Raw genomic sequence first — 256,954 nt, forward strand, 5'->3', positions numbered from 1 at the left:
TCTTCAAAAGTGTGCAAGTAAACTTGTATTAGAATTGCTTGCACCCTTGGTTATTTGTGACCCTGCACCTCAAAACAAACAAAAAGTCGCCAGACATGAATTTTTAGTTAAGACCATATTCTGAAAGAGCAGACTTTAAGCTTTAAGATGATGTATAACTCAAATCAAGTGGACTCTCCTAACCTATCTGAATATTGGAAAGAAAGCACAAACTCAGGAAAAGTGTGAACTGAGAAAAGAGGCTCTGAAGTACAGTGTCTATTCAAGCGCTTAATCTTTACCAAACCGTGCTGGCTGTGCGATGAATGGGACAAAAAACAGGCAGTTAACAACCAGAATAACAACAATGAAGGGATTATCAGATCAAATTGAAATTGAGCATGCCTCATTAAAACATTCTGTCCATAATTAATGCCAACTTTCAAAGCAGTAGCATTATCCTTTCAAAAGTTATTAGAGTTGAAAGTGAAGAGTGTGGACAAGGTTTTTCAGAAATGAAAAGGAATATATCCTATTCACACTATTCTACCAAAAATGTTCGAGATAAACTGCTAAAAAAACACACTTTCCCGCCCGTTTTATGATACCAAATTTTAGCATAATGTAAAAGAAGACCCGCTCTTTCAGAAAATATGAAAAAGTCAAGTTCGGCTAGGTTGACCCATTTCACTTATTTTCAGTCCTCACGCCAAATCAGTGTGTGCGACTTTATGTTCGTTTTGAGGTGCACGGTCACATTTATGATCATCACTTTAGAAGTTGCTGTAGTGGGTAGGACATGGAAAAAACATGAATTGGTTGCTAAGCTTTCATCACTTTTTTTTTCTGCAAGATGGATGAAAGGTTGGACATTTGCAAAGGTTAGGCTTTTGTTAGTCTTGTCCATTACCCTCATCCGCATCTGTAGACTCACTGTAAAACCAGAAATTTTTGCACACATGTTAATTTCACAAATTTTGGCTAGAGCCAAGATTTGCAAAATTAAAATGCAAGCAAAAGTTCTTGTTTATAATAGATGCATTGAATGCCAGTGGCAAGTCGTTGAAATTTCATACAGCGAATATTTCTTGTTTCACAGTATATAGTCTTATATTCAGCTTTCCTTGAGTAACTTTTATTTGCAATCCCGTTTGGAGCTAAAACTGCAACTCAGCATTGACTTTTTTCCCCCTTTTTTTATCTGCAACAAAGTTGTTTTGGGTTGAGTTTATTGAAAATGCAATACCAAAGGTAAATGGAGGTTGTTTTTATTGTCTCTGAACCAGACAACCTAATGAGAAATCTCATACATGCCAAAAACAACGATTATGAGGCAGCGGTCAATACAGTGTACATACAGTTTTAATTCATTTTGAGAAAAACAAAAATCCTTTAAAAAATCTTTTAATGTTTGTGTCACACTTGTGTTGTTTTAGGATATTTTTTTTTCTTCCATTACCAAGGGGGAAGTCATGAGTACGCTTTTGTGGTTCTTCAAGGTGGCAAAGGATATTCGTTTCATATTTTCTGTGTATTGTTTCAGAATTATTTAGCCACTAGATTTTACTTTAAAAAAGTATCTTCAGAAGGAATCAACATGACGTGAACTCTGTTAGTGTTTCTCTTAGAGTTTGTGTTCTACTATAATGGTTTCTTTTGTGTAGATATCTGCATTTGCAATGATAACAAAAGAGCCACTGACTGGGAATGTTATTAAATTCTCGACTGTACATTACAGTTGAGAGAACTGCAACACATGTGTGTTTGTGTGATTTTTTTTCTTCACTGTATAAAAAAATAGTGCCACAACGTGAGTGTGATGTGTACTTAGGATGCATTTTTCATCATGCTTTGTTTGTTTGTTTGTTTTTTTATTCTCCTGTTTGATTAAATATGATAATATAAGTGTGAGGTGTTTCATCATTCTCTTGGCAAAGTAAAGAGAGAGAAAGAAAGAGAGAGAGGAATAATGTGTCATGAAGGAGACATTCATTTACAACCCAGTAAAAGAGGAATTTTTGCACATTTCGCTCAACCAGAAGCTAGCGTGAAAATAAAAGTGCACAAATATTTTTGCGTGCCATATGTTCTAGTAGTTAATGTCCTGATTCCACAGAATTAAAAACACACAAGAATTCTCGAAATTCATCTTACCCGGGTAAGCATGAAAAATTACTCATGGGGAAAATCTCCATTTTTACATAATATGTAGCTGGAAACTACTGAGATCTCCTTTTAAAGGGGCATTCCAGATGATTTTCATAATTTCACATCATGTAGTACATAAATCACCAGCTCCATATAAAGATTTGTGGACTTTATTGTGGTCCTTGAGCAGAGAAACCTATACTATGAAAAATCTCAAACAAATTACACTGAACAGTGTTGATGACAAAGGAGCCTCGCATGTTTCAGAAATGTAGCAGTGTAAATCCATTACAATACCGCTTGTTAACAAGTTCACCTGTGTGAAATCTATGCATGCCTTCTTCTTTTATTCTGCTTCCTTGAACCCCAACTCATGCATTCTTATGGTGAGGCTGTCATGTTATCATCTTTGTTCATTGCAATTTGTTATACAATGTACACTTTGGAAACATTCTCATTCCTCACCTCAATCACTCTAAATTCTGAAAACCATGTGGAGGTCTCCTTTAATAGAAAAGGAGTGGTTGAATTCAAGGATCCATAGGGAAAAGAGGCTGGTATATTACAAAACCTCATAGCAGTCCGATAGGACAATGATTCAAGAAAGATTACACCTTCATCTTTGCTGTTTAATAGTTTTTGTTTATTTTGGTGTTTCTTTTTTTGAGTGAGTCACAAACAAAAGATGCCTGGTGCCTTGTTTAAGTGTGAAAAAGAAAAGTGCTGTTTATAACTTACAGTCCATATCTGATTGTGTGTGTGTGTGTGTGTGTGTGTGTGTGTGTGTATGTGTGCGTGTGTGTGTGTGTGTGTGTGTGTGTGTGTGTGTGTGTGTGTGTGTGTGTGTGTGTGTCTGCTTCCACACTATGTAGCATTGTTACATCATACACAAAAGGATGTTATTGCGCACTAGTCTAATTGTGTGATAGCTGTACAAAGCCTGCTTAGATCTCACAATCCAGTAAGGAATGGATTAAAGGAACAAACATACCATACTGACTGATTTGAAGTGGAACTTGAATTTCAAGAGGAAACAAAAAATGACACAGGACACTTGACAATGGATGCTTATCCTGTCAGCCATGTTAAGATTTAAGATGGCTGCCTATATCTCAGGATGCTTCATATATTTCATAGATTTGAATTTACACATACTCCGAGTACATGATTTGACTCAAGTAAGTTTCAATGAGATTGACTGGGAAGAGGGATTGAAGATATGTCCCATCGAAAACAATTATCAAGAACTCTAGGGAGAAACAGTTGGTGGCTTCAAGTTGTGATAATGATCCTTTTCATGCTGCTGATATGAACCATTATTTCATAGACCTAGTACCGGTATATATTTGCTTATTATCATCAAATATTTGATAGAAAAGACTTCATGTCTCATTTCAACCAAACATAGGAATATTAAAACATCACTACCTTAACAGACAAAATACATGGAAATTCAATTGTTCCCTATGTCCATGATGAGTAGTTGTAGCAATCGCTCCTCAAATGATCGAGCTAAATCACATTACATATTGGAGTACCAGTTATCATTCTATTTGTCCGAGTTGGAAGAATGAATTTAGAAAGCTTAGATTCAAGACAAAAAAATAAAATCAGGTTTTAGAATCATAATTTCAACAAAAAAAAAACATGACAAAGCAATTAAAAAATCATAATATCTTACAATATCTAGGTTTGATAATGGTTTTTGGTTTTTGTCTTTTTTCTACTTACTTTTTACAGTGAAAGCTAGAGTTCATACTGAAGTTGTGGGAATAATTATTATTCAGCAGCATCCAGTTCGAGCATTTTACTACAGAAGAAAACGAAAAGTATCTCTTTTGCCCCCACCCCCCCCCCCCCCCCCCCCACACACACACACACACACAGACACACACACACTTTACGCAGTGAGTCGGAAGGAATTCGTCTGGCAGCTTATTGTCCGTGAGAAAAAGGTTTTTGGGTTTTCTGTCAGCAGCTGTGGATTTGTGACGTAATGATAACACAGTAAAAAGATTGGTGTCCTTTCTTACGGTTATGTTTATCGCAGACATTCAGCACCCCGTATCGAAAATCGTAGCAGCATCACAGGGTCATCTTACACTTGTACTTACTACAATAAACAACTGCTTATGTGTCTCTCTGCCCATACCCCTTGTTGATAATACGTCAAAATGAGGAGAACTTCTTGGGGAAAAGCAAGGCGAAACAGCAAAATGCTGTTGCCACCTCTCAGCACTGGTTCCTCAACGAGTCTACGGTCAGTGGCAAATGCTTGTACGAGCTGCAAATTATCCAGCTGGGCCCTCGTTCTGTCGCTCCTGCTACAACTCGTATCGGGAGAACGCGAAGCTGTCATACGGGTGCAGCCCGGTGGAGCAGCTATCCAGGGGTCGTATGCGGGCAGTGGGCCGGATAGACTGAATGTCACTGGTGTCTTGAGAACGGTGAGATTAACTTGCGATTCTTGCACATACGATGTTGCTTAAAAACATGGAAACAGTGCTTTGAAAGTGATGAATTCCATAGCCTTCAGAGTGACAATTAAGTAGTATTTGGATGCACAAAGCTTGTCATGTCAGTATGCAATTCGTGATTAATTGCTTATTTTCATTTACTGACAATCAAGATATGGAGTCTAGTGCCCAAGCCACTTTGGATTGAGTCTGCTTAGAAATGTGGGCAATCATGCACTTTATTTGATGGTCATAATGTGTTTGTTTCCCCTTTTTTCCAGATCACAAACAGTTGTGATCAAGAAGGTGATGTGGTATCATATCACAGCGATGATGGTGACAATCAGGAGGAGAAGAGTGAAGAGGAAGAGGACTGGATCGGTATCTTCCATCTCCCTCCCCTGGAGGAACCAGCCGGAGCCCAAGGAGGAACAGGATGCTCACTGCTGGAGCAGGTTGCTTATTTTGTTGTTGTTGTAGTTGTTAAGAGCCTGGACATCATTCAAATTTGAATTATCCCAAAATATCCTATTTTATCCTAATTAAATCAAATAATTTACTTAGAATGATAGCTCGAACAAAACTAAATAAAAGTACTTTGTAAGCCAGATCATCATTCTTAGTCTCCATTAGAGGCATGACAAATCTGTTCATCATTACTTCCCCAGCCCAGTCATTTTAGACAGTCTGAGATTGCTCCAAATTGTCCAACCATTATAGCACAGGCAGCAAAGTATTTTTCAGGGTGGGGGATCAAGGTCATACTCATAGTAACCCCCGCTTAGGGAAGAATCTCGGGATGGAATCTTCGCCAAAGTATGGGTGTTGAGATTTTATTCCGATTTATTTTGTTTTCTTCTTTCTTTCTTTTTTCGTCTGCTTCTTTTTTGACAAGTCAAAAAAGTGGGGGCTGTAGCCCATATCCGCAAGCTTTAACCAAGATATATTTTTTTGGTTGTTTTTGTTTTGCATTAAAGCATGTTTTTAACCATTTCAGGACCACCAACCTAATATCCAGTTGACTTTATCAAGCATTTGTATAGCGAACATCTCGCCAACAGGATGGAAAGAGTATGTGCATCAGTAATGTGTGTTTGTTTTGTTATGTCTTGACCATTCTTATTGTGTAGACAGAGTTTTGTCAATGCTCAGTATGTCAAATTTCTGTGATTTATTACAGGTAAAACAGGCCATGTTATTTGGGGCTTCAGCTCTTCTCGTCCTGGCATTGAACCCTGGACTTTTCAAGGAGGTCAGTAGCTACAAAAAGGAATGGAATGCATTCATGTTTGCTGGTGTGTGTTGTTGTTTTCCTAAGAATTTGGCTGTGTGATAGGCATGGCCGATGAGAGGAAAATACACTGAAGAAAAAAAAATCTTGCCACATAAGTTTTGACCTATTGTTGCTTACATACTGAGGTTCTTTCATAGAAACATAGCCATTCATTTGTCTCTCCAGGTGAAAGGAGAGGGAGGTCCTCCTCATTCCCCCATGAAAAAAAAAGAAAAAAAGAAGTTAATGAAATAAAGGCAGAGTAGATTATTCAAGTCAGTTCCCTATAAAGGTGTGCAATCATGTCACAGCTCACTAAAACAAGACATTGGTACGAAGATTAAATTCCACATTGATTTGCACTCATGCTTTGAGATTCCTGTGTTGAAATCTTCATTGTGCAGGGAAACCTTGTTATAATGAACTTGGTCTACTCACATTTAAATTAGGTAGCTTGTTTTATCAGGGATAGAAATAAAAGAATATAAAAGAAATGGGACCTGCAAAATGCCTTGTTTGATATCAGGTATCCCACTAAATCTGACCTCATTTTAATGAGGTTCAACTGTACTTCACATACTTTATGATATATTCATGGAACAGTTATGCTTTTTGATTATTTGTCGGCAGTTTATTGGAAATACGTGACCAAGTTTTGCATGTAATCTTCTCTTTTCCCAGATTGAATTGAATCTGACAACAGACACACCAATAATTCTCATCTCTGACCCAAGAGAAGTCAAAAAATTTCAAAGAAGTGTTGATTTACGGTAAGTTTGTTTTGTCAGTATTTTCATACAAGATAGCTCAGTGTGTTACTCGATGATATTTTTAAGTGCTTTTTGGTTAGCTTTCAGTTGACACTGTTGCATGGTCCTTTTGTCGTTGGTGTGAAAAAAAAAAATTTAGGAGAACCTTTGTTATATCAGTGACTAGATAGATTGCATGAATTATAGTAGAACACTGAATGCTGACTTTGTTATTGTATGTTTAAAAACATGGAATGCAAGGGTATTAAAGAATATGATATACTGTACCTAATGTGATTTATTTCATTTTGCAGAAAAGGAAGACAGAAAGTCAGAATCACATCCAAACCAGAATCAACGGCCAAAACAAAAACAATAGTGAGTATTACCATGCTCTTCATATTGCTTGTGCTGTCCTACTTTAGACACATAGCAATGAAATCAGTAGGTTGGGACATGTTACAATTCAAACTCGTGAAAGTTACATATTTATAAAATAACAAGAGCATATTGCTCTTGGGGCAACAAACCTTGTATCTAAAAATAATTTTGAACATTCAGGAGAGAGAAAAAATAGCAACCAAAGCACTTTAACAAAATGGATTGCTTTTCCTTTATATTTGGGGTGAGACAGCCTGGATTCAGTCAGGACAGTAATTGATTATCTTATGATTGATTTTTTTTTTAAAGTCATTTTTGCCAAAATTTGAGAAACAAAGTCCTGTCACCCCATTGAGAGAATGTGTTACATTTAGTACTTACAGTTTCGAGTGTAAAGAGCGCAATAGTCATCATATTGAATTATCCTGAATATTTGTATTTTGGGTTTTAGAAATCATGATTTCACTATCTCATGTGGCAATGCTTATCTATTCATTATGTAGGCCCTCTTATTCAAGATCTGTTTCTTGTTCTATCTGTCCTGTTTATATATTTTGTCTGTTTGTTTGTTCTATGAAATGTAGTCTGCTCCAAAGCTGACCTTGTGGTCGACCTGTGGTCGTTCAAGTGGAGGCAGTAAATTCAAGGAGTGGGAAGGCACAGTCTGCCTGGACCCACTGCATGCTTCGGCTGAGGTACGAGAGCTGTGTAGTTTACTCTTGAATAGAGAGTGTGCTGGGTGTTGTACAGTCAAAATCAGTCTGTGAGCAATATTATTATTACATGTGGGACCCATTTCATAAAGCAGTTTGTAAGTATACTACAGTGCACTCCCGTTATAACGAAATGCTCGGGACCGGCAGTTTTCTTTCGTTATAAAGAAATTTCGTTATAACCGAACAAATACAATATATAACGAAAACAAGGAATCACGTATATATATCATATTATGTTTGGTGAATACTCATCATATACTGGAAAGCTATGTGAAATGTGATGGGATAACTGTATTACAATAATAAATGCAAGTTCCCCTCAGAAACTGTGCGTGACACAAGGAGCGAACACACAGTGGTGTGAAGCGTTCACCCATGCAGAGACGCTATAAATGCTTGTTCCGCTATGTATTTTCGAAAGCAATTCGCATTTCGTTATAACAGAGCACATTTCTTTTGTTTTTCTTTGTCTGTGGCGCTCGGAAAAGACTTCATTATAATGGAAATTTCGCTATAACCGTGTTCATAATAAGCGAATTTTGTACCATAGACTTTAATGGTGATAATTTTGGGACCAGAAGATTTACTTCGTTATAACGAAATTTCGTAATAACCGTGTTCGTTGTAACGGGAGTGCACTGTACAAGTATCACAGTCATAATTGTCAGAGTTACTGTGACATATGGCTAGGAACTAACCAATCAGTTTTGAGTATTGACGTTGCCATGGGCAACTGCCATCATTGAAAATTTTTATAAAGTAAAAACATCTATGAAGTGCACCTTTGATGTTGACTGAGTCCTTTTTGCTTTTGTTTTATTTTTTTAAAGTGAAAATGTATAGTAAAATCTATCACTTTTTGTTATCACGTAGAGGAAGACACTTTGCAGTGTGTGTGGAAGAGAGATGCAGCCAAAAAAAAAAGTCACTGCAAGATCAGACTTCTGACAAATACACTATACATGTATATGTGGTTCTTTTTTAAAGTGTTCATATTTTTTTCATAGTTTTGTGATTTGTAAGTTTGTGTATGGTACTCCAGTGAGTAACATACATGGAAGTTTGTTCATTCATTGTTACTTGGAATATAACTGAGTGAGGGCTTTTTTTTGTGTGTGTATTCATTTTTCACTTAACAATGTTAAGGGATTTAGAGATTCCAAGAATTAGCAAAATGCTTTTTCTTTTGCTTTGTTTTTATTGCTTAAAAATGTAAGTTCTGTATTCAGTTTGTTCAAAAGAAATTAATTCTCTGGTCATAAAGGATTTATAGACACAGAATGTCCTTGAGATGTATTGTGACAAAGAGTTATGAAGGGCATGTGGCGTATGTGATATTTTGTGGAAAGAAGGCACAAGGTGTTCTTCAGATTTTAACAATTTTACTTTGTCTAATTTTTTTTTTCATGTACCCTTTAATGGCATGATGTTTAATCTTCAGGTCAAATGGTAAAAATTATTATGGTATTGTATAGTGATTTAAATTACCTTTTATTGGCTCTGATAAGGCAACCTATAAATTCAAATATGAATTATTTGCTTTTCCTTTTTTTTTTCTTTTTTTCTTTTTTTTTGGAAGGGGGGGATGGTGGTGGGGCTGAGAGAATATAAAAGTTGATATGTTTATGTTCCAGCAGTGCTTAGACCTATAATTACCAGAAGACGAGACTGACAGTGTGGAGATGATTTTCAGGCAAACTCTTGAAATAACTCCCTATGGTCTCCTTTTGTCTTCATTTCAGCATGGATTTGGTTGGATATGGCGTAGTCTGGTATCCCTTGCTGTTGGTTTCTATATCGTCAATGTGTTTCTAGGAAGAATACAGGTCCAGCACCTTGGGCAAAACAATCATGAAGATTTAGAGGCGAGTACTCATATTTCAATTAATCAAACTTTACAGAGACTTACATTCTACAGAAAAAAGAGTAAACTTTCATGAAAATGTGACATGCTGACCAAACAAGGACCACTGAGGTTAACATGTTGGCATTCAAATGAGTATATGTACTTAAACCCCAGCAGCAGCTAGTTTACAAACTTTAGATTGTGTTTCCTAATAAATGATACATGTATACTACATGTCTATGGAGTTATTATGTTTATGCAATTGTCTTCCATGATGCTATTAGTGGTTTGACATGTCATGGAAAGTATAGCAACAAGATGGGTCAGGTTCAAATATTTGCAGTGTTTTACACATGTACTTTCATGTTAAAATTGAAGATCTGGTAATTCACTCCCTGTTTGTATCCCAACATTATAGTAACTATGATGGTAATAGTTCTAATCATCATTGTATATGAAAGAGACAACAATACTACTAAGTATAAAAGTGTCATAATCTATATGTTTTGATTGACAGCTTCAGCATGTAAAATGCTCTGGTAAAGACAACCTGTCAAAATATGTTCTGTTCTCGCATGATATGTGCAGGGGTCACTACGGAGGTTAGCCGAACAGGCGATGTCCCGTATGCCGGTCTGGAAGTACAAGAGGAAGCGTTACCAGCAGTCCTCAGAGTCACCTGACAGTTGTGCGGTGTGCCTGGACGAATTCCACAAGGGGCAAGTGAGTGTGATGCATTCATGTCATGTGATATACTGTATATGCCATATATTTAGCGAGTCTGATTTTTCGTGAATCCGGACTTCCCGACAATTTCGCGAGTGGTTAAATTGGCGAATGTGGAGTACAGTACTGAGCGGAGAAATGTATGCATGCATGTCACATTCATGCCGGGATCAGAGTTGATATTTTCGCATGCCTTTGAATTTGCGAATAGCACCCGACTCATGAAATTCGCGAAAATAAAAATCTCTTGAAATATTTGGAGTATACAGTACTCAAATCGTGTGATATATCAGAATCATAGAGCCCCTAGCCTTATGTAAAGGTACTGTGGTTGAGTGGATGAGAATCCAGATCTGTTAACTTCTGGAAGGTCCTGGGTCCACATCCTGTCCAGAGCATACACCTTTAAAAGAGATCTGATACTCATTCCATCTCCATTGACACATAGTTAATATACCTGGCATTGCTGAGGTAATGATAAAGCCAGAATACCAGGTGGAAGAAGAGTGCTGACATTGTCTATACGTAGTAGTAGTGGTAAAACAAAAAGAGTATAATTAGCATTGTAGTAGTAGAAGTAGGAGTAATAATAATAGAATGATAGTAATAATGATATCAATTAAGATGATAATACAGTACACTCCCGTTGTAATGAACATGATTATAACGAAATTCTGGTTCCAATGAAGTAAAAATTCAGACCGCAATACATTGTATTATCCATTTTATGTCTTTTGTTGTTCATTTGTTAGGTTATAACCAAATTTCGATACAACAAAAGAAAATTGCCTGTCCCAAGAACGTCATTGTAACAGGAATCCCCTGTAATAATGAGTTAGAGTTGTTATTATAATAATGACACTAATATCAATCATAATAGTAGTTATCATCATCATTATCATCATCAACAACTACATCAGTGTTACACATGCCTTTTCCCCACTCTTTGGGGTTATGTGTTTGATTTCCTCCATGGCCATGGCGTGATCTCCACCTTGATGACCTTGATGAAGTGAGACCAGGATATGCCACACTTAGTGTGTATTACCCAAATTTCCACGGAAAATAGGAACTTTTTCACCCCAATTCCCTTTGTGATATCAATTTACTGGAGCCTCATTATAATGAGGTCGGACATTGCAAGATACCTGATTGTGATGATAAACGGTAATTTTGCAACTTCCACTCCTTTTTTTTCCCTTTGCTTTTATCCCTGATATAACAAGGTATATGAAAAAACAAGGGAATTTCCATGATCCCAAGCAGCTCATTCTAATGAAGTTCCCCTGTATTTTGTTTTGGCAGACCATTCGGATGCTCCCCTGCCACCACCAGTTCCACAACAAGTGTGTCGAATCCTGGCTGCGGAATAAGAGGACCTGTCCCTTGTGCAAACTTGACATCGTTGGTAAGAGTTAAATGATTTTCTTACGATGTTGCCTCTGTGCTTGATAGTAAACTGCAAAGCATGTGTCAGATATCAGTGGTGGATCCAGAGGGCAGTGCACCGGGCGCGCAACCCCTCTTTATTACTGGTTAAAACAAAAGACCTAAATAGAAAAAAATTCCCAGTAGAGTATATTATTATAGTAGCTGCACAATATAAATGTCCTTTATTATTATTATTATTATTATTATTATTATTATTATTATTATTATTATTATTATTATTATTATTATCATTATTATTATTATTATTATTACAAAAGTTTCTTTGCCAAATTTTTTTGTTGTCCCACTCTTGTACCAAGAATTGCCAACATACCTGAGATTACAAAAGTTTCTTTGCCAGATTTTTTGTCAACCTTTTTGTTGTGGTATTGTGTGACATCAAAAAGTTGACATGTATTCATGGTGAATGTTCACATGAGAGTACACAAAATTAACTCTCATGTCTTAATTAAAGGTTTGTAAAATTCCCAGTGACAGTCATTTTTGATGATGTCGTGAAACATAGATTAAAATACTAGATTGTTTTTTAAAGGAATTCCTTTTACAAACTATGTGACATGTAGTAGCGACACTCACTGTAGTATCAAGTTTGTGTAGTTGGTAACCTAGTCTTTTGCAGGCTGCCACAATTTAACTTGTAGATGACATTATTCTTGAAAGGTTGTTCTGCTCCTCTGTTAGTATAGCCTTCTTTTCATTATCACTTATATTTTACAAATGATCTAATTGATTAAACACGTTGACTAGAAGGTAGTACAGGGGAAACTCGGTATAACGAACACTGCTATAACAAGATATCGGTTATTACGAGGAAATTTTCCCGGTCCCAAATTTCCTTCCACACAAGTCTATGTAAAATGCTACTCTTATAGCGAGATCGGCTATAACGAAATAACTGCTATAACGAGATAAATTTTGTGACTTCCAAACAAAGAAAAACATAGCCAATCAAACCTGTTATAGCAAGGTAAAGCAAAATGTCTTCGGGTAAAACTTTACTTCGCCTGTACAATGTATCACCTTCCGAGATTGTAAAGCTCGATGCGCCAAAAACTGTCTTGTACACACACATTTTCTTCAGTTCACTCCAGCTAGCACCGCATGTTGTACGTGTATGTGTGTGTGTGTGTGTGCGCGCACACTAATACATGCAAAAAATGTGGTGGGACGGCCATATGTATACATGTACATGACATGATCATGACGTTTAGCAGGTGTGAGGCAATCTGATGCTGTGATTGGCTTTCTACGTAGGGAATTCCCCATCTTCACACACACGCAGTCATATTGTACATACAGAATGTCTCGCATACACACACAGCATTGTGCAGACCATATTCCACACACAACACACACCCATACAATAACCACACATACCAATCCACATACGATCTTGACACAATCGCAAGCTATATGAAATTACAAATTCAAACATCAACAATTAATAAGAAACACATTCTTGATATTGGATTTCATTGGTGAAAAACATCTTCTTACCCATAAAGGTGAGTAATTCCCTCAAACACATTATCAAGTTATCAGTATTGATTGATAGATGATGGGTAGTCCCACATGTGCAAATTAATGTCTTTATGTCATGCTTTTTTATGCCTACTGATATAACGAGATATCGGCTATAACGAGGAAAATGACTCGGTCCCGACCATCTCGTTATATCGAGTTTCCACTGTACATCTTATACATGTACCGGTGTGCAGAAAGTTAAATCATGATTAATCTGTGGTGAATATGTCTTTCTTCATGTGTGTGTTCTTCAGTTTGTCTCCTTTTATGAATTAGATTTAAAAGAGAGAGACAAATTGAAGAAACACACATCTGAACCTTCACCCCTCTGAATGAATATCTTTCTTTCATTTATGTCTTTCTTCTTTCATACAGATCAAAGATTTGGCTGGGGAAAGAAATGTTGATGCAGTGGTGTGAAGCATATCAACAAGCCTGCCGCAATCTTCAAGAACCTTATTTATTGACATTTTAAAACTTAAGTATTGTAACATAGCTTCTATATATATATATATGATGTGGTACTGAGTGTATGTGGTAGCTAGTTTTTCACTTGCCAGGATGTCAATGTGAGAGAGTTATGAAGGAGTGGAAATGTAGCAAAGAGCTGATAATATTATTAACCTTGGGACCAGGATGGTATTGTGTATGGATGATAGTCACATACATGTATTTATTTTGTTTGGGAAGAGGGAATCAATGGGGAAAAAAAAGGATCCAGCTGTCTTCTACTGATAGGTGTGATTACTTATATGATATTGGATGGCCTTGAGATTAATACAAGGAAATATTGGACGAGCTATGCACAAATATTGGACGAGTCGAAGACGAGTCCAATATTTTGCTTAGCGAGTCCAATATTTCCTTGTATTAATCGAAAATAGGACATTCAATATCATCATTATTATCCTACAGAGGATTTTAGCAAAGAATGTTTTCACTTAGGCCTACCCTTTCTGTCTCCGACTCCGAGTGCTGTTCCTACTATGTAGTGATCCTGACATGGGGTATGGTACATGTACACTCTTCAGTGCAAGTTAGTCCACTTCAGTCTCTGATAAAACAGTGATCTATTATCCAAGGTAGCCGTCATGTTACTGTTAGACAGATATCTAGCTAATTTAGACCAGAATTAGATGTATTTGTATCCGAGATCTGAGAAACAATTCACGTCACATCTACCGTAGATCGTGAAAGATCGAATTAGGCTACTACTACCACAACTAATCCTACTGTGCTGTATATAACGTACTTGTACACACACGTACGTAAATATACAGTAACTGTAATATGCATATCGCGCATGCAAATGCAAGCGCAGCGGCGGCGGCCGGCTACATTATATCGCGCGCGGGCTATCTAGCAGTAGCGCTGAGCATGCAGAGCTGCAGATCAATCGTCGCCTTGCGCCTGCATGCACAAAAAATGCAACTTGTTTTCATCAAACCTAAATCTAACTTCCTGTTATGAAAGTGATATTTTGAAAAATTGTGTGAAAAACAATTTCAACTAATTGATATATGAAATTTGTTTGTATAAACACAGAATTTTAGAAGAAACGATATTCTAGTTAATTCATGATTGACCAATCACAGACGTTTTTACTTCATATTTCAGGTCATCGCGTATATATCTCAACCAATCACGGTGCAGTTTATAAAAAACTTTGGGGAATCCCCTCTTGCCCTCCAATATTTTAAATATTGGTCGCCTCGGCCAAAATTATTGGTCGAGTACAAAAAAACCTTCTAAGTGGGTCGGAGGTTATGAGGTGCGTCGACAAAATAACACTTGTATTTGGGCTCTAAAAATCCTCTGTATGGATAATAATACAGTATATCTGTCTCATAATGCAAGGATTTTTATGTTCAATGTCATAATGTTCACTGCAACTGTCAAGGACTGATTAAGTGTATCTTTGGCCAAAGAATTATTTTTGATATGTGAAAGAGACACATTTCTGTAATCCATTGCACCATCTTTCAGAGAAAATGGGTCATTAATTAGTGAAATAATGCATCTAAAAGTTTCCAAACACACTGTGTCTGGGAGATTCAGGAACCGCTGTGGTTCCGTAACCCACTGCAAACAATAGGGTTTGCTGTAGTCTTGCCTCCCAGACCCATTGTGTTTAGAAACTTTCAGATGCATTATTTCACTAATTAATGACCCCTTTTCTCTGAAAGTTGGTGCAATGGACTTCTGAAATGTGTCTCTTTCACTTATCAAAAATAATTTTTTGGACAAAGATACACTTTAACTTCTTTTGAATGATATAAATGATATCAACTCGAAGTAACCAGTTTCTAATGATGACCTTCAGCATTAAAATGAAAAATTGAAAAGTTCATACAATGTACTAATTTTACTAGCACTCTGTTAAATGGATGATTTTCTGTGTCCGTAGCCTTTTGAATGTGTGCGTGAACACCATAGTCATACCATATGTAATCATAGGGTGTCTCACACATGTAAATTGAGTTATGAAGACTTTATTGTACTTACTGATGTAAAGTGGAATAAAAGAAACATTAAAGGACAAGTTCACCTTCATAAACATAAGGATTGAGAGAATGTAGCAATATTAGTAGAACACATCAGTGAAAGTTTGAGGGAAATCGGACAATCCGTTCAAAAGTTATGAATTTTTGAAGTTTTTGTGCAGTACCCGCTGGATGAGAAGACTACTGCAGTGTATGAATAACTTAGATGTCACATGCGTACAACAATATAAGGAAAATATAAAGAGAATTTCACAAAATTCCATCTTTTGAAAAAAGTACACATTCCCCTGACTCGTACCCGATAAATGTTATGGGTAATATTATTCCCCCTGCCTTTAGAAAGAGGCAAGTCAATTGCTCTTTTATTATGCGAAAAAAGTGAAAATATGTTGAATTTTCTTTTATATTTTCTTTATACTGTTGTACGCATATGACTCACAAGCTGTAGTAGTCTCCTCATCCAGCGGTTCCAACACAAAAATTTAAAAAAATCATAACTTTTGCATCGATTGTGCAATTTTCCTCAAACTTTCACTGATGTGTTCTACTAATATTGTTGCATTTTCTCAATCCTTATGTTTATGAAGGTGAACTTGTCCTTTAAGTACCTGCTACTTAGTGAGACATTAGTAAATGCTGTTCAGCATTGAATTGTTTTCATTTGTTTTTGCTATATTTTATTGTAACCACAAAAAATAGACATCATAGTACATAATGTATAAGCAGGGTGTCCATCTGGAATTTATTTGCATAATATGTTATTTAAACAGTAATGAAATATTTCTGTTGTGTATAAGATTGTGTGGATAAACTTTGAGTAGATGCGAGTCCTGTAAACAAGAACTTGGACATTATGTATTCTGTCAACACATAAGTATTGATAGCAGGGGAATGATAAAGCTTTCTGTGATTCTCTAGCCCCATTTAAAGGAGACCTCCAGTTGATTTTCTGACTTTTGTATTTGAACAACTATAGATTAGCTATCCTGAGTACAGAGTTTCAGAATTTGAATTGACTGGGATGAGGAATAAGAATGTTTTCAAAATGTATAACAAATTGCAATGAACAAGGATGATGACATAGCAGCCTCACCATAAGAATGCATGAGTCGGGGCTCAAGGAAGCAGAACAAAAGAAGAAGGCATGCATAGATTCTGCTCAGATGAACTTATTAAGTGAGCCCGTATTGTAAGGTAATTACACTTCTATATTTGTATGTGAGCCTCCTATGTCATTATCATTGTTAATGTAGTTTGTTTCAGGTTCTTTAATGTATTGGTTTCTCCACTCAAGGACTACAATAAATTCTACAAATCTATACATGGAGCTGTAAGTTTATGTACTATATGATGTAAAATTATGAAATTCGTCTGGAATGGCCCTTTAAGATTAAGGTCCCTAATGCAAGGTTCTCATGTGTAGTATGTATTGGCTGAAGTTGTTCACTGTAACAGTAAACTCATTTCAAACTTCATTTATACACTAAGCTAATGTCAGGCAAGAATGGTAGTAAAGCGCCACTCATTTTGACATTTTCTTGCAGTGTAGATTATGCTGTATAAACTGTAGATGGTAAGGTACCCTGTCTTTGACATGCATCATGAAGTAAAATTGAAGGGGTTGGTGCAATATAGTGCTAACCCACACTTTTGTCAGAATTGAGTTACATGCATTTTCATAATCCTCACCCTTCACTCTAACCTCCGTGAAAATATCATATTTACATAGTAGCTGCGCTATACAAATTTGTCTAATTATTATTATTATTATTATTTCAATTCAACCACTAAGATAGTAAAAAATGCATGTATTCATGTGTTATTAATGTACAATGTATGGACTTTCCAAACATTCAACAGCGATTACCTCAAAATGGCTATCGTGTGGGTTAGCACTATATTGCACCGACCCCTTCAATTGTTCAAAAGAAAGCCAAATGAGCAAGTGCAGTTCTCTCTTATACTTGACCTAGATAAATGTTGATGTATGAATTATTTCGTGTCAAATGTTTGTATCTGGAAAGATAATGATAATCCAAGGTAACGAGAGATTTTCGAAATCTATCAGTAAAGGTGATTAAAAAGGCTGCCATATCTAAACTCTGAATGCAATGCTGTATTGATTAAATTTGTCTGATGTGAACAATAAGAGATGAAGAGAATGGGAAGAAGAGAAAGTAATAATATATACAAAAAAAGAGAGAGATGTAATTTTGTTATTTCCGTGTGCATCCCGATTTTATGTAAATGTCAGTACATTGTTAAAAAAAAATGTTTACACTGCACAGCGCACAAAATGTATGTACAACAAGGTGATTTTGTTTGTTATCTTGCTGTCGCTGGAGCATAATGCTCTTGAAATTGATGACAGTAAGAGATGAATCTATTGATTCAATGTAGCTATTGCATACAACATTCAAGTTGTCTGTCTTTCTCTTTTTTTCTGTCTCTGAGAAAAAAAAAAGAGATGAAGAGAATTCATATCTGAGACGTGGAAAATGATGGTTAAAGGGTGGTATATAGTATTGGTGTAGATGAGAATTGGGCTTCTAAATTTTTTGCGAGATACCAAGAAAACACTTATGAAATAGTACAGAGCATACCATTTTATGAGGAATTCAAAGTCTATTTGATGAAAATTGGTTTTGGAATGACTGAGATATCCAAAAACAAAGTAAAACGCAAAGCAATCCTTATGTACATGTATTATTGTACGTGTAAAAGCTTAATCGACCTTTTATTAGGATCACTCTGTTTTGGATATCTCAGCCATTACAAAATCGATTTTTATCAAATAAACGTTGCCGGGGGGGGGGGGGGGGGGGGGGGGCATGCAGCCAGTGCCGTATATATATATATATACACGGCACTGGGGCAAGCGTGCCCCCTTTCAATTGTTTTTCTGTCTATTTCTTTTATTAGAAAAAAAATAAAGGGGGCGTGCCCGATGCACCCCCCATCCCTGAATCACCTCTGATGTATTCATTCATTAATTCATTTATTTATCTAGATATCTGTTTCATTCCTAGCGACTTTCACATTGCCAGATGACTTTCCAGTCCAGCTTTCTATTTGTCATGATTCTAACTACAGGTGTATACGTTTCTATCTACCCATTAGTTTTCTTTTTTTTCTTTCTTTATATGTAAAAACGCGAACACACACACACACACACACACACATAACAGTCTTCGGTCTAGATTGAATTGGCGGGACTTAAAGGGATGGTATAATAAAAATTGGTGGAGATGAGGATTGGGCTTTTAACTTTTTGTGAGATAGCAAGAAACCATTTGTGAAATAGTACAGAGTGTACCATTTTGAGAGGAATTCAGAGTTTATGTGATGGAAATCGATTTTGGAATGGCTGAGACATCAAAAAAAAAAAGTAAAGTAAAACAAAATGGTCGTAATAAAAGGTTGGTCCCACCATTTATTAGGATTGCTCTGTTTCGGTTATCTCAGCCATTTTAAAACCAAGTTTCATCAAATTCCTCTTGGAATCAAACACTCTTTCATATTTCATTCGAGGTTTATCATTATCTAATCCAAAAATGTTAGAAACCTGAAGTTAGATATCAACCAAAACTATACAATCCACTTAACGTTGAACTGACACTCGATAAAAGTTGTGGACGTAAAAGGATTGTTTGCCATGTTAACACGAAACTTTATCCATGTTCGATTGACATGAATAATCTTATATAGAATGATATCAGACGTGCATAATAATGCAATTTTCGTTCAAAACGGACTTAAAATAAGAAGGCTATGAAGTTTTTGAATTTCACATTTTCATGAGATACAGAGAATGATGTAAATGCTAATCTCATGATTAAGCTTTATAGTACGCTTCATTTGATGTCTTCGTCTGACTGGCTTGCGCATGTTTTGAAAGAAAAAATGTATCAATGAATCCAAAAATTCGAAAGATCAATTAATCAAGTTCAAGTTCAAGTTCAAATTTAATTCCATTCGACATAAAATCATCAAACAATTCATACAAAGAAAACACATAGATACAAATATATGAATATCAAAAGAAATACACACACAAACGCAAAACAACAACAAGAACAAGAGCCGATACGTAAATTCATGTGAATGGGGGGTCAACAGAGAAGAGCAATAAGCCTTGTAAATCGCTGACCCCTAGAAAACATAAATACTGTGTAAAATATATCGGGAGTATAGAAAAGAAACTAAGGAGGAAAAGAAAAGGACAGGACTGAAAAACAAATCAAAAGACATATATAAGTGCAATTAGAATAATCATTCTGAATGAGAATATGAATTCAGGAGTAAAAATTTATAATTCCTTTTAAAACTATTCAGAGACGGTTTCATTTTTGAATGGTATTTCGGTCCATATTAATGGACCTTTATAAAAAACTATATTCTTAAAAATATTTGTTTTCACATGACATAAATGATAATCATTAGCACGACGGGTGTTATAAGCATAAACATTACTATTCAATAAAAATTTAGAAGAAATATTGGAGGGCAATAAACCTTTTGAACACATATACATAAAAATTGCAAGATTATATTTATATAATATTGGATGGCCTTGAGATTAATACAAGGAAATATTGGACGAGCTATGCACAAATATTGGACGAGTCGAAGACGAGTCCAATATTTTGCTTAGCGAGTCCAATATTTCCTTGTATTAATCGAAAATAGGACATTCAATATCATCATTATTATCCTACAGAGGATTTTAGTAAAGAATGTTTTCACTTAGGCCTACCCTTTCTGTCTCCGACTCCGAGTGCTGTGTGGTCTCCTACTGTGTAGTGATCCTGACATGGGGTATGGTATGTTGATGTAGGCCTACACTCTTCAGTGCAAGTTAATCCACTTCAGTCTCTGATAAAACAGTGATCTATGTATCAAAGGTAGCCGTCGTGTTACTGTTAGACCGAGATCTAGCTAATTTAGACCAAGATTAGATGTATTTGTATCCGAGATCTGAGAAACAATTCACGTCACATCTACCGTAGATCGTGAAAGATCGAATTAGGCTACTACCACAACTAGTAGTCCTACTGTAGTGTGTACGTACGTACACGTCGCGGGCATTCAGTATCGATTATGCATTATCGCGCATGCAACAAGCGGCGGCCGGCTACATGTATTTGTATATCGCGCGCGGGCTATCTAGCAGTATAGCGCTGAGCATGCAGAGCTGCAGATCAATCGTCGCCTTGCGCCTGCATGCAAACACGAAAAAATATGCAACTTATTTTCATCAAACCTAAATTTAACTTCCTGTTATGAAAGTGATATTTTGAAAAATTGTATGAAAAACAATTTCAACTGATTGATATATGAAATTTGTTTGCATGAACGCAGAATTTTAGAAGAAACGATATTCTAGTTAATTCGTGATTGACCAATCACAGACGTTTTTACTTCATATTTCAGGTTATCTCGTATATATCTCAACCAATCACGGTGCAGTTTATAAAAGCTTTGGGGAATCCCCCTCTTGCCGTCCAATATTTTAAATATTGGTCGCCTCGGCAAAAAATATTGGTCGAGTTCAACAAACTTTTTAAGTGGGTTGAAGGTTATGAGGTGCGTCGACAAAATAACACTTGTATTTGGGCTCTAAAAATCCTCTGTATGGATAATAATTATCAATATCATATACATTTAAAAGCTTCAAATGAAAAAAATAAAGGTGAAGTGTGAGCATTAAAAGATACATTGGAAATTATTCGAATAGCTTTTTTCTGTAATACAAACAATTTTTTCATACAAAAATCACTTCCATTGGACCAGGCCACATTGCAATAATTGATATGGGAAATGAATAAAGTATGGTATAACATAATCAGATTATATCTATGGAAATGCCTCAGACGATAAAAAATACCAATACCTTTGGCAATACGATTGCACACGACACCAATATGTTCATGCCATGAGAGCTTGTCATCTATATACACTCCTAAAAACTTTACACAAGACAAACGAAAAATTGTTTGACCATTAGAATACAAAACAGCATTCATATCAAATTTTCTGTTTCCAAATACCATAAACTGAGTTTTACTTACATTTACTTACATTTATCACCATCGCTTCAAATACATGTAATACTTATTCGAAATTTGCAATGAACCAACGCTCATGGCTACTGAAAGTGAAGTTGTTATAGTTGCTAAATGATTGTGGGTGAAATTTGGCATTTTCCTGCTCAGAGACCAATTTGGAATTGGATAATTTACGCGGTTCATTATGCCACATAACATGATAATTCATAACATGAGAAGGTCAGGTGGGCACTCACAACTCTGCCTTTACTCCTCCTTCAATTATTGTATAATGAAACTTTCACTGCTCTATTTGAGTACAACTTTATTTGTCTATCAAAGTCAACTGGAACACTTGATAGTGCAGTTTCCCTTTAAAGCTTCAAATATGACCTTTGCACTTGAAGGGTGTGTGCCGAGGTAGACTTGTAATCCTGCACGTTTAGAATTCTGTGCATGCGTTAAACGAGCCGCTCGAAATATGGGAATCCTACTGCGTAGGCCTATATTAATCCTCATAATTTATAGAGAAAACGATATCGACGGTCATGATACTGCTTTGGATATATATTCGTATTTCGTATCCAAAGTTTCTGAAGCGCACCGTACCCCTCCCCCTTCTTGCCAGCCACAAAGCCCCACCACTAAACCTAACCATGAGCTGTGTATACCCCTTTCCCCTTGTGGCCTCAAATTCAGTAATTTATCAGGGGCAAACAGATCAGTATTTAAAGTACTGTAATACAAATCTGTTTTACTGGACTGTCGTCTTCATAATTCTTGTCTTATGTGGAACATAACAACGGAGATCAAATTAGATATAACTATTTATATCACGCGTAATGTATATTGTGGGAATATACATTACTCTGAGCTGTCATGTTTTAGCGTACAGTATTCTGGTCGTGGACTGTCATCCCAGGTATATGTCTGACAAAACTATAGTAACGATGACAACAAAACTCAACAGCAAACAAACATACAAGTATTTATTATAGGTCTAAGCAAAACAAGCAGCTGGGAAAAGAATCAACATTGATTGAATCTGAGTAGGGTTATTCCCGGGGTTATCAAGCCTGGGGATCATCCCTTTGTTGTGGACTGTTCTTGCTGTCTGCAAATTTCTTTTGGTTTGTTCTAATTTTGGTAAGTCAATAATGAAATTATTAAAGATAGGATAATAATAATTCTGAAACTTTTCGACTTATGATATCACAGTTATGAACAGTCATCAATGATAACGATAACACATCTATACTTTCATTTATTTTGGTAAATCATTCAAATTTAATGCAAAATGAATCGTGCAAGAAGTCTCCAGTAATTCCAGTTCTTTCTAAATCCAGCTGTAGTTTCTACTCAGTATATACATGCCTTTGTAGGATGATATCACATCAGATATTATTTCATCTCCAACTGCGGCATCTTTCGAGCCGAGTTTATACCATATGGAGCTACAATGTGCAACTTTATTTCTTGTGTATACATATTGTATATAACTAGTTTGTCAAACACAACCAAATCAAGACTGTTACGCCTTTCAAACGATATCTTTTCAATAAAAAGTGATTCGTAGAGATAATGGTAGTGCAAGATGTCCACTCTGACTACATTAATTGCAAAATCATTGTATTTGTACGGGTCTGTAAAAGTGCATATCTAAAAGGAAACGATTGATGTCAAGTATTTTGCACTATATAAGCCTATACACACCGATTATATTTATCATGAGTGGTTGGTCCCTGCAACATAATGCCGCTGAAGTAGGTCTCGAAGAACTTTCAGTAGTCCCTCGGGGACCTTGGCCCAACGAGTGTCATGTCGGGGCCTGGTCTGAGGTCATGTAAGCCCTGTTTTGAAGGTATTCCTGCTATAGATCTATTGCGGTCTGGGCGCAGATCAGAAAAAGTGCACGCACGAACACAGACCACGAAGTTCTCGAAGGAGAAAATGGAGAGGAACATAACGGTAAGTCACCATATGGCTTCAAGCCTCGTTTCGTCACTTAAAAACCATTTACAAATATTCACAGAATTGTGGATGTTTTTCCCTTTGAAATGGGCATAACATGTTATGCTCGCAACATTTTTGTATTAAATCGTCCTTTCTTTCTGTCTTGTATCTGCTCTTTTTAATGGTTTAACTTGGTAGATCACTAAGTCTTCCTCTGATATTGCTTCTCTCTTTGGAAGAACACCATCCAATGAGGAGAAACATATTTTTGCTCAATCGCAGACTGTCCTGCGTTTCTAACCTTTCTGCATGAACTACTCTGTACATAAAATCATATAAAAATATCCTTATCATTTCATGCATGCAGTTCGCCTTTAGTCATGAGAGGGTTTATAATAAGCACGATATATCATAGAGCCTATATCCATGCAGTTAATGAAGAGATTACAGTCACGCATATCATATCTTTCTCTCTCTCCCATTTCATAGGCCTACCACAGAGCTCTCTCTATATCATGTTTATCTCAGCCTTTGCTCCAACGTGATAGTATTCATATCCGTTTTAATCACCACAATGATATTTTCTTTTTCATGTTTACCTGTGTTTTGATTTGGTTTAGTTTATTTCTGCATTTCTGCTTTGTTTGTTGTTGTTTTGTGCGTACAAGTACCTAATACAAATAGGCCTATATGTTTATCGTGTATTCCCTAGGTATTTTTCTATCATAATAGGAGAGCAGTGGTGTATCTAGGGAAAACGACGCCCGGGGCAATCGCGAAAATTGTGCCCCTAATTTCTGAAAAAGTGTTCAACCCCAATCCCATGCCGGTGGGACTTTAAAAAAAAAAGTCCACATGATATGCTTTTTCAAGCACTTCAAATGGGTCTTTTGAGGGTGGTTTAGATGAAATAAATCTAAATAAATTTTGGCGAGCTGATACAAAACAAGGATTTCGTGTCCCCTTGCCCCCCCCCCCCCCTTTCCTACATACGCCGCAGTGGCGTATCTAGGGGAGGGGGCAAGGGGGCACGTGCCCAGGGCGCCACTCCTTGGGGCGCCAAAAACGAAAAAACGGGGGAAAAAACGAAAAAGAGGAAGAAGAAGAAGGAAAAAAAAAACCTTGCCCGGACCAGTGAAGGGGGGGGGGGGGGGGGGGCAAAAAAAAACCCAAGTCAAACAAGATGAGAAAAAACATGATGATGACGCGGACAAAATGACAATGTTTATTGTGTTCACACAAGAATTCCATGATTGTAAGCTGAAATGCAAAAATTTTCGGCTCGCTCGCCAAAATGTATTAAAATATTTCTAATAAAAGACCAAGAAGATAAGAACAAAACGTGATGATGACGTGGACAAAATGACAATGTCTTCTCTGTTTACACATGCCATTTTATAAAATTTGTATTTAGCAGGCAAAATGTTATACGGAGCAGCGGCTGCAATTTCTTTTGTTCGGGGGCGCAAAAAAACACAAAATCAAAATCAAAAGATAAGAACAAAACGTATGACGACGCGGAAATATACAAATTTCGGCTCACTCGCGTGTACAAATTTAGAGTATTTTTTCAAGTCCTCGGTTTGTTGGTATAAATCGCCACTGCGGCGTATGGGGGGGGGGGAAGGGGGCATGGGGGCACGAATTCCATGTTTTGTGAGCTCGCCAAAATTTATCAAAATTTATTACATTTAAACCACTCTCAAAAGACCCCTTCTAAGTGCTTGAAAATCATATCATGTGGACTTTTTTTAAAGTCCCTACCGGGATGAGGCTGGGGTTGAACACTTTTTCAGAAATTCTGAGGGGCGTTCGCGCTTGCCCCGGGCGCCGTTTTCCCTAGATACGCCACTGACCAGGTGGAAGAAAGAATTGCATCATAGTGGTATATAGGAGAGAGTCTATTCATGCACCGGCTTTAACGTTTCTGCAGGAAACAAGAGCACGATAAAGATTCAAACAAATTTTTCCGACGACTTATCAAACTTCAGAGAGAACTGTAATGGGTAATAATATTCGACGTAATCACATAGAGATTATAACCATGTCAACTCCAATGGAACCTGTCGGGTCGTGGACAAAATCCTGACTGATCATTAGCTTTTTCGCAATGGCGGTTACGGTCCCCGAATCAAAACAAAGTAAAACTACCAATTGAAAGTTTTTATTCATTATCAGAATTATTAATTCTGCTTCTCAAGTCAAAACAAAATAGAATTGTGTAGTGGTAAATAATTGAACGAAACATAACTTAATTACAAAGAAACAGCAGAAAAGTATGCATCGTATATATGCAAGCATGATTCTTATGAAACTTTCATGGTTGTAAATGTCATTTGCATGTGTTTATGCCTTCGCGCAAACTAAGATTATCCAAGGTATTTCAAACGAGGTGAAGCAATAGAATATGGAAAGAAGTTTGGGGCAGCCGAGGACGTGGGTTTGATCACAAGACGGGTAAACAGACTATATATATTAGCATCGCAATGAATAGTTTCTGATCCATCCAGGGATATATTCTTAATACACACATAATCCATACGAATTTCTAATGAGAAATTACTGCTCTGCATCACTCATACTGCACCGACAAAGGGCTAGCGCTAATTCATCGATGCTGAAACAACGCATAATTATCTAGTGATGATTTTTGTAATGCTACAAGAGATTTCTATGCCGAAAGAGGACAATAATGAAAAGATTTATATTGATATACAGAGATTACGCCTCTAGAATGTCATAAAAGATGTCTGAAGCTTTTAGTTTCGAATTTTGTACGCCAGTGAAAGTTAAAGATATATCACACAACGGTCATCCACAATTTAATGTAATGAAGACAAAACCGACATTGCATATGACATATAGAAGCAAATCTTTAAAGAAACTATGTATCATGTTTTAAAAATATATATTTAAATGAAAGCCACATAACTCGTCACAGAAGTATCGACTAGATATAACCTTCATAAGCTTTAGGTTGAATAACAACCGGAACTGAAGTAACTTAAGGGTAACATGACAATTGTGACTTATACCTGAGATGTTATTCTACAAACATCATTTGATCATGTAACATTTAAAGGGATGATATAGTTTTGGTTAAGCTAGGACTTCTCTCCCCCCCCCCCATTTTTTGTGGGATAATGAGAAACAGCTTGTTTTATTAATTATGTACGAGCATACAATTATGAGAGGAATTCATAGTAACATTGAAATTGATTGGTGAAAAATGATTTTGAAGTGGCTGAGATATCCAAAAATGAAGAGATCCTGATTAAGGGTGGGACCCACCTTTTGTTGGCACCACTTTGTTTTATTTTGGTTTTGGATATATCAGCTATTTCAAACCGATTTTTATCAAATAAGACTTGAATTTCTCTTAGAATTATGTGCTCTTTAATATATTTCATGATTTGTTTCCAATTATCCCAAAAAGCTAAAATCTGAACCTCTCATTTCAACGAATTGGAACTTCGTGACTAATTGTTTTTGGAGACAAATGACGAATCGCCTTTCTGGATATACCGAGCAATTAGTTCAAGATCAAGCTCAAGTTCGAAGCTATACTAGGCAATGCTGCAGTGAATTTCCATAATGTCATATCACTCATTCAAAATATATCATATCACTCATTCAAAATATATCACTCATTCAAAATATATCACTCATTCAGAATATATCACTCATTCAAAATATATCACTCATTCAAAATATATCACTCATTCAAAATATATCACTCATTCAAAATATATCACTCATTCAAAATATGGGTCAAGGTTTGTGTATAGACGTGATGGAACTCGAGCATGAACTCCTGCGATGTAGCACGAAATTATGATACATGGATGAGTTTGAATACATGGCAAACATGCCAAACATGGACGACAGTTAAAGTCATCTTGTCACATAATTATTGATAAATACGAAGGTATAGACAAACTGACGACAAAATTTGAGAGACAGATTTTCTCTAATATTCGCTGATTTGTTTTAGACACTTTTATACTGGGTAAAAACTTGTGGAAATAAGAGGCACTGTCAGCAGTAGACTGCTTGGAATATCCACTTTTAGCCCAAGAATAATCAAACCATGGCATAGTCACGAAATGCTGACCAATAACACTAATTTGTTTCCATAATATCCATGAAGCTACAATCCATTGTGCAATCATGGAAACATCGCAAGTTGTATATACGTAAAAACCAGCAAACTTATAGTTTACGGTTTGATTATTTCGAGAACTATGCCAGTATCACACCAAAACTGAAATCAGAATTGGCAAAAGTAAGACAATTTTATTGAAAGCGACATCCTATGCAAGGTCAGACTCAGTAGAACTAAAGAGAGAGAGAGAGAGAGGAGTTCTTGAATAAGCAATCGTGTCAAAAAAAAAGAAGAATACTACAACTTATTTTGTGTGTGTGTGTGTGTGTGTGTGTGTGTGTGTGATAAATAGGAAGTTTATTGGTTGAAGTTTTCAATGAAGCTTTTGAGAAAGGTTGTTTAGCAACGTCTCAAAAACAAGGTGTAATAACATTGATTGAAAAAGAGGGCAAAGATCCATTATTTATAAAGAAGTATAGACCGATTACTTTGTTGAACACGGATTATAAGATGCTTTCTAAGATAATGGCAAAGCGAATAAAAGGAGTTTTATATGAGATTGTTCATCTGGATCAAGTTGGTTATATAGAAAACAGGTATATTGGTGAGGCTTTGCGTTTGATAGACGATATGATTTTCTATTGTAATAATTACTGTGAAGAAGAGGCATATTAAATTTTGATAGCAGTTGATTTTGAAAAAGCGTTTGATTCAGTTTCGCACAAATTCTTATTACCCACGCCGATGAAAATCGGCAGGGGGTTATGTGAAGGGTTCTGTATGTTTGTTTGTTTGTTTGTTTGTTTGTTTGTTTGTTTGTTTGTTTGTTTGTTTGTTTTTTGTTTGTTTGTTTGTTTGTTTGTTTGTTTGTTTGTTTGTGTACAAGATAACAAGACAACGGGTAAACGGATTTGCACGAAATGTTCAGGGGATGTTTGGATAATGCCAGGAAAGAATCGATTAGATTTTGGTGATAATCGGTTGACCCTTGCAAATTCTGTGTGACCTTGAAGTTTTGACCCTATGGTATAGTGACCACTCCGAAAATTTCCCGTTTCTCACTTTGCGATTTTCCGCTACCATACGAAAACATAAACTCTCAAACGATCCGACTTCGCTGCTCAAATGTTCGTAAGAATTCCGAAATTTACGTTTAGGCCTGTTTGAGAGACTATGTCCTTTTAGATTTATGAAAGTTCGTTCTCCGTCGTCACAAACTGGCCCGTATTTTGATGATTTTTCAAATTAACATTGATTGTTTTTTTCGTTGGAGGAGCATTTGCTCGGTCGCAGTCACACTGCACGATATGCGCGCTCAATGTCAATGCGTGTGCAAGGCCGCTGAAAATGCATCGCGCTCTACACTGTTGGTGCAAAATTGCATCGGGGACGTTGCGGCGCTCGTTGGTGACCGAATACTGGTGCAGTAGACATTTGCATTCAACCCTTGCATTGAATAATTTCCGTAGACACTAATCATAGGGGTAATTGCCTAGCTAGGGGGTACGTAAATTTTGTTTTCCTTTTGCGCTTTTGTGGATACCATCAAAGATCGTACACTCATACGACCTTTGATATCATCACACTCTCGGCTTGCTATAATCAAAATATCCCGAAAGAAAACGGCGTATTTCTCGATTTTTAGCGTTTTTCGGCGACCCGTCGCGTAGACAATACTCTTAAAACTGGACTTAATTCGCGCCCGCTTGGAAAAGTTCCGATTCTGCACTTGACGATGGAATTTGGGATTTTCGATGGATTTTGGGAGGAGACTAAAGGACTTTCCTGTTGTGAATGAGTGTTACCGTATGTGAAATGATGTGATTTGCGTGTGATGTGACTGTAGAACCAAAGATCGCGTACACTGAAGTGTACGATCTTTGGTAGAACTCACTGGCTGGTGATAAAGCACACTAGCAATTACGTGACCGAATTCTGGTAGATGACCGAATGCACATTATGTTTACCCCGACTTTGTACTTAAGGCGTGGGTCTGCCGCCTTTGACGGCCCCTCTCTAGTTTAAGGTGTTAGAATTATTTGGGTTTGGTGAGTCGTTTTGTTCTTGGGTGAAAATCATGTATAATGGAATAAGTAGTTGTGTTATGAACGGAGGTGTTTCGACAGGTTATTTTGATATAAAGCGAGGGGTGAGGCAAGGCGACCCATTATCATCATATTTGTTTTTATTGGTAATGGAAATTCTGGCGCAGGCGGTGAGAAGGGATAATGGGATTAGAGGTATTCAGTTTGAGAATTTTGAGGTTCGACAAGTTTTATATGCTGATGATATGACTTTATTTATTAGACATAGGTCATCAATTATCAGAATACAGGAAATATTTAAGGATTTTTATGAATTATGTGGTTTGAAGGTTAATATTGATAAAACAAAGGTAATGAGTATAGGGAAGAAAAAGGGAGAATATGAAAGATTACCCATGGGTAATGTAACTGAAATAAAGATTTTAGGAGTGTATTTTGCATTGGATATTAAGGTCAGAGAAGAAATGAATTATATAAAGAGATACTGAGTAAGATTAAAAGACTTTTGGGATGGTGGAGACAAAGAGATTTGACTGTAATGGGAAAAATATTTTTGCTCAAAACATTTGCTCTGTCTAAATTATATTATGTATCTTCATCAATAGAGGTTCCAAAGTGGGTAGTGGCAGATATCAATAAAATTTGTTTTGAATTTATATGGAATGGTAAAGATCGAATTAAAAGGGTTATTTGTTATCAGGATTATGTGAGGGCGGTCTTAGAATGACAAATTTTGAATTGTTTGTTAAGAGTCAACGAATTATGTGGTTGAAGCGATTGTTATATGGTGAGAAGCTCATGGGATGGAAACTTTTCTTTGATTATATTTTTAGGACTGCGGGAGGAAGATTCATATTTTTGTGCAATTATGATATACGATTTCTAAAGTTTAATGTACCATTGTTTTCTTTAGAAATTTTGAGGGCATGGAGAGAGATGGAGAATAACCGGAATTATCAAGAAGGCAAGATTAATCCAATTTTTTTTTAATAATTAGGATTATTTGTGTAAAGGGAAAAAGATTTTTTGTGAAAATTTATATAGGAAGAATATTTATTTAGTGAAGCAAATTTTGGAAAAAGATCGTATGAGATCAGCAGTATATTTTCACAGGTTAGGATTAGATAGTGAAAATATAGTTAAAGTTTGGGAAATAGGGGAGGTTGTTGTAAGAAGCCAGAAATTTGAGGGAAATATATATGATTTTTATTCTGTTGATAAAGAGGAATATAATATTTCTTTGAAAATTTTTGAGAATGTAATTTTATTGAAAGATGTTTCATTTAGAAAGGTGTATGAACTCTTTGTTACAAATTTACAGCAATTGTATGTTTTACGAATGAAAGATGGCCAAAATGATTATTTTTTTTTCGAAAAAGGAAATTACACATATATTTTTAAGACCAAGAATGACAACACTTCTAACAAAACTTAGGGAATTTCAGTATAAATTATTACATGGAGTTGTTTATACAAAGGAAAATCTTTTTGAGTTTGGTTTCGTTGCAAATAACCGGTGTTCTTTTTGTGAGCAATCGGTAGAAACATATAAACATTTATTTTGGGATTGTGTGTATGTTAAGAATTTGTGGCAGGAAGTGATAGATAGGTTTGAGATGGCAGATCTTCGAAATATAGAGTGGAGAGACGTTCATTTTGGTGTTACGGGAAGGGATCCAAAAGTAAAATTTTATAATACAATAATTTTTATTTTGAAATATATCATTTTTAGATCTAGGTCGGAGGGAAAAATTCCTACTTTGGAGGAAATTTGTAAAAGAATAATAAGTTTTCGGGATGAAGAAAAAGAAATTGCTATAAAAAGAAATAAGTTGGGATTACATTTGCTGAAATGAGAAAATGTTCCTGAAACGAGAGCTTAAGTATTGTTTTGTTTTCTTTTTCTTTTTATTAGTACAGTGTAGTTAGCAGTGGTGAAGGCAATATAATGTGTCATTGGCCGCGCGCGGGGAGGGATACGTTTTTGGTGGTGTAAAAGTTATAGGATTTTGTCCGCAGCTAGGAGTTTGATGAGTTTTGTTTGGTGAATTTGAATGGGTATTTGGAGCGGTATTTGGGTGCGGGCGGACGATGCTTTTCTGCATACGGCCATTACACGCTTGTATGTTGTATGTATCAATCAACATTTGGAAGTCGTTTTCATTAGGAAGGAAGGTGGTATCGCTTCGGGTGTGTTTTGTGTGTGGGGTGTATGTGTGTATGTGCGTTTTTGGTGTTGGTGTGTATGTGTGTTGGTGTTTGGGGTGTATGTGTGTGGTGGTTGTGGATGTATGTGTTTGGGGTTGTGGTGGGGGTGTGGGATAGGTTTGAGTGCATCGGGGTTGGTGGGGATGGGGATTTGATTTCAATGAAATGATTTCATTCTAGTTTTGTATAACGTATTTTTGTTGCTTTTTTATGTATATACCCTTGTATATATATACCCTTACATACTCGATTTATAATCGAGTTGTTATGTTGAAGAGAGATGATTGGCAGTATAAGTATACCATAGTCAAAGATACATATATATATACATTTTTTTTTGTACATGTCAATACTTTCTCGTGAAGAAATGGTCAGTAGGTTGATTTATAATCGAGTTGTTATGTTTGAAGGGAGATGATGGGCAGTATAAGTTGGTAATGGATTTGTCTTTTGAATGGCATTTGTACCGTTTTATGTTCATGTTACACCCAGAATGGGTTGATTTATGATTGATTTGAATGAAATCAATAAAATATCATTGAAAAAAAAAGTGATAACCTGAGTCAAATTTTCGGAGCAAACTTGGTAACACCAACCACGACGAAAATGTCCATATTAAACTCAAATCAGGCCATTCATATTGTCAACGTTTTCTCTACATGTTCATTGTCTAATCAAACACATTTATCTGTCTTATGGGGAGATAGAAAAAAGTCTTTCGATTTTTCATGTTTTTCTTGTTGCATCTATAGAATGTTGTACTTCCGTGTATGACTTTCGTTGACTCGGTCGTATGATTAGTACTGATCAGACAAACTTGGCATCCACGATTCAGGGTTTTTGCTGGCATAATACGCCAAGATACGCCATGACAGAAGAAGTAAATTTTTATAATATTCAAAGCCACTTTATCACTTTCTATAGTATCCTTTCATTAAAATGTCACTTTTTTCGTAGAGTAGGCAGTGAGGCTGTCCAAGCAAACTGGGGCAACCTGGGTAACATGAGTGCATATACCCTTCAACCCATAGGTGTACACGTTTATGTAATATAATTATTATGGCAAACAGGAAGAGCCAAGTGTCATGATCTTAGTGTAAAAAGGCCATAAATTGTTGATAGACAACTTACTTGCTCTTTGAAATATACATAATGGCAACAGCACTGCAATTAACGATGCAAAGAAATACGATGTCAATTAAATCTCACGATTACCACTAACAGCGCACGTTTGGATCTGCTCGATAATCTTCTTTCTACCGAAGACGCCATAAAACATGTATCAATTATGATTATTATAAACTATCAATTTCCCTTATGTGCTCCAAACTAAAATTAAAAAAAAATACTTGAGAACGGAACAGCTGAGGGGAAAATAATCTGCAACACTAGCAGCAGTGCTGTGAGAGATCGTTCAAAGGTATCACCTCCGATAGAAGGCGATGCGGAGGAGCTCATCGACAAAACATCTGAATTCAGAGGAAAGACTTCTCGTGCCGGTGGTCCTGCCAGGCATACATTAGATATTGGCACATGCTTCACATCAATGCCTTTATACGCCAGTGGAGTGGAGCAGACGATAGAATCAGATAAGCCTTTCAACTGACGGAGGAGCCAGTCTCGAAAGGGCACAATCTCACAGTCACACCGCCATGGGTTCCGGGCCAAACGCAATGCGAGGAAAGTGCTCAAACCTCCCGGAGAAGTCGTCATCAATTCATTGCCGTCTAGTCGTACGGTTGCGAGAATGGTCCCGTAGAACGCCGAATGCTCGATATATCTGATGTCGTTGTCGGCGATGTCGATTTCGTCGAGAGAGGGGCAACAATTGGCAAAAGACCGTGCTGGAATGCTGGTCAGATGGTTCTTATTGAGATGTAGAGAGGCAAGACCGAACACTCTGCTTGACATGAGTGGACTTATAGACACAATCTCATTGTAAGACAAAACCAGTGTCATTAAATAGGGGGCATATAAAAATGGCATACGGATGAGACCCGATTGAGTTAAAGCTAAAAATCTGCACTCTGGTAGCGACAGATTTAAATCGATTGTTTTGAACCTATTATTGGTTTCGTGTGTCATATTAGTCATATTGACATTCTGAACATGACTATGGTTAAAGACGCGTAAAGACTCGTCTAAACAGAGGTTAGACAGTTTAATTGCAATTAAATCTTGCACAAGAACCTGGAATCCGGATACTTGTGTAAGAGGGTTATTCTGAATGGACAGACGATTGAATGATGAACACCATTTAAAAGCTGGGCTGGAAATGTAAGTTAGTCTGTTCCAATCTATGACAAGCTCTTTCAAGATACACGTGCCTCCGCCTGCAAAATGAGTATCGTCAAGATGCGTAAGGAGGTTATAGGAAACGTCCGCGCTTCTAAGTTTATGGAAGAAGGAATACGGTAAAGCAAAGATAAGATTTCTTTGACCTAGAAATGAATTCGCAGAGATAACAACACCTGGTTCAGAAATGAGGTTATCACCAACATCGAAAACAAAAAACACTCTACTATTGAACACTGAGTTGTTCCCAACTGAATCGATGCGATTTCCGTACAGGTAAAGTCTTTTAAGATCTGGTACCTCCCTTAAAGAAACATCCGCCATCGTTTGTATTTCGTTGTTACCTAAGTCTAATTCGACTAATGAAGGGCACTCTCTGATTGCGAATCTGCGCAATCTGTTACCAGACAAATTTAGAATTTCCAATACTTCTAGCTTTTTCAGCTCTTCCACTGATTGAATGAGATTGTTTTCCATATGCAGAGTTTTCAGAGAAGTCGGCATAGCTATGACACGTGTCAACCTATTCCCTGCAAGATATAGTCTCAAAAGCGAGGGAAATCCTCTCCAAAAATCATCTTTGATATACGATATGAGATTATTATCAAAGTCAGCAAACACTAGATAACTTAATTCTAAGTCGTGTTCTAAGACGGTTAATTTGTTCCCTGCTAGAACAAGGATTTTCATTAAATGGCCGTCGCCCTGGAAATGGTTCAAGTTCTCAATGACATTGTTTTGAGCCATGAAATACTCTACGTTCTTCAAATGAGATAAAAATGCAACTTCAGTTAGTTTGTTGGTGCCGACATTTAATATAGAAAGGCGAACGTCATCGGTTAAAAATGCGTAAGCTTCAAATCGCGTGATATCGTTTCCTTGTAGATTCAAAGTTCTAAGGTTTGGAGTCACTGATACATTGAATAAGAAAACTCCGCTTAACCTACATTCCGTTAAAGTTAGAGAGGTTAAGAACAAGTGTGTCCGTACGAAATTATTTCCCGTGATATTTGTATGCAGAGCCAGGCTTTGCAAATGACTAACATTTGCAGTGCTTTGGGTAAGATTCAACATATTTCCTCCTAAATCGATAGCTATCAAATTTGGAGAGTGAGAGATGTCAGGTATAGCGGTGAGCAGATTTTCTCTTATGAAGAAATCTGAAAGAGAAGGTGGCAGGTTCGAATCAACAGTGTGAATAAGATTTCGGTCGATGATCAGGTGTTCGAGAGACACCATGTTTGCTAAGTTCGGGAGGTGTCTGATGAAATTGTTGCTCAAGTCAGCAAACCGTATGTAAACTGCGCACCTGGACAAGTGGAGATCGAACAATTGAAGTCCGGTAAAATCTGCATGTAACATTTCGACGGCGGATGAAATGTTTGCCAGACCTCGTAGATTGTTATAGGGCAAATGCAGCTGGAGCTTCCTTGCCAGAGATACCCTCTGAAAGTCGCTGTCACTGACGACATTGATGTAGTTTGAGAACAAATTTAGTGTTTTCAGCAGGGGCATGTTGTGGATTGAAAATACGTCGGTGATGCGATTTTTGTCGAGCGACAGGTATTCCAGAATGAACAATCTTGCGAAAGCGTTACGGCCGATTCGACTTATACCGTTTTTCCCGAGATCAAGATGTTTGAGTCGTGTCACGTTTACGAAGGAGTAATCTTTAATCTCGTCGATTCTGTTACTCTGTGAGTACAGAGTGTGAGTGGTCTCAGAATTTATGGATGGGATAACTTCAAGGGACCTCCGCTCGCAGTTGATAATTTGCCCGTTACCAGGGCAGCTGCATGCCGACGGGCATTGAAAATCGCCTGCACATGGTGGAATGTGAGGTGACAATAGCGTCAGCAAAACTACAATTACAACAAAATTCTTGAGCTCCTGAACGCGAGGCTGACTGTATTCCATTTTTGAAGCGATCATCTCAAGATGAAGCGTTGTAAAAACGACGAATGCTTCAGTTCATGTTGTTGTTCCTGTTATGTTCGGATAAGCAACTTCGGAAACAAGTCATGGATTGTCTAGTTGAGAGTCTTGAGCGTCTTTGAAAGACTAGAGAATCCGCTGTGGAGGACGAACGGTCACCGCTCACTGCGTACACCAATTAAAGTGCTGTCATAATGAAATGTGCGCTTCATTTCTGCTTAGCCAAAATCTGCGTTCGTCGGAGTCCACACGCCGAATATTACAGGTATCCTGCATACCCCTGCGCGCGTTGCCGCATTGAATACCTTGAAGAATTAACTCTATCTCATTTTATAAACGTGACTGCTTTTGTCGATTTCGCTGTCTTCCAAAACGGGATACATTATGTCATAATGCAAACTGCAGAAGTTATGCAGTGATGCAACCTGCTGAAATATGACAATTCTTTCAAAGCTTATAATCATAGGTCATGGAAATGAAGTATTTCATTGATTTGTCTGCTTCATTTTCCAACTGAGGAGATCAATGGATGAATTGCTCGTATTCAGCCGCACTAGGTGGTCTTCTGTGGGGTCCGGTTGGATGTGAGGCGAACCCGCCTTACTTCACTTAGTTGTGCACCCTATACTCTTTTCGCGATGAATGAATGAAGCGGGATCTTTTTCGTGCATGAGTTGTGACTCTCTCATACATGGGACCTCTATTTAATGTTCTACCCGATGCGATGTAAATGAAAATAAAATCAGTGATGAACAATGATACGAGCGGCTGAAGTGTGCAGGGGAGGATCGGGGGTAAGCGGCTTAACCCCCCCCCCCCCCGCCCCATTTACTTTCTTTGTTTTGTTTGGGGTTCAGGGGGTTTAATCCTCCCCGCCCCTCAATTTGGGATGTCTTTTTTTTTTTTTTAAGGGGGGGGGGGAGGACTGGCAGCAAATATGTGAAGACTTTTCAATGTCATTTTTTTTTTCTTGTCGTGACCTATCGTCATTGGGTCAAATCCCCCCCCCCCGCCCCTTTAGCAACTAAAAAGCTGGATCCGCCCCTGGTGTGTCTCCTAAATATTCGAAAATGGATCGGGAAGTAGTTTCTGCACCAGGTGGAAGAAAGAATTACATCAGAGAGGTAGGAGAGAGTTTCTTCATAGACCGATTTTATTGTTTCTGCAAGAAACAAGGACACAATAAAGATTCAAACGCATGTATTTGTGTGCGTGTACGGGTTTGGGTGGGTGCCGGTGTACTGGTGTGGAGGTGAAAGTGTTTGTGTGTGTGTATGTGTGTGCGTGTTGGTGTGTGTGTAAGTGAGGTCTTTTCTCATTATCATAATTTTCTATCTCTCCCGGATTTGATTGTTTCTTTTTTTTTGTTCCATTTTTGTTTCATTGGCTTGTGTACTATCCTTTTTTCATGTACGCTTCTTATGAACTTATATCTTGTGTTTTATGTTTCCTCTTTGTTACCGTGTTTGTAACTTTGTGTTTTTTACTCAAATTGTATTTTGTCCGTGATACAGGGCCCCTTGGCAGAGCAGTTCCGAGTGAGCTGAAAGGGCTACCCTGCTAAAAGAAACTGAATAAAGCTTAAAAAAAGAAAACTGAATAAAACAAACTTTACCGACGAGCTGTCAAACCTTTAGAGAGAACAAATGACACTGTTAAGGGTAATAATAATCGACGGAATCACATATAGATTATAATTACGTCAACTCCCATGGAACCTGTCGGGTCGTGGACAAAATCCTGATTGACATTTTAGCTTTCTCGCAATAGCGGTTACGGTCCTCAAACAAAAAAAAAAAAGTAAAATTACCAATTGAGAGTTTATTATCTATTATTGTCATTACTAATTCCGCTTTTCAAGTCAAAAGAAAATAGAATTGTGTATATAGTGGCAAAGAATTAAACAAAAAATAACTTAATTACAAAGAAACAAAAGAAAAGGATACATCGTATGCAAGCGTGAATGTTATGAAACATTCATGGTCGTGTATAGTCATTTGCATGTGTTTATGCCTTCGCGCAAACTATATACATGTAGATCATCCTAGATATTTCGAACGAGGTGAAGCAAAATAGAAAGAAGTTTGGGGCAGCCGAGGACGTGGGTTTGACCACAAGGCGGGTAAACAGACTATTATTATAGCCTCGCAATAAATATCTCACAGTTTCTGATACATCCAGGGATATATTCTTAATACGCACATAATCCATACGAATTTCTATGAGGAATTACTGCTCTGCATCACTCATGCTGCACCGACAAAGGACTAGCGCTAATTCATCGATGCTGAAAAAAAAATCCGAATAATTATCTAGTGATTTTTTTAATGCTACAAGAGCTTTCTTTGCCGAAAGAGGACAGTGACAAATATATTGATATTGATTTACTGAGATTACGCCTCGAGAATGTCATAAAAGATGTCTGAAGCTTTTAGTTTCGAATTTTACACGATGAAAGTTAAAGATATATCACACAACGGTCATCCACAAATGTAATGAAGACAGAACCGACATTGCATGAGATAGAAGCAAATCTTTAAAGAAACTTTATATCATATTTCAAAAATTTCTATTTAACTGAAAGCCACATAACTCGTCACAGAAGTATCAACTATATAACCTTCGTAAAGCTTTAGATAGGTTGAATAACAACCAGAACTGAATAACTTTATACCTGACGGGATCTGTAACTGTTACCAAAAAAAATGTGCAGTGAAAAGTGGATTTGCCTGCACATATTGGAAAATCTGCATAATTATTTTCGTAACTGAACTAAATATCCACGGATGTGCTTGATAATTGATACACGGTCAATGAGTTAAGGTGATATGATCCTGCAGTAAATAAAGGCTAGACACTTTTTTTTTAGCTCACATTGCGATCGTTTTTCGTTAGGGGCCCCATGGGTCGCAAAATGGGAGTGAAAGTTTGAGAGGTGGGGCCGAGGGGGAAACACATTTTTATCTTCTTCTTCTTCTTCAGAACCAGTGGTCGAATTTCAATCAAACTTGGTGGGGATCATCCTTAGGGGTAATAAGGTTGTTCCTGTTGGGCATATGGACCCTACGGGGAGCCCCACCCCCCCCCCCCAAAAAAAAAAAAAAAATAGGTAGAAATTTGTGCTCCATCCCAAAAAGCATTACGCGCAAGATATGTTGTACGTGGATATCTTTACAGCTGAAGAATATATATATATATATATATATATATATATATACTTTTTTTTTTTTTTTTTTTTTTTTTTTAAGGGAATACCTAGGGTATCCCACTTGGAGACCGGGGGGGGGGGGGGGGCAAGGGGGAAACACATTCTCATCTTCTTCAGAACCATGCAGTGGGCGGATTTCAGACAGTAAAAATTGGTGAGGATTATTCTTTAGGGGGTAGGGTCCCAAAGTTGTAAGTGTGGGTCAAGTGCATTGATAGGAGATTTAGCATTCCATACAGGAGCAATAGTAAGGTGATAAACCCATTATTGTTCCAGCAGGCAGGACTAGTGTTCAGTGCTAGAAATTTTGTGAAGGGGCGGGGGCATTTGTTTGGTAATTTGGTATAGATATGTCAATGTATATATGGAGTCCCTGTGCTGCTATGTCAATTTATCATGCACTGGGTCATGGGTGGCGATACAGTTTTAATTTGTCTTTGTGATGATTATGATGGAGGAGCAGAAAGTTACCAAAATGTGCCTGCACATTTTGGTAAATTACCAAAATGTGCAGTTACCAAGATGTGCCGTAACATGCAAAATGTGCAATTTACCACAATGTACCGTAACACTTAAAACGTAACAAATGTAAAGATACGTAAAAATACTTTGAAAACAACTTCAGTTCTTATGAATACGTGCCACTGGCAATGTACAATGTAGGTGTTACAAAAACATTTCCCACTTTTGATGCTAAATAGTTCAAAAACTGGAGATATATCAGGTGGAGTTGAATAGTGTACAATTTAGTTGGAGGTGATTTGAATATGAAAACGTGTATCAGTTTCATGAAAGCCATGATAATTTCAAAGTTAGGTTCCAGATTTTGGTCAAATTTTAACCCTCTGTAGAAAACCTGAGCTTTACGCATCAACCAATGGTGCGTATGTCAGTACTAACAATGACCCTGAACAATGGACATTGATACCACATGTTCAGAGCTCTGCTCCAAGGCACATGAATGCTTTATCAATAGTATTCATGATGGATTGCCCTGGGCACTGCTAGTCTGAATTCATGGCAAAGGGTGTGAAATGCACGCACATGAAAAAAGAAAAGAAAAAAGTAAGCACATGTTTCCAATGCTTCCACACATCACATTTAAGAATTAATAAAGACTAGCTGTGAAAGTGGAGTTCCTCATGAATAGATATTGGAGCATTAAAATCCTGGTCATTGTCCAGGATTATTGTCTGGGTATCAACCACACACTCCCATACACACCAATTGACTTCTGTGCAAAGTTTAAGTTTTGTACAGAAGGTTGAAAACAGAGCAAATCTGAAAACTATCTGCAAAATCATTGTGTAATTTGATGAAACTGAAGCATGCTTTCACTTTAAAATTGCCTCCAACAGAATTGTACACTATTCAGCTATTGCTAATATCAATTTCAATGTTATCTGATGTACATTTTATGAACTATTAAGGATCAAAAGTGGGAAATGTTATTTGTAACACCTATAGTATGTATACATAATAAGAATTATGTACAGTGTATAATGTAAATGTACATGATGATTCTACAGAACCAATAAATCAAATTAAAAAAACATATATCTCGGATTACTGTACATTTAGTGTCTAAACGCACCCCCTTGGGAAAAAAAAAGCTGGTGACATGCCTGTTGAAAGACAGATTACCTAAAAATTTGATGAAGCAATCGATGTACATCAACTTGACCGTGATGATATAGGATGAAAAGATTATTCGCTGTCCTCTGATGGGTGGTGATGGATCGTCCCCGTATGGATTGCCCAGCGCTTACTCGCCTCCGCTCGAACCGTCTTCCCGTCTTCTTAGCCGTATTAACCTCTTTTTACTTCCTATGCCATGAATCATTCTATCTAAAAAGATCGAGTGAAAATATTCACTCTTGAAGGAGTGAATACAAAAAAGAGAGTGAATTTAGAGTGAAATTGGATTGAATTTTGAGTGAAAATGTCCATTTTCACTCGTTTAAGAGTCATGATATGACCTCAGGGATCACTCCAAAATCTTCGAGTGATCCCTGAGGTCACTCCAAAATGAGTGAAAATGAAAATTTTCACTCAAAATTCATTCAGCTTTCGCTCTAAATTCACTCTTTTTTTTTTGTATTTACTCCTTCAGGAGTGAATATTTTCAGAGAGAGAGAAAACGCAAATAATTTCATACCGTAGCACATTCCGTTCCTCCATTTTTCCTGAGTTCGTTCCTCATTGATGTGTTTAGAAAAGCCTAAATCTCTATTGTTTCTTCTGCGTTTCATCTTACTCTACATTCCCCCCCCCCCCCCCCCCCCCCCGTGCCCCCGGAAATTATGCGTCCGTATAGCTGTCTCTTCGTCAAAAATCAATGTGATAATAAGCTTTAGAATGAAACGACTTGCAAGTAGGCTATAGTGACTGTACCCGACAACAACAAAAAACCACCGCTACTCATGTTGGCGAACCTGCTGTGACTTCAAAAACTTTGGAATCCACCATGAAACCCAGGACAAATCACAATGTCGGAGGAAGAAGGTGACGACGAGAGACACCCATTGCTTTCCAAGTTACACTTTGCGGATGCTAAACACTCTGGGGAGAATGGAAAACGGTTGGTTCCCAACAACATATCAACGTCAGGACTCGATGTACATGATGAGCCGACAGGGGAACGGAGCACCGCCAAATGCCCACCCGGAACTTCCCGGGAGGTTAGCCACGGGCGACCGTTGGATCACACAGTAGGCGGCTGTTTCAATATTTCGTGTTATACCTGTATATTGGGCTCTTGAAATATGCACCAAAATCGCAGGATGGACCTAATATAAAAGTAGCTGATTTCCAATCTCTCACGTGAATTTGACACCAAATCGGTTGTAGGAAAGCCACAATGAGTTATAAATCTTTTATCTCTTAAGCAATTAAGATCAAAGCTTCCACAGGTTTTTGATCGATTTTTCTTGTCTTGTTTGTAGTAATGAACTGCACCAGCCGCTGCTGCTGGGCTGCCTATAGACGTGCATTCCCTCATATGCATACAGTTGCAGGACTTTAAGATCTCATTTCAGAAAAACAAGATTTAAAAGTATCGATATTGATTGCAGATTTAATTTCTGCTGGCAGTGCTCAGTGTGTTCCAGATTGGGATTGTCCTTACTGGGTAAAATGAGTGATGATTATTGATTGCACATCTGTTTTGTCTCTATTTTGAACTTCCATCCAAAATTATTTGTGTATCTGCCTTTCCTTTTGTGGAGAACTTTTTTTTTAGTCAGTTCATAGATCTGCATAAATCAGTTTTGTTGAAAAGATTACTCTCACTGTTGTTTATATCATCTGTGTGCTCATTTTCTGCTTGCCAGTTGAAACTTGTCTGTAATATGAGCCTTTTCTGGATAGTGTGCCTAGAAAATGGGCAATACAATGCAATTAAGAAACAGAGCAGATTGGAGGGTTTAGCCAGTCCTTAGAGGGACCATGCATCATGAAAGTATGATGGTCTTGGAATGGAAAGGAAAAGCAAAGAAGATTGTAAGTTCCACAAGCAAACCTTTACCGGTACTCGAAATAAAGACTCAGACTGTGCTCATCAACATATTGTAATTTATGAATAGAAAACTCCTGATTTCCTTAAAATGTTGACCTTAAAGTGATATGCTAACTCCATATCTAAGTTGATTGCATTTAGATGAAATATAATTTGTCATTATTCATGTCCAACCTGAAATTCAACTTTTTAAACAATTTTTGTGTGAAATGATCTCTTTTTCATTTAAGTTCAATTCAATGGAATAGATTTTCATGTAAAGTGCATAAGATGCCCATTCAAATTGACCTTGATTGTGCAAACCCAGAATTTAAAGGGAACCCAAACCCAAAAAAGCAATGTGGATTGAGTGAAAGCAGCAACATTAGTAGAACACATCAATGAAAGTTTGAGGAAAATCGGACAATTGGTGCAAAATTTATGAATTTTTAAAGTTTTCATGTTGGAACCGCTGGATGAGGAGACTACTAGAGGTTATGACAACAATATAAAGAAAATATAAGGAAAATTTCACAAAAATTTACTTTTCCAGCATAATGAAAGAGCACTTGACCAACTGCTTTCAGAAAGCAGGGGGAATAATTGCTACCCTTAACATACATGTATGTCAGTATCAAGTTGATGGAATGTGTAATTTTCATGAAAAATGAAGTTTTGTGGAATTCTCTTTACATTTTCTTTATATTGTTGTCTACTCATGTCATAACCTTTTGTAGTCTCCTCATCAAGCCATTCCAACACCAAAATTTTAATAATTCATAACTTTTGCATCGATTGTCCGATTTTCATCAAACTTTCACTGATGTGTTCTACTAATGTTGCTGCTTTCACTCAATCCACATTTCCCTTCAGGCTTGGGTTCCCTTTAATGTCTTACACTCAGTCTTTCATCCCTCTGTTTTCCTGTCCACTGGAAAGTATGATGCATCAGGCTGAAATCATAATGTAAGTGATTGCGGCATAATTCATACTGTCATTGAACGAACTGAATACCCTTCCATAATTGCTGAGATCATTCTAAATGTAAACAAACAAACAAGCAACATTGTACTGTCTTTGCATGACTTTATGCATTACCTGATGAAGTGCTGTGAGTTCACATTTTCACATGATTGTATTGTGCTGATCAAAGTTCACATATTCATTATGCATAGTAAATATGTGTCATGCATGTGAGATTCTTCAAATAGGAACTCACTGTGAAACCAACTTTGTTTGATGACATTTTATTTCAAAGCCCTTTGTTTTTATGGTATCGTCACAAATTTTAGCATGACCATTGCAAAGTTTGATGAGTTGTGTTTTTAAAAACTCATAACTTCACAAGTACAACTGCATGTCATCGTTTTGCAAGAAGTGAATTATGTTGCATATATATCTGTGTATTGTTGTCTAGTATGTACTCCAATCCTGTCGAGTTTCATTGTTGTGTGTACTTCCCCTTTACTAATATTGATATACAGTCCATGATGGCGCACATTAATTAAAATCAATGTGGTTAACACTCGTGTTCATCAATACTATCTGGCAACACAGAGGGCGCACTCTCTATATTTTAAGACCCGGTAGGGTGGGGATTCATGAAATTGAGAGGCTGGCCTGGCTCAATGTAGTAGAGAATTCACATTTATATCAAGCAATTGTTACAGCTTTATCACTGATCTCTACAATGTAAGAACACACACAGCCAAAGACTCTCAACTGGAGTCGACCCTTACTGATGAGCGTACGCTTCGATTTGTATTTGCTGATGGATGCTATTTGAAGAGTTTGTTCGCAAAAACTTAAAGTCCATTTTTGAAGATTTTGAAGTTCGGTCTCTGTCATAAAGTACAAAATAATACCTTTTAAATGATATATTGGTCACTACATATAAAGGTACATCATTGAAGTTATGGTCAGAAGAAGCAAAAATTTTCTTATTATTCTCTTTATTTTTCTTGACATTTAATCGCAAATATCTCCATTTGGCAAATATGGACTTATCGGTTTTTGCAAACAAACTCTTCATTTGTTGGTTTCGAATGTACCCCGATGGGCAGTGAATGAAAATCGATTCCATCAGGACACATTTCCCCACACTTCTGGGTTCCTTTAAAACAAAGACGATCAGTGCTGAATGTGGCATGGTTTGTCATCTTCATAGACGCATGGGCTGTATTTCAGTTTAGAAAAATAAGTTTCCTAAAGAGCAGGACTGAAAGTGGTCTGTAAGTGGTGGCTGATCATTTGTTGAATATTGATGACTTACAAGCGAAGAAAAGTGAAAAACCTTTTTTTATTTTTATGCTGACATTGGAAAGGTTTGCATGTTTACATATATTCATGTACAACATTGTATTATTGTAAAGACTATTCAAGAAATCATTTCATATCTCACTGATATGTACTCCCTCAGGGTACCTAGCTGAGATCTCACGAATGACAGAGCTCATGGAATTTCGTTTTATGCAACAATTGATAGAAATGAGACGTGCTCAACAAAGAGAAGAATAAGCAGAAATATATCACAGCATACATGTTTAGTGCCTTCTTTTAGTGCATGTTCATTGTTTTGTTTTGAAAGCATTTTTTATTTATTTATTTATTTATATAGTATTCATTTTTTGCAGTCTTTTCACATAATGTAACCTTAAGTACCGTAAGTACTTTTTTTAGTTTGTTTGTTTTGGTGGTGATGGTGTTTGGTGTTGGTTTTTTTTTTTCCAGAACCATGCAAGGATATAGTTTGTCATGAGACTATGTGTGGAAATTGATTTATTGCAGCATTGAATGATTCAATGTTTGTTTGTTATTTTGTTGTTTATCAACTGAGTATGTGTCCGTTATCACTAAACTCATGAATAACTTCAACCATTGAGATCCTTTTTGCAGAATTCCACTTTTTTTCCCAGTTATCAAAATGTAAGAATGTGAAATGTATGTGGGCTATTCCTGCTGCAGTGTAACTATAGAGGAATCTGTGCCCAATGTTCAGCTTCCCGAATGCAGAGACTTCAACCTATGGGGGCGCTCTATCCACTTGTGCCACACAGCGTGCACTTTTCAATTTGTAACATTTTGTTTTCAATGTTAGTTTTCTGCAGGACTTTGACCAAGGGTCAGCATTTGTTCTCCTTTTTTATTCTTTCTGTTAGTGCATTTGTGTCTCAAGTCTTCTTGTGAAGATTTATTTGTGATTGTTGACTTTCTTTTAACTTAAAACAACTTCTAATTTAGAACATCTTCATAGGAGGCATTCCCCCCCCCCCCCCCCCCAAAAAAAGAAGATATTCATTAGTCCTTCTGTCATTTATTTTCATTCCCAGTCATTTTGTCTCTACTGTTGTGCTGGAAGAATGTTTTCACATTAAGAATATATGATGATTTTACTCTTTAGTTTGGTTTGTTTCCTGTTTATCAGGGTAGAAGTAGGGCTTATGTTCTCTCCTCGGTGGAAAAGGGTTGTCAATTGCTGTATTAATGAGTTTGTCCAAAACAACTATACACATACATTATACTTCACCTGTGATTATGAAACCAAACTGTTCAACTCTCTAAGATAAACATGTGTAATCCTACTTACTGTTTTTAAAATACATACATGAAAATGTTGTCCTTTTAAAGCTCATTTTCTTCCTCCTGTTCTTCTTCACTTTCTTTCCTTCTTCTTTTCTTTTTTTCTTTTTCTTCTTGTTCTTCCACCTTTTTTCTTTTCTTCTCCTCCTTACTCTTTTTTTTTCTCAAAATCTTGTTTGTTTTCTTTCTTTTTCTTTCTTTCTTTCTTCTTTATCTTCCTCCTCACTTCTATCCTTATCTGTAGTCCATAATGCACACCCTTATATACGCACACACCCACCCACCCACCCGCACACACACACACACACACACACACACACACACACACACACACACATACACACACACAGACTTAAAGAAAGAAGTCTACAGATATTGACAGAGTCGGACAGGTTTGATCTTTGTGGTATATACAAGGGGGAGGACAAGGAAGGATACAAAACTCTTATCTTCAATGTGTGCCAAGTCAAATCCCTGACGTATCATGGAGGAATCAAACTTTGCACCCAATCAAAGCACAAACTGAAATTGTCTAGTTTGTTGAATAAGATCTAGTCTTCTATCTTTAAACACCTTTTATGTTTCGATCATTCTGGCATCAAAAGAATCTGTCACTTTTGAATTTTAATGAAGCTTAATACTTGCTTTAAAAAACACAATTTTCTCTGCCTCCTGAACAAAATCATGTTTGATCTCATTATTCAGTAATTGAAGGCACAACTTCACTTGTCAGCATGGCATGGCATGGAGTGATATGGAATACAGGCTGGAACTGAGACTAAGCGATTGTTTATAATGCCGACGTTGGAAGGCGTTCCTAAAAGGGGGTCATATCAAATTGGTCTTTAGAGGTGATTTGCAGGCCATTTTAAGTCCATTTTTATGTTTCTTCCCGTCAAATGTGGAGTGGTATACGGTGATGTCATAATCCATTGGAGAGCACAGATTTTTTGTGATTCCAAACGGAAGGAAAAAATATTCTCTGTCATTTCAACCTATCATTGTCCTTCTTTTTTCCTTTTTTTTTTCTGTTTAACTAGGATTCAAACTCTGAAATGGCAGCTGAAGAAAAGGATGTGGAGTTTAATAGTCAAAGGTAAGATATTGTGTGAAGGAAAACAGATCTTGATCTGATCTGCTGTTTTCTGAACCCTGTACACTCCTGATACTGACCATTTATTTTGTTGATGATTCAATTTTATGCATATATATTTTTTTTTTCCTTGGGGAGATATTATGTTTCTGCTTGACTTGTTTGCATGTATACCTATCTGTAAGAGTTAATAGCTTTATGTGTTTTCTCACAATTATTTGCCAATAATATGTGATGAACTTCACAAATCAAGAAGTTGTTGGGCAATAGTCTTCAGGGTTGCACTATGATCACTACATAAGAAGAATTTGAACATATATACAAGCAGAAACAAATTTTAGTGCAAATATATAAATATATGAATATATATTTTGTATATATATCTGTATGCATTTATATGGTTGAGAGAAGTATGAGATGTATAACATGTTTATAATATAGACATCATGTTGTATGGTTTGCATTAATTTTGTGATGAATGAAAGGTGATACACTGTATATACACTATGAAAACTGATAAATACATGTATATGATATGATGATATACACAGACATTTGCCATTTGTTTTCAAGAAATGTTTTTCACGGGGAAGATTCCAAAATGTTCTGCCCATGGAAAAATGTGAAAATTTTCCTGTCACATAATTATGTTTATTTGATATCCGAGTAGTATTTGACTAACCCATGTAATGTTGTATATCATTTAATGTACGATGTATAATATATTTCGTATATATGTTGTTGAACGTGTAATATATATGACGTTTTGTACTATTTCCATCTTTATAGCAAGTGGTCTTTTGCGGCCGCTATTTTGTGGGCCTACAGGAAAACTATCATCCTCTTTGCTACACCCCTGCTGTCCCTACCACTGCTGATTGTGATTGGGGATAATGTAAGTTAACTGCAGCCTAAAACTCTCTTCTTTCTTCATAGGAGTGATTAACCCCAGGAAATTGTAAACACAATTATATACAGGTATATGTTATCTTTCAAATGGCTTTTATGATAAGGTGTAGCCAGGTCTTAGGGAGATTAGACATTTAACCCGTTGAGAATGGGCTGATTTTGGTACAGCACTCATTTCCATAGACACTCTCCCGAGTATACTCGAGACTCATCCGCAATGGGTAAAGACCATACATCATTTCAAAATATTCATAGACTTTGAAATTGGGAGAGGAGAAAGGTAGTATAACAAAATGGAGATCATTTTTTTAAACAGATTATAAAACTTCTTATCACTTCTAACAGCCTATCACCCTCTTTTATAGGTTTTTCATGTGAAATGTGTGTAACTTGATCAGGGCATTTTGAAAATGGCTCATAGTAGATGTTTGTTTACGGTAAGAGTGGATATTTTCGGGTAAGTAACTTTTTGTGCTTGGTCGAGTAAAATAAATTTCATGTGTTTTTATTCTGCAGAATCATGACGTGAATATTACGAGAACATTTTGCATGCAAAAATATTTGCATGCTTTTATATTTGCGCTGGCTTCTGGTTGTGCGAAATACGCGAAAATGTCCACACTGGAAAAATTTTTACACAACGAAAATTTCCACTTTTACACCACGAAAATTTCGACTTTAGAGTACATGTTTGTCGGGGCAAACAAGGGCAAACTGCAAGCCAGTGGAAAATTCTGAATGTTGCCAGATTTCTGACAAGATAGACGATCTGATATTTAAGAGTCACTTGTGCAGGTCTTGCCAGAAGTTTAGCTATGAATCACAGATTACTCAAATCTTCAATTACAGGTCTCATTTGCTTGACTACTTTTCTTCATTTTCTTTCGGGGTATCATAGGTTTTCATTTGCTTACTGCCTTATTACAAGTACATGTATATAGTCACGAAGGATGTATTACTATTGCATCTCTATTCACCTCACATAGATGATATTTCATATTTTACACTTAGGTGATATTTTGCTTTGCCTGCAAAATATGGAGGAAGAAGAAAGTTTGCATAATGCTGTGCTATCATGATTATTGGTGAGGACCAAGAGAGTTTAAATTTTGTGGGTTTTTTAATCACTGTTGTGGGATCCAGGAGAGTGGGAGTAAATACAACAAAACTACCAATACTTCACACATCTTCTACATTTACAAAGGGGCTTGTTGATTTCAAGATGTTTGTGTTTTAGAGCAGTACTTTTGCCCGGGCTTTTTCTTTTTCGTAAGAAAAAAACGTACACTTGTACTTCTGAGTTGAAATATGCAAAAAGATAATGCCAGACTAGAATTACTCAGGAAGGCTACTCAGAAGATGATAAAATGGACAAATCCTCAAATGGAAATTGTCAAGTCACTCTTTCCAACAAATTATATCGTTTGGCAGAAATATGAAGAATATTTTGCTTTGTCAATTTCAAGATTTTCTTTGGCTGGGAACGGAACGCTTTTCACTAGCATTTTTTTCTTATCTTTTTGTAAACAGAAAATGTGCCCATCCATGCAAAATCTACATAAACAAAGTAGCTTTCAAACATCACAAACTTTCAAACAAGTCATAAAGTCCCCCTCACATAGATAGAATAGAGCTTCCTACTCCCCACTTTGACAGGATTATGAATGATTGATCGATTTTGGTGGTGCTATAATTTTTGTTCAAGTATTGTGATTGCCCAGTAATTTGAAGGCAGAGTCTCTTCTTGGATGCTGTTTACGGCATACGGAATAGTGTCTGCTCTTTGGAAGGACAGTTTTCTTCATCGTAACCTACCTCATTGAATTGGGTTTATGATATCTTTTATCTCTTTACAATCATATAACTTTGTCATTCAAGTAGTTGCAAAGTTAGGGTGCGTTTACACTAAGTACGGTTCGGGCAACGGTCCAGGTTTTTGCTATGGTGCGCCAAAAGGAACCTTGTCTGGTTATGTTAAAAAAAGAATCAGTAATTCAGTACAAAATCACCCAAAATGTTATTCTTATGTCAAAATGAAGATCAACAAAATCAACAATAGAAGATTAATTTTGTAACAATTTTTTTTTGTCCACACTGAAGAATTTAATGTGTTCAAGTGCTGTAGTGCTGTTTACATGCTCCGCCACCTTCTAAAGTTCAATTTATCATCACTCACAAACACGTAGAGTAATCTAGATAGAAAGGAAGATCTGTAATTACTTGCAAACTGCAGCTTAGATCATCATCAAAGTCTACATATAGGGCTCTCATGATGGAGGGAAGTTTGTAACTCTTCTACCCGCAGCTGGACTCTTGATTTGATCAATTACCCCAGACCCTTTCCCTGACCCTAACCCTAATTCCAATCCTGAACTTAATCCTAACCCTAACCCAAACTCTGACCTTAAACCTAACCCCAACCCTAATCTGTACTCTAAACCTTACCACTAACCATTATTTGGCCAGGGTGTAATTGCCCTGATACAATTGCATAGTTGTATCAGGGCATTCGCAAATGAAATCATGCTCATTCCACTGTAGCTCCACTCTATTTTGAGCAACAGAGCAACTGCTTCCAATTTTCTTCCAATAATTGACTGTGCAACGTGCTGGCCAGCAACAAGTTTAATATGAAACTGAAGGAGTAACATTTGTCACATAAATCACACTTTTGTTTCATTTGAATTACCGAATGAACTATGAACATCCATGCCTGACCACACATAGAATCAAGAAAGTGAATACTGTAAAACCCAAAATTTCTGTGTGCATGAAATTTTGTGAATTTCATGAGGAGCCAAGATTCACAAATTGAAATGAACACAAAAGTTCTTGCCATATGCATTGAATGCCAGTGGCAATTCGTGAAAATTTCATGCCGCAAAAGATGGCTTTCAGCTCCAATTCGCAAAATTCCATGCCTTGAATATTTTTCGTCTTATAGTACGGTCACTTAAATTGCATCTCATCAGCTAGCAATGCTTGTAGAAATTCACCAAAACATTTCAGTCATTATATGCCTTCTTGACATTCAGTATATGCTTTAAAGTAAACCATTAACTAGTTGTTGTTTTTCTTTGTGGGAGGGGGGGGGGGGATTACAAAAAAAAAAAATGTAGAAAAGTTTTCATGTTTGTGATGCCAGCAGAAATGTCACCTTCTTATGTAAAGTCACATTTACTCAAGTCTCATGTATTCTATTTCCGGTAACAGGAAACGTGATCAGGTCAAACATGGTTGAAGGTAAAATGGTCTATTCAAATTCATGCATTAGAAATGTATAGGCAGACCCTCTCCTGTCAAAGCACAGGAAATGTGTCAGGTTCAACAAAAAAAAAGAAAAGAAAAATATGAATACGAACCCTGTGAAAGCTTTAGATGGCTTTGCCATGTTGCACAGAATTCTATCTACAGATCAAAGATTATTTTTCCCCAAAATAGCCTTTTACAGATAGGAAATATCTCATTAAGTATGAAAGGGTCTTATTCATAATGGGAATTTCGTTGTACTCTTACAAATAGGTAATATATACATAATGCACCATTTGCAGATAAAACAAAAACCCAGCATTAGTGCTTTAAATTTCACATGGGAATTCCACAAAAATTCACTTTTCTAGCATAGTGAAAGAGCACTTGACGAACCGCTTTCAGAAAGCAGGGGGAATAATTGCTACCCTTAACATATGTCAGTGTCAAGTTGATGAAATGTGTAATTTTCATGAAATATGAATTTTAGTGGAATTCCCTTTATATTTTCTTTATATTGTTGTCCACACGTGACGCCATAACATCGAATAGTCTCCTCATCCAGTGGTTCCAACACCAAAACTTTAAAAATTCATAGATTTTGCATCGATTGTCCGATTTTCCTCAAACTTTCACTGATGTGTTTTACTAATGTTGCTGCTTTCACCCAATCCACATTTTTTTTGGGGGGTTTGGGTTTCCTTTTAGTATTTTTAAATATATACAAAATTTGAGCAATAGCTATAACAAAAATGTTTCCAGACTTAACAGTCTGCGGTTACGGTTTATTGAAAAAAAATACTGATATCTCCTTGTATTTAGGCTTTATTGCAAAAAAAAAAAAAATGCATGGTATGATGTTTTATGGTACAACAGACCTACACATGTGCATGAAATGGGATATCTTGAACATCTTTTTAGTAATTAAAGTACTCCCAAAGGTAAAGAGGACCTTTAAGTTGTAAATGTAACCATCAATCTAGCTGCTAAAGCATATAGGCAGTATGTCTTATAGCTCCTTCTTAAGCTGATTATTGTCCCAACTGTGCTGTGAAAATGACAAATAGATGATTTGTAGTGCAGAACTTTGTTGCAGTCTAAAGCCACACTCACATTGGCAAATCTCCTCAAAGTTTAACCTTGCGAGCTCTTTGTGAACCTTGCTCATGCTTTAATTCACGCTGGCACTCAAACTTCTCAAAGTTTTTGTCACTGGTGTACATGTGCAACATAGAATAAAGCACGCACTGCATGTCTGACAGCTGATGATTGTGATGTAACAATGCCCACATATACATCTCAGTAAGCATGCACTTTGGTGGCAGTGTAATGCACTGGTCATTCTTGACAAATTTCACAACGTTTCAGTTGTTTGTGTGAAGACTGCACAGACTTCAAGAAAATTTGCAGGGGTTTGGGAAATTTCCCTATATAGTTTTAGTAGGAGGTTTCACGAGAAGTTCTCAGGAAGTTTGCAATCACACTGGAAAAACTTCTAAATGAGAATATTAATTTCATGAAGTTTTGCTAAGTGTGACTGCAACTTGTGTGTGGTTTCTGCTAAAGCTGTTCTTAATTATCCGCTGAGTGCTATATCATTTGATGAGATGAGAAGATTGGTGTAAGTAGGCAGACTTTGCTCATTAATGTAGCGCCCTTAATGTTTGCCTACCAATAGCTACGTCTCTTGTTCCCTGGGGGAGTTTTCATCAAAACAACATTTAATGCACCAGCTGAAGACAAAGACCAATGTTCTATTTAAAAGTGTACTCAGTAGGTAAAAGGCAGCAAATATATAGAATGGATATTTTGCATCACAATCCAAAAACTGATCATTAAAGGGGAAATCCAGTCCAAATATAAGTTAGTCTGATAAGAAAGAGTAAAATATTACAAGTTCAATGGTATAAATTTGGTCGAATTCAGATGAAAAATAAGGAAGTTATGACATTTTGAAGTGTTGCTATTTTAGGGGGAAACAGTTTTTGAACAGTCAATATCAATATGCACCTGGCAAAGTGAGCATGTCATTCACTCACAACTTACCGTATAGTTTGGACATAAAATTTTGAAATTTCCAGTTTTTCATTCAATTACAATTATGCCTGAGCCTCAAATCCTTGTATATCTACCTGATCACTGTTCTGAAGTTATTCAACCAGGAATAACGTCATGTTTCAGACTTCAATGACAGAAACATTGAATTTTCGTCATTTTTTGTACACAATCAATGGAAAATTGTGAGGGTATGACATGATTAGCTCACTCATTTGCATATTCATATCCACTGTACAAGAACTGTTTTTCCAGAAATTAGCAAAACTTCAAAATGTCATAACTTCCTTATTTTTCATCCAATATCAGCCAAATTTTTACCATTGAACTCGTAAGACTTTACTCTTGTTTTTTTTTTAGAAAAACTTAGACTAAATATTTGGACTGGATTTCCTCTTTAAGTGCCTGTGAACAGGCCAAATATGATCTAGGTCGGGTGACACCAGAGGAGGTTCTAATGGCCACCTGTCATAGTTCACCACAGAAGAAAACATTTGATGGGGGGGGGGGGGGGGGGTGGGAAGGAATGATGACAGTCCAGATTTTGGGGGGCATTGTCAGTGTTAACAAGAGTGTTTATATTTCAAGAAAAAGAGCTTTAGGTATATAAAGGGTAAACATGCCCCTCCCCTTAAATTCACGACAAAAATAATAAAGTGCCCCTGAACTTGTATTTCATGTGAATACCTACATTTATTTTCTGGGGTCTTTTCCTCTCTCTCTCTCATACATTGACAGATAGAAAGTTAGATAGATAGATAGATAGATCGATCGATCGATCGATCGATCGATCGATCGATCGATAGATAGATAGATAGATAGATAGATAGATAGATAGATAGATACTAGATAGGCAGTTTGAAATAATCACTTTCTCTTTTCCTTTCTGGTAATCGGGATTTTACTTGAGTTTTGGTCCTGCAATACCTGATTTTCAACAAATTTTGAAGGATTTGAGGTGCTCTCAACAAACGTAGGGAAAACATTGCAAGTGTTAAAAACAGAAAAGGGACAGAAAACAGTTTTTAAAGCACTCTGACATAGACCTCGATTTTATGTACATTCTTCGTTTGTCTAGGTTTGTGGTCAGGATGTGCATATTCGAGGCCAGTTTTGCAAATCTTGCCGAGACGATGTGAACAATGGCGGGAAATCTGCCCAAAAGACAAACTAGGAGGTGAACTTTGGCAAGGATTTTTGAAAGAATAAATCAGTCGAACTCACATTATCAGTGATGGGGATGAGCAGGATGTGACTCTCAATATTATAACTGTGTCAGGTTGAGTCATTCACTTATCAAGCAACAGAGATGCATAGTGGCAATGAAGGGGAAAAAGACAGCAGTGTGAACTTACTTTCATATCTCACACACTATTATGTGGAAAAACACACATTTATGATATCAATTTTTATATAATTAAGATTCAGGCATGCATGAATACATGATAGCAGTATGGCTCTTACAAGACTATTACTTGGAACAATTTTTTTCTCTGTCGAGAGACTTAATTTATGATATCATACCCACACACACACATACACACACACACACGCACACACACACACACGTATATATATATATATATATATATATATATATATATATATATATATGTATATGATATAATAGAAAGAGATAGACACATAGATAGATAGATAGATAGATGGATAGATAGATAGATAGATAGATGGATAGATAGATAGATAGATAGATAAATAGATAGATAGATAGATAGATGGATAGATAGATAGATGGATAGATAGATAGATAGATAGATAAATAGATAGATAGATAGATAGATAGATGGATAGATAGATAGATAGATAGATAAATAGATGGATAGATAGATAGATAGATAGATAAATAGATAGATAGATAGATAGATAAATAGATGGATAGATAGATATACAATTGAAAATTGCACCACTTGTGAAATTAGGACTCCTGATTCGCAAAATATTAAACTCACTAATATGACGTAACAGTAGAGTAGATGATTGATTCAAGTGACAAATTCTTTATGGATGCAATTTTTAAATGTTTTTTGTTCACCTCCTTGTATGATATTAATGCAAATGCCTTGTGAAAGGGATGGTATAGTTTTGGTTGAGATGGAGCTTCAGGTTTCCAACATATTTTTGTGGTGTTTTTTTTTGAGATTTCAAGAAATCTGTTATGAAATATGAAAGAGCTTATAATTCTGAGAAGAATCCAAAGTTTATCTGCCAAAAATTGGTTTTGAAATGGCTGAGATATCCAAAACAAAGCGATCCTAATAAATGGTGGAACCCAACTTTTATTGTGATTGCTTTGTTTGACTTTGTTTTTGGACATCTCGCCATTTCAAAACAAATTTTCATCAAATAAACTTTGAATTCCTCATAGAATTTTGTGCCCTTCAACATTTGATATGGTGGTTTCTAAGTATCTCACAAAAAATTAAAAAGCTGAATCCTCATCTCAACCAACACTATACCATCCCTTTAATGTTGGTTTCCATGTCAACCGCAGCCATCCAAGGGTGCCTATGTCATCATCATCATGGCCGTGTACTGGATCATGGAAGTCTTGCCCCTGGCCGTCACAGCCATGCTGCCGGTCATCATGTACCCCCTCCTGGGCGTCATGGACTCCGACGATGTCTGCCGCAACTACCTCAAGGACACCAACTTCCTCTTCGTAGGCGGGCTCATCGTCGCTGTGGCCGTCGAGCACTGGAACGTCCACCGGCGGGTGGCGCTCGCCGTTCTGCTCCTGATGGGGTCAAAGCCCAGATGGTAAAGACTTTAGAGATCCATTGGGTCTCTAGTTTCCCCTGTTCTTTACATCTAGATGCTGAAAAAAAAAATGTGATGATCGTGATTTCAAATGAGAGTACATCTCCTACAGAATAAGTTGTTTGTTTGTTTGTTTGTTAGTTTGTTTCTTTACTTTTTGTTTGTTTGTTACCCTTGCTTGTTGCAATAACACCACATATTTTTAAGACATGAATTAGAAATGATTATGCAGTGACTGACACAGCAATTTATGGATGCACTTGAAACTATCAGAGTAAGGACTACGGATAATGCTGTGTTTGGACTTTTATTTCAAGGTTCGGTTGTGTTTGAAATTTGGCATATATTTAGTTTTCTCTATCATGTTCATAATGCAAAGCATCCCAAAGTCTTCTAGTTTTCAAGTTTTAGCAGCACTTGGCTCAGATCATAACATACATCATTCTTTTAGATAGAAATTCCTCTCTGTTTGATGATTACACACTACATAGTCCCCATGATTTTCATAGAAAATTTGTAGAAATGAATCATCCATTTGTTTACTCATACAGGAATGAAAGCCATTGCCTATTTACATTTGCAGGCATAGGATATATGACATGTCATTATTGCACTGTGTTTACTATTTGAAAGCTAGCCATAAAAAAGACAACAAACAAAACCGAAATAAAGCAAAAGATGGAAAAAGTGCATAGGATATATGACATATCATTAGAGAACCATGTTTACTATTTGAAAGTCACCAGAAAACAAAACAAAGCAAAACTAAACTAAATGAAACTGAAACAGAACAAAGCAAAGAGAAAGTGCTCCCAAAATTCACAACTTCCTGATCAGCAAAAAGTAGACTTCTGGTATGTTTACTCAGTTACAACTTGGACCAGAGATCTGTGCAAAATGCAAATTTAGACCTGCAAGTATCAATCACAAAACATCATCAATTAAAAACTTGAAAGTTATGATAACATTGTTATGATGTTATTTCACATAACCTAGTATTAAGTAAGTATGAGCACAAGACTTTATTATGAAACAGTTAAAACAAGGCTTGGAAAGTTTTCCTAAGTTCATTGATTTTCTATTCATTCAATTTTTGTCAAAATGTATCAATTTATTTATCAATTTATTCATTTATTTATTTATTTTCTTGTTTGTTTATTTTTTTGTTTGTTCATTCATTTATTTATTCATTCATTTATTCATTTATTCATTTATACATTTATCTATATATTCTATATTCATTATTCTTTCACACAATCATTCATACAATCATTCATTCATTCATGGATTGAAGTCATTCATCTATTAATGCAGTCATCCATCTCTGAGATCTCCTAGAGATTCCAGAAAGTCATGATTGACCAATAATTTCATCTCTTCTGGTAGGCTGATGATGGGTCTGATGATAACCACAGGGTTCCTCTCCATGTGGATCAGTAACACTGCCACCACAGCCATGATGGTTCCCATCGCCCACTCCATTGCTGAGCAGGTCTTGGAGAACAACCGTATGGTAAAAAATCCCACCTGGGCCCTGTTTTATGAAGAGATATAATATTGGTTATATAATTGATTTCAATGATAAGTCTATAGTAGCCTGTGTGTTAAGGAAATTTAAAATCGAATATGATAAAATGGGGTCCTGGTTCTAAATGGATCCATCAATTTCTGGTGTCATTGTGGGCTGATCCCCAGCAAATCTCATTGTACAGTCAAACCTGTCTTAATGACCACCTGTCTTTAGAGGCCACCTGCTGGAGGCCTCCATACCACCACCAAAAACAATTCCCTCAGAGAGTAAAAGCATGTTTAAGAACCTGTCAATAATGGCCACTTTTTTGTCTTCCTGTAAGGTGGCCGCTATAGACAGGTTTGACTCTTTTATGAGATAAAGAAAATTGATTTTTTTTTAATGCCTTTGCCACGAAGTGTCACTTGAAGCATTTTGTTTTCAGCTTGTCTGTCCGCCCATTCTTCTGTCCATAATCTATGTTGTGGATGATGTAACTTTAACAAAACAATTTGAGATGTCCAACTGAAACTTGGCATATGCACATGTATGAATGAACAATGTGGGCAAGGTCAAAGGTCACAAGTTAAGATCAAATTCTAAAATGTCACTATTTCCTCTATATCTCTGCAATGCCTGAAGGTATTTTCAGGAAACTTAGTGCATACATGTATTACCAGATAACGAATACTATAGAGACAGGTTGGGGCCATGATGTCAAAGGTCAAGTGAAAATGCCTAAAATGTCACTTTTTTTCTCCATATTTCTGATATGGCTCAAGGTAACTTCATGAAACTTTGTATGTACAATTGTACACATGCATTGCCTGACAGTAATTCTCTTGCGAAATTTTTCATCATGGGATCAAATGTCAAGAGTCAAAGGTCAGGTCAAAGAAATACACTATCTAATGCTGAAATTACACTCTTTTCTCCATGCCTTTGAAATAATTCAATGAATACACTTGATTAAACTTGGTACACACATGCATTACTGCACAATAGGAAAGACTGTGGGGTCAAGGGTCAAGTGCTAGAATTTTATCCTTTTTTTCATATTTTGAAAATCTTTCAAAGTATTGTCATGAAAATTGGTGTATGTTTAGATTGTGATTATTTGGAGAAAATTGTAGGCCATGTATTCAAAGATCAAAGGAAACTACACATGTAGGTTCAAGTAATGTATTACATTATAACATACTTATTTATAACCACTAGACACATTTTGGGGTTGTGCCATCAAATGTTCAAACATATCATTTTGATATCTTGCCAATCATGTGAAACTCATCCAAACATATTGGCATGCTAGATTAAAAATGCATCCTTCAGAACAAGCAAGTCGTGGATAAAGTATATTTCATAATCTTTTCTGAGAGTTATTGGAGATAAGCTCATCAAATCCTTGTTTTACAATTTCGTACTTTTTCCTCTCTGTCTCTCTCTCCTTCACGCGTCTCTTCCATGTTTGTGTAGCAACGACGATTACGAGAGGGAAAGAGCGAAAACGGGACAGTCGTAAACATGGATGGACAGGGTGGTGAAGAAAAGTTCACGCCGATCAGCGAAACGTCCTTCAACGGACATGCCAATCAGGCGTTTGACCAGTCTGTCACGGACTTGCATGAAGAGCAGGAGGTGGGAGAAGAAAAGTAAGTCTAAGGTAGCTGCGTTTACACTCGTGATTACAAAAATCTTTGTGAGTGTAAGGGTGCTCCATCACTTCTGTCATCTATTCCCCAGTGGGTATAAACATCCCCCACCTTTTTTTTTTTTTATAAAGAAGAAACTTTATTCATCCTTCTATTCCTTACCAAGTTCTCTCTGCTCATAGTGAAGTATGGAAGATTGGTAAATGTTTTTATATTTTGGGCCCTTTCTTATCCCCCTTTTTAGTTTTTATCAAGCTTCAGGGTGGGTAGGTATGCTCCAGTGATGTGCTGTGTCTCCATGTCTGCATCTCAATCAATTGGCTTTTACGTCGTTCTGCCGCTGTCTTAATTGCAGGGTGCAGTCAGGGAGAATTTCGCCCAAACATATGCTGTAGATGTAAAGCATGAAGTTTAGGCAAATTGGATCTGACAGCTTTTTCGCGGCATGAATTTCTGTGAATTGCCACTGGCATTCAGTGCATATAGTAGAGGCAAAAATTTTCATGCGGAGTTTAATTTCGTGAATCTTGGGTCTCGCAAAATTCTTGAAATAGAAATGTTTACCAAAATTTCCAGTTTTACAGCAGTAGGATTCAGTGAATGCATCGGTGAAGTTTGAGAATATGTGGACGATTTTTCCCAAAGTTATGCATTTTTATGGTTTTGGTTGAATCGAGGTGCCTCATTGCAAAATTAAAAGGCTACAACACTATGTGATATGTTGCAAAAGTGGTAACAACAAAGAGAGTATATCACAAAAGTTCACTTTCTAAGGCAAATGCACATTTCATCAAAGTCAAAGACTCTTTATCATAAAAAACAACAACACCACAGCAATGACTGTGCATGGATGTAAGCAAAGCTTTAACGATTCATAACTTTTGAATTTGAGCGAATTGTCAGATTTTCCCTAAACATCACCGACATTTTTTATCAATTGTTTTGCTTTCATTTTATCCCCATAAGCTTAGGGTGAACTGCCCAATAAGCACTTTTTTTGTGTGTGTGACCAGTATCAGTTTAATGGCTTCTGCAATTGAACTCTGCCCAGTAGTACAGTAGGCCTACTCTTATCTTCATGAGGCTTTAAGATGGCACCCCTGCTGATCTGGATTGTTTTCAAACCAGAAATCTTTGTGTGAATGAAACTTTCACAAATTTTGCAAGGAGCCAAGATTTGCAAAAGTAAAGATTCACACAAAAGTATTTTGTTGTTGTTGTTGCTGCTGCTGTTGTTGTTGTTCTTCTTCTTCACACAGTGCATTAATGTATGCTGGCGGCAACTCTTCAAAACTTCATGCCATGAAAAAACTGTCAACTCCAATTCATGAAAGATTCATGCTGTGAATGTTTATGGTTTTACAGTACAGTCAAACCTGCCTTAGCGGCCACCTGTCTATAGCGGCCACTGAAAAATCCCCCTGAGAGAAAAGCCCTGTGAAAGACTCTGTGTATAGTGGCCACCTGTCTAACGCGGCCAGCGGCCACAAATTTTGTTTCCCGGGGTAGATTTTAACCCATCTATAGCGGCCACAGACCCGACGGAGCCGTAGCCGAGCCAGTAATTCAGCATGTTTTTCTGCTTTGTAGTTTTGCCAGTCATTGCTGAGCAACGTGCAGTGATCACCACTGCTGTATTCATCACTCATTCAGTCATAATACTGCACTAGTGTTAAAGGAGACCTCCGGATGACTTTCAGATTTTTACATTTGAACAACTATAAATTAGTAATACTGAGGACAGAGTTTCAGAATTTGTGATAACTGGGATGAAGAATAAGAATATTTTCAAAATTTAGAACAAATTGCAATGAACAAGGATGATGACATGGCAGAGTCACCATAAGAATGCGTGAGTTGGGGCTCGTGGAAGCAGAACAAAAGAAGAAAGCATGCATAGATTATACACAGGTGAACTCGCAAAGCAAGCGGTATTGTAATGAAATTACACTGCAACATTTCTGCAATATGTGAACCTCCTATGTCATCATCCTTGTTCAGTGTAATTTGTTTAAGGTTTTTCAAAATATTGTTTCTCTGCTCAAGAACCACAATAAATTCCACTAATGTATACATAGAGTTGTCGATTTATGTACTACATGATGTGAAATTATGAAAATCGTCTGGAATGTCCCTTTAAGCTTTCTTCACGACCGTACACATGCTACTGTGCAACAATTTCAAAAACACCGGCATTGTTCAATGCATGAAACGCACGTGTGCAAATGTAGACACATACATGTACATGTAAGTACTTATAGATGTATACAACGATGATACATGTACATGTAGGCAATGCACACAATGTTGGATAACCTGTCTATAGCGGCCACCTGTCTATACAGCCATTTTTTTCGTCTCCCTTGGGTGGCCGCTATAGACAGGTTTGATTGTATTTCTTACTAAAATGCTCTATTGTGCAATTAACTCTATTACCCAATTTACCAAATTTCAAATGGTACAAAACCACCATATTGTCAGTCGAATGTTACTCATGTTTCACTGGACTGTACATTCAATTTCATGACCTTTGTATAACTTCCTAAGTTGGATTTATTTCGATAAACTACCATATCATACCATATTTGCATCTTCAGTTTAGGATAAAAGTTAAGTGGACAATGTGTTTTAGTGTAATAAATGGGCTGTAATGACCGAATGTCCAAAGTAGATTCTGCTTCAGTTTGTAAACATACTGCATGTACCATTTTTTTTGTTGTTCTTGTTCTTTTAGCCTAAATGATTACATGCCCCCACCCCCAACAAAATAAAGCAAAACAAAACAAGTGAAGCAAGTCATCCACCTTAAGTATGTTAAGAGATTTCGACCTGAATGTGTTGCATGGAAATACACCAATGTTGCTGCTTTATGGATTATTATGTGGCACATCAGTGCCTACACCATTGTTGATTCAGCAGTTGTTAATGATATTTACTCCCGCCCTTGTTTGGTGAGATTCATTATCGTATGATGAGTGTCAGTGAAAACATTAATGGTGTCAGCTTTATTCATTAAGAAGCTATTTTGGTAAGATCCATTATCGTTTGAGTGAGCCAGTAAAAAATGAACAGTGTCGGATTTTTATGAACCTTATCAGCAATATAATGGGCCACTTTATTGGTGATATAAGGAGGGCAAAGGCTTCAGAACGTAAAGGAGTTAATTGTTTTTATGGCCTTTATGTCTCTGAAATCGTAAATAAAGTGGTGATTTCATGGGCTTGCAATTTTTTGTGCTATTTTTTTTTTATTAATAATGATCTTATCATAAGCTTCCTCTCAAAGTTGAATAGCTAGTCACTTATCATTTAAAGGTTTGCTGCAACTGTTCATCCTTTGGTCCAAATGATACGCCTCTGACCTTCTAACGAATCTAATTAGGATTGGACCCTGGAACAAATTTCCATGAAGATTGATTACATTGTTTATCATATGAAATTGGCAGTCTAGATTTAGGTGTGTGTATGTGCATTTTTGTTTGTTTGTTTGTTTGTATGTTTTTTAAAATTAAGAAGTCAATTTGTCTGCATCTTGGGGGCGTTTCATAAAGCTGTTCGTAAAGTTACGAATGACTTACGAGTGACTGGTGATCAATAATTGATCACCAGTCACTATTATTCATGTGCTGAATTATGGAAATTCTGAATAGTATAGCACATCAGAACTGATCACCAGTCACTTGTAAGTTGTTCGTAACTTTACGAACAGCTTTATGAAACACCCCCCGTGGTTGCTTTACAACCTCTGTGATATTACTGCTCACATTAGGTGTGCTAGATGTGTTTGTAAAATAACTACCAGGTACTGTAAAAGTGAAAATTCTCATGGTGTAGAAATTTTCGCGCATTTGGCGCAACCAGAAACTAGCGTAAAAATAAAAGCACGCAAATATTTATGCTTGCCACGTATAATGCTCCAGTAGTTGATGTCTTGATTGCGCAGAAATGAAAACATGCGAAACTCATCTTACCCATCCGAGTACGGAAAATTAGTCGCATGTAAATGTCCACTTTTACAGTATTTTGTAAGATCCGTATAGTACAGTATGTATGTTTATGCATGTTTGTGTGTGCATACGTTCATACATACATACCTGCATGCGAAGAATAATTGATACTATAGATAAAGAAACGCTACATCTATAGTAAACAACAAACATTCAAGAATGCTCTTTGTACAACATGAGTAGTTCAGTGGATAAACTCCTATGACCTTGAATGAAATAGAAGGATGTTTCATGCAATGCTTACCTCTACTCATGAAAAAGAGCTCTACATTATTTTGACCTTTCACACTAATTTACATTGTGTACCGTATTTGTGTGGATTAGATTGTAGAGTAGGTGACCCAGGGTTGATATTAAAACATGTAAAGACATGTCTGCATTTTTACACATTGCAACCCAACGTATACACACACATACGCACACACATTACACGTTTCTCACAACTCACCCCACAATTGAATACACACAGACACAAACTTTCATACACTGCACCCAGGACACTCACAGACACATTTTCATACACAGCACCCTAACATACACATACACTGACACGCATGACATTCATATTTTCACATGCTACGAGCTAACATATACACAAAGACATTTTTAAACACTGTACTCCAACACACACACAGGCGCACATTTTCATGGGTACACATACACTGACACGCATGACACATATATTTTCATTTGCATTGTGTACTACCCAGAAAGAGACTCTAAATCTCCGGCTTTGAGACCATTTTCTTAAATCGTCTGCTCTATTGCCCGAGTTTGAACTTTTCCCTTTCTAGCTTGGGTGCATTTGAGTGCTCAAAAAAGAACCAAAGCAAACTGTACTGTATTGTGCCAGATTTGGAGAAAGCGTACCTCATGAGTTATTTTTAGAGGGGGTCACACGGTTTTGTAGCAACAGGGTGATTCACCTGGCACACTAAAAACTACTTACTGTTGTCCCGAACAAAGCGAATGAACTCGTTGCATTATGATCCCGATGTATGTTCGGGTTACCCGCATTCTTCACCTGACAACTTCTGGTATGGTCTTGGTAAGCTTTTGGAGCTCACCAGTAAGTGGTCCGCTTTTGGCTCAGTATAATAGTTCGGTACGGTACACTTCAGGAGGGTTCAAGCGCTCCTCTGGCATGGGTAGGGTACAGTTTGATATGTCTTAAGAGAGCACTTGAACGCACCCTACGTGTCTCCTATTTCAGATGTATTTTTCTCCCGCTTAGAATTTAACTTTCTCTCTTCCAATTCTACTTTTGTCATAAATGTTTGAAAATAAGGCTAAGATAACACCAGAGAGCATTTATAACACTAGAACGAGAGCTGGACCCTGGCTGCAAAGGGACGTCAGTGCTTCCAGCCCATGATGTTTGCTTAATCGCACATAGTACTTTGTGCATGTTCGTGAGATCAGAGTCTCTCTTTTGCTTAGGGGTCTAGGCACGAGAGAATCTCCCATTTATCCCATTGAGGACAGACTGATTTTGCTACAACGTGCATTTGCCATAGACATCTGCCTGAGTATACTTGGGACTTGTCCTCAACGGGTTAAGAGATACATGGGGTTGGAGTCTTTGCCCAGAAGGTTAAACACACCCCTGATCTCTTTGTAGTGACTTTATATCAAATAGTCAGTCAGCTAGAAGTGTTCTTAGCCCCTTGAGGGCATTTATCTGGGACACTTGCGATTGTACTGATACTTGTAAATTATTCATCTTTGTAAATATTGACTGGGCAAATAGGTGGAAAATGGTGGTGGTGGTGTGTGGTACATGCAATGTTTGTCTCCCCTGTATCTACTTCTACCTTGTCCAATTCTCCACTTCACAGAAAAGCGTTGGTATAAAAGATGTCAGCTGTTTGCATTGTATACTTCTTTGTTCTGGACGGTGTATAAGGAATAGAATAGGTGGGCTAGGTAGCTTTTTTTGTAATTGTTGTTCATGGGTGTGGAGTAAGGAGAATAGCGTTGTAGCCTTCCCACCCCTCCCCTCTTTATGTGTGAAGTGATTTCTCAGATAAGTGAGAACTATCAAGTGAGAACTTCAAGATGTAGCCTTTACCTTGTTATATTCCCCTTTTCATTGGTTCCTCAATATCCAGGGTGTATTCCAGAATCCAATCTCTTAGGGTAAATATTTGAAATCGAGGAATGTTCGTGTGCATTTTAATTTTGAGAATTTTGCGCGAGCCAAGATTTGCAAAATTAAAATGAACACGAAAAGTCTTGTCTACACTATGCGCATTGAATTGTCAGAGGCAACTCACGAAAACTTCATGCCACGAAAAAGACCGTCGGCTCCAATGTGCAAAAATTTTGTGCTGCGAAAATAACGTGTTTTACAGTATACCTTCCAGGGGGATATCAAGTGTTTATTCTACACCTCTAAAAAGTCAATATCTGCATAATACTTGCTTCCTTACCTCTCCAATTTATTTTTCTTCATCATGCTTTTTTTTTCTTCAGGAAAGAACATCCTGACGAGGAACCTGTTGTGGAGGAATCCACGGAGAAATCGCAAAAGATTGACTACGAGTCACTGACTCCCGAGGAACAGAAGCTGTGCAAGGGTCTCCTCTTGTGCTGTGCCTATGCCGCCAACATTGGCGGCACAGCCACGCTGACGGGGACGGGCCCCAATGTCGTCTTTGCTGGGGTGATTGACGAGTAAGCACATTAGAAGCTGTCGACTGGTAGAGGTGGAAATTCACAGAACGATCCAGCTGAAATGTTTGAAACACTGTTGATGAATGTCACACTGTATAACCTATCTATCTCTCTATGTATCTATGTATGTATCTATCTGTCTGTCTGTCTGTCTATCTATTATCTATCTGTCTGTCTATCTATTTATCTATAATCTATCTTTCTGTCTACATACATGTATCTATCTATCTGTCTATTCATCTATCTATCTATCTGTCTGTCTATCTATCTTATCTATTATATATCATTCTATCTATCTCTCTTTCTTTCTATCTTCCTGTCTATCTGTCTATTTATTTATTTATTTATCTATCTATCTATCCATTATTTGTCTTTCTGTCTATCTCTTTATATTTATCTATCTATTTATCTATCTATTTATCTATCTATCTATCTATATGTCTATCAATATATCTATAATGTCTCTATCTCTCTCTCTCCACCCAGATTGTACCCAGATTCCGGTATAACGTTTGCCAGCTGGCTCCTCTTCTCGCTGCCAGGAACCATTGTCAACCTCATCCTGTGCTGGATTTGGCTCCAACTCCTCTTCTTTGGTGTCCCATGGTAAGATGTTTTGGCTTTCACCTCCTTCTCCTCCTCCTCCTCCTCCTCCTCCTCCTCCTCCTCCTCCTCCTCCTCTTCCATGTGTGCCACATCATCATCATCATCACCATCATCACCATCATCACCATCATCACCATCATCACCATCATCATCATCACCCTCATCATCATCATCATTATCATCATCATCATCGTCATCATCACCATCATCACCATCATCACCATCATCACCATCATCATCATCACCCTCATCATCATCATCATTATCATCATCATCATCATCATCGTCATCATCAGTGTCATCATCATCATCATCATCCTAATTTTCTCTCTCCTCCTTCTTCTTTTTCTTTTTCTTCCTATTCTCACTCTCATTCAGTTTCTTCTCACTCATCATATTCTTACCCTCTGAGCCCCATGTCATAAAAAGTTGCAATGATGTCAACTCTAGCTGGAATGGAAATCGTCATGGTAATGAAAAAAATTCAGCTTCCTGACTGGCTGTTGCTATGAGAAGTTGCCAGTCCAGCAAGAATTGATATCCTACCATCTTTTATGAATTGGGGTCCTTTCTTCTACTTCTTTTGCATTATTCATTTTTTTTTCATCATCCCCATCCATTCTGTTACATTTTGCTCCATCTCATTCTGATTCTTGTTTTCTTACATTTTTACTAAATTTTAGTGATATGTTATTTTCCAACCATTATTTTCTCTCTTTTTATTCCCTCCCATCTTTCTCCATTTCTTTTATGTGGCCAGAAATACTCAAATACTCTTTTTCGGCCTTATTTCTCAGTTTCAGAAAGCAGTCTGCGGAAGGCATGGCTGTGGCCTTGGCAGAGGAGAAGTCAGGAAGGGAGGTCATCAAACGAGAGTACGCGAAGCTTGGTCCCTGGACGTACGTATGATCAGATGTTACCGTATATGCTGAATATTAAGCGAGGTTTTTGTTTTTGCGAATTTCACAAGTTGGGTGCTATTCGCAAATTTAAAAACATGCAAAAATATTGACTCTGATCCCGACATGAATGTGAAGTGCACGCATACATTTCTCCATTTGATACTGTGCTCCACAATCGCAAATTTAACCACCCACAAAATTTTCGGGAAGTCCCGGATTTGTGAAAAGTTAGAATCGCTAAATATATGGCTTATACAGTAATGTACTTTGTTCGGATTCCTCCTAATCTTACATCTCGTCCTTGGAACACTGCCAGGAAATAGTGATTTATGTTGTTGATGTGTTTTTTTTTTATTGTAATTGAGTTTTTGTGATACTGCTGTGACGCTTTGCATTGTTTTCTTGGTGTTTGCACTGATGCTGATATGGACATATTAGGCATGTTATCAGTCTGTAACTTTTTATTATCTGTAGACAAAAATTGAGTCGTCTGATCAACAAGCTTGTTAAGACATGGTTTATGGACTTTGTTGTTGTCGTTTGTATTTGCCCACTGATATAACATGAAAATTTTTACTTTAAGCAGCAGTAGTAATAGATGTGGTAGTAATAGTGGTTGTAGTAGTAGTAGTAGTAATAGTAGTAGTAGTAGTAGTAGTAGTAGTAGTAGTAGTAGTAGTAGTAGCAATAGTAAAAGTAGTGGTAGTAGTAGTAGTAATATCACCATCATCATCATCACATGAAATCAAAGTGTTGAAGGTAATGAGTTTATCAATGCCAAACACACTCTTCATTGACTTCAGTTTTAGCGTGCACAAGACTTAAAAAATTAGAGTCATGGGTACCTGAACAAAAGGAAAAGTAAATACAAGTAATAATTACTAATAAGTAGTGAGTAAATACAGTTATTTCTAGTGGTAACTATTGATTTTTATCAGTAAAAAACACTTTTCCCATCTCACTGCTACCGCTGATCACTACTCTGTTTTGACAGGTGGGGTCAAGTAGCAGTCCTGTGCCACTTTGTGATACTGGCTCTGCTCTGGCTGTTTCGCAACCCAAACTTTGTCCCAGGATTTACAGGCTGGGCCGGTCTCTTCCCCGTTCCAGAGTAAGTGCAGTAGACCCTGTTATATAAACTTGTGTGTAATTGTGTGTTTGTGTGTATTTATGTTCATTTCTAATGTGTTTATTTCTTACGCATATTCATAACTTATTGGTTTTATGCCATATTAGTTTACATCAGGGTATGTGTGTGAACTTTATTGCAAAGTAGTGACACTTTGTTATTCGTAGTGCTCGTATGCAGTGCTAAAGGGTCTTTTTATCTAAAGAAATAATTTTGTTATTGTTTATTTTTGCTTATTTTTTAACTTGTGATTCACTTCTTTTTTTTTGCTTTGGCAAATAAGATTTCAGATGGGTGTGAATTTTACTGACGTAGACACATTACAAACTGAAGTATAAATTCTTCTTGGCAAAACGCTCTAAACAAAATTTTCACACTCGGAAATATTCTGCATTTATGGTATCTCATGCAACTTGTCTTTTATGTGTCCAGCAGTGAATTTCCGAACTTGATTCTTTACATATGTGTGGCCATGTTTTTGTCTCTGCAGCTACATCAGCGATGCGACGGCAGCCATCTTGATTTCCATCCTGCTCTTCATCTTTCCAGCATTCCCACCATGGTTCATGAAATGTGGTCCCTTTAAGATGGAAAATGGTAAAGCAGCGTTTCAGATATTCCTTTTTTTTTTAATGCATGGATATTGTGAAACCCAGCTATGCCTTGTTTTGAATTATTCCTTTAATATGAAATTGTTTCCCAGAAGAAAGCACATAATGTATTTGAGCTGGTAACATTTCAAAAAACATAACAACAACAACAACAACAAAGAAGAAGTGCAGGATGAATACCTAGTAGTTTAGACAGCAGATTGTTGGCCACATGTTGTTTTTGTTATTTTGCTGTAATTGCAAATTTTCCAAACTTTTTCCATAATACATCAACCCCCCCCCCAAAAAAAAAAAAAAAAAAATTGCTCAGTCAATCAGAATTGAAGTAAGATTGCAGAAATGAAGGAAAGGCGTTCACTATACCAATGTCATTAGCTCATCTTCCACGGTATCACAACTTAAAGTGGCTTTAAGTCTACTGGATGCTTCATATCTTTGTAATGTACTTATGTGTATATTTTTTCTCTCTGTGTATATTCATATATTTATTCTCCAAAGTTTTATACGTATTCATTTCAATTCACTTTATTGATTATCATAAGAACAGAAATATGTAAAATGTAAAATGTAACGGGGAGTTCAAAGATTTTGGCTATCAGCAAATGTGATCCCATTTGAACAATTAGATACATAAGATTATATACAAATACAGATTTAGAGTTGAATTCACAATATTTAATGAAAGTAACAGATTACATACACAAATATATATCAGATATGAATGAATAGATGATTAAGTGAAATAAGTGTTCAAAGATAACTCTTTGGGATTATGTCATGTCTCTAATGACAGATGAGAAACCTCAATCCAGAGATGCACTCCTCGACTGGAAGACAACTCAGAGGATGTTACCATGGAACATCATCCTCCTCCTTGGAGGAGGTTTCGCTCTGGCTGCAGGAACTGAGGTGGGTTGGACATCCAGCAGGGATTTCATTTCAAAATAGCTTTGAGGGTTCAAAATGTATTCCAGGTCTTGTTTCTTCTCTCTATACCCGAGTCTACAATATAAGTTGTAGCATGTGAACTAATAGAACAGCTAGTAGAGCAGAGGCCTAAAGTGAGAAAAAGAGAATGTGATTATGACATTTTGAGCTGCCGTAGTTGCTTTCATATATATTCCCAACAATAACACAAACTTGATTTTAATGGGATTAGGAAATTTATAAAAAAGAGAAGACTTGCCATTATAAAGTGAGATAAAAATGCTGATTTGAAGTAATAAGCAAATAATCAATGTTGGTGAAGGTGATGGGACAAGCTATCACTTCCGAGGCAATCTGGATGTAGCTATCTTTCCAAAGCGCAGCTGAGGAAAGATAGCGTACACATTCAGATCGCCGAGGAAGTGATAGTTTGTCTCATTGCCTGAAACTAAAAGTTGATTTATTTGCTTTATATTCCACATCTAGGGTCCTAGATATTTCCATTTTATTCCACATCTGAAACCGTTTTAGCTGTCTTTATGTATCCATAGGGCTTAGGCTACGTAGTTTACTTTAGACGTACAGTATGCGCATAGATAGATAGGTAGATATATATAGATAGATAGATAGATAGATAGATAGATAGCTAGATAGATAGATAGCTAGATAGATAGATAGATAGATAGATAGATAGATAGACAGGTAGATAGGTAGATATATATATATAGATAGATAGATAGATAGATAGATAGATAGATAAATTGATAGATAGATAGACAGGTAGATAAGTAGATATATATATAGATAGATAGATAGATAGATAGATAGATAGATAGATAGATAGATAGATAGATAGATAGATTGATAGATAGATAGACAGGTAGATAAGTAGATATATATATAGATAGATAGATAGATAGATAGATAGATAGATAGATAGATAGATAGATAGATATCAGCTGTGACCTCTTAAACATGGTTGTTTCAAAAATCTTACAAATCTGATTCATTGTGTCCCTGGGATTTGCTTATTTTTAAAGTGTGTTCACTAAAGTTTTCTTTTTCCACCTAGGCTTCCGGTCTGTCCCAGTGGCTCGCAGACCAGTTCGCAGTGCTGGACTTCTTACCTCCCTGGGTCCTGGTCCTCATCATCACCGTCATCATCTGCTTCTTCACCGAGTTCACCAGCAATGTCGCCACGGCAACCATATTCCTCCCCATCCTTGCATCCCTGGTCAGCAAATGCTTTCAATATTCTGTAGAGGACACAATTTACTCACCTTTTCTCTGCTTAAATATGAAATGATAATAATCATCATCATCATCATCATCATCACAATTCACATATTTAGGATGATGGAAAAGGAAGATAGAAATTTAGAAGTTGTGATTGTTTTCAGATTTCTGATACTCATCATGATGTGCAAGATGAAGGCAGTTTGTTGCCAATTTGCATAATATGATTTGTGTCAAAGAATTGAAGTTTAATGCAAGTGTCATCAAAATTTAGCCATTTATGGAGCTGTTGGTGGTCACACCCTTGCATGTTCCATTTTTATGCACGATGTAATGATTTATTTCACAAGTTATTTCTCAATTTGTCTATTTTTTCTTGAATTTATAATGTAGAATTATAGTGATGGTAAACTCTGTTCTGAAAAAATTAAGTGCAGTATTCAAATCAAAGTTTACTGAAGTTTCAGATATTCGGTTAGATGTTGGATTTTTTTAAACATATCGATGTCAAAGTTGTATTAATGATGCATATCCTGTGATGTGTAATTATATTTTTGTTTCATGTTTTATGTGTCTATGCGCAAGACTTGAAGTGAGATGAGTGTCCAAATGTGCAATGTTGATTGAAACTGAACTGAATTGAATTGAATTGAATTTTGATATTTCAAATGTATATCTGTGAGATTTTTTTTTGTTCAATCTACCTTCTCTCTGTGATTTGATTACTGAAAAAAGGTCAATTGAATTATTTATTTCTTAATATCATGAAGGACATCTGAAAATTGAACTTCATTATTGATAAAATGAAAAAGTAATTCAAGAAAAAAAAATTGAATTTCAGAGTGATATGGGTGAGGATTATGGTAAAAAATCATTTATTCAACAACAGTCATACAATTTGCTCTTTCCAGGCGGAGAGCATCTGCATCAATCCCCTGTACGTCATAATGCCAGCCACCATCTCCTGTTCTTATGCCTTCATGCTACCGGTGGCCACGCCTCCCAATGCCATCGCTTTTGCGTACGGCTCCATCACAGTCCCGAACATGGTAATGTCTCCTTGGAAATATCTCGTTAAAAACTGCCACCTCTGCAAATCCTATAAAAGGAAAATTGAGCTTACTGATGTGGAGGTTTGGGGTGTTATTGTCTTCAGGTGAAAACCTTACAGTCAGGTGTGACCCTGCATCACAAAACCAACAAAAAGTCAACATTTGATATAAAAACATACATAGTAAATACCACTAACATTTTTAGCCCACCTGAGCCGAAGGCTCAAGTGAGCTTTTGCGATCGCTCTTCGTCCGGCGTCCGGCGTGCCTAGTGTGCCGTGCGTCGTCCGTTGTCCGTCGTGCGTAAACTTTTTACATTTTCATTTTCTTCTTGAGAACCTCACGACCGATTTTCACCAAACTTGTCAGGTAGCATCCCTAGGGGGATAGGATCTCAGTTTGTTCAAATGGGCACCATGCCCCACCTGGGGGCCCCCAGAGGGGCCCAAACCCCCCAAAATTAAGACATCTTAAAAAATCTTCTTCTCTAGAACCAGAAGTGATAGAGCTAAGTTAGTACTATGAGTTATTACATTGATGACTGTAGTTTCAAGTTTGTTCATGGCAGAATTAGGGGTGCCCCCCTTGGGACCCAGGGGAGGGGGATAGGGAGGGATCCTAGTGGGGCCCAAATTGTACATTTTCATCTTTTTCTTGTTTGCTTAAGAAAAGATTTTGAAAGAGTGGACTCTAAGCTTTAAAATGACCTGTAGCTCAATACAAATGGACTTTCCTTACTTATCTAAATAACAGAAAAAAGCATATGCTGTAAAAAAAAAAAACTTTTAAAAAAAAAATGTTACTAAGAAAGGAGGCTTTGAAGTTTAAGGTCCATTCAAGTGCTTAATCTCACCTAGCAGAGCTCCATGCAGTAAATGGGATGAAAAACAGGATATAAAACTCTCTAGCAACAGAACTGAATTTCTACTCGTGAGTAAGTGTACATACTGCTACTGAATTTTTGCGCTTGTGGAAAGCACAGCTACGGGATGATGTTGTATGTGGGGGGGGGGGGGGTGGGGGGTGGGCAATATATTGTAGGTCTCGTCTCACACTTAGCGTGCGTGGTCGAGAATGGAAGTATAAAGCTACTTTAGTCCAAGCTAAGCTTATCTTGCTTGAGAAGCGAAGCATACTAAAGTCATGCACAGTATAAAAGGGTATTTGATGTCATTCTTTTTTTTACTTTGATTATTTTTAAATTTCCCCTTCCTCAGGTGAGGGCTGGCATCGTGATGAACATTATCGGTATCATCGTCGTCAATCTCCTCATTAGCTCCATGGGCGTGGTCATGTTTGACGTCTTCACCTACCCATCGTGGGGGAATAACAATGTCACGTGCCTTCTGGGTCCGCAAAACGTGACCACCATGGTAGCGTCCACTCTTACTCCCCCTCCAACGATGTAAAAAAAAAATAAAAGAGAAAAAGGATGGACAAGGGAAGAGGATCTGCATTTGAATTTCAGTGTTATTGATGTGGTTTCCGTTGTATTTGTCTTGTTCTGTTTCATATGGTTGTACATTATTTTGGGTGCTCATTTCACCCATGCACGGGTTTTTCGAAAATGTGCCCAATGCAAAGAAAGGAAAAAAACAAACAAACAAACAAACACAGACCCAGAGATTTGCTGATGCAAAATCCACATAATTACTGGTATGCAATATCTGCATTCAATGCATTCTTTATGGCCTCTTCAGGTTTTGTTTTCATGTAATGTTGAAGCAGTGCAAGCTTTCATGAAAAAAAATTGCCAACTGGAAAGAAAGGAGGAAGAGATAAAAGGGAAAATCAAAAGAATCATGGAGGGAATTCATGTGTGACTAAACATATATATGCGCTCTCAAGTGTTTTTAAAATGTTGGTGTCATTGTTAATACTTGCATTTGCGTATGCAGGTGGAACTTGTTATGAAGAATACAGAAACAACACGGTTTTGTTAGTGCGCGTTGGGCTCAGTGGTTAAATTGTCATTATTTTCTGCATTTACTTCTGTATAATGAGAAAAGGCCACAACTACAATGTATATTGTCTTAACAGGATTCAACTGCAGTCGATTGGCCTATGGGTTAATCTTGCAAAGCTGCCATAGAGTAACAAAAATATGAGTGGACAATCCAAGAATTGATATACAGTTTGTTTACAAGTCCGGTTACTGCCAATATTTTAATGCATTCCAGCCAGCCCTGTTTCAGATGCCTTGTGGGATGGCTTGGTAGCAAAGTTGGATCAGATCTGGACTTGTCAGATCAGCACATGAACAGTGTTCGTATATGCATATGGGACCAAGATGAGTTGGGGAAGAAGCACCGTGCACCATGCAGAGCAACCGACCCGGGTCATGTCTTTCATCCAGGGGGAAGGGGGGGGGGGGGTGTTTCACGAAGAATTTAAGTCGAACTTAGAATTTTAGATTGACTGAAAATTATGGTATGCTGCGTGTGTCTTTAATGTTGCTCAACTTTCTAATGAAAATGAAAATTTTGGAGACTTTTTTTCATGTAGCCATTGATAATACAAGGCAAAAATGAATAACAAAGGAATTATTCTGTAAACAATAATGATAATTTGACGTGGGTGCTGATTAAGCTAATGAAATTGAACAGGAAAACCCGTGGCATACCATAATATTTTAGTCAATCTTGGATTTTAAGTTCAACTTAAATTCTTTGTGAAACACCCCCCAAGGGTATTTTGGAAGATTTCTTTGCTTGTCACTGTTTGACCAGCACATTGCTGTGTTCCGGAGATAAATTGTGAATTTAATGGCCACAAATTGATCATTGAAATCGAAAACCTGTAAACTCTTTTTATGCCAAATTCAAACCAAAGAAAAGAGTAGTGATGAACAAAATGCATGCATTGATTTCATCACATCGCATGTTGATGAAGACGCAAGCTAGGCAACCGGCACCTAACAATGCTACCAAGCTATCCCACATTGCATCCGTGACAGGGCTTTACAACAGTGCTTTACCCATTGCCAGTACCCCAAAATATGTTTGATGTTCAAATTGATGATGCCAAATACTCCACATATGCAATTGAAAATGCTATGCCAGGGAAGTTCAGCTCTGGACTAAGGATATGCACCATAGCAATTCTCCCTACATTATGCACAGTTTTTCTCATAACAAGGTGATTTTGTATGGCCCAACTCTTTATATATATATATATTTTTTTTTTTTTTTTTTTTTACCCTGATATAGTGAGAAACCTGATATCATGAGGTAATTATCATGGTTTTTTGGTCCCTCTCATCATAACAAGATTTCCTCATAGGACCTACCTGTCATGTAAACATGTAAGCCATGTGACATGCGCTGTCAACTATTTGTCTGTTTTGGAGCAGCACATCTGACTTGAGATAAAGTATTTTTGGTGTACAGTAATGCTGCCATCATAGTGTGGGAGTTTTCCATGGATTCCTCACTGTTATATACTGCGGGGAATGTTGGAGAATATCAGATTGGGGGGGGGGGGGGGTGAATTCATTATGTGTTTTGTATCTCACGATGATATTTCACACAGTTATTTACTTGTATGTTATATCATGACAAGCTTATACAATTCCAATGTAATTTTGGGGTTATTAAATTCATAGGCTGTGGAAAAATTTGATGAATGTAAGAGAAAAGAAAAAGATTGAAATTCTAAAGGATGAATGTGGGGTACTTAGATAAATGGGTCATGGAAAGATTTGATGTATTTGAAGGCAGAATGCAGAATAAGTATACTGTAAGAGTGGATATTTTCGCGCGACTAATTTTTCAAGCTCGGCCCAGTAAGAAGAGTTTTGCGTGTTTTTGATTCCGCAGAATCGAGACAGTAAGTGTGGGAACATTATGGCAAGCAAAAATATTCACATGCTTTTATTTTCGCGTGAGTTTCTGGTTGCGCGAAATGCATGAAAATTTCCACTTTTACAGTAAATGAGAGCATCAAAGTGGGCTTGAGGAGATGCTGTGTATTGCACAATTATTCGTAGGAGGCTAAAGGGTGGAGATGTGAGTAGAGTGTGTGTTACTCCAGTAGGGGAAAATGTGTTATGGCAGGGAGGTCCCACCTCCCTGATTATGGGGATCAAGAGCCAGTGTATAATTTTGTGTTGTGTCTCATGGATAAGGTGTTATTGGGACGAAGACACAGCTGGTGTATACAGTGTAGCTGTGTGTTATGGATAAAATGTATTGTGGGGACCAAGACATGGTGTATATATACCGGTAGATGTGTTGTGCCTCATGGATAAGGTGTGTTATGGGGACCAAGACATGTGTGCCTTGTGGGTAAGGAGTGTTATGGGGACCAAGACATGGTGTACAGTTTTGTGTTGTGCCTTGTGTTATACCTCATTCTACACTCTCATATCAGTCAAGTTAAATGTACTTGGAGGTGTTGTTCTTATGTTCGTTTATAGAGTGCATATTGTTTATAGAAGGAGTATTTTTCTAGAAGGGATGTGGATAGCCGTGTTGCAATGCTTTGTGTTCCAGTAGTTAGGTCGAGTATCCAATGCTTTGCATTGAGTAGTGATCGATGTAGGCCTAATGGTGAGGGAGCTATTTGATGTCACACAATTTTTGGGGGAGATTAATTTTGACAAGGAGACGAATAATGTCTGTATTGCTCTTTCATGTCATGCATTTGATTCCTCAGGTTATGTGGTATTTATCAAGGCAAAGCACTTGTGGGGTTAGCAGTGTATTTTTGTTGTTGTTATAGAGTTGCAATCATTGAAAGATTGTGTTAGACAAGGATGAATTCTTGCATGGGGAAACACTTATCAATACATTTTACTTCCCATGACATATTTGACATGCTTTGTTATGCATTTATTCTAGAGGATGTACGCTTCAAATCATTACATGTATTAGCTTGCATGCAATTTTATACAGTAATTCGCCTTGGCCTTTGACCTCCGTGAATAAACTTGCAGGTAGACTAATTATAAATTGATTTTGTCATGCATGCATAGGAATTGTAGTAGGCCTACATGTATTGGACATGAAAGAATATGCACATTTGTGTAACATAGTCTTGATCTGACATACGCGCAGTATGAAGTGGCGTCTGTGCAAAAGAAAACAAGTATTTTAAAAAGAAAATAACTCAAGGGCAGGATTTTATGAATTTGAATAATTAAGCAGTACCAGAGACTCCAACCCTCCTGTTTTCGACAGGAGATCTCCCGCCGAAAGCCCATTTTCACAAAATCTCCCGTTCTCCCGTTTGAGATTGGATTTCTCCCGCCCTGGCTCTGTGTCTCCCGGTGGAAAGGATTTCTTACTTACTGCTATCGTATGCAAATAAGCCTTAGATAGCACCAGAGAACATCTAAAACCCTAGAAACTTCGCACTTTGCACACATCAACTTGGAGTCTCCCGTTTGCTAGGGGTTTCGGGCGGGAGAATCTCCAGATCAGAAGGTGCTTGGGGTTGGAGTCTCTGCAGTACCCGCTGCATGCTATAAGAATTGAAAACGGCACTGGCTGTCGAGTAGATGCTTGGTGGTGTATTGGATAAGATGCCTGTCCAGAAATCAGGTCGTAGGTTCAAAACCTGCCTAGTATGTATGTCCATGATTCCTTTTTGTCATGGCTACTACGAAAACACTGATCAATTCAGTGCTTATTTACATCGATGTAGGGCAATTTGTCATCAGCTCAGGGGAAGAATTACATGAATTTGGAAAGATAAAAAAATGTTGCTTGTTCAGGTCATGGGGGTAATAATAAACCAGCAAGACAATCATCGAACTACATGTATATACTAATTGCACATATACTAGAAAAAGAGATAGTAACAATCAGAAGGTATATGCACAAAAGTTATTTGAAATAAAATTTATCATGTTAAGCGCAATATTCTAATATATACATACATATATATTTTTCTCAGATTGTCAGTATGCTTGTACAGGATTTGCCAACAAAGCTTGAAGCGAATATATAGCAGCTACCCGGGTTACTACATGTACTCCCACCGATGATGAATAATTGCATGTTTGTTTTCATATACAGTATTTTTATGGGTGAGCAATAAATTGTATATTTGCAATGAACTGGTCTGTGTATCAAATGACTTTTTTCGAGTAATGTTTTTTTTTTTGCAATGAGACAATGTGGTGTGAGGTAAAATTTCACCATCAGGCTCTGTGGAATAGTGCTGCACAAATCATTTTGTCCTTGTTACATTGGCAACCCTCCGGAGTTGTAGCGTGTATCCTATATTGGAGAAAGATTAGATGATACTGGTAACATTCATAATACATTGTATCTGCACAATATCTGAAAAATAGACAAATTTGCTGATCGCAATTTCTTGTAAATGTACTGCCTACCCAACAAGTTGGTGTCTGTACCCCACATGTAGACCTGAAGGGAATAAAGTCGTCCATTGTGTTGTACTCTTTGCTGTATCCAACAAGGGAATGTATGTATGTGATAAAACACACACGCACACACACACACACACACACACACACGCACGCACACACACACACACACACACACACACACACATGCACGCACGCACGCACGCACACACTTTTTTGTTTTTCAATGATATTTTATTGATTTCATTCAAATCAATCATGAATCAACCCATTCTGGGTGTAACATGAACATAAAAACGGTACAAATGCCATTCAAAAAACAAATCCATTACCAACTTATACTGCCCATCATCTCCCTTCAAACATAACAACTCGATTATAAATCAATCCTACTGACCATTTCTTCACGAGAAAGTATTGACATGTACAAAAAAAAAAAATGTGTAAATCTTTGACTATGGTATACTTATACTGCCAATCATCTCTCTTCAACATAACAACTCGATTATAAATCAAGTATGTAAGGGTATATATATACAAGGGTATATACATAAAAAAGCAACAAAAATACGTTATACAAAACTAGAATGAAATCATTTCATTGAAAATCAAATCCCCATCCCCACCAACCCCGATGCACTCAAACCTATCCCACACCCCCACCACAACCCCAAACACATACATCCACAACCACCACACACATACACCCCAAACACCAACACCAAAAACGCACATACACACATACACCCCACACACAAAACACACCCGAAGCGATACCACCTTCCTTCCTAATGAAAACGACTTTCAAATGTTGATTGATACATACAACCTACAAGCGTGTAATGGCCGTATGCAGAAAGCATCGTCCGCCCGCACCCAAATACCGCTCCAAATACCCATTCAAATTCACCAAAACAAAACTCATCAAACTCCTAGCTGCGGACAAAATCCTATAACTTTTACACCACCAAAAACTTATCCCTCCCCGCGCGCGGCCAATGACACATTATATTGCCTTCACCACTGATAACTACACTGTACTAATAAAAAGAAAAAGAAAACAAAACAATACTTAAGCTCTCGTTTCAGAAACATTTTCCCATTTCAGCAAATGTAATCCCACCTTATTTCTTTTTATAGCACACACACACACACACACACACACACTTTCTCTCTCTCTCTCTCTCACACATACACATCTATAGGCATAATTTCCAATTCACAACAATGACCAGGGCAGACAAGGTTCTGCAAGAAAATGAGAAGAGAAGACAGGGTGAAAATTGACAAATCTTGGGTTATACTCAATAGGTTTTACTTGTGAATTTCATCACATGGTGAAATAAAGTATTTGAAAAAAAGAGATATCTATATATTATTGAATCATTGTAAAGTTGCAATTTACTTTCAAGACTTCTGGTTTCTTATTCCTTCAAAGTACAACATGGTTCCACTTACTCCACTGGATACATCTATGATCCAGTTTGGATTTTCACAGAATCGGATAAATCAGATTTTTAGAATTTGTAAAGATAATTTACACTTGTTTATATTCAGTTACATTCATCCTTCTGATTAATGAAAGAATATAGAATCTTAAAGTAACATAAATGCTCTGCAAGTGCAAACAAAGAGCAAGAGACGGACAAAGCAAGTGGCGAGGGTTTCTGGACCCATACGAAAGCAGAGGCACCAAACGGAAGCTATCAACTGAGCAATTTGTACAACATAACCCAACACAAAGCACTGCTTTAATAAAAACACAAACAAACCACAATGACACAAAACAAAGTGTAAAGTGGCGTATAAAGCATATGGTAAGTTTCCGTTCATATGCAAAGAAATCAATGTACAGAATAGGAAAGCTCATGTCAGAAACATAACCATTGTAATTTCACGTTCAAAAGAAGGCGTATAGTACAGTTGAAACATAATCTCCCCATAATGGCCCTACCTCTTGGCTAACAGAGTCAAGGGGACATTTGCCGTGGGACAAAATAAACAGGACTCCAATTAATTTGTCCTACCCACACTGTCGCGTATGTTCACTTACTGAATGAACAAAAAAAAAAATTTTCCACAACGCTCCACAGAAAGACAGTTTCCTGTAACTTCAGAAAATATGCAGTCTCCATACAACCCCTGATTTTCATTCTGCTTCCGACAAAAGATTTTTAAAACTGCTCTTAAGTGCTAAATATTTTGACATACATGTACATCTATAGCTGTCTATCCCTTACTGCTACAGTTTCATCATTTCTTATGCTGACAGGATAGATGTGCATTTCTCAAAAGGTACAAGTCAAGAAAGGGGCACAAAACTGCAGGAATTCAGACAAAAAATTTTCCCACACACAAAGAACTGACAGTGACTAATGGCATAATGTACTACGGTGCAGGTTCAGGAACAGTATGTAAAGGAAAAGGCACTGTGCTAAAATCAGCTCTTGAGGTTTCATTCTATCTGTACAACACGACTGAATAGTTTGATTTATCACTTGCTCACCTGGGCTGCACTGCATGAAAAGATTCACAATGAAAGAAATTTGGAGGAATGGACGAAATACCACTGGCATCTACATATCAAACTTAGGGAATTCCAGGTGTTGCAATTCCTGCAAGTTTCTTTCGTTTCTCATCATTATCATGTGATGAAGCCCTGGCAATATTTTGCAGATTCTACAAACATGCAATTACTGTCGTACTAGAAACATTCAAACTTCGAATGGGAATTAAAACAGGTGCATTTTCCGGGATTTCACTACACTAAACTATCTCTTTACCAAGCATGGACAATCGGCTACAGAGTTGTGCCTTTCACTGAAGGCCTTACAAATGGAGTCAGCTACATTACAGGGTTAAATGTTTCACACGTAGACACACTGCATTACAACCAACAAACAAGTAGTTTAATGTCAATATAGTGAAAATACCATTAATAGAATATATTTCTCTTCTCAAAATACAACTTAAATTGCAGATCATAATATACTGTATATGCAATTTATTTTACCTTCAACACATTAAACAAGGATATGACACATTTGCCTCTGTGCTGTGTTAAAATATATCAAAAAATCTGCAGCTAGAACGAAATGGAAGCAATGGAGGTCAAGCCATGAATATGAAAACTATGTGTATCAGTAATGATGTGCACACCACGTATGGTTAGTAATGATTTCATGGCTTTCCTTTGTGCATTTCACGACCACGTAAAAATGTGGCGTAACAGATGGCCGCAAATGACGAGAAGTCCCATACACCATCACTCGCTCTAGATGCACCATCTTGTAACACAGAAAGCGACTTGTGACTACGAGGCGTACCTTGTAGGACAAGAATTAGAATGACATGTATTCACTTTTAACTTCTTTGCAGATGCTGTATTCCCTTAAAAAAAACTTGCCTTACACCCTACAACCAATAGATTCCATGTCAAATGACTAGATAGAGGAGAGGCTCTACTGTGCGCAATTCTTGATAAATCGATACTGACTCCCTCTTTCTCTTTCTTTGCCGTTGAGTAACCTTGGGTATTTCTCCCGGCTGCGGTTTAACATCAATCTTCTAACTTGGCACACTGGCTTTATTTCTACTTCTATAAATGGCAATGACAAACAGACTGGGTACATAATGAAAACCAACCATGGACGGTAGTAGACATCAATACCAGTTTTAAAAAAAATAATAATAAAAAAAATCTGCTGACAATGTATTGCCTCGTATGACAACCACATGGGTGGTATAAGGAGAAAATGTGCACAATTCTCTTACAAAAGTCTTCCTGTACTTCACACACTGCCGTCAATCCATGAAACAATTTTCTTCTTTTTGAATGCATTATCTACAAATCCCTAGTCTGGACTAGCATCGCAGAGGGTACCGGTGATCAGGGGAGCCTACGTCTGTCCACTAATCGGCTACTTGAAGCGAGGCCCAGCTGTGGAGAAGAGCAGCTGCTTCTTGCGACCCTTCTTGTTCTTCCGTCCACCGCCACCCTTGCCCGACTCGCCGTCAGGCTCAGAGTCTTTAGGAAACAAATAAAACATTCACAAAGTCATAGCTCTGTCTCATAACAAAGCAAAAAATATTCTGAAGTGGTCATTTTAGAAGTCCACAGACATAGTGCCTGAGGGCTTGGCAAGTTTCAGAGATTATGTGAAACATAGTTTATATTGCGGCTTTATCTGATCATCTCTAAACATTTCAGCACGTCTTGCATGGCGCCCCCCCCCCCCCCCCCCCCCCCCCCATGCTTGCCAACAGGAAAAGTGAGAATGGGTGTTCTGGTAGGGCGTTAAAATGCATGTGGCAGTGTTACCAAATAAGAGACAGTTAAAGAGAATACAAAGTAATCCTAAATACTGTTACAATCTGTGACTTCATACACTATAAGGGATTTGTACAAATTGTTATTTCTAAAAGAAAACATGAGTCATTTGGCCTGGCACAGTGAAGGCCATCTCTTATCTTTTCTTAAGTCCTTACTCAAGTTCTTCTTCTGCCCCTTCCAATACCTCGGCCTTCTATTTTGTCACACATAGCCACTTTTGCATCTGACACATCAATCACATGACGTAAGAGGAGACAGGAGGCAATTTTCCAACAGCCTCTGTCAAGGCCAGAAATTTGGCTAAAAACTATGCATATCCTACTTTTCCATGACTACACCTTGTGCATACAAGACATCTGTTATTACCATAGACCAATATAAGATCAATAGCACCTGCAAGTGTACCTTTCTTCAGTGCATTCTGTGCAGCCCGGTCGAGGGCGTCCTGTATGGCGTTGCTGAATGCGTCCTTGTACTGTGGCACAGGCACGTAGTCTTCGTTGTCACTCTCGTTGCTGCTGGTAGTCTCCCTGCCAGGAGTTTTGTTGGTGCTGCCGCCAACCACTCGCAGCCCGGAGGTAGAGGAATGGGTGGCCGGCTTCATCGGGGACACTGGCTTGGCAGCTCCATCGCGTAGCATCTGTTGTTGGCAGTGGAAAAAGAGACACTTAATTGCAGTACAAAGTATGATAACCATTTCTTTTGATTTCTTTCTTTCTCTCTTCTCTTTTCTTTTTCTTTTCCTCCTCACTGTTGAAAGATGTATCTCACAAAGCGTGTGACAAGATGTGACAGCTACTGATATTTATTTATACAATACACAAGAAGGTAGAAAGTCTTTGCTCCATGAATTATTGACCTCCCATCATTTCTCATCAGTTCATTTGGTTGAGGATGCAGTACATATTGGGCATACACATACAGATTTGGAAGGCACAAATGTGCCAGACATAAGGAGATACAAATGTATGCTACTTAAGCACTGCCTCCAAGTTACGACAATCTTTATTTTTGTATTAAAAGTCATTTACAGAAGTTCCATCTATTTACAAACTTTGCACAGATACTTATTACATGAGTAGCCATTTAAAGAACAAATGAACTTAATTCAATCTTATGGCTTTTAATTTACTATTACTAATCATTAGACTCCACATGGCTACTGTAGAGCACGAGAAACTTGCTGGGTGAAAGTAAACTGACCTGGGCAAAGGAACGCTGTCCTCCCTGACTCTCCTGGCTGCCGACTGAAGGCCAACCGCCAACAGCGCCACCACTTGGTGACCCCCAGATACCGGCTTCGGCAAGAGGGCTACTAGCAGCAATGTCCACTACAATTGAAGAGACAAAGACATATCTTGATTTGCTCGTAATAATGTAACCACTGGGTAACTGTTTCCTACTCACTCGGGGAAATATCTTACTGTAAAATGAGACGTTTTCACGACATGAAATTTTCACGAATTCGAGCTGATGGCCTTTTTCGCGGCATTAAATTTTTGCAAATTGTCACTGGCATTCGCGTACATTTTAATTTTGTGAATCCTGGCTCTAGTCAAATTCATGAAAATCAAATTGCACGCCAACACTTCTGGTTTTACAGTATGTTGTCTACCATGTGTTCATGATAGTTCTTATATTAACAGTGTGAAAAGTAGCAAGACAAGAGGTAATACAGTGCACTCTCGTAGTAATGAACGACATTATAATGAAACTCTTCTTATAACAAGTAAAAATTTTGTAAGTCCAAAAATTATTATCTACATATTCTATACAGTTCAGTGTTTGGCTGTAACAAAAGAAAATTGCTGATCCTTGCACTCTGTTATAATGGGAGTCACCTGTAAAACAGAAAATTATCAAAATGAGTAGGAGTACAAGATATTACAGGGATGGTACCAGGGAAATAATTCTCATCTCTTTATTCTTGTACCCCAAAGGAAGTATCACTGGTATCTAAGACAGGGTTTATTCAGGGACACCAGAACTGACCATGTTGAGGCTCCTCGTCATGGGAGTCCGAGAGTGGAGTGCTGAAGTTGGACGCTGCTGAGTCCACAGAAGCCGCCGGTGAGATGGGTCTGAGGGGCGGGGCACTCGGGTGGCTCTGGTAGTCAGCCGTCGCGGCACTGCCTGGAGGGCTGTTGCCGCAGGATGGGAATTGGCGAGCACTCTGCAAGGAATACCGGGCCCTTGGGACTAGATTGGAGTCAAGAGAGAAGAGAGAAATGCTAAAAAGATGCCATCTCACAGCATAACAACAAAATGTGTGTGTGTGTGTGTGTGTGGGGGGGGGGTTATTCCTAAGTGACAGAAATGCTGTTACATAAAACAGATCGGTTTGTTGGTACATTTATCTGTACTATACTATATAAAACTCTCCTACCTTTCATTTAGTAAGAGAGGTTGTTCTTATAGAACGCCTTTAATTGTATGTACTGTACATGTGTCATGCATATTTTGCACAAGGGCTCAAGTGTCCCTTCTGTAGCATGCAGCACAGCACAGTACCTGCTCAAGCACACACAAGATCACAGTGTTGGATGTGACTGTTTCATTTGCCTTTCACTCCTTTATGGAAGGGAGGAATCTATGGAAAGCTTATCAATGGATGCGGGAGACTCGAAAGAAAAAAGTCATGAAACGTCGCGGCGATAGCTTCGCGCAATAGCGATACATAGCGCGAAACGTCGAGGGGGGGGGCCTTGGAGATGTAAACTCACATTTGCCATTCTTGCGGTCTTCCTCCAGCTTAATCTTGCGCTCCCTCCGCTTCTCATCGCGGGCCTTCTTGTTGCGCCTCTGCTGCTTCTTCTGAATGTCCGAGGCGAAGGCGGCCAGGGTAGCGGGGGAGAGGGTGGGCGGGGCAAGGTCTAGTTCGCAGACACCAATGTCACAGGTCAGGGGCAGGTGCTGCAGGTGACGAAGCCTGGTGCGAGTGTCCTGCAGGTTGAGTGAAAGAATAGGACACCAATCAGTACACCTAACTGTCATAACTTGAGCAGAACATGTGTGCTGAATAAGTGCAATCAGTGCAGTCAGTGTATGAGCTGATGGGGAGCAAATGTCAATTCAGTTAATACCACGCAGCCATAAATGCTTGCGAATAAGGACCACACCCCAGTTATAGTTACCTCCGCCAAAGAGGTTATGTTTATGCCAGCCACGGCTTGTCTGTCACTTTGTTTGCAAATAACTCAGGGAGTTATAAATGGATTTGGATGAAATTTACAGGAAAAATCAATGACGACAGAAGAGATGATAACCATCTGAATCCAGGATTTGTCAAAATTCTTTTTTGAATGATTCTTTATCATTGGGAAATATGGTCGTTTAATGAATAGCTATTAAACTAAATATTTATGCATATCAATATCTAAACATCTAAATATCAATGTGATTCCAAATGCAAACGGTATGCATAGCTGCCAACATTTGAAATTCAAAATTAGTAATGATCAGATAAAAAACACAGAAATGTGCGCGAAGCGCACATCACGAGCGCGAAGCGCAAAGTCCTTGCGGCCGGGGTCCAGGGCCCGCTTAAGGGCCCTGGAAGCTCTGGGGTTCTAGACACTCTCTGGTGCAATCTGAGCCTTTTTTTGGAGCATTTTAACCTTTCTCCCCATTCCTGGATTACATCAATGCAAAGCTATTTCTTCACATACATAACAATTAACATATAAATCACACAGAGTTGAGATCAGCCATTTGTTAAAAGATGTGATCTCCAGTCTATTATCTACAGGGGTTTTCAGTTGTTTTTAGGGTGAATCTTAGGTTTGAGAAAATTATTGCCCAAAATATTCATAAATCTGAAGATAAATGAATAACACAATAAAATATGATTAAATGGACCATTCAAAATATCATTAATTAAAGTATGCATTTGGATTTTTACTGCCCTTAAGAAAAAAGAAAAAACTTACCACAGGCACAGGTGTTAAGAGCTCTATGTAGCTGCTGCTTTAAGTTCTTAATTTGTTGAGGTATAATGGTCCTGTCTGCTCTCACTGGAGGAAAAGTGAAGTTGAGTTTATTTCAGTAGCATTGTTCAAACATTTGTTGACTGTCTGAAATCAGTTTCTTTCCTCATGACACATAGATTGTTATTCATTGAGAGCTCTACATGTAGCTGACTTAGCTCTCCTGAGAAATTTGTCATCAAAGTCTCTCAAGTAGCAAGGTCCTGTCTGCTGAGCCTTGGTGATTAGTAAACTTGACAGAGTTTCATCACTCATTGATCCTCTGAAATCAGTTTTGTTCTTGCGTACTTGGCTGAACACCCGTTCACACTCCGCGTTTGTATGTGGTATTGTCAGGATCCCTAGCATTACTCTTCCAAGTCTATCATAGCTCAGTTCACCTGATGCACCCTTCTGTGTCATCATAACTGCCCATTGCTTGTCAGCTCCTTCTTCTCTTAGCACTGAGTCTGGAATCTGAGCAATTTGATAGCTCACAAACTGGTTTTCCACTGCATCCATCGCACTATGTCTGTCTTCTCCTTCTTTGACGAGTAACATGCACGGAAACTTGTCAATGAAAAACTTCACAGAGGTGAATTTGACATCCATTCTACATGAAATATCTGCAACCTGTGCATGGATGATGACATTGGATTTCAGTGGAAATTTTGCAACAATGTAGTCACATGCCTTTGAGTAATAAGAGTATACTGCTGCATAAAACTGTTGGCGATCAGCCTTGTCCAATGTGCTCACAGTCTCTCTTGCTTCACTTCCTATGACAATCTCACTTTCTTCTCTAAGATTCTCCTTCTTTTTGTAATCAAGAAGGGTCAGATCAGTGACTGCCATAATGGCTTGTGGAGTGACAAATTTGCTGTACAGATCACGCAGTAGGTTTTCAAGTTCTCTTTTAAGTCTGTGGATAAGAGGACTTCTGGTCTGGAGGATGACACTTTTCCTGTCAAATGAAGTAATACTTTGGCTCAGAAATTGTGCAATGGCCAACTTCAGCTTTGATTTCAGTGTCTTCAGAATTCTCACAGGTCTTGTTTCTTCCTTTTCAGTTACATTGCTGGTACCTTGACTAAGTTTAGTTGAAGTCTCAGGTGTGAGTATGTGTGAGCTTGTTTTCTTTGCAGTAGATTTTCTGGTCACTCCTGTAGTACATTTGCTAGGATGACTTGAAGTTCCAGGCTTCAGCTTCAATGTGCATACTGCCTTAGCAGAAGGTCCTTCTGTACAAGTCTTTTGTTTCTTCTGGTGAGGTACATGTACGTTTACATTATCACCATGCCGTTTCTGTCCAACTGAATCACTTGCTGCAGACACATTTACTCGTTGAGGCTGTGATGATGATGCACTCACCTCCGGCTGAAGCAGTTGAGGTTTGCTTACAGTTACATCTGGTTTTGCATGAATTGCAGATACCTTCTTTGGAATACGAAACTTCTGGAGGCTTGATGTGATCTTGGCCTTGCTGGTTTGTGGAGCAAGCTTCTTCTGCTGGGAGACACACGCAGGTTCCTGAGCAGGTTTGCTTTTCAAAGTTGGATTTGCTTTCTTCGGTACAAGGTTGGTCTTGATACTGGGTGTTGTCTTGGTCTCTTTAACAGGCTTCTGCTGCTGAGCCACTTCCTCCTCAAAAAAGAGAATGAGAGCTTCCCACTGCTGGAGAAATCGTGGTAAACACTGTCCCAAGCTCAGCCAGCGAGTACAAGCATGTTTCAAGATTGCTTGCACTTCAGTACCAAGGAGCTTTTGGAACTTTCTGAGATTAAGTTTCCTGTTTACGCTGGCTTCAAGATAATAGAACACATCAATGAGAAGCGAGTCTATTGAGCATGGTAACGCTGATGATCCAGCTTTGGCGGCAAGATCAATGAGATGATTTGGGCAACCAAGCACAATGAGCTCTGGCTGACATTTTTTGAGGCATGCTCCCACTCCTTTCTTCACACCTGTCATGACCGCTGCATTGTCTGACCCCAATGCTGTACAGTTTTGCCATGGGATACTATGCTTTTGCATTTCTGCTATAAGCAGCTGCGCAATGTTTTCGCCAGTTCCCGCTTCTTCCAAGTTTTGAAGGGAGAAAATAGAACAAGAAATTTGCTTACCGTCAAAGTAGTTGATAACTATTGGGTACAATTTACTGGTGCTTGTATTACTCCCATCAGTTGAAATTGCAAAGGGTCCTGCTTTCATTGCTAAAGCAATCCGTTCTTGTTCATCTTTGGCCATTTCTTTAACTAGACAGGAAGTTTTGGTCCTTGCACTTGAAAATTTCTTCACCTCCTCCGAATTTGGAAAGGCTTTCCGTAACAATGGCCCCATATGACTAGCAGCAGAAAGAGGAATGTTGTGCTCCAAGTAGAATGATGTAAACAAGCACTCAGCTCGCGTAACATTTAAATCCTGCGAAGTTGACATCCATGATGTTATCTTGGGTGTGGATGAAGATTCAGACTCAAAATTACCGATGTGAAGTTTTGATTTCCTATGCAAAATGATGTCACTGCGGCCACCATGAGCGATTGAAATATCCCGGCGACATATCTTACAAAATGCATGCTGTTTGCTCTTTCCAGATTTTGTGATGAAGTCGAACTCTGTTTCGTATTTGCTATTGTAACACTGTCCCTTTTTACGATCCATTCTCTGTCATTTATTGTCCAAAAGTCAAAACTAGAAAAGAAGAAGTGAGAAGATAGCGTCGAACGTTCGCTAGCAACATCGCAACTGTACTGCATCACACACAATACACATCGGTGCACCGCACTTGCAATCATCATAAAGCTATACATAGGCAGTGTGTATGCACTAACATCAACATGCATGTACTATGAATGGCCTCTTACCTTCACACGAATGCGCTGTTTTCGTCTACACGTACGAGCGTGGTATACTGTAAACGTCAATATTTTCGCGCGATTAATTTTTCGCGCTGAGCGGCTAAAACCACCGCGAAAGAAACCACGTAAACAGTATTCGCGGGTTCTTAAATTCGCGGTCCGCAGCAGGTTACTTTACTGTAGTACACATTCACTGCTTTCATCCAAAGCCTCTGCTACATAGCTTGCTATGCCAGCGTACGACAAGCGACGTAGCGAGCGACTCGACTGCGAGTACAAGCACTCAAATACGTAGTACAGCTGTGACTGTACCGTAGTCACGGGGGAATGTAGCATCGGTGCGCGCGGTGCACACTGCATGCTACATACAGTACATACACAGCAATCTATCGTCTCTTCGCACAGTTACAGTAATGGTCCACGCCATGCATGTGCACGTACGTACGTGGATAGAATTGCGCTGACATGTTGTATAACACATGCGTGAATGGGCATAGTATAATACATGTATAATGGCGCTCATATTCGTAAAATTTAAAGGTGCATTCGTATTTTCGTAAAATAGGTAAAAATTCGTAATATTTACGAATTTTTCGTAATACTTGGCAGCTATGGGTATGTTTTGATATTCAAGAAATCTTAATGCAGGTATGAATGAAGGGCTACAATATAAGGTAGAACACAGAATATCGATGGAAATGGGTTGCTTGGTGGAGGTCTGAGATCTCAGAGTGCTTCTCTAGTTAACTCCGCCAAGGGGGGAGGTTATTTATTTTTGTGGGCAAAGTCAAACAGAAGACTCACCACTTTCAACCACTCAGATGTCACAATTCATTAGATGAGATAATTATGAAACAGAAGGTTGACAAATAAAATGTTTACCTCGGTGACAGACACATGTTCCATCTCAACAAACCTCCCTGTGATATATAAGAACTATACCCTGGACACAGTTTGTTTGCAGGCACAGTCACATGCAATACTCCATCACTAACACTTGTAGAGTATCATGATACATAGGACAAGATGTACAGAGGTTGATACGAGAGGCTTACCTGGGTGATGGACATGTGTTCCATCTCTACCAGCTTGCCTGTGATCGTCGGGGGACTGTTCTCCAGACTCCCGTACTCATGGATCAGGCAGCGGGCGTTCAAGGAGCCGAGGTAAAGGTGCTGGCCATCCTCAGCTGACACAAGGAAAAGAGACACAATACGGTATATTGGTACTCCCATGAATAACATAGGCACAACATCGATCCTGCACTGCTACTGTATTTTACACCTTGGGAATATGATTTGGCTTGGGTTTCAAAATTTCAGTGAGTTCTCCTTTTACCTGTCAGAGACAGACGGAATAAAACAAAATTCTACCCTTCTATTCATCAATTGCAAATAACAAAAGAGCTTGACATGATCTGACTCTTTTTTTCTGGCTTGCTCATAAATGTAGAAATGATGGTAAGTAACCGTTTGTTTGCTAGGGCATTGTCATAATATATATTACAAAATATCACAATGATATTCTGTAGCAAATGCACACAAAGAAAGATGGCTGGATGTATACACATCACAATATACCACACAGAGAATCTAAACCTAGCATTGCCTCTATTACAGGTAGGCACTGCTTCCTCATTATGAATGCAAGGTTAACATACACATAGATCTAAAGTTCACCAACCTTTGCTCCCTCCTTAATCAAGATTCCCAACTTAAAACAGCTATAGGTCAAAGCAAAGCTTCATCAACCTAAGTACACCAAAATCAACCAAGGCTCTAACTTTTGTGACAAATCTTACTCGGCTAGACACAGGATGCTCACCTTGATAGAAGTAGATGTAGGGACTCGGTCCTCCCGACATCTTCCGGTTCCTTCCAAGAGGGGAGCTGCTCTCGGGCGTGGCAGAAGCGGCTGCCCCACTGTTCTCAGCCGCATCCTCCTCATCCTCATCCTCCTCCTTGGCTCCAGAACCTCCAGGTTCTTCAGCAGCAAGGCTGTTCTTTCCTTCATCAGCTGATCCCTCATCTTGTGATGGTTCCTTCTCTTCTGTTTCTCTGCCTCCTCCTCCTCCTCCTCCTCCTCCTCCTCCACTGGTTTCCATGGCAACGCCTTCGACTTCCCCAGCACCCAGACTGAGTCCATCAAGAGCTGCCGGCAGTGGAGACGAATCATCGGAACCGGAGAGTGTCACAACGGGTGAAGTGCATGCAGGAGCATCCGCCTCATCGATTTCCTCATCGGAGAAAGCCGATGCATAGACAATTGCATCCTGTAGTAGAGAAGACAAATATGATTTTCCAATGTTCAAAGCCATCAACTAAACATCATGTCTCCTGTACTTTCTATTTCTGATTCAAAATGACTCGCAGGTCAGGCATATCAACACCTGATTCCAACACCAGTAATTCCAACATCCATTCAAACACACATCTTACAACTCTACATTGGTTGGATGTGTATGATATAACTTGTTTTTGTTCATTTCATTATTGAAAAAAAAAAAAACTTATTGAAGATTTTGGCGAAGATCAGGGGAGACTTGTGCTGGTTTACTTTGAATGTGCTTGTGATCAAAATCATTGTCACAGAAACTTTTGATGGCCCAAACTTTTTTGCTTCATGTAAAACTGTTACACAAATTTGACCATTCTGGATGTTCAATTTTACACAATTCATAAAGAGTCAAATTGAACATGGAATAGATTTTCACTTCAAATTCTAGTTGTTTGCACTGCAGTTTGCTTTACTTGAACAGAACTCGGGTCTACCAATAAAGTTGTACTGCACAAAGCAGACACGTAAATTTACCTTTGAACTCCAGGTTGGTGAGACCCGGTCAATGACAGCCTCATTCTATCACAGCAGATTCCACAATGGACTCCCCAACAAAGCCAGTGATAAGTGTCGCACTGAGACTACTAAACATATTTTATGATACTCTGGACTGCCCTAAATTTGAAGTGTGAATGAGCCGAAGACAAAGCTAGAAAATTCTGAAAAGCTTTTGGAATTTGAGGATGGTGAGTGAGGCAGAAACAATTAAATTCAGTCCAGTTCTTCCTAACATTATTTCTCAGAAGAGATAATGTCTCTTATTTTCTTTACGAGCACGAGGGTGTTGTATGATCAAACAGAGCTCGCGCTGTGCACCGACACAGCCTTTTCAACACATTGTTACAGAAATTGAATAGCGCCGCTGCCGTTTGAGTTTATACAGTTATACACGATAGAGAGATCTGGACATTTGACATCGCACCTCTTTTGGAGTCAGAGAAATCCTTGCAACATCTGGGTCATCTTCCTGGAAGGAGATGTCTTGTGTGGTAGCAGGAGTGTCTACAGTTTGGAGAAAATCATAACATAGACAGACAACACTGTCACACAGAGGTTGACTCCACTCAATACAGAAGATGAATTGTAAGTACTGCAGTGTGTACATGTCTCTTATATAGTTACAAGATTCTCAATAATTAAATTCGATGCACTGTACTAATTCGCTGTATTTTATATGTCTGCACTAAGTTCTGGATCCCCAACATGGCTAGAAAGCATTAGGCGAGAGAATCAATCTAGAAATCACATATTTTAAGCATGGATGGACAACAACAGACAGTATACAACATGATACGCTCTAAAGGAATATATCCCTACACATCTTGCCTCTTCATTAACCTTTAGGGCTGTGGACATACTTGCATTAGAAATTAATTACACTTACCTTCCTTTGCTGCAGCGATTGGAACATTCCTTTCGGTTGTGTCACACAGATTCAGACTGGCTTCTCTCTCCTGCAAAATAGAGTAAAAACCATTTCTTCATTAGCACTTGACAGGTCAAAATCACAAAAAACTGGCTCATGTCTTTTTCTGCAAGGATAGAAAGTGCATGAATGGCCCTATGTAGCTCTTCAATTGGCAAGCTATAACTAAGAGGTTCATGATAGCATAGTTTCTGAATGTTGTAGTAACTCTTCTCCAATCACAGACATCCACATATTCTTGACAAAACTGGATGTGCAGAGAGAAAAAGCAAAGACAGGAAAAGAATTACAATGCAGTGGTCTGGTGGGATTCATCTAGACAATATGCTTGTTTCACAGCTCTTATTTCTTATCTTCCAAAAACAGCCAGACCTGCTCCTGCACTAACTCAAATGACAAGGCAGCTTGACGAGTACTTTAAACGGTTTGAGGGTGATGGTGAGTGTGACTTACATTCCAAGAATCGAGTGCCCTCTGTATGAAGGATTTCTCAAAGTCCTGCAAAATAGGGTGGGAAAAATACTCTTGGTGAATATTATGATGACAGTAATCACAAAATTGGCAATAATTTGAGTTAATTTCTCCCACTGACACATTTGTTTATGCTTTCCAATGGCATGTACAGAAAAACTACATCTAAAAGAGCAATGTTCACGAATTACAGATTCAGAGTATTTCACACATTCACTACCCAGCCACAAACACTTTTAGAATATCAAAACAAGAATGAGATGCATATGGAATTTGTTTCAATCACTGTTTGTTACAATCACAGATATAACTGGAAGAAATAAACTAAAATGACACTAATAAAAAGCATCATCACAAAAAGAAAGACCCATCTAGGGTATAGCTGTATAGCAAATTATCTCTTTGGGGTCATTGTAAATTCAAAAGACAAGAAAATAAATGCCATAGTTCATGTTTTGCCATGACAAAGTATTTCTTGACACTGATCGCCACTTACAGTAAAATGTAAACAGTGAAGGACTGGTACGCATGAAAAGTAGTATATTTGGCAAAGCAACATTACATACAGATAGCAGCATGTATCTGAAATTTGCTGACACAGACATGTGTATATAGAACAATAACTGAAGAGACATTTTCCATATCACAGATGAGATATTAATCATACAATTTGGTTCATATAATTCAGGTTTTTCGTTGTTGTTGAAACCTTACTTTATCTAACTTATCCAGTGTTGTTCTCTTTAACCCCACTATAACGTGACAGTTAACTTTGTAGGCAAAGAATACATCACCTGGGTTACAAAAAGTTGGTATGGGTTTGATGGGATTTCCTTAAGTAAATATACATGGCATTTCTTGAAAAAAAATTTATGTACAAGAGAAAAATGTTATCAACTTACATCATTGGATTCTTTGAGCTGCTTCTCTAGCTCTTGCTTTTCACGAAGCAAAATCTGGAAAGATGAATCCACAACATAAATGGCACATCAGTGAAACAGATACACTCTGTGCTATCATGTTCGCTCATGCCACATCACACTCAAAGAACCCATGATGCCAAACAACAAGATATCAACTTGTCAGATTACCCAAGTAATTACAAGATCCTTCTATTCCAAATGACACATTTTCCAAATCCAGGAGTGGACAACGTGTGAACTAGTAAAACTTTGTCCAATATCAACAAACAAATAAAAAAAGCATATATCATAATAAAAACACCAGATACTTTCATAGATCTAACTAAAGAGGCCCAACAGGAGAGATATTATTGCACTTATGCAATCTCACATCACAAGCACTTACTCTCAAGTACCGAGTCATATGTAAGCAAGATCAACCCTCCCATCACAAAGACACAAATTCTTGGATACCACATTCGCAACTGGCCTCTACAGAATCATTCTTGTAAGCTGCAAAATTACTCTTTTTACAGAAACCCAATTTAATGAATCACCTGCTTGAGAAATCATGTTAACAATATTGAACTTGGAGAAGGAAAATGTCGAAAATTTGACAAAAATGCATGATGACTAACCATATCTCGAACTTGCACTGGAGAAGCAACCATGAGTTTGGCAAAGCTGGCATCGTCTTGGATATCTGGTTAAAATACAAGCAAGATTTAAGGACAGGTATTTATTATGTCTCTCAAATCTTTTTCCATGAATCTTTTTCTAAGATCACAATACTTGGTTGTACATTGTAAGATGCACAGCACTGACTTTTGAATAAGGTATATTATTGGTAAATCACATCCCCCTTCTGCTGAAGTCTTTTTGAATGTGGAGTCACATGGTTCTGCATCTAACTAAATCTGAGCTACACCTTGAGGGATTCAACACTTCTTATAATATTGCAATGAGATATGAAAGACACAGAACGGGAAATTCAAGCGTAGCCAAAGTTGTGAGAGCTGAATACAGGAAAGCATATAAAAGATAAGAACCGGTGGGCATCACAGGGGTCAAATCTTTTCATAACAAGCACAGGAAATTAGCAGTAAAAACATTGTTTTTACCACCCAACATGTGAAATGTGATCTCTTTACTGATATCATGTGACACAGATTTCAAAGGTGACCACAAAACTACCGGCATGCACTATACTGGGGGGAAAAAAAAATGAATATTGACTCACACAATGTAAAGACCAAAATCTTGATTTTATGCAGCGAAAATCAAATTATTGACTCAATCCCAAAGGACAGCTAATGCCATCACCAATTAAGGAACTTAACACTCAGTATCATACAAGTACAAAGACCATGACCTTCGTTGAAATTCAAAGTGTAGACATGGAAACTAAATTGAAGGCCAATTTGCCACATGCAAAAATGGGAAACCCAGCAGAGAAAAATAATACTGTAAAACTAGAAATTTCTGCATGTATGTGACTTTTGCAAATTTCGCGAGGAGCCAAGATTCAAGTTGAGTATTTATATCAACCAGCCATGTGTGTTCAACAAATCCCTTATACTAGTACACATGGCATACTCATAATTTTTTCCATGGTCGGTAATTTGTGAAAGTTTCACCTGTGAAGAAAAGCCGTTGGTCCGATTCCCAACAGTTTCTGAATTTGCAGTTACTTCAGGAAATGCCATACACACAAATAAACTGGAATTAGCAAAGCTTCGGTCACCTGTCAAGATGGGTGAAGTGGGCGCGGCCTCAACGGCCTCTCCGCCGGGGTCGTGGGGCTGGACGATGACTGATCCTTTCTCCCGCCTCATCAGCCGCATCGTGATCTGGTCTCCCACACTGAAGGTCTTGAGAGACTTGGCCACCACACTGACATGTCAAACACACACACACACACACACATCATAGAGGAGAGAAAATCAGCAATGCATGTGATATGAGAAATATCAAAACCGTCACTTCAACTCCATACAACAGTCAAACACATTCTATATCCTACATTATGCAGACTAAATATGATTATTATTACACATTTCAGGTACAAACTTCAGGGGAAAAAATGCTCACAGGAGGAGAACTGAACAATCTCACTCAAGGGCTGTTACCTCATCGATGTGCTCCACCTATAATTGCATACATTCCAATCTATTCTCAAGACAACTCCCATGCAAGTTCTGTCTGTGGCTCCACAACTGAGCAACTGTAATAACACAATTGAGAATTTTGAATGGTCCATGGCAGGTTTGGGGTCGCTCTGGGCAACCCAGCATGATTACTTGTCTTCACCCCCAGTTTTGGCCCAGTAAAGTGTATGCAACTTACCTCTTCAGGTCACTGGCCACCACAGAATCATAGCAAATGGGGCATTTGCGCCACTTCTTTTCTCCCAGCGATAGGTAATGCAGAATGCAAGGCCAACAGTAGATGTGGCCACACTTGGTTATCTTGGCTGTAAGGTGAAAACGATATACATGTAGGGTGAGAATTATTACTTGAGCTGAGTGATGAAAGTCAAGACTCGGTAGTTTTCGTCATTACTTTCAGTCATGTCCATACTTTCTTCTGTCATTTTTGCACTCAAATGCTGGACATTTGCACCTCTTGGGAATTTCTTTGCTCTTTTTAACACATGCAATATTTCACAGTGACACACAACTGCTAGCAGTTGCCACAAATAAGCCCCCAACAACTCTGAACTCTTCACATTTATGCAACCTAACATCAATGACTGCTAAAAACATTACAATCCATAGAGAATTATGTCCATTGGACTATCAATGTGCCAAGAAATGACATGAGCCATAATTTGAGAAGAAAAGGCAATCTCATCTCCTTTCTTTTCTTCGTTCTCTCTTTCTTGTTATTGTTTCTCAAAAGATACAAAACAGCACCAACTTCTTGGCATCAAGTCAAACGGTTGCTCTGGGATTTGTGACATTCAAAAACTGCACATCTCCAGGTAGGGGAGGGGCTTGAGAGGCATGTATTACATGAAAACGGCGGGGGTGGGGCGGGGCAGGGGGAGGGGGAGACTGCACTCACCAGCGGCTGGAGGGAAGAGGCAGATCGGGCAGGAGGGCATCTCGTGGCCCAGCATCCGCACCTGCTCTATCATATCCCAGTCCACCAGGGCGTCGGGGTCGACGCACTGCTGCACGTAGTCCCCGCTGGACTTCACCACAAACTGGCAGCTGGGGGAGGGTGGAACGTTTACAGCCCACAATTCAAGGCATGCAGCAGGATCACAAGGGACAGTATTATATATGTTTACATGATTAGCCAGAAAAGAAAAAGAAAGAAAGGGGTTTTGGGTATTTGTTTTTGCTGTTTATCATATTTCTCTCATTTGTCAATTCAGCTGGCTGAATATAAAGTGTAGTTGAAATTAATGTATGTATACATATATTTGTTTCTTTAATCAAGACCAAGTTACAATGAATCCAATGCTGTGATTAAATGAAGTTGATTTCAATTTTAGTTGAACTGATTGTCACATGAGCTCATATGACCACCTCCGTTGTTTTTTAGTGTGGGAGTTACTATAGGTAGAAGCACTTTCTGAATGCCTATATTCCATATTCTGGTGAAAGAAAGTACTTGGCATTCAAAATGCATAAGTCACATTTTAATTTCTACACCCTCCTGAGGGTCATAAAGTGAGAATTGATGACTACTGGTATCCTTTCAATCACCGACAAATCATGTGGATACCTCTGTGACAAACAGGATTCATATTTTTAAACTTGGTGTTATATGAAGACATGGATGGCCATGTTATGAAATGCTTGCCTCATGATAATACGAGGAGCAATTGAGGGTCAGTGGATAAGATTACAGACTATCAATCATGACATCCCTGGTTCATGTCCCCTGGCAGCAGCAGTTATGCCTCTACACAAGCAGAGCTTCCAACATTCCCACATCAAAACTGGGGAGAACCCGAAGCGCGATCAGAGAGATATTTTTGTGGTACGTGTACCTCATTAGGCAAAACTGATTCCAAAATCAGGAAGATCTTTACATCCTCATGTTAAGACATGAAGAGATCTTGAAATTTTCCATGAGAATCATGTAGAATTAAGGAGACTTGATAGCTCAGCCCCAAGTAGGGCACTCTATCCTCATTGCCTAGGCCTTCGGAGGAGACGTGACGCCGTTGGTCTCCAGGTATGTGTAGCTTGCTTACAAGCACTCATTCTTCCTTAGCAGTACCAGAAAACAAAGTACAATACATAATCTTAAACATCAATGACCATATTTCTCTTCTGGTATGTCATAATCAGGGCCTTGAATGTTTCAAAACTGACAAGCCTTCGAGCAGGACTTACTTTGCCTGCAAAAAGTGGTCCTTGTTGAAGCGGGGATGGCGGTGGCCCCATCGCGCCCGACCACGCCAAGCGCCTCGTGACTCCTCCGTGTCCCGAGGAGAGAAGGTGAAGTTGATGAGGTGGTTCAGGTTAATCTTCTTTGGGCCTTGCGGAAGAGCCGAGCCAAACTCGGCCCTCTGATTCACCGTCACCTGAAACAGCAGGAGAAAGGGAATTATCTCAAGTATGCAAACAAAACGAAGAAAAAAAAATCCTCACTAATGAACATGGTCTGATATCAATGCTCAAGTGCTCATCACTGCCAAGATTTTGGTAACTATATTTTAATTACCAATGCTAATATTTTACATACTTCTACCACGTTACTACTGAAAAAGATGATAAAATAGAAGAAATGACTGTTCCTTCATTCTGATAAATGATTCAAATGCAACCCTGAAAACTAACCCAACATTTATATATGGACCTAGAAGATGGGTAAAGCACTACTTGTTCCAAGCAGCAATAACAGCAACCAAAGAACCAAATCTTCACACACAAGAGTTTTAAATGTTTCAAGTTAGGACAGATATGAAATTTGCTTTCTTCAGGACATGGACACATGGCACTGAATGGGAATGCATTTCAAACCATAACTCAGAGAAAGTACAATATTGTACCTAGGCTGATGTTAGTTACTGGGTACTACTTTTATCTTCCTTTCTCATAATTACCTCATCGCGTCTGCTGGCAGGAAGACCTCTGTTACGTGGCCTCTTGTCCAAGGCCCGACTCTTCTGAGGCACCGGTCGGCGCGACTGACCACTGGCAGGGTCTGCCGGGCTGCGACCCTGTGGTAGGTCACGCCTACTTCTGTTGTTATGGCGGTGTGTCTTGCTGCCATTACCACGTCCATTTTCTGCAAGGCGAGATACAAGAGTACAAATACAAGCTGATATCCACTCTCTTAAATACTACTGGAAGGTTCACCTGAAGCAATCAATTAAAGGCTCTCTCAAATACAAATGCATGTTGATATGTGTTGATTTTAATATGATACCCTCAACATCACTTTTGCGGTGAAACTAACATCGATCTATAAAGGTACAAAGGTACCTAGATGAATCAGAACTTACACCATTTGATTAACATCGATCTAGTGATTCTAGAAACATTCCATACGTATAATATTTTACAAATTCTTCTTCTATTTTTTCTTCAGATTTCGTATACTTGGATATGGAGATGCCCACAAAAAAGTCCTTCCAAACCAATATTCCTGATGTGACCTCATCTGTCAATCATCGCTGAAGTACTGATATGTTTAACAAAGGCAGTGTATACAACCACACGCGTGTGTCTTTACCATCCAGCCACACGAGTGTGGTTGTAGCCATAGCCCGAGTCGTCGCTGGATACAGCCACACTCGTGTGTAATATACCTATCCACACACACGGAGAAGCTTTATATTGCGTTGCTGTCCTATCGGAGAACACGCTGTGTGTGGCCACATCAACACGCGATGTACCACCGCAAAGCGATGAAATATTGATAACCTACAATGTACCTCCTAGATTAACCTTATTTATATCACTTTTTTCATTTTACTTTTTTCATTTTAAACTCTATTCTCATTTCCTTTATTTGATATTAAAGATGAATTTAAAATCAACAGCAAAGTTACAATTGATTTGGGACTCTGATTTATGATCGATCATGCATCGCGTCGTTGGCCTGTACGTATTGAGACTTCCGCCTTGAGACTTCCGCCTTCGTTTGGCTCGTCGCTCATAGCTAGCTTGCTCTGCATGCTATGCATGTGAACGGGTACTCGAAAATCACGCAGCTAGCTAGCAGCGCATTTTCTCTGCCGCGTACACAGGCAGCCAGGGTCCATGCTGGGGCGAGCGGCACGACTGCGCTGGCTGCAGCTGCTCTGAGCGATCGCTAGCATCCGAAGTCACAATGTAGGGCCTACTACCACTGCACCAGCAGTCTAGCGATGTCAATTCGAAGTCCCCCGATTTAGCGGCAGCTGTAACTTTGCTATTATATATTCTAATTTTCTATTCGAATCTAAACCCATCGTATCAAGCAAATACAATGAGAATGGAGCGGAAAAAAAAATATTTGTAAGAAAATAATTAAGTTATGAAAATGAGGTTACTTTCATCGCTTTGCGAGCAAGCTGGTTGTGTTGTGTTCATGTGCTTGACACGCACGGCGGCAATCAGCTTCTCCGTGTGTGTGGATATACATGTCATTACACACGAGTGTGGCTGTATCCAGCGACTCGGGCCATGGCTACATCCATACTCGTGTGGCTGGATGGTAAAGACACACGCGTGTGGTTTTATACACTGCCTTTAACAAAAGACATTGGAATGCACCTTCCCCTCCACTCGTAGCTCAGCTGCCTACATGTTTCTGTGATATTAATGTGACTAACAAAAGACATGGCGCGGGAACATGCAAGTTATGCCGAGACATACCGAGTTGAGGAGAAGGTACATTCAATGACGGTTTTGTGGATGGATGGGTGGATCGATTGCCCGGCATTGTTTGACCCTATTTTATCAATGTATTTATCTATCGTTGTATTGATATTTATCCAAGGCAGAGGCTCACGGGCAAATTGTAATTTGGATCTACTGCAAACTCCAGAAATTAGTGCTTCACACAAAGTTCACCCTACACGCTGGCGCACTAGCTAGTTAGGCGGACTGTGGTGAATCTGCGCGAGCGCGCACTGGGGAGTGACTGATGTGATGATCTCTGCATACTAGTAATATAGATGCGGGCAAGCCCGCGCCGTTGATAGCATACGCGCGCTCATAATACAGCTACGTGTATTATAGATTCTGTTATGTAAAGGACTCTACCCGTAGAAACCGCCTTCGACCGTCGAAACCGGCACACAAACATGGGTACATGAAATGCTCACATATTTACCTTTACTCTTTGATTCACACGAATTGAGTCGTGCTGGTGAAGACACAATTTTCTTCTCCATATCCCTGCCTTCTTTGGCCATGTACTGAGTGACTTAGAATATACAATTTCGAGCGATAAACCGCTCCGGAGGAGACTTGGTTACGAGCGTACGACTGAGGAGACATGTTAGCTCTTCACTGTTGCGCCATATTGATGAAATGGAAGAAAAGGTCAACAGTAGACGAAGTGTACCACTGTAGAATGAGGTAAAAATAGACGTAAAATCGATGAAATGGGTCCAAACTTGTGCTATGAAGCACAAGTTTAACGCTGTCAGCAACTGGGGTGCTGAAAATGGCCAAATAGACCACAAAAATAAAGCCGTTTCCGACTTTCCAGATGAGGCGGTATTTCGCCAGGAACCTTGCAAAAACAGGACGCGCACGTACGCGTACGTACGTAGGTCACCTACCACACCGACCCCGCGACCCTCGGCCTCGGCCTGTCATCTCATCCTCTCTCTCTCTCTCTCTCCCCCCCCCCCCCCCCATTTTAGACACGTACTCCACCTATAATGTGCTGCATACTATAACAGTACCATTTTTGTCATTATTACAGGATATTGCGTAAATCAAAACAATGCGATAAGTAAACGAACCGAGAAAGAACAACAACAACAACCAAAAAAAAAAAGAATAATAATAATAAGCGGAAAGAAACCAGACAGACATGTTTTTTTGTTGTCTTTATTTCCGAAACAATAAAATCATAATACAAAATAAACAGTGTTGAACATGACATAATAAAAAAACATGAACCATGAAGGTTAAGTATTAAAACACAATGAAAACAATTGACATGTTACATGATTTATAAACCTATAATAACTAACATGTCTTTAATTCATACCAAAAACAGTATTTACGATCATATCACAAGACAATCTCTCAGAACAATCCCTCCCTTTCCCCCTTCCCCCTTCTCTCTCCCCCCCCCCCGTATTCATCTTAGCTCTGATGGGTTATATATATATATATATATATATATATATATATATATATATATATATATATATATAATTAAAAAGCATATATTAATCAGTTCATTTTGAATAATTCTACTATTTTACAGTTCAGAATCTATACATACACGATTTGTAATTTCCTCATTGAAATTAGCAAGGCTGCTGGACTATAGACAAAGGCAGATCACTGTATGATTTAATGTCACGATATATCAAACGTACGATTACAATTTTGAGAATTAGGTTTTGGAATTTCTCACAAAGTTGTTATGAGTATATACGGCTTTCTTTGTAAGTAGATTTATAACGTAAGTAGGGCCTAAGTAGGTACCAATTCATGAAAAATTTTGTACATCATCGAATAAACATGCCTTGTGCTGCGATTTTATAGGGAGAGAAGAGAGAGGGGGGAAATGTGACTTTAAAGGATTCTCTCTTCCTGGTATAGTCATAGGACAGGATGTAAGAGGGGGAAAAAAGGAGTGGATCAACCATGGACCTACACAGGTCCATAGATCAACCAACGAAATACCATGCGGAAATGCAAGATAACGATTTTTAGCAAGAAGACGCTCTATGGTTTTCACCCACTCTGAACCACAGGCATAAAATCCTGCTCGCTTTTTGATAGAAACACGCGAACTGAAAGGGATCCCTTAAACAAAAAGCACTGGACACAAGAACAAAAGCAACAACAACCAGCTGATAGACATTCATTTCGACAGTACTTGCAACTGATTGATAAATTCCCCTTCATCGACGTAAATGTATAATTTTTTTTCGCTTATCTTTTTGTTTCGTTTTACTGATTATTCTCTATAATTTATCCTATACGTTGAGTGTACACTGTACCACATTCTTTTTTTTTTGTACAGTGTATATCATACGGACTTGCTGAAAAACAGCCTAACGGCTGAGTGCAAGTATTTTAACCCGTGTTTAAATAAAACAAACAAACAAACAAACAAACAAACAAACAAACAAACAAACAAATCAACAGCACCATGTGTGGATTTGTGGAATTTATTGTGGTCTTTACCATGAGCAGCGAGAACCCTCGAGACTCCTGCTAAATTGGAAGTGGCCAAAGAGACTATACTGGTAAACTCGGGTACCATGCCACTTTCCACCTCATCATGCTAGATCGAATCTCATTCAAGAATGTATGCCCATACTTTTTTATTATGGCTACTAGTATACCATGTATATTCGGGCACTAATAACTGGTGTTTATTTACGTCCATGAAGAGCAATTGATAATGTCTGTCAGTTGCAATAAAAACAACTCAACGCATGAATCATTATTTGAATTCGACAGTAACGTCACACGTAAAAGGGGAGAGAGGTAGTTGAAACGGTGTCCATGTTATTCGGAACAAAGAAAAGTGAAGAAGATAAACACCTCACGGACACCAATAGCATACAGTACTTATATGAATATATACCATAATATCAGTTGTACAATGGAGAGCATTTTATGTCTCCCCCCCCCCTCCCCCCGATATCATCAAGCTAAAATCTTCCGCAAGGTGATTTTGAAGTGATAGCATCCCCATCAATGAGACTGACTGTCATGGGTATTATAACGTAGAGTTTCTGGTGTGAAAGAACATTGTCAGCACACGCATAGAAACTTTTCCTCTCTATCTTTTTTTTTTCTCATTTAAATTTCTCATGAGATGTTATCTGCTTCAACACTGCAGATTGTAATATTCATAGATCAAATAAAGAGTGAGAAAAGCACTCATACATTAATAAGTATAAACGAAGATTACTCTTTCTACCTCTCTTTCCATTATAATGATAATTGCGCGTCCCTCTTTATGGTTCCATGACATTGCTCCTGCGTCTATTGCTCCCATGAAGTATCTACCCCCTGAGCCAAACATAAAATCTACCTACAAACGTAACCCTAACCCTAATTCTAATCTCATATCAAACTAAAGCTAAAACCTTATCGCAACCCTAACTCTATAAGTCTACCCGAACACTACATGTATAAGTCCTTGGAGAAAATAAGACCGGATCAATAGTTGCAGGAGCAAATGTCGTGTCACCAAATTTCTGATACGACAAAATATCAACACCAAAAGGAAGTACAAATGTAAGCAAATTGAGAAATAAAGCATTTTTTTTTACCCCCTTCTTCAACTTTTAAAATATGTAAAGAAATATATTGACCATTGACGTGTAATATCTTTATGACGTACGCAGCTCCCAGGGCGGTTGGCTTTCGAGGGCTACACGTCATGACTGTAGTCTTACGTGTTATACCTTTCATCCAATCAGGACGCTTCGTTTCTTTGTCGTCCTTGAGCGCGCGCTGTGTACGAGTTTGTGAAGAATATGCCACCAGGAATATAAATGAGAGCGATACGGTACTTGAAAGTATATTATCAGCATGCTGTTAGTCGGACGAAGTCATACTGCTTCAAACGTCAACCACGAATTTGGAAAGGCAGGTCCAAGTGCAACGCAAGGATCAAGTTAGGAAAATAGTATATTCACTCGGGGTGCGAGGAGGACTGAGAGGAACGAGATTGTTGGTCGCTCAGAGAGACGAGGAGCTAAACTCCCTTTGCGTGATTCTCGTATCTTCTCTGGCTAGAAATTGGTGAGTATACCGAAAACTATTTACAATTTTTACTATGTTTAAAGCACACATTGTAATAGTTTGCCTATTTCCGTTCCTTTTTTTTTTTTTTTTTTTTGGTGGTGGTGGTGGTATAAACGTGTTTTACAGAGGGAAACAGAGTTAAAGGTATATTTGTAATCGACTTTATATTCATTCTTTATGGGGGAAGGGAGAGGGTTTTCCTTATCATTTTGATCTGGGAAACCTCTTGCAGGTTGTTGTTTTTTCTCCGAAATTCATTCATACAATATCATCCTTGATCACTAAGAACTATGATTGTATGTGTAGGCCTAAATGTACACCGTTTTCTATTCAGGTCATTAGATGTCAAATATACCTCTGAGGGCCCTGAATGTATACTGACAATTCTAATACGTAGGCCTATACTGTATATTCACTACGAATATTCTTTGCTCTCACAATCCTTGACTGCATCCAAGATTCTGATGTATCGGTTATAGTCAAGCCATCTTATCTTCGATTCCATGTTTCCAAGAAACGCACCATTTCATTTGTATCATCCATAAAGGGGTAGGGGCCTAATGACTTTCATTTACCTCTCGTAAGAACTTTAGTAGCTCAAAATACATTCATAATGCACAGGCCATACATTTTTCAATAATTCAGGATTGAAAAAAAAAAACCACCACCAACAACAACAACAACAACAAGAACAAAACAGCACTCTGTCGCTGAATTCTTTTCTACGCAAGTTGAAACTTTTTCTTTTTGAGTCCTTATTATGCCGAGGTATTGTTTCTGATTCATCAACGACAATTTCAAGTATCATCCCAAGATAATGAATTGAACGTTTTGTTCTGTTTTGTGATTAGCAAGCTCAATTTTTCAGCTGTTCATAGGGAATCACCAGCTATTCCGTGACACTTTCTTGCTCGTCTTTTCTCTTATTGCTCATTATCAGTTTGAAGGCATTTCAACATTTGCAATCATATAATGTTGCGTTTTTATGTGTGTGTGTGTGTGTGTGTGTGTGTGTGTGTGTGTGTGTGAGTGTGTGTGTTTACGCTTTTTTCTGTTCCGTCTGTTTTGTAATGTCTGTCCTGAATTACGTCTGCTTTTACTTTTGTAATTAAGAAAGTCAGTGTTTGCATAAATTGCGCGAGTTGTTCACTTGATATACACAGTTATCGTTTTTTAGTGGACCTCTCATTCTCTTTTCTCGGATATTATAGATAACGCTATCGGAAGTTTGGTTTTAAACTCTGTAGGCCTACTTATTTTCAATAAGTTGATTACTAATTACCTCAATCCTACATTCAACCAGGAAATAAGCACAATAAGGTAGAATATAAATCCCAGAAATGAAGTGTGTGTCGTCTAGGATAAGGTAAAATAAATCTGATAGAATAACTCTTCTTACCTAGATCAAACCTTGTTCGTCAGTAAACTTTCAGTCATTCTGTCCCAGTTGGTACAAAGCAGGGTTTAAAGATTGTTTTCAGTCTACAGGGTATCATGCGCCGGAAATCACACCTTATGCAGTTTTGAGACCTTCACCACGATGGTAGTGATGATTTGGTATAAATTCATATCAAATGACATGTTTAAATATCTTCAGTTTTTTTTTTATAATTTTGACTTTGATTATTTCTTTTACCGTGTTCTTATTTATCAATATACGACTCTATAAGAACCTTGTGAATACTGACTTTTTACTTCAGGCTATAATGATAACATGACATGATGCAAACGAAAGGAACAATCAAATCAAGTGGAATGGCCCTCTTTGATTTGAATTTACGCGTGAAAGTATTTTGAAAACAAAATTTACCAGAAAATTTGAACGTCCAGTGTTATAATTCTTACACTTTAACCCTGTATTTATTTTCTTTCCTTAATTTCAACCGGGAGCTTTATTCAGTCACTTAGACAATATTTCAGACTTACGTTTTATCAAGGGCAGGCGAACACTATTCTCTGCATGTATTGAAATTGAGAAAATTCACTTGACCTTAAATTTTGGAAAATAATATCGGCGTCAATTGAAAAATGAGAACATGGTGTTTGGTAATTATTGCATGTATGTCTTTTCAACACGCAGTGTTACCAATAGCCCTGTAGAAATATCGCTATACACTGATAAAATCGATAACTTTTTGACCGTCATTTTCACTCTTTATTTACAATCGATGTTGCTCAATTTGCTCTTTGCAATTTGCAGTTGCCCCCCCCCCCATCTATTTCTCTCTCATTCCGAACGCATTAATGTTTCCATTATGCTCTCATGCTTCCGAATATTCTTATTTTCTATACAAGACTCCAGAATAGAACATTCTATATGCCTATACAGGATCGAACTAAAACCCCAAATGCAAATCCAGTGTCGGTTTGATAATTTGTGCAGCATTTTTTTTTATCCCCTCACCCCCCCCCCCCTCCCCACACACACACAATACAAAATTATACGCTCCCACGCTCACGCATGCGCCAAGGCAAAAACTGATATCAATATTATACAGTGTATTGTATATATAGCCTCTATATCTTTTTCCATTCGTCAGTTGAGAACATTCCATTATTAAGGTGCCCCCCTTTTTTTGGGGGGGGGGGGGATTAGGTGACGGAGAAAGTACTTTCGGTTAAAGGTTTTGTAACGTCCATTTTATGAATGTCCATTGAACCTTGACCCCCAGTGGTCAAGGTAGTAGTTAACGTTCCTTTTCGTGGAAAATGCGAAGCACTCAGTGGTCCCCGTGGATGATTGTTGTTAGTAATATGGCATTCCGAACACAAATAATTTGGATACCGATACACACTGGCCGTAGTTTCATGGCCAATTTTGAGTTATATCTTGCTCAGTTGACGGGAAAATAAACAGACTGCAAATCGCCGACGGTCAGCAGCAAACACGGAGTCAATGTAATGTCTGGACACTTGTGATACAGGAATATTTCAGCCAAGAGATTGGTAGGCAGATATTGCAGCAGACTTTCCGTGCAAACGTGAGGGCATTTTTGGCACTTTTTTTTATTCTTGTTCCATATTCCATATTTCATGCAAGTTTTATATTCCATTTGATTTCAGAAACGAAACGAAATTGCACAAATGTATAAGGACATAATTAAGTGATGTGTAATGATGTTATAAGGAACCTACTAATAAGCAAAGCTTGTAGGATGTATAGGTTCCAATAATATAAGCGTTTAGTACTTGATGGTGTGAGCAAATTTACATCTATAATCTAAATCTGCACCACCACCTGCTATCACGAGGTTTGTTTGAATGAATGAATTTAACACAGAAAACATGAGAGACGAATTCTAAATGGACTTTTCTAATGTCTAAACTAATCTATTTTCTTTTTTTATAATGGTCCTAAGATCAATTTGTTTTATACTCTCATAAGTAATCATTAGTCGAAAGACTGTTTTCACGAGGACTTCTTTGATTACTGTGATAGAATGCCCTCAATGCAATCATCTTATCTTAGTTACCATAAGATAACAAAATAAAATATAAAAGACATTGCTTTGAATACAAATGAATATCACGTCATTTCTTCTTTCTTTCTTTCCTTTTTTGCAATTCAGTTATACTTTATTTCCATCCAGACAAAGGTAATACACGATATAAAGTATATATTTGACAAATTATCTATATAGTCTGCTGATGTTTATTATTTTATCAGAAGGTCCTCAACACGTCCTCTGTGTGCTACAATCTGAGAATTCAAGAAGAATGGAATTAAAAAAACACACCAATAATTATCATTTATTGTTCTGTGAACAGCTGCGCAGAAGAATAGAACAATGCTGCAAATTCTTGGCGTGGTCCTCCTTTTGGCGGTGTGCCTGATGGTGTGCGTGCGTCTACGGTACCCAACGATCATCAGTGACGCCAACTTCATTCTCACCCAACTGCGCAGACAGCACACCCTGTCACGGTACGCCAAGATGGCGATACCATTTACGATCGCCGATCGCTTTGAGGAGCACGCCGCTCAAACTCCCGAACGGACGATGCTCATCTTCGAGGACAAGACGTACAGCTATGACGACATCAACCGGAGAGCCAATAGGATTGCTCGGATGGCCCAACGCCTTGGGTTCAAACGAGGTGATAAGGTGAGGCGTATAGACATGAATATTAAAGCGAGAGAAAGAGAGTAGATTTTTTGAATAGATCAATAATCGCTCCTCAAACGAGATCGATAAGGTGGCAATGAGGGGAAAACTTTAATAAGACCTCGTGGTAGAAAAGATCACAAAAGTCATTTGAAATTTATCGAAACTGCAATAATACCTTTAACACGCCATTATAGTTAAAAGCCAAAGTCGAATATGAATATCAATTTTGGTTTCAAAACAAACATGTCAGAACAGCACGTTTGTATGTCAAGAAACGACCTATATCTCAGAAGCGTCTGACAAAATGATAATATTCATCACAGTTATAATAATCATGCCACCTTTTTATGGATCTTAAATTATTATATTGCTTTTGATGGCAGAATCAACATTTACATAATGTTCCTGGGTCAGTCACATTCCCGAGATCAGTTATGCAATGAAGAAGCACATACATGACAGCTTCGAGAACGGCTGTTTAACCAGGGAGGTGTTCCCACCTCCCTGGTTAAAGCAAAATGGAAAAGGCTTGTGCGGTCGAGCGATATAGACTTCTCTCAGTGGTCACGATTGTGCTTTTAAAAAAATGCATTCTTCTACCAACTGACACTTTAAAATCTTAGTATGACAGCGGTGAAGAGTGACCCCAATAAAATATTCGCAAGGTGCGTCTTAGGTCAAGGCTAATCGCATCGTTACACATCAATTTCAAATAGCTCATTCTTGTCAAATAGCATCCCTTTAGCTAAAACTATACAATCATTTGCAGCATGTATGCACGTGTTCCCGGGGTAGGATTCTAACCATTACCCTCTTTTCAAGAATATTTATAACCCTCTTTTATCACATTTGATTTTTTTTTTTCTATACGACGTCTGTTGGCATTGAGCAAAATTTTGGCGCGTGCGTTCAAGTGACGCGTGACCATGCATGCAGGTCAGTGCCACCAAGCGGCAACAAAGTGAAATCCAAACATAAATTGAAAATGGCATTTTTTTTTTTTTTTTTATTGAACGGCTGCTGCGTATACATCCAGTACCATAAAACCAGGTATAGGCCTATTAGTATCCGGAAACGTTTTGCACCATGTAATGATTCGGATATTATGTTTAGGACACATGATGATAGCGTCATGTAGCTTTGCACGTTTTCATTTCAAAGAGAAAAAGGCGCGATGATGATAATGCCAGACGTTTCTAGGAAAGGGAAAGTGATGACTGCCTTTCTTTAAGGCTATTAAAAAATGGTATTTACCGCGGCTTATCAGAGGTTACGTCTTTTTGTGATATTAATGATGAATTGCCACCTTTGCAATAAAAGCACGTCATGGATGTTCACGATTGGAAGAACCGTAATCTCATTGATTTCTTGATTTATTTCTGCACAATCATATCAATCGTTATCAACTTTTATGTATCAATTTTTTAAATTTTCATTCTACGTATCTATTATCATGAATCTATCTTTTCATCTTTCTTATTATATCTATCTATCTATTGTAATAATGCGGAGAAATTGGGAGGATTAGGAGGGGGAAAAAAGCAAACAAACAATAAATATTCGAATCTTGCAGGCAGGCAGATTTTTATCAAACATGTCCACATGCTATTCCATTGAAGAACTGTTGACGATCATTCCTTTTACGTGAAGGAGAAAGGATTGGAGTTTTTGACCTTTGATTGACGTTCTTGTTTTGTTTTGTTTTTTGTTTTGCTTTTCTTTTTCTCACGTGCCCCTCGACAGGTCGCACTTTTCGTTGGCAACGAACCAGCGTTCATCTGGACTCTACTGGGATTCTGCAAGCTGGGGGTCACCTGCGCTCTGCTCAACGTGAACCTCCGATCCAAGTCGCTCCTCCACTGCTTCGAGATCAGCGGGGCATCGACCCTCGTCACCTCGTCAGGTAAGGATGCCTGGACCAGTGGTTTGTGTCCTCTTATCTCTTGTATCTTTGTTTTATGTCTGCCAATTATTCCCTTGACGGTCCTTGCAAATCGCCTCTGAAAAGCAATTTTTATAGAATGTATATGATTGAGGAATTTCATGGCTACGATTTTACATATTCCATAGCTTCTTTGGATATCGCGACCAAAACCAATGTCGTTTGTCGCGAACAAAAGAACAGTAACTTAAATTGTTAGTAATTGCCGTATATTCTGACTTTGGGTAAAACAAGAATTCAGCCCATTCTGAGTGCACCGAAAAGCCACCGACTTTATTCGATCCGACCAACTTTTTCAAAATCATAAACACTTACTAAAGCAACCAGAATAGATAGACCCTGCTTTGAAAGCAGAAAGCTGCGGGTTGCAAGTCGAAATCCAGGATCGCGTCGCATCGTGTGCATTTATAGCCTCGCGACACTATAATTCCACGAAGTTCATCTAGGAGTCATTTGCGAGTTCAGAATAATTCTACACACTCCATCGAGGCCATTACTACAGGAGCATGATTAATTGTTAGTTATAAATACCATCTCAGCGTAAAAGATAATATTATACAAAGGGGGGGGGGGGCTTGAGCATCTCAGGGGTAAAGCGAAGAACGTGCATGTAGCCCTTTGCCCCATGGCGGTCATAGATCGCATAGTTGGCGTTGCACACGTGTGTAAGCCACGGGCATGTTACTGCGGAGTTGATTCTGCGTCTCTATGGTGAATCACTAAGGATGATGAAAATGATGAATTTAACAATCATAACAATGCTCCGGCGCGCATGAATCTTGGCAAGTTGCATCAGGGACTGGTCGTGAAGATGAGTTTCTTCGTAGTAGTAGCCTCGTGACTGAGCATGTGCATTAGCAAAGTTTGGCAATGAAGCGGTCACATGGGATAAATTACTCATTCCTCGAGCCCCAACCCCCGCATCATTGCTTTCACGAAGAAGCATTGTGTGATTGGGGGGATGATTATATTCGAATGCTTATTGCAAATCACTAACTTTTTGTTTCTATAAAGGCCATCTCGCCGATAGTACTGAAAGCCAAACGAGCCCTCTCCCTCTAGTGTAGTGGCTCGACTCAGTCTCGGGTAATGACCCCCTGCTCGCTTCTCTTACAATAGATATATTTTGAGACAGCCTTTGGCAGAGACTAACATTCTTTCATTGATACAATCCCAAGAAAGATAAAACTGGTATTAAAGTAATATAAAGAATGGCTGCTGAGTTCGATTCCACGGATGGAGATGTATAACTGCTTTCATAGTGTTTATATTGGCGTATTTCTGTTATATCATTGTTGAACATATTGTATATTTTCATTATATCACATTCAGAATAATTTTATTTATATTCGTGATTATGTTTATTTGTGTGTAGAAGAGTCTGAGAGCAATTTTTGTGTATATTTTAATACATGTCAAAATAAAGAAATCTATGTAAGCTATAGATGTATCTGTCTAATATGTTTATCCCTTCTGACGGAGGGCTGTTTAAAGGTACAGTTTACCTTTGGGAGCAGTAACTTAAAAAATGTTCAAGATATCACATATTGATGCATAATGTGGTAGGTCAGTTGTATCACAAAACATCCTACCATGGTGTAAAAATTTTGCAATAAAGCCTAAAACATAAGGAGATATCACTATTTTTCTCAATAAACCGTAACCGTAGACGGTTTAGTCGAGAAACATTTTTTTAAAAACAATTGTTCACATTTTGTATATATATCTAACAATACTTATAATAATTATACTGATTATAATAATAATTATACTGATTCAAATTTTTACATTGGTTCTTTCTATCCCAAACTCACATTCTAGAACTGTTTTACTATTTTGAAGCACTAATGCTGGGTTTTTGTTTTATCAGCAAATGGTAAATTATGCCTTTAACGCTTGTATATAGGGCAGTATTCAAGCATATACCCTTTCTGAATTTAAATGTTGTGATGATCAATCCAAAACTAATTGGTACCGAATCGAGTGTCTGCGCCTTGTGTTTTGGGCATCGCCCAACTCTGGCGGTGCGCCAGCAACGTGCATGGTGCGCTCCCCGTGGGGGTATATCTCTGTATAACGATGTCAAGAAATGCTTTCATAACTACCCGCGGGAGCAGTGTAATAGTTTAAAAAGTGATGAGCAATAAAACAAGTAGCAGTCATCATGTATCACTCGCAATTTATGCAATAAATCTTTTTTCGGTATAAGAAAAGATCAACGACAAAAATTTACACCGATATAAACACAGTCGATCCCCGTGGAGTCACAAAGCATAGTTGTTTGGTATCGCGATGAAAGGCGCATGGAAAGTGGCTCTGAGAACTCACTCCTATAGGTATACATAAACGCACACTCACACTCATCCCCCAACACACACACACACACACACACACACACACACACACACGCAACACGGACACACCCACTTTCATTATCGCAAAGAAAAATTATAACAAGTCACTGATGCCATAAAAATCATCTTAATTCCCCAGTTGCAGAGGATATATTATATACCTCATAATATATAGATTCCTCTCATCTGATTGGTTAAAAGTGGAGTCATGAAAATAGCTGTGCCCCATTTTTGATAGAAATGACGTCATGATTTACTGTGCCCGGGGCATAGAATCAACTGTGCCCTGTAAATAGGTTTGGAGACAGTCGCAACCCCGTAATACGCACTAATGATACGACCGCCGCGTTGTCAATCAGCGTTGATTACGAGTGCTGTAAAAGAGACTAGAATCTATATTTTCGGTATCTATATTTCGGAATCTATATTTTCGGTATATAAAACAAATAATGACAGCTTGATATTCGGGGCACAGTTAAAATCATGTAGGCCCTCGGTGATGTGAAAACCATAACTATGCCCTCAGCTTCGCTTCGGGCATATATATGGTTTTCACATCACCTTGGGCCCATAATTTTAACTGTGCCCCTATTTTGTATACTGGTATATGCGTTGGGATTCATAATAACGTGCTCTCGTTGTGTGTGTTGTGTGTGTATGTGTGCGTGTGTGTGTTTTCTGTTTGTTTGTCTCTTCACTATGCATATTGTACCACGATAAACTTCTGATCGTCTGAACAATAGGTCTTACTTCTGTTATAGATAGGGGAGTTTTGATCGAAGTCTTCACGGTATATTACATTATACACCTGTATTGAAACATTAACTATAAACCATGCACCTAACCGCAACAGGTCAGGGCATATTGCATCATCCGATCTAAACAGAAAAGGTTTTATGGGAACAAAGGAAGATTGGACGATTATCTTCATTTTCCATTTAAAAAAATCTAAATTGGGACTTATTGTTTGAATTCTACAGTTAATACGCTAATGCCAAAATTGATCAAGTCTCATGAAAGTTGATGGAAGGGCATAGAAAAAGAGATATCTTGGTAAAGTCTGAAATTATTGAGTCAAACTCCTCTATTGTACTCTTTCTCAATATCGTAATTATATCGCAGGAGATGGGTCATCGAAACACGTCGATGACATCCGACCCGAGTTGAAGCAGAGGTCTGTATCCGTCTGGACCTTGGATCCGGGGTTTCCCCTGCCGTCCGAAATCACCGATGACGACACCAATTTACCACGTGACGTCAGAAGTGGCCTCAACATACGAGACGCGTTCGCGTACATCTACACCTCGGGAACGACTGGTAAGTGACGGGGAGGAAATATTGTTGATTTTGATGATTCGGCCGGTTAAACTATCACATTGTTATATTTTCAAAAGTTATTTGTCATTAATACGACACTGCAGGAGCCAAAATGCTTCCTTCCGGTCAGTTTTAATGATTACATATCTGCGTTTTAGCAGAAATGGGACAGTAAGTTAGTATAAGCAGGGAGGTGACGTTTTTTGCTTTGTTTTGTTTGGTTATTTGCTTTTGTTTGGTTGTTTGTTTGTTTGTTTGTTTTTTAGGTTTGTGTGTGAATTGTCGCATGTAAAAATGAGAAATAGGAAAAAGAAAGGCTATATTGCTTACTAGTACTTTGTTGTTCGTTTCTTCTTCCAGGCTTACCCAAGGCTACTCGACTCACGCACTACAAACTACTCGCCGGTGGATTTATGCTCAATTCCTTCCAGATGACATGTGATGACGTCATGTACATCACGCTTCCGCTATACCACATCTCGGCTCTCTTCATCGGGCTCAGCAACGTCATCAACAACGGTGCGTACACGGACACGACTTCGACAACACGATAGACAATTTAACGTATTGATGACATACTTTAAAGGGAGCGTATAATTTTGGTTGAGACCTAACTTTAGGGGGGGTTGTGTGTGTGTGAGATAACGAGAAACCTCTCATGAAATATGAAAGAGCATGTCATTCCAAGAGGGATTCAACGTTTATTTGATGAAAATTGGATTCAAAATGGCTGAGATATCTAAATAAGAGCTTTGTTTTTGGATGTCTCAGCAATTTCAAACCAGATTTTCATCTAATAAACTTTGAATTCCACTTAAAATTGTATGCTCTGTACTATTAATTCATAAGTGGTTTCTTAATATCTCACAAAAAGTTAAAAGCCAAAGTCTCGTCTTCACCAATACTATACAATCCCTTTAAGCTCTGATGGTGACGGGGTTCCAACGGGGTCATCCCACGAGACCGACACCCACGAGTCATACAGCCCACAAGTTCGACATTGAAAACAGCTCCATGAGTCATACAGCCCATGAGTTCGACACTAGGCAAATAAAGCGCATGAGTTCGACACTAGGTAAAAACAGCCCACGAGTTCGACAGATACAGCACGGGGCTAAATGTGTCGGTCTCGTTGGCCTTGTTTTCTTAGTGTTGAACTCATGGGCTGTATAACTCGTGAATTGTAACTCGTAGGCTGTATGACTCATGGGCTGTATAACTCGTGGGCTGTATGACTCGTGGGTGTCGGTCTCGTGACGTGCACCCGTTCCAACAACCACAAATCACCATGAAAGCTGTCTGTGTCTGCATGGTGATTATTTGCCAGTAATATACTGGAAACCCGGATTACAAATTAAACAAGTAACTTTCTATCGCCTTCAGCACCCAATCAGATAGTCCTGTCGAAATGAATTCTGTTGACCATTTTCTCTCTTTTTTTTAACAGTTTTCAGCTTGACATTGTTTCTGATATTGTCACATTCTCTGACGTCATTGTGATTAATATGGTCTTAATGGGGGTGGGGAGGAGGTACTTGCAGAATTTAATGCAGGCACCTTATAGCTTCTTTCTTTCCATTTTATAGACGTAGAGACACTGCGGTCGGAGACTGTCAGTATCGGCATCTACTTCTACTGTTTGCTCATTATACTACTAAACTATGAATCGCAACTTTTGCGAAAGAAGCGAATTAAGATCTTTTTTTTTAAAGTAAGTGAACATAATACAACTTTATATCTCATGCGAAATGTAAAATTGACTTCATTTTATGACATGTGACGGTTTCTTACAGGAGCTACATGCGTGCTGCGCCGGAAGTTCTCGGCGTCGAAATTTTGGATCGACTGTCGTAAGCACAACGTCACCATGTTTATGTATATCGGTGAACTGTTTCGTTACCTCATCGCTCAACCAAAGGTGAGTTTACCTCTAAGTTTTGAGATCCTTCAACGTTCAAACATTTCGTAAGACATTCATATCTCGATGAAAACATAATCAATCGTTGCGTGGAATACATATTCACTAACCACTCAGCATAAACATATTTATAGAATCCCTTATGCCTTTCATAATTCTTTGAAATAAAAGCACTATCATTTTTTTTTCTTTATCAGCAGCAATCAGTGATTCAATTTGATTCTTTCTGGTTATCCACAGATTCGTGTGCCTATTACATTAAACAGGTGTGCTATTTAATATTATTTGCTGGGCTCGACACTTTGAAAATTTGGTGGCCCAAAAAAGAAATGTAGACTACTAAGTGACCCGAAATAAAAGAAATATAAAGAATTCATTTTGAACTTTAGATGCCCGATCGGACCAACAATTAGCCTTTTGAATTGTTCGCATCAATTTTCAATGGCCCCGGACCACCGTTAATGTTGAGACTTGTTATAGGCAAAATGTGCTTGAAATATAATATGTCTGTTCCTGTGACCTGTGTCACGTACGCCATCACCACCAAACAACTGTATAATAGTAATCATCATTGTCATAAAAATTACTAACATCATCAGTTTCATCATAACCATTGGCAGCGTCCAACAAGACCACTATATACGTCACTATCAATAGCTAATCATCACCATTAACCCGTTCCATACGGGAACCTGGTGGCCTGTGCATTAAGTCTGTGGGGATTTCAGAATTCAGTATGGAATGGTCAACAAAGTCAACTCTTAAAGATGTGACTCTGTCATACTCAATACCGTTTACTTCCTGTCCATCACAGACGGACAAGGACCGCGTCAACAACGTGCGGCTCGCCATCGGCAATGGGCTCGGCGCCGACATCTGGCAGGAGGTGTGCGACCGCTTCGACATCGATCGCATCGTCGAGCTCTACGGCGCCACCGAAGCCAACTTCGGTCTCATGAACGTCGACAACACAGTGGGCTCAGTCGGACGTTGGTCGCCACTTCTTCAGGTACAATACCTATGACTTTCACTTTTTTTTCTTTTTTTTCTACTTATCATTTCTTTGGGAGGCAGATATTGGCAGAGCATAACCATGCATGGCGCTTTATGATATACTGCAACAGAGGTTTATCACATGCAGAGCAAACATAATACCAGCTCGTTTCCTGCAGTATTTAACCTCGTGCATAAAACGTAAGTTTGAATGCAGGCTTCGTTGGATGTATTTATAAGGAAGCTATGAAAGCCTCCCTATTTATAGGGAGGCTTTCGTTGTGTATAAGATGAGAACCCAGGGTAAATATGTACCCACCCACATTGGTTTTGTCTTTTCATGATCTTGAGCGCATAAAAGGGAGACTGAAAATTATGCATTGTATGATGAATGTGTTACCGTTGTATTATCAAGAATCATCCCATTTCCGTATTGAGAAAATGATGCCCTGTACCTCCAATGAAATATTTTATATGTTACAATGTATACTTAAAAGTTCCAGTACATTAGTTCTGCCAAAGAAAGTCTGCTATGAGAGTAGCTTGGTTCTCTTCAAGGACAATTACGTATACTCTAACACATTAAATACGAAATTGAAATGACTTTGAATTAGCACAGAGTTGTTAAACTTAACTCGGGTTATACGTTCTTACAAAGTATGCATTATTTCCTTTTCTGTATACAGTATTTTGTATTAGGGTACGATACTCAACTTTGTGTTATACGTTCGGCAATTTCACAGTCCGAGTAGTAATTTTGAAATGTCCATTTTGTATATACGAGTGATGACAAATTGTGACGATCTATATACTATTTGTTTGTTTGTATGTATGTTTGTTTGGGGGTCGAGTGGTTTTCCAAGAAGATATATAATTGGCGACTATTATACAGTATGATAGGTCTCTAGTTTTTACATTTCAATTTGGAAAAAGGATTTGGAGTCACTTACGGTGGAAATTGTTTTGACAGCAACAAACCTAACTGAGGGCACATGCATTGTGTAGAATCGGAAGTTATGCATATTTTTATCGTTTGCATGACTCTCTAATTATTTTGTAGGCGATATGCAAGATTGAGTTGATCCAGTACGATTATGAGACGTCTCAGCCAATCAGAGACGAGCAAGGGAGGTGCATACCAGTGGCGCCAGGTAGGTAGAGGGACTTTTTTTGACGTCACAGCCTTCTACACACGAGACAAACTCAGTACACACAGAATGTCAAACCAAAACTATGAACACGCTCATTTTCATTGAATGCGTATTTATTCGCATCCCGTTTCAATCGAAGTTAAACACACACACACACACACTCACACACACACACGATACCATGAAATACTGCGAACAATGTAACCTTGGTCGTTATTTTCTCGTCTGCTTTTTATATAAACTGCTTTTAAATTCAAAGTCTCTCAGAATATTCCTGAAATAGAAGCGAATATGCGACGGATAGAATTTTGTGCAATCATAATTATATCCGGTACACATAAAAAGAGGCTCTTATACCTATTTTTTGTGTGTCTTAAACGTATCTAAATCTCAATTGAATATTGCCACATGAAGATAGTGAGAACTCTGTAGGCCTAATGATGGCTTTAATCTATATTTCACACTGATCGATTTTGTAGAATTGCGTCAGCTTTTTTAACGTCAATCTTTCTAACTTTTAATCGTTTTATATACCTTTTGACATTGTGTGTGTGTTTTAGGTGAGACGGGACTCTTGATATGCCCGATCAACCGGATATTCCCACTCGAGGGTTACGTGGGTTCCAAGGCCCTGACCGAGACAAAGCTAGTCAGGAACGTGCGGCGAGATGGCGACGTCTTCTTCAACACCGGAGATCTCTTCGTGCGAGACGCGAACTTCAACCTGTTCTTCAAGGATCGTATTGGTGACACCTTTAGGTAGGCGTTAATGTGAGGAATGCACGCGCCGAGTGTGAGCGCGTTTCGTTGCGATCGCATAGATCGGCACTTTTTGTAATATAAGAACGTAAAATGACGTAATTGGGTTTGTCCGTTGTTCGACGTTTTATTCATTTACCAATTTACTTATTTGATTTATTGATTCATTCACGTATTCACCCAATCAAGTTCTGTTGATAAACTGGATAAAAGACTTAAAAGTATGAGGCAGCCCTCTACAAAGCCCTCCATTACATAAAAACACAAAAAAGTACAAGATGCATGATTAGAACCATCATTATGTGCAGAAGCAGCCAAGTTGCTTGATTTCCAAACACGAGGCAACATTTAATTCATAAAATATTTTCAGTGAACATATATTTTGAAAATATATTGAATAATTATACACTCGATGATGTCAACGTTGTCTTGCAGGTGGAAAGGTGAAAACGTGGCGACCACTGAAGTGGCTCAAACCCTGAACGAACTACCAGAAATTCTGGAGGCGAGTGTGTATGGCGTCACCGTACCGGGTAAGCCAGCGCAAATTATTATTATTATTTTTTTTCATATTAGTCCCATAATCTTGATAAATTCAAGTCATACTACAGTAGTTGAAAGCTTAATTTTGCATTAAATCATTTTATCGCAGTACTCAAACACTAGTGTAATTTGCATTTTAACAGCAACAAATTCAAACAAAATTGCTGCTATAAAATGCATATTCCTGAGGGCGCTATCATGTCTGAATAACAGTCAGAGTAGCTAAGAACGGACAATCCGTAATGTAATTTTGGTAGTTTATCCATTAAAAAAAAAAATGTATGCTTCGTCATGGTTTATGCCTTCGTTAGGCATTTTCACAATTCAAGACTTCTCAGATGTTATTCTTGTCATTTCAATACTAAATGCAGGGCATTATGGGAAGGCAGGGATGACCGCCATAGCCCTCAAAGATGGCGAAGTCTTCAATCCCCGCGCCACATACAAACATGTGACATCCAGCCTACCAAACTACGCTTGTCCGCGATTCGTGCGCGTTTCGGCACGGCTGGAACATACGGCCACATTCAAACAGAAGAAGACGCAATTGGTGCAAGAAGGCTTCAACGTTCAAGTCGTCAGCGATCCCGTTTTTATGTGTGACCAGAACGCACAAACTTACGTGCGCGTAGACGAGCAAATTTACGCAAATATTCTGAATGGAAATATACGGCTTTAGGATGTATTTAACAATACATGACCTAAAGAGCTGTGGCTTCTTCCTCTGACGTATTACATAGTTAAATGAAGGATGCAGACAAAAGATTGATAAGATCTGACGTTGTGACGTTGCGACTGAAACGAGACTATGTCAGAACAAGGAGTGACATCAAGTATGGGTGGCCTCCTGTCTTCATTACACCTGCATTCTATTGGTAATGGTACAATATTTTTTTTTTTTAATAAACCAATGATGTTATGGCACCTAGCCAAATGATTGGCTTAGAGCTATCACATGACCAATCTTTTATATTGCCTAGCTGGAGGTCTCAATTTACTTAAAGTTGTCTTTTCACCGGGCAGTAGTGTACTAATGAACGGTACCACCGCTCATCTGGGGCCTGTCTTATAAAGACTTGCGATAGAAATCAATCACAAGTTTTGTGTGTGCTGCAATGCAAGTTGCGATTGATTTGGGGATTTGTGATTGATTTGAAGGCTTTATAAGACGGGGCCCTGCGCTCAGCTGTGTTGATGAGACTTCTGTACAACATGTATGAATGCATTGCAATTGTTTGTACAGTACTCGCGGTTCAGTGAGCTTGCATGGAGCTGGTGCTGGCCGATTGGTGGGAATCTTGCAAAAATGGCTGCCGTGGACTTTAATTCATGTCACCATTTTATAAAACAAATAATGCACATTACTTGGTCAGACATTAGTAAAATTATCCACCCTCCGCAACTTTTGAATAGTCCAAACCTGAAACCTTTAAATATACATCTGTAGTCCAGTAGAGTATTCATAAGTTACTATTCTCGTAATGCATATAGTTTCGGTGAAAAAGAAAATATATGCTTTGTGTCAAATATCTTATCATTATGTACTTTGATGGCAAGCAATACTTCCTTAAGTGTGTTATTCTATATTTACATGTACATTTTAAATAGATCCATATACATGCCTATATACCTCAAATGATTGCATGATAACTTTATGACAGCACACAGAATATGTTTCTACGGTAAAAGGAACTTGAAATGTGGTGTTGGCACGCTGTTGTATTTTCTCATGTTTTATGCTGCTGACCAAAGACAATTGGCAATCCATATTTTTGTGTATCGTTAAATCTTGCTGATCAATATTTATTGCTATATGCTTGCATTTTTTTAAGTGAATGGTATATTTCACTGTAAATGTCCTGCTGCGTTTTAATGCAATACGTAGTAACAACTCAGTACCAAGGGTTATTTTGCTTAATGTATTCATATGTGTTCTATATTTCAAGCACATTAGTTTTAAAATTTCCAGGCAGAAACTCTCATTATGTTCCAGTGAGTGCAGTAAAGTCAATATAGCAAACGTATTCACAGGAAAAATTAATGTCAGATCGAGATTCTGTTAAAACCAGGGCTGCAAAAAGTGAAATACACAGAAGTTGTTACAACAACTTCTGGACTAGTAAAGCAGAGTCAAGGATCTTTCTTTTCAGTGTTGTGTATTATAAGTCTATTGTAAATGTTGTACATGTACTAGCTTTCTGTAATAATAGCCATGATATGAGTGTACGATGGCTTTCTCTTCTCAAGGTATCCTAGCTGCATTTGTGGATGTTTTGCACATCAATTTCCATGAAAATGAAATATTGTATGTAACATGTGGTAGTATGTAGTAAACAGTGTTGTATTTGACATTTTGGCACATGTTGTCAGGAAAGCTGAATGTGAATTAACTGCACAGAATGGCCCGAATTCACGAAGGTGGTATGATACCATCTTTGTCCATGATGGACAAAGACCGTAGTTTTGTATGGGGCGGCAAGTGTCGCATGACTTATTTCGTTACAAAATCAGTCATTTCGTAGTGACGAAATGTTAATATATTGTCCATGAGGGATGGTTTACACCATGGACAAAGATTGTACCACCTTTGTGAATTCGGACCATTAAGTTTACGAAAGAAAACTTCAAACATCTACCAAATGTTGTGGGGGAGGGGAGAAAGAAGTTCACTGAAATAATTTTCAGAATTGCGCTTGCCGCAAACATAAATCTGCGTGCTCACAGAATTATCTCGGTGGTTAATTTACATCATTTGCATGAGACATCCTTTCAAGCCTCGTCAGCTGATTTCACTACTGCTCAGTTTCTTAGGTATTCAAATCCATGTGTGTTTCTATCTCAAATACCTTCTGATTTCCCCATGTCTTTTACATTTCATTTCAAATTTATGTCCATTTTTCAAGATCAATATGATCAGCACTAATTAGTTACTGTTATACACTGTACTTGGTATGTCTTCACTAAACCTCAGGTAGAGTTTTGCAGTTATCGTGGAAAGCAAGTACTGTATGAAGTACATGTATTGGGCTCTCTAGACATACATGTGGTCAATAGTTGCTGCATCAAATCTTGCAATTCGTATATGTTGCTTGGCGCGTATTTATTGATATATTATAGGCATACAATTCATACTACATGTGGTAGTTGTTTTCAATGTCAATTACACTGTATGTTACTGAAAATGTAGCTAGAGATGCGTAAGTACAGTTGCCAAAGTGTAATATATGTTATGCTGCATTCAAATCTTCTAATTATTGCTGTATTCAAACGTTTTCATGTACATGTATTGTAAGGATGCCGATATGTTACAATTCCTTTGAAGTTGCAGTGGTTCGTATCATCTTAAACCAGCCGATGCTGGGAAATTAAAATGATCATCAAGTTTATGTACGATATTTTGTCTTCTTGCTGGAAAGAAAGATGTCAATTAAAGACTTAACTTCAACCGAAATGATTTCAAATTTGTTGCATTTGTGTTTTGCATCAATATTTATAGTTTGAGTAAAAATTCTGTGACATTCCCTCATACACAAAGCTGTTAATCTAGCACTACAGGCAAACAAAAGAAACCCTGTTTGGTCGATCTCCAACCTCCTATGCTCTTCATTGTTGCTTGTGCAATTTCTTTCTCTTTTTGGCAACCACATCTCTGCAAACAAACATATCAACACACACGCCTCATTTTTATATCTGTTTATCAAACTCTTCATGGCACACGTGGACAGTGGACTCTCGTTATAAAAAGACCTCGGGACCGGCATTTTTCTTTCGTTATACATGTATTGAAATTTCATTATTACCGAACAAATAAACAATGAAAAGCATAGAGCGAATAATGTTGCAGCCTAAATTTTTATTTCATTGTAATTGGAATTTCGTTATAACCGTGTTTGTGATAATGGGAGTGCACTGTACATACTATTGAACACATAAAAAGACTTCTTCTTATCTTAGCCTCAGCCTTATGAAAGTTGTAGCCTCGCAAACAACTCACAATTCATCTTGTCTGCATTCTCACGAAGTGAACGGGAGCAATGTTTTTTTTTTTTTTTTGAGACTGCTTGGAATCTCACACAAGAAACAAAGTGTCATTCTTGCCAAGTGCATTATACAGTGCACTCCCATTATAACGAACACGGTTACAACAAAATTCCGGTTACAACGAAGTAAAAATTCAGGCTGCAGCATTATCCACTCTATGTATTTGTATTGTTTAATTGTTCGGCCATAACAAAATTTCGATATAACGAAAGAAAACCATCGGTCCCGAGAACTTCGTTAAAACACGAGTCCACTGTATTGTATATGGATACAGTGTAAATGTACTATGTTTGTGAATATTGCTAGTTGATCAATGCGAACATGATCAACAAGTCATGCAGTGTATGAATCATATCATTACCATCATTAAGCACATGCGACCACCCGGCTCAAAACCCACAAAAAGTAGGCGACGATGAATTTTTACTTTCTTTTATATATGTAGTTTGAAAGAGTAAGTTCCAAGCTTTAAAATAATATACACCTTGTTAAAACTGGACCATCCAAACCCATTCAAAAAGTGAGTGAAATAAGAGTTGGAGGAGGTGCAGCTACACAGAAAAGGGAGAAAGGAGGATCTAAAGAGTAGGGTCACTCAGGCGTGCTGTGCAGGAGCATTAAAGAAATTCATAGCAAAAGCAGCGCCTGTCTGAAAATATATGGTCCAGGAAAACTGTTTTTATCTCCATTTTAATTTGTTTTAGGCAGCCAAATTTTGACAGTAGGTAGAGAAGAGATTAATCTCTCAAGTACAATAAATTTTAATTAAAATTTGAATAGATTAACCCAAATGACTATTTTGGTCCACTACAGACAATCCTAATTTGTATCTAATATCAGACATGAGCAACTGATGCCATTCTTCCACAAAAGCATGCTCACCCAAATGCACACATGCTGTATATCCATACATGTGAGCCTCAGATGTACAGAAAACATCTCTTTGTTATTGTCGGATGATGTGTTGCCATGGTGACATAATTATTTCTTAATGAAACTTATGGTTAACTTTTTGGTAATGATAGATACGTAGGCCCACCATGGTATTATCGTTTGTTTGATTAGTATGTTTATGAATGTCCATGTATAGTTATTGTGTGATTGTATGTATGGGATTCAGTGGAACCTGTCCACGTATGTTGTACTTAGTGTAAATGTTACTGTTTTATATCTGCTATGATTGTATGTGAAGGGCCCCCAGGAAGAACAGTACCTGTCTACTGATGGGGCTACCCTGGTGAAATACGACTGAACAAATAAATACATACATACATACATACATACACCCAAAACATATATACACACATACATGCATACATACATACATAACCTATCAGCACACACATGCACACAAACAGAGTGTTGAGAAAGAAAACAATAAAGTCTTTACACTTGCCCAAGTGGTGTAGCTTGGTTCAACCAACCTCGCTTACAATTCAAATCAAACCCAATCACCATGGGAGACTGGTACTCCGTAGATAAGTACGACACACGGGAGCCGGATATGTGACATTTTATGCTATTTATTCACAGCATGATGACCTGCATGGCTTTATACCCTCTTGTGTGCTGACCAGTGAAGAGATGTTTATATAATGCCGATCTGTGGAAACAGAAGATGCACAAGAAATCATTACAAAGTCGAACTATTAATATTCTGATCATAAAACATTGTAAAACCAGAAATATTCGCAGCATGAAATTTTTGCGAGTTGGAGCTGATGGCCTTTATCGTGGCCCAAATTTTAATTGAATTGCCATTGGCATTCAATGCATTGTGTAGGCAAGAACTTTTGTGTACATTTTAATTTTGCAAATCTTGTCTCCTAGTGAAATGCACAAAAAATTGCATGCACACAAAAATGTCTGGTTTTACAGTATCCTTTGCATGTAATGCACTTGTCAATGTAATGACGCACCCCACTACCCCCGGACATGGGTGCGTCATGGTCATTTTTTGACTGACCACACGGGGTTTTTGACGCACCCCCACAGTCACTTTTTGACGGACCACACGGGGTTTTTGACGAACACCACAGTCACTTTTTTGACGGACAACACGGGGTTTTTGACGAACACCTAGGTCACTTTTTTGACGGACATCCTCGGTACATTTGACGCACCCCCGTAAATAATGAAAGGATTTTTGCATACGCTTTATTCAAGCAATTTCATTTTCTTTCGGTTCGTAAACACAATTTGTCAAAGTTTCGGCAAGTTTCCTTACCCTGGCCCTGTAAGCACCGTACCGTCATTCACCGTACATCACTCTGCTGCTACGATATTCCGAATGTATGTGCATGCAATCCATAGTCACCTGGCCATACATATGACTTGTCTGCAGATGCGCTGTATGTGCGCGGCCATTTCTAGTCCGGTTGAATGCAACACATGGACGATGTACGTTCGATGAGGAATATAAACGAGCACGCTGCTCACTTGCGAATTGCACAGCGTTAGCGAGCGAGTCGCGCACCACTAACACTCGACTTGCCTGCTACTGCAGCTGCAGGTACGCGCAGTACGCACCACGCAACGGTATACCAAAGATCGTATACGGAATTCCGTATACGATCTTTGATTTTACTATTTAGTACTGTGAGGTTGAAATCGTTATATAGCTAAACAGTCCGTCTGGCTTGAGATTGAGTATGCGTGATTTCATGAGTTTGTTGGAAAGAAAATGCGAGGAGAAAGGGTGGCTTTTAACCAGATTCGGGCAAGCATTTTCCCCTCTTAGGCCTACTCCAAAACGCTTCCCGACTTTGATTTTCACTTGCCGCGGGAAAGCGCTCACTGTAAATTCACTCGCGGTACGTACGTGTATCCGGTACTGGTATACGTAGCGTGCAAAAATGCGTGCAGTTTTCCATAGCCAAGTGCATACCATGACGCACCCCTCGGTTCAGAATAATGCGTGTTATTTTCCATAGCCAAGTGATGTACCATGACGCACCCCTCGGTCAAAAATTTGACGACAATGATGGGATTTTGACGCACCTCTCGGTCAAAAATTTGACGGACATAGCTGGTAAAATGACGCACACGTGGGTCACAAATTTGACGGACCAAACGAGGAAATGACGCACCCATGTCCGGGGGTAGTGGGGTGAGTCATTACATTGACAAGTGCATAATACTCGTGGAGACAATTTTTGATGGTAGGAGTCAATCAACCGCAATTTTGCTCTACTTCATTTCAATAACAACCAATATGTACCAACGTATTGCTAATGAAAAGCTGTCAATTACACTGTCGTCTTTTAAAAAATGAGTTTGAGCAAGAAGCAGCTTGCAAAGAACGTGCCGAATATTGGAACTGATTTCCCATTTACACTTTTTTATGGCCAGGGAGGAGATACAAGCCTGTAGATGATCGTACCAAAACAAAGTCACTCCTCTAGAAATTAAAGAATGTCCTTGATTTGATTCAAAAGCAAAGCAGTAACACAACCAAAGGCATTTTCAATCATACAAGATTTATCAAAATGTCATAACATGAGATGGCAACACAGCTGGCTTCACGTCAACTTCACCCTTTCTCACCTTGTTTGCAACATCAAGGGCATCGTAGTCCGGGGCTAGTCTGACGTAGGCCTTCTTCTGTCCATCGGGCCTGTGTAACAGTCAAAAATAGGGCAAACAGGTAAGTGCTACCAACATGAGCAACTTGTCACTACAGTGCACTCTCATTATAACAAAGTCCTCTGGACCACCTTGGTTTAAAAAAAAAAAGAAGAATTATAACGGATTTCATTATAGCTGAACAGTGAAGTATCTAAAGATATGTAGTAATGAAAAATTTTGGGACCTGAATTTGTACCTTGTTGTAGCGAGGATTTCATTATAACCGTGTTCGATATAATCGGAGTGCACTGTACCAGAATTTCAATTCTTATTAAATGCGCCCCTAACTAGGGCAGGAATATTTTCCACGTTCATGAGGAGACTGTCCACACAAGATGCATACATGCCCAGGTAGTCCCATAGATGTGTCCAATAAATTTGGTCACTCTTTGCTGAGGCTGTACAAGATGTGACCACTGAGCCTTTACCTTGTCACTGTCACTGATGAAATGCACCTGTTATGCAATCACAATCTATTCACACACTATGTTGCCATTGCTTCAGACAAGAAGGGGGTGTACATGGCAAATGGCATTAATTATGATGATAGTGATGACCTTTAATGATTACAAATTAGATGAATGCAGTATATCTGGTATTTGCAAACTGTCCAGACTAAAAAAAGGCCTCCAATACATAAGGATGAGAGAGAAATGGAACTTCATCGAAACTTCTGCATGCAGCTATTTACCACTGGACTGCAAAGTATTGTCTCTACCCAAGGGTAAAGTGATTTAAATTCAGTAATACCACATGAACACAATATAAATATATTACACGAACAATAAACAACAAACATACAAACAAACAAGGTCTGGGAAATTGGACCAAGATGAAGCAGCAACATCTTTACCTGATGAGGGTGTTGACCTTGGCAACATCAATGTCGTAGAGCTTCTTGACTGCCGTCTTGATCTGGAACTTGTTGGCTTTCAGAGCAACGATGAACACCAGGGTGTTGTTCTCCTCAATTTTCTTCATGGCGCTCTCTGTGGTGAGCGGGAACTTGATGGCGCTGTACTGGTCCAACCTATCACGAAAAACGACAGACCACGTAGAAATGTCATTATGGTGACTGGTATGCCTCCGCCATAATGCATGGTTCTCCCAATAGGTCAAGAGTACGTCTTGACACGTCCCGAGTACATCTCACGCTCACCTGAGCATCCCAAGTTACCTTCAACGCAGTCACTAATTTAAATTACACATAGCACTACCGAAGATTATCGCTTACAATTTGAGAAAAAAAGATTTGAAAAGATTCCTTAATTTGGGGGTTTTGTTTGTCTCCCCCCCCCCCCCCCCCCCCCCCACTTTGGGCATTGTGCTCCAGCCCAGTTCCCCCCCCCAAAAAAAAGAGGGGAATCAAAGAATATGAAATGGGGGGGGGGGGGGGCACCCTTAGATTCACCATGAACAAACTTGAAACTACGGTCATCAATGTACTTACCCATAGTATTTATTTTACCTTTTAGCTCTATCACTTCTGGTTCTAGAGAAGAAGATTTTTTAGAGGTTCCTTGATTTTTGGAGATAACGGCCCCATGGAGCCCCCATGGGGAGCATGGTGCCTTTTGAACAAATTGAGATCCTACCTGTAGGGATGCTACCTGCCAAGCTTGGTGAAAATCCATCATGGGGTCTTCAAGAAGATGATGGAAATATACAATTTAGGCCCCCACTTGGACACCCCTGGGCACCAAGGGGGACACCCCTGGTTCTGCCATGAACAAACTTGAAACTACAGTCATCAATGTACTAACTCATAGTATTAACTTATAGATTTCTATCACTTCTGGTTCTAGAGAAGATTTTTAAATATTCTTTAATTTTGGGGGGCTTGGGTCCCCCAGGGGCCCCCAGGGGCCCCCAGGGGGAGCATGGTGCCCATTTGATCTAATTGAGATCCTATCCCTCCAGGGATCCTAACTGCCAAGTTTGGTGGAAATCCATCATGGGGTTTTCAAGAAGAACGTGTACAATTTAGGCCCCCGCTTGGACCTCCCCACCCCTGGATCTGCCACGAACAAACTTGAAACTACAGTCATCAATGTACTAACTCACAGCTATCACTTCTGGTTCTAGAGAAGATTTTAAAAGATTCCCTAGGTGGGGCATGGTGCACATTGGAAGAAATTAAGATCCTATCCCCCTAGGGATGCTATCTGCCAAGTTTGGTGAAAATCCGTCATGGGGTTTTCAAGAAGATGAAAATGTAACTAGAAATGTCGCTATGGCGACTGATGCCTCCGCCATAATGCATGATTCTCCCAATAGGCGCATAGTACAATGTCTTCACAATGTGTGATCCATGACAGTTTCACATAACTGGCAAAATATTGAAATGACAGGTCTGTCAGAAATGTCTTGAACTGGGTTGCTATAATTTTCTAAGAGTGCAGGTACACATATTTGGGGAAGTGAGAATTTTACTTGAATTCTGACGGACCTTTTTATTACTTTATGCATTGAGTAATTTCCATGGTATGATGAAAGAGTGTCATGATGGTACAAAATAGATTTTTTTTTTTTTTTTTTTTGGGGGGGGGGGGGGGCATTGAAACCTGGCCTTTGACCCTTAACCTCTGACCTTTGACCTTCTAGCTGGAAATTTCCCGAAGAATCTCCATTAGGTAATGCATGTATAAAGTTTTGAAACTAATAATGCAAGCATTGCATATACTAGTATATGAGGGAAATAATAAAATTTTGCGGAGCCGACTATTGACCCATGACCCCTAAATTCCGTAGATAATCCCTGCCAGTCAGTACATGCGTATTTACCAAGTTCCACGAAGATACATGGAACAATTTGCGAGAAAAGTGATATTGCAACATTTTCGTCTCACCTTTGACCTTTTGACCTTTGACCTTATGACATGAAACTCTCTCTGGAGAATCTTTACGTAGTAGTACACGTCCACACCAAGTTTCAAGAAAATACCTTTTGGGCATTGCATAGATATGGGGGAATTTGCAACATTTGTGGCATTTGACCTTGACCTTTTGACCTTTGACCTCTTGCCAATGTCACTTAAATCTACTCAACTAATTGTCCCATCATACATCATCCTTGGACCAAGTTTGGTGAAAGCTGCTTCTTTCAGTTTTGAGTTATCACGTAAACAGATAAATTTTAGGATTTGACCTTGATCTTTGACCTTTGACCTCTGTCCGATTTCACTGAAAAACTAATCAAGTAATTGTCCCATCATACATCATCCTCCAACAAAGTTTGGCGAAATTTGCTCCATCCAGTCTTGAGTTATCGGGTAAATGGATACAATTTCATGATTTGACCTCGACCTTTGACCTTTGACCTTTAGCCGATTTCACCCAAAATCTTATCAAATAATTGCCCCATCATACTTCATACTTGGACCAAGTTTGGTAAAATTCCAGTAAATATTACTCAAGTGATCGCGTAAACGAAAGCGGACGGACGTACGGACGTCCGGACGTACAGACGTACGGACGTACGGACGTACAGACGTACGGACGTACGGACGTACAGACGGACGGACGGACAACCCGAAAACATAATGCCTCCGGCACCACTTTGTGGCGGAGGCATAAAAAGTTTACACACAACGCACCACGGACAGCGCAAGCCGCACAAAGAGCGATCACAATAGCTCAATGAGCCTTTGGCTCAGGTGACCCCAAAACACTGGAAATTTCAGCACTATTGTAATTTTGTTATCCCCACAGAAACATGAAACAACACAAAATATCAATATTGAAAACTGGAATGACATGCACACGAGTTGCAACAAATCACTGAAGAAACAAGAAAGACAGCACAAAATGAATATATATTCATCATCAGCACGTAATTTGATCTTTGTAAACCATACCATTTTTAAAGGACCATGTGAACATAGAGAATATGCCATATATTTTCTGGTGATTTCCAACTAAGCCAATTATAAATACAATAAAATACTTCCTTCCATAACACAATTGTAAAGGAATCTGCCTACAAAGTGGAAAATAGGGGACTCTGCTTCTCAAAAATGGGTACAACATATTTCTCACTCCATCATCATGTTTTTTTGGTTTTTTTTTTTATTTCAAATGTAACAACTTGCAACACTATTGTATTTATAAGTCATTTGTGAAAAACTGTGCTACCAACTGTATGGCAGGAAAAGAATATTTGCCCACGTCATGTCTGAAATTCACATTGCATGCAATATTTCACACCAGCGATGGGAAAATCCCAAAAATTACTGCAGAGTGAGAGAGTAACCATCAGCTAAAGAAGGTACTTTGAGGATTTTGTTGTAGGCATAATGCAGCTACTGCTAATTCTCCTTCACTGATGTTTGCCAACAGGCATCACTTATCGTTTACCTTGGCCGCCTGGGGCTGCTCTTCTTGGGGTATTTGGGGTGGCGCGGGGTTTTCAGAGTCTTGGGGCGGTGGAACGTCACCCTCTTGCGGATCTTGCTCTTGCGGGTGGAATGGGTTCCACGCAGGACAGCCTTCTTTGCCTGGAAGAAGGGAAGGACAACAACTAGTCAGGACCAAGCTGCTCTTCAAAGATCTTTGGGGAACACAGTTTCATACCTTTTGTTCATTTCCTTCAGGGTGTTACAACCGAGGTCTGTTTGGATCCATCATGACATCACATCAATGTCAAATCACTGGTCAAATCACAACACTGAATAAAACATGTCTGCTTTTGCTCAGACTGAAGTTTTTGTTATATCCAGAGCGCCGATTCCGTGGGACGTAATATCAGCTTGCACATCCCCTTTAAAGGACTACAGTCTTATGCAACATCTGAGATAAAAGCAGTTTGCCACACACTTTAAAACCAAAGGTTATATGAAGTAAATGTCAAGCTTCATGATAATTCCAGATATCTTACAAATAATTTACACAAAACTTCAAACCAAAAAAAAAAAAGCAATTATAAATCCACTATTGGAATTCTTAACTGTTGTACTCTAATTTGGCACTTTGTTCCACCAAACATTTCAGAATAATACAGGGGTTGGGTGGAGCGGGTGGAGCTGCAGTTGGTCAATCACTTGGCTAAATGAGTTTGCCAGTAATCTTGCTAACAAAGGATTACTGTCTTCCACAACCTCTAAAACAATATTCATTAATTTGACTATGGTTGTTCATGCTAACATAATTTAACCCAAACATGTGTGAATTTAACGAATGCAAAATGATAAGCAGAAAACATCAGTATGAAGATTCAGAAAATTTTGATGAGCAATTAAGACCCAAAGAATTCCCAGGTATTACTTAAACCCACAAGCTTTCAGGAAGGCAACGAGAACATGTGATGACATTTAAATGAACGATATTAAAGAAAATGTAGAGAATTCTGTTAAAAAAAAGAGAACTAGAAATGTCGCTATGGCGACTGGTACACCTCCGCCATAATGCATGATTCTCCTAATAGGTCTGTAGTACATGTGGACAATGTGTGATTATAATTTCACAAAATTGGCAAAATATCAAAATGATATGCTTGTCACAAATGTGTTGAACGTTCACCTTCCTTGACCTATGTTTAATTGGATGAATGGGAGAGCATGTATTTGGGGATTTTAGGTCTTTTGCTTGACTTTGACTCTTTCATAAGTTTATGCATTGAGTAATTTTCAAGGTAAGGAGAAAAAGTGCAATTTCTGTATTGAATAGTAAATTGCTACCATTTTCATCTGGCCTTTGACCCTTGACCTTTGACCCTAAAATTCATAAGAGAATCACTGTCAGGCAGAACATACATAAATATGTACTAAGTTTCAAGATAACTTGAGCCACTTCCGAGATATGGAGGAAGAAGTAAAGTTCAGAAATTTCACTTGATCTCTGACCTTTTTACCTTTGACCTTTTTGGGGAAAGTAAAAACTTCCCAGAGAATCTCTATTGGGTTATACATGCATACATCCAGTTAAAAAATAAGAAAAAAAAATCCTGCAGGCAGTGCATAAATATGAGGGAAATAGTAAAATTTTAAGGTGTTGCCCTTGACCTTTGACTCCTGACCTTAGACCCCATGAACCTAAAATTCCCTAGATAATCAATGCCACTCAGTACATGCATACATACTATGTTCCATGAAGATACCTTGAACCATTTCCAAGATATGGAAAAAAAAAAGAGTGAAATTTTAACATCTTTACTTGACCTTTTGACCTTTGACCTCATGACCCAAACTTTCACCAGATAATCTTAATTGGCTAATACATGTATACACTAAGTTTCAAGAAAGTATCTTCAGGCATTGCATAGATATGGGGGAATGAGTGAAATTTTGAGCATTTGACCTTGACCTTTGACCTTGAGCATGTGCACCCAAAAGTTGATAGGCACAACTTTACCCCCTAATGCACATACATGCCAAGTTCCATTAGGATACCTCAAAAAAGTTTTTTAGTTACGCTGTCCACAAAATTCATTACGGACGGACGGAAGGACGAACGGATGGACAACCCGAAAACACAATGCCTCCGGCACCACTACGTGGTGGAGGCATACAAAAAATCATATACATATATATATATATATATATATATATAAAGTGTATTATACATGGTGTTATATTTTCATAATAGATACAAATTCCTTCAACTTGTTACTGATATAATTTAAGGGTAATATTAATTAGTCACTGCTGGCCCTGAAGGAGAGAAGTCAAGTTCTCTCAATTAGGCAAAAATATAAATAAATGTGTAAAATTCTTTTCACATTTTTCTACATTGTTGCACTTCTGTGACATCATGAACTGTTGTAGCTTGCCTATCTAGTAGTAGTAATGACAGCATATGAATATAACTCAGACAAGTAACGTTTGATCATCAATTTACTTGCTACTACCTTTCGTTAGAATGCTTACCTTGATGGCATCTGCCTTAGCCTTGGCCTTGGCCTTGGCTTCTGCCCGGGCCTCAACCTTTGCCGCCGGTTCCCTCTGGGCAGGGCCCTTCTTTCCAGCCTTTCGCTGAGCTGTTTGATACAAGAGTACACGAGGGGAGTGATATTAGAATGAGACCAACAGAATTCATGAACTTTCATGAAACATAGCAGTTAAAAACATTTCAGTTTGGCAGCTCTCTTGAGAGCAAGGCTACTGAAAACAGTATTTTCACTTACAGAGAAACCCCTAATCATACATGACAGTCTACAGATGTTGATGGTATGGAAACATAAAAATATTTATCAAGGCGTAAAACAAATTACATCACAGACAGCATACTTTTGTCTTTCTCATGAAGTAACCTAGTTTCTAACTTACTTTGGGATACACTAACGGCATATTAAGCCAAGCAGGGGACAAGTCATCTTCACACTGAATTTTGAAAAGTTACAGCTCTAAGAAGAAGAAGAAAAAAAAAGGACATGGTATCTTATACTTAATAGATTGTATTATATTCGTCTGTTCAGCCAGAAAAACACATGGGGATGCTAAAAGTGCAAACAGCATTACACAAGCACAGTACAGACAATATACTTAATTACTTCTGATGAAACAAACATTTTGTGCTTTAAAAATTACTAACTATGTATGTTAACCCATTCTTGTTTTGTTTGTGCTTTTGTTTTGTTGTCATTTTTTGGTTTTTTTTTTTGGTTGTTCTTTTGTTTTGTTTAGTTTTTGTTTTGTTTTTTTGTTTTTTAGGGGGGTTATCATGTTGATAAAGTTGAAAAATCAGACCTGCACTCTTAAGTTACTCTTAGACTGCAGTGTTGCAGCTCACCACTTTGAACTTTGAAGTGATGGTGCCTGATGAATTTCATTCACACACACGCATCAAGCTGAATCTAAGACTTCTAAAAGCACGAGTAGAAATCATTTTTTTTTTTTCTGTAGGTTCCAATAGTAATACTACTCATAGTACAACCACTATGCACTCACACACACACACACACAGCCCAGGTGTGCATGTGTCCTTACCATCCATGCACGCGCACCCACACATTGGTAGATCTATATCTCAAGCAACAGTAACACACATGATATATACACATGTGATTGTATCAACGGCATAAATTCTACAGATTACTAGTGCTTCTTACTACAGTTCACACAGCACTGGGAACCCAACATCAGGCATGACAATGAAAATAACCTCACATTTCTTTTCTTTTTTTGACAACCTAGATATGGTCTATATATAATATTTTCTTATGATTGTTTCTGTTGATGTGTTAGTGTTAGGGTCTACTTTCCACATCATTTCAATTTCACCTTATTTTTTCATCCATTGATGGCATTGTATCTAGAACTCGGAACCAGGCGGCAGGCCATTACAGCTATAAGCACCAGCACCATACGATCATATAGGGTTGGGGGTACCACGTATCGACACCCTAAGGATCTGTAGCTTGTTTATTCTAAAAATATAATACAAATCCGCCTAATTCTTACCTCAAATATGCCATAAATACTGCAGTTTTGAATGTCGTGACCGTCTCGTTGATTATGAATCTCCGTTTTAAAATAGCGCAATTTTAGTGTGTGCGTTCCGTTTTCTTCGCGCAGCTAAAAAGGGAACCTTGCGATCGACACCCCCTCTCCTCCATAGGTATACACGTGAATTTCACAGCATAGGTATACACGTGAATTTCACAGGCCATAGGTAATACACGTGAATTTCACAGCCATGCGTCGTTACTGATCGGATGTGTAATTTTTAGCTTGGTTTGTTTGAGTTTGATTTTCGTTTCTTCGTTTTTATTGTTTTTATAGCTAATGACACTTAATCCCGCGCGTACTTTTTTGTTCTATACGCAAACAGCCATGATACGCAGGGTGTCGATGGGAAGGTGCCCTGTCGATAGGTGGTGCCCCAACCATACCACTGCCTAATGACTGTTTCAATTTACATACACTACAGTACATGTACCCAGCTAGGCCTACACGTTCCAAGCACGAGCACGCGTGGTATTTCACTCTGACATTTCTTCTTTTTGCATCAATCAAATCACATGAATATCAGGTATTGCCTACATGTTTATAAAAAGAAATATACTTTGGGGGAAAGTGATCAAGAGTACACCAAAATGTAACCGATACAAGCTTTTTATCTGTCATTTTACCCTCAGATCTCGCCTTCGGGGCCATGTTGCTTGTAAGAGGACGACTAAAAAGAAAGATGGCAATTTATTATGCAGAGATTATATTACTCAAAAATTAATCTTTAAGTAAATTGCGATAAATTTGAAAAAAAATATATATATATATCCTAGAGATATTATATGTTATAGATTTATGATGAATATTGAATTTTAAATGTGATGTTTTAGTCACAATTATTTACAAACCTAGATGAATATAATTGCGCTGCGCGCGCGTAAAATTTACGTAGTAATTCTTACAGATTCACAGCGCAAGGATAGTTGATGAGTGCGAACGCGCGGTCAGAAGTCAAAGCACGAAAAAAAGAGCTCAAGAAAGACATCGAAGGATGTGAAAATGAAGGTGTGATCAGTCGAGTCGGTCCCACACACACTACGTGAAGCACTGAACTAACGTTAGTGGTCCCACACACGGCACATGTACCGATACCGCGGTACACCACCGGTGGTCCAGTCTGCGCGCACACACTTACTCGACAACTGTCAGTTTGCATACACCTTCATGGACTTGAGGAAAAATTAGTAGGAAGTAAATTACAGTAGCTGGGAGGAAAGTTTTACGGGATCACGTCGCCGTTTGTACTTCTGCCGTTTTGCCTATAGAATATTTCAGCAAAACGAGATTGATAGCTAACTTCGATCACCTGCTGAGCTGAGCTGTGTCTGTAAACTCACCGATTGTCAAAAGTGCAGGTATCGCATCGGCAAGCAGGATCTGAGACGCCGCATCCTTCGGGGCATCCGTAGCGGAGTGTAATCTACGCTAATGGCTAGCGCGCTGGGCTGTGCAGTTCGTTCGTTCGTTCGCTAGCTCTGTTTCCAGTTTTACGCGTGACGTTAGGCCTACAAAAAATACAACACCAAGCTGAAAGAAATACTAACTTATTGTTAGATTTAACGTTAGTAATTTTACCTTTAATATTAGAACCATTGTTAGAAGGCCGCCGTTCGTTCTGTTTGTGAAAGTGATTTCTGTTCGTAGATGACATAGTCTAGATCTAATTAAGGAGTCGGAAGTCAACATGAGAATCAGTCATGCAGCAGCCAGGGATCGGATTATAACCAAGTTTCCCCAAGTAAGTAGAGTTCTATTAAACTTCTACTAGATCTTCTTTTTTTACACACAGAAAACACTGTCTGACTGTGTACTAGGAGACTAGGTTATTAAATACACACCGTCACAATTCAAGCAACTCGGCAGGTATGTGAGCTAGCACAGGCTCAGCTCAGCTGATTGTGTGAGTTCATAAATTTAGTCTATTTTAGTACATCACCCAGTAAACTACATTCACACTTCACAATCACTTGTTTAGAAGTCTTGGAAGTTGTGGAAAGTTTGAGTATTTATGAAGTCATATTAGCAGTTGTATGCATCCATAATTATTGCATCATAGATTTACAATGTCAGTTCGGGAAACCCACTCACAAGGGGGGCCCCTCCTTATAAGTAACCCGTCCCCCTTATAAGTAACCCCGTCCCCCTTATAAGTAACCCCCGGGGCACCCCTTATAAGGAGTCTCCACGCTTTTTTGCAATGCAACGCGAAAATGAAAGGACTGCGGCAATTCGCTTGATTATGTCCATAAAGCTTCACAAGTTTCCTAGTTACTCACGAAATTTGAGCAAAATCGGTTTGAGGCATCATATCTAAAATCATGGATTTAAATGCGATGTCAAACGACCCATGCGAATGCTGACATGCGAGCGATTACTGGCGTGAGTGTCGCCAGGCGCGGCGGCGCGGCAATGCTTGAGTGCAGACGTGGCGTCTGAGTAACGTACTCAGTCGCCACGTCTGCACTCAAGCATTGCCGCGCCGCCGCGCCTGGCGACACTCACGCCAGTAATCGCTCGCATGTCAGCATTCGCATGGGTCGTTTGACATCGCATTTAAATCCATGATTTTAGATATGATGCCTCAAACCGATTTTGCTCAAATTTCGTGAGTAACTAGGAAACTTGTGAAGCTTTATGGACATAATCAAGCGAATTGCCGCAGTCCTTTCATTTTCGCGTTGCATTGCAAAAAAGCGTGGAGACTCCTTATAAGGGGTGCCCCGGGGGTTACTTATAAGGGGGACGGGGTTACTTATAAGGGGGACGGGTTACTTATAAGGAGGGGCCCCCCTTGTGAGTGGGTTTCCCGAACTGATGTACCTGGCTTTATTACCCCTGATAAGGGATGACACTTGTCTTGACAGCTTTATTTGATGGGGGAGGCATAATTTTTGGTTGGGATGCACCTAGGCTAGGGATTACCTGGACACCCTTCCCTAAATAACACCCAAATGTTTGACCGAAAGATCGGTCTGTATCTGGCCGTCGGGGATTTGTTCCACGGAGACTGCGTCTGGCTTCACGAATCACCTCAGTCAGGAGAGTGATAACGTCAAAAAAATAAGACTCCTCCAGACAGACGGATCTTTCTGTCTGCCAAATATTTCCTAGACTTTCAAGAAATCATGTACCAAATGTTTTTGCTGTGTATTGTTTCTCTGACATTTCCACAGTCATACAGACAGACGACACCTTATGAGGAGACAGATTTTGACTCGAGAGTGAGAGACGCCTGTCTTGCCAACAAGACTGGAACGGTTGGGTAAGTTACACTGGTCAGTGAAGAGATCCAAGAGATGCATTTTGTAAGTTGTCCTTTGCTTTCGTCATGTAAGTACGGAACTTGGTAACGTGATGGCAAAAAGATCTCAATCGACTCATCAAGTCCTGGGGTTCATTTTATGAAACATTTTGTCCGACAAAGTTGTCTGACCAATTTGCTCTCAGCCACTCAGATGCAAGGATTTCAGTAGCTTGTAACAGTTTGTCAGAAAAATATCTGACCTAGAAGCTTCATGAAGTGCCCCCAGGTCAGAGTTCATAGTTTGCCACAGAATTGATCATCTCATTCTCATTAAATTGGCAACCCTGCCTTTTGAATGCCTATCCCAAGATTACATTTTGCACGAAGGTGAGATGGAACTGGTTGAATTCACAAGATCTGTACAAAATCAGGAGGAAATTTCTAAAATCTAAATTAATTTGAGAAAGGAACAGGTACTTGGATCATCACAGCATGCATTACCAATTTACATCAGTTTTAAAAGCGATTAGCAGGAGTCTGAAACTTCTGCAACCAAGACAACAGTGCATATTAAAAAAAAGAGAAAATATCAAGGAAAGATATATTTACTCTACCTCATGAATTCCAAACAATGAATTACAAAAGTTATGTAAAAATGCAGCACCAAACCATCACCGCCACCATCCCCCCCCCCAAAAAAATAAAGGTTTTCTAGAACTTAATGGGTTAAAAAACAACAAAGAGACACAGATAAATTTTGCATCTCAAAAGAAAAGTCTTGATGGCAGAATGATATAGAACCCAAAAGCATCCACCATGGAATAGGTGTGAGATCTAGGAAATGAACATTATGTCTCTGCAGAAAACTCAATGTGTCTGTGTAGTCGTGTTGTGTCCACAAGAACAATGAGCAAGGATCAATTTAGTATAGCTGATTTGGAATCTAATTGGAACAACAAACCACATCATTAAATAGAAATAATACGGGCAGCAATCAAAATCATGGATTTGCTCGCTAGGTTGTCCCTTTACAATATGGACCTGTATATTACTGAAGATGTGACTTTGCTACATTGTATTACATAGAATTTTCTTCCTTCTGATTTGATAGCATTTTATTTTTTTGAAGTAATTTTTGATGTTGTTTAAATGTGAATGACTTTAACTTCAATATTTGTTATAGGGGGGATGATAGAAAGCTTTTGTTCTGGATGCTGCTTAAACATTTGATTAAGATTAAAGTGTAAAGACTGTTACATTTTACTAAAATCTTTGCAAAGTTTCAGATATGTCGCACCCCAGCTTTGACTTGAGATTTTCTGGCTGTGTTTCAAGAGAGTTTGGCTTGGTAGCTCAGCAACTTAACCAAAATGTCACAATTTTTATTGTTTTTGTACAGGCATTGTGCACACCGATATCTTATTATGTACAACTTTATACATTGTACATCACAAATGTATATGTTTCAATGCAGTATCTTTTTTACTTAGGCTGCATTTATCTAACTTGAGAGAGAAAATCACGTTTCAAAACGCGTTTGGAACGGTGTTTGCAAACGTGGTTTGAAACGCGATTCTCGGGGAGCCGCGTTTATCTAACCATCATACAATCGCGATTTGAGTGGTGTCACTGCGCAGCTGCTTTGCGTTGTTTGACCCGGGAAGTAAAGGTCAACTGCATACCACCAAACATGCCTCCTCAGTCACACGCAAATAATGGATAGAGAGCGCAACCGGAAACAGCTGGGATTTGACCAAGAGATATAAACGCGTTTCAAAACAGCATTGCGTTTATCTACTCACAGAACGGCGATCGTGGTCTCAAACGTGTTTCAAAACGCCCTTTGAAAGGCGTTTCAAAACGGCATCCCTGAATGCGTTTGAAAACACGATTGCGTTTATCTAACCCCTGAAAATGCCTCAAACGCATTTAGGATCGTGATTCTGCCTCAGAAAGTTTTTAGATAAAAGCAGCCTTACTAAAATGTTTTGTTCAAGTTTTGCACTCAATAAAACAATGAAAAAAGAAGCTTGTGGCTGAGTTCTGTTCTGATGGAGAATATCGTGTGGACACGATAATCAACAAACTGGAAAGTTAGTGTGACCTCTTGTGAACCCCATCCCCGTCAGATTCCAAGTCAACCTCCAGTGTGTTGTATACTGTAAAGTATTGTGGCACCATGAGCTTACAAATACAATATAAATTTTGTATGTATGTACATGTACATTGTATGTATTTCTTTCGGTTCTCAGTTTTATCATCGAGTGGGACTGTCACTCGAAAGTTCTTTTTAGGATTTAGGCATCATCTGGATGCACATTGTAATTTAGGGGGCAAGATCTTACACCGATGATTTGCTTCTGTGTGAACGAAAAAAGATTGTTTTTGCCAAACTGCAACCCTGCCCCTCCCCCCCCCCCCCCATACCAAAACATCAACCTGCAGTGACTCGGTAGATAAATAACACGACACCCCAGTGTGATGTGTGTGACAGATCTGACAGTGACAGGAAGGGAATGTTATTTGTTGTTTTTATTTCCATTCCCTGCCTTTTTATTGATGTACCTGTTTTCTGATGTCTTGAGGAGATAATAGATGAAGAAGGTTGCTCCTTGGGGCTGAGATGTAAGGAATGTGCCAATACAGAGCTGCAAGTGCCTGGTGCATTGTCATCTTTGCATGCCTTTCAAATGAAATCAACACAGGGTCAAGTGTAACATGATATGGCATTGTTTGGTGGCTGTTTTCAGTGTTTCCGTTGTATGTGTAAATATTCTGGTTCGGTGACAAGCATGTTGTAGGTCATTCAGGATGGGTTCATGGGTTTGAGTTGGATCTGCATAGAAGTCTGTGTTGTAAACATCACACAGTGATCATCCTTTTGATTGCATTAGATTTTAATTCAAAATGTCTAGAATTCTACATGACTATCAATGACTATCAATCTTCTAGTTGTTGCATTTGTCACATTTTGACAAATCTTTCATTTACAACTGATTCGAGAGACAAACAAAGCAGAAAAAATGTTATTTGTTTATAAATTTTGTTTTGTTTTGTTTTGTTTTGTTTTGTTTTCTGTCTGTAGACTTTGAAGTTTGTTCTCCATTCGGTATAAAGTAACTCTACATTGAATTCTTCTGAGCAGTGTATGATGTATACTGTCCATTTATATGGTGTATGCTCAGGTTTACACTGTGTACCAGCTACTCACTGTATGATTTGTATTTAGTGTAAAATGGGAGCCCATGTTCACTGTCAGAAGAAAATTGAACTCCTTGTTTCATTATCTCCTCTTCCATCTGAATTTTAAGCAAAGCAGTGTTCAATATACAGGGATCTCGCCAGCGTATATCACCCTTGTCGGCCCCGACAAGCGTGCGGTTTGAAGAAGCAATTGCCGACAAGGGTAAAACTTGCCGACAAGGGTAACACCACGCGTGAACTTGCCGACAAGGGTAACTTGCTTGACGAGCTAAGTTCGGACCAATTTCTCGCCTTTTTCAGTCTTTATTATCTGGCTAGAAAAGAAGCTAGATGTTGAAAGCAGCAGCAGTTTACATACTTATACAAGTGCAAAAATTTACCCACGCAGTCATCGCACCTATCACAACAACGCGGCTCAACAGAGCGACGTACTAGCTGATACCAGGGAGGTCTCACCTCCCTGCTGATACACACCACATCACACACTTGCTCACTCACATGCGCTCTGATTTGGGATCCACACACACATGCACAAGCACCCAGCCGGCCACTTACAGCCGCCTGTGCGTGTACAACGGTACAGTGTATTGTGAGAGGGAGAGAGAGGACGGAAAGAGATAGTCCATGGGCCAAGACCCGAAAAATGGGTTGTTGGTACCATCTGAGGTGGCACAACCTTTTTGGTGTCATTTTGTTTGTCGGGCATAGATATGCTTATCAAGCTATGATAGCATTTCCAAATGAGTAGCTTTCGAATAGTCATAATAAATGAATTTTTAACCAATTTGGTCTCGTATTTATATCCCTATACTTCTGAATCGAAACTAAACCGCTATACAAAGAAGGGCACTGCCTTCTGTATGTCCACAGGTGTTCTGTTGTAAACGCGGTGCGCTTAGTCTTTATTCAAAGCAGCGAAGGAAATATCCAAAGGGTTATGATGTCCACAGCTGTCACGCGGTGCGCTTAGTTCTTTATCTAGACCAATGTACCGTTATCATATCTAAAGTTCCTCATAAAAGGGATTATCTATACTGTTTTTATACCACCCTATCAACAAATACATCAGTTTTAAACAAAAATCACTCTGTTCATTTACAATGTTATTTATTATAATGTATTGTAGTGTACCGGTACATTGTTTTTGCATTATCTTTCATTGTTGGAGGGAAATAAAGCGACATTGGCGTGGTATCAGCGTTTTCACCGTAGCGTTTTCGCCGGAAAATTATAAATAATTGAAAGATACGGTAAAATTCATGAGGAATTGCTTTTGTTGTTGTTGTTTTTAGATAAAAGCATATACACTGTATCATACGCTTTGGACATTCCCTTCGCCGTCTAGAATAAAGACTAAGCGCTGTGGACATCATAACCTTTGGATATTCCCTTCGCTGCCTTGTATAAAGACTAAGCGCACCGCGTTTACAACAGAACACCTGTGAACATACCATAGAGCTGCATTTTACAGCTCTATGGAACATACAGAAGACAGTGCTCTTCTTTGTATGGCGGTTAGTTTCGATTCAGAAGTATAGGGATATAACAACGAGACCAAATTGGTTAAAAATTCATTTACTATGACTAAGCTACTCATTTGGAAATGCTATCATAGCTTGATAAGCATATCTATGCCCGACAAACAAAATGACACCAAAAAGGTTTTGCCACCTCAGATGGTACCAATATCTGGCCTGGCCCATGGACTAAGAGGGTTGGAGGCCGAAGGAGGCTGAGGAAGGCTGACACGTGCTCGCTTGTTGTCACGCTTGTTGTCGGGTTACGCAAAAACAAACGATATGAAATGAATGCCCCCCTCCGCCAAAGGTTGTATTTTTTTTTTTTTGGCTGCTTTGGTTTGTTTGTTAGTTTGTCTGCCTGTCTGTCTCTTTTTTCGCAAAATAAGTCAAAATTTGGGAACAGATTAGGATGAAATTTTCAGGAACAGTTGGTTGGTAAAATGGCGCAATGAACAGATGATTAAATTTTGATAGTGAGCAGGATTTATAATACCACCGAAATTCACCGCCAGGATCCAGGATCTTTAGACTTTATTTCGTATATTTGAAAGGATTCGTATCAATTCTTTAGGAAGCTGGCCATCGGCAATGACGCAAAATTAGATGCGTTCAAAGCATTGCCGCAGAGAGAAAATTAACTCCATTTTTCGTTAAAAAAAGAAAAGAAAAAAGAACTTGCGATGGAGTAAGCAAATGCAAATTGTTATTTAGGTTTTGGTAGTTTCAGTGGGTTATTTTTTTTTTTTAATCTAAAAAGCCATGCGTTCCATTTTAGCCTTTTCAATTTCTATGGATTTGTAAACGTCATTCGTGAATATTCCATTTTCCTTCTCCGGGCCGAAATTTATAGTAATTCTGTCATGATGGTCTTTCAAGTTCAACGTATACGTAATGCTCCACGTGCTTCTGGCTTGGGTTTGTTAAAAGGTGGGTTAGGGGGCCTTCACGGGCAGAAAATAAATGATGATCATTCATCAATGTTCCCAGTTGGTTTACATGCTATGTACACGCTGTTTACGACCACTGAAGCAAGGTGGCAGTACGCGCGACATTCTTTATCTGACACCTGGCTTTCGTGGAAATTTCATGGAAATTTCCACAAGCCATGATATCAAGTTTCCCCACTGCTTGAGGTCGTGCTTTTTTTTATTCTTCATTACGAACATCAATTTGTTCAACTTGAAAAGTGTAGATAATTTGCTTTGAGGACGTGTTTCTTTCTTCTTCTTTTTTTTTTTTCATTGCAGCATCGGTAACATTTTGTTTTGTTCATCGTCCCTGCATGGCAGGGGTTCATGGGAGGAGAACGATAGGAATGACTGGGAAGAAAATAAACTGAAAGAAGGAAGCATCTTTTGAGCGAGCTGTCTTTGTTTTTCTCTACACCAGCATCAGTTATCGCCACCAAGATTCATTTTTTTTTCGTTACTCCGACAGATTAATGATAAAATGATGCTAGATTCTTTATTCTGAAGGTTCGTTAATCCAAAAATGATTAAGAAAAAATGTCCGTTCATTTCACGACGAAATCAGTTTTGTTATTTCGAACGTTCTGCCAGTGAAATTTCGGAATAAAACGACGGCACAAAACAGCGTGTTTTCGTACTCTAAGGGTCTGTTATTCCGACAGAAGTAGTAATGATGAAATAATAAATTGTAGATTCTTTATTCTGAAGGTTCGTTAACCGAAAATTGAATAAAGAAAAATGTCCGTAAATTTCAAAACGAAATCAGTACGTCATTTCAAACGTTTTGCCAGTGAAATTTGGGAATAAAACGACTGCCCCAAAACACTCAGTTGCAGTTTTCTTACTCTGAGGGTTCGTTACTCCGACAGATTAATGATAAAATAATGCTAGATTCCCTATTCTGAAGGTTCGTTAATCCAAAAAATGATTAAGAAAAAATGTCCGTGCATTTCACAACGAAATCAGTTTTGTTATTTCGAACGTTTCTGTCAGTGAAATTTCGGAATAAAACGACGGCACAAAACAGCGTGTTTTCGTACTCTATAAGGGTCTGTTATTCCGACAGAAGTAGTAATGATGAAATAATAATAGATTCTTTATTCTGAAGGTTCGTTAACCGAAAATTGAATAAAGAAAAATGTCCGTAAATTTCAAAACGAAATCAGTGCGTCATTTCGAACGTTTTGCCAGTGAAATTTGGAATAAAACTGCCCAAAAAACAGTTGCACTTTTCTTACTCTTAGGGTTCGTTACTCCGACAGATAAATGAAAAAATAATGCTATATTCCTTATTCTGAAGGTTCGTTAATCCAAAAATGATTTTAAAAAATGTCCGTTCATTTCACAACGAAAACGGTTACAGTTTTCTTTTACTCTGAAGGTTCGTTACTGCGAAAGAATAACGATATAATACTTTAGATTCTTAATTCTGAACGATCGTTAATCGGAAAACGATAAAGAAGAAATGAAAATGGTTACAGTTTTCTTACCCTCAGGGTTCTTACTCCGAAAGAATAATGGCAAAATAATACTCTACATTCTTAATTCTGAATGACCGTTAATAGAAAAATTATAAAGGAGAAAATATTCGTTTATATCCAAACGAAATCAGTTTTGTTATTTCGAATGTTCTGCCAGTATAATTTCGGAATACAACAACGGCCCCAAAAGGGTGTTTTCTTATTCTGAAGCAATCACGATGATAGATGATAGATTCCTTTCTGAAGGTTCGTTGATCGGAAAATAAAAAATAAAAAATGTTTGTTAATCTTCGAACGAAATCAGTTTTATTTTGAACATTCATCTGTAGTACCGACCTTTGGTGTTGTTGTTGTTTTCGATTACAAACCTTCGAAGTACTCATGAATCGTTTCATTTTATGATTAAACAAACCTTCGGAATAATGACCATCATTACATTTTTGTATGATATCTCTTTGATGTCACGGCCAAACTACCGCAGTATACCCAGCAAGGAAAGTGCAACCATGTCCCGAAAGTTCTCGATCGCTTCTCGCGCATCTGCATGCAATAGGCCTACCACGTGGTCGAGCAGACGGCGAGAAAGCAACACGGCGCGCGTAGTTGCGATGCAGAGACGGCTAATTATTGCAACAGTGAAACAGGAAAGGCCTAAAAGAAATCGGAACCTCCACCATCGGCACCTACTTCTCTTTCATTTATTATTTATGAACTGCCGCTAACAAAAGGTATGGAGTTATATGCCCCTCACAACGTTCATTACATCTCTGTGAAAATGTCGCATTTAGTGGCATTTTAGCGGCGATTCATCTGTGTTGTATTGAGCATTAGCGAAGGCTTCCCCCAGAACAGCGCGCATAAATGCCGACAAGCGTGAAGAAATTCCTGGCGAGAACCCTGATATATGTGTACCTCATTTGGTTGAAAGTGGCTGTATATACTCAGAGAACATTAATGTCTCATATCATGTACTACATGTACATGTATACAGGACATTGGTACAGAACATTGATATCTAGGCAGCAGTAGTCAATAGTTCATGTGATACAAAGATGATTTATTGCTGATACTAATGAATGCCATAAAAAGAAAGATGATGATAAAAAGTAAGGATAATATGTGTATGAATGGGCTTGTAATGTTCACATGCCCAGAAGATGCTCTGAAACTCACATTTAGGAAGACATTTTGGAAGTACTGTACAATGTAGAAACCATTTGTAGGGAATGGAAGAGTTCTGTGATCATATGAAATATTCAGTATTAAAGAAATGCAATTTGCTGTTACCACTTGGCAACTCTTGTCAATGATATGACTGGTATTTTAAAGTTCCGGTCCGGAGGTGGTAAAACTTTTGCATACAATAGCCTATAAGATGTCTTTAATTGAGGAAAGGAATACATTTGGGAGGGGGGGGGGGGGGGGGGGGGGGGAGGGGGAGTTAACCAGTTCCGAGAGAGTAGTGACTTCATGAAAACAATTAAAAACTGTTGTTATCACTTGGCAATAATGTTGCAGTGGTAATTTCACCGGTCAAGTCCAAGATGCCACTTTTTTGTTTCAGCCATTTGATGCTGTATTTATCTATTCACTGTCATGGTATTAGTATTTCCCATGAAGTATTGTAGAATGAGGGCTCCAATTTCATTTGAATTCTACTTTGGTCACATACATTGTACCATCCTTTTTCCCCCCCCCCCCCTTTTTTTGTGCAGATTTGTCAAAAGGCTATAAATTGTTAGATTTATATTATACAAAGTAGACTGGTAACACTTTCTGGAAGATAAATGTTGATTTCTCTTTCAAGTCAGCATTTGTGTGTGTGTGTGTGTGTATGTGTGTGTGTGTGTGTGTGTGTGTGTGATTTTGTGCAGGTTTATTGAATTTGACTAGTCCCATCAAGTCTCTCGCTAATAGTTGATACTCATATTTGCAAAGTTGCCAATTTAGTACTTACAAACATATTTGTAGACTACGTAAGCGATGATTTGTGCAGCATAATTATCCATTTAAGACTTGATAGGTTATTCTACAATATTTTCATCCTTATAATGGGAGATTTGATAGCTTTTGCATCCCCAGTTGAAAGTGAGCTACTCTCAGACATTGCGAGTGATCAGTTGCAGCGCTTATCAACCAATTCTTTTAAAAGAGGGAGTCTCCCGTTTGCAGATTCCTTACAAGTGGAAATTTTCCAGCACATCTTTTTAGATGACATGCCATTGCAGCCAGCTGCACAGAAGACAGCTTGTCTGCCAATCCAGCATACTACTGTAGTACAGTGTACGTTGTAGATTGTGTTTGCATAAGTTGACACAGTTGCCCAAATTCCCATAGTGCAATGCCCCCCCATGCACATCATGTGTAGTCAACTGCATTTGAAGTGGACTAGGCATTGTCCACACTACTTGGACAAAGGATATTATCAATTTGTGCATGTTTTATAGAAATGTTTAACATTTTGACCATTCAAAAATTGCAAATGTTACACTTGAAGGCAAAATTTTGTGAGTCCTTTGTTGTTGTTGTTGTTGTTGTTGTTGTTGTTGTTGTTGTTTTCCATAGAGATGTGGCATTGTACACATAGCATAATGCACTGGCAATGGTCCAGACCCAACTTTAATCTCTTGTCATATATATGCACTGAAATATTGTATACCGGTATTCATTAGCACTGTTTTTAGGCTGCAATATAAAGCTAAATTTTAGTCTCTTATACCACACTGAGTAAATGACACCATTAACTGCTTATACTGACAATCCATAAAAAAAGGTAGACACTATAACATTTCATTTGTGAATTAATGTGACAAATTTGAACAATACATCTGTTTTTTGTATGTTACCATAAGACCCAGCTCTATTTATCTGACCAACCTCTTTCAGAATTCGTTGATGTGTTTTTCAGACTGTAAATCAGCACCAGAATGCAAAGATCTGGATAACACTCTTCCTCTTGCTCTGCGACCCATTCCTCCATTACACCATGCACCTGCCCTACACCATATCTGTACTTTACTTCATGATGTTATCCACCTACTCTTTGTTGGCCTTCTACACTGTACACTGATACCATGACACCCTACACTGCTCCATACCCCTACACTACACCATGATAGTCTTCTACCATTCTCCTTCTCTTTGTTGGCCTTCTACACTGTACACTGATACCATGACACCCTACACTGCCCCATACCCCTACACTACACCATGATAGTCTTCTACCATTCTCCTTCATTTTGTTGTCCTCCTACACTGTAGACTGGTTCCACACTCTATATTACACCATGCCCCTGGCACTAAACCATGGAAAATGCAACCCTGCACCATCCTCCAACTCTTCATTTTATCCCGTTGAGGACGAGTCCCGAGTATACTCGGGCAGGTGTCTATATGGGAAATGCGTGTTGTAGCAAAATCAAACTATCCTCAATGGGTTAATAATGCCCTGTGCTACCATACCCCTACACCATACCATACATGTACTCCTACGTGTACTTGTACACACTACACTGTGGTACAAACAGTATCTATAATGCTATCCTGCACTTTAATGTCCTCTATATTCCTATGTGTAGTTTTATAAAATGTGTACCATACCTAACCCCTATTCTCCATCATCCTTCAGAGTAACCCCCCCCCCCCCCCCCCACACACACACACACAGACACACACCATAGCTTTGACTTGCTGGTACATACAAGTACACCTCCCATACAGGTTTACACACAAATTGCACTGTTGTGTAATTACATTATCTTGATACTGAATAATGATAAACGCTGACTCAGATTATACACAATAGATCAGGGAAACCTTTCCCTACAAAATGGGCAACATTGTGCACAAAAGGAAGTGCTGTGAAAAATGTGTGACCGTGAATACACTATGTTTCCTTGTTGGCTGGTTGCACATTTAGCACCATTTCATGGACTATATAATCTGATAGCCAGCTACACGAGACATTTGCAGTCTACAAACACACACACAGACCGTGTTTGTCAGTGTTCTCATACAATTGAAGAACAAAAGCATTGATTTTGATTCAAACAGCACATTAAGCATCAAATTACTATGGTGCATGATATAACTTGACCGTAAGATAACATACATGTAATTCAATAATACACTGAAGTATATCAATCTATAAAGCACAAAACCTATCTAGACGTAATATAGAATTCTTCCATGCTGTCTATAAGGTTTTGTGCTTCATAAATTGATGTATTAATCTTACAGTCAAGTGATACATCGTGATAATTCTGATCTTGATTTTCTTCCATCACTTGACTGTTTGTGACATTTTATGGCTATAGAATGCCAATCTTGGCACTGGCCATGTTTTTACAGAGTAGGCCCTAAAGGTCATAGTCTCTTCCCTATCAGTGTTATGATTATTGACTGGTCTGCATGAATACTGGTCAGTGATTGGCCATGTACAAAGTTGTAGATTGTCATGCAATCACATGACTAATGCAGCGAGGATCAAAATCGTTATATTGCTCAGCAGTAAAGTCAAGTGATATAATTTCTGAATTTGACTGGCTACCAACAGGGCTACGGTTGATGGAATAAAATGTGTTGTAAACAGTGGTGTGTATACAGTATGTATGCAGACCATATACAGTTGTAATAAAACAAACATTTTCTTACAAGTGTACAGTTGGAATTTAACAATTGACAGGCCCTTTGGAGAATTTATATTTTCCCCTCAAGATATATATAATATGAAGAGTTTGTTCGCAAAAAACCGATAAGTCCATATTTGCCAAATGGAAATATTTGCGATTAAAGGTCAAGCAAAAAAAGAGAATAAAAATTTTTCTTTATATTTGACCATAACTTCAAAATGTACCTTTATATGTAGTGACCAATATATCATTTAAAAGGTATTATTTTGTACTTTATGACAGAGACCTTACTTCAAAATCTTCAAAAATGGACTTTTCGGTTTTTGCAAACAAACTCTTCATATGTACATATTATATTTTTTTCTCAGTGTTGCATCTTTAGGGGAAAATGTAACTCCTGCAGGGATGTCAACTTTATATTACATGTACATGTATGCTTCTAAAAAGGCATATAGTATCTGTCCAAAGGTGTTACTGCCAAAATCTTGTAATTTGCCATCTATAGGCATGTTACATACATGTAGTTGTAGTACAGCCGCTTCTCATTAATAGCAGTGGGTCAAAGGGTTTCAGCATCAGTTCAGATAGAAATGACCTGTACATCATCAGGGACAATTGTAGCTTGCCATTTTATTTCTCATCCTGTTTACACGAGTATTAGGTGACGACTGAAATGCAGTGAAACTAACACAGGTACACTTGTATTTGATAAAGGTCACAATTCTTGCTATTGACTTTGTAAACAATGAATGAACCATTTTTCCATTTGTGCCATCCCCACCAAACACCTACTGTACCTCCGTAATGATGCAATGTACACTTGTACGTTCAATGCTATGTTTTCACTTTAAACTGTACACAGATGTTCTTGCTTGGGTGTGTGGAGATGAATTCATGGGATATGCTGGAGGAAAACAATAAAAACACAAATGAAAAAGAAATGTATTTAATTTTCACTGGAACCTGGGAAAATTGAATGCTCAGGAATCCGAGGAATGTACACTGTATGTTAATAGTGTACAGGTGTATGTGAGTATAATGCTTGTTTAGTCACATCTAGATCACAGATGTAGACTGTATCCGAGCAAAACCTCCCTGGTAGGAGTGGAGTAGTGAATGGTATTGTACACAGAGTGTGTACGTGCAAGCTTTTCGGTCTGTTCTGGGAAAAAACAGAAAATTCTATCACAGTGTGGGACTGATATCTACCTGTTGCGACAGCAGGTGTTTCACTCCTTTTCTTTGTAATACCTGGGGGGCGTTTCATCAACGAGTTCGTCGGAGGTTTTCACCGACAAATTTGCTATCAGCCAATCAGACGCAAGGATTTACACTGACAACTGTTAAAAGCTAATGAAATCCTTGCGTCTGATTGGCTGATAGCAAATTTGTCGGTGAAAACTCCGACGAACTCGTTGATGAAACGCCCCCCAGAACTTATGGATAGCTCTGTCTGAAGAGTATCGGATGAAAGGTACATGTACCACATACTGGTACAGCATATCACTAAGTACAAGTATACTGTCCCTGCTTAGACAGTTTGTTTAAGAGTAGTTTCACCCCATCTTCAATGTAAATTCAATATATGGAGTAAAATGAAGCAGAATACTAGAATTTTTGTCAAAATTGGACTATGATAAAAAAAGTTATGGAATTTTGAGTTCCATGCTTTTCTTGAAATACTGATATTTGTGGCAACCCAATACAATGTATGCAAATACGATGAGTCTGCCACCGACCTGCACACAAATTATCTTTAAATTTCCTTTTGTGTCATTAATCAAAAAGATTTTTTTCAAAGTCAACCTTAACATGAAGTACCACTGTACATGTTAAGCTACCAGAAAAACAAAAACAACTAGAGATTGTAATTTGTCATTACTGACAAATTAAGGTGATCCGATTTTTTTTTAATCAATGATTCGAGGTCTGATCGCAATAGGCATGACCATACAGGTTTCATCTGTGTTTAGAGACATTGGCCGTGTGATGTTTGGATTCTCATTTAGAAAAGGGAGTCATATCTGTCATCTTTGGTACCAAATTCTGTATACACTAGATAACGAAGATAAAGCAACAAATACATAATTTAGGCATGACCATACAGGTTTCATCGGTGTTCAGGGACATCAGCCGTGTGATGTTTGGAATCTCATTTAGAAAAGCGATTCAGACCTGCCATCTTTGGTACCAAATTCCGTATACACTGTAACGAAAATACAGAATGAAGCATATTTGACCATTGACCCCACTTGCACAGCCAGGATGGCATCTAAGCAAAAAGTGGTTATTTCGTAAAATGATTCTTGTAACATGGTCTTTGCGTGTGCAAAATATGGAAGAGATAGGACATGTATTCACTAAGATACAGGATGAAACATTTATGACCTTTGACCCTAATTTACATACCCAAGATGGTGTCTGATCAAGAAGTTGTTATTTTATGAAATAATGTACGTGACATGAACTAAACATGTGCAAAATTTGAGGGTGATAGACGCTGTTTTTCTTGAGTTATTGCAAAGAAAGTTGCAGAAAGAAAAGAAACATCACATTGAAGATAAGCTTTAAATTCAACCACGTTTTTAACGTGATCCCGACATCGTATGAAAAAACGAAGGGTAAAATACGATAGCCCAAAGTCTCAGCTACAACATATTAAGATCTGGGAGAAATTCACCGAAGCATAAGTGAGCTATTATATGCTCGAAAAAGATAGTCATGTCAAATTTCATTTGCAGAAAAACTGCACTCCCATAGAGATTAGACGTCATAATGAAGATACAGAAAGAAGAACATATGACCTTTGACCCCACTTTGCACAGACATTATGGCATCTGAGCAAAAAGTGGTTATTTTGTGAAATGATTCTTGTAACATGGTCTTTGCGTGTGCAAAATATGGGAGAGATAGGACATGTATTCACCAAGATACAGGATGAAACATTTATGACCTTTGACCCTAATTTACATACCCAAGATGGTGTCCGATCAAGTAGTTGTTATTTTATGAAATAATGTATGTGACATGAACAAAACATGTGCAAAATATGGGATTAATAGCCATTGTTGTTGTTCATCTATTGCACAGAAAGTAGTAGAAAGAAAGAAAAATAAAGAAAAAATTGTTATTTTTATAGAAATTTGAAGCAGAAGCATGAAAAAAACAGAAAAAGATAAAGTTAGGAAAGGAGATTAAGACTAACTAAAGAAAAAAAAAGAAAAAAAGTGTTTTAAAAAATTTAAAAAAATATTGGCAGGGGTGAGCCTCGAACCAGGGACCTTAGGATTACGAGTCGGATGCGCTATGCAATGACCTATTTCATGCTCCATAGGCCCTGTGTATTAAGCAAAATGACGCTGCATCGAAGCCACGTGCCATTTTTCAACCAAGTTTTTCGACGTGATGCCGACGTTGTATGAAAAAATGGAGGGCACACTTGCGATAGCCCAAAGTCTCAGCTACAACATAGTAAAATCTGGAAAAAATTCACCGAAGCATAAGTGAGCTAGTGCTCGAAAAAGATAGTCATGTCAATTTTCACTGCCAGAAAAACTGCACTCCCGTAGAGATAACACGTAAACTGGTCAAATTTTACAAGGATACTTTCAAGCCATTTTTACGAGGTGATGACGTCATCCAATCAAAATGTTGTTTTTACATTAATGAAAGAACATTTTATAAGCTACAACATACTGAAATCTGGGTGAAAATTGGCGAAATTTAAGTGAGATACGCTCGAGTGAATTTGAAATTTGATGACGTCATTTTGAAAATTTACTTTGTTTACTTTATTAAGAAATTTGATATCTTTTAATCATTTTTTCAGTATCGCTAACCCATGAAATGACATGTACAACTCATCAGTTTTCAGAATATGTCAAGAAAATGGGGGGTCACCGTCCATCCTGACGAGTAAAATCCGATTTAAAATTGGCGGTTTTTTGGCATAGTTGCACTGTGTATCCCCATTGACGCACGCGCGGAATTTTGAATTTGACGGGCCCGTATGACGTCATATTGAGTCGGATCGACTTGAAACTTGGTAGAAATATTCCTTGACATTTTGGACATCCGATTCGTGTGAAAAAACTGTAAATTTCTATTGCATATGAGCTGTGCGTGCGTATATGTGCGCGCGCGTACGCGTCCGTCCGATTTTTTCAATTTTTCAAAAAATGCTCCAAATGGTCTGAAACGTGTGCAAAAAAAAATTGAGCTCGATTTGAGCGTACAAATATTTTAACGCGCGCGTACGCGCACGTATTAAGAGAAAATGTAAATTTTGAGAATATGAGTAGAATGCGCATAACTTGATGTATATGTGACGTAAATTTCATTGAAAAACTCTATTCCATTAATGAGATATGATTGAGAATGTGTTTTCATATAATGACGTCATAGTGACGTCACGGTCGACTGATCACCATGATTTTAGTTCGATTGCCGTCTTTGCGACACGATACATACATTGTATAAGTTTGAACTTGATAGGCATAGCACTTTCTGAGCTAACCTCTGCACAACTTTTGGGGAGAAATAAAGAAAGAAGAAGAAAGAATCCGTACAGATACAGAAGGTGATCCGAGAGGATACTCGGATCACCTAATTCAAACCGGTGACGCCATGTCACGAGTGTTGTTTACGACATGCAGTGTCACCCTGAGGCAAAAAAAAAAAAAAAAGGAAAGAAAGAAAAGAGATGTAATAAACCCAATCTATTCACTTTCGCTTTCAGCTTGCAGGTGTCCAAGGTGATTGTGGTCGGCGACGTGTCGGTGGGCAAGACGTGCCTTGTCAACCGCTTCTGCCACGAGGTCTTTGACAGAGACTACAAGGCCACCATCGGCGTCGACTTTGAGGTGGAGAGGTTCGACATCCTGGGCGTGCCGTTCAATCTCCAACTGTAAGTTTGTGAACTATGAACTTGTAGGTAACCTTTGCATCACCCAGTGCATCTTGTATCATAGGTGCTCCTCTGTGTTTTGATTTACATACCTTGTATGTCTGGAGTGACAACAACAAAGAGGAATCTCCTACTGTAAGTTTATGAACTTTGACCTCCAGACGACCTTTGCATATCACCCAATGTACTGTAAAACATGATATATTCGCGGCATGAAATTTTCGCGAATTGGAGCCGACAGCCTTTTTCGTGGCACAAATTTTCGCGAATTGGTACTGGCATTCAATGCATGTAGTGTAGACAAAAGCTTTTGCGAATTTTGGCACTTGCGAAATTCGCGAAATTAAAATGCACGCGAAAATTTCTCGTTTTACAGTATCTGGTGATGAAGAATGCTCAGGTAGCATATAAAGGAATTGTTTGTATCTAGAATGATGGTGGCAAAAGGGCAATCCACATCAAACTGCATTCATAAGCCACATTAGGATTGTCTTACAAATTGTAGCTTTGATGATGTTTATACAATTGTTGTTGCCCTCCAAACAGGTGGTACTGATACTTTTCTATATGATGGGCACCATTTCCTTTCACAGAGTCATCTCTCTAACCATGCAATGTCTGTCTGTCTGTCTCTCTGTTTGTCTCAGAGTATATTTTATACAATACCTTTGTGGCTCTGGCCAAGAGAAAAATCATCACAGTTACGAATGATTTACAAATTGTAAGTGTAAAGGGCAGAATTTCCTCTCTAACTGCTGCGAAAATCTCTTGAAAGGTCGAGGGTCAGTGGTCCAGATATAATTCTGCCATGTCGCTGTTTACTATATACATACGTTGTACCTATTGTACAGATATTGGTGGCTGACTTTTCTTGGCCTGAACAGAGTATATTCCCTCAATCTTGAGCCACATCTAATGGTTATTTATTGATTTTTGTTCTGTTTGACTCCCATATTTCAAAAATGCAAGCAGTAGACAACTGGGACATAGTATGATACAAGTGCACACAACAATGGCAACGATAAAAACAATGACAAAAGGAAACAGACAAATTTGTGCGATACAATATTTCATTGAGACGGCAGATGATTAGAGACTGAGATATAGTGACATAGAAAGTGCAACAAAGGAGGCTATTTTTAAGCAGTGCTTGTTATGTAAGTTGCATCACATCTTTCATATAAAAGCAAAGGAAAACTGGCAACTAGTACCTTAATAAAATCATAAATCTATTAACTGTGCATGCTGCAAGCTGCAATTACATGTGACCATTTACAGTGGATGTGGTCAAAACGTGTGACACGTTAGTGCTGCATGTAATGTAAACATATGGTGAAAACGAACACACTTTTTCTCTCTCGCTTACAAAATGTATCCAGATACCATTGACTTGCAGAGCACACAAAATTTTTTCTTATTTTACTTATTTTTTTTTTCAGAGAATGTCAAAAGTCAGGGCAGTGTCTTAAAATTATACATGAGAAAACCAGAAAATGGAGGCTACAATTACCCAATTAATGCAGGCAATATGAAGGGCAATAATATGAATAATGAGTATGGCATATCGCAGTGCTCAACTACAAGTAAATCAACATTCTAAGCTGAACTTGATTATTGAAATTACCAGCAAAGTCTACGATCAGCCAAAAAGGTCAGATAGGAAAAAGTGCTGGGACCTTGTGACATTGAGCTTGCAACATGTAATAGCTACTGAATTCTGGCTATAAAAAAATGCTGATTTAAAGAATGTTGATGTGTGGCATAGCCTTTGATACAATGAAAACTTCTATTTATGTCGTGAACCATATAGCAGACATCAAAAGGTGGTGTTTCACACTTTTCAATCCAGCACCTTTTCTATTGTCTTTATAAACAGTGACTGTGGATGTTGTACAATATTTCATTCTCCCTTTTTCACTATCCCATGACAAGTAGTATTGCCACTTACGCGCATGAGTGCATCCAAGACAAAAGACTCCTGTTCAGTCATGTACTGTAAGAGAAACTTGTTGAGCTGATCCACTTTATTTGTCAAAACTCTCTTTATGTATTCCCTTCATTACTGATTAAAAGTAACGAGATACTCTCTTGAAAGCTGTAATGCACACACAGCTTTGCATAAATTACATACCATCAGTCAAGTGTTTACAGAACAGGCCAGGTTTGGAGATCTGTACTCATATTAGCAATCTTTATGGCTACTTCATTGTATGTGATATGCATCAGCAGAAAGATGATTCAAACACAGTGATAATTAGTTGTTTAATTGTACCTTATCATGCTATACTACCCACATTATGATCATCATTTGTAGTTGATACACAGTTGTATGTATTCTGCTATGAATCTGGGAGCACATTCATTTCATTTTCTCTTTTTTTTTTGTCAGCATTCAACAAGAAATGAGAAGTGTCTAGCATATATGGTGACTTATATCACCAAGGACAAATTTACATTTTAAGTGACATTCTAAATTGCCCTATGTCACTGTGAATTCAGTTCCGATGCACTCGACACATTACAAGCGCACCAATAAAACAAATTCTTTTGCCCATTGCCAAATACAGTTTCGTAGTCTAACTTTGATATGACGCGTACACATAAGATGTGTGATCGATCCTGTGATATTGACATACTGTATAGAGGCTTTAAACCTCAGCTCTCAGTTAAAAACAAAGTGCAAAGTTCGATCACAAAATGACGGTGCACAATGACTAGAAATATGTCGGTAATCACATATTTCAGGACCAATTGTGTGAAGTGCAATTATAATGCTTAACACATCTGGTGTTTTTTTTTTTCTTCTCTCAGATGATCATGTATGCAATAATATTAGTATTTTTTGTTGTTTTAGTTTTTATGGGCAAAGTCTAGAATTATAGTCATCCTTCTTTGATATCTTAAATATTGATTGATTATCATAAATACATGCCTCTGAGAAGCTGTCACACGCTATAGACTGTATTGCGTAATCCTTTCCTCTTTTAACAAACAGTACAACATTCTTCTTTCTTGAAGTATTGAATGAATGAATGAATGAATGAATGAATGAGTGAATGAATGAATGAATGAATGAATGAATGGTTTATTGACCATCAAACTTTGCAGCCGAATGGCTGAATTGTGTCTGGTTTACAGGGATAAAAACATGGTGAGACAAAATAAATTACATATATAGAAAACACAAACAAATTACAATCATCATGTCCTGTACAGTTGTCCTGTAATATTATCCTTTTTACTCTCTGTGCTTACATGATGGCTTTCTGGCAGCAAGTCTTAAAAATTGGAATTAAACTCTTTTTTGGGGTTAATTTGTTTCTGTAAAGACGGCAGTCACTAAATGGTGAAAACATTAATAGTGTCTGAGAGATGAAAGAGGAACCAGTTTAGGGGGATAAGGGAAGTTTGCCAGTCAGAGAAATTTGTGTTTTTCCCTCGGTCGTTTCCTCCTCTGCCTGTCAGCCATTGTCTGCCCATTATGTTGATATCCCTCAGGGTTATTTGGGCAAAGCTCTCTTAACTCTATGTGTACCATGTTCGCTGGCCCAACTCAGTCAACGATTTGCCTACTTCACGTATAATTTGCTTAATACTTAAGAGCAACCAGGCATGAGCCCATTTGCTACTAGAATACTGGCCATTTTGCAAGAAAAACATCCATAGCTTTGTCATAGTATACCACAGCAAAGCTTGCAGTTTCTCCGCAATTTTCAATTTTGCTGGACAGCATTTCCAGCATAAAAGCTTCAACAATCTGTAAAGAATTACAATGCTTTGAAAAGCGGAATATTTTTTAAAAGCGCTTGTATGTTTTGGTCTCAGAATAATGTGGCACGACAGGGTTTATACCCAGGTATGCAAAGAGTTAATATGTATATGGAAACATTGCCTCATTGTTCAGCGGGATGGTGTAGGTTCTCTGCCATTGTACCGAGCCGCTTTTGCAAAATCAATGCAGCATGGTGAGATGAGAGGGGATTCCATTGTCTGATAATGTTTCTCAAGCTTGCTTGATATTGATATTTTTTTTTTGCGATTTAATTTGACTCTGACAGTAAGCTGACCCCATCAGGGAGAGGTTCTTTGATTGCTGCATTAAAGCAGGGGCTCTTAAGTCATTAGAAACCCTCATCGCTGCTGCTGCTCCTTCGTCAGGTTTCTGAATACATTGTCCATTATGTAGTCTAATGATAAGGTTTCAACGAAAAAAGATAAGCCTTTATGGACAGAGTGCTGCCAGTTGTCTTATGAATAGGACTGAAGTGTGCCTTGTTCTTGGGAGTTCTGGACACACCCAAACTGTCAATGACCATTCTGTCAACAAAACAAAGCAGACTTGTGAATGATTTTTTATTTCTAGTAAAAAAAAAAGAATTCAGTCTTGCAGAGACTCCAACTCTCCTGTTTTCAACGGGAGATCTCCCGCCGAAAACCCATTTTTGCAAAATCTCCCGTTCTCCTGTTTGAGATTTAATTTCTCCCGCCCTGGCTCAATGTCTCCCGTTGGAAAGGATTTCTTACTTATTGCTATCGTATGTTGCAAAAATAAGCCTTAGATAGCACCAGAGAGCATCTATAACCCTAGGAACTTCGCACACATAAACTTGGAGTCTCCCGTTTGCTAGGGGTTTCAGGCGGGAGAATCTCCAGATCAGAAGGTGCTTGGGGTTGGAGTCTCTGGTCTTGACTTCCATGTCATTTGCATAGCAGCTAGGAGCATTTAACAAAAACAGAGCCAACACTTTCAGCATGCTTGTGTCTATTTGCAAAAAAAAACCAAAAACAAACAAACAAACAAACCATGACCCTCAAAAATTTACATAAGCATGTATCCTCTGTTCAAGGAAAGAACAGTGCCCATAATAAACGGACCTCCTGTACTATCAACAAACTCTGACCATATAAAACGTATATTCATACGTACTGTAGTGTTCACTAGGATTAAGAGGCCTGATTTTAGATGGTGATTGGTTTATCAACTAGCAGTGGGCAAGCTTGACTACACTTTCAAACCTCAAGCAGCATTTCTGATTCACACAGCCCTTTCATACATTACTATCAAATAATGCTGGCCATTTCTTCAAGCAGTGCCTAGCATGGTGGTCATCTGCATTTTCTATCTACCTAATTAGGTGATACGCTATCAGCGTATCACCTATTGTGATTGTCAAAATCTCTCTTTATTTCTTTTTATTCTTCTTTCTTTCTGGACAATTTTGTGTCATCAATATCTCAAGAATGACATTACGGAATAACATGACATTTTCAGGGAACATGTCTCATGACAATATCTAGCCACAATAAGGTTTTCATGACAGTAACATATCTATGACGTCATCTAGGCGCCATTTTGTGATTTTCGGACCATGTTACATGATCGATCATAACTTCATAACTAAAGGTCATTTCTGTATCATTTTCGGTGAACATAAAGTTCAGGTCACGTTCTATCTTTCTTTCTCTGATCCTAATTACCTAGGACGTCATCTAGGACGCGTAAGCGCGCGTCAAACTTTTAAAAGGCTCAAAACAACTTTCCAATGGGAAATCTCGAAGTTTCAGACAATTTTAAGCGTTTCAAACGATTTTGCGTGTGCGCGTCCGTCCGCGCGTTTTCGCGCGCACAGCGCGTCAGTAACATGAAAATGCACTTTTTTTGACTGATTTGGATTCCTGATACTTTGAGTAACAATATCCATTGATTTCTGATCGATTCTGACAAATAACAAAGCATTGCACTTGCGTCAAAGTTCAAATTTCGCCTGCGCGTCTATGTGCAAATATAGTGAAAAAACATGTCTTTGTTTATTTTGCCATAGCTCTTTAAATCGTCTGGTTACCCTATGTTTTTATTGCATATTACAAAAGCATATAAATTGGACATAACGTTTCAAGTATCATTATTTCCATAAAACATTATGACGTCATCATATCGTCATCTGAAATCAAAAAAGTGGAATTAATTTTTTTAAGGTACTGTTTCTGAGATTCATTTGCTCGTATCTCTGTTGTTTAAGCTCAATATTATCCCAAATTCAGATATGTTGTACTTTGAACATTTGCCTTTCAAGTCCAAGTCATAGTTTTGAAATTTGATGACGTCATCATGCTTTAAATTGTGTTTAAAGGTAAAGACGCAAAATCGGACAAGTTTACGTGTTATGTCTATGGGAGGTGATTTTTTTAGAAACCATGCATTGACTTGACAACGTTTAAGCACCTTTATCTCAGCTGATTTTGCTTCATTTCCTTTGAAACTTAAGTATGTTGTAGCTGTGACAATAAGCTGCAGTAATCATGCACTTTATTCTTTGAAATCTCCTCATGAGGTTGACAATTTTGCAATTTAAAACTGAAAATGAGAATGGAATGCGGACCAAACGATTCCTGATTCATCTTTCACGTACATAAGTTTACGTTCCTCTAATTATCTCGTCGAGACGTATGGCCGAGTGGTTAGAGGCGTCGTCTTAGAAACGTGAGGTTGCACACGTACGGGTTCGATCCTCACAAGAGCACGAAAGAATATAATTTTTATTTTTACTTTTTTTCTTCAATGGAGTACCACACCTTCGTCCATGTAGAAATCACGTTTGCATGTAAACACACCTATACGCACACACTCACACAGTATACCTTTGTTTTGCGTTGGAGACTGCATTACTTCGACTGCTGCAAAACTTTGCAGGCTGGGCTTTCAAACTGATATAGTATATTGTAACAAAATGAAATTTGTTCATATCAATTCAGTAACACAATGTAGTCGTGGTTACTTTGTGCTGATTTATACATGTAACAAGCTATACATTGTAAAAAAGGTACCGTAAAGTTCCGTGTATAAGACGCACTATTTTTTCGTCGGAAAACGTTGAAAATCGGGGGTGCGTCGTATACACGGGTACAGTCGAATCACGGAAAAAAATCCGTCATGTACACCCAATTTTATAAGGCCAACTTGGGGCCATGTATGCCCATCGACGTTTGGAAGGTAAGCAATCACTAGAACTTACGGATAAAAGAGCGATCTTTCAATCTGGACACACACAAAAGCTGCAAATACGAGATAAACTTACATCGGCCTTGTGCAGTAACGATGTATCAATCTGGCCATAGACAACAGCTGTAACACTATACAGCACTGCTGTATGCTACCGATGTCAGTCTACCAAGCTACCAACAGCCAACCTAGTAGCTGGAATACGCGATGTACAGGTATCATTACTAAATTACCGATACCGTAAAACTTATCAATGTACTAGTATCAATATGGCCATAGACAAAAGCTGTAAAATACGGAGTAGGATCGACACTATGTCACCGTAAATATGAACGATGTGTGAAGCATGCATGCATATCCATGTCGTTTGTTTGCTCTTCATTTCACGAGTGCAAGACCAGCTAGGATAGCATAGCTACATGCTGTAGCTAGCTAGCTAGCTAGCTAGCAAGCCTTTGGCAAAGGCAGCAGCTGCATGTTATGCAGAGAGGCTTTTGCAATGGACTCGCGTGCACACAGCGATCGGATCGAAGCGCGCTTGCCCGTTGCGCGCTGTGTGTGCAAGTCCATTGCTCTCTGTGTGCTTGTGCTGAAATTATAGCGAGCTGCCTTTTGCAAAAGGCTAGCACTGTGCATACAAGCATGGTACAAGAGACACACATGTTACTGGTAACAGTGCATGAGTGTAATTACCGTACGCACCGTACGTCTTGCTGTATGATCCCTCTGCTACACTTGTTGATGTTTTTCTTATTTTTCGTAATGAACCTTCCACTCTGACATGCGTCAATATGCGAGACACCCTCTGCTATGTATGACAGCAAAGATCGTACTGTTACTCATGAGTATGATATGCATGACACATATACCACGATTGAAAGGCGAAACAAATAGCTAGTGAGTACCGAGACAAGTCTCGCATTTTGTGTCTTCCATATTTTGTTGATATCCGATGAATACCGTTAAAAGAAAATATAAAAGGAAACGAAAAATAGAGCAAATACATGCTGCATTCTAGGGAAATATTGAGCTGAAATAATATGTAGGACACACGCAATATTTGCGTGGACATTTTCGTGTTTTTTTTTTTTTTATAATTTTAGGTCCGAAATTAGGGGTGCGTCTTATACACGGGTGCGTCTTATACACGGAACTTTACGGTATTCAGTCTTCTGTATTGATGATTATTTGTCAATTAGTGGTTTTTGTGGAGTTTCAGATAGTGATAAAAAGTATGGATGATAAGTGCAGCGATACTTCCTACAGTTAGTTCAAAGTTGTGTTACAGATGTTTGATACATACATTTAGCATTGTGTGTGTATATATACGTGTGTATACAGGTTGGCCATATGACACATTCTAGACAATTAATCTTAATTGATTAGCAAACGTTATCAGCTATGGAATTGAATATGGTACTAATGTATGATGTTAATGATTCTAATTAAACTGTGACGAGTTTAAAGGGATAGCATAACTGTGTAAAAATAAGGCAATTATAAGGAAATTTTAGGGCAATTTGATAACCATGCCTATAATAATTTCATACAGGTACTAATGCCTGCCTCACATTCATGTGATAGATTGTCATGTCAAGAGCAAACTGACAACGTACGATGAATGTGTTATACATTGAACAACTGTCTTTCAAGTCCATAACTTTCTCATATTTTCTCGTCGAGACGTGTGGCCGAGTAGTTAAAGGCGACGTCTCAGAGACGTGAGGTTGCGGGTTCGAACCCCACAAGATCACGAAACAAAATACTTAGCTACTTCACTGTTTTTTTCTTCAATTTTGTATTACATATTCGTCCATGTAGAAATCACGTTCGTATATAAACGCACCTATACACACACACAGACACACACACACGCCATATCCCTCTTTTTTGTGTGTTGGAGACCACATTGCTTCGACTGCAGCAAATTTTGCAGGTTGACTTTGTCAAACCGATCATAGTATGTAATGACGACGAATGAGGTGTTGTACTTTGAACAATTGTCTTTCAAGACGATGTCATTGTTTTGTAATTTGATGACGTCATTACACTGAAAATTGTGATTAAAGGCAAGGTATCAAAACCAGCCGATTATAGGTTTTATGTCTGCGGGACGTATTTTTCCCAAGTTGCCAGAAATGGCATAGCGACCTCAGTCGTTAGAAGGCCGCTTTTCCGTCTAGCAATGCAATACATGTTCACGCGGCCACGATTGTTGAGTGGGCATTGACTTTTTCCCCCTGTAATATCCATACATTTCTTTTTTGCCTTACCATTTCCGGGGATGTCCCGTGGCCGAGTGGTTAGAGAAACGGTTTTGCATGCACGCTCAATATAACTTCAAGGTGCCTATATCACATTCTTTTCTTTGTCGATCACAGATGACCGACATCTGATGACCCCAGGCGTATCACCTAACTCGTCAGTGTGACGAGTTTCATGTCTCGTTGGTAGTTGCTCTTTATCCCGATTTCTATGTTCTTCCGTGATACTTCGTTACAAGTGCTATTCAAGTTTTTTCAATACATTTTTGTTTTGTTTTGTGGTGATTATTGATTGCCATATATGTACTTTATTACAGTTGTCTATCCCTGCTGTGTTTTTTTTTTTTTTTTGGACAATAATATTTTGTTGTAACACATTATCAAGTAACTAGTACAGTATGCAGAAAGTGCAGAAATAAGGCTCTTCCTTATCAAAATTAGGAAACAAACCAACAAAAAAGAAGCCTACCTCTGGTTTAATCTAGCACTGAATATGGAGACCCTGTTTATTGTAATCATGAAACATGTGACAGGTCTGTGTGTGTTTGCACAACCTGAGTTCTTGCCACATGCTCAGCCATGGGGGAGAGAAGGCAGCAAGAGGGATTAAAGTTGATGCAGGAATGAATTAGAATGATAACAATGATGTTTACCGGAATAATGACAATAAGGATGATATTAGTAATGATTATATTGGTCATGATAATAGTACTAGTGATAATAGTTTTAATGGTTAAACAAAGATTTTAAAAATGCAATATAGACATACTCAGTGCAGTGTACAGTGCTGCATAAGGTTACATCGTTCTGTAGCGCTTGTTATTGCATAAAATGTTGTATAAAACTAAACAGCACTCTAGACCTTGTCTTTAAATATCCATACAATGTAGTATAACTTCCCATTTATCTATTGTTTAATATTTTAATTGTGTTAGTTTAGACCTTACTATAATTTATGTATACCATTGACATTGCAGTGTTCTACACACTTGGTTTATATCACGCACAGAAACCCATATGATCCAACTACATACTTTGATTAGTCTTAAATTCAGGCAGCTAATTTCTTGTTCACTTGTTTTAATCAATAACTTGAATATCAATGTTGCATTGCCACTGTCACAATACCTGGTTTTGTTTTGTTTTTTCATTATTGTTGCAAACAGAGCTGTACATGTAGTCCATCCCGCCTTGAATGCCAATGGCAAGAGTGCTACAAATGATAGTGCTTCACATTTGGTCAATCTACATTTCACTCGGGTATATAGTTCACTTGGGTAGATAGTGGCAGGGTCTGGCTCACAGACTAATTTCATTCATTGTCATTAAATGGCATTATGGCTAATGATTATAATCAAGTACCTTTGCAGGTACAAGGTATCATGAAGGTCACATTTCAAGTACCGGTAATTGACCTTGTGGAAACAAGTACAGTATAAATTCTATCCAGTGTAATTTCATGGTTTTTGTCGGTAAATGTGGCCCACACATTCTTTTTTTTTTTCTTTTGAGTATGATAGTTATTGTCTTTTTCAGGCTCTTTAATGCCTCCATCATGCATCCTTTTGGACATTAGACAGAAGCTATATGAAAGTATGTTTGTCCAGATTTCTGTGTTGTGTAAAGGCGACGTTCAAATGCTCAAAAAGTGAACCAAACTGTACCGTACAGTAGCGTACACGTGCCAGATTGGGAGTGTTCAAGTGCTCTGTGGAAAAAGCGTACCTCATGAATTATTTTTGGACTCAAGTTAGTGGGGTGCAGTTTTGTAGCTACAGGGTCATGCACCTGGCACGCTTTATATACACTACATACAGGTATCACGAACAAAGAGAGTCAACTCTTTGTATTTAGGACGAAGTACATGTTACGCGCATTCTTCTTATGCCAACAGCTGGTACGGTACGCTTTTGGACCACCTTGCGTTCAAGCGCTCTCTGGCATAGAACGGTACGGTATGGTATAATGCATTTTGAACACATTGGGAAGTGGTCCACTGTTGGAACAATACGGTATAGTACACTTTGGGAGCGTTTACACGCTACTCTTGTGTGGTTACTATACGGTACACTGTACAATGTAGGAAAGCGCTCAAACGCGCCCTAAGATATACTGTTGACTTCATGTAATGTATGTGGCATGAGACCTACAGTATATTAAAGGACAAGTTCACCTTCATAGACATGTGGGTTGAGTGAATGCAGCAATATTAGTAGAACACATCAGTGAGAGGTTGAGCAAAATCGGACAATCCGTTAAAAAGTTATGAATTTTTGAAGTTTCTGCTCAGTCACGGCTGGACGAAAAGACTACTGTAGCTTGTGATGTCACATGAGTACAATGATATAAAGAAAGAATAATGAAAATTCAACATATTTCCATTTTTCTCGCATAACAAAAGAACACTCGACTTCTCTCTTTCAGAAGGCAGGGGGAATAATATTACCCTTAACATACGTCAGTAGCAAGTCGAAGAAATTTGCACTTTATTCAAAAAGTAAAGTTTTGTGAAATTCTCTTTTTATTTTCATTATATGGTTGTACGCATGTGACATCATACACTGTACATGTAGTAGTCTTCTCTTCCAGCAGTGACTGCGCAGATACTTAAAATATTCGTAACTTTTAAACAGATTGTCAAATTTTCCTCAAACTTTCACTCATGTGTTCCACTAATATTGTTGCATTCACTCAATCCACATGTCTATGACGGTGAACTTGTCCTTTAAATACCCTGGTTTGTATCTTTGAAAATATCCCTCAATTTCACCTTAATGTAATTTCACTCAAGGCAGGAAATACCTCAGATTTATATCCCAGGCTCAGTTTGTTGACTCGTAAGCTCATCATTTTATCGTCCGCCCATTCTCCCATTGATAAAGCATACAAGTGAGTGGCAAAGACATGTTAACAATAATTACGTACCATTACTTATGAGGATTTTTGTCAATTCTTTTTCCTCCTGTTTCCTGAGGTTATTTACCTGTGTCCCCCAATTTCTCTTGATTTATATTCTTGTTCGAATGTTCCAGCATATTGCGCCCTGTCCCACGCGTACTTTTGATTTTATACACTAGAAAACCATGCCGCGAGGGTGGTCAATCTAAAAATAGGGTGGTCGATGAGTAGTAGACTTACGATACTGCATATATTAGATTTTACACTTTACGCAGCCATAATTAGCCCCAGTGAAGTTTCAGGGGCAGTTTCATCTTAGCAAAGGTAGAGCTTAAGTGGAATCATATAGGTAGTGCTCAATGCCAGGAGTGCATATTAAAGTTGAGAATAGTGCATGAGAGAGTATGCACCACTCAATATGATAAAGTTCACCCACTCAAGACTCTATAGTTAATAGCGCATGACTGTCTATTGACCACACACATGATGCCAATTCAACACATATTAAAGAAGATGATATTACAGATATACTGTGTACTTTGTATACACTGTATGTATGGTCATACACACAGTACGCAACCATCTGTAGGCTGTGATACGTGTACACAGGCCAAATCATGGAATTATCACGCTATTTTGGAAAAATTGCAGTGTAGTACCGCCGATCATTTAGCTATGAACTTGAGAATGATACTTTGCTAATTTTCTTAATCAGATATATCAATGTCAAGTTTCTTCATTTTTCTCCAACACCCCTTCACAGATGGGACACGGCTGGTCAAGAAAGATTCAAATGTATAGCAGCAGCTTATTACAGAGGTGCACATGGTGAGTAGAGCAACTACTCAGATATTTGGGAAAATTCAATGAAATTGTCATTTATGATAGCATACTCAAGAGTACCATAAGCTGGTAGAATATTGATGCACCATGCAGAGTATATTATCATACATAGGTATCACATTTTCTTCCATGTTCTTGGCCTTCCTGAAATTTTGTAACTATACACTAGCAACTACACCATAGCAACAGCTAATTATCTTTCATGATTTCTGCTTGCTGCTGTAGTTACCTCTTTTATAGGATATATAGTCACACTCATGCAAAGTTTAATATATCCATGTATGCACAGGTAAACTGGGTCATTTTAGTTTCTGAGACAAAGTTGAAATTATTCAATGCATTTTAAGCAATCTATTTGGGTTTTTGTGTGTGTGCATTAAAGTAACAGTTAGAAACATTAGTGAAGGCATTGCCCTTTAGCAATATTTTTTATTTTCAGTCAGTTGACTCAGTTCTATTGCCATCTTTAGTTATATTTCAAACTACAAAATCATGCATTTTGTAGAGGAGGGAAGATACCAGAAAAATATGCAAGGTTCTATTTCAGTATTTCATAGCACATAAAGAGAAGACAGATGTGGTTGCTGGTGAAGTTATAGTTTAGAAGTTACAGTTTGAAAGTTGAATTACAAATACAGTGCACTCCCGTTATAATGAAAACGGTTATAGCGAAATTCCAGTTACAGCGAAGTAAAAATTCAGGCCTCAAGTTTATCCACTCTATGTATTTTTATTGTTTATTTGTTCGGTTATAACGAAATTTCGATATAACGAAAGGAAACCGCCGGTCCCGAGGACTTTGTTATAATGGGAGTCCACTGTACTCATCAAATTGTTCATTTAGTGAGGAAAAACAAATAATGTAATTTGTCGCACATACCCATACCCTGGCTTAAGTGTTACGCTGTCTTTAGGATTGTATCTTCCAGGATTTTGTTTGAATTTTTATACTTATCCACACACTTCCTAATGTACACTTATATGCACAAGTGACTGTTCCTAACAAATTCGAGACAGTGCTTTTGAATGCTTTTATTTTGCAGCACTTGATATCAAATTTCAAGGAAAAATTTCCGCTGTGGAATCATCTCATGCCATTACTCACATCGGCTTTCCTGTTGGCTGATTTGAGCTTTCATGGTGTATTTTTATGCTCTTCGTTGCTTTCTCATGTTTCTCTTTATGGGTTGCATGACATAGTCCATAATAGCATCAAAAGTAAAGTGCCTGTATACAGCACTCTACACATTGAAGGTAAAACATACATTTGTAGTTCTCCTAGACCTGCAGAACTGTCAAATTTTGCTCCAAAATGTACTCGTTTGCCTAAGATATGTGTGGAATAACGCTGTATAATAACAAAATATTCGTTGGGTAACGACGAAAATGCGAAATATTATAAACCAAAAAGGTTCACTGGAGTCACAATCTCAGAACTTACCCGATTGGGGTCAGGCTAACTCGGACTCCGGGACAACTCGGCCTCGCTTTGACGGGGGACCGAGTTGTCCCTCTGAATTGTACTGTACTATGGGAGTGCTTGGCGTTCTGGCTGGTCACAGTCAGGGGCTGAGTTGATACAATGCATGCATCAAAGAGGTTTCATTTGGTGCGCATACGAAATGAACGTTCACCTATGTATGAAATATAGCGATCATGAACTGCGTGTACATGTAGATTGTCTGAAATAGGGCGGAGTTGTCCCCGAGTCTGAGTTAGCCTGGATCATCCGTGGAATAAAAGTCGGTATACCAACTTTTATCATTCTATACTTTTAATCTCAAAATACTCCAAAACTGCTCATCATCCTGGCCAGGTAAGTTTCTTGGTAAACCCTTACGATATATTGCAAGCAAATATGAAATGGTGCAAGACAGGTTCTCAAACCCTTACCAGAACTACAGGGTTTGTATGTTTTACCTTTAATGAGAGGGCTGGAATATGTCTTATGAGCTGCAGTGGAGACACACGGGCCCGAATTCACGAAGGTGGTACAAATGAAACCATGGTTTAAACCATGGACAAAAACCATGGAGTGCCAAGTGTCGCACAGAATATTTTGTTACGAAATTGGTCATTTCGTCGACAAAATGACCGTTTCGTTAATAAAGTTATCACTTTGTGGACGAAATGTTCATTTAGTTACAAAGTGTTGTCATTTTGTTACAAAATAATCATTTCATCGACGAAATGACCATTTTCGTAACGAAATATTCTGTGCGACACTTGGCGCTCCATGGTGGCGCTCCATGGTTTAAACCATGGTTTCATTTGTACCACCTTCGTGAATTCGGGCCCAAGAGACCAATGCCAAAAGTGTCACAGATTGCTAGTACATAAACCAGTAGCATGGGCCATGATCACAAGGAGGAGGTTGATGATGGTAACCCACTGACCAAAATCATTGTGTTATTTGCATATATATCTTTTATATGAATTATATTTGAACCATTATTATACCTAAACACATTGTAGCTCTTCACATGTGAGAAAATAGAATAATCAGTTTTTGTCGAGTTCCAGTTAGTGCATTTCAGAGACTCCAACCCCAAGAACCTTCTGATCTGGAGATTCTCCCGCCCGAAACCCCTAGCAAACGGGAGACTTCAACTTGATGTGCGCGAAGGGCACGTCATGAGCGCGAAGTTCCTTGCGGTCTAGGGTTCTAGATGCTCTCTCACGCTTTCTAAGGCTTATTTTTCAACGTGCAATGAAATTAAGTAAGATATCATTTCAAGCGGGAGAAATCAAATCTCAAGCGGGAGAACGGGAGATTCTGCAAAAATGGGCTTTCGGCGGGAGATCTCCTGTCGAAAGCGGGAGAGTTGGAGTCTTTGGCATTTGTAGATAACAAGTTTTGTCAATTTCTTTCTGAATTTGTGCAGTTTTATTGGAATTACTATTAAACTGGCCAGATCCATACGTTAATCTTTTGAGAGATATGCAGTAAAATTCAGAGTTGCCAATTTAGTGATCAGTGAAATTGTCTTGGGGCTTGATGGGGTAAAGTGGTCATCGATGTATTTGTAATGTACAGAAGCGCGAAGTCGTAGCCTTTCACCTCCGTTGAAATTGCTTGTAAACGACTTTGTGTAGTCCAGAATGTCTGTGAACACAGTAGTTGCTAACCATGCTAGTATCATGGTCCAACCCACTGCCTGAAACCCCATGCAAGGAAAACTTAAAGGTACTGCTTACCATTGGGAGCAGTGATTTAAAAAATGTTTGAAATATCACATTTGATGCATATGTGTAGGTCAATTGTATCACAAAACATCCTACCGTGTAAAATTTTTGCAATAAAGCCTAATTTATATGGAGATATCACTATTTCTCCCAATAAACCATAATTGTAGACGGTTTAGTCTACAAACATCTTTATTATAACTATTGTTCATATTTTGTATGTTTAACAATACTGAACATTAATTATACTGATTCAAATTTCTACATTGGTTGTTTCTAACTCACACTTTTGAACTCTTTTGAAGCACTACCACTGGGTTTTTGTTTCATCTGCAAATGGTAAACAATGCCTTCAATTGTTTGTAAACCAGCACTGAGCTATAACAAAAGATTGTGACATCACCACATGGACACTCTGTAAAATGAAGAGCATTCAAACCCTACCGAGAATACAGCTGTACTGTACAGTGTATGTCTCTTCAAATGATTGGCTCGTTTACTCAGAAAGTTCATTAACATTGTGTAGTGCCACATAGGTGAAACTTATCGTCCTTGAAGTTGTCCATGTTTTATCCAGTGGATGGCACCAGATGGTACTTCTGCTTGGACTTGATGCCCAGAGAAAGCGAAAGTGATGACTGATTACTATCTTTGTATCCTCGACCACACAAATCGTGTAAAGAGGGTGTAGTATAGGAATCACTGTGTGGTCAGTTGCTTGGTTTTTTCTGTCACTCTGTTGCAAAATTTTGCCTTTATGCCCACAATAATATTTAGATGTGCAAGACACATTTTCTGTCAAGGTTAGCCAATGTGTTGCCATGGTAGCAGCATTTTTCTTTTGCCATTCTGTATAAAAATATTGTAGAGTAGGCTTACGTACTCTCATAATTATTGAGCATTTGACTTCAAATTTAGACTGCAGTAGTATGTAGTTGAGCAAGATCCATGTATATCATTCATCAATGTCAAACAGTGCATTGCCATGGCAAAAGTATGAAAGAAAATCAAACAAAACATATTGTGGATTGAGCTAACTCCCTCAGTTTTTGAGCATTTGCCTTGAAATTTGGCACCTGTGACCGATATACTTTGTAAATGCGCAAGACACATCTTTTATGAATGTTGAGCAGTCCTTTGCCTTGTTTATTGAATTTCTTTTCTCTCTATCTTGACTGCAGTTGTGGTGATAGTATTTGACATGAAGGAGGCCTACACGTTAGACCACGTCAAACGCTGGCACCAGGAGGCGTTGCTGGAAAACAAGCACGACCCGCACATTTTCCTCGTCGGTACCAAGAGAGATCTTTGCGTGAGTGTTCAATACTCTGGTCTGTCAAGTCTTCCCGATTCTGCAGGAAGCTCCATAAAAAAAATAAAAAATAAAAAAAAATAAATGATTATTTCTTTTTGTCCTGTCAAAAGAATATAAAAGCCTCTCTGTTTCAGTCATTGATGATGTCTATTATAGAATAATGAAGCAGATCTAAATCTAATGATTTGTTGAGAGCATACACATGACTAGATATTTATTTTGCCTAATACATAATTTTGCTAATGACTGGTAATTAAAAGTATATTGACTCGTCATTAGCACTTTTCATGTTGCGATAGTGACTGGGCGAGATTTCATCGTTTTATTTCACTCAGGAAAATTGCTGCATCAACATTTGAAATTCTTTTTGACAAGGATCTGGTTCATCATTTCATGAAACAAATAATACATAGATCATGTTCTCTGAGCATTAGTGTAATTACCCACACTTGGTATCTTGGAAACAGTCCAAATGCATTAGACTGTTCCAAAAGGTAACTTGTGTGGGTGATTCTGACTAATGCCTGCACTGATAAGTACATTACAGTATGCATGCAAGGACATGTATCTCCCCAGTGGTAATATTATTCAGTTAAAACCAATAACATTTCACTCTTAACTTGTGGTTGATTAGGTAGGAGGAGACAACAGGAAACCATTATGCACTTAAATGTTTTACATTTGAGATTCAGTGTTTGCGTGATATGCAATGGATGTTTCAGTTTGATGACAAGTTTGAAGATTAGCATTTGGGAAGGAGAAACTCCATGGTCATGGTCTGTGATAAAAGTTTATTCATCATGAAGTACATTGTAAAGTTTAGTGCATCAAGGGCACCTGTGTGTTTTGTCACTGTACTAGTGGCGATAAACTTTGCATAGGGAGGTAATAAACTCAGACTGAAGTTCGGTATTCTGTCATGATACACACTATTTCTTTTAAGTTAACCCACTAAAGACTAGTCTTGAGTGTACTCAGGCAGGTGTCTGTGGGAAATGTGTGTTATAGAAAGATTCATTAGCTCCCTTTCAACGGGTTAAAGGGACATAAAATGCACATTTCAACAATTGCACATACTTTCAAGATTCTTCATAGAAAGGGTATTACTTGAAGCATAATTCATTACTGCCTAGTTATGTTTCATAACTGCAAACAGATACATCAGCATGAAGAAACATTGCAGTGTCATTTCCACAAAATGCAATGATTTGAGAGAATGGATGTTAACAAATGTATCATGGCGCAGCTTAGTTTTACTCCTACCACCAATCCTTTGCACAACCTAAACTGGTGTACAAAAACAGATTATGGATTTACCCATTTTTGTGGTATTGAAAGAAACTCCCCCATGAATTCCACCGGCAGGAGACACCGAAGGAAATAGAGCAAGTGGAGACGGCAGCGATGCAGGTTGCCGAGGAGATCAAGGCAGAATACTGGTCGGTGTCATCTCTCTCAGGTGAGCAGTGCAAAGTGGGCGAGGCAGCTCTTTAACCCCTTGTGTGCTTTGAATGCTGACTGGCACTGAAAAAGCTATTTGCGTTGTACATTCTGTCCAAAGTCCCTGTCACAGAGACAGTTGATTAACTTGTACCTAAAGTCTTCATCGTCATAATCATTGTCGTACTCCTCATCACCATCATGAATTACTGTACACCGCTACCGATATTCTCATCACTGGTATTAAAATGTTCATCTTATAATCATCTGCCCTGTCATCTTCTCCCCAACCATCAGCATTGTCTTGTATTTTCCTGTTTTCATCATCACTATAATCATTTTTTTATACCCCCGCCAAACGAAGTTTGAAGGGGGTATATAGGAATCAGCGGACGGTCGGGCGGTCGGTCGGGCGGTCGGTCCGTTGCAAATCTTGCGTCGCGAACTACTTCCTCAGTTTTCAACCGATTCCCATAAAACTTGGCACAGATGTGTGCCTTGGGTTGTAGATGTGCAAGACTTTTTTTTTTGACAGTACCCAAAAGTACGTTGCCATGGTAACGGCATATTATGGGCAAAAATGGGTACAAATCTTGCGTCGCGAACTCCTCCCACAGTTTTTGATCAATTTTTATGAAATTAGGTACAGATGTTCATCTGAATATGTTAATGTGCAAGACACATATTTCCGCAGTGGCAAAAAGTGCGTTGCCATGGTAACGGCATGTTATTGGTAAAATATAGGGCAAAATGCTTCATGGCAAAACTGCTTCATCAGTGTTCTTCCAATTCTCATGGAATTCATATTGAATGTTTGTCTTAGGATATAGGTCAGCATGACACATTTCTTGACAGTGACAAAAAGTATGTTGCCATGGTAACAGCTCACATATTATGAGCCAAAATGATGGAAAATTTTGTGTTGCAAACTACTTCCTCAGTTTGTGCCCAATTTCCATGAAACTTGGTACAGATGTGTGCCTTTGGTTGTAGATGTGCAAGACGCATTTTTCGACAGTACCCGAAAGTACGTTGCCATGGTAACGGCATATTAATGGCAGAAGATCAAGGAAAGATCTTGCGGATTTAACTACTTCCTCAGTTTTTTGACCAAAGCTTATGAAATGTTGTTTTGACCAAAGCTTATGAAATGTTGTTTGGCGGGGGTATAAACAGTCGCTGTAGCGACATTTCTAGTTTCCTTTATCATCATCAATGCTATCACCTTTACAGTCGATGTTGTCATCACCATCATTTTAGCACCACCATAATCAAAATTACAGTCATAATCATTGTTGTATTCTCTACTACCACTACAATCACAATCTTCACCATCTTCATCACTTCACTATCATCATCATCATCAATATCATCATCACCATCATCACCACCATCATCATCATCGTCATCACCTTCATCACTCTCATCATCATCATCATTATATTCATTACCACCACCACCACCATCATCATTACCATCATCATCACCATCATCATCATCATCATCACCATTACCACCACCATCATCATAGTCATCATTCATCATCATTACCATCATCGTCATCATCTCCATGATCGTATATTATGTCCATTACTTGAAGGTAACTAGAGCTTTGACACACATTTTGATAGGATTTCTAAAGAGAGCCTAAACTTATTTGAGGTAACTCTTAACACTGTAACCTTCTTTTGATTAGCTGTGACAGTAAGTTCTGCAGCACACTCTCTGATCAGCAAATCTGAGGTACAGCGAGGGTCTGAAATGTTTATGAATGTCTGTCCTCTCCCACCATACTGTAGGATTGAATGTGGAGGAGTTCTTTAATCGGCTGGCAGCAATAACCTTCAACTCGTCGGTGCTCAAAGTTCTGGACGACATGGACGCAAAGTCAGCCAGCAGACAGATTGCCATTGAAGACAGCAGCAACAACAGGATAAGTGAGTTTTTTGTGTTTCCTATGGCTTCTCGTGTATTTTTTCTTTCATGGAATATGGAATGTGCAACAAGGAAAATGCAGTCTATGAATATTTTCAGTTTTCCTTTGGCATCTAAACTCGAGCGCACTGTTGCTGGTTTTGTTGAAAATTGAGTTTCCCTCAAAATATCCCTTTTACGTTCCCGATATGAAAATGTCAGTCAAAGTCTCTGTTGTTACACCAAGTGATATGTGTGGATAGAAAGTCAGTTGGCCCCAATTTACCAAGCTGTTTAATTGAGAGAGAGAGAGAGAAAAAAAGATAGTAATAGGTAACATCAAATGAAATAAGATTAGATTAAAAATGAAAATGAAAATGAAAAAATGTAGGATGAAATTTGAAAACTATAGTGTCACACAAACCCACTCAGGTGCAGCAATGCAACAGTACAGTATAGCAGCCATCGAGATACTCTGAGAATTAAAGGGACCGAGTTGCCTTGTCAGTTTGACAGTTTCATCAAACCTGTGCTAATCAGCAAGAATAGTATGCCCCTCGTGGCTCTGCCTATTTGCACACAGAACCCACGAAGTCCAATTATCCCTTGAATGAGGAGTCAAAATGTAACATTGTATGGTTTCAGGATTTAATTTACCAATGCAATGATGAGTATGACATGGTTAGTTTCTTGGCAACACTGCTATGGATTGAATTCAACTGTTGGAGACACGTTCCATATCTCCATTCGCCAAATTAAAATTTCCTCTCCATTCGCCAAATTAAAAGTTTGGTGTTGACAATTTGCCCATGGTTTATCATGGCAAGCAAAAGCCACTTGTTCCTTGTAAAAGAAAGACATCAACAGTGGATTCATATTCACAGCAATTATCTTTCATCCTCTCTTACTCAGTTCTGAAATGTCAAAGGAGAGGAATCTTGATTGGACTTTGTTCACATTTTCCTGCAAAGTCTTATGCAATAAAACCCGAGATGAACAAAACACAAAGAAAACCCCACTTCTCTCCATCTGTCATTTTGTGTGTTGCCAATTTAGAGTTGAAGCCAGATGACGTGGACGGCCGGTCGTCGAGCAAGAGCAAAAAGGCAGCCTGCTGCAACTGAATGGCCCTGGAGGTGAGAGCCCTCGCCCACCGCTTGCTGGTCAAGTTCCTCTCAGCTACCGTCGGTGCTTTGGAGAGGAGGAAACCCCGACCCTCCGTAACCCACGGCAACAGAGCGGGTCTACAAACTCTGGGGGTCAACCTCTCAAATCACCATGGCAACTTAATCTTCTCCATCTTCTCTTCCTTCTGGATTTGCCGTTTCCTTCAAAGCAGGGAAGAGAGGGATCAATTTTCACAAATGTTTTCTTTTTCGTTGTTGCCAAAACCATTTGCACAAATTTGCGCTACAGTGAGGAAGTTTCCCATCATCTGGAATCTCGATTACCACCCTTTGGACTGTGATGCTGCGACAAGGACCGGAAGCGATGCTTTCCCATATGCCGCGAGATGCCCAAGCGGTTTGGCTCGACATGGCCTCTGCAATCCCATGCTGCTGGAATGGATGATTGTGATTCTGCGATCGCTCGACAAACTTACGCTTCTCGTCAGAGCTTGCAACTGTTGTCATTACCATTGCCGACTTGTGGAATACATTGTCAGGGACGTCCATCGCAAGGTCCCAGTCCCGCCCAGTCCCAAGAGGGCCGCAGGAGTGCAGCATGCTCATTTTTATCGTGATAAAAATGTCTCTATTACTTGGGAGGTGGAAATGTGACAAGTGTAAGTGCTATTTAAGTGGACTGTGATGGCGATGCTCCGAACTGTTTGAAAAAGGACTCATCAACTCTACCCCGAGTGTGACAATAGTCAACCTCACTACAGCATCAGGTGCTTGTAACAGCAGCAACGTGTTCATAAGATGACGTTAGACTGAATCTTATGTCATTTGTCATCTAGGACCAGTTTGTGTAAGGGTATAGAAACTGCGTGGCAGTACTAAAACGTGATGTACAGTACATATACTAAAGATATAGTACAGTTATATTATTAAAATAGTTGTTAATGTTGTCCACTAGAGTTGCATGTTTGTTAGCAGTGGGGTACCTGTATATTTTTTTCTTCAATTCTCTTTATCCTATTAGTATTTTTTTCCTCTTCTGTTTAAATCGGGCATTTGGGATGACTGTGTATTACATAATGCAATCTAAATCAAGTGTAAGTCTCTGTCCTAGGGTTGTCATCTCACCTTTCCTTGTTTGAATTTTAGGGGATTTTAGGGGTTTATCTGTCTCATTAGCCTGAATGAATATAATGCTTTGGTTGGGAAGATGTCGGTATAAAAGTGTCTCAGAACACTGCTTTAGTTTTATAATAGACTAGAGTACTACTGAAGTTGCACTTCAGACATTTGCAAATTCAAGCTACGCAATAAGCAGTTTACGTTTCTATTTTCTTTGATTTATTTCAATTAAGTTCACTGACATACAAAGAAAGAATTTTGTAATCTTTGTAACTGAAAAATGAGTGTCTTTCTGAAAAACAAATCTTTATACACTGAGTGAACCTACACTTGTAGCAATCTGCTTTATATCATTCAATGCTGATTGATTAGTTTTTATCATAAAGTGTAGTCTGTAGTTTTTCATATTTTGCAAAGGGACCCAAGTTTTATCATTCATGAAAAGAGAGATGCAGAAAGGGAGATATGAAGTTAGGTGTTTCATTTGTGCAACCACAAACAAACAGGAAAACAACATATAGGTAGTGATATTCAACATTTACAGATTTTCAACCTTATGCTATAATTTTTGGTAGTCCATGCAGTCAAGATTATGAGACATTAAAATTACCAACTATTTGGAGCTAACTTTACTCAAAATATTGACACCAAAAATTTCACAACATTGTTTAAATTTTCACATCTTACTTTTATAATGAAGATTGTTGGGTGGTTGTTGTTTTTTTTCTTTCTCTGTATCTTGTAGCAATCTCTGCTACTATTGTCCTCATGTCATATTTGCATTTTAAACTAGATGTAATCATTCACCTTACATGTACATGGTTTTTATGGTTTTTTTTTTATTTCACCTTGATTTATGTCATAGTTTTTGCTACGCTGTATTTGTAGGTAGTCCGTGAAAATGCTATTTGTAACTTATGAGATCATTTGAAAGTGCAAAATTGCCTCCCTTTGCAGAATCAAATTATCTCTCTTGCTTTCTGTTTCCATGGAATCAAAACATCCACCACTTAAAAATAACTTTGAGTTTTGTTTGTGCAATAGGTCTTGCACTTTAAATTTGTTTTAGATTTATTGTTTGTTTTCTCCAGTATCGAGATATGAAAGTGCCTTTATGAGTAAGGGAAATAGATTCTGAAAGCCTATCTGATATTTATTCTCTTTCTGGGTTATTTACTTTTTCTCGGTAGATTGACGTATAGTTTATTTTACCCCTTCCGGCATAAAATTTGTAATAGCCTATGAAAGCAGACCATGGTACGAATAAGCTGGTGATGTGAGGTGAAAAAAAAAATTGAGTTTCCGCATTTTGAGTTGTGTTTGTGTCCTTCTCATGTTTGCAGTATTTATTCAATTTTGTCTGTTTGTTTTATCTCACTCCTGGTTTTGTTTAGCATTTTGTTTCCACTCATAAAGTGTGATTAATACTTCTCCATTTCATGACATGCTTGGTATTGAAAAGTTCTGATATTTCGTATAAAGTAGCAACAATGACTTATACGGTCATTTGTACTTGATAGCAGTTGTCTCATGCTATAGTAGATAGATACAAGTGTATGTATTTCTTATTATCGAATCCCGATGGAATCCCATTTTCTTTGCTCACTTTTCCACTAATAATTTATTTCTTATTATCACATATATTTTTTTAATCAGTTATTTAATTATTTATCTATTCATCTTTGATTTGCTTAGTGTCAGTCAAACTTATTTGCCATTAATTGGACAGTCACATCTTTTTTTTCTTTTGTAAATGAATGTCGCTGAAACTTATAAAATGAGGATATTTAGAGTACATGAGTAATGTACTCCTGTACATTACAGGAAAATGAAATTCCCAACTTCTTGATGACATGAGGTATAAGTTGTTTTTTTTCTCTCATTTTGTCTGCCCTCAGTACAAAAACGAAATTTGTAAGATCACAACTGCTCATCTGCATTTTTTGCATAACAGTGCCGGAATTTCAGAACTTTGGTATTTGTTCCGAGTTCATCATGTCACTGCCGGCATCCAGGGATAGCCTGGTGGTAGTGTCACTGCCTGGAAAGCAGTAGATGACAGGTTAGATTCCCACTGGTTCCCTTTTTCCGACATGTTTGTTAAAATGTAGATCAGCAGTTGCGATCTTACAAATTTCATTTGTATAGAGGGAGACAAATTGAAGAAGACTTTAATATGCCCCATATCTTCACTCCTCCGCATAATAATCTCTTGCTTTCATTCTTAATGACACGTTTGTCTTAACCCGTTGAGGACGAGTCCCCGAGTATACTTGGGCAGGGGTCTATTGGAAATGCATGTTGTAGCAAAATCAGCCCGTCCTGAACGGGTTAATGGTGTTGAAAAATAACCGTGGACATTGTTGTCTGTGATCTTCCTTGCATGAAGAACATATTATTTTTAGCTTAAAGGTCCAGTTTACCTTTGGGAGCAGTGATTTTAAAAATGTTTAAGATATCACATTTGATGCATATGTGTATGTCTGTTGTGTCACAAAACATCCTACCATATAAGATTTTTGCAATAAAGCCTAAAATATAAGGAGATTTGAGTATTTTTCTCAATAAACCATACATGTAACTGTAGACGGTTTAATCTGGAAGCATTCTTATTATAACTATTGTTCACATTTTGTGTATTTAGCAGTACTTAACATTGATTATACGGATTCAAATCTTTACAGTGGTTGTTTCTATCCCTAACTCACATTTTAGAAATATTTTAAAGCACTAATGAGGGGTTTTTGTTTCATCCGCAAATGGTAAATTATGCCTTTAATGCTTTTGTAAACAGAATCAAGTTCAGAAATTTTCTGTAGTTGACATTTCAGCAATGACTCGACAAACAGGGAAATTGTAGTGGAGACTAGTTATGAACACTGAAAGAAAATCATGCATTCAGTTGGTTTTAAACAAATGTAGTGGTAACTTGACAAGACAGAAAAAGAGTCAGTTTTTACAAGTTCTGATCATTTAGATGGTTTGTGAGAATGTATGACTGTGCTGTTTTTGTTTTTGTTTTGTTTTTTCTGACAGAGAATATATGTGTGAAAAATTGCTTGTGTATCAGTCTATGCTGATCGTTTCTTCCCATATTTGTAAATTGCGCATCTTGCATTTCCCTTTCAATTTGTGCTGTGCTAATTCATCTATGCATTCCGAAATCATGATGCTTTATTACTTAACCTAATAATTGCTTCTGTGATGGCAGAACGTAAGAAAATTTATTTTGAATAGTAAATACAAGTAGATCAACTGCAAGCATTTTTTTTTTCTTTATTTGCATGACATTGTGAGGATTTGTGTGGCAATAACTAAGATGTTTGGAGAAAGAACGGCTTTTAATTCTTTTACTGTTTGGATTTGAAGTCGGCAACTTCAGCATCTCTTGACAGGGTGACAAGCCTGTGATGTAGCACCATGTGTTAAATAAGGAAAGTTGTTGCTACAGATATTTAACGACATGTCTATTCCTGAGAAACGTATTGCTCATCTGCCAGCCTGTAATGTGTTGCCATGAATGAATGCACCTGCATGTCTTCCTTTCCTACCTATGTTCACTTTACCTGCTTCAGCTTTTACTAATGTAAATTTTGAGTGAAGAATTTCATTGATGTTTAAAGGCTTGTTTCTTCTCGTAATAAGAATAAACAGAACACACCTTAGCTAGGCCACAATATGTTGCCATGCATAGATCATAGATTTCTCATTTGTTCTTTAATCCAGTATTTGATGTGACTATTTATAGATAATCTATATAAATGCTATTTATTGGTCATCAATTGGAAAGGACAGTTCTGCATGAAATAATTATACAAATTAAGTACTTATTACTTTGAAGTGCGTGTGAAAACAATGCTTTGATTTCTATAGTTGATTAAGGTTTGTTTTGGTTTTTTTTCCCTTGTGATTGCTCATGAAGGATTCATACCTTGTAAGATTGTTTTTTCTTCATCTTGTAGTACTCCCTTACTTAAAGTTCTTATCTACTATCTGGGAAAATACAGTACTGAATTTTTAACTTCTGTTTTCTGTTTATATGGGACTGGGTACAGCATAAGAGAGATGTGGGTGATTGATTAGTTAGAGCAGTACCTACATGGCATCATGTGATCAGTTGTAAGTATCATGTGATGGCTGTCATGTGATCAGTTGTAAGTATCATGTGATGGCTGTCACGTGATCAGTTGAAGTATCATGTGATAGCTGTCATGTGATCAGTTGTAAGTATCATGTGATGGCTGTCATATGATCAGTTGAAGTATCATGTGATAGCTGTCATGTGATCAGTTGTAAGTATACGGCCCACGGGTGATAGTGGAATCTTGTTAGTAACCCATAGAGATCGGTAGTCAAGAGTGAATGTCCAATATTAGCAGCATACTGTATACGCCATATATCTAGCAAGTCTGATTCTTTTTAGCACATCGGGACTTTCCGACAAAAAATTTGCAAGTGGATAAATTCACAATCGTGGAGTACCGTAATGAACGCCGAAATGTATGCGTGCACGTCGCATTCATGTTGGGATGAGAGCTAATATATTTGTGTGTCGTTCCATGAAACTTGCAAAGGGCACGCGACTCGCGAAATTCCTCAAAAATAGAAAACCTGCGAGATATATGGCGTATTTAGTATTCTGATGAATCAGAGAAGATACACAGATGTTGGCCCAGATGGCTTCCTGTTTATTGGTGTGACAGAGATGTGTAAAGCCAGGTTTTGCTGGGCACACAGCTTCGGTTCTTGCGTAAAGTAGTTTTTGGTCTCTTCGGGGTGAGCGGGTCTAACACATGGTGTGTTAAGTTACACAGCTGAAAAAAAAAAAAAAATGTAAAAATTGCACACAATTACAGGATTTGTTATCATATCTGGAAAACTGTGAATAAAGAATATAATGATGTGTCGAGATGAAAATTGTATATCCAATCATCATTAGTGTTGTGGTCGTACTTGGTTGCAGTGAGTTGATGTGTGATTTGTTTCACTTTTCTCACATTAGATTTGTTGTTCAAATAAAGTTCGAAAACACACACAAGCACACACACACACACACACAAAATACAGACAAAGTTTTAGTATAGTCACACATGAAATGAGGAAAATATGAAATTTCATTGAAGTATCACATTTTCATGAAACAATTGATGTCTGTTACGACCACATTTGCAAATAAAATGTATCAATAAATGATAACGTTACCCTACAACTTTAGGATAAACATTGGACTGTTCAAATAGAAAAAGGGGGAAATTTGTTTTGGTAAGTAATTTAGCCACTACAATCCACTGTCCCTTACAAGTCACTATAACTTACTGCAACACTGCAATCGTTTGATAGGAATTATTCATTTCATTCTTTTGCATCATGGAAGTTAATATTTACGAGGTGAAGATGTCATTGCCACCCTTAGTCTGGTTTCAACCATGCTACAGCCGGCACATCACTTCTCAAAATGGGAATTTGTTACAATGTGTCCACAGGAACCTACATGTACATTCAACTCTGCATACGTCGACGACACATTTATGTTGAATAATCGGCTGAGTCAATGAATACAAAAAGTCCCAATTCACATTCATAGTCTTGTGTGGGTTATTCCTCTGTTACAATCAGAAGTTGATTATTGTTGAAACTGATGCATTCTCCTCAGTTCTGTCAAGATCGACAGAAATCAGAGTGGTAGAAGTTTCAGTGTACAGTGCACTCCCGTTATAACGAAATGCTCGGGACCGGCAGTTTTCTTTCGTTATAACGAAATTTCGTTATAACCGAACAAATACAATATATAACAAAAACAAGGAAACCACGTATCTGTTTGCTGAATACTCATCATACACTGGAAAGCTATGTGAAATGTGATGGGATAACTGTATCACAATAATAAATGCAAGTTCCCCTCAGAAACTGTGCGTGACACAAAGAGCGAACACACAGTGGTGTGAAGCATTCACCCATGCAGAGACGCTATAAATGCTTGTTCCGCTATGTATTTTCGAAAGCAATTCGCATTTCGTTATAACGGAGCACATTTCTTGTATTTTTCTTTGTCTGTGGCGCTCGGAAAAGACTTCGTTATAACGGAAATTTCGCTATAAACGTGTTCGTTATAAGCGAATTTTTTACCATAGACTTTAATGGTGATAATTTTGGGACCAGAAGATTTACTTCGTTATAACGAAATTTCGTTATAACCGTGTTCGTTAGAACGGGAGTGCACTGTAATTGGACACAAGTTGGAGAGTTATGGAATTCTAAGCAATTGTATTACATCATGATGTGGTGATGGGCGTGTTGTGCATAATTAGACAAGTATGCAAGTTAAGGTGACAATGACATCTTCACCTCGTAAATATTAACTTTCACAATACAAAAGACTGTGTAATTATACTGCTTTCACTTTATTATGTTCAAAAATATGTGATTTATTGAACTGATGACTTATTTCTATCCAGTCATCCATGTTGCACATTTGAGTTGTCATCTTCAAGTTGGCTAATACATCGCTGTCCAATGGTCACACACACACACACACACACACACACACACACACAAACAAGCAACAGCCCTTATTTGTGCAATACAATTGTATTACTGTATACGCCATATATTTAGCGAGTCTAAATTTTCGTGAATCGGGACTTTCCGACAATTTCGCGAGTAGTTAAATTCGTGGTCGTGGAGTACTGTACTGAACGGAGAAATGTATACGTGTTCATCACATTCATATTGGGATCAGAGTCATTATTTTCGCGTATCTTTAAGTTTGCGAATAGCACCTGACTCGCAAAATTCGCAAAAATCAAAACCTCGCAAAATATTCGGCATTTACAGTATATCATTTAGAGCAAGATCACAAAGAATGAGCAAATTCCAAACAGAGAGTGGAAAAAAAGTTGTAATTTATTCTTTCTTTATCTATTAAAATTTGAACATCTTTTATATCGATAAATATACATATGATTTAATCCATAAAATGCAACAGCATAGAGCTACTACCCATTGGCCATAAATTATCAATGACAATGCTTACAATTACACCACACCACTGATCTTTCAACTCAACACATTCAATATATTCTTGTGACATCCATTTCTTCAAGTAAATGATACCAGTATTATGCACAAATCAAACACATTTCATACAAAGCAAGGGGGCATAAGATAACACACGGCAACATTATCTCCCTGAACATTGTCCTAGCTGGTATACAGTATGAGATGTTATTTTCTGCAAATTTTGCGAATCACTGTTGTATCGCAGATTTTACAACATGCAAAAATGTCGCCATGTGCTAGGGTAATAGTGCACTTACAATAGCCTTGATGTGAATGCATGAAAACAACGTCCCCTGAAAATGTCCATAACCTCTTCATTCGTGGAAATATTGGTACGCAAAACTACCAGCTTATACAGTAGATCCCTTCACCAAACCCTGCGGATTCTACCATTTCTGACCCAATATCAAGATAAACAAAAAGTATGTGATACAATTTTACCCATCAAAATGCGACAAAAACATTATTCACCCGAGTATTATGTATCAATTCTTGCTTAATCATCTACACAAATATCTGATTTTTAACACAAAAATGCATGAATGAACATGGCACACAATGTACACAAATGCATTCTACATTTCCTACATGGCACAAGTAAACATTCAATTTTCTGGGCAACATTCACTAAGCTAACTACTTTCATTGCAATATGTTTTTACGCAGCCAGCGGATAAATTACTTTGGTTTCATTTGCACAGAATTAAAAACAGGCAGGGTTTGCAGGTTTATTTTTCCACTTATTTTCTCCCCAACCATGGCAGTTTGACCTTTCTAGTCCCAGAAACCAAATTTCTATGGTTTGGGGCTCTATCTTTTAAGCAGACTCCATGTGGTTTCATTGGTAGTGACGCACTGAGTGGGCCACTGAGATATCCAGGCACTTTCTCACAGAGATCAGTGATTTTGACAGTTCCATCTACTAGTAGTCTTTCATCAATGCTGGATACACAGTAAGATTCAAAGTTGCCAATTTGATGATGACAAAAAGTTTAATATCTCTTGCATAATTAGCCCAAGACATGATGAGTTGATTTACTTGAGACTTGCAGAACAGGAACTGGGCTCCAGAAGAACAGCCTTCAACGTTCCATGCAAGGCATAAACAAACGCATTTAAACATGGACAGAAACAATTGGTACAATTGACACCTGACAGTGATAGGAACGTCTATTTGAATGACTTTACAATTTCATTTACCAGCATAGACATATCTATGCAGATCAGGAACTCAGTTTCACAAGAACAATCTACCATGTACCATGCAAGGATGAGCAAACACACTAAACATAGACAGAAAATTATGTCCAATTGACACCTGATAGTGATAAATCCATTTGAAACAATATGCAACTTCATTTATAACAGTTTGCAATCATATACCTATGGTAGTGAATAAATAAGATTGTAATTTAAAGTTATCATTATATTGAACTCCTTGCACCTATAATGAATTAAAATAATGATGCATTCAGGAATCTAGTATAGCGCGAACTATAGTAGGGTGGCAGCACATTTCACAGCAAATGAAAGAAAAATTACATAGTGCAATGACCAACTCCTTTGCTCTGCAAATTGACACATACCAAACATTGCAGAAATGTTTTCACTCACGCCCTGGTCTGTTTGGATCAAGAAATGATCACAATCTTTGCTGAGTTACGTGCAATGTGCATCAAACATCACTGCACATTATGTGCATATTAGTAAATATCCGTGTACTCCCCCGGCAGCTAGAATATGTGCACTGGCAAGCTATGGTCCGTGTCTTAACAGCAAGAGATGTGGGCAGTTAGCGGCAGCAGTCTTTAAACTTTGGACATAATTTGTATAATGCATAGAATCACCACAGCACCCTGTCACATCAAGAATTACTAAAGACTCTGAGGATTTCATATCACCACTCAACAAATCAAATCATGACCCAGAAAAAAAAAAAAAAACACATAATTTCTAACTCTGTGTGATGCAAGAATAATAACACTGCTAAGATTTCATAAAGTTTCTGAAAATCTGTCCAAAACCTGAAACTGCTAATATCAGAGCAAAGATATATTTCATCTCCCTCTCTATTACTATTAACATCTCTCATTCTCTCTCTCTCTCTCTCTCTCTCTATCTATCTAACTATCTATCTATCTATATATCTTTTTCTCTCTGCAAATACACGTAAGAGTGCATAAGGCAAATTGGCACTCAATAAATTTTGATCAACCTCTGCCAAATCTTCCCCCCCCCCCATATTAATGCCCACTTTTTTATCATGATCTTTAAAATGAATGAATTATTACTAAAAAAAAAAAAATTGACAGACCTACAACCATGGCAAACATAATTCATGTGAAGATCAAATGAAGTGTTTAGGGACTTTTTTGAATGATCCACGCTGATGTGTTATCAATGTCAAAGATATATAACTGGTGATTATCATTTACTGGTAGTAACTGCCACATCATGGTGACAGTGCAATCCAGAATTTCATGAATTCCAGTCCCCCTTCTTTCAACATTAGCTTCTCCCAAATATTACAGATCTTTAAAAAACAACAAGGCTGTTTCCTTTCCATTGAACACAGAAGCTACATGAGCAATGAGCTATAATTACAATATTTATTTCCAAAACAGACAAATATTAATTTGTACATTTAAAAAGATACATGTGATCTACACAGTTACAGAGTAAAACAGCAAGGAGCAAGGAGAATTTGAATGTACAGGACAAGGTTCTCGTAACATTCAGTGAATACGAGTACACGCTTAAACAATATAACAATTACAGTAAACGTAGGAAGTATATACTAATTTACTACCATTGTACAAAATGAACACATTTCATACACAAGAAAGCATAATTTTCATGCATTTTCATTTTTTTTTCCTTTGGAGAACATCACTTTAACCTCTCACACATATGACAAAACTGACCATTATTTACCTATTCTAGCTTTTAAAAAATATTGTGGCTTATGCCGATGTAATCTCAGTGTGCATTTACTGTAAAATTTCTTGCAGGAATGCAGCCTACTAGACACTTCATACACCACTTTGACAAGAGTGTAGCTGATTGCCGAATCACAAAAGGAATGTATCGACTTCTAAATAATCTCTGAACATGTCATTATTTCTTATATTGGTTTGTTTCTCATCAGATACTCCTGTAATTACATATTTACCACAATTTTTACAACTACAATACAAATACAGACATGAGAGATTTGTGTGTGTGTGTGTTTTCTTTTTTTGTAAGAGGCAAATAAGGTTTATTCAAGGCCATTGCAAATATACCAAACTCTCTCTAAACTTGCATTTTCTTTTTGGAATTTTGTTTTTTTCAGCACAACGAATGCTAGAAATTTAGATGACCTATTCATCGTGACACACAACAGATTGTTAGAGCACATACGTGCGGAGGGGGTGGTTTAATACAAGACTGCCAACATTTACATCAAAATCGGGAAGATTACAAAAAGCGATCAGGAGAATACCACTGTGCTACGCGCAACTCAATGGGCAAAAATAATAACCGAATGAGGGAGAGTATTATATTCTCTGGTTAGAATGTGAAGGTGTATCTAATACCCCTTTCACACCAGCCACAAGGGGATCACCTGGGAGTTTCAATGGGGAATCACACATGGAACATCAACAAGGAATTTCTGTCAAACTAGCAAATGGATTTATCTCATCTGCTCTTCTGCAGTGGAGTGCAAGCACACCTTATGGCTCATGCGTGAAACAGCTCGCAAGACGTTGTTGGTATACTTAAAGGACAAGTTCACCTTCATAGACATGTGGATTGAGTGAATGCAGCAATATTAGTAGAACACATCAGTGAGAGTTTGAGGAAAATCGGACAATCCGTTGAAAAGTTATGAATTTTTGAAGTTTCTGCTCAGTCACTGCTGGATGAGAAGACTACTACAGCTGATGATGTCACATGCGTACAACGATATTAAGAAAATATAAAGAAAATTCAACATATTTTCACTTTTCTCGCATAATATGAGAATGCTTGACTTCCCTCTTTCAGAAGGCAGGGGGAATAATATTACCCTTAACATACGTCAGTGACAAGTCAAGGAAATGTGCACTTTTTTCAATAAGTAACATTTTGTGAAATTCTCTTTATATTTTCCTTTATATACTGTTGTACGCATGTGACATCATCAGCTGTAATAGTCTTCTCATCCAGCAGTGACGGAGCAGACACTTCAAATATTTGTAACTTTTCAACGGATTGTCCGATTCACTCAACCCACATGTCTATGAAGGTGGACTTGTCCTTTAACTTCGCTTGTCACCTGGGAGTTTACCCATGATATCGTTCACACTGCAGCATCACCTAGGAATTCCAAGGGGCACTCGGGAGTTTACCAGGGTCGGTTCAAGTTCAAGTCACCCATCATTTTACCCTGGATTTCACCCTGCAAGACCATTCATGACAACTTCATGGACCTGCATCTGCCACAATCTCTGTTCAATCAATGGGAGATTCATACGTGACAAGACATCAAATTATATTTCCACTTTTTTACCAACGCAGACATCAAGTGCCATTTCCCAAAGTGAATTACCCACAAAAAAAAAAGCATACACAGGCTTCTGAAGGAAGAAATACATATCAACCACAGTACAATATGGCAAATATATACATCAAAACTATGTCAAATACCCTAATAGCATTAATTTCACTTCTTTTCCATCAAAATTGCATAACTACAGGCAGCTTTATAGCTACTACACAATTTTCATTCATTTTTCTCATACTGGTCTGCAAAGACGAAAGCTCATTTACACATTTAATTGCATCGTCATCACACTGATCATCAGATTGATGTTGATTATTAGTACAACCATGATCATATAGTTCTTTCACTCCACTTCATCATCATCATCATCATCATCATCATCATCATCACAAAGAGTATTAACATTCATTTTCTTCATCATCATCATTATCACTATCTCGAGATCATGTAATCACTCACATCATCATCTCCACTATCATCATCATTGGTATAATCATCATCATCATCATCATCATCATCATCATCATCGATGCTCATATACCCGTCATCATTCTCACTGAAATCACTGAATTAAGGCCACATCGTCGTCGTCGTTGATGTCAAGATCGTCATCCTCCCCGTTTTCCTCGATGTCGTCCATCTCCCCGTTGATGGTGCCTAGGTTCTGGGGACCGGTGGCGGACCCGGCGGTGCCCCCTCCGGCGCTCAGCTGCCGCAGGACCAGCTTCTTGTAGACCCCTCCCTTGTTCAGTAGCTCCTCGTGTGTCCCCCTCTCAGCTATCTTGCCCTTGTTGATCACAATCACCTATGGGAAAAAAAGGAGTAAACCCAAAATAGAAATACAAGATCAGGTAAACTTCAACATATTTATCATGTCACAATAATTCTCTCATTCTTTTTTCTCATTTTTTTATTGCCTTCACTATTCACTGAATGATTTTAATCTACATTTCATGATTCATCAACTTTACTACAAGTAATTATGACATCTGGGGAAAAACGGTTGGGGATACATGCACAATGTAAAATACAGTGCAAATACAATGCAAATACAGTCATAGATGGGGACTAATAAACAGAAAACTAAATAGAAAGGAAGAGAAATTGTCTCTATGGAATAGAGACATATACGGAAAGACAAGTAAGGAAGTTATTTTAGATGGGTATACAGATAGATATATTTTTTTAACATACTTGATGAAAAGGTGAATGGAAATATATGTAATCAGATAGACAGGGTTATAGAGATAGATGAATGGACAGATAGATAAATGGGTAAGTACACTGTAGATAGATGGAGAGATGGGCAGATATACAGAAACAGGGAAATATAGAAAGAAACGAGAGATATACAGAGATGACTTGGCCAAGGGCATTCAAAAACACTCTGCCCATGTGTTTTTACAATTGAGGTAACCAACAAAAATACAAATATAATTTTTTTGTTTAAACCAATGAATGTCTTGTCTAATGACCACAACTTGCTTCTACCAAAAGACAGATAAGTCTCGCTGCCATGCCTACCTGTGATGCGTGTTTGACAGTAGACAACCTGTGTGCAATGACCAGCACTGTCCGTCCCACCATGGCCCTGTCTATAGCCTCCTGCACCAGGTGTTCACTCTCTGCATCCAAGGCACTGGTCGCCTGTGGGATAGAAGGCAACATGACAGGAACCGAACTATCATTTATTTATTTTTATATTTCATGTATTTCCAATACAACTCGCTGATACCCTGAGCAATTTCATCATGGAAATGGAATGTTCATTCCTATGCAATATTACTTTCATGTCTCTTGCTCTAAAACGAAGAATGTTGGCGTGCATTTTAGTTTTGTGAATTTCCCAAGAGCCAAGATTCACGAAATTAAAATGCACGCGAAAGTTCTTGTCTACACTATATGCATTGAACGTTAGAGGCAACTCACGAAAATTTCATGTCGCGGAAAAGGCCGTCGGCTCCAATTCGTGAAAATTTAATGCCGTGAAAATATTGTGTAATACAGTACAAGGCATGATCTGACGTGGTGTGAACATGCTCATTCTGTCCCTTATATAAACTTATATGTATATCAACCATGTGATTCTATTTGAGATCAAGGGAGCTTCTACATGCTCATTTTATGAAGTGCAGAAAGTGTGATTTATGTGAGATTAAGATGAAGAGTGAACATGCCCCTCCCCCCTCATCATCTTTCCCCTCTTACCTCATCCAGAAGAAGGACGGTTGGGTCCATGAGGAGGGCTCTTGCGATGGCTACCCTCTGCTTCTGGCCCCCAGAGAGCCTCACCCCTCTCTCTCCCACCAGGGTGTCATAGCCCTCCTCGAAGGACGTGATGAACTCGTGAGCGTTTGCCATCTTGGCCGCCTCGTAGATCTGGGGGGAAACGGGGCGAAACATATTCATTACAACACTGATTCATTCCATACCAGTATTCAAGAAATAAAATACACTGAATCTGACAATACTGTTGCTTGATAAGCAATAAGCAAGTGAAGAAAAATATGTCCCATTTTGTTTCTATCCAAAAACACCACACAACACTCACTGATTTTTCCTACTGGAAGTCAAGGCTGGCCAATTTCCACTGCATCTAGACCCCTTATTCTTAATCTTTTTTTTTTTTCTTTGGTTGAGGACGACCAAAGAAGATGTTAGAGGAGACAGGTGAAGGAGGAGGAGGAGCTTGGGAAGGCTTGCTTGAGGAAGGAGGATGCCCTAAATCGGGCAAGGCAGGGAGAAGGTGTGAGAGCGGTTGCTGCAAAAGTGAGGTAAATCCGGCCGCCCCCATTATCGAGGACAAACCCAGATCACGCGTGACATATAGAGGACGAATGATGAATCCTCCTTACCAAATACCAGCATTAGATAGTGATAGCAAGTGTTATGGCTGAAAATTGCATCTTATACCATGGTACAGGAGACCTTTGACCTTTGTCTTGGACTTTGATCACAGAGTTAGGGAGTAGAGCTTCCTCTCTCTCATTGGCCGCATTCAAACACTCAAAAAGCTAACTGATCTAACCCAAACCAAACCATACTGTACCATTATCCAAACCGTGCCAGATTGGGAGCGCTTGAACACTGTATGGAGATAGCGTACCTCAGGAGCTATTTTTTGAGGGTTCACATGTTTTGTAGCAAAGAACACAATACATTCACCTCGCGCACCTACGCTACATATAGGTGTCCCTTACAGACAGAATCAACTCTTTGTATCATGAAATAGTGTCTGTAATGTGCATTCTTTTCATATCAACAGCTGTTCTGGACCACTCTGAGTTTGAGCATCCTTTGGCATGGCATGGTATGGTATGGTAGGGCCTATGTGTTTGTAGCACTTTGGGAAGTGGTCCACTTTTTGCTCAGTATGGTACAATACAGTACATTTTGAAAGCATTCGAGTGCTCCTCTTGTGCAGGTATAGTACAGTACGGTAAATTTTAGGAGAGTGCTTAACCTGTTGAGGACGAGTCCCGAGTATACTCTCTGCGCTGGAACAGCGCAGAGAAAACGACAGGCTAATTATGATGTACAAAATGCACAATAATCTTACACCTTTTTCAGCACAGGACTATATTATCAAACAGGCTACTCAGTTGACGAGAGCCTCGCAACCACACTCCTATCAGGTACCATATTCGAGAACTGAATCGCATCGCCATTCGTTCTTCCCAAGAACTGTAAGGAACTGGAAGTCCCTGTCGTCAGAAATTGTTTCAGCGCCATCTGTGGGATCATTTCGAAACCGTCTAACGGTTGATCACAGTGGCTAGTTATTTTCGTCATATTTTCTATGTGCTTGTAAATATCTGTAAATAAATTGTATTATAATGTAAATAGCACCAGTCTGCAAGAATCTTCAGTCTATTGAAGGAGGCAGACTTAATCAGAAGAAGAAGAAGAAGATACTCGGGCAGGGGTCTATGGGAAATGCGTGTTGTAGCACAATCAGCCCGTCCTCAACGGGTTGAATACTCCCTTTCTCCCTCTCACCTCTTCATCGGTGGCATCCCTCCCGTACGAGATGTTGTCCTTGATGGAGCAGGCGAAGAGGACTGGTTCCTGGCTGACGATGGAGATCTTCTGTCGGAACCACTTGGGATCCAGACTGGCAAGATCTACACCACCTGAGAGAGAGGAGGAGGAGGAGGAGAATAGAGAGAGAGCAAAGGGCCTTGAAGGTAGCCATCTTCATTTTTACATCTCAATGAGTGGTGTGTAACTTTAAATGCTATTACATCACAAAATTACCCTTATAGACAAAATATGTCTTAGCAGCTGAAGGAATAACAGCCACCCAAAATGTAGACAAAACAAAAGGGTCTCAAAGGTAACCAGATTATCATTTGCATGTCTCAATGGTTGGTGTGTACCTTTAAATGTCATTGCATTACAATATGACCTTACAGTCAAAATATCTAGCTACTGAAGTAATAACTTCTCATGATTTTGACAAAAAAGAAGTAACCAAATTTACCTTCATCTTTCCTATTTACCTATTATTTGTAGAAGTAAGAAAGGGATGAAATGTACAAATACAATGTAAAACATTTATTTCATAATTGACGAAACCTTTGTGGACCTTTGTGAAAACTGATTAGTGACATAACATACATTGTATATGCATAAATATCAGGAAACGTACTTAGTTTGACTTCTCCAGAGTTTGGCACATAGAATCTCTCCAAGAGATTGACGATGGTGGATTTTCCACCCCCTGACGGACCCACCAGGGCTACCATCTGACCCGGCTGCACCGCAAAAGTCACATCCTGTGAAACAAACCAGATTCAGATGCATTGAAATAAATCATGAGAGGAGTTTGAATGCAAAATCAGATAAATGCCATTTCCAGATTTCTGAAAGTACAGCAGCCATTAAACAGAGAAAAATAATATCTTTTCCATGACACTGCACTTATTACATAGCACGAAATATTTTTAAAGATATCAACATTATCATTTATACAATGTAATTTCTTTTGTTAATCTTTGTATTTCAGCAGATTAAATTTCAAATTTCTCAAATTGTTCATATCTACACTCATAAATCATTCATAATATGCTCACAAATCATATATATTCCTGTAACACATCAATGAGGGAACAGTTGGAGTGGGAATTGACGACAATAATTGTACTACTGAAAGTATGTTATGTTATGCGAAAGAAAGTATGCATAATGCGGTGAGTAAATTGGACAGACAGCCCAGTGTATGTTGCATTGGCTCAAAAGTTGATTACGATGTGTTGGTGCTGTCCAAATTCTTCCCTAATAAGAACCATTGCTGACAAGTCAAATATCTTCAAATTACTGAATTCTCATGTCAAGTTGTTTTTATTGCAACTGATTGACAAATTGCCTGTCATTGATGTACAATTGTGTCAATAAGCAATGTTTTTCAGTGTTTTAGTAGAAACCATAATATAAAATAATGGGCATACCCGAGTGTGCCATCCAAGTATGTATGCCAAAGATTTTTTATCATGGCTAATACAAAAACACTGAATATTCAGTGCTCACTTTTTGTCAATGAAGGGCAATTTGTCAATCAGATGCAATAAAGTCAGACTGCCAATGAGGAAATCATTACCATTGGCAGTCTGTAAATAGCTTTAACAAGTTTTGCTGTGGACAAAACAACATGATTCACAACTTTGTAAAGTGATACCGGCCAAATGGTATGATGATCGATCTGTTACTCATTATCAATGACAAGAAAAAACCCCGATGTCAGTAATACAATGGCAGGTAATCAAGCTCTGATCAACATGGACAAGAAATCAGACCCTGCATGACAAACCCAGCTCACCGTGAGGACGGCATTGTCCGGACGTGAAGGGTACGTGAAGCTGACCCCCTCCATGCTGAGTTCGCCTGAGAAGTCCATCAGCTGGTTGCCGCCCTCGTTGCTGATCTCCGGCAGGCGGTCCATGAGCTGGAAGATGCGGATGGAGGCGCCCACGGCCTGCATGAAGTCTCCGTAGAGGGCGGAGAGGAAAGCAAACGCCATGGCAACGTTCAGGGTGTAGAGCATGAAGGCTGCAGAGGATAAAGAGAAGGGGTAAACATGAAAATGTGTTATGTAATAACTTTTGTTACATAATTTATCATCCTCTTCATCATGACCATAATCACTTTAAATCATCATCACTTTCCTCAACTAGAAAAGCACTCTGAGAGCGCAGACCTCCGTCAAGCAGCTCATTTCCACCACTGATCTTGCTTTTTTTATAGAGATCTGTGATTTCCACTCATACGGATGCATATTGAAAGTCGCCTGATTTCCAAATATAGAAGCTTTTTGCTGCGTCATCAACTTCCAGCTGCGCGGTGCACCTCGCCCTAGCAGAAACTAGAGCACGTACTTTAGGGCGCGCATGAAAACCTAAAACATATGTAGCTTGAACTCCTAAGTTCACTGACTCTACCTGCCAAAATATCGAAAATCATTCATAAAATCCATAAAAATTCCCTGATCACTTCCAAAATTTAATCATCTGTTTCTTGTGTCATTCTCAACCATTCCTATAGGTTTCATCCAAATCTGTTCACAACTTTTTGAGTTATTTTGCACACAGACAAACAAACAAACAAAACCTACAAGCAAATGCCCATGAAAACATAACCTCCTCCCTTGGCAGAGGTAATAAATGCTGGAGCATATCATCTTCATCACTGATCAGTTATCACTGATTACACAAAACTATTGACATAAAACCTCTTCCTCTGATAAGCTACAGTAAGACGGTGATTTTATGTTTTAGCCCTGCAATAATAACAGTGGATGGTTCCCTGGTTATTTCTGTTCACTTTATATGAAAGGTGCAATTTTGACTGGTCAGTTCAGCACCCTAATTAGTGGGAATCATGATGGTGTAGATTCTTACAGGTCAGTTGTCCCACGGAGATGCCCTTGGATGGGTCAGACTTGTTCATGAAGACCAGCTTCCCTCCGTACCACAGGACCAAAGCAATGGCTCCCTGCCGCAATTGCATAGGAATAAAAACAAATGGTCACGGCATTTTGTCAGATAAGAATCCAATCACATACAGCAAGAACAATATGATATACCGTAATCTTGTAAAATACTTTTTGAACACAAAGATAATCTTTAGAGGTTAAAGGAAAGGGAATACAGCATCAAAAAAAGAAAAAAAAATTGAAAACTCTCACCATTCTATGAGAATATTTTTCACAGAACAGGAAGCATCTCTTGCATATAAAACTTTGGTTAGTAGTACAAAGGGATCATTTCTTTATCATTCTTACAGTTCTGTCTTTAACAATAAGGTACTCAATGATCTCTCTAAGACATCTAGTTCCATGAGCTGGGATGGGTATGGCAGTGACTACACAATTACCATTTGATAACTTGGGCATTTAAACCCTTGCTTGTATGTGCTTTTGTGTCATATTAAAGAATTCTATTGATTTACCTGTCTTCACTTTTAAAAATCTTCAAATCAAAGCAATATACAGTTCGACTTCGATTATCCGGCCATGTCGGGACCGGTGCCCATCCGGATGAGCGAATTGGCCGGATATGGGAGACACAATGTTAATGTATATATATCGCTGCCGTCCAAGCTGCTGTCCCAGTGCACTGGCAGCTAGGCAGGTAGCGTACCCCGCAACAGTGGTGATGACTGCTTACTTTTATGATGATAATGTGGTGTGAATTTATGTTAGTTCTGTCGGGAATATTGAAGGTAAATCGTGCGAGTTTTGTAGAAATTCTAATTGAGTTTAAATTCACTGTTTTTTCTCAATTTTTGGATAAAAAAAAAAGTCCTTCAATGTGTGAACGCGTCCGGATATTAGAGATTTCAGGATAAAAGGAGGCCGGATAATCGAGGTCGAACTGTATCAGATTTTCACTTTCTCTGTTTCTCTTCCTCCCTTAACTACCCCTTATCCATTCTCATCTCCTCTATCTCTTTATCTCTCCATCCCTTTCTACTCTTCTCTCCCTCTTTCTCTCCCACCTCTTTCCCTGTCTGCGTCCTTTCTCATCCTTTTTCTTCATACTCTCTTATCATTCAGCTATCGCTCATCCTCTCCTTTCCTCCCTCTCTCCTGTCATGTTCTCTTCTTTTCCTGTTCTCTTCTGTCCTTGTTCTCTCCCTCCCTTACTCTATCCTTTTCTCATTCTCTCCTTTCCTTTCCTCATTCTATTTCCTCCTCTTTTCCTTGTTTTCTCCTTTCCTCATTTTCTCCTTCCCTCACTCGCTTCTTTCCTCATTCAATCCTTTCCTCGCTCTCTCCTTTCCCTGTTCTCTACTTTCCTCAATCTTTTGATTCCTCATTTTCTCCTTTCCCCATTCTCTCCTCTCTGCCTCTTCTTCCCTCACCTTTTCCTTACCTCACTCTTCTTTCACTATTCTCTCCTTTCCTCATTCAATCCTTTCCTAATTCTCTCTTTTCTTCATTCTTCCCTTTCCTCATCTTTCCTTCCTTGTTCTCTCCCACCTCACTCTCTCCTTTCCTCCTCTCCATTCCTCATTCTCACCTTCCCTCTTTCTCCCCTTTCCTTCCCATCTCATTTCGATACATCCTCTTGTGCAACCCACCTGCATGACAATTCCAACGATTCCGTTGAAGACCCCCGAGGCGATGGCGATGCGCTTGCCGAAGTAATAGCTGCTGTCAATCTCCTTTCCATAGGTGGAGTTTGCCTTGCTTTCTCCGCTGAAGGATCGCACCGTGCGGATACTAGAGATGGCCTCTTCGGCAGCTGTCCCTGCATCACCGAGTGCATCCTGGAACTTCTTTCGAATGTCCTGCACATATCGCCCTGTCAATGCACGAGTTTGGAAAGTTTAGTTTTTCATTTCATGCATGAATATGTCTACTTTTTTTTTCATTTCAGGCATGTTCGGTCCAGTTCAGTTCAAATTTATTTTGCTGTACATTATGTTGTGTATATGTATGTTGCATATCACTTTATAATGTAGTTATCTTCCTGACTTTTTTGTGAAATCAAAAGTCAACGATGTATGGACACACAGAGCGAATTCAAAATGATGGAAAGCATTAATTTCACAGAAAATACATGACATAAAATGTCCTTTTCTTTTTCCAAAGGTGATAAATGCTGAATATTCATGCCAGTCAAAGTGAATATCCTGGTGCATACATACTGTATCACAACTAGCTAATCATATACTTTATCAAAATCTAATACATTCTTGCGACTGGCCCAAAATAAGACAAAAACCTGAACCTGATGAAACAAAAAATAATAATAATAATAATTGCTCCTGACTGACATAACCACAGGACAAGAACTCTAATGCATCATTTGCAAAACTTGATATTTCAATGAAATCTTGATGATTTTTTTTTTGTTTAACTTACATGTCTTAATGGGACAGCATAGTTCTGATTGAGATGGAGATTCAAGTCTTAACACTTTGCAAGATAATTAGAAACAACTTGAAACATAAAATAGCATACAATTCTAAGGAGAATTCAAAGTTTATTACTGCAATGAAATATAGTTTTGAAATGGCTGAGATATCCCAAAACAAAGTAATATAAAGTGGTCCTATAAAAGGTGGGACACACCTTTTATTAGGACCTCTTTGTTTTTGGATATCTCAGCCATTTCTAAACCATATTTCATCAAATGAACTTTGAATTCCTCTTTAATATAATTGCATGGTTTTTTTTTCATATTTCATATCAATGTTTCTAAATATCCCTCAAAAAGTTAAAGCCTGAATCCCCACCTCAACAGATATCCCTTTAATGAAATAAAGTCGTGAAGAATATTGTTTCAATGAAAACGTTAGATAAGGGCAGACTAAGTAAAACCTATATCATGTTGAACCTTCCACATGTTTTTTTTTTTTATGACTGAAACATCAGTGAACGCTTCTGCATGGTGAAAACAATAAAAGAAGTACTTGTGAGGTTGTATTAAAAGGTAAGAGGAAGCACTCACCATATTGCACTGCACCGATTGCAATAATAGGGACTACAGAGAGCAGCACTCCCGTAAGAGCTGCACTCTGACTGAACATGATGGCGATGGAGCCAACGATTTGGAAACTATATCGCACCAGCATTGAGACGTTCACCTGTGAATATCGTCCAAAAATGGAGGATAGATTTGAATATATTGTTCAGTGATGGGCAGATATAATTCATTCTTTTTTACAACATTTAATTCTGTTGCAATATCAAAATGGTTCTTACTGCAAAATAACCCTAGCATCTAACAAAGAAGGCTGAAAGAAGGCATTATGCAACACAAATATCTAGCCAATGTGGCAACACAATGATTACATTGCCCCACATACATGTATTTGAGCTAGGCTTTAGTTTTTATGTAATCTCTAGCAAGTTTGCATGTACTACCAGTATTATGGCTGATCTACCATAACCAACACTATATGGGAATTTGTGTACCACTTCAAATTCAACAGATAATTCACAACAGATGCTGGGCAGTATACTGCATGATACATTCTACAGACGCCTCTGGGGTCTGTGTGATGTGAACCTACCGTGACAGCATTCTGCACGACTTGTGTGTCCGACGAGAGGCGATTGGTCAGCTCGCCGGTCCGGTTCGTGTCGAAGAACGCCACCTCTTGCCGGATGATGGCACTGAAGAGGCGCGTGCGGAGGCGGCAGACAACTCGCATCCCAGCGAGGGTGAACGCCCAGGAGCGGATCATGGAACAAACAGCGCCCCCGGAAAAGATGAGGAACAGGATAACCACCATCCTATTGACTTGATCTGTCAGAGCAAGTGGGGCAAACACTTTCTTTGGTCCCATGTATATCATTCTTTGTTACTTCATCTCCTATTTTTCAATCCATCTCTTGATAGTTTTGAAGGAATAAAGCATTCTTGAGTCACCCTGCAAGCTAGGTATGACATCCGAAGGCCCAGTCGGTTGTACGACAGCAGTACGTGTGATTATCATTCCTTGTCTTTTACTGAACAGTCCACATCACCTAATAGCTATTGACTGACTTAAAATGTTAGGTGTAACATGATTCCCCCTAGCCTTTAAAGGCGCATCAGGGCAATTACCCCCCCCCCCCCCCCCCCCCCCGGCTAAATTCAGGTTAGTGATAAGGTTGGAGTAAAGATAAGGGTTAGATTTAGGGTTAGAGTTTGGGTTAGGGTTAGGATTAGGCTCAGGATTAGGATTAGGGTTAGGGTTAGGGTCAGGGGAAGGGTCCGGGGTAATTGCCCAGGGGGTAATTGCCCTAGACCCTTTGAAGGAGTTAAGTCAAGCGGCAAGGGTCAAATATTGACAGAATTATCTTTACATTTTCTATACATTGTTCACATTCTTCCACACCAATAAAAGGCACATGGACTTGACCAAAACAAACAAACAAAAATTAACAACCGTTAAACAGATAGTCCAATTAGATGTATTTTCACATCTTCATCACTTCTCTCTCTTATAGCCATGATTTTGCAACCTCCTCTTTTCCCCTCTCCTCCCTCCTTTCTGGTTCATCTTTCTCCATCCATAGATTTCTAACTCTTTTCTTAAAGGGATCGTATACTTTTGGTTGAGACCTAATTTCAGGTTTCTAACATTTTGTTTTTTTGGTGAGATGATGAGAAACTCTTATGAAATACGAAAGAGCATGTAATTCTATGAGGAATTCAATGTTTATTTCACGAAAATTGGTTATGAAATGGCTGAGACATCCAAAAAAGAGCGATTCTAATAAAGTGTGGGACACACACTTTCTTACGATCCCTTTGTTTTACTTTGTTTTTCAATGTTCAGTCATTCCAAACCCGATTTTCATCAAATAAACTTTGAATTCCTCTTAGAATGGTATGCTCTGCACTATATCATAAATGTTTTCTCAGTATCTCGCAAAAAGTAAAAAGCCCAATTCTCATCTCCACCAATACTGTACCATCCGTATAATCCTCACTCTTTCATTTATTACAACCTCTGTCTCCTATCCACCCATCTCCCTCAGTGCACCCTCAACTTCCAGTTCACCGCTGCCCTGTTACCATCACTATTTGCCTCCCTTACACTCTCCCTATGTGTCTTCCCTTCTTCCCTCTCCTCTTTCTATCCTCTTCTTTCCCAAAACAACATTCCTTTCAAGGACTACATATACATAGTGTTACCACAAACCTCTCCATTCCTGATTTACATCACCAATGCAAACTCTCAAACAATACACTGATGTATTTTGTGTGATATAAACTGTACATAAAAAACAAGTTATTTTCATGAAGTAAAAGAAGCTAATGCTAATCAGATTAAGAAGGAAATAAACAAAGATACAGAGTTCTGGACAAACACACACAAACACACACACACGCACATATGTATCCAGGCATCAATTCGAGGACCAACTAAAAAATTGATTATAGTGAAGAGGGACACATGTTGATCACTCTGCCATCAAAAATAAAAATAAACAATTTTGGGAACGAAAATTCGGTCCCCACTTTTTAAAGTGTCTCGAGTTTGTTGGTACATGTTCGTGCACCGGTCCTCACATTGTACCCACAGTAGCACACACACACACACAGTTTTTTGGAGATTCTTACACATGCTGGATGCATTTAGGGCCTGGTCCACCACTTTGCCAAAGAAGAGAGGGGCAGCCATGGTCGATGCACTGGATCCAATCAGCGCTACCAAGCCCAGAGTGATAATACCAGTTTCCTACACAATGAGAAAGAGCAATGTATTAGATGTCGTCACAAAGAGCAAATATTCTGTGTGTCATCACTGTAACATCACAAAAGCAAAACTACTGGATGTATGAATACACTGTCATTGTGAGCACCATTGGGTTTTTTATTGACAGAAATGAGGGAAGAGACCAACTAGATTTTAGATTTAGAATACAGTTCTTGTGTTCAACAGCTTAACAATTGCACTGTCAATTTTTACTTGTAGCAATAATCCCAAGATGTCATTCGTTAATCAGGGTGCTGCAGCGTTCATGTTAGTGTCCTTGAGAACTGGATGTTTAATTTTTGAAACTTTTTTTTTTGGTGACAATGATTGACATTGGTGAATAGGTCAAGGACAAGGATGAGAAAATTAAGATATTGGCCTAGACTCGCATCAAGACTTTGCCACAATTTGTTCTGCACTGCAACGTGAGGCCAGAAGCCTAATCTCTTTTCTGCCTACCGGTTTGGCGAGGGCAAGCACACGGGCCAGGTCGGCCTTCGGCTTGGACGCCTTCTCCTTTTCCTCCTCCTCGTCGATCTGGTGCTCGATGCGGATGAGCTGGAGGCGGCGCATGAAGTGGGGCGCGGCCAGCGAGGCGATGAGCTCGACCAGCGTGAAGACGACGGACGCGATGACCAGCACGTTGTAGGTGATGTGCATCGGCGTGTAGTCCGGAAAGTTCAGGATGGCATTGAGTACAAGCCCTCCCTGCAAACGGCAACAAGATCAGGCATGGTCCCTTTTAATGATGACTTTTGACCTTTGACCTGTCAAATACTTCAAAGCTGTTACACTAGTTCTTGTAAATATATATGTTGCTAATTTGCAGATTTGACATTTGGTTTGATTTATGATTTAATAGTGATTGGCTGTTTAAAGATTCAGATAGATACAGTGCATTCATACCATGACATACTAAGTGCATTTTTGGTATAAAATGACATGCATGGTTTATTTTCATTACCGCTACACAAAAGCTATCGTTGGTTGGAGCAAAATGAAACAACCCTTTTCACTGGAATCCTCCGTAGGCAAACAGGTGTGTTCCTTGGAAACAAACTAAAGTCTCTAAAACAATATTCAGATATATATGATTTACAGTATCAGGGGTGTTTGATCTCACCAATTGGAAATAAAGATGCCATACCAAGCAAACAGGGAATTCAGGAAAAAAAAGAAAGAAAAAAACATCTGCGGAGATTGTTGTGAAAATGGGACAAACAGGCTTTAATATCAGACATCAAGATATTCTCACACATCCCATGTTTATCCCTCATATCTTTTTCCTGTTTTGCATGGACACCATCATCGAACTGATGATTCATATTTCTATGTTCAACTTGTGTGTTCAGCTGTGTGGTATCAGCACATTGGCGTTTCTCTATTATAGAACTGTGACAATGAAATGAAATGAAATGACATAAAAATTCAATGACATAAAAAGCAAATTAAAACAGAAAGTAAATGAAATAGAGTGAGAAAATGAGATGCAATGATATCAAAATGGATTAAAACAAAAGACATTCAGCTGTGTCGTATTAGCACACTGGCGTTTTCTCTATTCTACAAATGTGAAAATGAAATGAAATGACATTAAAATTAAATAGATAATATGAAATGCAAACTAAAACAGAAAGCGAATGAAATAGTTGCAACTGATTGACATAGTGTTTAAATGAAATGCAATGTGAAAATGGATTGAAATTAAAATGAAATTGAAACAGCAATTAATTGAAATAAAAAAGAAAACACAATGAAATGAAATGAAGTGATGTGAACTAAACTGAAATGAAATATGAAATGAAATGAAGTGAGGTAAATTGAAACAAAATGAAAGTAAACAACATAAAAACAAATGAACAGAAATGCAAGGAAAAGAAGTGAAATGGAGTGAAAAATAAAAGATTTGACTGGCACAACTTGTGGCTACTGACCTTGGTGGCTGAATAGGCCAAACCGAGAAGACTGAAGACGATGGTGAAGATGTGCGTCCAGCGCTTCCAGGCGGTCAGCGAGGCATTGAAGGGTTGGTCAAGCATGGCCAGGGCATAGTCCTCCATCCGGGTGAAGGCGTAGAAGAGGAGCAACATCCGGACCAGGGACAGACAGGCCAGCTCGAAGGCTGACCCCAGGATCGTCCAGTGCACCACCTCGGACTCGAGGTAGGCAGTGTGTCCTCCTGCCATTTTGACCAGTCGGAATGTCAAACAGTTATGATAGACATATTTGATTCTTCATTCATTTTGGCACTCTACACATGATTCATCCCATTCAACAGTCATCACTTTAATTCACTAGGAATGTAAAACTACACTCCATTTTCATTCTGTTCTGTAGTGCTAAGTGCATTCTCATTGGAATTACTGTAGTATTATAAACTACAATGTATACAGTAATTTGTTGGCATCACTTTAACCCGTTCCATACTGAATTCTGAAATCTCCATAGACTTAACCCATTCTTTACGGGAACCTGATTTACCAGGTTCCCGTGGGGGCAACTGATATACGGGAACCTGGTTTACCAGGTTCCCAAAATGAAGACAAGGGTGCCTGCTTCATTGGCCTAAATTCATGTTTCTTTGTGTTAAAATGCTCAGAAAAGTGGGTTTGATAAAAAGATCAGAGTTTATTCTATCAGGATTTGTTCTCCTGCTGTTTAAAAAAGGGGGGCTTTACAGTATTATGTACCTTTTCCTGATTTAGTTTTTTGCTTGTTCTGCTGTAAACTCGTACGAACATGTACATAATGATCAAGGCTGAGATCAGTTAGAAAATGCGGGTTCGCTGAAAGGGGGACACAATGAACCGCTTGACTGCCTTCACACAGCTGGATTACCAACCTGTGTGCCTCTCTGTCCACGGGCGAAAAGAATCTCGTTTGGGGGCATTAAAGGCACTCAGAGAATTGCGGAAGGAACGGGTTAATACACAGGCCACCGGGTTCCCATTAATGGTACTGGTTAATGGGCAGAATACCATGATGGTAATTATATTAGTACCATTCTCATCAACGATTTTAGCACCACACATGTGTATCTCTTACAGGGAGAAGCCTGAAAGCGTGTTGGGTATAAACACAAGAAATGAAACATATCATCGGGTGCATGTATGATTCAGTTCCCACTCAAATCTCACAACCGTATGTCATACGAAGTTTAAGTAACCACCCGAAATACCACAGTATTTTGCAATGTATTTCATGGTGTGTTTTGTGGTGTTGCATTCACAGAAGGAATTATTGTGTGAAATACTGCAGTACCAGTGTTGCAAATGCACCTACTGATTAATAGGAACTTGATACCATGAGCAGGCTGTCCTAATATATTTCAGATTAGTTTTTGAGTTGCTTTTGGAGCTAGTACTGTATGAAGGAACTGGTTCATAATATATGTCACCAGATAATCCTACTTAAACATGTAAATATACATGATAACTACTATCAAGCTGAACAATTTGAATCTATTCTGCATAATCCAATCTTTATATAGGAACTTTGGGACGGTATCAAAGTTCGGTACTTGTAGAAGGTGAAAAGGGACTCTAGTCAAAATGGATAATTCATGTGATTAGATAAGTCTACTCTCTCTCTATTGCAACAGGTAAACATGAACTCATTCAAGTGGCATAAATAATCCATAGGGAAATATTATCTTGTGTTCGATATAACTGAAGCCTTAAGTATACCATGTAGTTATTATGTACTCAATGAGTGCTCGTAGAACCCAACCCCTCCAAATCTTTACGGTTCTGATTATGATTTTAATGGCCCTCACAAACCCATTGACTGAACATACTCTTCCAGGTCATTTCACGATGTAAACAGCAGATATTACATTAAATCCACCGATCTCTACTTTCACAAGTAAAAGCAAAACATGCGAACTTTATGTCACATTACTTCATGTCAATAGATTTTGCTTGTTTTGTTGTTGTTGTTGTTGTTGTTTTTCCAATCAGGAGGATCTTTCTGAAAGTATATTTCCTTGTAAACCAGCTTTTACAAACCTGTGTTTTACTGTATACGCCACACATTTAGCATGTCTAATTTTTCGCAAATCAGGACTTTCCGACAATTTCGCGAGTGGTTAAATTCACGATTGTGGAGCACATTACTGAACTGAGAAATGTATGAGTGCACTTTACATTCATGTTGGGAGCAGAGTTAATATTTTTGCATGCCTTTAAATTCACAAATAGCACCCAACTTGTGAAATTCACTAAAATAAAAACCTAACGAAAGATTCAGCGTATACAGTAGCTTGACAGGCAGATTGTATATTAGCTTGCATATATCTCACACTCACTATTAACATTGATAAAACAGATTAATGCAAATTATGCCTTGATGGGCAAAACTACACCAAAAGGGGACACCATTGCTGTGCAGAAACTGTACGTTGTACAGACAGCAGGTACACAAAAAGCTCTCTTCGGCAAACACAACTTGCGCCGGTATAGCTAGAGCTGATGTGCATGACAAACACGTGCACCACCACACAGACTATGAAATGATTAAACATACATTGCACAAACTAACAGCACTGATGTGCAAGACCTTTTGTGGATTGCATCGGGTAATGAGCTTAAAGTTCACGGCTCTCTTTCGTCAGCCTTCTACTCTTCTACCACATTTCTGCTAGACATCAAAATCGCCATCAAGACAACACAGATTTATGTCAATTTTTTTCCAACATTCTGCACTTTGGTTTTGCAGTGTGAAAAGAAAGATATTCCTTTCAGATTTTCTTTTAATTAAATAGAAGGTCTTCCAGTCATACTATAACAAATATATCTCACCTTACAATGAAATGAGAGCTGTGACATTATACATTTCTTACCATTTTATATACGGAAGACATTTATTAGCCATCTGTAAAATCAAGTGCATTTCCTGAACTTAAAGGGGAAGGCTAGTAACTGATCAGTGGGAATCAGTGGAAATGCTGGGAGATGATTGTTCCAATCCTTATGGGATTCATTCAAGAGTTCATTGTATATCTATTGTTGTGTGAAAACGATTTGCTTCAGAACGGTCTCATATTCAAGTAATGTGCAGATTAATGCTCCGTCGCTGACCAGGGACGCTAACCTGGAAGCATTAAACTGCACATTACTTGAATATGAGACCGTTCTGAAGCAAATCATTTTCACACAACAATAGATATATAATGGACTCTTGAATGAATCCCATAAAAATTGGAGCAATCATCTCCCAGCATTTCCACTGATTCCCACTGATCAGTTACTAGCCTTCCCCTTTAAAAGCTCTCACGTGAAGATGGAAAGGAATTGAACTACTGCGCATTTGAACAGATAGGGTCCAACAAGACCACTATAGGATTCAGTTTTCAATTGCCGTAGATTACCTTAGGATAAATTTCACCAGGAACATTTGATTTAGCAAAGGCTGAAATGAGATAGTACACTCCTTATGAATATTTGAAACTACTCCATTTCTTTTCCACACCCGAAGACCGACTGGGTTCTTGCTTTAAACATTAGCTTGGGGTTACTTTAATGTTGCGATGAGGAACATTCATTTATCTAGGAATGATTATGATAATGTCACCATTATTCAGTTCACTATCGGTTCAACATCTCCTTTGCCACAGAGTTTCCACTCACTCACCTGTAAGCCAGAGTACCAGGCATGTTGTCCCGTCGATGAGCAGGAAAAAGCGCATGAGAGTGCTGAAGCGCCAGAATGGCATAGAATAGCGGACCTTCGCCATGCCGCTGTCGTGTCGTGATAATCTCTGGTAAAGATACAAAAGACATACAACATATGTAATACTGTAGACTGTATAAAACAAGGAATGTTCATGTGCACTTTAATTTCGCAAATTTCGCGAGAGCCAAGATTTGCCAAATTAAAATGCACGCTAAAGATCTTGTCTATACTATACTTTGTATTATGCATTGAATGTTGGAGACAACTCGCAAAATTTTATGCTGCGAAAAAGGCCATTGGCTCCCATTTGCAGAAATTTCACGTCGCGATCATATATTGTGATTCCGTGCAGTCAAAAACACTACAAAAGTACCAGATTCATCCTCCTTCATCCAAACTAATACCACATAAAAATCTCTCCATCTTCTAACACACAATGGAAAGTTTCATGAGTCATATCATTGAACTACTCTATTCTTATTCAATTCATTTCAATTCAAAGTTTATTTCATTTTTCGACAAAACATAAGTTACACTTCTTTTGACAACAGAGAATAAGGTAAACAGAACCTTATGTATCGAAAAGAATGTAAAACAATTGAGGAGGACCTTATAGTAATATACATTATAATTTTAAAAAAACCAGAAGTGATCGAAATAAAGTACATGTATAACTTTGCTTAAAGTGTGAAAAAATGGAGAGACCAACTAAAAAGACAGAGCTTGTAGAATGTGGGCCCCTCTAGAATAACAACATCAATGGAAGATTAATTGAAGCATCATAAATACAAAAGGAGAGAAAAAAGAGGAAGAAGTATGAGTACATCAAAAAGCCACAATGAATTCTTTCATGTTGTCAAGTCATTGTTTTTAGTCGTAAAAGTTTTAAGGGTCAGAGACATCCACCATAATTTCTACTGTCTATCAATCACTCAACAACTTCCACTTTTCATTTGATCTTTGGATTTGCTGAATCCAAGCTTGTGTGACTGCTCAACCAGCAACCAAATTGTGGCAGTAATTGACCAATTGACAGACAACCTTTCACACAACATCTATAAGGGCCCGTCACACTACAGCGAATGCCCAACGAATGCCAAGCGAAAGCCCAACGAATTCGAAAATGTGAAGACAGTTTGCATGTCTTACGTTCTTTGAATTCATTAACTATTCGTAGGGATTCGCAGAGATACGCTGGAGATTTTGGACATGTTTAATAAAAAAATCAGCTCCAGCGTATTTCTGCAAATCCCGACAAATAGCTGATGAATACAAAGAACACCAAGCATGTTACAAACTATTCTAGTATTACCAACAGATGTGAACATATCTTCAAATTTTCAAATTTATTGGACATTCGTTGGACATTCGCTGTAGTGTGACGGGGCCTTAAAAAAATGAATATAAACCACCCAAGATTCTTGATGTCCTGGGTTACAGCCTTTGCAGCTGACTATTCATGGGTTAATGGACAGATTCCTTCTTCAATCTTAATTCAGTCTTAATTCCAGGCAAACATACCCTAGTTGCTAGTTTTAATCAATCCACTACATCGAGACGCCCCATTTCTACCGATTTTATTTCTTTCACATTCTTTACTATTCATTCCCAGAATTCCATTACGAAGAATGATATTTTTTTTTTCATATGAGCCCCTCTTTGTTCACACATAATTATTTGTTTCATCTGCAGAATCTTGACTGTATAAACAAATTCTGCTATTAGTGCACATTTAAGAGTAAATATCACCTTTCTCCCTCAAAGTGATACATTTTTAAAATACATTTTTCACCTAGTGCAGATTTTATTGATTTAACCAGGTCTACTTTAGAGTTGATTTTGAAGAAAAGATAAAAAGCACTAAAATTCAGAGGTACCATTTGAGCAATGACAAGATGATAATCATTGCAACAACAACAACAAAAAATCCTTCAAGATACAGATATATTAAGATGATAAGAATGTCACACATTTTACAGTTACAACAACTTGTGCTATGTGTGTTCACTTGCTGCACACAGAGGGGAAGAAACTGGTACCGTAGCTTTCACCAATTCTTCAAGACCCATACATGGTACCTTTACCATGCACCATCAGGGTTCTCGCCAGGAATTTCTTCACGCTTGTCGGCATTTATGCGCGCTGTTCTGGGGGTGGGTACGGGAGGGGGTAACTGCGACCAGCCCCAACACGCAGTGTTGGGGCTGCGCATTGTAGCAGACATGATCATGACAGGCGAAGTATAGCGCCTAAAAATCAATATGAAATCGCAAAAATTCTGCAATATGAAGACTTACAGGTGAAGATATAATGTTGAAGACTGACTGCGTTCAACTTTTGGTTCTGGAAATAGTCCCTTTCTGCTCGGTTTGATGAGTTAAATGCGACTCGGTCGAGAGGAACTCGGGAGAACTACATCTTATACAGTCAATGGATTTGAGATTTGTGCGCATGCGCTGGCCGTCAAGTCGTGTAGCTTTGTGGCAAGGCCTTATCATACTGTTGGCAAACCCTCTCGCTGTATATTGCGTTGCTTTCTGGGTGGGTGCGCGCGCGCAGGCCTTGTCAAAAGGCTAAACGCATTGCGACTCCGCCAGCACATGAATATTTACGTGCGCAGTGTACTGCATACTGATTTCGAAAATGGTGAATGGGATGGGGAGCTAGGACTACGGACCCGTATATGGCCGTGAAAAAAACGTTTTTTCAAGATCATTGGACCAGTGTGAACAAGAACAAGGTGAACGAAGGGTATTAATTAGATAAGAATCTTATGTATACTATAAAAGTACGTTTTTTCCTCGTGATATTCGAAACTTACGGAGGTGCGAAAATCTGTGACAGACTGTGTATGTTTTTCAAGCTTACCGATATAGCACTCTATTGACTCAGGACGCTCCCACAGTGTGTAACTGTATACGGAGCGTCCCGGGGTTAGGGAGGGGGGTTCCCCCTCCCGCGCGAAGCGCGGAAGCCTTCGCTAATGCTCAATACAACACAGATGAATCGCCGCTAAAATGCCACTAAATGCGACATTTTCACGGAGATGTAATGAACGTTGTGAGGGGCATATTCTCACAGACACAATGCAGAAACTCCATACATTTTGTTAGCGGCAGTTCCTAAATAATAAATGAAAGAGAAGTAGGTGCCGATGGTGGAGGTTCCGATTTCTTTTAGGCCTTTCCTGTTTCACTGTTGCAATAATTAGCCGTCTCTGCATCGCAACTACGCGCGCCGTGTTGCTTTCTCGCCGTCTGCTCGACCACGTGGTAGGCCTATTGCATGCAGATGCGCGAGAAGCGATCGAGAACTTTCGGGACATCGTTGCACTTTCCTTTCTGGGTATACTGCGGTAGTTTGGCCGTGACATCAAAGAGATATCATACAAAAATGTAATGATGGTCATTATTCCGAAGGTTTGTTTAATCATAAAATGAAACGATTCATGAGTACTTCGAAGGTTTGTAATCGAAAACAATAACAACACCAAAGGTCGGTACTACAGATGAATGTTCAAAATAAAACTGATTTCGTTCGAAGATTAACAAACATTTTTTATTTTTTATTTTCCGATCAACGAACCTTCAGAAAGGAATCTATCATCTATCATCGTGATTGCTTCAGAATAAGAAAACACCCTTTTGGGGCCGTTGTTGTATTCCGAAATTATACTGGCAGAACATTCGAAATAACAAAACTGATTTCGTTTGGATATAAACGAATATTTTCTCCTTTATAATTTTTCTATTAACGGTCATTCAGAATTAAGAATGTAGAGTATTATTTTGCCATTATTCTTTCGGAGTAACGAACCCTGAGGGTAAGAAAACTGTAACCGTTTTCATTTCTTCTTTATCGTTTTCCGATTAACGATCGTTCAGAATTAAGAATCTAAAGTATTATATCGTTATTCTTTCGCAGTAACGAACCTTCAGAGTAAAAGAAAACTGTAACCGTTTTGGGGCCGTCGTTTTATTCTGAAATTTCACTGACGGAAACGTTCGAAATAACAAAACTGATTTCGTTGTGAAATGAACGGACATTTTTTAAAATCATGTTTGGATTAACGAACCTTCAGAATAAGGAATATAGCATTATTTTTTCATTTATCTGTCGGAGTAACGAACCCTAAGAGTAAGAAAAGTGCAACTGTTTTTTGGGCAGTTTTATTCCAAATTTCACTGGCAAAACGTTTGAAATGACGTACTGATTTCGTTTTGAAATTTACGGACATTTTTCTTTATTCAGTTTTCGGTTAACGAACCTTCAGAATAAAGAATCTACAATTTATTATTTCATCATTACTACTTCTGTCGGAATAGCAGACCCTTAGAGTACGAAAAAACGCTGTTTTGTGCCGTCGTTTTATTCCGAAATTTCACTGGCAGAACGTTCGAAATAACAAAACTGATTTCGTGGTGAAATGAACGGACATTTTTTCTTAATCATTTTTGGATTAACGAACCTTCAGAATAAAGAATCTAGCATCATTTTATCATTAATCTGTCGGAGTAACGAAAAAAAAAATGAATCTTGGTGGCGATAACTGATGCTGGTGTAGAGAAAAACAAAGACAGCTCGCTCAAAAGATGCTTCCTTCTTTCAGTTTATTTTCTCCCCAGTCATTCCTATCGTTCTCCTCCCATGAACCCCTGCCATGCAGGGACGATGAACAAAACAAAATGTTACCGATGCTGCAATGAAAAAAAAAAAAGAAGAAGAAAGAAACACGTCCTCAAAGCAAATTATCTACACTTTTCAAGTTGAACAAATTGATGTTCGTAATGAAGAATAAAAAAAAAGCACGACCTCAAGCAGTGGGGAAACTTGATATCATGGCTTGTGGAAATTTCCATGAAATTTCCACGAAAGCCAGGTGTCAGATAAAGAATGTCGCGCGTACTGCCACCTTGCTTCAGTGGTCGTAAACAGCGTGTACATAGCATGTAAACCAACTGGGAACATTGATGAATGATCATCATTTATTTTCTGCCCGTGAAGGCCCCCTAACCCACCTTTTAACAAACCCAAGCCAGAAGCACGTGGAGCATTACGTATACGTTGAACTTGAAAGACCATCATGACAGAATTACTATAAATTTCGGCCCGGAGAAGGAAAATGGAATATTCACGAATGACGTTTACAAATCCATAGAAATTGAAAAGGCTAAAATGGAACGCATGGCTTTTTAGATTAAAAAAAAAAAATAACCCACTGAAACTACCAAAACCTAAATAACAATTTGCATTTGCTTACTCCATCGCAAGTTCTTTTTTCTTTTCTTTTTTGAACGAAAAATGGAGTTAATTTTCTCTCTGCGGCAATGCTTTGAACGCATCTAATTTTGCGTCATTGCCGATGGCCAGCTTCCTAAAGAATTGATACGAATCCTTTCAAATATACGAAACAAAGTCTAAAGATCCTGGATCCTGGCGGTGAATTTCGGTGGTATTATAAATCCTGCTCACTATCAAAATTTAATCATCTGTTCATTGCGCCATTTTACCAACCAACTGTTCCTGAAAATTTCATCCTAATCTGTTCCCAAATTTTGACTTATTTTGCGAAAAAAGAGACAGACAGGCAGACAAACTAACAAACAAACCAAAGCAGCCAAAAAAAAAAAAAATACAACCTTTGGCGGAGGGGGGGCATGCATTTCATATCGTTTGTTTTTGCGTAACCCGACAACAAGCGTGACAACAAGCGAGCACGTGTCAGCCTTCCTCAGCCTCCTTCGGCCTCCAACCCTCTCTTTCCGTCCTCTCTCTCCCTCTCACAATACACTGTACCGTTGTACACGCACAGGCGGCTGTAAGTGGCCGGCTGGGTGCTTGTGCATGTGTGTGTGGATCCCAAATCAGAGCGCATGTGAGTGAGCAAGTGTGTGATGTGGTGTGTATCAGCAGGGAGGTGAGACCTCCCTGGTATCAGCTAGTACGTCGCTCTGTTGAGCCGCGTTGTTGTGATAGGTGCGATGACTGCGTGGGTAAATTTTTGCACTTGTATAAGTATGTAAACTGCTGCTGCTTTCAACATCTAGCTTCTTTTCTAGCCAGATAATAAAGACTGAAAAAGGCGAGAAATTGGTCCGAACTTAGCTCGTCAAGCAAGTTACCCTTGTCGGCAAGTTCACGCGTGGTGTTACCCTTGTCGGCAAGTTTTACCCTTGTCGGCAATTGCTTCTTCAAACCGCACGCTTGTCGGGGCCGACAAGGGTGATATACGCTGGCGAGATCCCTGGACCATGGTACAATAAGTGATTAAACAGACAGAATAAGGATGGATGTTGACATGAGAAAGAGAGCCGGAAGCGAGCAAGGAGGCAGTGGACATTTTAATGGCGATAAAATGTGTGTGTTTTTTTCTTTATTTTTGTGGGTGTCGGGTTCCTCTTTAGAAGCAAAACAAAATTGACAGAACAAAGGAACTCCCCTTGTGGGGACATTAAAGTCAGCAACCTATCAAGATTCAAATGCCTACTATATGGTATCCCTTTTGGTTACAGGACACTCAATTTGAAGCTACAAGATGGTACAAGGGTAATAGTCTGGAAGCTAGACTACTAAGTACTGCTAATGACTGAAATGGACAAAGTGCATCTCTATACCTCATTATACAAATTAAATGCTTCGCTTTCAAGTGAATGCTAGACTCTATTGTTGATTCATCAATGGTAATGCTTGCATGCTAGATTCAAGCACTTGAATTATGAAAGGATGAAACTTACAGTAGACAGTGACTACTCAAAAAAGACTGCTAGTAGAACACGAAGGACTTGCAATAACTACAGGATAAGTACTACTACTGTACACATCATTGTTCATTGAACATACATAATCACTCAAAATTCCTTCCTTTACAAGAATCTATTTCATCCATTGTTAAAAAACAACAACATAACAGGATGTCACACATTTGAAATTACAACATCTCTAACCCTTACTGTGCTTTGTTAGCCAAATGGTATGTCACACACTCTCAGTGCTTTCTTCACTGATTGAAACAGATGTCTGCAAACAAACTGTCTATAAATAGAGATTACATAATCCACCTAATCCCTACTGTGTAACTATGGCCTTCTTGTTTGACTGTGGCACATTACCAGGGCTGCCAACTCTCAAGCATTCAGCGTGGGACTCACGCATTTTGGTCCTTTCTCACTCTTAAACTTTATTTCATTTGCATGCATTTCTATTGATCTCACTCATTTTGACTCCTAAATTATAGCATTGGCCTATGGGAGTCTCACTCTCAACTAGTTTCCAGTATTGGCAGCCCTGCATGGAATTACTATACTTTCAAGAGTGGGTTGAAGTGCTAACTGTAAAATTAGGTTAATTTTGGGCACATTACAAAATGCTGATGAAAAAAAAAAGACAAGTTAGGCTAAATGCCCATTGGCACATAAAGGGTTTTGAATACAATTCTACACCACATTTAACTCAGCTACAAATACTGGTAAGAGTTCAAAGAAATAGTAAATGACAGTAATTTCATTCAAAGCACACCAAAAACAAGATACTGTAAAAGTGGATATTTTCGCGCGACTAATTTTTCGCGCTTGGCCGGGTGAGAAGATTTTCGCGTGTTTTTAATTTTGCGGAATCAACACATCAACCACTGGAACGTATGGCATGCAAAAATATTTGCGTGCTTTTATTTTCGCGCTAGTTTCTGGTTGCACAAAATGCGCGAAAATTTCAACACCGCGAAAATTTCCACTTTTACAGGAGTTGAAGATTTTACTTCTTTTTTTTTATTACAACAGGCTTATAAATATTGTACCTACTAATTCTAATTTTTCAAAGGAAAAGGGTTAGTACCAGTAGTTACTGAAATAACATCCAAAGACATGAATGCACTAATGCATTTTTAGCTCAAATCAATGGAAGAGCTGAGTTGATGACATCATCAGGTCAGCTAATCTGTGTGTGCTTCTTATCAAAGTTCACTGTGTGTGGACATTGTCTGCGTGAAGGTTTTCTGAACAAACATCTTTGCACATTATCCTGTCAATTCAGTCATAAAACAAAAATTGTACATGTACGTGTGCACATGCATGCACTCACGCACTCATTTCAAACTTACACTCAAATACACATGCTCACACATTCACATGAAACACACACAAACACATACACTTGTAAGTTTGTTTATAGCAATATTATATACATTATGTACAGTGTATTACTGTACTCTCTCTCCCTCACACACACACACACACACACACACACACACACTTGTACACATAATTCATGTGGACATTTTGTTGAAACAAGTACGTGATAGTGCATTGACCCTACTTCACTGGCAGTATCGGCTATGTACTTAAACTTTGTACCACTCTCAATAGCATACTAAAGCGAACCCCATTACTACAAAGAGAGGACGCTCTGTGAAAATACACTAAAAGCCACCCCCCCCCCCCCAAGGAAAAAGGACTAATGAAACTGCTTTGCACTATTTCACAATTAGTACAAAGAATGAAGACACAATACAATATGCTGCACATGAACAGACAGGGAGTGGAGAAGGAAAACTAGTGGGAAAATGTTGACAAAATAAAACGAAAATCCCATAAACATGAGATATCTAGTAACCATTTCCACCATTTTGTTTTATACTTGCACACAGATTTTGATAAATTTTCAAAACTCTAAGATACACAACAGGTGCTGACAGAATTGAGAGGGGGCTGCAGCTCTGTCTATGACGTGTAATATGATGTCAAGCCTTTGAGCTCTTTGAATAAGCTGAATGTGGCTTCTAGCCATCTCGTCAGATGGAAAATGCAAACTAACAAACCTTGTGACCATTCAGACAATGTGGGCAAAAATGTTTTGTAATGCCCTGCCTTCCTCTTCTTTCGATATCACAGCTACCGTATATTCTACACGGCCAGGCCTGAGAGAAGACAATACTTCAATAATTCGACAAAGCACAAAGCAAGGAATTGTGACTTGCATAATGCCTTATGTTCCCATAATCTGCATGATAGGCAAGTCTCACAGCTTACATCTTGTGACAATCTAAGTACGATATAAATGTGGCACTATTAACAAATGTAATGTATGCCAACCTGAAAATGATAAAGTTCACCAGGTGAGATTCAAAATCATTACACATATTTTCATCACATTTAGTTAAAGATGTTTAATGATGGCAGGAAAAAAAAAAACAGCCATCATTGATCAAATTGAATTAGATCTAGATATGACTGAGGGAAATAATCACCATTAAAATACAAAATGTACCAAGGCAAGGGGAATTACAAAATTAGCACTCACAGTCACACTCACACTGAGTCACAGCAAACAAATCTCATTGTCTTTCCTGATTTTGTCTTAAACTAGGTCTCGGGCCTACATGTATCTTGTTAACCCCGGCACGGGGCACTCTAGCTGTGACTAGTCGGCAGACAATGTGTTGGGGTCGCTGGTGCGGTTAGCATCTTGTATGCTATTGTGTAACACAAACAATTGAATTAACAAGTTACGGTCATACGGTCTGCACTAACATTAAAGATATAAGAATAACATTAACTACACAATTAGAAGTAAAAAATACTGTTCTTTTAAAACTACTTCTACATCTACAACATTAGCAATGTTCTCCATGTTCACACTTTTTTAGTATCTCATTTGTGAGCTGAAAGTGAAACCACAGCCACACTAATTTACTTTTTAAAGACAAGCAGTCGGGTTGTGATAATGTTGCTGCTGCTTCTTCATCATTTCAAGAGGCATGTGTACAGAGTCCAGAGGGAAATGATGAGCTGTAGGATCTGTTTGATGTGTCTGAGAAATACGGCTTCGACGAGCTCGTGTCCACCCACACACACTAGACTATATTGCACTAAATACTGCCGGCCAGCTGATCCCACCTAGAGTGGCTACAGAGTGCACCGAGTGTACGTCACGACCGCGGTTACATCACTTACAAAATAAGTAACATGTGGGACTAATATATCGAACGAAAGCCGGCAAACACAGTTCATGCAATTACATGTTATGCAACACACATGTTCCCGTTATTTAAATATCAAACTCTAAACTTACATAATCTGCTTGACCACGGCTCAGCTTTTCAGCATGAAGTATATTATCTCTTTCACAGAATCAGTAGTATTCTGTCTGCAAACATCAGTCCGACGACGATCTTTGGCTTCATGCGCGCGGTCTTTGCGATTGATCCAGTGCTTGGTGGCCGGCGGCCGGTTAACAGTGTGTCTAGTACGGTCGTCTGCATGCAGTCTCGTTGTTAGTCAGCAATATTGAAAATTCTTACGCAATCTTCCACGTATCGAACTTCACGAGAACAATCACAATTCCAAGGGTATGGATAATAAAATGGCATGACATTGTTTTGTTTAAAAAAAAGACAAACAAAAGAAAACGAAGAAAAAGAATTAAAAATGAAATTATAATTAAAAGATCCCCAATCAGACCATCTAAGTCTATAACTGTATAAAAACTAACTTTTAAATGAAATCACAATTAGCTGGAACAACAAAAAAATAAATATTATCTATATGATCCCCAATCAATCAAAAGTCCATAGGCCTAACTCAATACTTTACGATCTACTACGTCCGCTAACATAGCCTAGTCATGGCCGGCGGAACCGTGGGGCCATGGGGGCTCGGGCCCCCACACTTTTTGTGCACCATGCAAAGAAATGTATAAGGTGTCATCATTTTGGGCCCCCACACTTTTTTTTAAGCCGGAAGTACGTAAGTGGCACTAAATAAAAATAGATAGAGATCTTGAAGTGTGAGCGTGGTAAGGTTATGTTTTTCCACAGAAGGCTTACCTTTAATCTTTATTTTTGTTTTCTTTTGAGCTGGGGACCTTTTTTTTTTTTTTTTTTTTTTTTTTTTTTTTTTTTTTTTGCTTGTCAGCTGAAGGAAGTGGAAGGGGAGAGGCTGAGGACCTTTTTTTTTTTTTTTTGCTTGTTAACTCATGAAACCCGGAAGTGGGCCCCCACACTTTTGAAAACGCTCCGCCGGCCCTGCTAATGATCAATATGAGTCACGACGATCAATTATTAGTATGAGTATGAGTTGAAATCCAATTCTCTTCCACTGACCTATGTATACCTCCATCGAAACCAGCTAGTGGTCTTTTCATAAAACAGAGATTTATGATTGATCGAAAGTTATACTCGATATTAAGTGGGCAATATGATTGATTTCAGGATCAATCAAGTCTCGCTTGATAAAACAGGGCCCAGCACATTTACTTTCCTTTATTGTTAAGGCAGGGCTCGACACTAATGGTGGCCCGGTGGCCCGGGGCCACCAAAAATGAAAGTCGGGCCACCAAATTTCAGAAAAGGGCAAATTTGATGGCCCGCCTCGGGCCACCAAAATCTTTTGAAAAGTATGTCAATAAATTCGTAACTTTTTGCGCTGGAAATTAGCAGTTAAATTTGTTCAAAGGATGGATGAAAAGGACTGAATGAATGCCTGAGAGTGAGTGTTGCAAGTTTGTTGAAGTTTATTTATGAGTAGATATGACCAACTTCTAATTCTTACTCTCATATAAATCTTAAATATTTGACTCATTAAAAAAAAGGACTTTTAATGGGTTTTTTTTTGGGACACCAAATTTTTCTCTCGGGCCACCAAAAATTTGAAATTTAGGATTTTGGTGGCCCCATCGGGCCACCAAACAAAAAAGTTAGTGTCGAGCCATGGTTAAGGCTTTCACATGGTGCCCGTTCATGCCTTCGATGTGGTGCACTGTATTTGGATTTCACTTTTTGAGTGAAAAGTGGTAGGCCCCACCCCACCCCACTTTTTTTGCACCTAAGGAATAAAGGGCCCACGGGGCCCGTTGCATAAAAGTTACTATTATGGTAACTTTGTCATCCAATGGTAACTTCCATGGAATTTGATTGGCTGTTGAGTATTGTTGCCATGGTAGTCACCATTGGATAGCAAAATTACTATAATGGTAACTTTTATGCGACGGGCCCTATATGGTGTCACCACTTTGGGCGCCCCCCCACCCTTTTTTACCCCCGAAAGTGCGTAAGTGGCACTTTAGAAAGAAATAGATAGAAACCTTCAAGTGTGAGCGCGGTAAGGCTTTGTATGTTTTGTTTTGTTTTGTTTTGTTTGTTTGTTTGCTTGTTTGTTTTTTTTTTTTGTTTTTTTGCTTGTTAGCTCATGAAACCCGGAAGTGCCCCCCTACCCCACTTTTGAAAACGTGGCGCCGGGCATAGCTATAGGACCTATATACACACAGTGAAAGCACAGACCCAGAAAGAGAGGTCATACATTAGCTATATTTTAATAATGTCCTCGAATGTTATTTTTTTTCTCACTTTTGGATTGACAATTTTGTAAATGTTCCCCCAAAAAGTGTTCACCAGATAGAACGCTGGATTTCACTTTTAAAAATGCAAAATTCCCGTCCCTCTCCTAGGATGGGGTATAGAATACCCACTCCCACCTCCTCTCACACGTCTATCTCTGTATACACACAGCGAAAACGCAGACACGAAAACAGTTCAATTCAATTCAAAGTTGATTTCATTTTTCGACAAAACATATAAGTTACACTTCTTTTGACAACAGAGAATAAAGTGAACAGAACATTATGTATCGAAAAGAATGTAAAACAATTGAGGAGGACCTTATAGTAATTATACATTGTACATGTAGTAAAAAAAAAAAAACAGAAGTGATCGAAATAAAGTACATGTATAACTTTGCTTAAAGTGCGAAAAATGGAGAGACCCACTAAAAAGACAGAGCTTGTAGAATGTGGGCCCCTCTGGAATAATAACATCAATGGAAAGATTAATTGAAGCATCATAAATACAAAAGGAGAGGGGAAAAAAGAGGAAGAAGTCTGGAAGCCCACTGAGAACTAGATTCACATATAAATACACTTACTATTATAGACGTGAACAACATAGGACAAGACTAGACAACAAAACAACTGCTGGAGAAAAGGCTGTACGGGACAAAACGGGATGGACAAGACTAACAGACGCGAACAAACATGAAACAAGACTAGACAGCAAAACAACTACTGAAGAAAAGGCTGTACGGGACAAAACGGAATGGAAACGATGAGCAAATAGAAGACCAAATAGCAAACGAAAATGCACAACAGAGACAGCGATCTTCGACAGAAGCGTATCAAGAGAAACAGATAATGGTTGTGGAGGGGAAAAAAAGTGATTGTAGCGTCTGAAAGGAGAAAAGCAAGGAAATGAAGGGACGTGAGAACAGGAATAAGACAGACATTCATGTCTTTGACTCTTTTGGCGAAAGCGTAGATAGCAGCAGACATCCAAAAGATTACAATTTATTCTTCAAAGAGGAAAAAGTAAGTCTGTATGTGAGAAAGAAGGCCAAATGGCTAGTTTTGTCCTGGAAAGTCATACGACTGCAATAGAAAGGACTTCAGTCTCCTCTTGAAAGAATGTATGGATGGGGCGTTTTTTATATCATGATTCAAAGAATTCCAATAATTTGGGCCGATATAAATAAGTGTATTTTAGCAAGAATCGTGCGTAAAAGGGGTAAATGAAATTCATTGGAACGCCTAGTGGGATATTCATGAAATGATTGGTTTTTTAGGAACATGGAATTAAGAATAGACGGAAGCAAATTGTTACAATACTTATACATAATTTGGCCTAAATTATACAAAAATAAATTTTTAATTTTTAAGAGCTTATTGGAGGTAAACAACGTGTTTGTATGAGAACGTGCAGGGGAATGGCAGATAATGCGGAGGGCTTTCCTTTGCAAGAGGGACACTCTTTCAAGTAAATTCTGATGCGTGTTGCCCCATACTAAAACTCCATAATTCAAATGAGGCAATATTAACGACGAATATAACATAAGTAATGTTTTTTGAGGAATATGAAATGTCAATCTATTAATAACACCTGTATTACGCGATATTATATTACAAATATTATCAACATGTGATTTCCAGGAAAATTTATCATCTACAATGACCCCCAAGAATTTAATATTTGATACTCTTTGTAGATGAGAATCATCTAAAACTATATTTGTGTTTAAACTATCAACAGTATTGCTGAAAATCATATATTTCGTTTTTTGAGCATTAAGTGATAACTTATTAGCTCTGACCCAATTTGTCACTTTATTCAATTCAATGTTAATTTTGTGAACAAGAAAATCAATATCATTATGGGCAAAAAATACGTTTGAATCATCTGCAAAATGAATAAAAGAGAGATCATCAGATACACGACAAAAATCATTGATATAAATAATGAACAATAACGGCCCTAAAAGACTTCCCTGTGGGGCGCCACATCATTAGTTTGACTTCTCTGATAACTGAATCATTGTTTTTAATGGTAACAAATTGTTTTCTATCGAACAAATAACTCTTGAACCACTCCAAGAAAAACAGTTTTCAGAATATTCCACCAAAATCGCTGTGCATGCATGGTTTCACTTCTGAAAATGCAAAATCCCCCTCGTGTGGGAGGGAGATAGGCTACCCGGCCCTCCCACCCCTCCAACATGGTCTATCTCCGTAGACTATGAAGACGCAGACACAGAAAAAGAGGTGATAAATATATCACATTAGCTATTTTACTTGTCCTCGAATATATTTTTTGTTTGATTGACAACTTTCCAAATATTCCACTAAAAGTGCACCAGATCGTTGAATTTCACTTCTAAAACTGCAAAATCCCCCTCGTCTGTGAGGGGGATATACCCCATCCCACCCACCTCCCCCCCCCCCTTTCTATCCATCTCCGTAATAGGCCTACACAGCGAAAACGCAGACACGAAAAGAAGAGTTGATAGATTCCATAATAGTTAGGCATACCGTGACTTGTCCTTTCATCTTAATTTTTCTTGCATATTCATTTACAAGAAAAAGTGAGTAACCAGATTATTAGATTTCACTTTTAAGAATGCAAATCTCCTTCGTCAGTGAGGGAGGGGATACCTCTCCGAGGCTCCGACACCCTCCCCAGCTCCTCCGCTTCCTCCGTGGCATGAGTGTTCACATCAAACATTTAACATGGGGCTTATACACAAGTCTTCTGCTTCCACGTGACACATATCAAAAACACTCACACACACACACACACACACACACACACACACACACATACACACACACACGACAGTAATATGCACATCAAGCGGCAAATGAAATTTCATTCTACGTTAAGTTTAATGAAATAGATTAAAATCCAATGAACAGAATGAGCCCCCCAATGATTACTCAATGAAGGATCACTGGTCCATCGTGTCTCTATCGCAGAATATACAGATACTAGTGGTTTGAAAAAAAAAAGAATAATCAAAGAAACAAACAAAAAATGGACGAGATATAGAATAGAACAGGAATGATGGGAACAAAAGTTAGCATGTAATTAGGGAGCTTTAGATTTTAGACGCGCGGACGTTCAAAGGAAAAAAAACATGATCTGAGCTTGCGCAGTAGCGCGCGTAAAGTCAATCAATTTTTAGCTTGCGTCGCCTGAGTTGTTTACTACGCGTACTGGGCTATTTTCACGTCCGCACAGTTTGCGACGTAGAGAGCTTCTTCATGCACTGATCATATGGGGGCGCGATTTTATTTTTTATACGTTGCGTCCCAGCGTAATCTAAAGCTACTTTTCCACACGACGCAGGGAGAGGAGAACGTCCAGCGCAAGCGTCGGCTCAAACGTCCGCGCGTCAAAATCTAAAGCTCCCTATTAATTTATAGGACTGCAGGAACCTTGAAATTCATAATGTGACCGAAACCCTTTTGAGTTCTGAGGAAAGAAAAACAAAACTGAAACCAACGAAGACCTATTGAAGTCCATGTAGGTCTATAACATAAAATAGCTTTTTGGAGCGTGACGAACAGCTGACTATACATATCATGTACGTGCCGCTGCGGTGTCTGTTCCGGAACACATCGATGCAGGTATAATTATACTATTCGTTAGGCCATCACAAGAGCGTCTTCAAAATATTTTAATCCGGACCAGTCTATAAAAGTTAGTCTGAAAAGAAAGTGCAGAATTTTACAGTGAAAATTATATCAAAAATGGATTAAAAATGAGGATGTTATAAGAAATGTTACAGATTGGTTAATGTTTTCATAACAGTTATCGAACAGTTATAAAGGTCTTTGTACAATCTAATTAATGAATTAATTGATTAATTAATTAATTCATTCATTCATTCATTTTTCATTTTCAGCAGAAACATATACATATTTCACAGAAATCGAATAAGTCATATATATCAAAATGCATGATAAAAGATAAGTTTACAAAACATTGTAAGTATAAACGGACATGCTAGAAATGGGGAGGAAAGCTAAAAAGCAATGCTTGCATCCCCCCATACAGTATGTCCCCCAAAAAATTACAACGGGACCCCCCGCAATGATATCTTTAAAAATAGTGTATCAATCCAAATACAAATTCAGGGTATGAAACTATAACTTATTGCCCACATCTTACAGAAAACCCCATTCGATTTACTTCAGTGGTCAAAGAGAAATGAGGAATTTTGTAGAGGATGTCAGGAATCTCTTTTGTCCAAGTTCTGTCAATTATTCACGCACTAGAGCACTGAATTGCTAAAATTGGAAAAATTAGACTCATGACATGCTTTACAACAATCTACATTTCTCTGTGACCGCTTAACCAAATTGAATTAGGTTTTCTGCAAAATAGAGCTAAGATGTTATATTTTAAGGCCCCGAAGTAGCACTGAGACAGGTCGATCATTTTGGATGTTATCAATTCGAAAATTTGATTGTAATTTTTGAGGGACATACTGCAGTATGTCCCACAAAAATTACAATCAGATTTTCGCATTGATAAAATCCAATATGATTGGTTTTTTTTTCAATGCTACTTCGGGGTCTTAAAATGTAAAATCTTAGCTCTATTTTGCAGAAATCCCCATTCGATTTGGTTAAACGGTCACAGAGAAATGGGGATTGTAGTAAAGCATGTCATGAGTCTGCATGATTCTTCCAAGTTTAGCACTCCGATGATTTTGTGTTGCGAACAATGGACAAAAGAGATTCCCGACATCCTCTACAAAATTCCTCATTTCTCTTTGACCACTGAAGCAAATCGAAGGGGGTTTATTCTGTAAGATGTGGGCAATGAGTTATAGTTTCATACCCTGAATCTGTATTTAGATTGATGCAATATTTTTAAGGATATCATTTCGTAGGTCCCCGTTGTAATTTTTTTGGGGGGACATGAGGTATAACACAACAATATATGATTGATATAGGCGTATATACTGTAATATAAGAAGAGGAATTACAAAACAAACTAAAATAAAAATATTATGGAAACCTATAACAAACCTGAAACAATTTTTAAACATCACAAATCCCTACACTATAAGTCCCGCCATGCAGTAAGAGAGAACTAGGAGGAGAGGGAGAGAGAGAGAGGGAGAGAGAGAGAGGGGGGGGGGGGGGAGTGAATGAAACTGATTACGTGGTATACCATGAAGATAAAAAGATAGAGGATTATAACAAGACGAGAGTTGATGAATGGGTTGAGCCACTCAGCAATAATTGCTTGTTTTTAAGAGAAAATGAATTTTTGGATATTCCGGTTCTTTTGCAACCATTATAAAAGATCAAGACAATTTTACGATTTCATGATGTTATATCTATAAAACATTAATTCTAATTAATTTTAGTGATAGATTTTGTAAATAATTTAAAAAAATCAGATCATATTTAAAAGATGATGATGATGATTATGACGATGATATCATCTCACAAAATTTGTTATTAATTACAGGTGAACAAAAAAAACCTGCCGTTTCCTGCTGTAAAAGTATGAAACATATGTTATTCCTAAACAAATAACTTCAAAGTAATGATCAGTCAGATAGCCTTAAGATATGAGACTGTGACATAATTGCGTTTGAACAAAATAAAAAATGGAATTTTCAAGATTTTACATAATCAAGTACATAATTGCAAGTTGTGAGGCGATGTCATTATTTGCATATCTATCATGACTGTCCAGGAACTGCCTTGTGAAAATTAGCAAAACTTCACAGAATTTCATACATTTAATTTCCTTAATTTTTATCCGATTTTGACGAAACTTACACCTTTGTCATTGTATAATTTAGGGCCTGCTATATTCTTTTCAGACTAACTTTTAACTGGTCCAGAATTGTCAATCAAAGATCCTATTACCCAAATTACTCAAATCAAACAAAGAAGCATATTAGACCTACATCTATATAAAAAAAAAAAAAAATGTGGACCTAATGCAAGCAAAAGTAGTGGCTAGCTTTATTGTGAGCAAAACAAGATGGGGGAAAAGCCTTTGGTAAGCTACTTTTAAAAAAAAAATCAGAATTGCGCATCTGAGAAAATGTCAAAATGTCAATTTCCAGAAATAAAAGATAGATATGGAGTGTTGAATGTTCATGTCATTATGCCTATGATTTAATATGGAGAAGATTTATACAACAGAAAGATGTGCTCTCATCGATATTACAGTTAAGACACTGCCACGTGAAGCAGAGCAAAATGATATTTTAAAGATGATAAAAAAGAGTGTCGTCAATCAATTATGATTTAATTAATTAACCAATGCATCGATAAATCAATGGGTCAATTAATTATCTCAAGGTGTGCATGTTGGCCTACTCGTGTTGTTACCACTGATCTCTTTAGGAAATAGAGATCAGTTGTTATTATCCACGTGAGTGTGTGTGTGCACCTGTGTCTGTCTGTTTATCTGTTACTTGGTCGATGTTAGATTTCATTCCGTTTGTGTGGCCAGAACGAAGGTTAGCCGAGTAGTACTTATACAGCTGAGAAATGAGGACTTACTCTTCGCACACAACATTGTAGATAATCACTCAAATTTTGCCTCATTCTTCAATATTACTCCTCTGGTCTATTGTAAGCGCAAAACTTCAATGTTATCAAACTATAATTATTGTCGAGTTCGACAATTTCATAATGATTGCAGACTTCCCACCATGAAAAAACATTATGGTTGTGGATATATTTTTCGGAAGGAGGTTTAGGCCTAATGGATTTTACTTCATTTTGACGAGTTAGTAACGCATTACCCTTGTGTATGTTTATGTTCCCCTGTCTAATTTTGAGAGGCCCAAACTTTCTTTTGTTATTTGGTGGTATGGCGAGGGCGTGGCAGCTGCTTCGTGGTGGCGCTATCCACAATCACACGCTGTGAGATTCAAGATGGCGGCAGGTACGATCTTTCGTTGTTGAGAAATACTCTGTTGAAAATCGTCTTTAAATGCGAGTCGTTTGCAGTGAGACTGTCGTTTTAGATAAGCTTGATGCCTCATGCACTAATATGACGTTCTTTTTGTCTTCTATTTTCAGACTCCAGATCTACGGTAAGTGATTTACTTGCGGCGTTTCAGTTCTTTGCCGGGAGCTGCTACGCGCCTTGGTCTCCAGTATCGCACACAAGTCTATGGACATGACGGGAGAAGTGTTGCTTGTTGGGGTTATGTATGGGGCAGATCGCAGACGCCCAGTAAAAAGTGAGATCTCGAGCTGTCAGCGAGCTCGAGTAAGCCGGCAGTCAAGGCGGCATACGAACTTCCGCTAGTGTAGATAGTCGTGGATGGCTACTCGACTCGTTGGTGGATTGGAATGAATAATCCGAACGAAAGTATAGGTCTAATTTACATGCCACATTTCAGCACAGGTCATTTGTAATATTGTCATAATTTACACACAATGAATAAGAACTTTAATCTGTGTACTAAATGTAATTGTATAGTAGTAGGGCCTACTAACTAGAACGTCTATACTGTTGACAACACTTTGAATGTTGGGTTACTAGTTCTAGTGTGACGTGACTGGTCGACATGGTGTTAATGGTCTGACTAAGTTTGTGACTTTGTGTCGTTGTGACATACGCTGCCTGCGCAATCTGAAACTAAGTCAGCCATCCTCCCTGATAATTATTATGATATTATGTGGTATCTCAACTAGTCTATCTGTTTTAATAACCAGAAGCTAAAAATCGATGTTCAAGAAAAAAAAGAGAAAAAAAGGAAAGGATAAATGGTCAATTTAATAGTTCTAACGTTAGTTGTTATAACATTGTTAATAATGTACGCTGTATGTTCTACACACAATGCATGCGTGGTATCATCTGTATCATGTATTTGATAAAACATCTGACCTGACTCATGTTTCAGCTTCTCTAACAAGTTACAAATTCCAATGTCATATGCTGGGTAAAATAGTACCCTGTTTGCGACAGGCTTTGTACAGAAAGTTACAGGGTACCTACTAGTATTTGTTCAGGGGCCATTTCATTCATTGATGAAAAGGCCCAATCAGGATCAGGTGTCACTTCCCATAGTTACAAAAACTTGTATAACACTTGCAAGTAAACTCCTGCCTGTGTGTTTTTAAGTGGGACTGGTAATAAGCACACATGATGTTCATGAGCTGTTTTATGGATGAATGAAAGTGCTCCTAGATCAGAAATAGGCACCTTGCCGCAAACGCAAACTGGGGTGATTACTCTAGTTCTACTGGTTTTGCTATTTGCTTGCTAGACTCTACTCCTTGTAGAATGCATACTGCTGAAATTAGCCAGCGACTTTAATGAATTGCCATGTTGTAGACCTAGCGTGCTTATAATATTATGTTTGCTTCTGATAATCTATTATTATAACACTCCTAAACTGTTTGGACGAGTGCAACAATTTCCCCTCCGTAGGTTATAAGTTTGTTTTTGATGTGTTTTTTTCCCCTTTCTCTGTCTCTTGTTACTTGGACTGAGATTGAAGGAGACAAACACATAACAACCCACCAAGGGGAAATTGTCAGAATTGTTCAACAGTTGAGGAGCAGTGCAATGTACATGTGTGAATTATACGTTTGCGTACTATGAAAATGTGATTACAGGAAGTGCCTGGTAGTACATTATTTTTAGTGAGCGAGTGGCAAGTCCATTAACAGTGCAATTTTTCTGTGTGCATTGGGTAATACTAATGGCATTTTTTTGTTTGTTTGTTTGTTTTGTAATTTGTTTGGTAATTTGTTTGTTGATTTGTTTGTTAATTTTTTATTATTATTATTTTTTTAGTAGTGGCCGAAGTTGGATCATCAGTATGCCATTGAAAGACTGAAACTTGTGGCAATACCAGTCTGTAGCCTAGAATATTGATACTTTGTAAGTTGTAAGTGTCATTTTAAAGTCCTAATAATTATATGCAGCCTAAACCCTTGGATTGCCAAATGCAGTAGTCAGAGTGTACGGACAAGCTACTGAGCTATGATCCTCGACTGTTTGGCCGCCACTCATCGCGTAACTTCAGTTTTATTAGTGTTCAGATGGTTGTTTGGTTAGAACCAATGATGGTTGATTAGATAGATCTGTGTTTACAGCTCTGAAGTAAAGATGTAATACATACACTACAGTGATGCACTGGTGTAAACCTGATATCTTGATTCTGTTTCATCATAGATAGTCATCATAGATAGCCTGGATAGTGGTTAGAACAAGAGGTTACCACCGTACCAGTAGCTAAAGTACTAAAGTACATGTTCATGTTTATTTGTTTGCTGATGACACAAAAAAATTTCAAGCATGTTACTTCCAATAGTGATGCTGCTTCTTTGCAAAAGGATCTTGAATGTCTCATTTCCTGGTCAGATAAGTGGCTTCTCGGGTTTCATTCGGAATAGTGCTGTGTTCTTACAGTTGGCAGTCAAGACAAGTGGCATGATTATGCGATGAATATTGGAAATTTTGTGTATTTCACTTCTCACATGTAGGCTCATGTCAGGACTTCGGACTGGTGGTTGATTCTAAACTTGTTTTTGATCTGAATTTCCAGGCACAAATTAATAGAACTAAAATATTGATGAAATTTCAAGAAGAACATTTGTACATTTACACAAGGATAACTTGTTATTGTATAAATCGGTTGTAAGACTTCACTTAGAATATGCCCATGCAGTATGGAGTTCTCATTTGAAAAACAAAACAAAACAAAACAAAACGTATTAGCTTTCGAAAATGTTCAAAGGAGAGCCACAAAACTGGTACCTGAAAGAAGAGCTCTCTCTTACAAATAAAGGTTGATTCATTTTGAACTCCCAAGTTTGACTTATTGCCGGGCGAGAGGTAATATGATTAAAGCATTCAAGCTCTTTCGTAAATATGATCGAAACGTAGTGCCTGATTTAGGTCTGATTAAAAAGAAGGCACAAGCGGGCATGGTAAAAAGTTGTATGATTTTAGATCACGTACCACTACAAGGAAAAAAAAAATTGTTCTATAGTGCGCAATACAAAACTCTGGAATAGTTTAGCATAAAAACTTAATAGATGCACCCGGTTTCTACGGCTTTGAAATTGGCTTAGATAAGTTTTAGAATGACGAACCTATCAAGTTTAAGTTTGACACCACCCCACCTGGCCATGACCCAGTCTAATTCAGGCAGGACCAAATCTGGATCTGAATATGAGAGGCTTAAAGCCTGCATTCAGAATCATCCACAGTTAACGATTATGTGTATTAGGAATAGAATTACGTGTTGAAGGGTAAGATGATTCGTATCATGCTTGTCAAACTGTAATGAGAACTGGTTGGATTTCATGCTTAAGTTAACATCCTGGAACCTACGCTGTATATATTGAAGGCCATATTAACTCAGCTGTCTGAACGTCTGCCCAATAAATACATCAGGGTCAAATATTAGGAGAGTTATTTTACCAAAGTAAATGTTATTGTTGTTTGTTTGCTGAAGTCTATGGGATACCAGCACATTTTCCAGTCAGCCAGCGGAGTTAGATTACCTTTGTTTCTTAAATGGCATCAAACTGTGCGTTTTGGAAAAGCTGTTTGTTTTATATGGTGATACACACTTACACTTGTAGCATTCAGTGTCAGCTGCTGTTTTTTGTTTTATTTGTTTCTCCATCCCACCCCCTTTCTCAAGTTAGAATTATAATTTATGTCCAAGAGCTTTTGAAACCATACCATTAAAATCTGTGTTGTAGCAAAACCAGCCCCTTCTCAATGGGTTAACATTGATAATGGAATGGGGTGGGGGGGGGGGGGGGGGGGGGGAGTGGATGTGTTGAGCAAAAGAGATAGAGAGGATGTGTCTTTTAATTTATTTGAATTTTTGATTATGTAATGCACATTTATTCTGTCATTTACAAATCTATTTTCTCATAGATATCTAGGCAAATATTGTACAAAATTACTAAAACTGGCTGTGTACAAAAGTGTATGATGTTTAACACAATAGAAACTTCTGATAGGGGTGTGGGTATTTACATGTTGGACTCTTGAACCAAGTGCAATTAATGCAGGAAAAGGAAAGTATGTTAAAGAATATCAGAGGAGTACGCAACTTGATATTTCTCCTCGAGCAGTTTCTTGTGCAAACCTTGTTTGCATTCGTGCTATCAACTATTGTGTGACATTGATATTGCAATGAAAACTTGTCTGACTTAAGCATGTATATCCTGTTCCTTTTGATATCAATATTGAACTATAATTGAGGTTGTAGAGGTACGTGCATGACAAAGAATCATTGTTGGTGATTCTGCAGGCAAAAAACACTCCACTGACTACTAGTGTTCTGTATGAGATCAGGGCCTTGTATCAAGTCATTTAGATATTTTACAGGGTTGAAGCTTGATGCTGTGTTAACTTTTCGGATGTCATTCATATTTCTATGTAGAGTTATACACTTTATCCTATTATTAGCTCACCTGAGCCAAAGGCTCAAGTGAGCTATTGCGATCGCCCTACGTCCGGCGTCCGTCGTGCGTCGTGCGTCGTGCGTCGTCCGTCGTCCGTCGTCCGTCGTCCATCGTCCGTCGTGCGTCGTGCGTAAACTTTTTACATTTTCATCTTCTTCTTGAAAACCCCAAGACCGATTTTCATCAAACTTGGCAGGTAGCATCCCTAGGGGGTTAGGAACTCAATTTGTTAAAATGGGCACCATGCCCCACCCAGGGGGCCCCCAGGGGGGCCCAAACCCCCCAAAATTAAGGAATCTGTAAAAATCTTCTTCTCTAGAACCAGAAGTGATAGAGCTAAGTTAATACTATGAGTTAGTACATTGATGACTGTAGTTTCAAGTTTGTTCATGGCAAAATTAGGGGTGCCCCCCTTGGGACCCAGGGGAGGGGGGTGGGGAGGGGTTCTAATGGGGCCTAAATTGTACATTTTCATCTTCTTCTTGAGAACCCCATTACCCATTTTCACCAAACTTGGCAGGTAGCATCCCTAGGGGGTTAGGAACTCAATTTGTTAAAATGGGCACCATGCCCCACCCAGGGGGCCCCCAGGGGGCCCAAACGCCCCAAACTTAAGGAATCTGTAAAAATCTTCTTCTCCAGAACCAGAAGTGATAGAGCTAAGTTAATACTATGAGTTTGTACATTGATAACTGTAGTTTCAAGTTTGTTCATGGCAGAATCAGGGGTGCCCCCCTTGGGACCCAGGGGAGGGGGGTGAGGAGGGGTCCTAATGGGGCCTAAATTGTACATTTTTATCTTCTTCTTGAGAACCCCATGACCCATTTTCACCAAACTTGGCAGGTAGCATCCCTAGGGAGTTAAGATTTCAATTTCTTAAAATGGGCACCATTCCCCACCCAGGGGGCCCCCAGGGGGGCCCCAAACCCCCAAAATGAAGGAATCTTTAAAAATCTTCTCTAGAATCAGAAGTTATAGAGGTAAGATAATACTATGAGTGAGTACATTAATGACTGTATTTTCAAGTTTGTTCATAGGAGATCAAGGGGTGCCCCTCTTGGGGGCAGGGGGGGGGGGGGGTTGGTTGGGAAGGTCCAAATGGGGACCTGAATTGTACATTTTCATCTTCTTCCTGAAAACCTCATGATGTATTTTCATCAAACTTGGCAGGTAGCATCCCTAGGGGGTCAGGATCTCAATTTATAAAAATGGGCACCATGCCCCACCCAGAGGGCCCCAGGGGGCCCCAATCCCCCCCCCCCAAATTAAGGAATCTTAAAAAATTTGGGCCCTTATTGTACAGTTTCATCTTCTACTTGAGAATGCCTGGTCAAATTTTGGTAGAGCTGTGAATAATTTAGATTAGTGACTGCGTGAAAGGTGAACTTGCGATACTCAGGTGAGCGGTAGACCCGCGGGTCTCTTGTTCTATATATAGTAATACATGTACACTTAACAATTGTGAATTGTGTAATGTATCAATTTGAGGTGAATGCGACTACCGGGTTGTCTGTAGAACTCTAGTCTATAAATATTACTATACCTAAAGTGTATTGTGGAAGTGACTAGTTCATTGCATATATATGTCTGTTCAGGCCCTCTGGATAATGGAATACTGTAAAAGTGGTTTCTTTCGCGTACAGAAACTTTCGCGGTTTCCATCGGTGCCGACTTTTTCGCGTGTGTTTAAATTCGCAGTCGGTAATGATAGCATTGTAACAAGCGACGAGTTCAAAACATTTTCGCTTGATGTTAAATTCGCGGTTCAACCTCAAAGCGCGAAAAGCGCGAAAATAAAACCACCGTGAAAGAAACCACTTTTACAGTAATTGTTTTCTTTTGGCGGCATGACATCAGATATTATTCTAAAGAAATTGCTTGCAGTCACACTGTGACTATTGCAAACTATCACAACTGCATGGGATGGACTGCTCTTGTGGTACCATGGAACAATACAGCCTTACCAGCCCGCTTGAAATCTGACCCCTTGAAATTTGCTTACAAACGTACTCCTCTTTGATCAAAGTTGTGAGTCATCCAAATTCTCTTGGCATGCATCCTTGATGAATTGAAGGAAATGCTACTATATCAAGCAATTTCACAAGAGAAAACTGTCTACCCCTATGCAAATGGCGACACGACATCTGCTCTGTCACATTTACTCCGGTCTAATTTTCTCTGAGAACTTAAAGGGATGGTACAGTATTGGTGGAGATGAAAATTGCTTTTAACTTTTTTTTACGAGATACCAAGAAAACACTTATGAAATAGTACAAGCATACCATTTTAAGAGGAATTCAAAGTTTATTTGATGAAAAATGGGTTTGGAATGGCTGAAACATCCAAAAACAAAGTAAAACAAAGTGATCTTAATAAAAGTTAGGTCCCACATTTTGTTAGGATCGCACTATTTTGGATATCTCAGCCATTTTAAAACAATTTTCATCAAATACTAAACCTTGTATTCCTCATGGAATTACATGCTCTTTCATATTTCATACAAGGTTTCTCATCTCACAAAAAAAAAAAAAAATGTTAGAAACCTGAAGTTAGATCTCAACCATGTACTATACAATACCTTTAAGGTTAGGGTTGTGATAGGGTTTTCGGTTTAGTTTGATGCGAGGATTAGGATTAGGGTTGGGGTTATGCTTGGCTTAGCGTGCAGATATTTCATGGGAGCAATTGTCACAGTGAACAAATGTCATGGAACCATGCAAATAAAGAGTTATTACCTGAAACTAATAAATGCACCATTCACTTTGCAGTTCAGCAATCCAGAAACCCCAGAGTATGTTGGCTTTGCCAACTTGCCCAACCAGGTACACCGGAAATCCGTCAAGAAGGGTTTCGAGTTCACACTCATGGTTGTCGGTAAGTCATCTCACTTTTCCTCTCATTTTTTTTATGCCTCCGCCACGAAGTGGTGCCAGAGGCATTATGTTTTCGGGTTGTCCGTCCGTCCGTCCGTCCGTCCGTCCTTCCGTCCGTCCGTCCGTCCGTCCTTCCGTCTGTCCTTCCGTCCGTCCGTAATGAATTTTGTGGACAGGGTAACTACCAAAACCTTTTGAGGTATCCTAATGAAACTTGGCATGTATGTGTATTAGGGGGTGAAGTTGTGCCTATCAACTTTTGGGTGCACATGCTCAAGGTCAAAGGTCAAAAGGTCAAGGTCAAATGCTTAAAATTTTATAATTTCCCCCATATCTATGCAATGCCTGAAGATATTTTCTTGAAACTTAGTGTATACATGTACTACCCAATGAAGATTCTCTGGTGAAAGTTTGGGGTCATGAGGTCAAAAGGTCAAAGGTCAAAAGGTCAAGTAAAATGTTAAAATTTCACTTTTTTCTCTGTATCTTGGAAATTGTTCAAGGTATCTTCATGGAACATAGTGTATATGCATCTACTGACTGGCAGTGGTTATCTAGGGAATTTAGGGTTCATGGGGTCAAAGGTCAGGGGTCAAAGGTCAAGGGCAATACTTCAAAATCTTACTATTTTCCTTATATTTATGCAATGCCAGCAGGATATTTTTTTTTTTTAAACTTGATGTATGCATGTCTAACCCAATAGAGATTCTCTGGGATTTTTTTTCTTGCCAAGAAGGTCAAAGGTCAAAAGGTCAAAGATCAAGTGAAAGTGCTGAACTTACTTTTTTCTCCATATCTCGGAAATGGCTCAAGTTATCTTGAAACTTAGTACATGCTGAATTTATGTATGTTCTGCCTGACAGTGCTTCTCTTATAAATCAAAGGCCAGATGAAAATGATAACAAATTACTGTTCAATACAGAAATTGCACTTTTTCTCCATACCTTGAAAATTACTCAGTGCATAAACTTATGAAATGGTCAAAGTCAAGTTAAAGTTCTTAAATCCCCAAGTACATGCTCTCCAATTCATCCAATTAAACATAGGTCAAGGAAGGTAAACATTCAATACATTTGTGACAAACATGTCATTTTAATATTTTGCCAATTTTGTGAAAACGTAATCACACATTGTCCACATGTACTATAGACCTATTAGGAGAATCATGCATTATGGCGGAGGCATACCAGTCGCCATAGCGACATTTCTAGTTTTTTAAGGTATCCAACTCTGATTATTTAACGCAATGTCTCATGTCGTAATTATGCATGGGATTGTGATATAGAACCTTTGATTAGCATTCAGTAAAACTGTGTTGTTGGCTGATGATGTATCATCACGTTTGCTTGATGGTTGCTCTTCCTGACAGAAACAGAAACACAAATTCCCAAACTCACCCTAACTGTGGTGTAAAGTCAGGTTACTGTTTTAGTATCAGGTTCGGTTCAAGAGAGCAAGATACATCTGTACCAAAGATTATTGGATAAGATTTGAATTTGAAAAGGTCCTTGGCCCTGTTTTGTGAAGAGTTATAATTGATTACTTAGTTGATTTCTGTGGTAAGTCTATGGCAGCCTGTGTGGTAAGGAAATTTATAAAATAATCAATTATATTTCTTGATAAAACTGGGCCCAGATGTCCTACATATATATGAGTACATCAGTGTAAGTTTCCTCTGGGAATTTCATAAATTTTTGCACAAAGGAAGATATCTCCTCATTCGAGGGGCCCCATGTTTATACTTGTGAGAAGTTGGCGGTATAGTTATGCAGTGTATCGTGATTTTAGGTGACGAGCAAATGCCCAGCATAGCAGCAGAATCGGATCTTATCTCAAAACTTTGGAGAGCTACAATACCTATCTACCACGATATTGTTCAAAAAAAGTTTTTTGTACAAAATTGTACATGTCGGGTTTTTTTCCCCCCAGTGTGAGAGTGATATAATGACTCTTTCAAAATTGTGTATAACATACCTAAAAATATGTTTGGTATATAATTTGTAGCATGGCATGCAGAAGCAAAAACCTTGAAAATGTTAATCAAACTTAAAGCACTTAAAGACACAAAATATTTTCTATACTCATAAAGTGGACTGACTTTGATATTACAGACTGTGGACTGGTTGTAATTATTGTTTACCCTAAGCAAAGAATGGTATTTGTCATCAGTGTTGATTGTTTGTGTATTTGAGACTGTGCACGCAATGTATCATTTCCGTGACTACTGGTATGCCCTTGCTACATACAAGTAGGTCATGGACAAACACAAACTAGTTCAGTACTGGTCTTATTCTGTGACAGGATCTTCTACAGCAATGTGAGGGACTGAAAATAATTTTATGTTCAGGTGGAGTTTATGAAAATCATGTTTGTACCCTGTGGCAGATAATCCTAGACGGCTCTCACACAAAATATCATGGCTATAAGGCTCACACCTGTAAATGTAATGGGATATCCCTGACCGCATCGCAAAATTGTACCAAAAATACTAAATTAAGTGAAGAAAAAAATTAATTAAAAATCAGAAATGCAGTTCGGCAAAAAACTGAATAGGCTGCAGATATTGAGTAATTCTTCTACAAACTGCATTTTGGTTGGAAGATGAAAGCTTTTCTCATGGAATTTGAAGGGACTATATTTGATTGGGTGCATGTACAGAAAATATGTGATTTTTTTTAGTATAAAGAACTCGTAGTCTGGCTTTGCAAACCCTTGGACAGAGTTTGAGCTGAAGAACCCCCTTAAAATTTGATGGATGAAAGGGTATATCTCACTTTTTTAGGTGAGTGAAGATGAAACACCTCATTTCTCCCAGCTATCATACAGAATTTTTTGAATTTTGAATTTTGACACACATCTCTATGGGGAAAATATGTACCCTTGTGAGCCCTATAGACGAACACACCAGGCAAGGAATGACCTTGTGACCTCTGTGGCTCAGACGGGTCCATGAGACGACAAAAGTCAAGTGGCTATGACAGCCATGAGGTCGATGCCGGAAGCCACATGTCTCTTAGCAGTTTCCATGTGCCGCCTTTGACACACTGTACATTGTATTTCAGAAAGGATGTTTGGATTAAAATCTTGCAGTCGCCTCTGTTGATCCCATCTCACATCTATAGGGAGTATGTGATCAGTCAATAGGCGGTGGAAATTATAATTTGAGTTATTAGTGTAACTATTAAGATTTAATTAGGTTGAGAAATCATTGGGCAAGATATAGCACATTGGTTGGCACCGGGGCACCAGAAAAATGTTTTAGCAAACACATGGCAAGTAATCTTTCTCACCACGTTTAATATCGGTTGATAGACTTTCAATTAGTTTAAGACAAATGAGATGAACACAGTTAAATTGTGTGTTTGTTTGCAACATGTTTAATGTGATATCACCACTTGAAATTTATCATCCATTGTAAATGATGTGGCATTAGCCCTGTTTGAAACACTGTAGCATCTAAATTGCTTCGCTTTCCAATGTACATGTTATGAATATAGACTGAAATGCTTGAATTTATTCTCTGCAAGTACATAGATTGGTTTGGAGAATAAGATTACTCCTAGATGTATGTATGTGAATGTTGTAAGACTGTTACATTCAGATGCAGATTGTTGTAGGCACTGCAGTTTAGAGCGCACCTTTCCACATCTTGAATCTGAGGCTGGTAAAAAGATTGATTTTTAAGTACCTACCGTCGCCTTTTATTGTGCCGTGTAATGCCATGGTATGCTGTTGCAGATGGAACTCAATGAACAGTATGGTTATCAGGAGGAAACTAAGGGGAGCAATGTTTTTTATTAGATGGGAAGAACATAAAGTTGTAAAGGTAAACAAACGTGCCAAGAAATGAGCTCCTTTATAACTTCCTGCCTATGGGCAACTCCCACATTGTCATGTGAATAAAAACTTGAGAGAACTACATGTAGTTGATAGAGTGTTAGTAGCTTACGTGTATCTGTGCCAATTCTCTACAGTATGCCAGTTGCCTTTATATATGTGAAACATTGTCTAGACTGATATACATTGTATGCTGGACTTAACATTTATTGTGTATTTGATTAGAATAAACAATTAGCAATATTTTTTTGGTTTTCTCCCCGTAATATGTCGCTTGTTTTATTTATCATAAATTTATCACCAAAATTGATGTGACATTTCACCTTTTTTTTTGTAAGTCAGTCAAATCTATATCATCATCGACAAGATCAAGCTCTCTGTGGTATTCCAATGCATGTAGTTGGTTGGATCTTTTGAAATAGTATCATCAGTTACGAGTAATCTCATCCCATTCCTCAGGTGAGTCTGGTCTGGGCAAGTCCACACTGATCAACAGTCTGTTTCTGACGGATCTCTACCCGGAAAGACACATTCCTAGTGCGGCAGGTAACTAACAAAGCAATAAAACTATTTTGATTAGTTGAATATCATCATTATCCGTGTTTCTTCTTCTTCTTGTTCACTTCTTAACTTGGACACCTATCTCCAAAATGAATGATGCAGTGTGCTGTAGATTCATTAGACTCCCATACAAATTTTTCCTTCAATGTCTCTGGTTGTGGCCAAGCACATGTCATCAGGGTGTTGCACAAGGTGATCTCCTGCAACAGATGCTCTGTTGTTGTGATGCTCTGTTGTTGTACTGCTTGTCTGATTTGGGCAATGTTCTGATGGACCAATCTTGAATTTGTAGCACATTTTACAATTTTTATTTGTATTTGATTACATTTTACCAGAGTGGTAATTTCTATCGTTGAAGGTTCGTGTCTGCTTTAATCTATTTTTGCTATTAAAAAGCATGTAACAATAATCATGTAATGTTAGCCTGGTTTGTAAATCTAACAATTTATGTCTATCTCCCTCTACTTCCTGTGTATCACAGAGAAGATTGACAAGACTGTGAGTATTGATGCTTCCACGGTGGAGATTGAGGAGCGAGGAGTGAAGCTTCGACTGACTGTAGTGGACACGCCCGGTTACGGCGATGCCATCAATAACAACGACTGGTGAGTTTGCATTTTTAGCACATGTTGACATGAGCCTCTGGTTGTGTATGTTAATGGTGACTTGTGGCCTCTACAAGCTGCGCTCTGAATGTAGTTGAAGATAAGCCAATTATAAAAATCCTTGTAGAATTTGTACATGACCCACAAGGTTTGTGCAAACAGTGGGTTAAGGTTACTAGTTATCTCACAGACACTGTGCAACCAAAATCATTTCATGACGTGTCTGTGCCATTTCTCTCTTCTTACACCTCACCAGCTTCGATCCCATCCTGAAATACATCGACGACCAGTACGAGCGCTACCTCAACGACGAGAGCGGTCTCAACAGGAGAAACATCGTCGACAACCGCGTCCACTGCTGCTTCTACTTCATCTCGCCCACCGGCCACGGGTGAGTGACCATTAGGCGCACTGTCCATACTGACCATCATACATGATATTTGTAGGAAGACAGAGAGCTGCCCATAGAAGTGCTACGTTATAGTTGTTCCCAAATGTTTGGCATTCTTATTGTAATATCCCTTGCTTTGAGATTAGTCTTATCACGTTTGGTAGTCATTATGCCAGTGTATAATCCTGTACTAGGTGCTCTTCTTGTTTTATTTGCTGGACCCCAAATAGGGTATCAACCACTGATGGGGCTACCTTACATAAGGAGGTGGAATAGTTTTATAAAATTCACATGTCCATCCATACACACCTATACATGCATACACACATGCATACATACATACAAACATACATTAATACATCATTGTAAACATTCATACACACATCCGAACATGCACATAACCATACATACATACATGTACATACACACATCCATACATACCTACATACACTCTTTCACACATACGTACACACATACATACACACGTGCATACATACTGGTACATACAGTATAACAAACATCCATACATACATACATGCAAACATACTGTACATGCAGACATACATAGCCTTAATGAGACAGAATGACAAGAAAGTGTTAGTCACTAGTCTATCACAAGTGGACCCCTGGGTTCTCAGTACGGTACTTTGAATGTAACTGAAAATGAAAGTTATGCCCATTAACTTGTGGATATTCTTGGCATCGCATTCCTAAAGCCACCATACCATGTAAACGATACATTCAAGCTTTAGTTGTATCGCCTGAAGTATGCTTTATATTCTCCATCATTTACTCTCACTTTCATACTCTTTGATGTGAATTTTTGTACAACCTCCCCGACATCTCGTGGCACCCTTTTAAAACAGTCCACTTGAGAGCTAGAAAATCTGGATCTCTTTAAAAAATAATTCAAACCTCTCCTAGGCCTGTATGAATAGGCAAATCAGGGAAATGTGGGATGAATGATAAAGTTGTTCGTGTGATTCTCTTCTTTTTATTGGAACAAGGCTAAAGCCCCTTGATATACAGTTCATCCAAGCACTGCATAACAAGGTGAACATTGTGCCCGTCATTGCCAAGTCCGACACGCTGACCAAGAGGGAACTGAACAAGCTCAAGCAAAAGGTACGCTGCTTCTTTCCTTCCCTCCATCGAGCATTTAGGGCCGGAGTGCAATACCTTGGCTTTGTCTTTTTAATTAAATGCTTGTGATTACTCACAGTCTAAATTGCAACAACTTGTATGCTTCATGTCTTTCTCTTTATTTCCTGACATGTTACCAGATACCTTTTTTATGCCTCCGCCAACGAAGTGGCTGGAGGCATAACCAACAGTGCTTACTGCAGTTGAGTTGGAAATGTCATGGTTAAAAGTCATATTGATGCCTGGTATGTAATATAGGTGCTGGATGAGATCCATGACAACGGGATCAAAATCTACCACATGCCGGACTCCGACTCCGACGAGGATGAAGACTTCAAGGAGCACAACAAACAGCTCAAGGTGAGATAAGGTCTCATGAAATATATCGCCTCGGCCAAAGGGCAGGTTAAGGAAGATCATATCCTTCATTAATGAAATTAAATAAAATTTGATTAATTTGAATGAAATCCTGTTGAGTGATTAGTCTACAAAGCATCAAGCAACAAAATATGGCACTGATGTCTTGAAGATAGAGCGCCGATGGAGAAAAATGTGCTATACCATTATGTATTATATCCCTCATGTAAAGCTTCTTGCCATAGGATTGTACAGAGCACGAACATGGTGTAGTTTTACTAGCTAGCTACGAGCAGCTGGATGCGGTGCAATTGGTTACTAGCCAGCGTGATATAGTACTTTCGGGAATCCACGATCTGCACCCAATCGTGATCGTGTGATCGATATCTACATTTCTTACTTAAGAATGTACGCAGTGCGCGTAGTAGCGATACTTTTGAGCGACAGTCCTGTGCGTGGCTTGTAGCTAGCGCTAGCAGCGCTTTGCGCGACGGCATTACAGAAATCTGTGGTGCGATGGCGTGTGTGTACGTGTGTGTATTCGTTAGTGTGATCAATATGCAGTTCAGCTCAATTGACAAAGTGACTGCGCTTCAAGTAACGGAGGAATGATTGCAGCAGAAGTACACCATATCAGATCAGGTACGAATTAGGAATAAACTAAAAGCTATTTTGAAGATGATCTGGGTAACCAAGCCGCTTTAGACCTACTTCTAACGTAGTCCTGGACCTCCTCGATCTTTCGGAGTTTTGCACGCTGTAGTGTAGCTCGTGTGTAGGAATCAACAACGGTGTCGTTCGCTATGCGCTACACGCACTGCTGCTGCACTGCTACGGCCTAACGTTAGATTTAATGTTCAGGAAACCTTCACATTTTTCCAAAAGGGAACCGTCATCACTCTAGTAAAATGCTCGAGAGGGATATAAAACAAATATCGACTGCTTTCTTTCGGGCCATGGTAAAACTATTTGACCTCGGTGATTTCTCAACAGTGCCATGTCCCTCGACTTCGTCTCGGGACATAGCACTGTTGAGAAATCACCTCGGTGCAAATAGTTTTACCATCTCCCTCTGCAGCAGTCGATATTTGTATAATATCCATGGTATAGTGCACTTTACCATGAGTATTACGTCATGAATATGTGATCAAAACAAAGAAAATAATTCAACCATGTGTGACAATTTTGATAAGATCTTCAAAAGTATTTCTGTGTAACTGGTGGGCTATCATTTAAAAAAAAAATACTTTCCTTTGTATTTGATGATGACCTTACTTCAAAAAATAAAAAACAAAATGGCATCTCACTGTTTTGGAATTCAAATTTTTTATTTCTTTTACAAAGTGTTCAAATCCATGTGATGTCTGAGATAACAGTACAGTGGACTCCTCATAAAGAGGACTGCCTTGGAACACTGAACATGTGTCTCGATCAAGGGGCACTGCCTGTAATCCATTCCAGCATTCACAAATTCTTGAAAGGGAAAGCAAGTACAGTAGTTTTATTTCGGCTGAGTACAATAATGACTTTTCACTCTGTCCTATGCCTCTGGTGGAATTCACTAATCTTTTTCATGTTGTACACCAAATCAAGGCAATAAACTCTTCATTACGTGGTGACTTTGTGTGCCCGAAATCATTGGCAGTAGGGTAGTCATTTGACATGTCTGTTGGGGGAAAAAGAAAGAAAAATGTATATATGCTTTTCTAAGAAATAGAAATGGAAACTAACCTCAAAGTCAAGTTTTAATGATACCACTAATCGGGGAGGAGGAAGGAATTCAAGAAAATGTTCACAATGAATGTGAAACTACCGTGTGCACCAAAAGTATTGGAAGGCAGGATTTCACAGTTTTTCTCATGAAGGCAGTTGTTTCTTTTTCATAGGCAAGTGTACCATTTGCCGTCTGTGGGTCAAGCCAGCTGATTGAGGTCAAAGGTAGAAAGGTCAGAGGTCGTCTGTACCCATGGGGAGTCGTTGAGGGTAAGCCTTGCTCATTCTGTTTTACGTGACTGTCGATGAAAGTATACACCACAACATGCTTAAACTGGGCGCCTGAACTATCCATTGTTTGTATATATCTGTTACGTGATACCTTTTCAACTTTCCATTGAGACTTTCCTTTTCAATAGGTGGTAGTGCATGTTATTGCAACAAGTATCTTTCTGCATCATTGCCAGTTTTATTATGTTCTCACAGTAATTCTGTATACACAGTATATTGTGTGAAGTTTTTTGTTTGTTTGTTTGTTTGTTTTTTTGCGAGTTGGTTGCTGTTCGCAAGTTGAACAACATGCAAAGATATTTACTCCAATCCCGACGCAAATGTGATGCGCACGCATACATCTCTCTGTTCATTACTGCACTCCACGATCATTTATTTAACCACTCGCGAAGTTGTTGGGAAGTCTCGATCTGTAGAAAATTAGACTCGCTAAATATATGGCATGTGCAGTTCTCGAAACAAAAGTAGGTGTTGCACTTTTCTTTCATGTGATAAACCCTCATCTATGGTGGTAATGTGAAACTTGTATCTCTACTAGTAAGCCGTGCATACTTTTTATTTTTTATACTTCTGTATCACTTAATGAGAAAGAAGTGAAATGCATTGTGCACCTATTGAAACCTTGTACTCTAATTGCGAGAATTGCACTGTGATAATCAGTGGTCATTATCAGAAGCATGGAAGTGCTGACGCCAACCAGGAAACAAAGTTCTATTTGCATGATTAATTTTGTGTTAAAGGTGTTACTCAGCTAGCTGCAGAGATTTGGGAATGTATTCATCTATCAGACCCATATAGATTTAATGGAAGTGGATACCTATATATAGGGGGGGAAAAAAATCTGTGATAGAATAGCTTAGTTTTACAATTTGCTTGTGAATATTGTTTTGTAAGTGTCTTGAGTTGTGTAATTTGCTTCAAGTGGAATTCCACATCATGTTCACGTTGGCTGTAATAGAGGGAAATATAGAAAAAAAAAAAAAGAATGATAAAGTGGTTTCTTCAAAATATGCGGTAAGACGTATTAAGTTTTACCATTAGAGTTTCACAAAACAATGACATTAGCAACCATATACATGCATATTGGAGGATGGATTGATGCATCACCACAAGTGTCCTTTTTGACAATGTGCAGAAATCTTCACAAGATTTTCTTTTTGACATGAAGTGCATAACATTGAGTTGTATTGTTTTGATCAAATTATTGAAGTCTAAAAGGAACCTATCAGCAATGACCTCTGAGAGGAAATGTGTTGGAGTTGCTAAATTATTGACCCCAAACCTGATTTTGTAAAATATTTTTTTTGTGTGTGTTTGAAACCAAAGGGAAAATTGTAATGTGATGACATGGATTATCCTCTTCTAATTTGCATGGAAAAACAAAACAAAACATATGTAACCTTATATTTTATAACTTTCTTATTTCATATCTAAATTTGAAGATGCTTCAAATCATTCTTTTTGTCTGATATTAATTTATCATGTATTGGAAGTCTATTTTAGCATGATGTGGAATTATGTCTCAAGGTACTCTCAGCCAGCAATTGATTTGGTGAATGTTTTCTTTTGATGTCATTTAGTTGAGAATCCAGATCACTGTGACTTCATCAAGCTCAGGAGCATGCTCATGTAAGTTTGCTTTCTTTTAACCTTTGTAGCACCTCTGCATAACATTTATATATACAGCTGAAGAGTTTTATCGCATAAATGAGTTAACTCCTTTCATGTTAATTTGAGATGTGTATGATTGAAGGTGCTTAAAAACAATGAAAATAATACTAAAATATGGGATATTTTTAACCACAACTTTAAGAATACTCCTTTTTTGTGTGACAAGCAAGGTATCACTGGAATGGTTTTTATATTCTTCCTCTCTCTGATGATAAACTTAGTGTAAAATGTTTTTAAAAATGGTCTGTAATCTATTTTGCTATCAGAATCTTCAACTTGTTTAGAAACGAATGTGCATTGTATCCTAGAGAGAAACCTTTCTTTAAGGAATTTGTGGAGGTTTGGGGAAATGATTGATACATTGAGAAAAGAAAAAATCCCCTAAAGCTATTGACATGGAAATACTGGCGTGTATTTTGCCATGTGATTATCAGTGAATTACTTCGCTTTTTGTCATTTTGGAACTGTAATATTGCCTTCCGGATGGTAAAATATGCTGTTTATTTTGTGACACTTCTTTCTCTGTCGAAGAGCCACCTTATAAAGGGTTACTTTTTTCTTATGTGTGTGCATTTGTGTTCTCTAAAGTGAGAATGATACTCAATTTTGTTGTTGTTGTGAGAATACATTTGCTTTTCTCCATATTTCTGCTCAAGATATATCAGAGATTTATGTTCATGATATGTAAGACTGTGGTAACTATACAGCCAGATAGCAAATGTCCAGGAGAATTGTGAAATTTTTATCTGCTTGTGCACATGATAAATGATGATTACTTGTAAAGAAGACATATTATGTAGGTTGCCATAGACACTATGAATTAATTGCATTATATAGTCCTTGTCTTCTGCTAAACATTGTTGTGTTTCTCTCTCTGGTTGGCTACAGTGCCTACATGGAGGACTTGAAGGATGTAACACATGAAGTCCACTACGAAGCCTTCCGGTCCGAGAGGTTAGCAAAGAGTGGAGGTGCACCCAAGAAACAAGCGTGAGTTCTCTGTGATGATTGCTGTTGTGTGACATTTGGATGGACATCTGTGGTCCAGTTTAAAGTAGAATTTACTCCACATATATCGTTTGATTCAGTGAATGTAGAAATATGATTTTATGCACAGCAGTGAAGTTTCAGGAAAACTGAACAATTTGTACAAAATTTGTGAATGTTTTTTAAGTTTTGGACAGATCAGTGTGCCATCTCTGCTCGATATGAAATTGGACATTGACGTAGAGAAAATACTGTAAAACAAGGAGTGTTCGCATGCATTTTAATTTTGCAAATTTCACGAGAGCCAAGATTCGCGAAATAAAAATGCATGCGAAAGTTCTTTTCTACACTATATGCATTGAATGTAAGAGGCAACTTGCGAAAATTTGATATTGCGATAAAGGTTGACGGCTCCAATTTGCAAAAATTTCATGCCACCAAAATATCTTGTTTTACAGTAGAATGAGAATTCAGTGTATTTCCATTTTTCAAGCCTGAGGAAAGACCTGCCTCTTTCAGAAGCCAGGGGAACAATCCTACCCTTCACATGATATATCAGTAGCTAGTCTAAGGACTGTGTATTTTTCATTTAGAAATTATCTGTTGTGGAATTCCTCTTTATATTTTATCTCACTCGCTCGCTCTCTCTATAGTTCTATGATTTCATTTTCGAGAGGGTTTATTTTGCAAATTTCGGGAATTACTGTTGGACCACAAATTTATCGTGGCACACTGTATACCAGTCCACTGTGAATAAGGGCTTGCATGGCCTTGTATGTTTTCTCCTGGTCTAGTCTCAATCACTATGGTATGTACTAGTATCTTTGTGCACTCAGTCGTATACTACAGTGTACAGTGTAAGTACACATACAGTAAAGTGGCGGGGTGAACAGACAGGCATTAAGTGCACTTATGAAAGCCTCGGTGTCAAATTGCAAAAATAGCATCTCATGAAAATGTTTGTGACCTCCTCATTTGCAAAAATATCTGTCCACAAAAATTACAGCTTTCACAGTATTCACACATGAATATGACCCACGTCACTGAATCTTTGTCTCTCTGTGTGTTGATATGAGCAGGAAGAGAGGTGGAATGGCTGCTGAGGAGCCAGCTAGTGAGAAGGACAGGATGCTACAAGAGAAGGAGGCTGAGGTAAGATTGTATACAAATAGTGAATGGTCATGAGTGCGATAATAAAGACTTCACACAAGGTGAAGGATCAAGGTGCTCTATTCAACGAGGCAAAGCTGAGTTTGATAGCGCGCCTCATCTTTCAGCGAGTGTGAAAACTTGTTCCATTGCTGGAGTAAAGACCATACTCTATTTGTTTTGTACAACACCTCGGATGTCATCAGGTGTGGTCCGCACAGATTCTTGAATTTAGCACAGAAATGGCAACCATTTTCACAAAAGGCAAATGAGTATACACTGTCATAGTGAGTTCAGTCGTGTACAATACTATGTACGCGAATTGAAACCAATCGGTCAAAGTTGTTTGAAGTAAAATGAGTGACAAAATGTGCAGTTGTAAACACACTTGTAGCTGTTGAGTGTGCATGGCACACACAATCATGAGTCTAGCATGGGAGTCAATGGAAATTGGTGACGGCAGCCATGCGATATCCATTTTTGCTCATACAAAATTGCATGGCTGACAGCGACAGCGTGCAGTGGAACTTTTAAACTACAGGTCAAATATGTGATAGTCTTTTTCGTTAGCACTTTTTACATACCCGTGACTGGAATCGATAAAGATATCGCTTGCATCTATCGGCAACGCGTGTAGCTAGCAAGTTCTAGTGGCACACATCCGTGCACATTGCACAATTATCGATACATCAGTATCACTTGTTATCATCTTAGATCTGACGTTACTCTCGTTCATTCAACTGCCTCCGTGCCGCGGACCGTGGTTTTACGGTACAACCACCTGTGTTGTAAACATTCAGCACGATTATGAAATAAAAGTTCAGCACGATTATAAAATAAAAATCTGCATGGTTGATGGAATACATTTTTATCAAATCTCAAGTTTGTAAAGCGATGTGGGATATAAAGCAAATAATCATCTACTATTTCTCAAGCAATGGATACAATCTAACATCGTCCCGCTGGTCCTTAAGGCGTCTATCAGCCCTCGCCTTCGGCTCGGCCTGATATCACCTCGGCAATGTTAGATTGTAACCATCACCCTCGCAGTTGATGATTATTTGCTAGATACATCTCACACCAGCATTGCGTGGCTATTGTCTGAATTTTTTGCCCCAACCTGATTATGTGCATGTCCGTGTTTTCTCTTTGCAGCTGCGACGGATGCAAGAGATGCTGGCCCAGATGCAGAAACAGATGCAGCAGCAGGCCCAGTCTGGTGGCCTTCAGTCGGAGGAGGTGTGAGCCTCGGGCCACGGATGGGGGACTACAGACAAGCCTTTTATGGTACATACCTCAGTCTTGTAGGAGTAGAAACTTGAAAATAAATAATGATAAAAAAAAGATGCATCACTGGATTAAGAAATGTGCCATAACTAAAGTTTTGTTGTTTTATCACTTTAGTAGTCTTTAAAGGGGAAGGCTAGTAACTGATCAGTGGGAATCAGTGGAAATGCTGGGAGATGATTGTTCCAATCCTTGTGGGATTCATTCAAGAGTTCATTGTATATCTATTGTTGTGTGAAAATGATTTGCTTCAGAACGGTCTCATATTCAAGTAATGTGCAGTTTAATGCTTCCAGATTAGCGTCCCTGGTCAGTGACGGAGCATTAATCTGCACATTACTTGAATATGAGACCGTTCTGAAGCAAATCATTTTCACACAACAATAGATATACAATGAACTCTTGAATCAATCCCATAAGGATTGGAACAATCATCTCCCAGCATTTCCACTGATTCCCACTGATCACTTACTAGCCTTCCCCTTTAAAGGATGTAGGTAGGAATAGTTAGTTGTTCATTTTTTTTTTTCTTTTCATCGATTCAAACCTGACAACTTTAAAGTTCAAATCCACACACAAAGTTGATTTAATGAATAGGCTAAAATCATACTGACAGAAGAGTAGAAATTTCACTGAAATCTTAGCGAAGATGAGAAAACTGTTGAATGTGAAAGCTCCATTTTTGTTTTCACTGAAGAGTGATATTAATGGTTGCAACTGCATTAGCGCAGGTGATGGTGTCACAACACTCTATTGCATTGATATGTTTGTTTGTTTTTAATTGCAAAATAAAAAATTTCTTTTTTGGTATTATTTGGCAACTACAGTCCCTCCTCTCTACCTTGGAAGGTTATTGAAACGTGGCAAAAAGCTGATGCAACGTGTAATTTTTTGTTTTTCCTCCTTGATTTCATTGCCACAAAAAAATGTAGTAAACATTTGTTTGCAGGTCAGTGGGAGACCAGCAAGGCCGAGCCATCCTTACCGCATCAGAAGTTACGAAAGCAGTCAGTACTGATATCATCATTTATAAAAAAAATGTCCCCCTCCCCTAAGAAAAAAAGTTGTAAAAATACATAAAAGAAATGGAAATTCTTCAGTTTATTTGTACTGTTCTCATTTGCTTCTACACATCTTGCAGGTGGATCACAAGTATTAAGCAAAAAAAAAAGGAAAACTGCTGGGCAGCTTTTGGGGACCATTTATTCCACTCTTCACTTTTCCTTTGCCTCCACTGGAGATGATACTTTCTGGATGCTTCACCTTTCTCCCCGTCTCAAGCTACAGAAATGCACGAGTTAACCTGTAGAGATCCCTTGTGTATTGACTCGCCTCTGCGCCCGCTGCAAAAGTATGATATCATGACTGACCGGAAGCAGAAGTAGCAGCGGACACGAGTTCATATAGTCAATCCTTTCAGTATCCACATTATTGCATGCTTTTTTGCTGCCCTCTCCCCACTACAACCTTGAAAACTCAGCAGCGTGCATTAACTAAAAAAAATTAATATAGCCAGATTATAATACAAGCTACTCTGACCTAGCTATTATTCCAACTCTTGCAGGGTATATATACCCCTGTAATAATACTTGATCTGAAGGAAATGTTCAAGGTGTAAACATGCCAACTATGCAAGGAATGTGCACGCAAGAGAACAGCTGAGAGATCAAAACACAAAGCAAAAAAAAATCTCTTTGACAACTAGGAATTGTGGCAGTGAAGTAATCATGATTATTTGGCGTGTGCAAACATGAAGAAAAATTCTGGCCGTCTTGTCTTCTCTGGTTCATACTTCAAAGGTTACTTTACTTCTATCGGTTTGAGGCTAAGTCCACTCAGGTAGGGAGCATGAATGTGGAATGATGTAGAAGGTGAAACAAGCTATGCACTTTTTTTTTTAGTCTTCACATATAGAATTATTAAATTTTGAGGAGTTTGACATAAAATGTAGCAAAATCATCTCATTTTATATTCTTCCCTCCCCCCATAAAAATGAAATAGAAAACAAGATTAATAGATAAATGTGATAACTTATCATTCAAATTTGCATAGGTCAAAGTATTGGGGTTTAATCAGTGTTTTTAATGTAGTCCAATACAGATGCATGACAATTGTAATTAGATGAGAATAAGGTTTAATTGCATAGATGTTTACATGCACACAAGGTTGGTAAAGATATCCTTTGGTTTTTGACAATTTTCTCCCCTGGAGCTGCACATTGCAGTGTACCTCAGAAGTATCATTCTGAAAGAAACACAGAAATCAAGAAATATCCTCAAGACTACCCAAATTCTCATGCTATGGATGTCTTTGTTTGCGTCATTCATAGCCGTCCTGTACAAAAATATATGGAGCATTACTTGGTCTTCAGACGTCTATACTGAGCCTGTTTTTTGTTTTGGATGTGAATTGTCAAATTTTATTGCCTTTTGAATGATATAAAAGTTTTGTGACATGTTTTGAGTTCTTGATACCAGATCTACAGCTGAGATTTTAATGTCCTAGTGTGACATCAGTGGTAATGGTCAAGCATCAAAGTTGATGATAACTTTTTGGTCAGCTTGCATCCGTCAAGCAAAACCCTAAGAGAGACAATTAATGGTGCACAATACGAGATGCTGCCTTGAAGGGACAGAGTAGTTGGTTTGTTGGGGTCATATTATGTATTCTGTTTTTAAACATTTAGTTTGTGTTTCATTTGTGTATCGCATACCCATTGTCATTATTTAATTTGCCTTGTACATATATACATATTTAGTGCATCGTACCCTCGTCTTTGTGTTGCTAGAACTAGCTCCAGCTATTTTAATTTGCGATCAAGATGTGCTCAAGTTCAAATTTGCTCGGACCACAGAAGTGGCATCTTGTTTCTTATATTCCCCTGCAATTAAGCATGTAGCAAGTTAGCTGTCGGGCAAGGTAGAATAGTCGATATAAGAGTTGAATTGTAATCATGCTCAACCATTGTAATGTAAGTGGCAGGGTAGCATCTGGGAGCAGTGAATATTGATGGGGAATCGGGCTAAGTTGTTCCAAGTCTTTGAAATTTCTCTTTATACCAAAGTTAAGATCGACATTACTCGAGACATCTGCCTTTCTGTTTCTATATAAGTGTCGCTATATGAAATAACTTCTAACACTTTGTTAACATTTGCATATTCTTTTCTAAACTGTTTTTTTTTTATATAAAAGACAAAACTAACCAAAATATTTCATGTACTTATTTATTTATGTAAGTAGGAAGTCAAAATAATTTAATTTTTTGTTAAGGAACATTATCCCACCTTCCTGGCTGAGACTTTTTATGTTTTGGATTTTAAATTTTATTCCCGTGGATAGTCATAGATCAGATATTATAATCCTTTTGCAGATTCTAGATGTCATTCTAATGTTCTAGCCGATGTATATGACCAAGTAAATTACACTCCTGTAGCGTTCCCACATAGCATTGTCCTGATCCCGTCTTTGGTCCGTCAGTGGAACCGAACTTGACCCTTTGTCCACCTGTTAACTGTTGCAGTTGGTTTTAATAAAAGAATGGACACATCATCTCGGAAAGAATGTGTACAAGAAAGACCTGTTAACAACGTTAAATAGATCATGGTAAAATGTCTTAACTGTCATTACACCAGAGGGAAGCAAATCTCTCAGTGATATTAATAAATATTATGTATATTTACAACAAATGATCTAATGCAGCATCTCATGGTGACCATCTTATAAGTGTATGCTTATGGGTGTGTGGGTGTGTGTGTGTGTGTGTGTGTGGGTATATGTGTGTATATGTTTACTTTTCATTTCCCTTTTGCTAAAAAGAGACTGAAGAATTTGACACTTGCTCCATATTTTATGTAAAATCAGCTGGAATCAAAGATTGAAATTTTATCATGTGCAGGGGTATTCATACAGAAAACTTCAAAAAGTGCAGGTCAATGTGATCCATCTTTTCTGGTGGGTTGGAATCTTGTGTATGTGAGGATTTTCCTTAAAGTGTTCAACAATTGTGCTAGCACAGTACATTCCCATTACAACACGGTTATAACAAAATTCCGGTTACAACGCAGTAAAAATTCAGGCTGCAACATTATCCACTCTATGTATTTTTATTGTTCAATATAACAAAAGAAAACTGCCGGTCCCGAGGACTTTGTTATAACGGGAGTCCACTATATGTGAGGTTTACTGCAGTTATACGAAGGGTACCAGCCATCACAGAAGTCAAGTGACAAGCTTGCTGTGTCTTTCATGATGTTTAGGCAGTGACATGTAAGCACAAAATTGGTGACATTTGAACAAGATTGACCTATGAAGAAAATGCTGCACTGTTATTTGATGGCCACAATTTACCTGCAAGGCCATTCTATGAACGTAAAGGGATGGTATAGTTTTGGTTGAGATGGGGGTTCAGATTTGAAGTTTTTGCGAGGTGATTAAAAACCATTTAAAATGATAAAGAGCATAAAATCCTAAGAGGAATTCAAAGTTTATTTCATGAAAATTGGTTTTGAGATGGCTAAGATATCCATAAACAAAGTAAAACAAGGTGGTCCTAATAAAAGATGGATCCCACCTTTTATTAGGACATATTTGTTTGTAGATATCTAACTCATTGCAAAAACAATTATATACAATTAATTATAATTAAACAAGTTTTGAATTCCTCTTAGAATTGTATGCTCTTTAATATTTCATATAAGTGGTTTCTAATTATATCGCAAAAAATGAAAACCTGAACCCCTATCTCGATCAAAACTACACCATTCCTTTCAAACAACTTATTTAATACTACAAGTACACCACAATCATTGGATCATACTTGTCTATAGCCATCATTCTGATCCAAGCCTGACTTTTCACAAGTTTGGCCGATGGAAATTACCTCTACATGAGTTTAAGGACATATTGTCCTTGATTTATTTTGGACAGAGTCATGATTAAATGATCAAGAAAATTTGAAATAGGCAGTGACTCACATACTGCACCAAACAGATGTTGGAACAAGGAGTTATCTTTGAAAAGATTATTTTGACAAATTCATTTATTTGTTTACTCATTGATGTTACAATATCTCATCATTTATTGACAGTTATTGAGATCACAAGGAACACATGTAGCAGAGAGTGAGTTGTTTTACTGTGTCATACAAATTGATTTTCTCGGAACAACCATCTCATAATGCCATCGACAGTATACATGAATGGATTTGAAACTACATTGGCACCCATCAAGGGGACAATGTTCCCACATCTGCAGCCTGCTGCAGCAACAATGAGTGTAAGGCTTGACGCATTTATGAGATGAGAATTGAACTGAATGTGACAAGTTTACTCCATAGTCATATTTCTGGGCACAGACAGCACCAATGTCCCAACAGCACATTGGAAGTGAGGGCAAAGGATTAAGAACGGAGCAAACAGAGAAACTACTACCGTAAAAGTGGAAATTTTCGTAGTGTTAAAATTTTCACGCATTTCACGCAACCAGAAGCTAGCGCAAAAATAAAACCATGTGAATATTTTTGCATGCCATATTTTTGAATGTTTATTAAATGTCTTTATTCCGCAGAATTAATAACCTGTGAAAC

General features: G+C 38.3%; 9 protein-coding genes and 1 pseudogene across 9 annotated transcripts; 5 read left to right on the forward strand and 5 right to left on the reverse strand.

The window, feature by feature from the left end:
* The first annotated feature begins 4,301 nt into the window (after positions 1 to 4,301).
* On the forward strand, positions 4,302 to 13,931 carry LOC139710678 (RING finger protein 215-like). Its single transcript, XM_071622600.1, has 10 exons — positions 4,302 to 4,574; positions 4,865 to 5,038; positions 5,764 to 5,835; positions 6,538 to 6,626; positions 6,920 to 6,983; positions 7,571 to 7,681; positions 9,445 to 9,567; positions 10,137 to 10,271; positions 11,580 to 11,682; positions 13,626 to 13,931. The coding sequence occupies exons 1-10, from the start codon at positions 4,302 to 4,304 to the stop codon at positions 13,655 to 13,657; spliced, it is 1,176 nt and encodes a 391-aa protein (XP_071478701.1). The 3' UTR covers positions 13,658 to 13,931.
* Positions 13,932 to 25,655: 11,724 nt separating this feature from the next.
* LOC139710680 (podocan-like) lies at positions 25,656 to 35,922 on the reverse strand. Its single transcript, XM_071622601.1, has 4 exons — positions 35,799 to 35,922; positions 34,812 to 34,985; positions 33,540 to 34,139; positions 25,656 to 25,681 (listed from the first exon to the last, which is right to left on the reverse strand). Exons 1-4 carry the CDS (start codon positions 35,920 to 35,922, stop codon positions 25,656 to 25,658), a joined length of 924 nt encoding a protein of 307 aa, XP_071478702.1.
* A 12,627-nt stretch (positions 35,923 to 48,549) lies between these two features.
* On the forward strand, positions 48,550 to 74,425 carry LOC139710681 (Na(+)/citrate cotransporter-like). The gene is made up of 13 exons (XM_071622602.1): positions 48,550 to 48,613; positions 56,444 to 56,709; positions 58,096 to 58,222; positions 59,696 to 59,871; positions 66,353 to 66,553; positions 67,040 to 67,159; positions 67,957 to 68,058; positions 69,056 to 69,172; positions 69,681 to 69,787; positions 70,595 to 70,710; positions 71,801 to 71,962; positions 72,876 to 73,013; positions 74,234 to 74,425. Exons 2-13 carry the CDS (start codon positions 56,474 to 56,476, stop codon positions 74,423 to 74,425), a joined length of 1,794 nt encoding a protein of 597 aa, XP_071478703.1. The 5' UTR covers positions 48,550 to 48,613; positions 56,444 to 56,473.
* An 8,614-nt stretch (positions 74,426 to 83,039) lies between these two features.
* On the reverse strand, positions 83,040 to 103,312 carry LOC139710682 (E3 ubiquitin-protein ligase RNF10-like). The gene is made up of 19 exons (XM_071622603.1): positions 102,927 to 103,312; positions 100,708 to 100,892; positions 99,995 to 100,185; positions 98,709 to 98,857; positions 97,989 to 98,115; positions 97,387 to 97,535; positions 96,281 to 96,345; positions 95,643 to 95,696; positions 94,723 to 94,767; positions 94,228 to 94,297; positions 93,766 to 93,845; positions 92,637 to 92,778; positions 92,331 to 92,582; positions 91,562 to 91,695; positions 86,407 to 86,626; positions 85,676 to 85,882; positions 84,887 to 85,014; positions 84,089 to 84,323; positions 83,040 to 83,377 (listed from the first exon to the last, which is right to left on the reverse strand). Exons 1-19 carry the CDS (start codon positions 103,006 to 103,008, stop codon positions 83,271 to 83,273), a joined length of 2,622 nt encoding a protein of 873 aa, XP_071478704.1. The 5' UTR covers positions 103,009 to 103,312; the 3' UTR covers positions 83,040 to 83,270.
* On the reverse strand, positions 87,205 to 89,844 carry LOC139710688 (uncharacterized; annotated as a pseudogene).
* Positions 103,313 to 110,337: 7,025 nt separating the features above from the next.
* LOC139710693 (long-chain fatty acid transport protein 2-like) lies at positions 110,338 to 122,311 on the forward strand. Its single transcript, XM_071622613.1, has 10 exons — positions 110,338 to 110,652; positions 112,399 to 112,558; positions 116,074 to 116,268; positions 116,629 to 116,787; positions 118,062 to 118,186; positions 119,001 to 119,195; positions 120,240 to 120,330; positions 120,891 to 121,089; positions 121,525 to 121,622; positions 122,004 to 122,311. Exons 1-10 carry the CDS (start codon positions 110,338 to 110,340, stop codon positions 122,309 to 122,311), a joined length of 1,845 nt encoding a protein of 614 aa, XP_071478714.1.
* A 4,868-nt stretch (positions 122,312 to 127,179) lies between these two features.
* Positions 127,180 to 138,393, reverse strand: LOC139710675 (large ribosomal subunit protein uL23-like). The gene is made up of 6 exons (XM_071622594.1): positions 138,368 to 138,393; positions 136,164 to 136,273; positions 133,657 to 133,796; positions 130,154 to 130,330; positions 129,220 to 129,289; positions 127,180 to 127,276 (listed from the first exon to the last, which is right to left on the reverse strand). Exons 1-6 carry the CDS (start codon positions 138,390 to 138,392, stop codon positions 127,262 to 127,264), a joined length of 537 nt encoding a protein of 178 aa, XP_071478695.1. The 5' UTR covers position 138,393; the 3' UTR covers positions 127,180 to 127,261.
* Positions 138,394 to 139,400: 1,007 nt separating this feature from the next.
* Positions 139,401 to 181,320, forward strand: LOC139710690 (ras-related protein Rab-34-like). The gene is made up of 8 exons (XM_071622610.1): positions 139,401 to 139,482; positions 140,918 to 141,006; positions 157,531 to 157,698; positions 170,624 to 170,688; positions 175,071 to 175,201; positions 176,570 to 176,663; positions 178,444 to 178,581; positions 179,615 to 181,320. Exons 1-8 carry the CDS (start codon positions 139,429 to 139,431, stop codon positions 179,680 to 179,682), a joined length of 807 nt encoding a protein of 268 aa, XP_071478711.1. The 5' UTR covers positions 139,401 to 139,428; the 3' UTR covers positions 179,683 to 181,320.
* An 11,244-nt stretch (positions 181,321 to 192,564) lies between these two features.
* On the reverse strand, positions 192,565 to 220,937 carry LOC139710691 (uncharacterized). Its single transcript, XM_071622611.1, has 15 exons — positions 220,829 to 220,937; positions 210,722 to 210,848; positions 207,025 to 207,269; positions 205,550 to 205,798; positions 204,955 to 205,072; positions 202,913 to 203,148; positions 202,348 to 202,483; positions 200,972 to 201,195; positions 199,288 to 199,381; positions 198,210 to 198,439; positions 197,043 to 197,169; positions 196,391 to 196,524; positions 194,600 to 194,770; positions 193,916 to 194,038; positions 192,565 to 193,196 (listed from the first exon to the last, which is right to left on the reverse strand). Exons 2-15 carry the CDS (start codon positions 210,822 to 210,824, stop codon positions 192,954 to 192,956), a joined length of 2,433 nt encoding a protein of 810 aa, XP_071478712.1. The 5' UTR covers positions 210,825 to 210,848; positions 220,829 to 220,937; the 3' UTR covers positions 192,565 to 192,953.
* A 9,055-nt stretch (positions 220,938 to 229,992) lies between these two features.
* On the forward strand, positions 229,993 to 253,103 carry LOC139710687 (septin-2B-like). The gene is made up of 14 exons (XM_071622608.1): positions 229,993 to 230,003; positions 230,141 to 230,154; positions 237,274 to 237,379; positions 241,675 to 241,761; positions 242,258 to 242,381; positions 242,638 to 242,772; positions 243,780 to 243,897; positions 244,174 to 244,275; positions 246,159 to 246,255; positions 247,857 to 247,905; positions 248,836 to 248,937; positions 250,014 to 250,086; positions 251,239 to 251,370; positions 252,512 to 253,103. Exons 1-13 carry the CDS (start codon positions 229,994 to 229,996, stop codon positions 251,326 to 251,328), a joined length of 1,107 nt encoding a protein of 368 aa, XP_071478709.1. The 5' UTR covers position 229,993; the 3' UTR covers positions 251,329 to 251,370; positions 252,512 to 253,103.
* Positions 253,104 to 256,954: the final 3,851 nt, after the last annotated feature.

This window comes from Diadema antillarum, unplaced genomic scaffold (assembly GCF_040938485.1).
Source record: "Diadema antillarum isolate AM-2024a unplaced genomic scaffold, OU_Dant_1.0 seq00001553_RagTag, whole genome shotgun sequence".
Classification (NCBI taxonomy): domain Eukaryota; kingdom Metazoa; phylum Echinodermata; class Echinoidea; order Diadematoida; family Diadematidae; genus Diadema; species Diadema antillarum.

Bases quoted from the DNA above. Each gene is read 5' to 3' on its own strand.
- LOC139710691 (XM_071622611.1), bottom strand. From the start codon at position 210,824: ATGGCGAAGGTCCGCTATTCTATGCCATTCTGGCGCTTCAGCACTCTC. The intron at 207,270-210,721 runs GTGAGTGAGTGG...TCAAAATGGCAG, and splicing joins CCTGGTACTCTGGCTTACAG to GAGGACACACTGCCTACCTC. The intron at 203,149-204,954 runs GTAAGAATCTCC...TTGCTCTGACAG, and splicing joins CCTAAATGCATCCAGCATGT to ATCAAGTCAATAGGATGGTG.
- LOC139710682 (XM_071622603.1), bottom strand. From the start codon at position 103,008: ATGGCCAAAGAAGGCAGGGATATGGAGAAGAAAATTGTGTCTTCACCA. The intron at 96,346-97,386 runs GTGACCGAAGCT...TATTTTAACCAG, and splicing joins CACTTCACCCATCTTGACAG to ATATCCAAGACGATGCCAGC. The intron at 85,883-86,406 runs GTGAGTTTACAT...ACTCCAATCTAG, and splicing joins AGACCGCAAGAATGGCAAAT to TCCCAAGGGCCCGGTATTCC.
- LOC139710675 (XM_071622594.1), bottom strand. From the start codon at position 138,392: ATGGCCCCGAAGGCGAGATCTGAGG. The intron at 133,797-136,163 runs GTAAGCATTCTA...CCCTTCTTCCAG, and splicing joins CTAAGGCAGATGCCATCAAG to GCAAAGAAGGCTGTCCTGCG. The intron at 129,290-130,153 runs GTAAAGATGTTG...ACTGTTACACAG, and splicing joins AAGGTCAACACCCTCATCAG to GCCCGATGGACAGAAGAAGG.
- LOC139710687 (XM_071622608.1), top strand. The intron at 242,773-243,779 runs GTGAGTGACCAT...TATTGGAACAAG, and splicing joins ATCTCGCCCACCGGCCACGG to GCTAAAGCCCCTTGATATAC. The intron at 250,087-251,238 runs GTAAGATTGTAT...TTCTCTTTGCAG, and splicing joins TACAAGAGAAGGAGGCTGAG to CTGCGACGGATGCAAGAGAT.
- LOC139710680 (XM_071622601.1), bottom strand. From the start codon at position 35,922: ATGCCCCTGCTGAAAACACTAAATTTGTTCTCAAACTACATCAATGTC. The intron at 34,986-35,798 runs GTCTGGCAAACA...CGTATATCAAAG, and splicing joins GCCCTATAACAATCTACGAG to ATGATTTTTGGAGAGGATTT. The intron at 34,140-34,811 runs GTAACAGATTGC...TGTCGCTACCAG, and splicing joins GGAAATTCTAAATTTGTCTG to AGTGCAGATTTTTAGCTTTA.
- LOC139710690 (XM_071622610.1), top strand. From the start codon at position 139,429: ATGAGAATCAGTCATGCAGCAGCCAGGGATCGGATTATAACCAAGTTT. The intron at 170,689-175,070 runs GTGAGTAGAGCA...TCTTGACTGCAG, and splicing joins TTATTACAGAGGTGCACATG to TTGTGGTGATAGTATTTGAC. The intron at 176,664-178,443 runs GTGAGCAGTGCA...ACCATACTGTAG, and splicing joins GTCGGTGTCATCTCTCTCAG to GATTGAATGTGGAGGAGTTC.
- LOC139710678 (XM_071622600.1), top strand. From the start codon at position 4,302: ATGAGGAGAACTTCTTGGGGAAAAGCAAGGCGAAACAGCAAAATGCTG. The intron at 9,568-10,136 runs GCGAGTACTCAT...TGATATGTGCAG, and splicing joins ACAATCATGAAGATTTAGAG to GGGTCACTACGGAGGTTAGC. The intron at 10,272-11,579 runs GTGAGTGTGATG...TTGTTTTGGCAG, and splicing joins ACGAATTCCACAAGGGGCAA to ACCATTCGGATGCTCCCCTG.
- LOC139710681 (XM_071622602.1), top strand. From the start codon at position 56,474: ATGGCCGTGTACTGGATCATGGAAGTCTTGCCCCTGGCCGTCACAGCC. The intron at 59,872-66,352 runs GTAAGTCTAAGG...TTTTTTCTTCAG, and splicing joins CAGGAGGTGGGAGAAGAAAA to GAAAGAACATCCTGACGAGG. The intron at 66,554-67,039 runs GTAAGCACATTA...CTCTCCACCCAG, and splicing joins TTTGCTGGGGTGATTGACGA to ATTGTACCCAGATTCCGGTA.
- LOC139710693 (XM_071622613.1), top strand. From the start codon at position 110,338: ATGCTGCAAATTCTTGGCGTGGTCCTCCTTTTGGCGGTGTGCCTGATG. The intron at 119,196-120,239 runs GTACAATACCTA...ATTATTTTGTAG, and splicing joins GTTGGTCGCCACTTCTTCAG to GCGATATGCAAGATTGAGTT. The intron at 121,623-122,003 runs GTAAGCCAGCGC...TACTAAATGCAG, and splicing joins GTATGGCGTCACCGTACCGG to GGCATTATGGGAAGGCAGGG.